The sequence below is a fragment of the Melospiza georgiana genome, chromosome 6, assembly GCF_028018845.1.
Source record: "Melospiza georgiana isolate bMelGeo1 chromosome 6, bMelGeo1.pri, whole genome shotgun sequence".
NCBI lineage: Eukaryota > Metazoa > Chordata > Aves > Passeriformes > Passerellidae > Melospiza > Melospiza georgiana.
Window position 1 is genome coordinate 18,801,092 of NC_080435.1, and position 288,358 is coordinate 19,089,449.

At 42.7% G+C, this 288,358-nt stretch overlaps 4 protein-coding genes across 14 annotated transcripts in view; 2 read left to right on the forward strand and 2 right to left on the reverse strand.

Annotated features, from left to right (window-relative positions):
• The first annotated feature begins 19,180 nt into the window (after positions 1-19,180).
• Positions 19,181-61,974, forward strand: RRAS2 (RAS related 2). Its single transcript, XM_058025964.1, has 6 exons — positions 19,181-19,352; positions 49,748-49,835; positions 50,310-50,412; positions 51,777-51,885; positions 58,922-59,040; positions 59,513-61,974. The coding sequence occupies exons 1-6, from the start codon at positions 19,248-19,250 to the stop codon at positions 59,598-59,600; spliced, it is 612 nt and encodes a 203-aa protein (XP_057881947.1). The 5' UTR covers positions 19,181-19,247; the 3' UTR covers positions 59,601-61,974.
• An 11,260-nt stretch (positions 61,975-73,234) lies between these two features.
• On the forward strand, positions 73,235-205,765 carry TUB (TUB bipartite transcription factor). 7 transcript variants are annotated; one of them, XM_058025585.1, is made up of 13 exons: positions 73,235-73,360; positions 169,463-169,514; positions 170,847-171,009; positions 182,032-182,169; positions 190,543-190,710; positions 194,964-195,035; positions 195,936-196,057; positions 196,824-197,015; positions 197,591-197,703; positions 198,693-198,807; positions 203,539-203,637; positions 204,039-204,210; positions 204,625-205,765. In XM_058025585.1, the coding sequence occupies exons 1-13, from the start codon at positions 73,305-73,307 to the stop codon at positions 204,756-204,758; spliced, it is 1,596 nt and encodes a 531-aa protein (XP_057881568.1). In that variant the 5' UTR covers positions 73,235-73,304; the 3' UTR covers positions 204,759-205,765. The 7 variants fall into 7 exon arrangements, with proteins under 7 accessions (XP_057881568.1, XP_057881571.1, XP_057881572.1 ...); XM_058025586.1 differs by having other exon boundaries at positions 73,236-73,360; positions 182,035-182,169; XM_058025587.1 differs by lacking the exon at positions 73,235-73,360 and adding an exon at positions 141,994-142,161.
• A 13,634-nt stretch (positions 205,766-219,399) lies between these two features.
• On the reverse strand, positions 219,400-236,556 carry RIC3 (RIC3 acetylcholine receptor chaperone). Of its 2 annotated transcripts, none has more exons than XM_058026769.1 (6): positions 236,426-236,556; positions 230,564-230,787; positions 229,880-229,958; positions 228,321-228,414; positions 223,502-223,647; positions 219,400-222,390 (listed from the first exon to the last, which is right to left on the reverse strand). In XM_058026769.1, exons 1-6 carry the CDS (start codon positions 236,553-236,555, stop codon positions 221,903-221,905), a joined length of 1,161 nt encoding a protein of 386 aa, XP_057882752.1. In that variant the 5' UTR covers position 236,556; the 3' UTR covers positions 219,400-221,902. The 2 variants fall into 2 exon arrangements, with proteins under 2 accessions (XP_057882752.1, XP_057882751.1); XM_058026768.1 differs by having other exon boundaries at positions 223,502-223,650.
• A 38,494-nt stretch (positions 236,557-275,050) lies between these two features.
• LMO1 (LIM domain only 1) overlaps positions 275,051-288,358 on the reverse strand; it is a 73,487-nt gene continuing 60,179 nt past the window's right edge. For all 4 annotated transcript variants that reach the window (XM_058027143.1, XM_058027142.1, XM_058027141.1 and 1 more), the window contains 2 exons: positions 280,011-280,136; positions 275,051-275,500 (listed from right to left, as the gene is read on the reverse strand). In XM_058027143.1, coding sequence (XP_057883126.1) covers positions 275,395-275,500; positions 280,011-280,136 — 232 coding nt within the window. In that variant the 3' untranslated portion in view covers positions 275,051-275,394. The remainder of the gene's footprint in view (positions 275,501-280,010; positions 280,137-288,358) is intronic.

Below are 288,358 nucleotides of genomic sequence, written 5' to 3' on the forward strand. Positions count from 1 at the left end.
GACATTTTTACAGATTCTGACTCGTGGGATGAGCTGACTGATTAAAATGACGACAAGCCATCTACCAGAGTGTGAAAAACAATGATGAATAGTGAAGAAATAATGACTGATAGTAATTAGGGAAGATTATATCATGTCTGTAGCTCTGTAAGATCTCATACTGAATGATCTGCAAAAGTTAGAAGATCCTTCCATAAAAAAAGCAGAAAATTCCAATGAACTTCTTAAATGTGGTTGACTTGATAGTTTATTTAGTGCAGGTCTCATTACATCAGGTGAGTATTTAGCAGAGGTATAAAGTATTAGTTCCCACCTTTCTCCTCCAGTGAAGAGGCAAGCACAAGGCTCACTTGCATGTCTGTTCAAAATTTGAACTCTTCTCTGCTTCTTTCATAACCTTTAATATTACTTTCCATTATCTAACTTTTGAGTGACTGCTGAATAGAATAAACCAGAAATGACGAAAAGGTTCTATAACAAAATGTTTTGAGGGGAACCTTGTCACAGCTTTTAGAAGATGGAGACTGAGCAAATAAGGAGCTGCATCCTCAAAGTCCTGGCTTCCTGTTTATTTGCTTTTTTTGTTGCCTGTTTTCTCGCCTGCCCCTCTCACTCTTTCCTCTTTAGCCTCTCCACTGTGTCAGAACCAACTCCTAGACTGTGAGCTTCTGCACTGAAACTGTCTGACTGAGCACAGGATTTGTCTACATTTTTAAATTCATTAGAAGAAGTGTAATTTATTAGAAGTGGTGTAATTTTTGTTAATTATCTCCATGTTTTATTCAGAAATAGACTCTTAGATTCTGTCTGATATTCCTAGGCAGTACCTGAACTCAAACAGTAATCTGGCAGTCATATGAAACCTGTCAGCAGATGACCTTGACAGCTAACTTTTTAGAACCAGATTTATCATCTCTTATTCCTCTCTGTAAAATTTGTCATGATCTATCCATAGCCCCAGTCTACACCTAGTTATGCTCTGGAACCATGGGGAGGCAGCATGAGGAAATATTGTAAAATCTCTCCAATAACAGCAGATGGGGGAAAAAACCTGCTTTGCTCCCAAAGGCAAAATATCTGGGCACAGAGACAAGTCTCATTTATAACAAGAGCTGGTAATATTTTAATTTTTTTTATTAATTTGCTTCCCTCTGGAAAAAGCTTCTTGCTTGTAAGGATCTATTTTAGTGAAACTGGGAAAGCTGTGAAGTGATTCAATATTGAAATGGATACTTCTTCTAGACTTCCTTCTCTCCTTCATGTTCTTCCATTTCCTTTACCCCAGTCTCTTGGCTTTATTCCCAGTATGTACATGATAGGAATGATCTGATACTGTATATTGGAATATTTTGATGTTCAGAGGTTTTCAGCTCTGTTTTTATTCATGTTCACTAGCTTCCCACTCTCTGTTGTTTGGGATTTTTTTAAACTTAAAATTAGTTTAACCTTTGATACTATTTCTCACCTTCCAATACCTTCCTCCATTGCTCTCCTCCTTTAATTTGGCCCTTAACCATGCTTTTAATGATGTCCTGAGCTTTTAAATCTCGTTCTTTCTCTCTCTGTTTGACAGTGCCTAAGGGAAGGTTCTAAGGTAAGGATTATGTGTGATTAACAGTGTCCAAGGAGAAGCCTCAGGCCACTCCCATGTTTTCTGATGCACAATACCTTTTCCTTCTCTTTACTTAGGGGAAACAAGGTACTACAACTGTCAGATGATGTTCCCAGCACACCTACCAGCTATTCACCTTAACCTGTGGGACAATGGGGTTTCATTTTGTCCTCTTAGAGGTGATGAGCATCAGGAGAACTCAGTGCAAAATCCTGGTATGAGGGGCAAGTAGACAATTCTGACAGAGGGGTCTGACCTTGATTACTGTCATCTCCTTCTTTTGTGCCTGGCATGTGCTACAGCTCTTGGAAATTCCCAGCAATTGCTCCTTTCCTTGTTGTTACTGCTATTTCTGCTTTTACAAATGCATCAAACACAGCTTGAGGGCACATTTAATAGATACTGTATTAGCCTGACCCATGACCTCTGATTTCAGACATTTATGACCTCAAAAAACCTTCCATGAACTGTAAATCTGTCTCCAATGTGCTTAAACAAAGTCTTGGGTTTAGCACATTGCAGCTGAAGAAAGGAGATGATGGCAAAGACACAGGGTTTGAGTTGGAAGAGTTGCTCAGGAAAGCTTTATGGAAAGAAAGAGGGAAATGGCAGCAATGATGAAAGTGAGATTGTGTCAGTCACTGAAGCTGGGAAACACGAACACAAGGGAAGGAGACCAGCAAAGGAATTCCTTGAAAGAGGGGACTCCAAGACCGTGTGAAGGGAAAGATGATTTACTGTTAGAGATCCACTGTGACCAGCCTAGGGCAAGGTAAGGAATTGCTGTGAGGGGTTTGGGAGCCCATGGAGGGCTGATTATTATTATTTCTAATTATTATTAGAAATAATCCTATTGAGGGGGGATCAAGCTTCCTACTGGGGGAGTTCTCTGGCAAGGTTGGAACTGAGGAAATGAGTGCTGGTGAAGAAACACTTCAGATGCTGTGACTGCTGAGAGAATAATGAGCACTGGGGCAGACTGGAATAAGAACTAGGTAGAGAGATAAATAGAATCTATTTACTAGGGGTTTGTGATGGGGTGGACATGAGCTGCTTTTTATTGAGTAAATCACTGTCACAGCAACTTCTCTGGAAGTGAATCTACTGTTCATCCCTGATGTGTAGGCCAGTGAAGTCATGGCTGGCTGCTCCAAGGCTGGCTGCTCCAAGTGGAAGTCAAGGGCTGTTGCAAGCCAGGCTGCAGCTCAGCTTTCATGTTTGCTCAGCATCATCATATGTGTGGTGGGTCTATTTGCTTTTCTCATTCTACTAATTTCTGTTTCAGCTACTGAAGGGGATGAAGGGGAGAGTATTATTTGTGTTGTTGCTGGTATTTCTTAGACGTGTTATTTAAGGAAGGTTAAAGTTCACTAGTAACTAGTGCAAACTGCCTTCTGGGCAGGTGTCTGGAGCTGAAAAATTCAGGAAGATTTGCTCTCTAAGGATGTATGGATTGAATTGCAGCCCTTGTGCTTCATTTCTTCTAAGCTTGGCCTTTAAAAAAAAAAAAAAAAAAAAAAACAACATAAATATTGGTTGCTGGATCACAGATTACCTCCTGTCTTTATTTATAAATATTATTTTATTAGTAGTAGGGAATTAAATCCAAACATTCCATTGCAGCAGTGGAGTGTGAAGAAAGCTTCTGAAAGCTGAAACACAACCTCTGTGGCAGTATCAGGGAAGGTCCTGGGGACTCTGTCCCAGCTCACGTGCCATTTCCATGACTAAGATAAGGTAAGTGACCCTGCTGCCTTGCAGAAATGTGCCTGTGCCCTGTGGCTCTCCCTCCTGAAGAACAAGGCCGTCTCTGTGTAAAGGTGAAATGGAATTGCCTCCATTTATGAGTTATGAAGAAGTAACGTGCTTGGTGTGCACTTAGAGATTGCTTGCAGATAAACACTAGGACACTTAAATAGCAGATCTATTTCCTGTTTGTTCATGTAGCCTCCATAGTGGCTGCAGAGCCCTTTGCCCTTTTTTTCTGTCATGTTTGATAGCTACAATTCTTATGAACTCTGCAGTAAAAACTTCACCAATTTCAGCCAGCGCTGCATTAATCCCTTAAAAAGGGATAGATAAGATGGCACTCTTGGGGTGAATTGCTGAGTGCTTTGCTTACCTCACCATGCATGCTTCAAGCTCAGGAACCCTGCAGTGAGATCAAATCAAATTCATCCTAATCTCAATCTAATGGGTCAGGGAATTATACAAATACATCTTTATCATCCAGTGGGGAATAAACAGGGAAACTGTAGCCCCTTACTCTGTTTGTTTCTACAACTGACTTCCTATATCTGTGTATTTTTATCTCAATATGGTAGTTGCATGGTTAGAGAACCCAAGAGCTTGTTGGTAGCCACACCTGTGCCCTCATATATTTTGCTGAAAAGCATTTCACTATCCTGTGTTTTAATTGTCTAACTAGGGATTTCACTGCCTTAATTTTTATTTCTGAGAAAGCCAGAGTGATGTATAAAAGTACATGCTGAATGCATTGAGATTTTACAAATGTTTTATGAACTTATTACAAACCTACTTTAAAATACTTACTAAGTCCCTATTATGTAAGTGCTGAACTAAAACTACTGAACAAGAAGCCACTTCTGACATTTCCAGGGAAAAATAAACCACATTAACTGAGGAAATTATTAAATTCACAGAATGGGTCTGTGAATGGACCACAGGGGGATCATCTCATCCAACCTCTCTGCTCCAGCAGGGTGATGCCATGGCACAGGACTGTGTCATTCCAGAATGTTCTGGAATATCTCCCTTGAGGGACACTCCCCATCCTCTCTGTGCAGCCTGGTAAGTGCTCGGTCACTGCTCAGTGAAGAGGTTCTCCCTCATGTTCAGGTGAAATTCCTGAGCATCAGTTTCTGCTAAGGGCTGTGCAGTCTGCTGTACTTCCCACAGGGTCGTGTTAGTCACTCAGGAAAAGTAAACTGCATTTGGTGAAGTTCACCCTGGTGTTCCAAGGATGAGAGCTCCAGTCAAGCTCACTCTTACAGGAAGAATAAATGATCTGTTGAAACAATTAAACTGCAAAATGCCACACCGTGCTATTTTGGCAGTGATCTGAATCATGACACACCTTCTCCCATTTGTGCGGGAGAGATCTCAAGTGGAATGCAAGAATAGTTATTGTGTGATGGCTGGGTTTTCTTCCACCAGAGATTACCTCTTTGCATGGCCATGAGCTGCTGGTGGCAGCTGCTGTCCCTGTCCCCAGCAAAAGCTTGTCCCTGTGTCACAGAATAGAGCCAGAGACCACTATACCAGCTTCACCTGGGGCAGGAAACAGGGCTTGTTTCTATGCATGCTGCACTTCTAAACTGCTCTTGTCTGACAGTCCCCATGTGACCTGCTGTGCTTGCACAGAGACCAATTTGATTTCAGAAAGGCTCTGTGCAGTCACTGCAGCCTGTCTTGATGTTATCAGCTGAGAGATGGGAGTCATAGATCTTAATTCTCACTGTTAAGGGGTGTCAAAAATACACAGCAGGAGCCCTTATGTTATGTGTATATTACTTAGACCTGCCTGTTATCCCTAGGGCAGCTTTTGTATATATTGAGACACAAAAATAATACAATCATGCTGCTTTGGATGTAATGTCTATAACTGTGGGCAGTCTATTCCAACATGGCCAGAAAAGGTGGTCCTTGCACTGTGCCTCTCATTAAATACAGACTGACATGAAAGCAAGAAGTGGTGAGGATGAATCCATGCTCAGATATAACATCACACTAAAAGGTCAAAAACAAAACTGAGATTTCGTCAATATTAGACATTTTTTCTGGGAAAAAAAACGGCTATCTTTTACTTCCTACACCGAAAAGCATTTACACTTCATTATGATTATCTATGAAGATTCTCCAATACTAAGGCAAGTGCCAAAAGAAGAATCAAAAAGCCCGTAGGGCATGGATGAATGACAGGTTTGTTTTTGTGACTTCCTACAATGAAATGAGAAATTATTTTACTTTTCTGAGAGTGGGAATTGCAAAGAAATTTGGTCAAACATGTAGTGTGAAATCTTGCTTTCAACAAAGCAAGAAGCATTTTCAGCAAATTCGAAGGCATGGCTTAATGAAAATATTTGGAAGCCAAAGCCTTTTAATCATTTTGGCCCTAAGTGTAAAAAATCTTAATGCCAGTACTAATATGAATGTCTACCATTTCACTGGTATCAGGTAAATCCAAACAAAATGAAAATCTGAACAATGAACAGACCAGACCTTTTGGCTGTGTCATCAAGCAGCTTCTGGTGACGGGATTCTGTTGAGGAGCAAGCTGGGTTTGCTCCCTCCTGCCTTGGGCCCTGTCCTGCCATGCAGGAGGCTCCTTGGCCACAGCCACTCAAGGATCCTCACTGCTGTGGGCTGTGGCTGAGCCACACACTCATCTGCTCCCAGCCCCTGCGGGGACAGCTAACTTGGCAGTCCTTGGCTTGGCTGTGCTGTGACCTGGTGTGGTGCCAAGCTGTGATCAGGACTGTGCTGCTCTCTCTGATCCCAGGGCTGCACCACCACCGTGTCCTTGGTCTGTAATTCCCTCACAGCAGCACTGTGGAGCAATTGTCATGGGGTACAAATTGCATTTTCTGCCAGGATAGTTCCTTGCTCCACTGGTTGTCTTCCCAAGCAGTGCCAGGTGGGCCTGTTAAGGGAGCAGAAGGAGGGATGATGGATAATGTCTGTTGTGTCCTCCTCCCTTCAGAGTACTCTTAAGGTGTGGGCTGAAGGGCACAAAATGGCAGCAGGCTCTGTACACATGGTGACCTTTTGGGAGTCTCCTCTCTACACCATGGAGAGGCTTAAAACCACCTGGGCTGCAGGTGGCTTTTTGTGAGGTTCAGCAGGCACAGCCACTCCGTGAGTAGAGTGGTTAGCCAAAAGCCTTGGTAAAAGGGGAAATGGCCAGTTTCTCTAGAGACAAAAAAGATAGAAAATAGGACAGGATAGAAGGGCTTCTGTTACTGTGGACAGGAAGGAGAAAGGATTTCCTTGGTGAAGGGTGCTTTTATTGTCCTGTGTGATCCAACCAGCTGGTTCCTTTCCTTGCCTTTCTAGCCCTCATCAGCTCTTCCTCCCCCATGCATACGAGCTGCTTGCACAGCCTTATTCCTTCTGCCCCTGTCTCCACTGCCCCCCAGGAAGCAGACAGCAAGCAAATCTCTCCTCAGCCTCCCCCCTTTCCTGAGCTGCCTGGCACAGCCACTTGTCAGCCACGCTTTTCTCCAGCGAAGCACATAGCCCTCAGCCCGTGATGTTTCCTGAGGGTTGTGGAGGCAGCAGTCACAGCTGCATGCCAGAATGCTCAAAAGGTCAAAAGAGACACAGAGGGCCAGCACAGACACAGTCAGAGAAGCCATGCTTCCTCAGAAGCACAGATTGAGGTGGCCTGGGGAGGGAGGGTAAAGCAGGCACACCTAAACCTTTCCTCTGGAAAATGAATGGGATGGAAAAGTCATTGAACTCCACCCTACCCTGCTAATGGAGGTATGGTCAGACACAGAGGGTCCTCTGGCTTCTCCACCTACCCACAGACTGCAGAGGATGAGCATAAAGCTGCTGAAGAAGCAGTCCTTGCTCGGTCCAGATGGAAAGGCTCATGCAGTTCCTTGCAGAAGCTGTGTAGGACACAACAGCCATCAGGGCTGCACTGTTTGTGCAGCCTGTGCAGTTTGCACATTTGTGTCTAGTCTGTCAATCAGGACCTGCCATATTGTAGTCAACGAAAAAAGCACATTCCATTTATTCACAGTATTTCATACCATGTGGCTAAACTAGCCCTGTTCCCTCTGTTGTGCCAGCATGGCTTCACCACCAGCAGCACAGAGGGCTCTCAGCCTCTTCCACTCCATGCTGTGAATGATCCTGCTTGGGAAGAAGGTTTGGACATCTCCTTTGAACCTGATGGTGGAGGAGAGGGAAACACAGATGCCACAAGGCCTCCTGGGGCAGCCTGCCAGGATATCTGCAAATGTGTGTGGGTTGGTCCATCAGCAGGCTCAGCACTGACTGGAAGTCCTCGAGGGTTATGGAGTTGGAGCTGCCCTGGGGTGGGGTCTGAATGGCATAATGGGATTGTCATGAAGGGGAATCTGTGGAGAGAAGAGTCTTGGATGCCTCAGTGAGTCCTCTGGTTTGGATGATGGCTGCAGGATTTAGAGGGTGGCTGACAAGAGCCACAAAGAGCTTGAGATACTCAATGCCTTTTTCAATGCCTTCCCCCTAGCAAAGGCTGTTCAGAAGGAGCCAGCTCACTCTGCCTTGGCCACCACATGAGCCTCTCATTCTGTCCCTGCCTGTGGCCCAGCTCAGCACTAGGAGAAGGCCTGGACAGCAGCTCCGTGGGGTCACCTAGAATAGGACAAGGAATGTTAACAGGAACATGGTCAGAAGAAAAACATGTGCAAGAATTCTTGTCTCCCGATCCACTCCTGTTTCACCACATTCCTTGTTAGCAGGCAGGGCTCAGGCAAGAACTTCAGTGTTTTCATTTGCCGGGAGCCAAGTAGGCAAGTGTTTCCTTGCATCTTCTGAGCTGTTCTGAAGTGCAAATCTAACACACTAGACTTGATGCCAGACCCAGGAAAACTGCAGGTCACTTTCTGCACTTCCCCACCCGGCTCCTGCCAATGTGATAATGTGAGAAAAAGCTGCTGGTTTCCCTGTAACCAGGGAAGATGGGCTGACCTTGGGGTTGGATATCTTGCCAGCTCTCTTGTCACCACTGAAGGTGTTATTTAACATTGTCTCTGCTGATTTTCGTTTTCACCACTTTCCTTTTTGTCCTTTGTGCTTTTTGAGACATCGCTCGTTAAACTCAGGCCGTAGTCTTGACAATGATTTTGGAGAATGTCCATGCAAAATTCTGTCTGGGGAGCCAAGAAATTATTTAGTTGGGTAAGAGTTAACTGGAATATTTCTCATTAGCATTCATTTACTACAAAGTAGTAAAGGCAAGTGGTGTTTTGAGAACATGAGTGAGTTTGGTGAATGGTGAATGCCCACACTTCAGTGAGCTCACCAGTGTAAGTTCCTCAATGTGACTGTTTATTCTATGTAATAGAAAGATATATTTATATTTAATGTCAAATTTATTTATTATTATTTTAGTTTTTTCCATTATGATTTTGTGTGACTACTACTATTTTTAAATATCTTTTAAATATACTTTCCTTTAGTAGGAGTTTTGACAGTGAGCCAAAGCATCTTAAAGATTTTGCTTTATTGCATTAAGACTTTTAAAGATGGGAGTTGGAGTTGCTAGGAACAGAAAATCCTAGAGATGTGTTTGTTCAGTTTTTCTGAAAGAAATTATTTGGCAAGTAGAACATTTGTCTTGCACGATGCTTATCAGAGAAGACAGAATTTAAAAAAATTGTACATTGAAAAAATAGCGTCTGATTACATACAACATGTTCTGCCAGATATTCTGAGACAGCACCAGAAGGCACCACATTTCAAGTGGCAACAACATGTCATGAAAATATCTGAAAAGTCTCCTTCTCAGTGAAATGTCTGTTTACCATGCACTTCTTATCAAGCTGGCTTGTTTACTTTTACCTGAATTTCCCCATCATTAGATATATTTTCTGTTTTTCAGATAGATTCATATTTTCAGTGAATAGGAGTATAAGAAAGCAGAATATCTGTTTTAAGATATATATTTAAAGGTAATTCATTCCTACAGCAGATATGTTGATCTCATTGATTCTTATTGACTTCAGTCTCTTGTCCTCATGTACATAAATAAAGACAACAAAAATAAAATAGGTTTCAACAGCTTCTTCACCTGTGGTGTTCCTGGTGATGAATTAATAGGCTGATTTAGGAGAAGATACAGAGTGTCTGGAGCAGCAATAAGTGAAGGGCTTGTGTTGTTCCTACCCCAATATGGCTCACTTGACTGATGTAGTCTTTCTGGGTGTCCTCAGGCATATTCCCTGGCATGTTTGTGCTTGAATGCCCTGTCTGCAATGGGATAATAATGTTTCTTCTGTCTGTCTAGATGGTAATTTCCCTGTGACAGAAGCTGGATCTTACAACATGTCGTTGCAGAATCCACTGGTGTGATCCACGGGTACTGCTTCTTTAAATGAATGGTAAGTAACCACTTGGACAAATACAAAAATTGAATGTGAATTCCTCAGCTGACATCTCAGTACAACCTAACTTCACATATTTGAGCAAGCACTTTTTTTCTGCTTGGCAGATAAAAGGCTCACAGGCTCACAGGTCAAAATATGAGGGATTTGGCAAAATCTCCCAGTATCACCTTTGAACCAAGAGCTCAAGTGCCTCTGAAGCTGGACAGAAGATATTGTGAATGTGGGGTGTTTTGCTATGTGTGTAGGGTTTCCTTGAGGCATGCAGATTGGGGCAGGAGGAAAAGGAGTGGAAGAGAAATTGCTCCAAGTCTGCAACAGGCTATTTCCTCTCCTCTAGCAATTATTCTTCCATTCCTGTGTCCCCATACCCAAACTGGGGCAAGCCAGGAGACAGCAATCTCACTTGTACAGTGTGTGCCTGTCGAGTTTTGGAAAAACACCCCTCCAGGTCCTTGAGCTGGCATTCAGCAGTGCCTCACAAAACCTTGTACCCTGAGAAAGGCTCCCTGGCCTGCTGATGGCATGAAGGGCATGGAAAGGGTGTTTGCTTCATTGTTCATCATGTGTTGAGATGTACAGGGGGTTTGATGAGCCCACTACACTGCAGGATTCAGTGGCAGAATCTTAGAAAAAGGCTGGCAGAGGAGATCAGTGGAGAGAGAGTTTGCCAACAAGGAAGAGGAAGAAAATACAGCAAGAATGGTAGACAGGAGGAAAAGATAGATTTTACAAGCATTTTACATTGGTATTTCAATTCTCACACCCAAATAAAATGAACTGCTGAACCCTCCCCTGTTCACCCACAGTAACCCTTACATGATGAAGTGACAGTGCTGAGGGAAATGGTTGTAGGCTGAGAAAACAGAGTTTCCCTAAGCAATAGCTGTGATTTCAGCTAGCTGTGACATTTGAAAACACAGCCAGACTAACCTGTTCTTTATTCCCTAACAGCAGAGATGTCCTGTGATGTTCCACAGGCTGCTATGATCACCAGCTCCCAAATAGTTGACCCAAATAATAAGGGCAGCCTCAAATGTTGGGGCATCTTGGAGGTATGAAGAAATGTGGCACTTTGGTGATAGGATGGATAAAAAAGAGAGTGGAGATGGGAAAAGTATTTCTTTTAAAGTAATTCATGTCCCCAGGCAGCTTTTAGTCCTAGAAAGAGTAATGCTTATGTATTTGTGAACATCTCTCCAGACAGGACCTTGCTGTACAAACCCCTCTGCTAACAACAGCACTGCTTCAAGACATCTCTGGGTGCAGAATCCTTCCTGCCTGTTTTTAGCACTGGAATTTTAAAACATGATGTAATTGTTTTGAAGAACAGCTCTTCTTGTGGGGCCTAGATGGTGATGCCACATTGCATGGGTTTTTGGTCATTTCAGACACCAGCAGGGAATCAGAACGTGACAGCTTGAGGAGCCAAACATTGGACAACCAGCAGCAGAGGGGTTATCACCATCAGGCCAGTGCTGATGGTTCAAGGAAGAGCCCACAATTCATACCAATGAAGAGAGAGCCTTTCACTGTGCTGTGATGTACATGCTTTGCACAGGTAAGTGTACACTGGAGAGGCAGGGTTGGCAAACTAATCTGGGCACCAAAGTCATGGATCCACACATCGATGTACTTGTTTAAATATACTTGCAGTATCTCTGTCCTATCCAGTAATCTCAGGTTTTTTAAACCACTCCGAAGTACTGACTCTTTTAAATCTCATCATTTCCTAGCCTCAGACATCTGGTAAACTCCATCTGTGCTGTGGAACCATGCTATTTCAAGGTCATGCATTTCAGTAAATGATTCCTAGTGCATTTTGCTCCTCTGTGGATTTAGAGTTCTCAGAACTAACCAGACAGATCTCTGCATCCAGCTGAGGTACAGGAATACTGGGACAACGAATTCTAGAAAAATTGCATCCCAGCATTAATCAGTGGGAATGGGTCATGAAGGGTGAAGGGAAATAGAACCAAGGCTGGAAGTGAGTGGCCTTACAAAAAGTGAGTTTATAGGAAGTAGCAGAGTAGGCAGTATGCTAAATAAATGCCATGAAGCACAAGCACACATCACCTCGGTGCAAAAGGAGGATGGGAATTTCAGTCAGACCAGTGCCTCAATCATTAGCTCTCCTTTGATCTCAGCATAAGGAGGAAATATGCAGAAAATGAAATGTAGGTCATCATACTAAAGAGTTATATTCAAATGGTAATACAAGCCTTTATCGTGGAAATTACTCTGTAAGATAGCCAGAGAAATAAAATACAAGGAAGGAAATTTCTGAAAGTATATATGTAAAAGGAGGGAGCTCAGGCTCAAGTGGTGTAAAATACCAAGAAGCAAGGAAAAGCACCAAAAAAAGGGATAATATTTTTCCTTTTTTTTTTTTTTCTAATAAATTTAGCTGCAATCAAATAACAAATTCTTGTCTATGGGCAGAACAATATGTGCATTGTTTCTGAATTGCATTCTCTTTTTTAGAACTTTTCTTTAATTCTTGTGGTTATTCCCAAGTCTTGTTTTCTTCCCTAGCATGCAGAAAATGTAGGACATCTGCTTTCTTGTTTCATAATCTAGGTTATTACTAAAATATTTAATAATACTAGATTGTGTGACATCTTCTGCATGGTTGTGTGCTGCTACCCTCAATTTTGTCAATGAACACTGGAAATCACTGGGTCCAACTGTCCCACTGTCCTGCTCCAGCTTTACTGCTGCCATCCAGCATAACACAGGGGTTATGTAATAACCTAATTGTAAGCACAGAGAATCATAAAACCATAGAACAGCCTGGCTGGGAAGGGACCTTAAAGATCATCTTGTTCCAACCTGCCATGGACAAGGATAGCTTCCATGGGACCAGACTGCTCAGAGCCCCATCCAAACTGGCTTTGAAAACTTCCAGGGATGTGGAAGTGGATGGTGTTCCACCATCTACCCTGGGCAACCTGTGCCAGGGCCCCACCACCCTCACAGCAAAAAATTTCTTCCAAATATTCTATCCAAACCTGCTCTCTTTCAGTTTGAAGCCATTCCCCCTGTCTGTCACTAACATGCTTGTGTAAAAAGTCCCTCTCCATCTTTCTCGTCAGCTCCCTTTGGATATCAGAAGGTACAATTAGGTCACCCTGGAGCTTCTCTTCTCCAGGCTGAATAAAGTGAATCATTAAAGACAGAATCCAGGTACAGGATGCATACAGCTTCCTCCTACTCAAATGCCTGTTAATGGACCACAGGAGAACAATATTTTTATTGACACCATTTGTTCCTGGAGAAGGACATATTTGTTGTCAGTTGCCTCCTTGTTTTCTTAGATGTATTCAAAAATAGTTTAATTATTTGTTTTAATACTTTTTCCTTCCAGAAAATGAGATTAGAGTAGACAATTTTCTACTCTTCCTATTCTGCTCAACTTCTCACCCACTTTCTATATAGTTGTAAGGGTAACCACCAATGCCTCTGAGAGTGCTGACCATGTACCTTACAACAAATGTTGTCAGACTCAGATGATTTAGTCCAACCCATCCAATTTCTCGTCCTTTCTTTCTCTAATCAATCTTAACTATCTCCTAGGTGGATCTAGAGCAGTACTGGTGTGGGAGCTTTGGTGAGAAGTGGAAATGTGGCTTTCTTGGCTGCACTGTCTTGCCAACTCCAAACAAGCAATAGAAGCCAACTGAGAGGTGCCCACAAACGTTCAGGTTTTTGCAAGGTGAGCAGCAGAGAGATCTTGGGACAGCTGATAACAGCTGCTTCTCCATTTTGGGATAGCAGGATCATGAATGATGGAAAGGTGTATGAAACTGTGGCTGTTCCCAAGGTTGAGATTCTGAGGTTTGGATAGCTCTGTGTTTCCTACGCAAGAACCGTGTTTTTATTATGCTGCCTCTTGTAGCTCTGTGGAATCATCATAAATGTAAGAAAGCAAACAGGCTCGTGAGCATAAGGGGATAAGGAGTTTCTTATATCCTGTAGGAGGGGAACAGAAACCAGCAGTGTTTAGCAGTTTTGGTGGTGAAGGAAAAAGCCAGTTTCTGAGTCTGGTGGGGACAGAGGTTCTGACCATACTGTGGTGGGACATGGAGTGGCTGTGTGCATTAATTAAGGTCACCATGACCACCTCTTTGTGGTGTGAGGGACTGAAGGCACCACCTCCATGGTGCAACACGGACACGGCCACTCTGCTCCAGAGGGAATGCCACCTGCTCTGAGCACACTTCTGTGTCACTGCCAGTGTTTGTACCCCTACTCACTGCCTTCCTCTGGAAAGAGACCAGGAAAGGTACAAACACCTTTCCAACAGGGTTAGGGTCTCCATTCGAGTACTAATCTGGAAGTGATTTGTGGAGAAATTTCCTCTTGGGATCTCTTTCTCATTTTTAAGGTCTACAGGGAAGGTCTAAAAGGTGCTAATTTAGGTTTCCTTCCTGCCTCTTTTTTATCCTAGTAACATAATTAAATAAATAGATAAACCAATACATGTATAAAAATACATAAATACATATTATCTAATATACCTGGAATCACATATATGAAATCAGTCAAGACTGGATTGCTTGGTTTGGTAGAGGATTGACTGAATGCCCAGGTGTGCAGAACCTGAGCTGCTCACTAAAGAGATGATGCTGGTGCATTCTCTAAAAAAACCCCCATATATTTCCCCTCATGTTAATTTCTCAAGGCAGTTATGTAAATGTTAGGAAAAATATATAGCATCACAAACTTTAAACAATCTTGTCTAAAAATCCTATTCCTACACAGTTTATTTTACTCTTTTCTCATGGGATATTATTTCTCTGTAATTATTACTGGGTATAAACACATGTGAATTGCTAATGTAATCATAATAACTAATAAAAATTGACAAGCCCATCTTTAACATTACAGCAAAAAACCAAAACCAAACAAACAAAGAAAAAAATCAGGACTTTTGTCTGTAGATCAGTTTCAATCCTCAAAGAAAAATGACACATTTTGAAGTGTTTACTACAAACTGCTTTACTGGAATAGGTAGATGTAAAAATAGATCAAAGTTTAAAAAAAGCTGTAGTTACTTGGCTGAAAATAGTTTTACTTTTTACTGAGATAGAACTAATAAGTGTGTCTGAGGAGAAATGGTTTATTTTTCTCCCAGTTTCTAGGTGCTCATTGCTCATTAAATAGCTCATGGTTTTTGTATAGACAGGAAAAATTATCAGCTGTTTTCTTCTGAATTAGGTCTTACTTTTCTATTCCAAGGAAAACCAAATTTTTAATATAGTTTTTTCCCCAAGGCTTTTTGTTTTATGGCTTTGAGAAAGCCAGTTTCCTCAAATATTCTAATGGTCATCAGTGGAGTCCTTGGTGGGAATTGCAGCACATGGATGTCGTTTAGGTGAAACTACCCACACATAGGAGGGGTGATGTTTAAGGCCTGTTTGAGCAAGGTCAATAAACAAGTGATAGGTACATATATAATCCTAAATCCATGGAATAACTCAGAGTTAAAGTTACCTGCCCCTCTGACTCATGTCCCAAAGATTTTTTGTAACTTTTTTCTGCGCTAAGCCTGAGAAGAAGTTTTCTTCTAATTAAGCTTTTACGTTCTCGCAGAGCGCTTTTTAGCTTTCAATATGTCACTTACTGCATGCACGTCTTCTAACCTTCCAAACCCACTTCTTTGCAAGGCTGCCAATGTAAAATAGAGTTCTGGATCTTTCCCTCAAGCACTTCCTGAAGTCTTTTTTTTTCTCTCCTGTCATTATATAAAGCACTATGGTGATCTTTCTTTTAAGCTTGCCATCTGGATGTCATTCCTGATTTTGTCTCTTTTTAAATATGCATCTTCAGGCTAGACCTGAAATGACGCAGCTTCTTTCTATGCAACGCCTCTAAAAGCTGTACTTTCTTTCCCAGCTGCTTCATCAAAACTTTGGTCATGGCTCCACCGTCTCAACTCTTGGTATTTCAAGTTCTTCCTCTCTGTTATGAAATCCCACATTTACTACCTCCCTGGGGATATGAAAACTGGCACTGTGAAATTTATTTTCCTGGCTGCGTGGAGCATTGCAAACACTTTTTGCATCATCTTGCCCTGCTGCCTCCTGTCAGTCCCAGGTTTCTTGTCTTCACCTGCTGGGTAAAGTGCATCACCACCAGCCAAGTCTTTCCCAGGTTAGCTGATCTTGAAGTGAATCCTGGAGTGTGTAGTTCCCTCATGCCCCTCTCTTTATTCTCATGTATACCCCTTGTCTTCTGAAACCAGGGTTCACAGCAAGGGCTGCTCCTGAGGGACAACGAGGTGTAGAGAGTGGCACTTCCAGAGCTGGATCTGCCCTGGCTGCCCTGGTTTTAGACAGTCTCTGTACTTGATATTCTCTCCTTTTACCTATATTTATACAGCAAAGAGTAAACAATTCTTATTGACATCTTTGGGTGCAGTTACAAAACTACAAAGCCCACCGCTGTTCATCAATTGCAATCCATCTCCTGTTTCTCTGTGATCACTGCTTTGTGCTTTGAAAGAATATAGCTCTATTTATAAAGCTAGATTTCAAAATTCACAAATGCAAAGAATTTAACAGTATTGTTTTTGCAATAGAATCTTTTGATCATAACAGATGATTGTATTATTTTAACCCATTGTCATATCTGTCAGTGTTATTTAAAGAACAATATTTTCTTGCAGAATTCACAAGATTTGATAGCTGTAGCAGTGACAATACTGATATTGTTTTCAGAATACTAAATTTGTTTTAAATTATGTATAATGAAACTGAAACCTAAAAAATAAGGGATGATAAAAATGTTTGGCTTTCTATGTAACTTTGAACCAAGAACTCAGATATCCTATTTCAATAGTTTGCATAGAGATTAGCGTGCTCTTAAAACTCACTAAAAATGTGCTTTTCATGTCATTGCCCCTCCTGGCAGTGGAGTTTAGTGGTTACTGTGCTAATGGCCAGCTGCGAGATTGTAGCTGTATTTTGATTAAAAAACACCCCATACTTGATAAATTAGCTGCAGCTTCACTTCCTCACAATCTATACTTGTGATTTTTCTTAGCCTAGAGAATGTTATTAAGAATTAGGAGACTTGTCCTGCTGGATTAATACTCTCACGGATCCCTGACCCTGGCAGTGGCCAGTAATTGATCTGTAGGTGAGAGAACCCCAGAACCAGGGCATGTGGGAGGAAAGTGGGTTCTTTGTTCAGCAAACCTGCCTCCAGGCTGCTAGGGCTTTGGGGGCTTCCCCAGTCAAATCTGAGTCCCTGGTCGCTGTGCTTAGTGGCTGCTTTATGCTGCTCCCTGCTCTGTGACTTTGTCTAACCTTTTGTCACTCACTTGCAGTTTCGTTTCCCACAGCCCCTTGTGGCAGAGATTTCCACAGTGCCATTGATTGTGTCTGTGGAAAACAGTGTCCTTTTTTATCCTCTTTTGTTTGTTTAAACTTGTTTCTTCCTACTATCACTGGGCGTCCCTCAGTTCTCCTATTTCGAGGTTTTCTCTGCTCAACTTCCCCATGCTGCTTAGGAATTTACAGACTTCTGCTTTATCTCCCTCTCACTTATCTTTTTTCCAAACTGGAAAATATTAGGCTACGTATTCTTTCCTGTGTGAGTTGTTCCTTATTTTTGATTGGCATGGGCAATAAGGAAACGGATGTGAAAAAGCAGCTTATCACTGCAGGAGAATACCGAGGCAACTGAGCCTGAGCGCCGGCATTCCTCTTCCAAAATGCTGTAGTGAGTCCCGGGAACAAAGTATCTCCTTCTCACAGAGTTACACCATTAACTCACAAAGTAGCAGTTTGTTTCCTGTGTGTCGGACACTCTTCTCCCCAGAGACAGACGGGTGTTGAAGGATGTTGTTCTTGGTTTCGAAGTTTTGGAATTCAGCAGAGGAATTCAGTTAAAGAATTGCAAAGCTCAGCACGACAAATTGGGTAATAGTGGAATTAAGATTAGGCTGCAGCATGGATTTGCCCCCATGTGTACATATGATATCATGTTAGCTCCTAATTAGCTCCACAAGCTGTAATTTCTCTGCGGATCTCTGTCAGTGCTGTGCTGGGTCTGTGGAGGGAAGGAGGCTCAATCCCACCTGTGGGATCCTCCCATCTTTTGGTGCAGAGCTGAAATGGGTGTCGAACGTTCAAAGTCGGGGTTTCTTGGGTGAAAAAGGCTGCATGGATTGCTGTCCCTGCCTCCCCATACAGCTCCAGTGTTGGACAGGGCAGGTCCCTTCAGCGAGGATTCCATGCGTGGCCACTACTTCTGGAGGTTTGTTTGTAGGGAGGAGGAGCGTGTCCACCCTGCTGATGTGATTCTGCCATTGAGGAACACGACAACAGCTCTGTGTTGGCAAAAGGACGCACGTGTGTACAGGAGCGCAAGATTAGATATTCACAGAGTTGTTGCTTTATATCTTCACAAAAAGGGGAGAGGAAGTGAAGAAGGAATTCCCTGAAAAGCAAAACTTCTGCTTTTTTGTATGATGACCATCTGCCGAGTGCTGGGTGTGCAGAAACGCCCTGGGCAGTAAGATATTACCCAAAGAGGAGGGACAGCACTGGAAGATCACAGCAGCCTGTCCCCAGCAGAGGCGGTGGAGATGCCCAGGGTGAACTCACCACGCACTGACCCAGTAGAGAGGGATGAATACGGGGCTGTGACATCCAGCGGTGGGTGACGCTCGGAGGAGAGGGTGGACTTGATCTGAATGGCTTAAATGAGTGAGAAACCGGTTCACGTGCCTGCTCACAAGGAAACCTGATGAAGAGTGGCGAAGGGCTTTAGTCACTATGACTTTTTCCCTTTTTTCCCTCTTGGTGAGAAGCGACATTAGCGACCCTCTGGCTTGAAACCTCCCCGCGCCTTGGCTCTGCATCTGCTCTCAGGGTGACCAGCACGTTCCTCCATCCCGTGGGCATCCAGCGCCTCATTAATGTTGATGAGCCACTCAGACGGGCGCCCCGCCGCAGCCCACGGGGACATCGCTAATTACCTCCGCGGCGCGCTGTCTGCCGCGGGGGCGGAGGGGACACCGGGGGCCGCCACCACCCGCGCCACACAAACACCGCGGCGTGCCGGTGCCGCGGGGCGGGCACCTCATGCATATGCAACATCTCATTAGCATGGCGATGAGCGGGCCCCGCCCCCTGCGGCCGTGTGTACGGCGGCTCCCCGCTGGCCCCGCCCTCTGTGCATATCTCACCCTCATTAGCATGCAGATAAGAGAAGCCCCGCCTCCTCATTAGCATGTCGCTGCGCGGCCCCGCCCCCGGCGGCCATTAGTGCCGCGGCGCCCTGGCTGCGGGGGCGGGCGGTGCTGCGCGCTCCGCTCGGCGCTGCCTCACCGCGCGGCGGGGCGGGCGCTGCTTCTGCTGCCGCTGCCGGCGGCGCTCGGCGGGGCCTGCGGCTGCTCAGCCCCGGCGGCGCGAGGAGGAGCGGCAGGAGAGCGCCGGAGAGAGAGCGAGGCAGGCGTCGGAGCCCGCGGCGGCGCTGCCGCGATCGCCCCGCTCGGCTCCCCCATGGCCGCGGGCTGCAGGGACGGCCCGGGGCAGGAGAAGTACCGGCTGGTGGTGGTGGGCGGCGGCGGCGTGGGCAAGTCGGCGCTCACCATCCAGTTCATCCAGGTGAGGGGCCGCGGCGCCGGGAGAAGCGCCGCAGCCGCCGGGGCCTGGGCGCTGCCCGGCGCGGGGGGGCCGGGGCCGGAGCCGGCGCGGCGGGCGGCAGCTCCCGGCGGCGCCGCGGGATGCTGCCGGCGGGGCAGCGGGAAGCCCGGGGCGGGGAGCCGGCGGCGTTGTGACCTTGAGGGGCTGGGGGCCGCTGCGAGCCCCCGGGAAGGTTCTGGAGGGCGGGCGGGAAGGGGCGGCCGCCGCCCCCGGGCCGCCGGGCGCCGCCGCCGGGTGGGGTCGGCCGGCCGGGCGCGCTGGGCTCCGGGGCGCCGCGGCGCTGGGGACCGGCGGCTCCGGGGTCGCGGGCGGGGTCCGGCCCCGCGCTCCGCCCGGGAAGCGGCAGGCGCGGCCGGGGAGCGGTGACACTCGGCGTCCGGCTCCGAAATAGCTGCCCCGGGCTGAGCATCTCGGGCCGGGCCGGCGAGGGGCCGGGGAGCTCCCGCGGCTCCCCCCGAGAGCAGCGGTGCTTGCGGCGGGGCACGCCGTGCGAGCGGGACCGGCCAGCGCCCACCAAGCCTCGGAGCGCCTGCTGTTCAACTTGCAGACAATTGAACTTTCTCGTCTATTCGCTTTCAGTAAAAACCACGCCAGAATAGCGATACAAAGGGTGCGCGTCAGTGTTACGAGGAAGATCCCTTTTTAGTGTTTCGCCACGAATTCAGCCGTACCTCCTTTACTTATTTTCAGCCCCTGCCCTGTTGCTGTTAGCATTTCTACCTCTGTTTATGGTGGTAGGAGGAGACAACTCCTTGCGTTCTGGTTGCTGCTGTTGCTGACGGCAGAGCAGCAAATCTGGAGGGCATGGCTTCTTGTTTGTTTTCTTTTATTCTACTGTGGAGAGCCGGTCATGCTCTGCCTACCCCTAAGATGGGCTGCTGGACGGCGGGGCAGACTTGTCTTTGAATGCTTGGGGCAGTGATGTTCTCCACTAATATTTTGTTAGAACAAAATAGATGTTGGGTGTTCTGATAGCAAAGAGACCATTTCTTTATTTCAGTCGAGTTTTTCATTCACATATGCATCCATGTGTTCATTAGCTCAACTACTGTGTTAAGAATTTAAGCTCCGCAGCACAGACTAAGTAACTACATAGAAAACATTACTTTGAATTTTTGGATAAGTACTGGATACCAGAATAATAAGATTATTCTTGTAAGATCCAGTGTTATACAGAACATTAAAAGAGGGAACCCTTTGGGAGAATTAGTTCCTTGGAACTAGTTTAGTTTGGTGTTTTTTGAGATGCATTGGGCAGGTGTCTTTAGTCAGATGTGTAGATGACTGGTCAGTTTCTGGCTGGTGGGTCTGTTTGAAGGTGATGGGGCTGGAATAACTGCAGTGCTCCCAGTGTGTGGATTGAATTCCTCATTGCTTGCGTATGGAGATAATTAAACCCTGGGTTTTCTGCAGCTGGTTTAGGGTGCCATTCACTGCTGCTGTAGGTGGTGTTGCCTGTGTCTCACTGTGGCAGTCATGTGTGCAGCTGGACGTGGCTTCAGTCTTGGGAAATGTTGCTGGAGGGATTTCTGGATTGAGGCAGCACTGAGGGCTTTGGGATAACTACCTTTGCAACAAAAAACCTGTAATTTCTACTAAAGATGTAAAGAGGAAAAAAAGGGGAAGTTCACACTTGATGCCTTTGTATAGCCATCTTTTTAAATAGCAGTAAGGTTCTGCTGAGTACTGGATGGCTTCAATATTTGAGTACTTGTAGAAATTATTTCTTTAATCTAACAGCTTGAGCTTTTATTAAATATAGTTATAAATTTTGGGTGAAGTGCTGTGACTGACACTTGTCTTGCAGCAAATTTCTGCAAAAGAGGAACACGTGTCTGTTTTGCCACGTATAAGGATCTTTTCAAATTAACAGCAGAAAAATAAATAGTTCACTTTGAAGGAGTGTTGAGGCAGCAGCGCTGTAGTGTTAAGCTGACACATTGAGGGTGAATTCTTCAAAACAACTTATTGTCAGTTTGCATTAAGTTATCTCCATCTTCTTGCCCTCTCGGCAGCTTTATCCTGAGATAAAATCTTGCCACTGCAAAGTGGAGTTTAGCAGAAAATTCAGCCTTTAAAAAAGCCCAAACAACCCAAAAAAAACCCCGAAGAAAAGTAGCTGAGAAAAAAAGACCTGGGCAGTACTTCAGGTACCTTAGGGGAGAGTTTTGTGTTGTTTCTGTGCTTGCTGTGTGGTTTTGGACAATAAGAGATGAGGGTTGCTGTACTATTTATATCCCACAGTGTCTTTCTGAGCTCTTAAAGCTGTGATGTTAGCAAGTGTGTGCTTTGCCATGCAGGCACCTGGGTAGTTTCTGTACAGCAAGTGTATTGCCAAATACGTTGTTTGTCTTTTAAGGCTGCACAGAAACTTCTCCAAGTTGTTTTAAAATTGATTACAAGCAAGTCACGTGCTTCATTTTTGGAATTTCTTAGGATTAAGTGACAAACGTGTAGTGGCCTTCCCTAAAACATGGATCAGTACTAGCTTTTGTTGCATGACAGATCCTGATGTCAGTGAAGGGTTTAAATTCTTTTTTGCTTCTTTATTGCTTGTGTTTAAAATAAGGCTGTCACCAACTGAAGCTTAAAAAGGAAAGCTTTTTCTTTCTTACTTCTAGCAAGTACTTCTATACTTCCTATTGCTTTCCTTTTTAATTTTCAGTAAATCAGTACTCAAGTGCAGCCTTTACTTCGGTGCTTATTGTTTTCCAGTAAATCAGACTTTTGTGGTGATAGGGTATCATGAGGAAGCATGTGCTGCAGTTTACCTTGTGTCTTTGAAAGACAACAGGGGATTCATACTTGAAAATGGGAAAACTCTTCCTTGATTTCAGATAAAACAAAGGGAAACATGAGAAAGTGAGGATGTAAGAAGAACCAGTTAATCTTCTTTCTCTTGCCAGCTTTCTGGGATGCCTGCACAGCTCATCCTCCCCTGCCTTGTTTAGATGATGGTGGGAAAGCAGAGAGCATTCATTCCTGCAGGAGCAGCAGTGGCTGAGGTTAGGGCAGTGCAGAGTGCTCCTGTGCTTGCTGTCCTGTGTGTCAGAGTACAATTCCTGCTGATCGTTGTTGTGCCTCAGCCTGGCCTGAAACAGCAAGGTGTTTGTAAGGAGGCTGAGTGAGCAAACCCATCCCGTACAAGGGAGGCTCTCTGGTGTCCTGAGCTCAGCCCCGCTGTGCTGATTAGGGCAGTGCAGGAGTAAGTGAGGTGTAACTGGTCACTTGTGTACAACTGCCTGGGCTCACCTCTCAGACATTCACCTGACACCCTGGAGCAGCTTTAGAGTACAAATCAGCAGATCAAAGCTTTCAGTGGTTAATGAGTAGCGTGTTCCTCAAAATTCTTCCTCTAGGGAGGTGCACACAGCTCAATATTGCTGTTGGTGGGTCAGGATTTCATCCTGGAAATACCAGATCATTTCCTTTAAATCAGGATATGATAGATGAATTTACTGCTGTGGAGCCTGTGCACTGGTAAGACAGGAAGACAGGAAGTGAAGATGTTTTAATTGTGGAGGAGAGTTAATGGGATGTTGCAGCTACAAACTCTAGGAAAGCAGCAGTGAATGATAGTTCAGCATTACACCACAGCATTTTGTAAAAGGCTAAGTGGTAGAACTAAGCATTCCTTCTGTTATTGAAAACATACACAAATAATCCATCATGCTCACATCCCAAGAGGCAGCAAACTTTTAAAATGCATTGCAGCCGGTTAACTGGCCTCTTAGCAGGCTGAGGTATTTGGGAGTATGAGCTGTGCAGAGCACACAGCTGTTGCCACAATAGCTTTTCTCCAGCTGTCATGCAGAGGTCTGTCACAAAATACCCCACATTCCCTTGTAACTCAGCCCTTTGTAATATTCAGGTTTCCTTGCTCAAAGGGAATACAGCCTAGCAACTACCTAATCAGCCTCTGATTTTTTTTTTTATCTTGCTGTTGCCATTTACTTCATGCTTTTTTTTCCTTTTTTTTTTTTTGTGAAACTGAACAAATATTTCTAGTTTTAGCAGTATGCAGCAAGAAAGCCGCTAATATTTTATTTTCTCAAGTCTGCTGTGCAAAATACTGTCTATTTTTTATCAGAATTGACAAATTTTTGTCCTGGTGTTTTTTCCTCTTTGTACAACGATGGCTTTTGTTTTGTGACAATGACATGTATAGTTTTGCATACTGAGTAGGCTTTGGTGATTTGTATGAGTGTATCAGTTAATAAATGTCACTAGATCCTTGAGATGATATTGAATGGATTTAGTTCAGTGTGGCTGAGTTGAGCTTAGTTTGTCAGTCAGCTTAATGATACCTGTGCTGAGGCATGAGCATGTTTGAAACTGCTAAAACACTTAACACGATACAAAATCTGTGTAGGGCTCCACTGTTTGGGACTTTTTTTATTTGTTTACTGATTTCATGCTGTATTTACAAGCTCAAATCTTGCTGCCAAGATTGTAAAAGAAAATACTTTTCCTTCTGCCCTTAAAGTGCCTGTTACAAATTCTGGTTGGAGCTGAGCTTACTGTTCCACTGACTAGTAAGTAAAGTTAGTTGGATGTAGATTTTTGACTCTTGAATTTTAATACCAGACACTTTTTCTGAAAGCAGACATATGACTTGCAGATAGATGGGTGAGCAGTTGCTTAGGCTTTTTTCCCCCTTTTTTCTTTCCTTTTCCAAGCTGCTCCTTTCATGAGACTGTTCCCATTAACTGGCAATAAACCCAAAGGTGGGTTATCTCAAAGTGTCTTTTATCTCTGAAATAGCTGTTGGGCAACAAAACAGCTTGTTCTGAATTTTATGCTCTACATATGAATTCCAAGCTCCAAAATAGAGTAGTAAAGTAGATTGAAAAGCAACAACTGAACGTGCAGCTGCAGCTGGTGTTGGAGCCAGCGTGCTGGGTGTTTGACAGACCCTGATGTCTTGGTGCCCCATTTCCCTGGGCTGCACTTGGGATGTGCAAATCCCTCCACAGTTTCTGCGTATTCTGACTAACCCTCGGTGACCGTCAGAAAATGCTCTTGGAGTAAGTGTGCAGGCAAATTAAGGGAATGGGATGCCACGGATTCCAGGCTGCAGATTCACGCAGGGCTATGCTGGGACTGGTATGCTCACACTGAGATAAAGCCTGGGGCCTCCTTGCACTAACTCAAGGTGACAAAATACAGTTCAGGAGCAACTGATTGTCGACATCTGTTGAGGTTAAAGGTGGGAAATAAAAATCCTAATCAAAACAAAGGACTTGTGATGCAGTCACCTGGAATAATAAGGGCTGCTCGTCGCCCCTCTTGTGAAACTCGAACCGCTTGGCTCCTTGCTTCCGGCAGCACTGCTACCAAACCAAAGTCTGGGCTCGCTCTGCTTACAGATCTACAGCCTGGGAATGCAGTAGGTGACTTAGGCTTGCTTTGCAGGCAAGCAGGAAGCCTCAGGCTGCATGTGAGTGTTGCAGTGTAGCCATCAGTGGCATAACAAATCCTGTTATCCAGCGCTCATGCCTCGTACTAGTGCACACTCAGGGTAGAGCTGAGCTGTGTTCAAAAGCTGCCATAAATTTGGAGCAGTGCTTAAGTTCTGAGATACCATTCTGGTTTTGAGTGATTTACAGATTTTTTTCCCAAGTGACATTCCTTTGGGATAACCTAACCCACGTGGCAGTCGAGAGCACCTTTCTGTGTGCTAGCTCCTAGCAGCGGTTTCTTGTACAGCGAGTAAATATTGACGTACCTTTTGGTTATCAGCTCGTCTTCTACTGCCCCTTGCACAAGGAGTCCTGGCACAGTTTCCCAGGTCTCTCTCTGCCTGGCATGCCCTTTGCACTCCCAGGGATGAATAGGCAGCCGCTGGCCTCTCGCCCTGAGCCTCCTTCCCGTACTAGAGGGAGAGGCTCCTGCCTCTGGTTTTGGCTGGAGCTCTGAATTCCAGTGCTCAGTAGTGGTGCTGGAGGGTGGCTCTTATAAGTAGGGCCCTTATATTCCAAGAGTTTGGAAGGGCGTAAATGGCTGATGTTTGTATACCTTGTGCAACCTGTTCGCACTTACCGAAAGCATTCCCGGTGCTGCAAACGTTGTGACTGAACTCCTTGAAGTGTCCAAAGATAAATACCAGCTTCGTGAAGTGGAATGTAGCAGACTTCTGGCTGGCTGGTGGGAAGTTGGGTTTGCTGCAGACCTTCCCAAATTAGTCAGTCTGCAGGTCTAGACTGGTGTGACACAAGCAGAGAGCTTCTCCCTTTGTTCCAACAGTTCAGGTGGCTGAACTGCACCAGTTTGGTAGTCTTGTCTTCAATTATGGTCAAAAGGCACTTTTAAAGGAAAATGGAACCAGGGAAATGCACCACTTCTTGTTCTAGTTCAAGAAGTATGTAAAACCAACATTAAAACAGAAATCATGCCTGTAATTGGTACTTTTAATTTTTTTTAAACCTGTTACTCTGCATAGGACATGTCCAAAGATTTCTGGGTGCAGCTTTGAACAACCAAGACAAACTCTTACTGTGAGGAGCAGGAGGGAACCAGTTTGAAAAGTTTAATTGCAAATAATGCACTTAGGGGATGTTGGCCTCAAAGTGCAAAGCCGTACAAAGTTGCTGGAGATCTGTTTTGAAATTCTGAGAGAGAGCAGTGGAGGCCTGCTACTACAGATTTCTAGTTTGATCCTAGGTGAATTATTTCTGTCTGGACAGTGAGTGAGACTCTTTCTGTTCACCTTGACCTGTGTCCTTCTTTATGAAGACATGCTCTGACTGGGAACACCTTTTTTTCTTGTCTCTTTTTTATCTTTTCTTTGCTGTTTTGTATGCTCTGTCTTATGGCTCAAGTGTGGTTGCAGCTTGGGTTTGAGATAGGGACGTAATGAGAGCAGGTAACACAAAAGAAAATATTTCTTTCCTCTCTTTATAACTTGATTACTTAAAGTAGATGGCAGACAAGGGATGTTTGCTTAATATGCTTGCTTTGTTTTTTCTTTTTTTTTTTTTTTCACCATGCATATACTTAAGCTGGTCACATCCCGGTGTGTGAAGTTCATGATACACAGTGATGCTTCTGGACGGAGCTTTGAGGTTGAAATTACTTTTTTTGTAGACTGCTTGCTTTCACTGGGTTGTTTTTAAGAGGGTTGGCTGGGCTGCTGTGCCTGGACTGTTCTTGTTTAAGCTAAAGAAGGTCACATATTCACGTTTGAAGTGCTTGATCTTGAGACTAATCAAGCATTGTGTGCAAGGGCTGTTGCAGTGAGGTCAGGGATTCTGATCTGCTGCTGGATTGGGAAAGGCTGGAGAACTTGGGCTTATGCAGAGCCTCAAACCTGACTGAGGGAGGGCTGCTGGAGAGGACTGTGCACGTCTCTAGTTGCATGGGGAAATGCCATAAACTCTGCTTACAGGGGGAGATCCTGATGGATGATGGAGTTTATGGTGAATCTTTGTGACACACAAATGTGCTCGTGCTAAATCTCACAAAGGACTAAAGAGGAGAAGGTGCCTCTGGAACAGGCTTGTGTGGAGCTCCCCAGGAGTGCATTGGCAAGTGAGGGCTGCATGTGTGACCACGAGGGCTGTGCTGGTGCAGGTGGGGATCTGGAGGGCCTTGAGAGCAAGGGCAAGTTGATTGTTTGCTTTTAGGAGGGACTGACAGTGGGGAGGCACAAGGCTGGGGAAATGTTTTTGTTCTTCAAGCCTGAGGAAACAGGGCTTTGCTGTAACTGAAAGTTTAATTTGATAAGCTAGCACTACTACAAGTAAGGAGAAATGTTGAGAAGGTCCCCTTGCTGCCACAGCAGTTTGCCATTACAGCTATTTACTCCCTCCAGTGCACCGAAACTCCGCAAGCCATCGGAGTTAAAAATAACCAGGGAATGTTTTTACCCAGGATCAGTTACCCTGTCTGGTTCACTGTGCAGCTCTGCAAACAACTTCATCTGGCAGTGGAGCTCTTTTTAAGCAGGCCTGCACCAGGTTCTCAGTTGTGAGCAGAAAGTGAAGTGTAGTTTTTGGTGAATCCAGATAGGAATGAGTTCAGGAGATTGGAATGTATGCAGAAGGGCACTATTAAAGATAGCATAAAGTGCTGGCTGTGGGACCAGCGTGCTTTAATAATTAACTAGATGTTAGCACTGACACGTAAAAATGGTGCAGTTGAAGAAGAAAATTATTGTAACACTCACAAGCAAAGTGCTCCACAAAGATCTTTATTCAGGGGACCTATGAGGAGTGTTATTTCTCAGCAGATTAGCTGTGGGTACACACATTAATTGCTATCAAATGTGTCACTTTCCTCAAGTCTTCTAAGCCAGAAAATAAACTTGAGCTTCCACACAACTTACCAGCAAATTATTCTTTCTGTCCTGTTCAGGGTATTCTGTAACTGTAGTGATACACTGTTGAGTCACCGGTTATATTTGCTAGGAAAAGAAATTTTTAAATCACTCTTGTTAGCATTTTGAGTTTTCCTGACAAAACTAACAGGCTTAGCTCATATTGCAGAGCATCTTCAGTATTCCTCATTTAAGCAGACATAAATCTATAAACCTGCAAGCAAATCTGAGTGTTTTGCTTCGTATGTGGTAAGTAGACCATGAAATGGTAGGATGCCAGTGATAAATCTGTGTGAAAAATCTGGCATCTTTGGGTAGAAAAATGATCTACTAAATTTCTTCTGTTATTAGACTTGTTCTATGCAGGGAAAATAGGTGGGATTACAGTAATATGCACTGTTTGAGGTAGGGAGTTACTTAACTGTGTGTCCATAATATTTCCGTGTTTCTGCCTCCTTTTAAGAAGGTGCTTTATGACCATGTAAAAAGGAACCTGTCTATAATATACTTGTACAAGTGCTGCCAGCTCTACTAAAGAAGCATACAGTGCTTGCCTCTAGTAGCTCACACTAACAAACCTTCATTAGCAAAACCCAGTAAAGTAATGGGGATTTATTTAAATGCATTCTGGCTTTGCATGACCCAGTATTACTGAGAATGTAATAACGAGTATATTTTAACTTTGCTTTGCAATTTCAGCTGCTGCTTAGGATTTTTTTCCCAGCAGCTTGTGTTTGAAGTCCTCCAGAAACAGAGCATCTTTGCCTTTGCATCCTTTCTCCTGCCTCTTCTCAGACCCCAAACTCTGTTACCTGAATCTTGGCCATGTCCTGAGAGATTTCCAAGGTGCACCCATATGTGCTGTATCACTTTGATTTCCCATACTTTGATTTTCCCTAAACTGATGTTGTTCCCCCTCCTTGTGAAGCAGGTTTGCCTCCTGATGGGAATTCTCAAAGCATCACGGATGGAGGTGATATCCTCCTGTGCTCAGCAGCACTCCTGCAGTGCTACAGCAAATTCTGAAGCTTTTTTTCTGATGGGTGTATGCCATGATAAACATTTTCTAGACCCTCTAATTTGAAAGTGAACCTGTGAGGCCAAGATCCTTCTTAGCACATCAGCAAAGTTAACCAACTGTGCCTTGTCTTACCATCTGAGAGTATTTAAAGGAGAACTTTTAAACTGTGGAGATAATCTTCTTTCTGTCTCTGTAGGGGCCATAAGAGGGATGCTTGTGGTGGGGATTTTTTTGTTTCTGGAAATAAATTGTTCTGTCTGTGGCATCCAGTGGACCAACCACTCTGAATGTCCTGCCTTGCTGTTTTTATTGCTGGCTCTTAGCAGGTTGTCATCAAGCAGGTTGTCACAGTGCTGGTGTCTACTTAGCTTTGGTTTGGAGTCTTGTGCTTCCAGCTCTTTTGAGTCATTTTAACTGCTTCTCCAGCTGTTGGGACAATACTATTTTATGTTGTACAAGTGATACTACCAACTGAAGGAGTGCTAAACCTAAAAGCTCTTGTCTGGTTTGATTGCTGCAGTAACTGCACATCTAAGCTGCATGCCATGCCTGGAATACAGGAGGTTTAATTCTCTGGGGGTATTCCAGAAACATCAAGAAATTATCAGAAGGGAATCAGGCTGCTCACTGTAACTTCTTGGGCATGATTTTAGCATTAAATTTTACATGAAAACCAGACCTTCTGCTGTAATGTAGTTTAAGATGCTCCTGCTTCTGGCAATTATGTAGTCTGTAACTTGCTCTGTCATACCGTGTCAGCCCTGGGGTGATGCTGTAGAAAGGCTCACAAACATCCAGGTAGAATTGGGAGAATTCTTTGTGCTCATGGGGACCAACAGAGCAATAGTACAGGGTGGGTGGGACAGGCAGCTGCTTGTGCAGCAGATGAACCACAGGAGATGATGTGGCTCTGCCTTGTGCAATGGGGGGAAGCTGAGCCGTTCTGGGGTGCAGGCTGACCACTTGGGGTGGCTGTTCCTCTTGCAGAGGCTGCAAGGAAGGGTTGTGAAATGCCCCCTGTGTGTAATCCTGATGAGCAAGTCTTGCTTTCAGAAAAGAGGGTGTCCAGCTGAAGCCTCTCAGAGGTCAGGCTGTGTCAGAGCAGCTAATGGAGCAGGAGGTTTGGTTTCCTTCAGGTTCAGCTTGTAGTGTCCGGGCAGCTCTTGACTTTTTGAGGCGTGGTCTCCTGGCTGATGCAGCTGCTGAGGGAGCCTGCACATCTCTGAGAGCGCCTGGCAGTGGGTTTGCTCTTTGATCTGTCCTGAGAACATTGCTTAGTGCAAGGAGATGGTTTAAACAAAGTGCTTCACTTTCATCAAGGATGTTTAAAACCTGAGGCATTTCTGAATTCCTGTATCTGTGACCTAAATCTACTAACTATAGAAAATGTTTTGTCTCATGTGGAGTTTCTGCTTTGTTTCTATCTTGCTGGAGCAGTACACCCAAATCTATTGCTGGAGACATCTCAACTTCTTTGAATTTAAAAAAGACACTTGAAAGATCAGCTTTTGAAGTAGCTAAAGAAATGTTTTTCTTTAGCTGTCTAGAAGTTTTTGCACCCATTAGTGTCTATCCAGTAAATGGCAGATTTGACAAATTATTTTTGTCAAACTATTTTTAGTCATGTATATCCTACAAAAGTTGACAAAATTCATTAGCATTTGTAAATTTGAAACTGCCCAGTGCCTCTGCTGGTGGGAAAAGAGCCTCGGATCTGAAGTAGTCGACTTCCTTGTCCCATTATCTGCCTTCTGCCCAGTAGGTTACATTCCACACATTTTTAATAGTGGCTTCCCCTCCTCCTTAGCTGCTTTGACTTGTTTTGTGGGAGGGCTTGAATATTTCAGCTGACATGCCAGAGGTTTTCTCCCAAAAAAGGAAATTGATAATAAAATTGTTCACTTAGAGCAGATTTTGAAAATAATCGAGTCTGTCCTGATCTGGGTGTCTGCTGAAATTGTGACCTGGGGTTTTTAAAATCCAATTGAATTGGGAATTTTGCTCAAGACTTGAGGTTTTTGTTTGTTTGTTGGGGGTTTTTTGTTGTTGTTGTTGTTTAAGAGCTAAAATTGCACCTTGAAATTCTATCTTCTGTGCATTTCTTCAGTTTACAAATACTCTGAAGACAATAAACAAAAGCCCTGCATCTCTTGAGCTGATCTCCTGAAAAAGATACTGGATGAGGGAAGGTGGTGATCTGGAAGATTTTGTTCAGGGTGATTTCAGAAGATGAATAATTTAAACTGCAGCCACTTGCTTCAGACTAGATAATTGAGGCTGGGTTTTCTAACAGCTTATGTTCAAACTTTAAAAACTCCCTGCAGCTCGTGTACTTTAGGTAGCTGTTTTGTACTTGACTTAATCCCATGCCAGTTGAGTAGCATGAGAAATTTAAAAGTATCTCAGCTTTTCCCCTGTGCTAGGAGTTATGAGCTGCTGCTGTGGCTGCCCAGCACTATTCACCTGGTTATTTATCATCTCTTTAACTTCTTCCTTGAATGGATAGTCTCTCCTCAATCCAGAAAACACATGATAGATACAGGGAAAAGGACTCCTGCTGCTTGGTTCTCCTGGACAAAACCCCATGTTCTGTTCCTGCTGACTGAACATCTCCCAGTTGGAGCACTGACTTTTGTCAGCTTCCAGGCCACGCTTTGAAGTGTGAGCTGCTGCAGAGGAACGGCTGCCACTGCCATTCCCAGGAAGATTTCCCCAGATTTGTTTTTATGTCTTCAGGATCTGACGGTCATTTCCTAAACCTGAAGCATGTAGGCTGTCAGTGCCAAAACCTACTTGAAGAGGTCTTTGTTGTAACTCTGCTTTCCTGGTTAAAAAAAAAAAAAAAAAACAAAAACAAAACCAACAAGCCAAGTATTTTTATATATATATATATATATATGTATGTATATAGGAAAAACAACAATGCATTAGTGGGCTTTGATTCTGTCCCACATGTCTGTAACACATACGGTCCCTCCAGGCAGCTTTGAGTTTTGGTCATTATGAAAGGTTGAGTTTAACACATGCACAGGAAATGAGTTCTTCTAAGACTTATGACTTAAATTAAAATACTTTCTAATGCTGGAAGAAAGCTCAAAAGAGAAACTACTTGCCTTTAATTGGTAGCATCCAGCGTGGCTTTGTAAATAACATCAGCTTTGCAGCCTGTTAAAGGCTGGCAGAGTTGTGTGGTGCTAATGCTGTGATCAGAGGGACATTCACACTCTGCTACATCCAAGTTAAGCACCAAGTAGATAAGGTCTCCTGAAGGGTTTCTGGACTGCCTGTCCAGAGGCTTCACCTATGATTAATGGAAATCTGAGTAGTCCATTATTCTGAGTGTGATGAAGTTGAAAAACCTGTTTCTAATCTATAAAAATTGAGAGAAACTAATGTGCTTTCCTGTGGTTTCTGGTGCACAAGGCTGTCTGCCTGTGCATTCCACGCTCTGTTTTCTCTTCACTGAATGCCTTAACCACAAGATCTCTACTTGGTAGAATATGGGAGCGGAAATAGCAGTAGGGTTTAAAAAAAAAAAAAAAAGCCAAGAAAAAACCCCCTCTGATCAAACCCAGTGCATTCTAAAGCTGCTTTCTGTAAGTAAACAAATTGAAGGTCTTTGCATACTGCTCACACAGTTTTAGAGGGCATTTGCTGTACTGCTGCCTCTTTATACCTTTAAATGAAACATTTGCAGGAGTTCTTTGCTCAAGAAAGCAATCGAATTATGATGCTCTCTACTTATTTGACACGATACTTCATTATGTGTGCCTGTCAGACCAGGAGAGAATGTTGCACGTTTCAATTTGCATTCAGATGTTGCTCTGTAGATCAATTTCCTAATGAAAACAAGTGGCTTTAGGTGATGGAGTGTGTTCTTGCCTTCAGGGCAGGCTGTTTTAAGCTGTCCTCCCTCCTAGATGTATGGTAAAGCCACTTTTGCACGTGCTGTAAACGTGTTTGTAGCAGGTTAGCGGAGGTTAGAGTTAGTAAAAGTACACATGTAGTGAGTCTGGTTGGTTTGCTATAGTCCCTTACTTCTGTACATGTTCTGAACTGGGCTTGGGTAATTTACTTCTTGTTAGCTACTCATTTCCTGTCAGTGTGAACTTGCTTGCAGAGGGAACAACTTGAATTTTGTTTGTGGATTTTATAATTGCTGCATTTCATGCTACAGAAGCTCTTGGGTTGCCTTCTTTCTTTGCATGGGGTAGCAAGGCCTTTTTGTGCTGTCCCTTCTGCACTCTGGAATCAGCCTCTGCAGGACTATTGGCTCCAGAAATAAAGTGAGGAATGGAGGGGTTGCTTTGGAAAGGACTAAACAGCAAGTGAGAGCAGCAGAGTTACATTTCAGGAGTACTGGCTCCCCTCCTGGAAAGTCTTATAGGTCCTGTCAAGTTGAAAGACTATAAACTAACATTGTGTGGCCGATTATGGCATGTGAGTATCATTTGGCATGTTGAGATGATAAACAAAAAGGATCTTCCTTGGAAGTTGGTCCTAGACTGTGGACAAATCTAATCCTTTCTGTGCTGTTTGTGGAATCCATAAAAGTATCCTCTTTTCTGAGCTTGCTATATGCCTCAAGAATACTGGTCTAACATGGTTTTCAAAGGCAAAATATTTTGGTAATAAACAAATTAGAGTTACTTTTTGCCAGTGGCTGTTCACAGTGTCTGTCCTGAAGAAGGGAGCTTGCTTCACTGAAGATTTGTTACAAGTTAGTAACATAAAATCAGAGGGAGAGATAGCAGCTGCTAGTGGAACCAGCTTGTCTGAAGTGGAGAAATACAACTAGCATGATTAAATTATTTTTCATCAGCCCTTGTCCTCCTTCCCTTTGATCATCCTTGTAGGTGGCTTAGACAATGTGTTTACTAATTCTTTTTATGAGCTATGTTCATCTGATGTGCACCTCTGTTTTCCAGAATATAATACTTTTCTCCTAATAACTAATGTCTTTAAAAATAATACATAATAAAATAATATTCTCCTACAACTAATGTCTGTAAAATAATAATGTGTAGAGAAGTCAGCCTGTATCTTCTAATGCAAATGAAGTAAAAATTATGTGGTCTGGCTGCCCTGTGCAGGCTGGCCTGTAAGTTTAGAAAACAAGTTTATTTGAGCATTTATGTAAATTCTTTGTAAGAATGAGTGCACATGGGGCAGAAGGGAAATCACCTTGCTGGAAACCCCCGGAGCAGATCTTGACTATATGCTGTTACTGAACTGAAGCATCTGAATTTGAACCCTTAGTTTTTAAGTTCACACCTTCAACATTCTAAAAATCCCAAAGTCTGCCAGTCTTCATGAGGTGGTGATGATAATCTGGTCAGTGTGAATATGCTGTAGGAGAAAAATAAATTCTTTGCATTTTTAGTGGTGTACCTTCCTTATTTTCCCTTAAATCTTGAAAGCCTCCTAAAATACTAGATTATTTTATTCAGAACTGGAGTAGCAGGAGAGGGGGAGAAAAATTTATTCTATTCAAGTGCAGTTTGTTTGAAGAGTTATTTTTGAAGGTTTGTGTGGACCTACCCAGGTGACTCCGGAGATTTAGCTCTTAGGAAATGGTGATAGAAAACTGGGCTCAAATCTGTTTAGATAAGCACATAAAGTTACAGTTTTGCAGAAGGATGAGAAAAATGGTTTGTTTACCTGAATGGAGCTGAGCTGTATTGTGTGTAATCTGATGGTGCTTCTGTCCTCTTCTAGTTGGGAGGGAGCAAAAAAAGCAAAGCTTGTGTACAGAGCAAGATCTCTCAGCCAAAGGTCTTTGCTTTCTGTTGATGGTTGGTCTGCTAAACCTTGGGATTCCATTTTAGAGATACCATCTTGTCAGGATTTGTGTACTTGCAGCATAGATGGTGTCCCAGAGTTTTTAATATGAGGTGAAGTGCAAGGAAAGGATGCAGAAAGTTTCTATATCCAGTGGAGGTTTGCATGCTCTTGATGGTATCATGTTCTGTAGATGCTTTTAATAGTTTTTACAGAGTTTGCTGCTGTACTGTAGGGAGAGCATTTTGATGTTAAAGCCCTAATCTGCTTGCCCAATTACTTAAGGGAGCTGTGTTTACAAGCTTTAGATGACAGAACCAAGAGTGAGCAATGACTGTCTGAGGGTCCAGGTGTGGCTGGGTCGGTGTATGGAGCACTTGTGCTTCCAACAAGGAATTGCAATGCTATTGTTTCATGAGAAAGGTTCAGCCTGAGCATCCAGCTCTGGAAGGAAATTGGGAACTGTTTCCCTTCAGCAGTTCATGTGCTTCTGAATGGGAAGTGTTTGCTCTTAATTTGATCTTTAAACTCCTCTTCCCCTTGGAGGAACTTCACTCACAAATGGGTAGAGAACTATTTTGGAACCCGCTCTAATGTACTGCTAAGTAGGATGTTGGAGAAGAAAATACTAAACAGATTTTCAGTTATCCTAAGGTCTATGTGACTAGAAAATGCTTGTAGCTCAAGCTGTGAATTTCTGAAATAAGGCTGGATTGCCTGTAGAGGTGGTGTTTGATACAAATCATGGTTTTTAATCTGTTACTTAGAATCAGCTCCAGCATGGGGAGTGATGGTGCTCGGTGTGAAATTGCTCCAATCTTTCATTTGCCTTCTTTACTGCTACCATAAATGGCCAGAGTGTAAAAACATTAGTTGACTGTGTGTGGTGTTTGAGTGTGTAGCACCTCAGCTGAATGTTTGCTTGCAGTTTCTTGATGTGGTTCATCATAGATGTGGCTTTTTGACACGTGAAAGTCGGTGTTTGCAAGTAAAACTAGTTTGTGGCGTGAAGTAGATCTTAACATCAGAGCAGGTCTCCCAACATGCACCTTGAGTATGCTGTGTCTCTGGGTTTTAGTGGAATGAGAATGGTCCCTTACAGCAGATGTTTGGCTTTTTTGCTTTAGTTGTAAAAGCATGTGGTTTAGGGTTAATTATATTCTCACTGGGGTTGAACAATCCTTGCTTTTAAGGTATGCATGCTCTAAAAGTGCAAATGCCGGGATTAACATCCAACTGGGTGGATCCTCCAGCTCAAAAAGTCATGTGAAATATTCACTTAACAATCACAGAATCAGGCTGGAAAAGACCTCTGAGGTAATCAGGTCCAGTCTTTGACTCATCACCACCATATTACCTAGACCATGGCACAAAGTGCCTTATCCAGTCTTTTCTTGAACATTCTTAACATTAGCATCAATGCCACATATATTAATTAATGTTAGTTATCTCCATCTTATTCTATTCCATGCAGTGTCTGTGATAGTTTAAAGTGAAAAATAAACTCCCTCTGGGATTTCTGTGTGTTTCCCTGCCCTGTGAGTGGGTTGATGCTGACTAAGTGTGGTACTACACCCGCAGGTGCACAGGCGAAGGGGAAGAAACACTGTGGTTGGTTTTAGTACAAACACATGTTTTGCTGGTAAATAAGTTTTTTTTTAGATGGAAATCGTTGCTTGCTGAAATTTGTAGACTGACTACTAAGGGCAAAAGCATTTTAAATAAAATTTAAGGACATAAATGTGTATCCATTTGACAGTTCTTTGACACCTGAAGTTGCTGAGGCTGACAATTCTGGCACTGCTTAAGAGCATTTTAATTGTGCTTACTGAGGCTTTAGGATCTCTTCCTTTTCCCTGTAGATCCACTAACAAGCTAATTTAGCAAGACAGTGCTTAAAACCAGTTCTGTGCTATGAAATTGTACAGGATCAGCAATGGTAAAACCACTCTATAGTTTCTGGTTAGGGGAATTTGACTGTGTGCACATTTCCCTGTATGTGAGTTGGGATAATATTGGTCACATGGTGCTTTTAAAGTCTTGACTAATTGGGAGGATAATGCTACTCGAGCACTTCCCTCTGACAAGCTCCCCAGTGAATATTCCAGTTGTGAATGGTTTGGCTTCGTGTCTGCCGTGCTGCTGGGGTGGGCCTGTGTGTGCAGCTTGCTTGGTGGAACAGAAGGGTGGCCATCCATGCATCTTCTGCCAGGAAAGCGTCCTCTGATCTCCCCCTTGCTTTTCTGTGGTTCTGATGTTGATGGGACTTCATGCACACTGTAAAGTAATAACTCAGGAAAAATAGGTGCTGCCCTGTTTGATACTCTTCAGCTGAGTATAAGTGAGTGTGGATTCTGAAGGAGGGGCACAGACAGTGTTAGGGCTGTACATAAGCTTTGTGTGTCACTGTGCAAATGTGCTGATTTAAAAGTGATCTCACTGAGTAACCTTGTGCCACCGAGGTGCAGGGTCTGGAGATGCTGCAGGACAGCATGTTTGGGCTGACTTGTGGCATGCTGACGCAAAACATGGAGTGGAGGCCTAAATTCTGTCTGCCCAACCATGAGTCTGCTGGTTTGGGTTTCCTTGTTGGTTTTATTTATATTTAGGATAAAACACTCTCTTTTACCTCTTGTGTTTCTTCTAAGAACTCCAGCTGTCTGCCTGTAATGTAGCAGTTCCAGTAGACATGGCTTTGCTTCTGAAGAGTCAGAAATGAAGTGCTACACAGCCTGTTGTAAACAATGCTCATGTGCAGTACTGTGCCCCAGCCACTTGATGAGAAAACCAGGCTGAATTACGCTGTTGTCAGATGGGAAGGAGTATAACCTTTGATCTTGAAATCTGCTGCTGCTGGTGCTGAGAGAGACTATGAAGACATTCTTCAAGGACATTAAGATTAAACTTCTCTGTGAGCACTGATTAGGCTGGAAAGGAAAGCGTTGTACTCCCCTGGTATCTGTGATGGAAAATACTCTGCATTGCTGTTTTCCAAAGTGGCTTGTGCAGCTGAAACTTTGTTTCAGTTACACCAGTCTGCACTGACGGCTCTTGCCCACCCTGTATTTGATTTCTAAGCTTTTGTTCTTCCAGAAACCTGGAATTTTGAGAATAGTGATATTAATTTGAACTATTATTTCTGAAGCACTAGTGTCCTCATCTGTGAGACCAGCCTCTGTTTAACACGCTTGTGCTTTCTGCCAGGCATCACACCTCATCCTGATCTCAGGTCAGCCTTTGTCACCGAAATATCTGTGCTGGGATCTCCCTGCTCTCATGGGGTAGGATTTCTGCTTCTTGCTCCAAAGGTGGAGTGGCTTACCACATTGCTTTGCTGAGTTCAGTTTACAATGGCTAAATCTGGGTTCTTTTCCTTCCCATCAGTCAGAATGAGACCTGTTGAACACTGTGCCCAAGCAGTGGGACAAAACAAAGGCTTTAGTGCCAGGAAGGTCTGAACACTCTGTCCCTAGTGAGAAAAGGCTTACGCAGCCTGCCCCACCTTGGAAGAGATCCCCTTCCTTCCTTTCCACTCTCACAATCAGGTGCATTAACCTGACACCTTAGGTTAGAGCCACAATAAAAATAACCTTAAGATTTTTGTTGTTTGGCTCTAAATCCCAAACTGAGGTTGTAAGCGCTTCTCCTTGATGTGTCTGGGTTAAAAATCAGACGGTGAAATTTGAATCTCTTGAAAAACTTCACTTGGTAGAGGGACCATGAGGGTTGTGGAGCTTTTTGCTGGTTTGGGAGTGAGTGGTGTGAAGTGCTTTGTTCTGCCTCCTGGTCCCTGTGGGAGCCCGTGTGCTGGCCTGGCTCAGAGCAGCCAAATCTGCAAGCACAGATCACATGGAAAAAAAACACCTATTGACCAGTGCAAGTTCTCCTTCTTCTGAGGTTTTGCTGCTTAGTCACAAACTTCTGAGAAATGCTTTCAGGTGGGGGAAAGCACGTTTTCATCTTAAAATGCAGTGTGATTGACTGATATGGGTGTGCAAAAAAACCCCTGGCTACTGAGCTGCTGGGTCTGCAGCATGGGACCACTGGGCCTTGGGGTAATCAGCCTGGCTGTCATACCCTGCCACTGTGATGTGTGGAAAACTTTAGAAATTGATGTGTGTTTAGTATGGTTTTGCTGTTGGAGTTTTTAGCATTAATTTCTTGTCAATGGCTTGCCACCTGCAAACTGTTCAGGCACCCTTTTCTAAAGCAAAGTTACCCAGTGTGTTGTTGTTTTAATTAATTTTGCAGCACATCTTACCATTATAATATATGCACCATGCAGCCTCTGATGCTTGCACTCCTGAATGAGTAACACACTTTGAAGGAGTCCATTATTTCATGGGTAGGCAACCAATTATTTCATTATCATTTAAAATTGTCATACTCCAGGATAACTGCTATGTGTTCTACTGAGCTGGGTGAGGATCTGGGGGGAAGGTTAGTAATTATTAGCCTTGCTAATGAAAATAGATGGCTAAATAACACTTACACAGCTGTAATTTCAGCATTCCTGACATTTCTGGTTATGACACTTTCCAAACTTAAAGATAATAGTAATTGTCTGTAGTCTGCAAAATTAGTCTAGACAGTCTAATCTAAGGCCAAAAGGTTGGAGTTGAATAAATATGTAATTTGGGCAAATAAGCTGTTAGAGCTGTGCTTATCTTGAAGCAATAGTTCTTATTAGATAGAAGTGCTATTTTGTAGCTTTTCCCTAAATAATTAGCTTTTAATGATCAGTCAACAAATCTTTGAAAAATAAAGCACTCCAGACTTTGCTAATGAATCTGAGTGTTAATGTGTTGGATATTGTCCAAGCTGGTGTTCAAAAATTCCCTGGAATTTACTGGTAATAGAAAAAAGCCCTACAGGACAGGAACTAGTGCATTGCTATCAATGTCTACAATGATCTGGCAGTGTAAATAAAATGTGTTACTGGGTCTGAAAGAGTCATTTCAAGGTTTTTGTTTTCCAGCAGAATAAGTGGTATGATCAGAACTTCTGGAAGCTTTCATTCTTTGGGTTCAGTCCCTGTTTGGCCTTTACATATTTGAGAAAATTGTGTATTAATAAAGTAATTGAATATATTGAAGTTGGGTCAAAAGGTGTCTCTTGGGTATATTATGTGAACTTTATTGAGGTGCCTTTATTGTGGTTTGCATGGCTAGTATTTATTTGGATGAGGGATTTTTATAATTTTTATGTGGCAATTTGAACCTTCTGATCTCTGGATCATCCTGAAGGCAGCAGGGAATTACAGTGGAATGTCAGGACAGGGGATGATAAAACCTCCCTCTTTCACTAGGATGTTGCTGTAGTTTAATTGTAGAATGAAATACTATCTTATAATATTTAATCCTAGCTTGACTCATTCTAGAAAACTGTGGGCTCTGGGATTAGTGAGTTAGTCAACCTGATTGTATCTCCATGTTAAACAAAGGTTTTAAGAGGAAGAATGTGGAGAATTTACCTTCCTCAGGCTTTCTACCTGACTCTTTCTGATGAATGGAGTCAGAATAAAAAAGGTGTTCACTTCAGAAAATTCTGATTTTAGCTTGCTGTGGAGTCCCAGGGATGAAACATTTTCAGGTACTTAAAATGTGAAATAGGGGTTAGAGTTGCTGGAGTGCAGCTTTGTTTCACTGGCTCGTTGGGCAAGAAAAGCTTCTTACTTTAATTAATTTAATTAATGTAATTGTCTGGCTCCAAATGTCCATAACCTAAGCTAGACAATCTGAAAAGGCCAAGTTGATCAGAGTTATGAAGTGGCTTCTTTGTGAATAGACTGGAAATGCCCTAAACACGGGTCTCCTTGGAGCCACTAGGCTGAAGACTGTTGCTCACTGTGGTACAGTTACATCTAAATTACAGAAGTGAAGAGAGATTTTAATTTACTAAGTCTCCTCCAGTTACTTAGTTTATAAACCAAAATCTCTTAATTACACTGTCTATCTTGAGGTTGATTTGATAATGATTTCTTGTGTACAGGGAAAAAGTAATCTATGGCTTGCCTCACCAGGGGATTTTTGAAGCAACCTTACTTTTTCTCTTACAGCTATAGGCTGGTTATACACAGTCCTAAAATCAGATATGTACTTTAAAAAAAATCACTGCTTTCTTGAGAAAAACCTTGAGTTCATAGTGAAGAGCTTGTGTGAGCTGCTAGTTTGAAAGCTATCTAAGCATGATAAAACTTTCTAGATGAAAAGATGGTGTGTTGTGAATGTTTTTAACATTCTTTGAATTGCAAGTGGTTAAGATGAGGAAGATGAAGTACCTGGTGTGTTCATAGTTCCTGCACATATTTACTGAGAAACAAAAATGAAGTGAAATTAAATCAAGACTCAACTAAGCTTGCAGTATAGAATATGCTTTACAGTCAGACGTGTTTCAACTTGAGAAATTGCAGAGCTGCCTTCAAAGAACTCTGGAGGTGCTTACTGGCATTAAAGGGCATTAACTGAAGGCATTACAAAGAAGTCTGCTCAGACAGTGAAAGTGCACCTCCTCTGATCTTGAGCAATGAAAACTGCACCACTAGGAAGTACCAGAGAGGCCAAAGTTTAGTGCACATATTGCCTAGACCAGGTGTCTCAGTGAGTGTGTTTGGCGTGGTTTGGTTTTTGAGAATTATAAAGTGGAGGGAAATGCTCACAGGGTGGTGAGCTGTTCATACCAAGCTGCTGTCCCATGGGGAGAGCTGTAAGCTGGGAACTGAAAGGAGACCTAAGCACAGTGCAGATTCAGTTTGAGTTTAAAAGGTGGAAGCTGTCTTTAAAAAGTATCAATTTGCTGGTTTTTAAGGAAGTTAATATTTTAAAAGATGTTCACGTGCGCTGCAAAACATATATGAAAAGAAAACCCACTCTCATCACTATTCACATGATGTTCATGTGGCCAGCACCCATAATTTGAATCATATAATCCTTTAGATTGGAAAAGGCATTTAAGGCCCTCAAGTTGAGACTGTCCTGGCATCTGATGGTGTGTTGAAGCTTGGCAGTGTGTTAGTAAAAGGGCACCTAACTTTTCAGAAAAATAGTTTTAATGATTATAATTGAATTATTCATTCAAGAATGAATATTCTGGAATATTATTAATTTTCAAGAAATTTTCTTGCAATTGAAATAATTCAGTTCTATGATTTGAACATTCTCTGAAAGGCTGTATTAGTCAAAGTGGCAAAGACACTTTCTTTTCCCCAAGCAAATCTACTATAGCTGGGTTTTTTTTTTTTCCCCACTGGATCTTGTAATTATCTCTTTAGCAGTTACACTCTCCAGATTTCTACCTGTAAATCCAAGCTATTTTGCCAGCCATGCCTTAGGTGCCAGGGAGAAAAGAAGGGTGGGGTTGGAGAAAGTAAAGTTGCTTTATTTTAAGTAGCAGTTAGGGGAAGGGCAAAAATTAGCAGACAGTTTTTTAGGCATGTTGAAATGTGTAAGAGCTGATGGATTGTTCCCTTTCAGTGCACAAAATTCAGTTTGATTTCAGTCTTTCGTATCCCTGAGTGTTGGTCCAGTACTTGACTGCAGAATAAGTTGATGCTCCAGAACCAATCTGGTTTTTAAATCTGTCACACAAGCCAGTCCTGCTTAACTGGGGATGAAATCTGAAATTTCCTCGCATACAGCTATCTGGAGAAATATCATTGGAAATGAGTGTGCTGATGGATACAAAATCCAAGTGTTCATTTAGGAAATGCAAAAATTAAAGGTGCCCAGACAGATTTATGTGTTCACATTCAAACTGAAGATACTTTACCTTCCATACCCCTTCTCCCTTGTCCCCCCATCCCAGCTCCACACCTGTGAGGGATGCAGAACCACTTTTGTTATTAGGTATTCTGGGTAGTGAGCAGAACAAAGCCCATACAGAAGAGAGCCATGTTATATTTAGCTATGTGCCTAAAATATGCCCATGCACTGAACAGAGTTTTCTTAGCAGTTTTCTTTTTCTGGTGTGCTCACTCAGTGTCCATGGAGGGAGAGGGACAGAGGAGTCCCTCTCCCTCCATGGACATTGAGTGATGTGTAATAGGACTGACGCTTTTAGTGTTTCCAGGCTAAGCACAGCTTTTGAGAATCCTTGCCTTGCACAAAATAAATTTAAGGAGAAGACTTACCTCTACTTAACCATGTCAGGTGTTTATTTCTGTATCCTACTCTCCTCTGTCTTCCAGTTGTATGTTGGCAGGGGAGTAATCTAATGGATGTACTCTGAGGCTGCCATGGCTGGTACAACAACTTTTCATTTTCCATTATTATTTTCTTCTTTAGTAGATCTGTTTGATTAAGCATGTGTTGTTTGGTATTATGTATATGTGTGTTGTTATTTTTTCAGGAACAAATAAAAATTTTCAGCTTGCATATGAATTTCCAAAGGGCTTAGCTTGTACATGTCTCATGTCATCTTTCTTTCACTATAACTTCCTTCAGCTTAATCCTCTTCTGTCTTTGTGACTTCATGAAGTGTTTCACATCACTGGGTAATGGCAGTAATTGAAGTTACAAATGACATCTGTTTCCCTGGACAGCCATAACAATGCTGACAGTACACATTACTGGGAAGTAGTGCAAATTGAGGGAAGCATCATTGATTACTTGCAAGCACTGACTATCTTTTAATTTATATTTCTTGGAAGAAAGGAATGGGTGCTCTTACTGTTTGTATAATTAAAAGAAAGAACCTCTTAAAGATTTGTAGGAATATGGGATGATTGGATGATGACACACTTAGCCTTCTGTAGCATGAGGCAGTTTTCTAATCATTGTTTCTTTAGTCTGGCCTTTATCAGGATAAGGCTAGACCTTTGGTCTCCTATTCTCCTAACATTCAACAGCAAAACATTTGCCCTCATTCTGTAAATTATGCCAGCAAAGCCTGCTGAGTGCAGTTTGTGTTTGAAGTGCTGCTGGGTTGCTCTGGGCCCCTCCTGCAGTCCTTTACTCTCACTGGTTTGAGTGCTGCACAAAACCTTTGCAGAGGTGGCAAAGCTGTCATCAACCCCAACAGCATCCTCCTCCTGCTTTTCCAGCACCAACCAATTCACCCTGTCTGGAAATAGTGGGTCCTAGTGAAGCACCTGCTCTTGGGGAGGTGTGTGTTTGCTGTTGGAACAAGCTTGTCAGAGACTCTCTGATTAGTGGTGTGCTCTTAGTTTGTTTGGGTTTTGCTGTGACCCAAGTGCTTGGGGCTCTGTGAAATGCTAAATTCGTGTGTTTTGCTCTGTCTGTTCCTTTATTCTGGAATGCAGTCTGGGTTTATGTTTGCTTCTAGAAGTCAGGGTTTTTTTACTGCATGTTTTCCTTGTTTTCTAGCCAGCCAACTCACGTAGTCTAAAGGAGTGACTTCTCCTTTGTGCTGTGAAAGGAGGTTCTTTAAATCCCTTGAGGTGCTGGGGCCCTGGGCTGCTGCTTTGCCCGATTGCCCCTGCTGCTGGGCAGGTTAGCTCTGGACCAGGGCAGCACGGTGCTTGGGCATGGTGACAGGTTACTCCAGCAACTTGCCTGTGGTGACACAGAACCTGTCTGCTTCCTCCTCCTCCAGAGACAGGAACATAGATCAGAACTCCTAGAAATGGTCTCTCACTTCCTTTGCCAGCTGGAGGAGGGCATGGTGTGTCACTGGGGTCACTTTAGTACAGACTTGACTTCTCTGCCACTCTTAGGGAGAAGAGTTGATGGCAGAGGCTATCAGATGTCATGGGTGGAAGGACAATGGAAGTTGCAAACTGAGTTATGCAATCAGTCATTTAGATCTTAATTCATGGTCTGGGAAGACTTTTATGGTGTAGCCAAGTACCTCAAAAAGAAAGGTGTCCACTTTTGGCCATGGCAGTGGAGCTCTGGTCTTAACCTCTGACACTGGCTTTGTCTATGGCTTGGAATGAATGCTGGAAATACTTATTTAAATGAAGAGAGCTTAGGTGTCTGTCTTTCTGGGTTAAATATTTCTGATGTGATCAGTGTGGTGTGTGATGGGGCTGTACCTGGTACTGCTACATACAACTGTGTGTTATATGCCTATGGTGAAGACCTGGCAGTGCAGGGAGTGAACTGGGCTTCACAATGGTTGAGTGGCTCAAGAGCAGGCATATTCTTGGTGAAATGCAGGGGAAATGAGGTAAAACCTAGAGAAGAGATGATAGTGTAAAAGGCAGGCAAAGGAGAGACTGCCAGAAGAAATACTCTGTCAAGAAGCACAGCACAGGAATGTCTTGGGATCTTACATTTCAGGTATTTGGTAATTTATTCAAGTCTAAAGTCAAAGCTTTGGTGTTGGTGGATGCTACACATGTTTGTTTTAAGTCCTAGCATAAAAATTATAGCTAGGGAGGATTTTTGGGCTGTTTGCAATGCTCAAATTGCAGATGCTTATTTAAATCTAGAGCTGGTCTGTAACTGTAGCTGGAGGGTGGAAACCCTTCTATTTCCTTGCCTTTGCTGGGTTTGAACCAAAAACTTAAAACATGTGGAAAAAATTTAAATAAGCAACCAGTGGCTCTTTGAAACATTATGTGTATGTTTAGTAAATACAGATGGAGATTATAGAGACAGCAAGGCTGAATATATATTTTGGCATGTACCTCTCCTTTAACTCACTCACAGTGGTGGTGTGCTCTCACTGTGCTGGGCTGCCTTTCATTGCATGCCCTTCCAGCCTGGTCTAAAGAGAAAGGGAGGAATGTTCTGCAGCTTAGGGGAGGCAGCTTCCTGTCAACAGCATCCTACTTCTCCCCACCCTAAAACATAAAGTGCAAAAGAAAGTTATCTCCTTACTTTTCATTTTGTGCACTGTTTATTACTTTATGAAAAATGGCATAAGAGCCATGAATTTGCATTGAGGTTTTCCATCAAAGGTGTCTTTACTTAGTAATTTTTATTAATTTATGGAGTGGGACTCCAAGCTTGTCAGCTAATGGAGGAATTTCTCTATGTGTACTAAAGGGAACAAATAAATGGAGGAAGAGGATAAACTTAAGAGCAGGTTTTCATATCTTACCAAAATACTTGAGTGATTGAAATACTGATTTAGGGATTGCTATTGCCTTAAGCAAAGACTGCTGGAGCAGTATTCTGTGTAGTGTCACTGTTTCCATGCACTGTGAGTAGAAACTCCTGTGAAGGTCAGGAGATCGTTTGAAATGCATTTTAAGATGACAAATGTGTACATAAGAAGGGATTTTAGTGGTGGGTTCCCCAGCTCTAAGTGATGTAGGTAGTGTGGGATTGGGGATTTTTATGCTCTTTTGGTTTTTTCCTTCTTTACAAAAGCCCTTGGCAGCAGGCTTTCCCAGCTTTCCCATCTCTGGGCTTGATTGCCTCAGCAGTCATAGAAAGAGAAAACCTAGAAAACCTGTTGCATAATATTCTGGGTGAATTGAATGGTCGATGAGAGTACTGGGCTCAGCTTCTCGTTTCCCTTCTAGGAGATGGGTGGAAAGAACTTTGATTTTGCTGGTGATTAAGGGAGTGGTGTAACAGGAGAGCATGTTCAAGTTACTATCTCCTTAGAAGAAATTTAACTGCTTCTAATTATTTCCTGCAGGCAGTGGCCGGCTGCAGTGGAGCCAGCTGAATGAGTTGTGGCTCCTTGGATTTGTCAGAGGAGCTCAATGAGTCCTAGAGGAGGGGATCTGACACCCTGGGCTGTGTGGGGCCACCCTAGAGAGCCATGCCCCGTGTTCCATGCCAGCTCCCATCCCAGCTCCTGCTCTGCTTCTGGGGCTGCTGTGGCCTGGCAGGGTGGCTGCCCTGAGGTGTCAGGGCTTGCACTGACAGCTCTCATAAACACCCAGCACTAGGCAGGCCTGGCTATTCCAGCACTCTGCGTGTGCTGGCTCCTCTGATTTCTCTGGCCTTGGCATCACTTTGAGGCCAGTAGGCTGTCAGTGGTTTGTGTCTGCTGTGATTGGGCTCCTGTTGGGCTTTTAGGCAGTTGTGCCACAAACTCCTTGACCTCAGCAAAGTTATTTGTGCTGGTGTAGGGTCTTGGGCTTGCTGGGTGAGCAGGCACCTTGCCCAGACAGCATTCAGGAGTGAAGAGATGGCCTCATGGAATGTTTCAGCATATCTGCCATGCCTTAAGTCTTTAAACACTGCCTGAGCAGCAGCAGGAGGGTCCATTTCTGCTCAAATTGATAAATACTGTGTCTGCTACATCTATTTTTTGTAGATCAACCAAAGCTGGATAAAGCCTGCGAGCTGTGGTGGTTGTGTGTCCTGCTGCACATAGTCCCAGTGCAATTTGGGAAGGAAGACTCCCTCAAAACCAGCAGCTGTTTGAGGCACATAAGCCTTGCCCAGTGCCTGGAGCTAAACCTCAGCACTAATTGCTTTGCAAAGCTCTCCCATAGTGGCTGTGACAGCAGATTCGGCTGTGCCAGCTCCATGGGAGGGAAGAAAATACTTGTAAGAGCAATTGTTACATGGGGGATCTGTGGCATCTGCTCGTTCTGAATTTGACATGTGGCTGATGCTGGATCAGGATGACTTAATCTTGTTTCCCTTTTAGAGGGAGGAACCATGTTCCATGTCTCTGTACCTAATCTTGCACTCTTGCTTTGTATATAGCCAGGTTTTTAAAATTAAATTAAATAAAAAACCAAACTAAAAAGGGTGGAGGGAATCACAGAAATGCCCTGCAGATTACAGAACATGCTGTAGTTGTTGGCCCTTGGACAGATAATGAGAAAAATAAGAAGAATCCATCTGAGATCATTATGGCTTTCTTTTTCTGAACTCTCTTGGTGAAAAATACTGCCCTTGCTGGATATAAACTTGCTGCTTTAGATGTTCTACTAACACTGATTCATTAGAGCAAAATAAATTGATCCCAAAATCTCCCTTTTAAATAAAAGCTGCTATCCTTTACCATTTTGTAGATGTAAAGGTTCAAACAGTAACTTTGAATTCTGCAGGATGGAGGAATAAAAACTGAAGCTGGAGTAATTTCAGAGTGCTTTATTTTCCATGGTTTAGTCACCTAATGCTTTTTATAAATATCACATTGTTTCCTTAGTGAAACAGAGGACTTAAATTCCCTTCCTTGTGATCATCCCTTTAAAGTCAGATTCTGTAAATGATTTTATTTATACATTTGTATGTTCACCTCAGTTTCTCATCCATCCTTTAAGGTTTGTTAAAGGCCACAGAAGAATTGAGTTTGTGTAAATTCATTCCTCAAAGTCTCTTCCTAAGCTCCTGGATAACAGGTTTTGAGTCATGGATACAGGTAAAAGGAATGATAGAGTACACTTTTGAAAGCTGAATTTTCTTCTCTTTAAATCTTAAAGGGAAGCAAGGTAAAGGGATGAGTTGAGCTTCTTGTTCTGAGGTGAGTGTTCTGCTGCCTATAGATGGGCACTTTGGCTGTGTGTTGCATTTAGGATCCCATGCCTGTTGGTTTACTGGAATTTTTTAGTGGTAGAGGGTTTGTTGGAGGGTTTTTTTGTTGTTTTGCTTGGTGTGGGTGGGGTTGCAGCAGGGTGCCTGTTCAGCCTGGGTGCATCAGTGCAGAGCAGCTGTGGCTGCTGTGTAGGTGTATCCTGAGAGGACACTGCTGTCTGCCTGAAATGCAAAGGAGCTGCTCAGGGCCTCTGCTCTGGGGGCAGCAGATTTTTAGTGTGGTGCCAGCTCTGAAGGAACAGATCAACAGCAACCTGTACAAACTCCTCCTGCAGCCAGCTGCATGGTGGCTGTGGTGTATGAGCACAGGTTATGCACAGCACCCACAGCTGGGGATGTGCTTCTCCCAGCAAGGGAGCTGCAGCTCAGCCCAGGAGCTCTGCTGGGTGCCACTGTCCTGAATGCTGCTGAGCCAGGAGCCTGGCATGGCCATTTCCCTGTGCTGGGCTCAGCTGGGTGCAGCCAGGACAGTGTCCTGCAGGCTGTCCTCATGAGCAGCTCCTCACCTGGACTGGACACGGGCAAAAACAGCCACGTAAATGATCTGCAAGGAACAGAGTTTTAACTGTGTTCTGCACTGACAGTGGTGTGTCTGGAGAAGGTTAGTGGGCTAGTGCTGTGATTTCAGTTCTTTTTTTTTTCCCCCTCTTATTTTTTTTTCTTTTCCCAACTGTGACATCTGTTAACTTGATTTCAGTAAGTTGAGAAGACCAGTGTCTTTAGGTTTGTGTGGTTGGAAAGGTGCTTCAGCAAAGTCCCCTTCTTTTTTTTTTTTTTCATCCTAGGAGCCAATATGTAGTGTCAAAATGTTCCTAATTCCTTCCTGGTTTACAGAACTCAATAATGTACACATGGTACACCTGCAGTTCTGCACAAATTGTGCACTGAGTGCCTGCTTGGAACATAGATGGGAAGGAATTTGATCAGGGTTTAGATTTGTTATGCTAATGTGATTCCTTCAGTTTTAGGTGAAGTTAACTTTACTATGACTGCATGCAAGCTAAAACGTCATCCTTTGAATTCTAAACTTGCCTTCTGATGGTGTTGTTAACCCAGTATTCAATACCAGATCACCCAGTCTCTAGAGAAATGTACCAGAATGTGCTTTGCTCTACAGTGTGGGTGATGAGCAACAGCCTGGCAGTGTCTGGTGGAGCCTTGTACTTAGACCATGGGTGGCACAGGCATTTAATGGCTAATTCTGCTTTCAGGGTTGTCTGTCTGGGGGCTGTGAGTGCTTAAAGTCATTTAAACCAGGAGAGAAATCCTGGGAACCCAGCATGTTCCACCAAACTTCTTTCAGCTAGCAAACTAAGTGCTACTCGTGCTGTGAGGAACTGTTGCTAGACATTGTTCTAGAACTGCTGGGGAATTGTAGGAACAGCTGAGAAAGTCCTGGCACTTCCTAGAAATCTCTGGCTCTGGGATGGGGAGAGGAAGTCCTGTAAACTTGAGAATGTCAAAGAACTTATAAACCCTACCAGAAGTTCAGAGAAATTACAAGAGACCTTAGAAGTCCATAGAAACTGAAAATTTCTAAGGATTTCTGAGAAATCGTAGGAGTTACCAGTAATGTCTACAAAATGTTGGAAAGGCTGTAGGAATCCAGTTAACTCAGTGACCCTGCTAGTAATCCCTACAATTTATGAGCATTTACTAGGAATAGGAAAACCATTCCTGGATATCTTTGGATGAAGAACCAAATGGTTGTACATGGATAAACACACTCACTTTTTCCTCATGCTGCCAAGTGTCCAGTTTTAGCATCTCCCTCTGTGAGTGTCCTGTGCTTGTCTAAGACACAAACCTGTTTTCTTCTCTGCAGTCCTACTTTGTTACGGATTATGACCCGACCATTGAGGACTCCTACACCAAGCAATGCGTGATCGACGACAGAGCCGCGCGCTTGGACAGTAAGTATCCCGCCCGCAGTGCCCACAAAACTAGGATTGGGAATTGTTTTTATTCCTAGGAGTTACCTGGGTGACATGGAAAACACACCTCCGTGCTGCCTCTCCCAAGTGCAATAGAAATGCTTTGCTTTAAAAATTGCAATTCTTGCATGTTGGTGGTTTCTTTATGAATAAACCAACAACCCTCATCCTCACGTATCTCTGAGCATTTTCCTTCTGTTTCAGATGGTCAGGAATTAGCAGAAGTCCTCAGGTGTTTTGTTGTTCAGTTTGTTTGGTAGGTCTTGAATTGTTCAGTCAGTGCAAAAACTTGTTGGGAATATTGGAAAAATATCCAGTAGTATCTGCCAAAAGTGGTTTCTGCTTGGCTATGATGCACAGGACAGACTCTCACAATATCTTATCAGGAATATTTTTTTTTTTCAGTCTGTCAGAACATGAAATGTAATAATCCATATTTTTGCTTGTGTTCAGTTCTGGATACAGCAGGACAAGAAGAATTCGGAGCCATGCGTGAGCAGTACATGAGGACAGGGGAAGGTTTTCTGCTTGTTTTCTCAGTCACAGATAGAGGAAGGTAAGCCTGAGGTCAAGTAATTAAAACAAACAAGTTTTAATTATTCTTAAATTGCACATGATCCTTAACTGAAATTATCTCAAACAAAACATTAAGTATGTGTTCATTCTTAGGTGCAAGATGTGATGCTCTTTCAGCACTGAAGAACAATTTTGAACCAATCATTTTGTGAAAGTGTCTTATTTTTTTCAATAGATGACTTGAAAGCATACAAAAAAAAAAGAGGATGGCTCTGTTCAAGAACTTTATTACAGTCCAGAATACCATTTTCCTGGGAGTGTCTGGTATTCAGTCAGTCCTTAGGAATATCCCTTTGCCATATGCAGCATCAAGTAGCTGACTCTGGGTTTCTGAGTGGGTTTAGGGTATGTGCCTGCACTCTTTTGCAGGCAGAGGTCCCTCTGCTTTCCCCATGCATTGACTGAATGGCTGCAGAATGCAGATGAAACATCTTAGAAGCTGATGGAGAGCTATGCTTAGTGACATACATCCCTTCTGGCACCTGGTTCTTTTCAATGTGACTTTTTTTACTGGTGATCATCTTGCTTTTAAACTTTAGCTGGCAAATTAGGTGTAAATACCTTCAGGCTATATGTCTGGAAGGCTACAAAGAGTATGTGATTATCTGCAAATGTCTGTGCTGAAGGTCCTTATGTAGTGATGTGGCTTTAACAGTGTTTACAGTGATTTACTTATTCATTCTCCAAAAATCCTTGCTTAGGCCAGAATTATCTTGTTTAGCATACCATCCTGGAAGAAGTTTTCTGCTCTGCTCACCTTTCTTTAAACACTGCTGCAATATTCCTTATGCTTGAAAAGCATCAGTACCTGGTTTAACTTAGTTGGTAACTGGAAAGCCTTCTGCTTGTTTAGCCCTGCCATTTTTCTGTCCTTGACAAAACAAGGCTTTCCAGCTTTGATAGCTTCCCCCAAAATTCTTATAAGTAGCTGTGGAGGTTTCCAGCTGATATTGATCACCAGGGTCTCTATGCTGTGGTTTGAATATTCTAGATGGAGCAGAACTCCAGGGTCAGTATTTGTAGAATGGACTGTGGTTGCTTGACTCTCTGCAGCACGCTGGCCTTGGGTCCCTATGGATTGAGACACAGTCAGTGTTTTGCTCACCCTGCAGCCCCACCTCAGCCCAGTGCAGAGGACACTGCTCACTTGGGGATTTTTTTGGTTTGAGTGTCGGATGGTTCTCTAACTGGTCATGCTGTGACTCTGGAGTGCCTGCAGCTGTCTGTGCTTGTGTGTCATGGCAGGGCAAGTCCCAGTATGTGACTCATAATTTCTGAACTTTTTCAGAATCTGTGAGAATCTGTGAATTAGTGCACTGATGCTCTGCTTGTGTTCTTTCACAGCTTTGAAGAAATCTACAAGTTTCAGCGACAGATTCTTAGAGTGAAAGATCGTGATGAGTTTCCAATGATTCTCGTTGGTAATAAAGCAGATCTGGACCACCAAAGACAGGTAATTCACTTGCTCTTAGTTACTGCTCACTTTCTTCCAGAAAATTCAGTTTTCCCCCAAAATTAAACTTCCTTCCAGAATGGGAACAAACAAATGGAAAAAGTCCTATCATGCAAACTAATTCCAATGCAAGAAACTCCACTCAGTTTCTGTACTTGAAGAACCTTAGGAACATGATGGCATTCCATGCCCAGCACATCTTCTGTCTGACTCAGTGGGGTTATGTGGAGACCAAGTCTATTCACAGAGCTGAGAGCTTGCTGTCATGACTTGATTACTCAGGCATGAACGTGTCTAATTCCTCAGTTCTGTTACTCACACTGCACTGTGCCAGCAGAGTGCATTCCAGCACTAACTCCAGCCATCCTTAGCCTTCAGTGCTCTTGCTTTTACCTTTCACTGCTGTTATGTATAAATTAGTGGTTAGTCACTGTTTTCTCTTTGTCCACTCATCTTCTACAGAAGTGACTTAAAGCTTTAAAAGTTGGAAGTACTTCAACACAATTTCTGTTACATTTATGTACCTTTAAGTTTTGAAACCAATAGTTTTAAACCTCACTTCTAGTCACAAGACTACTTAAAATATTTAATTTAGAATTATTTAAAGGACTTTCAAATATGTTTTTCTTAGTTGCTGTTGATTTTTAATGAATCAACCTAATTTGGGCTGAAATGAAAAAAAAAGGAGCAGATGTCAAACTTGTATTTTCTTCAGCAACTAATTTGAGAAACTTAATATTTTCTCTTGAGACAGTAAGAGGACATTGAAAGCTTGGTGGCAACACATAATTTTCTGAGAATAAAGTAAAAATTGCTGTAATTGTTCTAAGAGTTTCACAAGGAAAAACCCCCACGGTTTAAAGAGCTCAGCGAGTTAGTTTGTGCAATTCTGTATTGCAATTACAGTACAGAAAATTTCCTGTTGAATATGGTCCCTTGGCTATCACAGCCTCTTCATCCCAGAAGCTGTGTAGAAAGATCATGACTAAATTAAAAGCTATGCTGAAAGATGCTGCATTGAAAGAAGTTTTCACAGAAGTAGCTCACAAATTCCTCTGAAATAACTTTGAGTACTTACACATTCAGAGAACCGTCTGTCCCTGAGACAGGGACATTTCATTCTTCACTTACCATCATGCCCTCATCAAAATCCCTAGATTTAACCTTGCAGGTCCTGGAACATCTGTACTTCATCTCCTGCACAAATGTTGGCATTGAAATTATGGAGGTGAAACTAAACTATTCTGCTAATTGTAATTGCTGAAGGAGAAACCCCCAGATGCTTTGGGAGGGAAATAACATGGTGGCTCTCAGCCTCAGCTCTCAGGATCCCTGCAATTGTAGCTGGTAACCCTGGACATCCATTTCTAGCAACAGCTGTGAACTTTGCTCTCTCCTCCACCCTCCTCATGTAATTAATTACACTGCCTCTGTTTCTCCCTTAAAGGCAGAGAGATGCCTGTCTCCTGTTCTGCTGCTCCCTCTGCCCTGTTCCAAGCTGCTTTTTCAGGTGGAGATGGGCTGGAACACATTCAGGCTTAGAGCAGCTTTTTCTGAATTGCCTAACTTTGCAGTTTTCCTGCTTATATCAATATATGGCTCCAAAATCTCCTTTTGCTTTTTATGGCTATATTAATTACCTTAATTGATTAAATGCTGATGGGCATTATTTTTTGTTGCTCTCACTTGCCATTTATATACCAATTGGTGGACTTGTCACTGCCATCACAAGCTAGGGCTTAGGCAGATATAGCAGAGAACTTTTCTGGGTTTGCTTAAACAGCTACTACATGTTCTTAACTCTTCCCTGCCCCTTCCCCATCACATGGTGTGTTTCACTTGGGCTTCAGTCAGTGTTAAGGAATGATTGTGGGATGCTGAGCTGACATAATTGGACCCCACAAGGGAGAGGCTCCCCTCCCACTTGACTTCACATTCCCATTCTTTCCCAGATCTCACTTGAAGCACTTTTAGAGTTGAATCATCTCTCTGGATGGGGAGGAGCAGGAATGGCTTCCTGGGAGCTGTGTGAGCTAAATGAGCTTGCAGCAAGATTGGAGTGCCAGCGCTGGTAGCATGGGAAGGGGTGGGACTGTGGCTTGGGGCAGAGCAGGGAGGAGCTGGGCTGGGGGAGCAGTGAGTCCTCGCCCTTTGCAGCAGCCAGCAGGGCGATGTTATCAGCTGGGTGTTGCACTCTCTGAGGGGCACCAGCTTGTTCTCTGCCTGAAAACTTGTCAACCAGTCCTGCCACCAGCTAAACCAACCAGTCCAAAAGTGAGGAAAACTTCAGCCTGACAAGCAAGGTCACCCTGCTGTGGCTGCAGGTTTCCTGGCAGGGAGCTGTGCTGGGAGCAGTGGGGTCAAAGGAGAGAGTGCTCCCTCCCCTTGGCTGGGAGTGCTGGCTCAGTGGGGAGTGTGGGGCAGCCCCAGGCTGTAACTTGTGGGCAGAAGTGTGATAAGGGCAAGTCCTCTGCATTTTTACACTTTGCCTGCTGATGTGTCAGGCCCCATTGGGCGCCACCAAAAACCTGCTAGGCCATGCTTATCTTTTACTTATCTGTTTTTTTCTCTCTTGTTTAATCCCAACTGTACACTTTTCATTAAGGTAACATTTCTAGAAAGTCAGGAAGCTGGGTATCAGTTTTTAGGGCAAAACTGCTTGTACTGGGCATCTGCCTGCTTTTTCCTAAAGGCAGGAGGCAGACCAGTGAAACACATGCAATCTCTGAAAGACTTAAACCCAGTTAAAGTAATTTAGTGTGTGTTTGGATCAGCAGATAACACTCAACAACAAATCTTCCCAGAACCCAAAGGAGTTAAACATGTGGAAGAGTTCTGGCTGTCTCAAGGGTCTGGCCACACCTTTATCCAAGTAAATATGTGTTGAGGTTGAGCAGAGTACAGAGTACTGTCGTTGTGACACCATAAATCTGGAGGCTAATGATGCATAGCTAATCATGCTCGTGTGGTGGCAACTGTTTCTCAGGAAATACATGAACTGGGTTGTACAGCAGAAGTGCACAAACAATGGTATGGTCTTGATGAATTGTTGGGGCTCACCAAAGGTGTGGTGCAAATTAGTGGGGCTTTATAAACCAGAGACCAGCTCACAAGTGGTTTTGGGAGGGACGTGAAAGAGCAAGTTTGAAATGGCAATTTGTCATGGTAATAATTGTATAGATAAATAGAGTTAAGCAGCTTTCTTGTGATTTTCATCTCTCAATCTCCATGGGTTACATTGACAAAGAAAAGTGAGTCTTTAGAGGACAAGGAATCATTAATCTTTAGAATGTATGATAAGCAGTGAGGCTGCCAGTGTTTCCGAATTCCCCAGTCACAAATTGCTGACTCTGAAACCAGAATTGAAGCACCATCTCTTCACTGCTCTTTCCTAAAGTAAATGCTGTGTAGCAGTCTTTCTGTTAAATGGGTTAATTCCTTAGAACTCAACACTGGATATTTCTACTGTAAGATAATTCAGTAGAGCACCAGATGTTTTAATAATAACCACTAGTGGTGGAGGAGTAGACTTGTCAGTGCAGGATATGTCTGACTTTCTGTAGATAACTGCTAGCTTAAACTGGGTCAAGTCTGATCATTCCCCAGATGGCAGGATTTCAAGGAAAATCCAAGTTGCAACAGGAAAGTGCTTGGGTTTCATTAAATGCCAGTTCTTGCTTTTACATCATGACTGAACTAACACAATGACCTAGAGCTGAGATCACCTCTGTTACCTTTTAAGCAAGAAGAGAAAGAGAGATCCATCTGACTTAACTCTTAACCATCTCTTTCTTGTATGAAAGTGTGACAATAACTTCTTGCAGTGGTAGATGTTGGGACTGTGTCCAGGGACAGCTCTGTGCCCACAGACAGATTGTAGCTTTGACAGGAGAGTGTGGACAAACTGGAGTTAGGGGACAGTGAATTATCCCTGTAGGACAATTGGGATGACAGATGCACTCTTCAGGAGTGATGGAAGTCTTGGCAGAAATGGACAGTGTTTTTGTGTTGGGAGCAGTGTAGGGTGACCATAGAGTGGTAGAAATGGATTTCTCTCAAACTTGAGGAAACATTTAATTGTTACCTGTGTGGTGTGTCCTTTAGTCTTGTGTAAGTGTCCAGGCAAAACACAGGTGCAGTGTTAGGTTAGGCAGCCTTGTGGAGTTGATTTAGGTGGAGGAAAGCATGGAAACTTCAGAAATTAATGTATTTCTGACAGGTACCAGACAGAATAGTGAAGAGAGGAAGACCTATGTTCACAGGATTATTGTGCAGATACTCAAATGGAAACTGTTTCAGAAGAAGAATGTTAGTTTAGGGAGGTGGGGAATAAACTTTTCCATGTCTGACTGGCTCACATCTTCTGTAATGAGTTTTCATTTGAGAAACTTTTACTGTCAGAACAGGGAGAATGAGTGATATCCAGAAACAAACAGTGAAATATCCTATAGCAAAAGGGTGAGCATTATGGGTGGTTCTCATTTGCATTCAGCCTTAAGCTCAGTAAAACTGCAGAACCAGCACACACAGATGTACACACAATCACTGCCATCAAATCTGTGGTTCTCTTTAACTCTGTCAAAATAACATCCAGTTGTCTTTGAAGAAAAAGGATTTAGTTTTTATTTTTGTGGTGGTGTTAAATAAACTGTCCCATCACACGTCCTGGAAAACTTGTTGTGCTACAGGGTTGTCGTACTCAAGAAGGGACAACAAAAATAGAAAAATTCATGTTTTTATTTACAAGTATTTCTATGTTTGTACTTACGTTTCCCTCAGCTTTGAAGATGGAACTGGTATGTTCTGGCCTCTAATTAACATCTTGGGCACTGCACATGTTTTCATAGTGTTTCCAAACTAAATATTGTTTTAAACTGACTTTTGAGGTCACCAAGATTTACCACCAGTAACTTGACAATATACTTGTGAGTCTGGAAAAAAATTATTTTGGAATTTAACAGTTACAGATATTCTAGTAAATACAACAAGAACTTCAGTGTATTTATAGTGTTTTAGATGCAGGATATTGTGGAAGTGTAGCTTAACTTCATTACAGTGTTAGTTTGACTTGTACCTGTAAAGTTCTTTAGGTACAATACTGAAGAAATTCTTTAAACGTGTTTAAAGATTGAGTTCAGCTTCTCCTCAGAATTAAACATTCCTTGCCAATTATTTATTTTTGCTGAACTTCAGCCTCTCACTTTCTGGGGCTGCAGTAAACTATGCAGGGATGAAGAAAAGTAAAAAGAGTTAGTTTTGCTAGAACTGTTATAGATATAACTTATTAGTCTGAGGTAGAGATGTGCAGAAGGCTCTGGAAGCACTGGTGCAAACTTCAGGAGATTCTACAGTCATTGAAGTGCCAAATATTTGTCCAAGTGCAGCCTTCATAAGCTTTGCAATTGGAATATTTCAACATCAGAGGTCAGAGTGGAGAGCTGAAGTGGAATTCTGGCTTCCCCAGTTCTAGCTGGGGGAGCAGGAGTTTTCATTATTTTTCAGTTTTCAAACAGCAGTAGAGGACTGCAGTTCCAGTTCTTCCAGTTCTCCTTGGGTGCCCTGCAGTTAAAAAGGCAGCTCCAGTGGATGATTTGGGGCTGAGTTGGTCCTGAGGGTTTCTTTTTTGGCTTCAGCTGGTGGTGATAACACTGAAATGAGTGCAGAGTTGCTGTGAGTGTTTGAGATCAGCAGATGCATCCTGAATTACTCCAGCTAATGGCACAGGGTGCTGGGAGCATTTTGTAGAGCTTCACAAGGGTTTAGTGGGAGCAGCCCTGATTTCAGCAGGAGGTGTATGGATATGGTGCCAGTGGGATGCTAAGGACAGAGAAATCAACCATGTGGAGATGCCATGCATGGAGGCTCTTAAACCACTGTGAAGCTGTTAAGAAACTATTTTGCAAGCTGAAAAGTACTTCTAGACCATGCACTGTGGTCATGCTGCCACTACTTTTCTATTCCCATCTATTTCCATTTCTGTGCAGCTGCTTAATCTAATGAATACTCTGAGTTCCTTTTCAGAACTAATTTTAAAATAAACACTCCTTTTTTTTTGTTCTTGTATCAGTCCTCTACGTGCTGGTTTAATGTTTTTCTGTGACAGCTGTGTAATCTTTGACATTTCTTCATGAGGCATTGTCTTGGCAAGATCTGTTGTACTTCCTTTTGTCACTGAGAGCTGCCCTTTCCTCCCTGGCCCTGGGGGTGACCTTCCCTTTGGAGCCTTGCACCACTCAGGGTGGCCTCTGTTCTCTGACCTCACTGCTTTCCACCTCATCCAAAAATACACTGTGGTCTCCTTTGGTTTTGCCTTGTGCCTGACTTATTACTCCTTCCTAGAATGGTCCACTGCCCTCCTGCCTTCTGCCTCATCACTTTAAATTTGTACCAACTTTTTACGATGCTCATTGTTTCCTGTTCATCTCCTTTTCCACTGTTGTCTCAAGGAGTCATTATGTAACCAGGGTTTCTTTAGTATTTCTGAATTGCTTGAAGGCCTCATGGATTTTTTGAACTCTGATAATCTAAGCTATGTTTAAAACTGGCTGTGTTTTGCTATGTCATTAATAGATCTTTTTAAAATTATTTTAAAAAAAGACTTAGAAGTTAAAGCAGTTGTTTTAAGTAGTCTGATTTTTGTTTGTTTGTTTCTCTAGATTTAGCTGGGACAATGAAAGGTGAATTTAGTAATAATATTCAGAATTCTGTTAATAATCCAGCAGATGCTGACTGAAGCACTTGCTTTGAGGAGGAGCAAGGGACTAATGTCTGCCTGGGGAGGAAAACTTGGTCTTATGCAGAACTGGAGGCACCCGGAGTGAGGGGGATTTCTTGGAAAGTCAGTCTTTGTCTATTGCAGAAACTTCCTTAAAAAAAACTGTTTCCCAGCTGTGTAACGTGGGCAAGGTGAAAGCTGTGCCCAAATAACCATTATTTTTTGAGGGAGCTGGATCTTTAACATGCCTTAAGATGCAGAGTGTAGTGGCACAAAGCTGTTTGCAGAACCCTAGTGCTTAATGACTGCTGTCTGTTGCAGGTGACACTCGAGGAAGGCCAGCAGCTGGCACGGCAACTTAAAGTAATGTACATGGAAGCCTCAGCAAAAATCAGATTGAATGTAGACCAAGCTTTTCATGAACTTGTCAGAGTTATAAGGTATGGTAATTGAGACCTGATAATTCATGTCCATGTATTAATGGATAGCTGCAGCAAAGGTGTTGAAATGCAGTGGGAAATTGCTGGGAGGATTCTGCCTGCTGTTACCTTTAAGCTTTAGCCAATAATCTCCATTATAAAACACTCAGGTGCATTAGGAAAAATGCTTACATTAATTTAATATATATTTGAATGATAATTTTGTTGTTTTAATATTTGGATTTTATTGGTCACTCAGTCAGTAAATATGATAAACTGCATCTGAGACTGGCCTTCTGTAAAAAATTTAGTTTCTTAAAAAAACAACCCCAGAATGTGAACTCAAAAACTATTACTTACTTTATCAGTAATTTGAATATAAAAAGGAAGTGCATTCCCTATGAAAGTGTAAAAAGAAAGTGTGGAATACAGTAGTTGTGTTTATTTACCCAAAAATCATTCTATGAATTTAATTTGAAATACCTGTTTCCAGGAAATTTCAGGAACAAGAGTGCCCTCCTTCACCAGAGCCAACACGGAAAGAAAAAGACAAGAAAGGCTGCCATTGTGTTATTTTCTGAGAATCCCAAGAACCAAGCTATCAACTGCCAGATCATATTTTTTCTTTCCATCATTTTACATCACTTCTGGTATTGGTCTAGCCTTATATGTGCATGTCCTAAAAGTGGTCACCAGAATAGCCTTAGTCCAAGAAGCTGGCAGAATAGTTCTTGAAGAAGACTCGGTCATCCTGGGGCAGACTTCAAACCAAAACACTAAGGCTGCTTCTCTAATACCACAGTTCCTTCCTTCTGTCCCTTCAGAGCTTGCACCTTGTGGAGTTTTATTCGCAAAGGAGATGAAACAAAACCGTGTAGGACGAGGTGTTGAAGTCATGCATAAGTTGTCTCTTGTGAATTAATTTATTTTTACTTCTGACATTTCATTAGCTATTACAGAGACCTATATTGGGGTATAGAGAATACTTTTTAAAAAAGGGGTGGATTGGCTTTTTTTTGTTTGTTTGTTTCTGCCCTCAGTTAAATTAGACTTGAGTATTCAGCTAGCCTTAAGAAACCTACACTGAATTTCATTGTCAGCAAAAATTTTCATCTCTCATTTATGCTGCAGTTTTATTTCGGTGGCCAAAACATTCTACTGTATTTATTTTTTTGAATCCAGAACAGCTACAGGATGATTACTACTACTATTAGGATATGGCCAAATACCTGAGCTCATTCTGGATTGAGGCATTTCAGCTTATTAAGAAATTTCACATTATGTTTGAAAACAAATTGTGTCTTCCTTTGTATTTCTGGGTAAGGGATTAAGGAAAACTAAAATTGTAGCTGTTTTTGTTTCATGTGATATAAAAATGAATTTGATCTTTCCATTGTCAGAGATGATTAAATGTTTTTGCTATATACTTTTATACATTATTTTCTTATCAAACTAGTTAACAAGTATTTTTATATGTTTGTAAGCAAATATGCTTTCACAGCATAACTTGTGTATATGTAAAGATGAGTATTTAATTCTCACAGTTCACTTTTAACTGACAAAATGTGGGATTTGCCAAACTGTGGTGAATTTCTCCTTACTCTCCCGGTTATACCCAAGAATGGCCAATTATGTGCCTGCCCAGCACACCTATAGAGTAAAATCTAGTGTTGTGTTTTAATGAATTTCAGTATCCCTTACTAAAGACTGACCATTATGTGAATTATTAAACTGTAAGACTTTTAACTGATTGTTTAGTTAAACTGTGGATGGTTGTTTAATTTTGAGTTCTGTGGATTGTGTTTAAACAATTCAAGAGTATGGTCCCTGATATTGAAATCCTGAGTGGTATTGCACAGTTGTCACCTTAACTGAATGTGTCCAACAGTTCTTTGAAACTTGATTAAGCAAACCCTTGTATAACTTCAGGTGCTAGAATTAAAGATGATCTAACCATTTTCGGGGGGTAAACACACTGCCTCTTTCTGAATCTCTTCCAAAAGCTGCATTTTTGGGGGGATAGGGGGGAAAAGGGAGTCATGGAACCTGGCTGGGGAAGAGCAATACATACCTGCAACAGCATTTGCCTCAAGCTTGGAAGGAAAGAAACTTTACTTTCAAGAAACATTTCAGCTTAAACCATGATAGATGACAAAAGCTGATGTTTGCTTTGGCTTGAAATGTGTAGTCAGTGGTCCAGTAAACAATCCTTGTGTTTTCAGGCTGTGCTCACTGTCAGGTGCTCTGCCATAAATCTGGAAGTGTCTCCTGAGAAAACAGGGCTGAAACAAGTTCCAGGTACCTTTACAGCAGCAAGGCATTAAACCTTGGATTCAAACTCCTGCCAGGCATTGCAGAGGAATTTAAGTTTTTTTTAAAATGTAATTTAGATTAGCTTGTGTAATGCAGTTTTGAGAGAGTGGGGAGCTTCCCCTCCCTGCTGGATTTATTGGTTGATGAAAGGCTACTTAGGAGGAGTGTGTGGAAGATTCAAACAAGGAGTTACAGTGGAAACACATTTGGGAGATGCATTGCATTTTTCAAGTCAAATGTAAGAAATTACAGCCTGTGCAAACACCACGTGTTTTCTTAACTATGTAAAGCTCTCTGGAGGTAAATCACTGAATATGTGGCTTTAGAATGAGTTAAGACAACAGATTACAGCATGTGTGCTGAGACTGAACTTGTTCAGTGAGCATATCTTTAGATTTTATAACTTTTTTTCTTTATTTTTAAACCTTTCACTCATGGTAAAATGGCTTTAAAAAGTGGAGTTAGAAAAAGAAGTTTTTTTAACATGCAGCTCCTCATAGCTGATAGAGAAGGTGGTAGAGCTCCACCTGGAGAGATGGAGAACTTTGAGGAGGTTGATGCTAAAGAACCGACACCTGCTAAGCCACGCTGTAAACATGGTGAACCTTACAAACAAAATAAACAACCCTGGCACCACCAGCAGCTGTTGTGCAAAGTTTATTAACTAAGACATGTGCATGTGCTTTTTAAGGCTTCTGTTGGAGAGCATGTGCAGAGAAATCTATGTGGTGTTATCATCTCTTTTCTGGACTGTGGCACTTTAAGGAGAGGAGGCATTTGGATCCTACTCTTCAGACATGAAGTAAATCTTTAGAAAGGCAGTAGGGACTTTTGGTCTGTAATGGTGATCTAGGTGGTTGTGAGTTCAAAACAGCCAAAGGTATTTCAGTGATTTGCTTTTCTAATTGTTGTAGCTGAAAGCAACGGTGAAAAATGATGCTTCTGGCCCTGGTGTGCTGCTTGAAACAATAGAATAGGGACCTTGTCAGTCTTTTTAAAAGTAATAGCCCTCATCCATAGGCCTTGGATTGGTTGTGAATTTACAGCATTGCCGCCTTGCTGTAGGATAGGGTTTAGCTGACAGCCCAAGAGAGATTCTTACAACTTTTCCTGGCAGAAGAAATGCTTTAACATTTGTCACTTAGTTCGAGGCTGCATCCATAAATCTGTTAAACTTGCAGTTCAGGAATCTAGAGAGTTTGAAATGTACCCAGCAATGATCTCCTGTTCTTCCTAGAGCCCAGGGTAGGGTCTGCATCTGTATTTCAAAGCACAAAGTAGCAGCTCTTGCTGGCCTCTCACACTGCTGAACCTGCTGCTCTGCTGGATGAGGAGTGGGGTTGATGTGCTCGTGGGCAAAAGCCTTTCTATGCATGGGAGCATGAGATGAGCTGTTATGAAAGGGTTAATAAAACAAAACACATTTGGAAGGTGTTAACTCCCACTAATGCCAAGGAAAACTCTGACTTTAATGCATGGCCTTGTGGTTAGTCATCATTGATAAAGTTCAAGTCTGGATTATAACAAAAATATTGGCTGAGGTTCTTCTGACATCATTTATGTGACACGATTTCACCCGTGGTGGTGTGTAGTTGCTGACTGGCCTTGCCACATCTTGTTACAAGACCTTGATGAACTTATTCCAAACAGGAGGCTTTTGAAGGCAGTCACCACAAGCCCTGCACTGCCAAAAATTATCTGCACTTATTCTTCAGAAGTTCATTGCTGGGAAAGGTTAGGCATTTGCACTTGATTTAGGTGCAGATTTTGACGTTGGTTACCCTCACATACCAGAACCATGATAAAAGAAACACTCAAACAGAATTTAAGAAAAGAACCGAGCTGGAAATAGGGGGCATGGGAGTGCTTGCTTCATTACTGCACTGACCACAGCAGGGCAGCAGCCTGCCAAAACATGAAGGCTTGAAATTGTCAAGATGGGCTCTTGCTCAGGGCATGCTGGATGGGAAATGCACTGTTCATCACTTTGTAAGTGTGGCTTTTTCTGCCTTCTTACCTGGGTCTGTTGTAAAGTCAAGTTAAAATTGCAGGCTTGAAGCAAATTCTGGATTTTGCTTGGTGGCAAGTAGAAATCTTAATCCCAAAGTTGTGTACACACTTGGAAGGCCAGAAAACTTTAAAATTCTTGATCCTTAAATATCCTTGTAGAGCTCTGACCATGGGAACACTTGGATGCAACTGGTCAGGTGCAGAAATGAGGATGGGGGTAGTTAGAGTAGCCTTTAGCTGGGAAGATAAAAAGCTTTAAATGAGAAACCACAGATGTGGAAAAGGCAAGGGATTAAACCACAAGGAAAACTTAATGTTTGGGGACAACATTGTGAATATGTGCTTGGCTTGCTTTCTGTTCTAGACTTTGCTGTTTCTTGCTTGCTATTCTGGAATTTAAGACTTGATTTATTAAGGGTTTGAGAGACTCTTACTTATTTATAGTGACCTTAGCACTCTTAAATTACTGCATTTAAAAAAAATGCTTCTGACATTATAGAGGGAGAAATTAACAAGCAAAGTGCAAACACCAAAAATTGCAAGTAGAGACAGTGATTAAACCTCATAATTCCCTATCTCTTAGAGCAAAGCGTGGATTAGGGTGTGCTAGATGCAGTTTCCACATCAATTAAACCGAACAGAAGAGCAGTGGAGCACAATGACAGCTCTGAACGCCCCGGGATCTCCTTCAGCCCACCACGAGATGGCACCAGGGGCAGCCCTGCTGCAGCTGGAAGTGCTGCTCTCCCGGGATCCTGCACACAGCCCAAGTGCCTGCTCCTGCAGACAGGGTAGGAATGCAAAGCTGTTGATCTGTAGTTAAAAGGGCTATTTCAGAGTAATTATTTTCCTAGCATTCTGTAAAATCTGGATGGTCTGTAAAAAAAATCTGGATGCATTCTGTAAAATTACATGGGGAAAAACAGTGGGTTTATAAATAGTGGTTCTGAAGAAATTGGTTTGAAAAGCAGGAAGGATGCTTCCAAGTCTAAAACATTAGATGTGTGTTAATTAAAACATTGTACAAATTCTTAATTTCTTAATACTTTGCCAGCTTTTATAGTTGCCAGCTGTGTGGGGAATATCAGAGACAAGGCAAAAATGAGTGATATTTGTGTATCGTTAGTGACAATAATAACAATGAACATACGATTTGCAGTCAGAAAGTTATGTATAAACACTTCATGTTCAGCTAAATAATGCATCCATGATTACTGAAACTAAATTTTGTTTGTAGGGTATCTGGGAAGGCATCTGTCACTGCCTGGCTCTAAGGTTTGGGCTCTTCCATTGCTGCCAGGAGCTGCTTTGTGATGATTTCTTTCCAGCAGTATTACTTGTTGAATGTCCTTGAAGGGCTGTGGAAATAGAAAATACACACCTGTTGCTCACTTGTAGCACCAGAGCAACCCCTTAGAACTCCTTTTTTACATCTTGATATTGCTAGGACTGAATGTGACATATTCTAGACCATTCCCCTCTGTCTTTCAGGAGTTAGGTGCTGGACGAGGAAGATGGGGAGCTGTTGCTGGGTGATTTAGTGACAGTAGACACAGTACCCAGATGTCTCTTGACTAACCTGGTTTCTAAGGTCTGTGTGAGGAGGTAGAATGAGGACAGAAGAGGCAGGAGCAGTGGGTAAGGATCAAGGCAAGGGTTATTTTGGAGGACTTGACCCATACAAATGCACAGGGACCTGATGGAGCCCATCCAAGATGGAGAGAGAACCTGCTGATGCCCTCTGGGACATCTTTCATGAGCATCTTTAATGGAAATTCCATTGGGAACTAATGGAAATTCCAGGGAAATTCCTGGTGGCTGGAGGAAAGCAAGTGTTGCCCCCCTCTTCAAGCAAGGCCTGGGAAACAATGTAGAGCACTGCAGGGAGTCATCCTTGCTTCGTTGCATGGGAAGTCATGCAATGAATCCTCCTGGAACAAGTTTTTGGGCAGATAAAAGAAGTGGTTGGGAATGGTCTGTGTAAATGTATGGATTTACTGGAGTCAGCCCCACCTGCCCACCAGGATTGCCCTCTGTGATGAAGTGACTGAACCTGTGGGTGAGGAGAGAGCAGTGTATGCTTTTACCTCAGCTCAGCAAGCCTTTCAGCACTGTTCCCACCCTGTTTTGATATCAAGGTTCAGGGTGTTGTGGGCTGGGTAAAGCACTGACTGATGGACTCAGAGGGAGTGGAGGCCCTCAGTGTGTGCCAGGCTGACCTCCAGGCAGAGTCTGGTGACAAGGGAAAGGCTGCAGGGTCTCACCTGGCTTCCTGAACATTTTCCCAGTGATCTGAAGGAGCCAACTTGGTGCACTCTTAACATGTTTGCAAGTGCCACCATGCTGGGGAGAGCCAGCTGGTGAACTTGGGCATGGGGCTGCTGGAGGAACAGGTCAGTGGGAGCCCATGGAATTTTACAAGGACAAAGGAAAAGACCTTTTTAAATTCAGAAGTTTTCTTTAAAGCAGCTTAGAACTCCAGCAGAGGTCTGTGGCTTACCTGGGGGTCAGGTTTGTGCTTGTGCATGCCAGAAGGTTGTACTGGACCATGGTGGCTGCCCAGAGCATGCCAGGCTTGCATTGCTGGCTCCAGCTCATCAGAGATCCAGAAACAGGAGCAGTGGCTTGTGCAGCTGATGTGTTTTAGGGGGTTAATCAGATACCTCTGTTATATTTTAGAATGTGTGAAATGCTGCTTCCCATTTCAGAGGAGCTGATTGTTGAGTGGGATGTCAAGGAGACAAATGGTGAAGTCTTGCAGCTCAGGCTCAGAGGTTTTAAGTGAACCATGAAATAGGTATTGTACTTTGTGTGCAGAAGGACAAGGGGCTTTGGTCTTTAATTATGAGCTGCTGCCTATGAATGAGGAATAAATACATTACAAGGCTTTTGCAGTTTGGTTTCCAACTGATCACCTGCCAGAAGATTCTACTTTAATATCCATACATGGATCCTCTGAAATAATGCCCTGCACAAGAGCAGACCTCTACTGTGGTTTTATGGTCTAGTGAAGGATTTTGTAATTCAAAACTCCTCTCAGCCTGAGCAGCATCAAATGACTTTTTTTTCATATCTGGCAATTACATTATTAATTTCAGAACAACATTAAAAGCCTGGCAAGCATAAGTGTTGTGTTCCAGGGTGAAATCTGTCACTGTTTTTCACAAACCTGAGATGTGAAAGGGTTGATGGCTGCAGGGAGATTTGTTGATGCTTTTTTGCCTGCTCTACTGAAAATGACAGCGTTTTTTGCCCTTTCAGCTGTGGTCACCACCTAATTTTTGGCTTGTGTCCCTACACTGAGGTGACAAAATTCCCACTTTCCAGTAGAGGGCACAGCCTTATGAATGTGGGGCATGTGTCTGGATTTCAAAACCACTTTTTGGTATTTTCATGTTCTGTTTACCTAAAGTAATCCAAATTTCTCATGACATTTAAACAATGATCATGTATTTTGTAAGCTTTAAAAATTAAATTTTAAAAGAGTAAATTATTGGATTTTTAATTTGTTTTGCTATTTCTGCCCCCCCCCCTTCTTTCTGATTCTGATTTATAAAGCCCGAGGAGCCTTTTTTAATGCTCCTGGTAGTGAATTCTTTCTCTACCAAAATGCCTTATGGAAGAAGGTATAATTCTTTACTGTGAGGATGTTGAGGCACTGGAACAGGTTGCCCAGAGAAGCTGTGGATGCCTCTTTCCTGAAGTGTTCAAAGCCAGGCTGGCCTTGAGCAGCGTGGTCTAGTGGGAGGTGTCACTGCCTATGGCAGGGGGTTGGAATGAGATGCTCTTTGATTTCCCTTCCAACCTAGACCATCCTATGGTTTAAAATCTCTGTGTTAGAAGCCAGTGTCAGTCCTTGTTCAGGACAGGCCTGCCTGGCTGGCTACTTAGCCACTGTCTGTGGTAGCTGCAGAAATCTGGGAATGTCAGTATCTGTTTGAAGAGACAACCAAACAAGGCATCAACAGTTTCCTTCTGAATGCTGGAGCCAGCAGGAACCAAGGAGGAACAGGAATGGGAACAACACAGGTAGTGCAGGGCAGGGATTTAAAACACCTTTACTAACACCTGGTTCTGTACTGGGGCTGATGCCATTGATCCTGTAGCATAAGTTGGGAAAAAACCCCAACTATTGTCATTTTGTTGGACCTGAATTTCAGTTTGTGAAGCTCACGACTTCCTTTCATGGATAGGAGAATGCTAGTCCAGAGGGATGAATGCAATATAAAAATCCCCAGCAGATGGGGACTGGAATTTCCCAAAGAGTGGCACTGCCAGTTGGCTCCTGAGGGCTTTCAGGGCTGACACAAGCTGCTGCTGCCTTGAGGGAAGCACTGGGAGGCTGCTGGTGTCCCAGAGAAGGGGAACATGGTGGGTTGGAGCATCCTTGTCCAGAGCTGCTTTGTGCCTTCTTTAACACAAGGGAAACTCCACATTGTCAGAGCAATTTTTATATTTCAGCTTTTTATTTTTATTGATTAACAAAGCAATACCTGACAGAAGGCCACTATACTCCTCCATTGGCACAGTCTTGTGTTTTATGTCCCACCATTTCTGTACATGTGGGAAATCAGGATATATTTCAGAGAGGAGTAGAGGATGAAAAGAGCTAATGAATTACTAAGAGATTGCCTTAGCAGTTCACAGTGTACAGATGGATGAAACCACCATACTGTCCTTGCAGCAATATGGTCCATGAGGGAGACTGAGCCTGCTACAAAAATACAGAGCAGCACCCACACTGCTGTGGACTTCCTCTGCTTTAGTAATTATAGTATTTTCTATAGAGCAAGTATAGCATACACATCATATATATATATGAATACAGAGCCACTCTCTTACACTTGTGAATACTGGGACTTTAAAACCACCATGGATGGCACGGTCAGGTTTCTAAACACTTGCAGGCAGAAGATTTCCAGAGGGTTGGGTCATCCTGTGGCTGTGTAGGAATGGGGGCATTGCAGTGTGGAGGCTGCAGGGCCAGTGTGGGTGTCTCCCAGGCTGTCTTGGTTGCTGCTAGGAAAGCTGTGCTGCTTCAGGTTCCTTTCTGCAAGATGTAAATTGTCATGCTGGCTTCTTTGCAAAATGCCTGGAGCCTGACAAATGAAGTTGTTTATTGTATCAGGAGCAGCATAAAATCATAATGGCTCTTGGAAGGAATTTTTAGAAGCTGCATTATCCTTTGAAAGGAAGATGAAATACAGAATTATGCCAGATGCTCTTAAGGATGTAAATACCCTCTTTTCAGGCAAAATCGTTAAGCCCAACTTTCATAAGCTTTACTTTGGCAGGGTAATGTGAGGGAAAGTGGAAAAGCAGACAGGCACGTTCCTCCTTCCTGAGTTCCCTGCATAAAGCATTATGTCATCCAAGGCACTGGCTTATGGAGTCCCAGCAGGGATGCTGGGTGTCCTGGAGTCACCACTGCCTGTCCCATTGCTGTGTGTTTCTCCTCAGTTTAACAAGCTGCTCCACAAGCCTTTTGTACTGTTGTCTTCTTTTTCTAAATTTTAAAATTTTGTAGTGTTTTTTTCACAGGCATCTCATGCTTCTTGTAAGGCAGCAGAGCTCCTATGGGGATGCAGGCTCTTCAGTGCTGTTCCTGTGTCCGTGGGCCCAAATCTCCTCCTAAGCAAGGTCCAGGTGTTTGTTCTGCAGGGGAGTGCACTGTCCAGGTGTGAGAAGGTTTGTAACTGGTTTTCCTGGAGGTTTTCCTGGAGCAGTCTTAGAATCTGTCTGGTTACCAAATGAGAACGGGCATGTTTTGTTCAAGCCAGCCTGACTCCTCTGGAGCTGCCTGGCAGGCTGGGCTGCTCTAGTCTACTGGTGTCCCCAAATGTCACCCTGGCACTGCCCCCAGCTGGAGGCAGCGGGTGTCTCACATCATGGGACAGTGGCATTCTCAAAAATCCCCTTACAATGGTGCTTAGAAGACCAAATCTCCCCTATCCATGCTCTCCTCCCACCTCCTCCTCACCTGCAGAACGCAGTTTGAACCCGGGCAGCCCCTCGGGAGGACAAAGGAGGAACTTTTTTGTCGAAGCAGCGGGGCAGGGACATGAATGGGCGACCCTGTGGCAGGGCAGCAGAGCCCGGAGCATCCTCACCTCCAGGCAGCAGCCCCGAGGGCTTGGAGAAATCCCTGCTTGCGTCAGCACTAATTAGCGCCGCTGAAGGACTGCTAATCTCATTGAGCAACTGTTTGGGGTGGTGGGGGCAGCGTCCGTCCTGCAGATACAATATATAGATACATAATCGCAGAGTGGGCATGCCCAAAAAGCACGCTTAAAACCCAGAGTGTTTCTGGAATATCTAATCTGGAGTTTAGGTTGCGTTCTTGACTCTGCACTGTTAAACCTGTTAGGCTCCATGCAGTGACTCAGCAGGTACTTTGGCATTTGTCTGCAGGGAAATGCAGCAACAGCCTGCTTGCTGCAGCCCTGCTGCTGGTTTAATTTCTGTGGTATTTCAACAGCTCAAGCCAGTATTCCAGATGACATTTATTTGGGTGAATAAGTGATTTGCCATGTTCTGAACACCTGAAGCAAGGAAGATTTTGTATCTTTTCAGTGCTCAGTTCCAGTCTTTCTCCCAGCTGGGACTGGGATGGGGATTCTGTGGGGCAGCATCTCAATGTTTTAAAAAATAACAGAAATGTTATTACTGCTCCAGCATTGATATGCTGTAACCCAGAAACCCAGTCCCTTGTTCCCCCTGGATTAAACATGCTTGCTTTGAGATGTCCCTGCATCTGCAGTGGTCAGAGGGAATCTCTGGAAGCAGGGAGCAGACTGACTCATTTTGGATGTGTGTGGATGCAGCCATGCTCAAACACATGGTGACACATGCCCTGAGGCACTGGGAGCAGAGCGAATTACAAGGAAACCACATCTCTCTGACTCAATTCCAGCATGGATCTGAATGACAAGGAAACCATTTCTCTCTGATTGAATTCCAGCATGGATCTCATTTGTGTCACTGCCCCTTGCACGGGCTCGTGAGTGCCCCAGCTTCGCCATCCAAACCTTTCTGGAAAGTTCAGCTTTGAAGTGCTATGGTCAGCAATGCAGGCTGTGGGGTCAGGAGCAGGAGCAGAGCTGGGAAACTCACAGAGCAGTCACTGTCCAGCAGCAGGACCTGGAGCTGCTCACAATCCATCACAGGCAAAGGCTTCACTGTCAGTCACGTTTGACTCAGTTTCACTGTCAGTCTGTTCTGAGTTAGTGAAACAAGAAATTAACACACTCCTGAGCAGATGGGTTGGGAGATGGCATTCAGGGAGCTGTCACCCAGGTGCAGGAAGCAGGGAGACACCTGTGTCCCAGGAGGCTAAGGCTGCTGTCCAGAGTATGTTCCTGAGGACTCTCAAGCTGTTGTTTACCTGCAGCAGAGCAGTGGTGACCACACTTGGCTCTACTCTGAAGCACCTCTTCTGCAAGGATGTGTGTGAAGGGGGTCCCCTGAGGCAGGCACAGGCAAGTTCTCCAAGCACTACTCTGCCAAAATTTGATTGGGGGCGGTGGTGGTGGTGGTTTTGATGTGTTACCTGTGTAGAGAGGCTGTGCTTGCCCTGAGGTTCAGAAGGGTGAGCCCCAAATCTTTGCATCCCACCTGCCTCAGCCTGCTGGGACAAGACAGCTCTGGCTGTATGGCTGTGTTTGCACTGTCAGGATGAACCACTGTGGCTGACATTCTCCTGCTCAGTGCTTTGGTCCAGGATGAGTGAGAAGGAGCCTGAGGTGCCAGGGAGCTACACTTCGAATGAGACCTGTGAAGAGGAGATCAGCCAGCCTGTGCTCCTTGCTTTTGTTGATGTGCCTTGAGGGGTTTGTTTCTGACAGAGGCTTCTCTGGGCTGCAGGGGCTCATCAGGATGATTTTCAGCTGCTCCCATGTGGAAAATGTTGGCCTGAGTAATGCCACAGACAAGCAAATGGTTTACAGTTTGCCCATTTCCAAATGTCTCACTTTGAGCAGAGCAGGTAGGTGGAGGAATGGGCTGTGAGTAACTCTGCTTTCCAGATGGTCCAATTCATCCAGGTCACTCCATGTGGATTATGAAAGAGATAAACGGGAATGCACTGTCTATGTATCACATCAACAACAGGGTATATGCAGTTACAAGGAGCAGGGCTCAGGTCTGGGCACTTTAATTGCCATTCCAAGAAACCCTGTTTGATGTTTTCCCCGTTTGAAAGAAGTATGGCCAAATACCACCCTATTCAGGAAGGGTTTGATTTGGGTTAAAAATGGTACATGGAAAAAACTCTTGGGGTTGTTCTGCCTGTCCTGATGCAAAGGGATTGAGGGTTTGGTCTATTCACCCTGTGAAAATAAAGACTGGGAATTTAAAGAGTGATGCCAGATATTAATTTATTTGACCTAAAGGAACTGAATGGTGCAAGAACAATTGGCTGACTGATATCCATGAATGCCTTTGAGCTAGGAATGGGAAGTCTCTGTCAGTGGGGTGGAACTCCAGGACTTTCAGCTGCTTTCTGGAGCTCTAGGAGCTCTTCACTAACAGCCTCTGAACCTTCAGCATGAAACCCTCATCGGATACAGTGGTTTGTGAGATGAGTGATGGGGCCTGATTCACTCAAGTGCCTTCTTCTAGTCCTTAATTATGTATCCTTGGGATTTGTATACAATTTCTTATGAGAGACCTTACACATAAGAGCAGGGCTGGGCACCTGGCTGGCCAAGCAGTGATAGAAGGAGCCAGAAGGTATTAGCACAGGCCAAAGAGTTGGGACTGTCTGGGAGAGGTTTGAGAGCAGTCCCCCAGCTCTCTGTGTGTCTGTAGCTATCCTGCATTGCCCTGGGGCTGACTGTGCTGACACCTGGCACTGCTTCTGGAAGCTTCTCCTTTGGCCTAGGGGTGGTCATGCCCTCTGGGCAGCCCCATGTGTTGTCGTGTTACAGGAGATGGAGTCACGATCCTGCTGTCTCTGACACTGCACAGCCATGCAGCAAAGCCTCAATCATGGGACTTTGGGAAGCAGACCTGGTTCCCAACACTGGGCAGGTGTGGGCACCTCGGAGCACCACAGGCCCTGTGCTGCCTTCAGCTGAGGGAGGTGACAAACAGAGTGCCCGGCACAGGCCCTGGCACTGGACACTGCCATCCCACCAGGGATGTATGTGCAGGAGCTGTGAGGGATGGTTTGGCTTTCGCTCCCAGCTCAGGAATAGCCACCTCGAGGCTGGAGCACTCTCACATCCCTGCCCTGGGTGAACTGGGACCGTGCACTGTGCCAAGCCAGTGACTGGAACGGGGAGTGCAAGGCGTTTTTCTGCACTCCGAGTGCCCCCTGCCCACTCCCTGCCATCCAAAGGGGTCGCAGCGGGTGAGGCCGCGGCCCTGAGGGGTCGGGCGGCCCTGAGGGGACGGGCGCTCCCGGCCCCACGGCGGGCAGCCATGGCAGCCGCGCGCCGCCTGGCACAGCACGCCGGCCAGACCCGGGCCCGGCGCTGGGTGGGAGGCGGCTGATGTCAGCGCAATGGGCCCGTATCTGTGGCAACCGCGATAAATAAATAAATAAGGCTCGTGTGCCGGAGCAGGAGGCGCACAAGCCGCCGCGCTCCTCAGCACAGCCCCGCAGAATATCCCTTAAGCGGCTTTAGCGGCCGCGCTCCCGCTTGTTACCTGCGCGTCTCCGAGCCCGCCGCTGCCTCCGAGCGTCCAGCCCCTCGGCGGGGACCCCGGGAGCCTCCCCTCCTCTTCATCCCTCCCTCCCTCCTCCTCCTCCCCAGCACCGGCAGTGGTTCGCGCCGAGCAGCAGAGCTCGATGCGAAGCCGCCGCGGGGCGGTGAATCCCGGCGGCGCCGCGCAGGGCCGGAGGCGGCTGCCCCCGGCGGCGGGGCGGGTCCGGCCGCAGGCAGGTGTGTGAGCGCCCGGCCCTGCCCTGCCCTGCCCGCAGAGCCCGGCCATGCCGGCAGCGCTGTAGCCCAGCGGAGATGGACGGTGTCAGCAGCAACAGGAACATGTCTTACAGTAGATGGAGTTACAACAGGTATCGTCTGTCTTGTTCTGGTTTGCTGTTTTCTTGTTTTTATTATTATTTCTTTTCTTTTTCCCTTCCTGATACTGTAAAACCATCACGCTGTTTATATAAACCGAGATGGGGGAGCCTTCTTCAGGGAAGCAAAACCCTTTAGTGATGCTGCTTTTCCAGTCTTGGGACACCCTGTGTTCCCAGTAACTCCGGCAGCGGTGTTTGATGATGTTGAGCGGGTGTTTTTCTGGAAACCTGGGCAGGAGTTTGACCTGGGGTGGGTGGCCAGGCTGGGGGTGCTCCCAGCCCTGAATGCGAATGTTCCCCTCTGAGCAGGGTCTGAGATGCACTGATCACCTCAGCAGTCACCCAGACTTCTGAAAAGTGGTCTGTAGAAACTGCTGCTCAAAAATTTTAACAAATATAAACTAAAGCTTGGGAAAGGGAGATGGCAGGGAGCCAGGATGTGGCTAAGGAGTGATGTTTTGGAGTAAGCACTGCGTGCAGCCCGGGTACCACAGAGCTGAGCGGGCTGAATTTGGGAATATTTCAAATTCCAATTTGAAATATTCCCACTGTGTTTCAAACCAGCATGCATGCTTTTCCTCTTCCTGGAAACAGAAATTTATTGCAGCATTAGTTTTGTTTTATGTGATTCACGGCTGTGACTGACATGTTCTTCAAGCCTGGATCAAGAAAAAAGGTACAAATTTCATACTATTTTAATGGTTTTTGTTTGTTTGTTTATAGGGTTTTTTTTGTTGTTGTTTTTTTTCTGTACACCTGAAATGCTAAGCATAAGCAGTGTTAGCATCTCACTGAATCACCACCACAAGCCACCACGATATTCTGGAGAAATAGCCCTTGGAAGTGGCTTTCAGGGGTTAACCAGGTATTCAGCATTGCCCACGCTCCCTGGATGCGTGGGTATGTATGTTTTATATGTGCATCCAGAGAGTTTCACTCATTTTTGGTGCATTTCCACTGCCTCAGCAGTAAAAATACAGATGTAGTGGTGCCAATGGAACAATGTTTTCTTTAAAAAGGAGGTGTATGTGTTTATGTGCATGTAAAACTGAGTTATACAACAAGCTGTGGTTTTATGTGTGCATTGTCCCATGGCAGAGGATCTTTTCCATCTGATGGCACATCCTTAAAGAGCAGCAGTGAGACCCTGAAGAGCTCAGTCTGTCCCATGCAGCCCAAGTTTACAGCAGCTTCAATATTCTTACCCTACAGTAAACAACCTAAACATTTCACAGAAACTCCTCTTGGAGGTTTTCTCCTGGTGCTATCACATTGTGATCTAACCTTATCTATTACTTGCAATCTGTCTCTCCAGTTTTCAGTCTTCCTGACCCTGACAGAGAAGTCACTGATGAGTGTTTGTCAGCCTTCACCTGGGAACATTCTGCACTTGTGTGTTCACCCTGCTTGGCTCTCCTGCATCATCTTGGGGCATAAATACAATATTTCAGTGTCCAGGCTGGTTTTTTGGTGGCCAGTTCTCAGATTTGGGGGTTTTTCCTAATAAATCTAACTATGTACTGTACATATATATACACACACATATTTCAGCGCTGTGAGGATGAGGAGTCCTTTGAGGAATCACAGCTTTTACTCAGTCTTCTTCTGAAAACCAGTGCAGAGTTGCTCTCTCAGGCTGAGCCTGCCCTTCAACACCCATCTTGTGCCCAGGTTCCTGGCAGAGAAAGGAGCTAACTCCCTTTTATCCCAAAGGATAAAAGGAGAAGGAGCTAACTCTCTTTTATCCCAAACCCTGGCGGCTGATGTTTGCTTTTGGATCATGTCCCAGCTTTGGTCTCGCTCACCAGTGGCCACAGGAGTCCCAGAGGCTCTAAGGGGTGGCACCTCTGTGGCAGAGACATGTGGGACAGCCCTGTGAACAGCCAAGCACTGTGTGAAGGCCAACATCTTTTTCTGGGGGAAAAAGCACACCCAGGTACTCTTCTGGTGTTGGCATCCATGAATCAGCATTGCAGGAATAGAGGGACAGGGCCAAAGGAGCAGGTGCTGCCTCCCATACAAACAACTGCAGCCATGATTAAAAAAGAAGCCAGGTATCATCTATTAAATTAAACTGATTAAACAAAGGGTTTGGCCTTTGGACTCCATAAGATGCATGCAGGGATTTTTCCCCATGGAAATGAGGGGAGTTGCTGTGTCCCTTGTGTGTGCAGCTGGCAGGTATTTCTCTAACGGGGTTTATTTGACATTTGTTGTGTGTCTCAGCATTTGGCCCTGTGACTGTGGTATTCCCTTAGGCTTGCTGCCCAGGATATCCACAGGTTGTTCCTGCAGATAATTTGTGCAACCCAGAGCAAATCCAATCCCTTGGAAACTCAGGGTGAGGGAGCCCTGTTGAGCACAGCTCCCCTCAGCTGCTCTCCTAACCAAGGGGAAGCTTCCCCCATTCCCCACCCCAGTCTAGACCAGTGTGTGTGTGAGAAAGAAGCAGGTACAATTGGAAAAAGCTCTTAATGATCACATTGGCATTTCCACAGCTGGCTCCAAAAAGCTGGCCTTGTCTTCTGCATATCTTTGCCTTCCTCCCATTTTAGTGCTGTTGTAATTCCCTGATCATTGTGAACACTGCCAGCTGAAAGCACAGGAGAGGCAGCAATTTAAACAAAAACTGGGGATATTTTGATGATCCTAGAAACACTCAGGAGCTCTGGGTTCAGATGGCTAACTTCTAGAGTAAAAAAACCTTCTCTTTCATCTTCTGCTGTTTATTGGACAGTTTATATTCAGTTTCTGTTTGGCTTCTCCTCTTGATCATCGCGCTACCTGCTCATTGTGCCTGTGGTCCCTGGGTGTGCAGAAATACTCATCTTCCAGGGCAGAGTGAAACTTGTTCTCCTCCAAGCTTCCAGTGTTCAGTGCTGGTGCAGGTTTTGGCAGCTGGGCTGGTGCCCATCAGCACTCCCCCCAGCTTTCTTTGGGAGCCCTGCAGGTCCTTGCTCTTGGAGATGCTTGAAACCTCCTCGTGTTGGTACTATCTGCAAATAGAGATTGCAAGTGGATGTTTTACCCAGTGCTTCTCGTCATTCCCAGGTGGAAATGAAAGCTCAGAGAGAAGAGTCATTAATATGATAGGAAGGTGAAAATGGGGAACAGTTTGGCTGCTATAAAACTGAAGAGCCATTCTCATGAGCTGGAACACCTGAGTCCTTCCTAGCACTCACAGCAGCTGGTGACCAGATTGTCAAATGCTGAAACCTCAATAGCACAACCCAAATTTGACCACTGGAGGTCAAAATGGTGCTCATGAAGGCTTGAGGGAGCTCTGATACCATTCATGTAGTTGAATTCAATTGAAGGCACAGTTTAGGACAGTGTGCAGAATTCAGTCAATCCATGGGCACAGAAGATCTGTTTGAAATCAAATATATGGGCAAGTACTGCAGAATGGGAATCTGCAGTACACATTTGGAAAAACTGCAAGGACTTAGTGGTTCTCCATGATCTTGCAAGGTTTTTTTCATGGAGGTGTGGACTGTGCTTAGCTCTCATGGCTACTCCAGAAGGATTTCTTCAGGAGCAGCAGAAGTTTTGCAGAAGGAATGGGTAACCTTCACACCATACCTATGCATGAACAAAGATTTTTTTTTACAACAAAACCAACTAACCAACAAGCCACAGCAAAATACCAAATGTGAAGTCATCCCTCCTTTCTCACATCTCTTCCTGACACCAACACATCCATAGTTTTTCCACCTTTTTCTCTTTCTGTTTTGTCTCCAGACTTACTTTCTATTTCTTCCTTGGAGGATTTCAGTGCAGCCATCCTGACCTCAGTAATTACCACACTATGAGTGATGGAGGTTTTATCCAGCAGCATTTGGAAGTATATTTTGGGAAACTTGCTCTCAGGATGTTTCTACTGTTGGAGACAGCTTGAAACTTTTTTCCATTGATCTGTATTTTTGTTCTATTCTGGATATCAGTGTTGTTTTTTACTTCCTTTTGAAGCTGCTATTTCTGGTTTTGCGTTTTTCTTAGCCTATGTTAAAAAGTTGTGACAGTGCATCTGGGTCATGGAGTTGGAGGGTTTCTATCTTAGATCTTTGTTTTTGAAGGTTTTTACCCTCCTCTGTCTTGATTTTTCTGGGACGTGCTTTCATCAATGAGTAAATAGGGCTGTCCTCCAAACTTCATCCAAAAAAGTTCTTAGAGAAACTTAACTTTCTTTTTCCTTCTCTCCTTTGAAGCAGCATCTGTGAGATCCTGAAGCATGTACAGGTTTGCTGCAGTGAGTGCACTTTAACCCCAAAGAGCAGCTCCTCTCTATTTGCAGCCAAGCCACCCTTCTCTCCTCTGCCTTCTTGTGTCTTCAGGTGTTTCCTCCTGGGTGAGGTTCCTTTAAAGCTGTAATCACTGGACAAAGGATCTGGGAGGGCAGAGAAGAAGAGAAAGTTGTTCTGCGGGTCAAACGGAGAGGTAGAATGAGCCAACCCTCAAGTGGAGCCAGAATAAAACATTCCTGTGACAGATACAGAAATCCTTATACTGTATCAGTGTTGTGCATTTAGTTTTCTGGAATTAGGTTCTTTGCTTTTCTTTCATAATAAAGCATCTTAATTTCAATGACATAGGAGAAGCTAGAGTTTGGGAGTGATGTTTCTTGCCTTAAACCAAGGCACTAGGAATGATCTGAGGTGAGTTCATGTGCATCCTCTTATGCTTAAGGGTGAATGTTTTGTGTTGGTTGGCAGCACATCCTTGGAGTGTATGAATCCTCCAGAGACTAGTGACAGCCTTGCAGAGAGATGTGAGAGAGGAAACTTCAGCTCCTGCTTCCGTGAAGAAGAAATTTTAAAGCTTCTTAAGCAAAAGTTGACTGAGAATATAGTTTAAACCTACTTAGCTCATGTATAGCATGACAATCCTAACAAATGTAAGAATTTCTTCACTGAAGGAGTTGCAAGCACTGGAACACGCTGGCCAGGGAGCTGGCTGAGTCTCTATCCCTGGAGATATTTAAAAGCCATGTTGATGTGACACTTGGGGACATGGTTTAGTGGTAGACTTGGCAGTGTTGGTTTAATGTTTGGATTTGATCTCTATGGTCATTTCCAACAAAAATGATTCTGTGGTTAGTGTTTGGAACAGTAAAGATCACAGCCAGCAGCTCTTAGTGAGAGTGAAGGGTAAAATTTTAAAGGAAAGTCAGTGCTACATCTGGTTTTTGGTTTATCTGTAGTAATGTTATATATCCAGGTAACATAAGCTAGGAATTTTCAGTAAGAAGGAGAAAATCACTTGAGTCTTAGCTTGCAATAAAAATTGACACAGAATATACACACCTTTTGTCAGTATGGTTATAGACCTCTGTTAAAGTTCCAAGGTCTCTGCAATGCTTTGTGCTTAAATCCTGCCTTCAGGTTGTCTCTTGAGCCATAAAGATAACTGAAGCATTTCTTCAGGATAGAAGGAGGAATAGGAAACCAACAAAACTGTCTGTGAAGAGTGATGTACCACAAGAAATGGCACGTGATGTACCACAAGAAGTGCTGCTCTGGGTCTTATTAGCACTTTTCTCTTTCCTTGCTCTGTGGTCTCATCGCACGCTCCTTGTGAATGTCTTTTGTTACCATGTCTAAAAGACATGTCAAGTGCCTCATCCCTGGTGCTGGAGCATGGAATTGTCACTCTCTGCTGTGCCTGCATCCATGCAGAGTGCAGGGGAGATAGAGCACTGCAGCTCTGAGCTATCAGACACTCTTTGTGCTCTTGCTGCAGCTCTCAGCCTTAGATTATATCTGAGAGAAAAATCAACCATGTCGCTCGTGATCTGCATTATCATAGAAAGAAAACCCTTTCTCTCTCCAATATGTAATTTGTGTGAATGCCACTACTAGTGGAAGTCTGAGGAATAACGTTCATGACTGAGCACCAACAGAGATGGTTTTGCCCTTCAGAAATGAGTCAGGACAGAAGAGCCATCCCAGCTGTTGACACAGTGGGATGTCCACTGAGATGACCAGGCTGAGTTCAGCCAGCAGCCACCTGTGTTTGTAGAAGAGGGATATTAGCCAGTGCTTGGATGTATCTGGAATGCTTGAATGCTGAGGTCAAGAGCAGGGGAAGATTCCAGGAGCTTGTATGAAAACAAAGATGCTGCCAGAGGAGTACAGGTCTTTGAACAGCTAATTGTCAACAAATCAGCTCAAAATTAATTTCAAAAGTAATTCTTAAGTTGTAATTTGTCTCTAGAAGTATACTACATAGGTGATTAGGCAGGTAAGTCACCTTGCTTGAAAAAAAACAGTATTATTTCTTTATTTTTATCAGCTTGCTGTGTTGTGTGTTTGATTCCTTTTATCCTACTGGTGCTGTGGTGTGTTAGGGTCCTATTACTGTGACAAACTGCCACGCTGTGTCAAACATCCAATTACTTACTTACCTGTCTGGTAAATGTGCCAGCTCAAATTCCTGCACCAATTTGTGGGTCCTTAGGGAGACAAGATCATGCCTAGATGTAATTCCAGAGGCAGTGCTCTTCTGTTTTGGAAACAGTCCAGTTTGTTTTGAAGTTTCACTGTTTCACCCACCCCCAGCACCCTCCTCCTCCACACTTGCATTTCTGCTGCCTGGGAACACAAAGGGCTGTTGGGAGGGTGGAACAGTTCCTCATGGCTCCTCTAGGCACAGATGTCATTGATATTAACCTTGAACTATTCATTTGTTCTTGAGGAATTGTGTGCAAGCTCACCTAGATTCACTCTTGTCTTTGCAGAGTTTGATGGCAATCCTTTAAAACATACTTCTCAAAGTGAAACTTTTACAACTTAAAAATTCTGCTCAAACATCTGCTGGGACTTCTGGAGTATCAAAGCCAATTCCTTACTGTGGCTTTTCTAGATGTGCTCTCACAGGTTGTTTTGCAGAGCTGTAACCTAAAATCCTGCTGGAAGCCAGGGAATTTGCTGGTTGGTGAAAGATGCTCCCAGAGAGCTTTCTGAGGAAGGCTGTGTAAGGGAGAGGTCTGGAGGAATTTGGCAGGAGCTGTCAGTCAGAGAGTCAGTCCAGGAGAGGCTGGCTCCACACAGACTGTTTTGCCTGTTTGCAGGATGCTGTGGTTTCTAAGAATATAACTCCATTCTTTGAATTTTGTTCTTTTTTAACACAGTGCTGTTGAAGTACAGCTGAATGGGCTTTCCCAAACTGGTTTCTGCTTAGTTTATCCCTCCATCATATTTATTTTCATCTTAGGTAGGAGTAAATAAAAGTGCTCTGGTTTTTAGTATAATTTGGCTAGTTTTAAGAAGAATAATGAAACTTGGGCTTTGTAACAAGGTCTAGTAGAATGGAGTTAACATCTGGATTGTGGAACAGTGCACTCAGACTAGAAAATATTTTTTTGTAGGAAGGTGCAGATGAATCATAAGCAAGAAATGAAGAGAGGGGCCAGTAGGGAAACTGGGAGCTGTTCATTATGAAACATTGTAGAGCAAGTGAGCTGATTTTTATGTACATGTGAGGCAGTGCTGTGACCAAGAATGGCATATGTGGTCAGTGGGTTTGGTTGGTTTATTTAGGTGGGTCTGAGTAAATCTCAGAGGAGCTCAATTGCACAGAGCAGATTTCTGGAGCAGGGGAAAAAAAGCAGCTTTCTAAATAGTGAATAGTTTATAGCTTGTCTTACTAGCAGCAAGTGAGCAAAGGGTAAATGCTGAGAGGGAGCTGGGAATCAGTGGGATTGGAGCAGGACTCCAGTGTGTTGGGTGAACAGAGGACTTGAAGGTCTTGACAGTAACTTTCTTTCCATGGCATTCTGTGCTTCAGCAGGCCTAAAATCCAGACACTGATGGGTAAGTGTCCTCTTCTCTTGGAAGCTTGCTGTGGTTCTCCCCAGCTGTGTTCCATGTGCACAGATACCCTGCCACATTTTCCCAGTAACTGCATTACCCACATCACCACCACCTCAAATTTCACTCTCTTTTCACCTTCACAGTATGCTATATGCACCTTTGTTTCTCTCTGGCATGCTTCATTTTTTCTTCTCACCTTCCTAGAAATCCCTTGCATGTATTTACTTAGCAAGGATTTTGAGATTCAGTGTGGGTCACTCATGCAAGAAGCAGAGGAGCCAGCCTGGGCTATGAACCCTGTCTGAGGCCAAAGCCCACTAAGTCCCTCCTTACAGCCCTTCTGTTCTTCTGCTAATCACACTAAGAGGATTACCTCCAGGAGTATGGGATGCTGGATACTACAGCCAAAGATGTTCATATCAGACTCTGGGCTATTTTCATTCATCCTTTTGCAAATGTCAAATGATTCCTGAAGCAATGGGTGTACTGAGATCCAAGGAAATTGTGCTTGGGATGCAGGTGTATGAATAGCAGGGAAAGGAGCTTTGAACTAAAAAATAAGAACTAGTTTAAAATCAGAGCTGAGAATGAATGTTCCAGACTTGTTGAAAACCAGAGATTTTGATTCCACTCTCCACTTGTATTTGGTAATTGTATTACACAGATGTTGCTCTCTCTTAATAAAATTAATGAGCAACCACAGAATAATATACTGGGGTTTTTTTGATGTCTGAATTATAGCTCAGGTGAAGGTGCACTCCTCCCATCAGCTCTGGCTGCAGGTGAGCTGCTCTTTGCAAGAGAGCTGAGGCTAAGCCACAGCTATTTATGTTCGTAATTTTCGGAGCTCCTGGGGCTGAGCTTCAGACTGACTACAGGGATTATTAAATATATCATCTCAAATATGGCATCATTAAGTGCAAATATATTGCTTTTTGCCTCTGAGACTGGGAAGGAAGGTGGTGATATTTTCCTGATATTTACTGTCTCCCCTGGGCATGAGGTCTTGGCTGCCAATAAGGCAAAAGGCCCTGCTGCTTGCAGCCCCACTCTTTGCTCCTGGGGAAGTGAAGCCAGGATTTGTCCACCAGGCATTCTCCTGGCCGGGCTGGGACTGCAGGCAGCTCAAATGTGCCTGGGAGGGAAACTGAAGCTCAGATTTGGTGATCTAACTCTGTTTTGTTCACTGTCATGTCTTTATGATACATTATATGCATTTGATTCATTCACTGGGCAATCAGCATGGAGTAATAGCTTGTTTTAAATTGTAATTCAAGTGAAATACCTGCAGAAGCATTTGTTTTGCTAATCCCTTGCAGTGAGGTTTTCCTGTTGTCTTGGATGAGCTGTAGGTTTGTTAGCATAAAGCAAAGAGATGCTGAGTTAAGAGTCCAAAGAAACCTGGCTCTAAGGGTGGGAGACAAGGATCTGTTCCCATCTCAGTACACAAAAATGCACTTGTTTAGGTGCAGGTTTCCTTGTTAGTTAACAAGGGTGAGTGCTCTGCAGTGCTTCTCTGCCATCCCATGTGGAGCATTCCCAGCCAGCCTGGGGAAGCTCTGCTGTGGGAGCAGCCCTGGATTGTGGGAGCAGGGTGAGGCTGAGTGCAGTTCCTATTATGCTAAACTCTCTTAATAGAAGAAAGTATGCATATATCTTTGACTCAAATTGATTTTTTTTTTTGGCATTGATGATTGTCTTCCTGCTAAAAATCTCTTTTTGCTCTCACCTTGCCCCTATTGACCTGTGGGATCATCTCCATGCTATGAAGCATGTGCCTAAATCCCTTTCCTGTGGTTCTTATGAATCATGCCAAGAACAACATTGCAAAGAATATTGATTTGCATCTTATCCTTTACCTTCCTGCTGGTTATTTGATCCAGACTTTGTATCAAAGAGAAGCTGCTGGGATTTTTATGCACATATTCTTCTGATGTACTGTGCAGCATAAAAGTGCTTGTGCCTTTTGATGCTCCAGCAGTGGTGTGAGGCTCTGAGTGTATTTGAAACTCTGGCTTCTTTACCAACAACTGCTTTTTTTCCTACATTTGCAATGTCCAAGTTTATCTTTTTGATGGCATCTCAGTCACAGTGCAGCTGTACAAAAATTCTGAATTCTATGTACAGTAAATGAAATATGAATGTTTCAACGTCAATGCTGGAAATATAGAATCTTTTTTTTCTTAATTAAGTTTCTCTTCACCACTCTTGTGTAGGTAGTTGGCAAGTCAGGGTAGATGACTTGGATAAGAATAGGTACGGAGAGAGGGAGTAATAAAACAGATTATTTGGCAGAGAACAATACTAGAGCCCTTTAATGAGCCTCTTCTGAAATATCTCAGATTGAGTCTTTAAATATGGTGCAGAAATTATGCAAAAAGTTTTCTAATGATCCCTGAATTGCGTCCACAAGTACTGCCAACTTTTTTCATTCAAAAGTTACCAGAGGTCTATAAATTATAACTTATGCACTATTGTAACTTAGGCACTGTCAAGTTTTTCTGTGCATGAAGTACAGCAGATTTATAACTTATAACTTTTTTTTTTTTTTTCTTTGAGGGGAGACAAATGAAAACCCCGTCCTTGTGCAATGAACTATTCAAATATATGCTCAGATCCTGATGTCTGTGATATGGGGAGACTCTTAAATGTTTGTTAGTCTGACTTAAAATTCACCTTTGCCTGGATGCTGTGCATGAGGCTTTGCTAAATGAAAGAGAAAGAGCACAGGTACCAGGGAAAGGTCTCCCTGCAGAGGTGCTGATTGTTTAAATTTGAGTTCAGCTTTGCTCTGGTTACAGCCTTGTGAGCTGACATTTAACTACAGCCTCGTGCTCTCTGCCCTGGCCCCAGATGGGCTTATGAGTACTCCAGCCTATGGATGTAAAAAAGAAAAATAATCTATAATGGAAGACACAGAACATGGCTGAGGAAACAAGAAGTGTTACCCATCATGTCTTAGGGAATTGGATTGCTGACATCAACCAGCCACCCTCCATCTTTTGCTCAGCCAGGTGTAGGAAGTACGTTCCTTACTGGATGTGGAAGGGGGAAAGTCTCTAGAATTAGATGTGAACTTCACTCCATGACGCTCCCTGAGAGCTGCCAGGGTTCTCCTTGCTCTGCCATCTTGTTTGTTCTGTGACTGGGAACTTCACCTTTCTTTGCTGCTTTACAGACACCCTCTGTATATTCTAGGAGATTTTTAGGGCCACTAGATGAGGGTTTTTAACCAAATCCATATTCTTATCCCTCAGTCTGGAAAGGTGTTGGTGCAGGAAATACAGGAAGTTTAGAAAGGTGTTTCGTTTACTTCCAGCTCTTTCAGCTCCTCTCCTTTATATTCTTTTTTTTTCTGCTACTTTACCATCTTGTCTTTTCTTTCCAGTTTTACTGCAGTCACATCATTGGTGATGGACCATAATAAAAAACCCAAATGGGTATTATTTTTGATTCACCTGAGCAGTGGACAAGGCTGGAGAAAATGAGGGAGGATCTTCACAGCTTTTCACTTCCCTTAGCTGTTTCCTGAAGGATGCAACTGCCTGCTGTATTAAATCTGTGCTGTCTCGATAGTGCATTATCTGAGCATTGGCCAGAGAAATAGGAGCTGCTATTTTGAGGTATTTAATCACATTCTGAAATGTTATTACTGTGTGCTGGTTGTGCAGTGAGAGCACAGCTTTGCAGAGCTGAGCCTTGCATGTGCAGTGGCAGGTGAGCAGCCAGGCACCCCTGCAGCACAGGAAAGCCCAGCTGAGCAGATGGAGAGGGGCCCTGCTGAGAAGGATGTGGGGATAACGATGGGTGAGAGGCTGGACATGACCCTGCAATGTGGAAATGTGCACTTGCACCCCAGAAATTCCCCAGATCCTGGGCTGCACCCAGAGCCCCGTGGGCAGCAGAGTGAGGGAGGAGGTTCTGTCCCTCTGCCCTGCTCTGCTGAGACCCCATCTGCAGAGTTGCCTCCAGCTCAGATCCCAGCAGAGGAAGGACATGGAACTGTTTGGATAAGTCCAGAGGAGGCCACCAAGATGATCAGAGGGATGGGGCCCCTCTTCTATCAGAAAAGGCTGAGAAGATTTGGGTTGTTCAGTCTAGAATAGAGAAGGCTTTGGGTGACCTCACTGTAGCCCTCCAGTGCCAGAAGGGAGTCTGTAACAGAGATGGAGAAGGACTTCTCACAAGGTCATGTAGTGACAGGACACAGGGGATGACTTAAAAATGAAAGAGTTCTTTTATATTGGATATTTGCAGGAACGTTTTTACTGTGAGGGTGCTGAGGCACTGGCAGAGGTTGCCCAAAGGAGTTGTGGATGCCCCATCCCTGAAAGTGCTCAAAGTCAGGTTGGATGGGACTCTGAGCAACCTGGTCTAGAGGAAAATGTTCCTGGCTATGGCAGAAGGGTCAGAATGAGATGATCTTTAAGGTCCCTTCCAACCCAAGCCAGCCCATTCCATTTCTTCTGTGATTCCCAATATAGGAAATTATGTGGGCAAAGGTGCTGATGTCCTGCCTTTCCTCTCCCCACTCTCAAAATACCTGTTAGCAAAGGGGCAGAGGGAATGGGGAATCTTCCTCCCAAACATGCATACACTTCCTACTCCTGAGTTCAGCTCTGCTAAGCTCGTGTAGCCCCCCTGCCTCAAATCCTGCACTTGCATTCCTTTTTCCCCTCTACCTGCCTAAATATGTCATATTCACCTGCCTTGCTCAGTGTTGCAAGACATAATTCCTTCCCATTTATAATTAAATCAATCCCAAAACTCTAATTAATGGAATAAACACACCTTTCTATTTGCTGGCTTAAGACACTCATCAGAAACAATATTTTCATCTCAAAGTGAGGTCTCTTCCCAGGAGTTTGCATCCTGAAACCCCCAAATTTCAGGTCCCAAATTCCCAAATTTGAGCTCTGGAATTTTTCACCAAGGATGCCCCAAATTCCCAAATTTGAGTTCTGGAACCCTGAATTTTGGATTCTGACCCCTCAAATTTTGGGGTTCTGACCCCTCCAGTCCCCCAAAATTTCTGCTTTCTCAATTTGGTGTCCACACCCTCCCATGTCCTCAAATTTAGTGTCTTGAATGCCTGATTTAGGGTCCAAAACTGGGTGGTTTTTTAGGGCCCTGGACCTCCCAAACCCCCTAAAATTTGAGGTCCTGACCTCAGATTTTGCGATTCTGATCCCTCCAATTTTCTGCCACCCCCAGAGCCCCCCAGTTTGGTATTGCAGCTCCCCCAACCCCCAATTCGGGAGTCCAAAGCCCAACAAATCCTAAATTTGAGCTCTTCAACCCTGAATTTTCAGATCCTAGCATCCCAGATTTTGGGGTTCTGACAGTAGTGTTGGTGGGGAGGGCAGGCAGCTCCTGGGACATGTCACAGCCATCGCTGGGGCTGCTCAGCACTCTTTGAGGCAGAGCTGCTTGGAGATTTAGGAAACATGTCTACAAAAACTATCCTTCACCCTCCAGCTGCTGTGAAGCTGTGAGGAATCCAGTCTTGGGCAGTTTTCCTGCACATTCCCCCCATTTGGGGTTTTTATGAGCAAGCCCCCGAGCGGCTGTTCGTTCCCAAGAATAAGTGTTCCCAAGAAGTGTTACTCCAGAGTGCTCAGTCACTCTGCACTGAGCCCCTGTGGCAAAAAATAGCTTTATGTAGATTGCAGGAGGTACTGAGAGGAAGCTGAATCCCCTGGGGCTCCTGTAGGAGGGGGAATGAAAAGGCTTTTTTGTCCAACTATGTCATACTCATGCAGTCACGCCGAAGCGCAGAGGTGCACTGCTCCTGCTTTTCAGAGGCCTCCAGATGCATTGTTTGTCTCCAAAAAACAAGATAGCTGGAAATCATGGTGATAAATGACAAAGCAGGCTTTCCTCCCTCCCTGCAGGTCAAGCCTTTCCAAAGAATAAGGAGGCTGCTAACATGGGGCTGGGATTTCTTCCTGATACCTGCCAGATCCAGAAACTTTTTTTTTTCCCCTCACTCAGTGCATTTTTCCCAATAATAGAAACTGTCACCTGTAATTGAGACTATCACATTGAAAAGTGAGAATGGTGCAGAAGTGCACGTAATTTAACTTATTCTGAGCCTGCTCATCCCCCTTGCTAGAACAGACAACATTTTTAGTAACCCTATCCAGTTCCAGTCCTTTCCAGCCAGCTGTAGGTTTTCCTATAAAATCAAGGCAAATCTCCACCACTTAAACTGCAAGGCAAAGGGAGGGATGGTGGACTCTGGGCTGCCTCCTTCAGTCTGAGCTGTGCCTGTGAGCCTTAGTGGTCATGGAGATTTGCCTTTTTTTTTTTTTTTTTTTTTTTATTTTTAAAGCACAGAGCAGCAACAGTGCAGGTGGATGATGCTACATTTTAATGTGCCATCGTGGCCCCAGCACAAACCTCGATTTTTTTAAATGTTGTTACAGAGCTTGGGGTTTGTGTCCAGTGGATTTCAGGTGGGATTTGGATAAGCAATTTAATGCACCTGTTACTGTGTGTAACTGCATCAGATTTGGCTGACTGATGTTGGTAAAATGCCATCACCATGTACTAAAGGGCTGGACAGATAAAATAACTAAAGCAACAATTTTTCATGGGTTTATTACCACTCTGGTATCTATGACCCAATAGAGGTTTTTTATTAGCCCTCCACAGTGTGCAGATTTAATAGAGTACCATTTTCTTTGTTGAGGTTTAGTGTATTTCAGATTTCCAAGAAATGGCCCTTGAACTCCAGTTCAGCACTGGCTGCATTAAAGTTGTTTGTTACTAAGTCATTGTGAAGGAGTGGAGGATAACTCACATTCATCTTGTAAACCCTTTTGATTTTGCAAATGCAAAAGGCAGAAAACTTGAAGCAGACAGAAAGAGCATGGCATTGTATTCAAGGCTTGGTGGCATTAACAAAAATGCCACTTTTATCATCACAAAATCATTGAGATGCTTCTGAAATATTTTTTCAGCTCATAATCTCTCCTATGTGGAATGTGAAATGGCTTCTGTTATTTTTATGATCTTTTATGATCTTTTATCATAAATATGTTTGTCAAGTCACCTAGAGCTGTTTGCCAGATACACACAATAATGCCTTTTTTGGTGTTTAACAGCAAACTGAGGAGATGCACATTGCTTTACTGTCACTAATTAGGTAATTGCTTCATGTGGGAGATATGTTGCTTATTTTTCAGATGCTTGATTTTTCAGGTGAGTTGACTTTAAATCCAGGTCACTTGAGTTGACTTTTTAAAACCATGGTTGAGTTAACAAGTTTGCAAGTATTGGTCCTGTTTTTTATGACAGATTTCGCATCCTGTTATGATTGATCTGTGATTTAGGCAGAGCATCAGTCTGCTAAACAAATCCAGGTATGTTTTTCAAATTATAACTGTGGCATATTGTGAGTTTAGTTGATCAGTCTTCATGATTCTTGATATAAAAAGCACATGCAGGATTAAAAAAAAAAGTTAACAAGAGATCTAGTATTTTAAAGGTGTAGGAAATTGGCAACACTTTGGCTGAAGGCTGAAAAAATCCCAATTTTTTTAGAGAAACACTGAAATCCCTCAGTCTCCTGAAAATACTGCATGCAGTTCTTCATGTTTATTCCTGATGTCATTCTCCTGTGTCATTCCTGATTCTCTGATAAAGAAAAGGTAAGCCTGATACTTGCACACACAGGTTGGAAAGGAGAAATATGAAAATAAGCACAAGTCCTTGTGAGAATTGAAACATAGCAGTACAAGTGACATGGCTGATGCTGTGCTTGGTGGCCTGTGGAGCCTGAGATTGGTAGGTGAGATATCTTGCTATGCTCAGCTGGCTTACAAAATAGACAGAAAAATTATTCATTAAGGATCCCCCAACTCCTTGTAAGGGAATGGCTGAGCCCTGACAGCCCTGCTGGTCAACTTATAATGGACTTTGGGGCAATTAAAAGTGACTTAAACTGGACCCTTGCACCCAAATAATGATGAGCAATAAGAAAAATTGTGGCAAGTGAAGCTAAACTAGAATGTGACTGCATTCCTAATTCCATAGGAAAATGTTTCACCGAGCAGCCTCTTGCTCACATTAAAAACACAGAGGCTTTAATATCAGAAGCTTCAGTGAGTTTGTGCAGTCCCTCAAGAAATAAGGAAATTTCAATCCAAAATCTCCACTGGAGCAGGACAGATCTATAAGAAAACAGGGCCATGCTGGAATTTGGCAAAATTTGTCAGTTTGTAAGAGAGCAAAATAAACCAAAAGCCTTCACCCCAGTTCCAACCCAAATCATCCACATCCTCAAAACAGTTAAAATCCACTTTAAAATGCAGAGAGATGGTCAAGCAAAATAAATGGGTATTTTATTTAATTATGATTGCACGGCTTGAAATACATTGGGGAAATGAATAATTAATATCTTGTAAGACTGGCTAAATTTGGAGGGGAAAAAGTTCAAATATTTTCAAGGGCCTATAAATTAGTTTAAATAAAGCATGACTACATACTACTGTGATTTTCCTTCCTCTCCCCACTCATCCTTCAATACATTTTAGGCATGTATTTTCTTAGAATGCAAATATTCTAAAAGAAAACATAGTGGAAGAAATGTTTAAAATTGGAAAGAAACACAAGTGCCTTGCTCCATCAGGAAATGGAGAGCAAATTCTGCATGAGCAACAGAGTGAACTTCCTCCCACGTTGCATCAGTGATATCCCCCAAAAGATGGTGACAGTGTAAACAGAGGATGCTGTGTGCAAACCATGGAAGGGCTGCACATAGTCATGTTTTATGGATTCTATCAGGCTGAGACAGTATTATTTCTTTTGCCAAATTCTTAACAATCTCTGTGTGGAGTAACTGTACTCAGCTTTTTGAGGTGGGCAAGTGCAAAGTCACTTTGGCTTTCCATATACCCTAGTCAAAGATTTTACCCCTTAACCTGGCAATTTTTTTGGAGTGTGGCCTTCCATGTCTGCTGGCTTGTGCTGTTCAGCACATCCCAGGTATGACCAGAGATTGTTGCCCTGACAATTCACTGCTGCTGAATCAGACTTGTTGTCTTGGCAACTGCCTTCAGCTGGAAAACCATGAGTTAAAAACAGAATCTTAACAGTGTGAGCTCTCCAAGGGTGGCCTCATCAGCACTCAGGGCTCTCCTAAACCTTAATTTTTACAGGTGTGCTCAGTAAGGATGCAGTAAGAGAGCCTGAGGGGGAATATGGCATCAAGAAGGGCTGAGAGATGATTTCCTGCAGTGGAGAGCTGCTGCCTCCTCCACAGCCAGGGAGGAGGGGGTGGATCTGACTCCTGGGCAGGGACTCCAGATCCCCTTGGGAGGATGCAGAAGGTGGAGTGGCAACACCAGGTGCCCTCTTGTGCCCTGCAGCTGTCTGGCATTTCACTCAATGATATAAAATGTCAAACCCCTTCCCATCTGTTAAAATTTGTGTACTGGGCAGAGCAGCCTTTTATAAGGTCCAGCACAGACAAGGGAGGTGGTGTGCCAGCAGCTGGGCCTGACCCATGACTGTGCTGTCATACTTTTGAGGATTATAAAAAAGAAGGAGAGCAAATTTTGACATGGGCTGGTATTGATGAGAGAAGAGGGAAGGGTTTTAAACTAAAAGAGGAGAGACTTAGATTAGATATCAGGAAGAAATTCTTAACTGTGAGAGTGCTGAAGCTGTGGCACAGGTTGCCCAGAGAAGTTTAGGCTGCTCCAGCCCTGGAAGTGTTCAAGGACAGGCTGAATGGGGCTCTGAGTAAACTTGTCTGCCCATGCCAGGGGCTTGGAACTAGATGATTTGAAGATCCCTTCCAACCCAGGCTTTTCTAGGATTGTCAGCAGAGTTCTCAAAAAAAAAAAAAAAAAAGAGAGAGACAATGCAGTTTCTGGCTTTTCAGTGTGGATGAAGACAGTGTCCTGCCCCTGTACAGTGCTGAAGGCATGTTCCACTCCCAGTCCTGAGGTCACCCTGGTATAAGGGAAGAGGACAGAGGACACAAAGAGATTTCCTTGTTCTTCTTTGATACACGCATATTCAGAAAAGGTTACAAATAGCCTAGCTGCTCCTAGCATAGTTGCTCATTCAGAATCACATGAAATTAGCTCTGACATGAAAGTTTCATTGCAGGTGCTTTTGAGTGCACAGCTGGGCAGCTGTGAAATAGCATCAGCCAGGAGTACTGAACCTGGAAAACTCAGTGAATGTGGGTGCGTTCATACTGACCTTTGGCAATTCTGGCTTTGCACTGTGTACCAATGTGTGAACTGATGAATAATAATTTCAGGAATTCCTGTGAGTGATAGAAAAATATCACTTCCCTCTCCTGAGTCTGTGGCTGTTCTGAGGGTGTCTTTTTCCAGACTTGAGCTCTACCTGTGAGGGATCAGCTGTGGGAGCTGCAGAGGGTCTGTATGAGGGAATTCATGGGATGATAATGGTATAAACCAGAGGTGCTGGGGCGGAGAATGCAGGTGAATCCAGCAGGGTAAGGAGTGAGATACAGGAAAATGGATGAGCAAGAGCCAAAAAAACATCCAGCATCCTCTTGTAGAGGTTTAAACACAGCTTCCTCCCTGGGGCTGCTCCATCTCCAGGGGCTCAGCTCTTTACTTCTGCCACTTGTAAGCATCAATGGAAATAAAGAAAATGTCTTTTTTTAAGAACCTGCACTACCTACTGAGTGAAACTTCTAAGCTTCCATGATGCTTTGTCCCAGTAAATATGATCTCTCCAAATTTATGCCAGATGTCTGTCTTCTGCATTTGTGTTGAAAATCTGTGTGGCCAGACAGACACTGTAGTATGAGCCTGAAAAGAGAGTCATAAAAATGGAGAAAAAGATGGTCTCTGGGAATAGAATAATAATATTATAGAACAGTTTGTGTTGGAAGGGACCTTTAAAGCCTAGCTCATCTTGTTCAAGCCTCCTGCAATGAGCAGTCTTGAACTAGACCAGGTTGCTCAGAGCCCTGTCCAACCTGGCCTTGAATGTTTCCAGGGATGTGGCAAATAAAATGTGACCACAACTATCCCCTGTAACAAATATTTTGATGTAGACAGATGAGGTATATTCTGTATAAACATGTAGAAATTGTTACCTGAGACCTCTGAGGCAGAACAGGTTTTGCTGCTATGCTTCTACCAGAGCCATCAACAATCTTGGCAGTTTGGGTTTCCTGCTGAAATTGAAACGTTTTGTGGGAATTGATTAATTACTGCTAATAATCTTGACAGAATGCTGTCAAAACATGTTGTTTTGATTTCTATGGAATATAGGAAGCAAGTCAAAATGAATCACTGCTGCTTGAAACAGCGCGTTTTGGCATTTTAAATTTAGTGTTCTCAGTTCCTCATTAGAATGAGTTCTTAGCAAAACAAACTTGAAAATTCTGCAATAACGAATTTTTGCCATTTGATTCCATCTCATACTTGTCTTTCCCTCTCAGCTTGTATTTTAAGCAAATATATCCAAGGCATATAAAAGAAAATTTTAAATGGAGATTATTGATATGTGTAAAACCTTTATATGAATGTACAATTAGCTCCAGACTTAAAGCCTTAAAACATATTGGATATTTTAATTGATGCTGAAGTTCAAAATAGTATGTTTATCACATTTAGGGGGGGAAATAATCATCCTTTTCTGGTCACATCTACTGAAATTTTGGAGGGCGCTCCTAGGAATGTGCTATGCCTGAGATGCTGAGAAAGATTTTGATTCTGCTTTTCAAAGACAGCAGATTAATTTTTTATCTAGAAAAAGATGCTACAATAGACTTTCTCAAATGTGTTGCTGATTTCTTTATCAGGAAAATGTAGCCTGTTGTGGCACGGGACCTCATCCCAGCTGTAGTTCCCTGATGTACTATAAGAGATTTCATGGGATCTGAAAGGAGAACAAAGGGGCTCTCCTTTTTTCTACACTTCAGTGTTAATTTTGCAATGAAATAGGTGCAGAGGAGTGATGCAATTAATATTGGAAGAGATGAGGGAGAATGGTAAAATCTAATTGTGGCTGGGAATGTGTGAGTAAAGTGCAGGAACAGCTCAGGACCTGCACCCACAGGGGTCTGCCACTTTTCAGACAAACCCAGGCAGCACCAGCTTGCACGTTTTAAAAGTTTGGTTCCTTTGTTGAGCTCAGAAGGTTCAGGCTCCCCTTGCTATTTAGAAATTTCTTCCCCTGTTGCACTCCCATGATAAATACTCCCCTGGCTGGAGTACCTGTGCTCAGAGCCAGATTTCAGCAAAGACCTGGAAGGGTAACACAGGGGTCTGTCTGTCAGAATCTCCCATGTTCCACAATAAAAGATATTTCACTTTTTGGAACAGTGTATGCACTATGCATCAACAAATACTGGATTTGTCAAAACAGAAAGTGCAGAAGGAAATGGTTTGGCTCATTCCATGGAGCTGAAGTCTGTGGAAGGAGATTGTTTATTCCTCTGGGCATGAGGAAGCATTTTGTGCTGATTTGCTTTAGACTTCTGAACAAAAATGACAGAACCACCTGGGTATCACTTTTTCTTAAAAAAATCTCCATGAGAAATGAGAATAATTTATGGCAGCATTTAATTGTAACTATAAACAAGATTTATTCCGCATCTTTACAGCCATTTGCTTTTTAAAGACATTTTTGTATCTGTAAACATCTCAATCTGTTTCTGTGACCCGTAAAGCTCACACAGCATTTCCAGACTTCCCATGAAGGGCAGCTGAAGAGGCCAAGCACAAAGATATTTAAAATATCACTGTGGCTCATACAAAAAATCTGCAGGCATTGTGGCAGGGCAGGTGTGTTATCAACATGCTCCCTGATGCTTAGCATGCAGACAAATGAATCCAAACTAATTTTCTGCTGCCATTAAAGGGGTGAGGGAGCTATTTTGGCCCAAATACTCTGGCATTCTGCATGGTGTACTAAGGATTAGGATAATGTTTGTCATTGTAATCATAGCAGCCATTATTATTTACATTCTGGAATTGATTTTCCCAGTTTTACTTCATTGCTTGACAGCTTTATTTACTTTCTACTTCTCTGTGTTGTTTTCTAGAGACATAATGAGAATTGTGATTTTCTGGGTTAGTGTCAGTGTGAATTATCTAAAGTGTCAGTGTGAATTAATCTAAAGGAAATTTAGGTGTAGAAGCATAACTTGTTGTATATTGTGGTCTATCAACTAACTCAAATTGCAAGGTGGGATGCAGGAAATTTGTTGTACATAGAGAGGAAGGAGAGAAGGAAATATTCTAAAATCCAGTCTACATTTTAGGACAACCCTAATTTGTGTGTTCTGCACATATCTAATGCAAGACTGTTTTAGAAACCAATGTATTTACATGGAATGTAATCTGCATTCCTTTCAAAATTAACATCTTAGCATTTCTATTAATAGGGGAGAAAATGAGATCCCATATTGAAATATATCAAATATTTAATATCCATATTTTAAATCTCCTTATGCCTTCAAACTCTCCTGCAGTGCTCCAGCTGCAGAAAAACTCACTTATTGTTCCAATTGAAGTAAACAGCACTTGTCATTATAGGCAGACTGTGCTGCCAGAGAGTTTTTAGCTGGAGCATTTGCCACTTTTCCTAGCAAAGTTTGGTTTCATGACAGGGTCAAGAGGTGGCTGGGGCAAGCACTCAGGCAGCTTGGTGCCTACCAGTTCATGGCAGACCCCTATCTGTAAAGCCCATGGAAACCCACAATTCTGGTGGGGAGGGAGGGAGGGATACTGTGGGGTCAAAAATTGTCACTCTTGTCAGCTGCTGATATCTGGAAGGGGGTGTAAGGGGCTACTTGTTTTATTTGGGACTCCAGACAGTTATTCTGAATGTTAAAAAAACCAAACCCATCTTTGTGTCTAAGGCTGTTAAGAACAGCATTTTGTGCAAACTTCAGCTCAAGCAATTGAAAGGGGATTTTCCCCCTCATTGTTTTCCCTTGGTATTTTCAGAAAGCATAATTATTGTACATAAATACTTTCTCTCAAAGGATTTGTGGGGTTTGTCAAGGTCTGTTTGCTTCTCTTATTTGGGGAAGGGGGGAAAAAGAGAGAGAGAGCCCTACATATGATAAGCTTTTCCTTTCCTCCCAGTTTAGTGTGTCCTTAAGCCTCAAACTGTTTTGTAGTACAAGAACTAGGAGTCAGAGCAAACCAAGCTGATGGAAGACATGATCAAAACTTTTTTTTTCATGGTTTAAAATTTTTTAAAATTGTTATTTCAAGACATATATTTGCCTTATTAATTTTTTTTCTCTGTGTGTCCACGTTTGCTTGTGCTGCAGAGAGGATGCTGAGCATTTCACACTCTGCAGTGTTAGTGTTTCCATGGCTTTTATGGAAACAGAATAACACCCCAGAGGTAGCAGCATGCCAGCATGTGCTGATGTAATCCCTCTGAGATGAAAGGAGCTCTTTAAGTAAACACAAAGTCATGCTCTAACCTAGCACTTGTGATGAGACAGTGAAATGATTTACAGGCCAATAAATGTGAGTAACTCCCAGCTAGCAGTTCTCCTGCAGATATCCACACTTCAGGCAAACCAGCATTGTTCTCTGTAGCTCATAAATTCTCACTGAAATAATAACTGAAAGTGGTAAGGCTCTTACCTGGAAATCTCTGTGTGGACAACAAAAGCTGCTTATTTTCCAGACATAAAGAAAGAATAGCTATTCAACTTGTCAAGTTGGAGAATAAACACAAACAGCATGGACAGAGTGGGATTCTGTAGTGCTGGATAACCCCTTCTAGATCCTTGTGGGCTTTTTGCATGCCTCTGTGTCCTCCTTCACTTCCACCTGACTGTTCCAGTGTCAGCAAGAAATGGTCATGATCTGGAAATAGCACTTGTCCCATGGACAACTTTTCCCTCTCTGCCCCCTTGGTTTGCAGTCTGGCCTCACACCAGAAGGATGCTCACTCACTTTGCTGTTCAGGGCAATTCCAGTGGAATTTGATAGCCCTGTATTTGGAGAGAAAGCTCCAAAATCACTGCTCAGAGTCCAGCAGGGTGCAATCTGCAAGACTCTGCTCCCATTCATGGTTATTTCCCACTCATCCAAATACTTGTCATCTTAAACCTCTGTGATTAACTACATGTGCCATATATAGACAAAATGAGTTTATTATTACATGGAGCCTGGCTTTGCTTTCCTGTCTCTTCCATAAAAATAGGGATGAGTGCAAGCAGGCCATAAACAGGAGCTGTTCCCTCATCTTGAGCTCACATTGTGGCTGAAAATACCCAGACACCTCTTTGATCTGCTTTTGGTTTGAGTTATTAGTGATATTTAATCAACAGGTGTGTTTGTCTGACAAAGTATGAGCAAATGATGCATAAATTACTTTTCAAAAAAAAATTAGGGAATATATCACAGCCTGACTGGATAGGCAGGAGGGCTGCTGGTTTGTGTCAGGTGTTTCTCTTAAAGGACTGATTATGGAGGAGGACCAAATTCTGCTGTCTTCACAGGGGTAGGTGGGAAATATGGCATGTTATTCCTGCTTCTCTGGAATAGAAGGATGCAACCTGAGGAGATTAATTGCTAGTTAAGGTATTGAATATTTAAGTATAAAGCAGAATAAATTAATACAGTGCACAGAAGGAGTATGAGAGGTGGAAGAGAAGCAGCTCAAAAAGATAAGAATATTTGGCAACTCTTCTGGAGGCTGATACCTGGGGAACATCTCACTTTATCCATCACAGGGAGAGGGTTGGCAACGGAGCCCTGAAAATGCAAAAAGGTGAGTTGCCTTCTCTGTGCTCAAAAACCAAGAGGAAATTAGTATCATATTTCCCCTTCTATTGCACTGTGATTGGAGTGCTTCAAAATGCTTCTTTTGCTTGGTGGGCAGGAAAATACCAGGAAATGTCTAATAATAACAGGACTTCTATACCAAGCTTTTCCAAGGCTGGATAGAGATGCACTGGTTTTATCTATGCTTTTGTTATTTGATATGGTAACTTCTGTAGGGACAAGAAATCTCAGCTGTGGAGTCAGGTTCTGTTGCCCTCCATGCTTTAAGAGCAGCCACACACAAAGGTTTCTGTAACAGATGGGTGCTTTAGGAAGAGAGGAACAAAAAATAGAAATTGCAAAGTCATGTGAACATAGTCTGCATATTTGCACATCCTTCTGCCTCTGTGAGAACACAAAAAAAATCTGCATTTACGTCTTTTGTCAGGGTCATGGCACAGCCCTTGGATCAGAGGCCAGCAAATTAATGAACTTCTGAATTATGGCCTGTGGGTCTTTCCCTCCTTGTCCCTGCTACAGGAGGGCAGAAGGCTGAACCCAATAAATAAATGTGCTCTTTGGTGCTCATTGCAGCTGTCACAGGACAGGTCATGTCCCACAGGTGCACAGTGATGTGTTGTGATGTGCTGCTGCAGAATCTCTGCCAGCATTTAGATCATGTGCCTCTCTCAGGAATAATAAGGAATTAAAAGCTGTGACACCAGTAGGGTTGTGGGTCTAAAAATCTGGTCTTTAGCATGTGAGGACATTTTCCTTTTGCTGCAAAGGCAAAAGGCCAATTTTTGGAAGGCCACCCAAGTGTTGAAATGTTGTCTGCTTTAGCTTTTATATTTCAGCACTAATTTTTCTTCAGTGTTTATTTGCTGATTTCAAACACTACCTATACCTCAAATGCACCAAAAATTTGAGTAAATTACTGGAAAAATACCATGACATTGATCAAATTAATGATGTATTAGTGCTGCAATTGGGTGCATTCAGGTATAGCTGGAAAGAAATTGAATGCCTCCTATGCTATTAGTGTAAGAGCCTACTCTCTTGGCATTACAAACAAATCTAATTCCCAAACTGTCTTTACCACCCTTTAACACTGTTATTGATTTAGTTCCTAGAGACTGGATTATTTTTATTTTGAGCGTGGAGAGGGGGATTTGTTTCTTAAAATTTCACTGTTTTTGAAATTAAAATATTGGACAGATCTCATTATGTCAGCAGAGACAGATGAGAGTTATTTTGAAGAATACACAAAAAAAATTTAGGCTTTTAAAATGGAAGGATGTAGGAGCTTAAATAAACACATAAACGTGTTCAGGGGCAGAGCAGCACTCTGCTGTGCTCTGTTAGGGACAGGATGGTGCTTTTGTTTACAGGTGGATTGGTGGTTACTGTTTGTCACTGGGGAAATTTAACTCATTTTGTCCACAGAATTTTGTGTATGTGCCACTTCATTTGCATTAAGCATTGCATACAACCATGGAAATGACCTTTTTTAATTTGCTAGTCAACTTCAGTAAACCTAAGCTGGCAAAACACCTGCTCTAGCTTAACAATGAGAATTTTACAAATTCAACAGTAAAGTTCTCCCAGTGCTTTTCCCTTGGTTACAAAACACATGCATTTGGGCACTTGCTAGTAGAGAGAGGCAGGATTAGCTGGAGCATAGCTGAGCATAGTTCAGGGCAGCAAATCAGGGACTAAAACTTATGAAATACAGCTGGTGTCACCAGGCATTTGATGGAAGGAGGCTGCAATGCAAAGATGTAGGACAGCTCACCACAGCAAACAAATGGGGGTTTTTTGCCTTGGTAGACCTTAAAGTACAGGATTTAGGATATTCCTAAAGCAGGGTCAAAGGAGATGAAATGGCCAAATGTTACTGATATTGACGAAGCAAACAACAATTAGGTTTCTGCTGTATTTCTTCCCTGATTTCAGTCTTTTCTAGACAAAAGGCAGTGTGTAGCAGCTGAGTACCTGTCTCTTCATGTCCTTCTGAAGGAACACAGATGTTTATTGTAGGGCTGCTCTGCAGCCAAATGCTCTTAGGGCTGACCATGCTTTGTCATGCCCCTTAAATTAATCCCAGCTGAACTGGTCAAGGCCAATACTATTTCTTGGAAGCAGCTGAATGGGTGAGTCCTTCTTCAGCTGAAGAGAAAGAAGAAAACATGCATCTGCCCTGCAAGTAAACACTTATTTGAGCTTGAACCTTGGGATATTAATGTTTTGTTTGAGTTGTGGCCTGACCTCAGTCACTTTGTGTCACTGATCAGATGGGCACCAGTACTTAACAAGTATAACTTATATAGTGACAAGTGTTTATGGAAAAACAGGGAAAGGAGACTTTTACAAGAAAATGTGTCCAAGTAGCTCTTTTACCTGTATTTATTGAGGGTGCTGTGATGTCAAAGAATATATTTAATGCTCAGATTGGTGTGGAAGCTACAATGCAAGTTGTGAATTGAGCTACCTGCCTTAAATGTATCCCTCAAAAATGAGAGGGGGATTGGCTGCGGGGATGAACAGTTTTATAGAACAACTCATACTTTCAGAATGGCTGTGATGTTGGGCTATATCCTCTTTCATAAATTGTGTGCAATCTCTTAGGGAACACAGACTTCAGAAATATTGTCTTATACCACACTATTGATTGGAAAAAATACCTAAGCATCAAAAAATGTTGAAGAAAAGATGATTTTGCCAGATAAGATATTGCTGTACTTGGATGTTCCAGTTTTCATGAACTTATTGCTTTCATCTTTTAGAAACTGATTTATCTAAAGATCTCTCCCCTCTCTCTTGTCTTGATTTCTCTTTTCTCAGTGAAGCTATTTTTATTTCACTGTGAAATAAACTTGTTCAGATGTGTATTTTTATCAAAGATTGATGTTGGTAAATAAGCACAGGCAGCTTCAAGCAATTTCTATTTCTGGTTATCTAACAGGTATTACTAATTGAGGTAGAAAAGCACTGCTAAGAGGGAAGTACTTCAGGTGTAAAGAGTGTTTGCAGCTTATATCAGAGATTTGGTAACTTCTGCTCTGTGTATTTCAGTGCTTTCTATCTCTTGAGCTGTATGAAGCACAGAAAATTCCTCTAGCTGTTAAATGTTGCAATGCTGATGCTTATGAATCAGCAGTGGGTTTTTGTGCTGTGCACTCATGTGGCAAAAAGCCTGTAGTGAGGTCTGCAAGAGCTGAACTTGTGATTAATGGCTCTTGCAGCTTGAGCACGGCTGTGGATGACATTACAACAGCATGGTAATCCTGCATGCAGGTCCTGTAGTGTGCTGCAAACCAGCAGAACAAACAGCATTTTCTCATCCAGTGTTGGAAGCACTGGAAAAGCATGGCTATTTGTAAGATCATCTGCTTTTCTGGAAAAGCAGCCCTTAGCAGGAGGGTGGAAGGCTGAGAATACATGCTATGGTATGGTGCTTTGCATCCCTGAGGCAGGAAAGGAGTTTCAGGAAAAGCTGGCACGTCTTGATTTTTTTTCATATACTTTCTTGACTTTTGTGACTTTGAAGATCCAATTATAAATATATGCAACATTTCAGAGTGTTTTTATAGCTGCTTATCTGAGAAACATCTGTCCTTTTAGGCATTCTTATGTTCTAGCCTGTGGTCATGATCAAGTGGCACTTTACAGAGCATGATCGTGACTCAGAAATTTCCTTTTGAAGGTTTCAGCCTTCTGTTACCTGCCCAGCAGTGAGGCAGTGGGAGCATCAAGAAGAATTTATCCTCCTGTACCTGGTGGTGCACAAAGGGAAACTGGAGGTGGCTGCTGCCTTGTGCAGGTTGCTATTTGGATGGAGGAATGCAGGAGAAGGTGTCAGCAGCTGATGGGGAAATGAGAATGGATGTTTTGTATCTCTGAGCTTTTCTGGCAATAGAATTACAGTGGATTGCACAGAAGGGCAAGGCAGGAGTGGGAGTGAAGGCAACAGGGAGAGGATGATAAATAGCTGAAGACAGGAAAGAAAAACAGAGATGTTGAGACAAACAGGGAGAGATAAAATTAAAAGTTTATTTGCAGCTATCCCCTGGTATCTTCCTGCTTATGTGGTGGGGTTTTTGTTTTGCTTTGTTTCTCCCCTGCAGAAGCTGAGTTGGCTTTGCTCCCTGTCTGCTCAGAGGTGTCCCATGCTCCCACACATCCCAGGCACAGACCCTGTCCTGCCCTTGCCCAGCAGCAGCCCTTGTCTAACTCATGTTGGAGTGGCACCCCTGGCTGCCAAACTGCAACTGGGAATTAGTCTCACATTCAAAAAAGAGAAAAGCTATGTGGGAGTTTGTCACTTTAAAACATTGAAATGTTACTTAAAATCCTTATAACAGAGGAATCCCTTGCAGGAAATGGTCAAATCAGTCTTCAGCTCTGTGTATCTTCTGCAGTTTGGTTATAATTTTTTTAATAGTCAGTCTAAAGTGAAAACCTTTCCAATCCATGTATCCATTCTTTGTTTGTGTTCTTGGAACCAGACCCTGTAAACATGATACTTTTGCTGATGTTTGCTGATCTCTTCTCTTACAAAATCAAATTCTCTAATTATTTCTTCAGCTATCAGAGTCAATTTTTAGCATCTGAAATAACATTGTCTCTCTCAATATTACTAGGTCAAGAAAGAAATTATTCCTTTTATCTTGTCTCTTTGATTTGGGATATAAATGTAAACTTGGTTGTCAGGACTTTTTTCCAGATTATAAAATCTTTGGCTCTGATGAATCAAAAATACAGTTGTAATGTTGTGTCTGTCCCAAAGGATTTAAAATTATACATTCAGGTCAGATTTGAGTACTTAGTGAAGCTATTTTTATTTTCTGTAAACACCAGTGGTGTTTTTCTTTGAATAGAACTGCAGCTTCAATGTACTTGCAGCAATTTGCCCCCTAGTCCATTTGGGCTAACAGGGTAACCTAAAGTTGTTTTTTTTTTTTTTTCTCTCAAATTGAGCTATAGGTGGAGTGTGAATGTGCACCTAGAGCTGTGTGGGACACTCCAGATTGCTTTCATTCACAGCATCCTTGAGTCTGACTCCATGCTTTTCTCCTTTTGGTCTAGTTGCCTTACACTTGCTGTAGCTAAATTTAAATTCTGCCCTGTTTTTCAGGGTCTCCATAAGGATTTAAGACCTTGCAGATGGTTAAAAAAACCCCCACAAATGACACCTTACAGTTCACAGTAATTTTCTGTGAACTGAGTGAAGATGAAGGAGAATGATCTCCCAAACACAAAGGGAGGCCACTTCATCCAAGCTCCACATGGACACACACAAAGGAAGCCAAAGCATACATATGGAAGGGAAACACACGTAATTCCTGGTGGAAACAACATGGTTTTGTAGGTGAATGGGACTTAGTGTGACTAGGCACTTCCTACTACCTCTGAAGGACATTGGGAGCTTTAATGTTGGAAAGACTGAAAGGTTTAATACATAAAATGTTAATGATAGAAGGGGAGCAGGTGTTTTTTTCTCTCTTGGTAATTCATAATTAATGTTTACAAGGCTTGAGAATGTAGGGGGTTTTGTTTGGGTTTTTTCCTCTCTTTTGAACTTGGGGAATTTCAGGGCACAGTAAACAATGGGTTTTCCATTCCAGTGAACAAGCTGTTCTGGGCTCTCAAGCTGCAGCTTTTAGCCCACGAGGTTGAATTCTGCTGGAGTGATGGATGCTGCAACCACCATTCAGCTGGCAGCCTGGTGTGTCTCCATTCTTAATTAGTCAGGGAAATCAGCTCCAAAGGCAACAGTTGCCTTGACAGAAGCACTGAGAGAGGCTGGTAGTCAAGTGTTGGGGTTTTCATGCAGTAAATGTTTGGCTCCCAGGGGGTGACAGTTGGCTGGAGCCTGGAGCAGAGGAGGTAGAAGGGAGTGTGAGCACTTAGCCAAGAGGTGTGGGAAATCCTCAGAGTAAGGAGCAAACAGAATTTGGCTCTGGTTGGCTGGCACAAGCCTACCAACCTCAGAGCAGGATTTCAGGAGAATATTGGAGATGGACATGTTGCACTCTGGCCTGGTGTTCTGAGCAGCTGAGTGCTTTCCTTGCTCCAGCACACAAACTAGCTGTGAGATAACACTGGAATTGCATCAGATGATGATTTTTAATATTCCCAGTACACTCCTGGGCCAGACACCAGCTGGTTCTGGAAGTTTGGCTTCATAGGGATCGGGTCCAGATGGTGAATCATTTAGAGATGGCCATATCCTGTGCCCACCTATTCCTTGGCTGCTCTTCAGGAAAGACTGGTCTGTCCCAGCCTCAGCCAGCTGAATACTGGCTCTGAGCACAAGAAACTGTGCTGACAGTGTGCTCTCCTTGCAGATAAGGCAAACAGTGTTCTGGGCTGCCCTGGGACTGGGAGGAATGTCCCCAAGCAGACCAGGGGAGGTGTTGATCTCCACCTCTTGTGTGGCCCTGGCCCAATCCAGCTCTAAGGAGGTGATCCCTCAGTAGCTGCCTCTGGCAGCAGGCTCTCTGCTTTTATGTGCCTTGCAGTGGTCAGTGCTGCTCACTCTGGGCTGGAGAAGCATGAGATTGCTTTGCAGAGTACATAAAGGGCTCTGTTTTCTGGCTAGCTGTTGTCTTCTGATCTTCATTCCTTACCTGTCTCCATTTCAGGTCTTCCATAGAGACTTTGAGCAAGTCCCAGAGGGCTCAAGCTCATCTGGTGTAAATTGTTGCACCAGCATTTTGGTTTAAAAAACCAAAGCCCATTTAAAAAACCGCCTTCCCCATTGCAGTCCCTGTGTAGAGTCCTTGCTGCTGGATATGAGGTGGCAGAAGACACATCTGCAGCATAAGCAAGGCAACAGATTTAACAACCACACTAATTAAAGCAACTCTTCCAATGATGTCTGTCTAAATTGCACTCTTGGGTAATTAACTCTTTATTGTTATTATACTTTTTCCAAAGCATCTCCTCAAATAGAGGACTTCCTTCTGCCCATGTTTTTCAAGACTAATATTCTCATGGATCAGCAGAAACAGTTTTCATCCATGTTCTAACAGAAAATCTCCTGTTATTAATCACATTTGGGATTTTTTTTGGCGGGGGGGGGGGGGGGGGGGGAATCCTGTTATTTCCAGGTTTTGGACTGGTCTCAAGCAGTATCTTCATACACCAGAGCATGACTGTTTGTAAGATCATCTTGCCTGCGAGCTGTTGTGAGTGGGTCTGAAGAGACAAGTGGGTTATGCCTGAACTAAAAAAGCTTCTGTCTTTTGGGTTCTTTGCCTTGATCCTTGATTTTTATCAGGTCTTAGTCCCAGGTGTCCCTTTCCATCAGGGTTTTACACTGCAAGCTCACTCCCACTGCTTGCTTGCTTCCAGCAGCTCACAGCCACACTCTTAAGAGCAATTAAGATGCTGAAGCCTTGAGCAAAGGCCTTTTTAGCTAAGGCAAACTCCTAAATTCTTCAGGACCTCAAGGCAATTTTGCTAATTGGTGCTAGAAACACTCCAGTGAAGGCAGAGAGCCTGACACCTTCTGCCAGAAAATATCTGAATAGCACCACACGTGAAAACACCCAAAGGGCTGTGTAGCCCAGCACACTGTTTTGAAACAAGGAAAATGGCTTGTGGCAATGCTAGACTGGAGCTAAGCAAAGCTGTGAAACTGTCAAGGCAACAAAAGATGGTCAGGCAATGGACTTCCCTGAGTGCTGCCTTGTGAGGCCTGCTGGAAGTGACAGCTATAAAGCCACGCTGTTTGGTGGCAGCTTGAGTAAATTTTGTTTGCTGCTCAGGCAAAAAGGTGGCCTTATCATAGTTATAAATGTTGACACAAGCAGTTCACAGGGAGTCAGCAAGACAAGTGCAAACAGAGTTAACAGCAGAGCATACCCAGAGTAGCAGGGGAGGCAGTTCCTTTAGACCATATTTGACAGGGTGACCCCTCGTGCAGGGAGCAGGAACAGCCTGCAGACAGACACCAGGTTTGCAAACAGACTTTGGTAACTACAAAAACATAAATTTTCAACCCTTTGGTTCTGCTTAATCAGCTCCTGGAGAAAACCAGTCTGTGTCTTTTGTTCCCAAAACTAACTGTTTAAATGTTCATTGCTCACAGTAGGAGCTGCCTGAAAGTAAGGCTTTGAAATGAAATTAATTCTTTCTTATCTCTTTTGTATAAATTTGACTTATAATCCTGTGGTTTGTACATGGATGTTGTACACCACAGCCTGTCAATGTTGTCACCCTTTGCAGGGCAAGCCTTTTAAGCACAAATGAAAACCCTCACTGTAAAGAAATCAACTTCCCCATAGAACTCCTCAACTTTAGCTTGACTGTGGCTTAGAGGGGTTCACAAGAACAGTCTAATAATAATCTTTTTTTCCTCCCAGTATCCAATAATTTTTGCAACATTCTGTCTTGTAGAAATGCAGAACTCCCATAAAAACTGCTTTCCTACAGAGCCAGGGGAAAAAAGCTTTCTTAATACAATTTACTGTGTTACATTTTAGAGCACTCATGATTTTTTTTTCCTTTTCTGCCATTTATTGAAAATTCAGGAATGGGACAGTATTAGTTTGACAGGTATATTTCTCTGTATGGTGTCCTCCTAAGGCATGTAAAAGGCAAAGAATTTTCCAGAATGCTGGAGTAATTACTTTTCATTGAAAATTCACTTTTATTTCTAATTATTGAGACCCTTCTGGTGTTTGTTTTCAGCTCATAATCTGAAGTCCAGAAGCCAGTCTATGTTTTTGCAGCTCCATCCCTAGGCCTTTGTTTATCACTAAGATGCAAGACTGGATAATGGCAGTTAAGAACCTTTATCAGAGGGGCGTGTACAGAAATTTCTGGGAGGCAGCTACACCCTAATGTGCTCAAAGACAAATTTCCCTTTGCTGTAAGAATGAAGGAAGATGCTTCAGTAATCCCTGCTGTCAGCCCGGGCTCTAAAAGGGGACAAATATCGCCATCTTGAGGTTACTGCTCTGTATGGAATGGGTAGAAATACTCAGCTACAGCTAATTTAAAATAAAACACCTTATATTCTGCTTAAAAGGCTCTGATGGAACACAAAAATAAAGTTGCTGCAATAGAGAAAACCTGATTTCTCTGTTGCTGTTCCCTCTTTATATAAGGAAAAAAACATTGGTGAATAGCATTTGTCAGGCTGTCAGAATCCCATCGAAATAGTAAGTGTTCTTTTGTTAAATAAAAGAAAAAAAGCCCAAGTGATATATTAGACATATTTCTTAATTTTAGACAGCCTAACTACCACTTGTACCTTCATCTAAAAATGCTGCGTTCATTTTTACAGGCAAAGAACCACAATAGGTTCAGGTTCTTAGCAATTGCTATCATGTAATTTTGTGTGTTTTGACTGTACAAGATGATTCTCTTTTGAGAATTGTAACTGTGTGTAAATCTACTATTCCTAGAGCCAAACACACACAAAAAATGATGATTCTACTTTTTATCACCCTGACACTGATCTATTACACACACATAGGGGTGGTTTGCTGAAGGCCTGAGCTGCCAGGACAGAGCAATGTAGTCTGAAATATATTCCCAATTCTTTCAGTTATTGATTTAAATGATCCAAGATCTAGGTGAGCAAATGGAAAACAAATGTTACACTCCAGCACTTAAATTGCTTGTAATTTCAGCACAATGTGTGTGGGGTTGAAGTCCAACAGGATTTCACAATACTTCAAAGCCAAGCTTGCAGTGCTTGCTTCCTGATGAAACTAAAAGATCACCTGGGAGTGATTTTACAGCTCTTTCTTACGTTCTTGACCTGGTTGCTGGCTTTCTGATTAACTCTGAACCTGTTGCTGAGTGCCTGTGTTTGACCTTCTTTGCCCGTAACAAAGATGATTTGCTGCCTGAAATGCATAAATGAGAGGAGATAGGCAGTATGTGCTGAATACAGAAACTGTTCAATTTTACAGTGGAATAGCTTCTCTCCTTCCCTGTGCCATGCATTCCTCACAACTGATAACTACTGTGATTTTTAATTTTTTTTTTTTTATATGGGGAATGGTTTCTTCAATATCCTATTTAGTGCAATCATTTCTGCTTGAAAAAGAAAGGAGGGGGTGGAGGAGGGAAGATACTACTCCAAATAGAAGCCTTAGAAGTCCTGATTTCTGAAGGTTTAGGGCTGTTTCAGGTCACAGTAGAGGTCTGACTAGTCCACTAATTTTTTCTGACAGCCTCTAGGAGAAGATGCAAAGAGAACAGTGTGAGAAGCAGCCAAGAATATTTCACCACCCATTTTTTCCACTCAGGCTATCAAGTCTGCTGATGAAAGAGCAAAGCAGACGTATTCATGTATTTATATTCTCACACACAAGACTCTGGTTATAGAAATAGCTCAGCCATGCCAAGAATCAATGTCATGGCATGGAATTTAAAGAAAAACACTGGTGCTCTCTGGCAGGTGACTGTAAGTGTGAATGTCATCTTCAAACAAGCAGTGCTGGCTGGGCTGTGGCACCAGCTGGGTCTGGGGTGCACTGGGAGCTCCCTGTGTGTTCTGGGTTAACCCAGCAGGCAGCTAAATGAAACAGCCCCTCACAGTGCATAGGGGAGACAATCTGGGGAAAACAGGTACAACTTATGAGTTGAGATAGAGTTTGATAGGACAGAAAAGGAAGGGAAAATAATAAATGAATGCATAAAGAAATGATGCACAATGCAGTTGCACATTGCCCACTGACCAATGCCCAGCCAGACCCTGAGCATCAGGCTGCCAGCCCCTGTTCAACTGCCCTCAGATTTATTGTTCAGCCATATGCTGTGGAATATCCCTTTGGCCAGTTTGGGCCAGCTGTCCCAGCTGTGCCCCTTCCCATCTCCTTGTGTCCCCAGCTTCCTTGCTGGCAGAAGCTGAAAAGTCCTTGGCTTGGTGTAAGCTCTGTTTGGCAATGACTGAAACATCAGTGGTTATCAACATTATTCTCATCCTATACCCAAAAGGCAGCCTGTACCAGCTACTGGGAAGAAAATTAACCCACACAAAATCAGGACAGCATGGTCCATTCTGGAACTCTCTTTATCTCAAAAACTCTCTTGTGTGAAGGGGAGCGCTGGAAGAGTTCAAAAGCTGCATGGATGTGGCACTTGGGGATATGGCTCAGTGCTGAGCACAGTGATGCTGGGTTAATAGCTAGACTCAGTTTATCTTAGAGGCCTTTTCCATCCTCAGTGACTCTTTGATTTTTTGTGAGTGCCTGGAAAGAGAATGGAGCAGCTTCTGAGTGAAGGCTTTTTCTTTTGAGCTTGCCATCCCAGATATGACCAAGTTTCTGTGGCTATTTGTCTCAGGAGATGCACAGCCAAGATTAGAGCCATGCCTGTGAAGGTGTGACTCAGTTCTCTCCTATAGCCCCTGCTTTTTTGCTCCTAGAAATCAGAGTGAAGCAGAACTGGCTCATGGTAATGAAATAACACAAATCCGTTGTAATGTGTATGAAACTAAACTAAAAGGATCAGCCCCGTTGGTTTCTGTGTTCTTGCTTTCTGTCCTGTCAGGGCAAACTCTGATCCCTCTACTGTTCTTGGATGTTGCTCTCTAGATGGCAAATAAACTGCTGGGTCTGAGAATTTATGTATCAACAGTAAGGATTCTTTGTTTAAACAAAGAAACAACCCTGAGTTTAAAAATTAATTTTGATGCTTTAATTTGTTCCTAGATTTTTTAACACTTTAGAGGTCTTGGTTTTCAAGCTTTCCTCCGTAAGCCTGGTGGCAGAATGCTTTATAGGAAAGTGGATCTTCTTAACCAGAAGCCCTTCTTTAAGGAAAAAGGTTAAACATCCTAAGAATCTGGATGAATATGTTGTTGCCCAAGCTTGTAGTTTTTAAGAGCTTCCTCTTTTCCCTTTAAAGGAAATGGCACATACTCCTCAGAACAACTCTGCTCTACTTAGAGCTGACTCTGCTCTTAGATGTGTTTGTCCATGTTCTTGGCTGTCCTGCTTGGAGACTGCAGGAGCTTAAGGGGCTGTGCTGAGGGTCAGAGGGATTGGCCCAAGGCTGTGCTCAGTTCCAGCCCTGCCTGCTGCCTGGGTCGTGTCCTGTGCATGCTTGCTCCAGGCTCAGGGAGGAGCACTGAGGATGCACTAATGGTGCCCTGAGCAAAGCTGTGCTGTTCCTTGTTCTGAGACTCCTGCTCCAGCTTCCTGGCAAACCAGGTGGTGCAGAGCTCTGCCTTTGTGGTGAGATTTCCAGCCCAGAGGTGTTTTCCTCCTGAAGAAAGGTAGCTGGAATTCCAGCTCCTCCTGGCCCCCTGAGAGCATCAGCTGTGCACAGAGGGGGAGGGAGGGAGGGAGCTGAGTGTGCAGGGCTGTTGGAACTCGTTCCAAGCCACTCACTTTGCATTTTCTCCTTTTCTTGCCAAATTATAGATCAAAGTACAGGCCTGAATATGCATGTTAGGAGAGAGCACTCGGATAACTTCTCCTTAATTATGTTACAGCCCGTTACTGCATTAAGACATAATTGTCAATTTCATTAGAGTTAATTGTTGCAATTTTAATGTCACTATCAAAGTGAAGTATCCTGGCTGTAAGAAGCAGCACATCATCTTCTTTTGTGTAATGGCCCACGTGTTACTACAAGCCTGAGATCAAGACTTGGCCATATTTCTAAAAGACAGATTTGAATTTAGCAACAAACTGTCTGGGGATGCTCTGAGTCTCTCCAGGCAGGAGGTCAGAACAGCTCTCCAGGGCCAACCTGTCTGATTGTGGTGAAGTTGAGATACCTGTGGTTCTTTTTGTGCTGCTGTTCTTTTTTTTTTGTTTGTTTGTTTTTCCCTTTAAAGGGCAGCCGCTCAGCTGTGCTAATGTGTTGTTAAGCAGTTAGACAAGCAGCTCCCAGATCTTTCCACGGATATTGAATTGCCAACTGGATATTGATACTGGATTTTGTGTTCCCAGAAGATGCCTTGGGGCTGCTTTGTTTTTGGATAGTACCTCATGGGAGCAGGAGATGCACTCCCTGAAGTGGCTTCCACCAAAAGCTGCCTCTGGCTCGTTGTATGAAATATACAATAATTTGATACTTTGGATCAGTGCAAGATCAAAACCAAGCCATGGTAGAAATGAAAGCACATGTTATTTAGACAGGTCAGCTTATTATATTGTATAACCTTATAATTATTTGTAGCATTGTTGACCCTCTACAAAAGACAGAATAATTAGATGATATCTTTGTTAAGGAATAGTGTACTACTACTTCAGCTCCTGAGCAGCAGGCAAAAGATGTTAAATATGATTTAGAAGGTACTTAAAATTGTATAGCAAAGCTGCTCCTAGGGGTACCTATGATAAAATGGTCACTTAAGGCTAAAATTATTTTATCTCAATAAAGACCAGGATTTACTCTTTTAATGGCTTTTAGTGCCCATTTCCTTCTCAACTAGGCAAAGAGGCAGTATAGTGGGATGGAAAATCCATCCAACTGAAAGAATGAGCCCAGATGTTCCTGGGAAGGTGTAGGGAAGCTTGTGACTTATTTTCCTTTATTTTTTTCCTTGTTGACTACTTTGGGCATGCACTACTGAGGTGTTCCCCCTCTGGTGAGGTCCTGGGAAGGATGCCTGTGTGAGAGGGAAGGAACAGGTGGCCCATCTGCATCCACAGAGCAGCATCTCCTGGGCTTTAGTGGGCACAGAGCCGGCAAGATTTCCTGCACCAATGTTTGCATCTCTGTCAAATTTGGATTTATTCAGGCACAGATTTTCCTTGAAACAACTAGTCTAAAGACAACAGCTAAACATAGAGAAAAACACAGAATATTGCCAAGGAAATGCAGTTCCTGTGGGTGGGATACCACTGGCTAACTGGCAAGCCTTCCTTCCTGCAGGCCTGGGTGCTTGCTGCATTGCTTCCTTCAAATCAAACCAAGTGCCAAACTAAGGTTGGGGATTTTTAATGTTGTTTCTTTCTCAAAAGGCTGAATTCAGAAAGCACAGCTTGGCAGAGGGAGGAGGTGGCCTTTCAGAGGGAGCCCTGGCTTGTAGCTAGCCAAACTCCTGATGTCTGGGCAGCCCCAGCAGTCAGTGAAGTGCAGCAGAGCGAGGCAGTGTCTTGAGCCCTGGCAGGGTGTCTCAAAAGCTCAGTGCAGTTACAGGAGGCCAAGTTGCCTCCTCTTGGGAAGTGGGGAACTCTGTGGGTGCCTTCTAGGTTAGGAATCAGCACGGCAATAACAAATCACTTCTGTAATTGGCAGCAATCGCCCCAGACAGCCCTGCCCTAAGCACCCCCTGCAGCACCTATTTGCCTTCTGCAGTTCCCTCCCATCAGGGTGTCACTCAGCCCGAGTCTGCTCTCCAGCAGCTACACCGTGCCTGGGGATGCCAGCACAAGGAGCAAAGTGGCATTTTGAGAGAGATGTCATTTCTTTTTCAACACTGTAAAACATCCACACATCTGTCACAAACATGTCTTCCTTCCCAGCACTCTGGCATATCTGCATCAGTCATACACAGAGTACAGCTCAGCACTTTATCAGCAATTAATCAAGTTAATTTTATTGTTCATATGCCAGTTTTACTTGGGAACTCCAGAACCACCTTCCTTTCACCCCTTTCCATCAGGCTGGGGCTTTTATTTTAAGCTTATCCTAGAGAAAAGAGCTGGAGAAAACACAAGTGGGGAAATAGTGCTGAAGCATCTCTGAAAGATCAAGCTGGCTTGCAGACAAACTGAATGTCCATGTCCTGAAGGCAATCTGCTGTCAGATCACAGAGTTGGAGGTAGAACTCTTAGAACTCTTGAAGCTCTGTGGAGCTGGTTGCTCTCCACTTCCTTCCACAGGTCTTTTTTTTTTTTTTTGAAACTCAGCCTGGCATGTTTGGTTTGTATTAGGAGATGCTGATCCCTCACAGGAGAAAAGTGACTTGTCTGGTGAGCTGTCACACTAGTAGCAAACCAAGCAATCTTCATCCTGTTCATTCTGGAAATCTTGTTGACCCTAGTTAAACACTAGTTACCCAGAGCAATTCCATTGTTATGGTACTTATGAATAACTTCACTTAAAAAGAGATAAAAAATACATGGTGCACACAGACACTGTCAAGATCATCAACTTACTGGTTTGCCCAGATGTTGCTGCCAGTGTTTTCCATCCAACCCTTATGGCACCTTTAGAAATATTGAGAAAAATTTTATTTCCTTTGTTGGATATTTATATGTGTGCTTTGGCTACCTGTGTATGACTGCTGAGATAGAAATCAGCCATATCAATTCTGGAGAAAATTCATTCTCCTTCTGTCACAGTCACCTAGAATGCTGGTTTCTAGAAGTTGGATTGCACTTGTCATTCTGAGAGTGCTGCTATTTTGTCAACAAGATAAAGTGAAAACGGGGATTAGTGAAGCTCACACGTGGCTTATCAGATAATTCTGTGTATTCATGTTAGCTTCAGAGAACTATGGAGGATGAGACCAGGGACGTTTATGCCTTAAGCCTTTGCAAACTTGAGTTTCTTTGGAGCACTCATCCTGATTGGAGAGGAGAACTCATCTATGTACTGGTGGCTGTCTGTCATGGGCAATGTGTCCTTATTAAGCTTGTTAAGCAGACCAATAGGGCAGCTCCAAAGGCCTCAGGAAGTTACTTCTCCACTCCATCAGCTTTTGGACTCCATCTCATATGGAGGGACCCAATTCCTGCTCTCACAATTCCTGCCCTGAGACTGAGGTGTCAAACCTGATGGCAAACAGTGAGGTGGTTCTGTCACTCCTAAATCATGAAAACTTTTGGCTCTTGATGTTGGAAGAGAGATAACAAAGAGATTCAGCCCTATTTCTCTGATAAGAAGTGGGCATGTTCCATGCCCCAGAGATAGGAAGGAGATGCACCAACAGAAGGCAGATTTTTCTTGCTTTTTGTAGAGTCTGCTGCCTGAAAAAAAAAAAAAAACAACCAGAATTGTTTGTATCTCTGAAAATCTTTTCCTGCCAGAGCAGCAGAGGACATGGAAACTGGCCAGAGAGTTCAGACCAGATTGCACTGAGGTTTATTACTGGGACAGTGGTCCATCTGGACTAAAGAGATGGGCAGGCTGTCTTCTTGGAGAAAAAAAAAAACCCAAAGGACCACTCCAAAACCCCTCGATCATTTTATCTCCACTATTTTAATTGGCATATCTGAGTGATGGCCAGAATGTGAAAGTAGCATACTCAGAATTTGCTACTTTTGTAGTAATAGATCTGTTGCCAAACTGTCAGTCAAATCCTGTTAGCTCCAAAGAAAAGTGTGGAGACAGCTTTTCTGCAATTGAGGCTCCATTATCCATCACCTGAATATGCTACCCAAACAATGCAGCATCCTTCAGATGTCCTGAATCCCTTTGTAGATATATTTTGCTTTTGACTAAATCATCATAAAAGAATTCTAGTTGTCACTGCTAGGAAAACATAATTCTTTTTAACTTAGAGAAGAGGATGCAGCACTCTCACCATCTCAGAATATCTTTAGAGATATAGAAAATGCTTTATGCCAGGTTATTTACTGCACCATTTAATGAACTGTCTGAGGGAGAAATAGAAATATTGATTGTGGGGCTTGATGTTATGTAAGGGAGTACAGGTGGAAAGCTGATGGTTTGGGAGGGAGTAGTTATTTGTCAGGGGTCTGGAGTGCAAATATGTAGAAATTTCTGAATTAGGTCTCGCATCTCATTGTCCTCATTGTACAGTGGCCAAGTGGACTGAGCCATTCTGGTGTTCTGAAATGTGATATAGGAGGAAATTACCTTCTACTCAGGACCCAAACACAGTTAATGCATGGCTATGGCTAAATTCTTGTTGCAAATAAACCTGATGCTTGATCCCCTTTGATTAAATACCATTCCCAGATTTAAATTCTTCTGAAGGATGATCACTCAGACTTCCTTCAATTTCCCTTTCCAGTTGGTCTGGAAGTAAAATGCTGCTTTTGAAAAATCTGTGTGATTTAGTTCCCTCATGTTAATTTAAAAACACTTAAAGAATGTTTTTTAATTTCGGAGGGTGGACAGACTTAATTTGAGAACTTTAATTTACTCCTGCCTAAGCAGCTTGCTGGCTAATTCAAATGCTGAATGTACAATTTAATTCAATAATGACTTCTCTCAGATGAGTGCTGAAGCATGTTATGTTTTAAAAGTCTTAATCTTTTAAAACATAACATGCCTTAAGCTTTTCTAATTTAACAATGAACAATCTATGTTTGAGGGTTACAATAACTTCATCTGGACTTCAGATGGGGATATGTGAGACAGGAAGGTTGTCACAAAGATATCTCTATCAATAGAAGTGGGATTCCACCAAGCTAGGAGAAAAGAAGGTGTATTGTGGGAATAAAGAACTTTACACATTAGTTCAGAAAGCAGCACATGAGAAAGAAGACAGAATCTCCTCAGACAGTCTGGAACTGGAAGCACTGTGCTAGAGAAACAAGTTCAGGGAGCAAGTGTGGTTGTTAAGAAGTAAAGAAGATGATCTTGCTAATGTCGGTTCAGATTTGGTGACCAAAGCTAATGAGAATTCTAAAATTACTCGAAAAAAACAAAGAGAGAAAATGAGATAAAGTTTATAGTGCCCTGTTTCTGTTCTGTTACCCACTTTGCATAAACTGGAAAACAGCAGAAGTTTATTATTCTCTTGCATATTCTATTTATAAAGTCAGAAAATGTGGATAAAAGTCTTGGCTGAATTCAAAAGATCTATTTTCATTCCATTTCTGTGCATCTGTTCAAAGTTGTCTCTCTCTTTTCAAGTGCACTAAAAATTGTTTTCTATAAATATTTTTCATTGTTTCTGGTGGCAGCTGTTAGCATTTTCTCACACACAACCTTAACAAAGGAATCCCAAAGCAATCCTAAATAAGACAAGTTATTGCATGTGTGAGTAGAAAGCAGCTGTTAACACTAGTCTAGGTGAAGATGCTACAGTGATGGAGAGGTGATTAAAATCCAAACATCTTGTTTAGCTTGTGTCAAAAATTGTGTGGCCAGCAGGAGCAGGGCAGGGATTGTCCCCTGTGCTGGGCATGGTGAGGCCCAAGTGCTGTGTCCAGTCCTGGGCCCATCCGTTCAGAAGGGCATTGAGGTGTTGGAGCAAGTCCAGAGAAGGGAAAATGGGAGCTGGTGAAGTGTCTGGAGCACAGGTCCTGTGAGAGGAGCTGGGGGTGTTCAGCCTGGAGAGAAGGAGGCTCAGGGGGGACCTCCTCGCTCTCCACAGCTCCCCCCAGGTAGGGGGTGGTCAAGAATGAATGGCTCAAGATGCACCAGGGGAGATTCTGGTTGGACCCCAGGAGGAGTTTCTTCATGGAAAGAGTTGTTTAGCACTGGAATGGGCTGCTCAGGGCAGTGGTGAAGTCACCCTCCCTGGAGATGTTTAATAAACTACTGAAAGTGGCATTTGGTGCTGTGGTTTTGTTGACAGCTGGTGATTGTTCAGAGGTTGGACTTTATCACCTTGGAGGTGTTTTCCAACCCAAATGTTTCTGTGATTCTGTTTTTGAACACTGTGACTTGGCTTTAAACGCTGTGGTCAGTTTGAGTAGGCCCATGTTAAGAATTCTTTCAGTTTATTCTAACAATTAAGAAAACTTGGAGAGGTCTGGCTCGGCTGATTTAGATTGCAATGTAGTTAAAGCAGTCAGTGAAATAGCTGAATTCTTGTATGCCAGACCACAGACTCTGTAGACTGTCAGCACTGAAATACTAGGTTGGGAAATCCTTTTCTGGGACATTCTGATACAGTCCACTTGGAAAAAACCAAGCTGTTTTTTTAATAATTTTCTTCATCTAAGACTATAACATAAAATGGTGCTGCATGGCAGGTCAGGAAAAAACCCTATCCCCATCTTTTTTATTTCATTTATAAAGCTCGAAGCAACATCTGAAAATGTAGACTGTAGATATTTGGAGAGTCGGACAAAAATAGGAATTTAGATTGGAAGTTATTATTTCTGACTCAACTTCTTTTTCTATAGATTGTTGAAAAGGAAATGTGAAATGCATACTAATTTGCTATTCTTAGCTTTTATTTTTGAGTTTTGTTCTTGCATGCAATTGTTTTGAACAGACGAACTATAATCCTCCTCCTGAAAATTGTAACTGCAGAGAATTATAACACTTAGTTTTATCTAAAGAATATCCAAAATTACAGATCAGTATCAGCTGAATTATAACCAAAGGTTGTAGACACTTATTGTAAATTGAGAAAATTAGCATCCTGAAAAAAAAGTTTAATTACCTTATCTATGGAGAAACATTTAAAAGAAGGTACGTGAGGAAAATCCCAGAAGGTTTCTGCTGAGAAACAAATCAGAACTAGTTATCATTAGAAACCAGTAATAGGCAGTAGCACTGTGTAGGAATAAAAGCAAAATTCACTTACAAAAGCCTGTGTCTGGCTTTTCAAGATGCCTGATGCTGTTTTCTTTCCTTTAGTATGCTATTTCCAAAATCTTCTAAGCCTTTGGAATTAAAGGCCATACTTTGGCTGATAGCCAGATTTTTCAAAATACTGCATGTTTCTGAAAGTATCAATATTATGTGGCCAGTAGCACTTTACCACAGGATTATCTAGATGAGGCTCTTGCCACTTTAAACTGAAAAAGCATGAGAACAGCTTGGTAAAGTGATTCCTGATTTATGTATGCATGTCAGCACTTCACAAGTACTAAAATATAGCATTTGCTGATCTGCATGCTGATGCCTGAGCTGGAAGATATCAATTTAACTGCCACTGCTTTATTGGCTGCTGGGTCAAGCTTCTCAATACGTTTTATAAAAGTGAAACTGTTTTATCAGTCTGCTCCTTTTTTTTATTCACCATATGGAAACTAATATGATTGTTCTCTTCAGCACAGTGTCACTGTGTGCATGAGCATTGCCTGAAACACCACACACCTGAATTTTGCAGCTGACTTGGCTCATCTTTGTGTCTAAATTTGTGCCCTTAACCAGCAGTCCTGCTGTTCAGAGTCATGACTGGGCAGGTCACTACTCCAGCTGTGTGGGGTATCTTGTCACAGGTTACTCAGAAGCACAGAGTGAGGTTTTCTTGCTCTGTTGCTCCCTTTAAAACTCTGAATACTCCCCAAGGAGGTGCTTTGCAGCAGTTGTGCTGCACAAGGTTGGGTGTGTAATGCAAGGGAGCTCCTGTTTGCTGCTTTTACAGAAGAAGCCTCCAGATTTAAGTACTCTGCTGATTTCATTCAAGCACTAGAAATGCTTTCATCTCTTTGGCATCCAGCCTGTTTTTCTCTGCTGTGCCACCTGATGGTGCTTCATCAGGCGAAGGGCTGAGCTGAAAGGATGTGAAGGAGGTGCAATTAAACTGTGCCACAAAAGAGTATGTTCACTGGGCTGAAACCAAGACAGAGATTTCAAAATAAAATATCACCTGGGAGCTGGGGTGTTGCAAGAGCTGGTATACCTTTATTTCTGAGGGAATGCACGGCATCGTGGTTGCCAAAATAGTTTGAGTTTCAAACTCCAGAGTTCAGCTGAGCAACTCACGTGGTTAGAGGCTTTAAAAATGTATGATAGAACAAACTCTACTGGGTGTTCCTTATTTAAAGCTAATTAGGCTACCTTGACCTGCAAAGAAATTAGACTAAGAGTTGCTGGGAACAGAGAAAGTATTTTTGTTTCAGTTTTTGTCCTGGAGGGACAGTTTTTGCATGACACCCTTCCATAACATTGATCTTGTTGAATATATTCTTTTTATCATGCATTTATCATTCTGATTTACTAATTAGATTACTGTAGCTCTAGAAGGTAATCAAGCTGCCTAATTATTCACTTTTTATAGCCACAGTAGAGTTTGAGAGGAAGAAACAAAACCCTCAAGCACTCTGTAAAATCTTCTGTGCAGTCCACTTTTTCTCTTGCTCCTATTCCTCTTTGCAATGCTGGCAGTGATAAATGGGGAGCAGAGAAATTAATGAAACTGGGTATTTTTGAGAGCTTGTTACTCTCTATTACACCCATCTGGATTGCTTAGTGTGGCAAAAATAAAAAATACTGGGCTTAAACTAGACAAGTTTTAAAAGTGGAATCATTTTACAGTCAAAGAAAAAAATCGGAGTGCAATGCAAAGGAGAAATATTTGCTGACACATTTATAAAATGCAAAAAACCAACCCACTAGTAACAATGTTGGAGACTGTATACATACATTTGTAGTGATCTGTTCTCATGGCTAGTTGACCCATCTTTAAAATATGAATAACTTTTTGGCTTGGCAGAAGATGTGAAAATATTTGGGTTTGTGTGTTTTGGGTTCATTGCTTTGGTTTTTTGTTTTGTTTGGGTTTTTTTCCCATTTGTCCTTGCTTGGTTTTGTTTTCCAAATTACACTGACAGAGGACAAATTCTCCACTTTGCTTCATTGTGTCTTTTCTAAGAAATCCAAATCCATTGTGGCACGTATTTGCCACAAATTTATATTTTTTTAGCTGTCTTTCACTATTTTTGGAGGCACATAACATCATCATGATAAACATTAAATTATTTTTTCTTAATCAAATTTTTAGAGACAGAGATCAGAAACAGGTTCTAGTGTTTTTAAAGTCAAACATTTTTATTTTGCCATGAGGGCTTCCCTTCCAATATCTTTTCCAGTTTGCTGTGTGCTTTTGGAATCAGGAGAGCTAAGACTGAGCATGGTATTTGAAATATGGGTGCAACATATATGGGGTTATTGAGGTAATGCTGTTTGTACTTTCTATTTTATTTATTTTCTTTTAAATTCAAACCATCTACTGACTCCCTCTTTCACAAAGTTTCTTTGAGACTTCACTAATTTATAATCATCCAAGTCTACTTGTTGGTGTAAACAATGGATTATTTTTCCAAGTTGAATTCCTATTCTAGGGCTCTCATCCCTGGCTTTTGTGGGCTGTTCTGAAACCCAAGAGACTGCTACATCTTATCTTGTGCTCACCTGAGATTTATTCTGTGTCTAATGGATTTAAAAGCGTGGCTATGAACTTATTTATTCCTGAAAGTGTTAGTTAATCCATAAAATTAGCATTACTTTACTTGAGTTACATAAAGTGACTGTTTTTAAGCAAAAACAATTAAGTATTTTTGTAATGCTAATGCAAGCAGCAGAAACTCCTAATGAGTTTTTCACAGGAAGGTAACTGACTAGGAATGAAATTCTTGGCTTGGTGAAGGAAACAGTGATGTTTCCATTGGTCTCTGGGATGTGTTTCCTGTAAGCTGCTGAGTAATTTCAAAATAAAAGGGTTTCTGAACTTTGTGGTTGTCAAATGTACCTTTTGAACAAGGAAAAGACAAAATGCCCAAATTTGTCTGTCTCCCCCATGGTCCCGTGGTGAGGGCACTGACAAAGCCCAAGTGAAGTGGTCACAGTGCTCCCCCCTCTCTGTAAACTCAGTTCCCCAAAACCCAATAGCTGAGCATTGTCAGACTGAGCCAAACTGCAGTGATGGGGTGATATTTATTTAGGGCAGCTCTTGGCACCCTGTCAATTTATATGTTCTCCTACCTAAGGATTTGCTCTTCAGTAGAAAGCAGCTCATTAGAACACTATGGGGAAGATTTTGTGTTCTTCTTTGAAACATGTTGAACATTTTGAATAAAAGAGTAATTATAGTTGTTAGAGTCGGCAGAACAATGTGAAGTCATTTTACTCAGAATGCTATGCAAGCACTTGTCAGCTTGCCATTCAGAGGAACCTCTTAAAATGCCACAGTAGTTACTTTCTAATTGCATAAATATTAAGTCACTGGAACACAATTAAAACAATCATATTCAGGGAAGGATTCTTGTATTTGGGTTTTGACCACAAAATCTGTGGCAGAAAATCTACGTGTTTCTAGAAAAGCACTAAAATAACATTCTATTTAAGACAGATTTCTTTCTTAAATGGCTGTTAAAAAAAAAAATCTCATGCCAATCACCCTCTCCAGTTCTGCTATAATATTGTACTGTCCATACTAGTGCTTGACAGTAACCTATTTTAAAAAGTGGGTAAAAGAGAAAAGAAAATCCTTATGTCAATGCATCCATTGTAGGAATGTCCACAATGTGTAGGAAAAGCTGTATTTTGTTCCAGTGGTTTGAGGGTTCTCTGTTTGCAGTTTGCCACCTGTGATGGATCCCTGCACCACACTGAGCCAACACTGGGAAGCCCCAGGGTACTGAGCCATGTTGAATGCATTGTGCTATTAGATTCTAAAATGCTTTTAAATACCAAAATCACTGCTGGCCCTCATTTTCACAAGTCAGGTATTTCTGTGTGGTATTATCCCACTGATTGTTGCTGAGGGCACATAATACAGGAGGATGGATTTTTAATCCCCATTATGTCTGTGTAAATCCAGCCAAAGTTTATTGAATTCAGTGGACTTCCTGGTGAGATTTTCTCTTGTACAACAGGGCAGAATTTGGGTTATGTTCTCATTTCCTGCAGGCTTCTGTGCTGCTCCATGCTGGCTGTAAAAAAGGCACTGCAGCGCTCAGATAGTGCATCCCAAAGGCAGAAGTGCTCCTTGACATTTGAGCTCCAGCTCATGGAGGTTTTGCTGCCTTTCTGCTCTCCAGTTTCTGCAGGCTGACTGCATTCATCAGGATGCTGTATTATAAAAATAGACTCGTTACTAACACATCCATAAGTCACTTCATTTAGGAACAATACATGGACTTTTTTTGGTGGGGATTTTGGGTGAGTGGATAGAATTGCATGAGAAAACCCCCGGGCTGTTTTGGTAGAGTATCAGCTTGGCTTTCAGCCAGACACTCCTGAGACTGGAGATGTAAGTAAAGCTGCTGAGCTCATTTTTCTGTGAAATATACTTGAGGTTGTTGGCTCTTAGAGGATGTTTGCCAAAGCCACTACCTTTGGATGAACCCTTGCCAAACCCATCCTGTTCTCAGCTACACGACATCACGTGCAGTCTTTTCCCCAGTGAAAAAGGAAAATGTGCAGTTCAGACATCCAGAAACCTTTCAGCACACTGTCAAGGCATTGCTGTCATCAAAAGTTAAACCAGCTCCATATCCAGAGGGAATGTACCCTGAGAATGAGGTAGTTATTATGTTTAGTACAGTATTGTTTTTATCTTGAATGGTAGCACTGAGTTATTGGTCTGTATTTATGCCCAGGAGTGAGAGTACTTTTTGGGGGACAGGGTAATCTGTGGGTAGCACAGATAGGTTTGCATGCAGGTGTTAAATATTATTTCTTACAGCACACACACACCCCAATAAACGTTGACTGCAGGAATGAGGAGGCTCTTTGTGAAAACACATTGAAAAACTGAAGAATGTCTTCCCATTAGAGAGCCTACAGCAAATTACCTGACACCCAGGCTGTTAATTAGGAGTCTGAAGCAAGGCACTATGTTTAAAATACTAGTCATGATATTACTAACCTATTTTTTCACACAAAAAGCTCGAGAATTTTTCCTATTCACTGAATAGATGAATGAAAAATCATGCAGTTTGAGGTTTACACTCATGCTTTTTTTTTGCTGTTAATTAGAAAGCCACATTACACTTCATGATAATTTTCATAAAATTCCCTGAAATTCAGCTTTAATGAGTTAAACTAGGGCTTAGTTTAAGTTTGTGCTTTTTGGGTCTCTGCAGGAATGTTGGGACTGATGGGAAGGGATATGAGAGCTCAATGACCAAAAGAAATAGAAAAAGTGGCTATGGAAGCAAGAAAATTATTCATTAAAGAACAAAGCAGGGTCAGCTTATCAGGAAGGTCAGAAAAGTGCCCTTTGAGGGATTTGTTTGACAATGGCATGAAGACAAGTCCTTGTGAGGAATACTGAAACCTAAGTGTGGAATGTTTGTACAACACAGCAATTTCTTACATCAAAAGTGAAAATGGTGCTTTTATCTTGGGTGAATGTGTTTTGATTAATCAAATTTTTTCTTTACTTCACTGGCACAGTATCTTTCCACATGGTAAAACTTGACTGTGTTACACAAAACAGCAGGTGTGGCAGGGCATTGGGAATATTCAACTCTATAAAAGCAAGGAAGATCTATAGTTTTAAGCTTTATAAGAGTGCTATGGGGAAAACGGTGTGGCAAGTATTTCTGGTTCTGGAAAGTATGTGAGACTCCACCATTTTATTTATTTTTTAAATGGAGAATGAAATAGGCAATCTCACAGGTGTAGTCTGTGATTGTATGTAGGGACAAAAAGTGTATCCTGCCACCAACAGTGGTAGATTTATGTATTTAATGCATTGCTTTATCTGCCTCAGGGGAAAGAATATAATAAACCTCAAGAATATAATAAACCTCATGTCTTTAAAAAGAACATGCCTTTGTATTTAGCCCACAGACAATCCCCTGAGGTCTAACTTCATCAGAGGCTTTCAGCTGCTGGAACATTAATCAGGGCAGGAATGAACCCAGAGCAGAACATAAGCAAATGGGGAGAGTCTGAAATATTCAGGGTGCAGTTGGGAAAACAAGATCAATGCTGATGTCTGTGGCACTGTTAGCTTCCCTCAGTCTGTCTCTCTTTTTCATGTTTTTTGTTCTTATGGCTTCACTTCAGGTCAGAGAATTCTTTAAAAAAAAGAATCAAAACCTTGGCCAAGTTTATAAAGGCTTTATTTGAATTATTCCTTTAAACAAAATATTGTGCTTTAGATTATTAAGGTTCATGGCCATTCTTTCTTCTCTAGCCTGTGGAAAATTGTGCTGCCTACACTTATTGACCTGTCTGAAAGTGGCATCAGCTCTTTTGGGATCATGACAAGTAAATTCAGAAAGCCCTGAATAAAGATGAAATAGTCTGGTATTGAACATGATATTCCACATTGTATCTTTGCCACCAAGCTCCTTTTCCACTTGGTCTGAAGTGATAAAACTGTAATTTGGACAGAACACAGCTGGTGAATTGATTCCCAGTCCTAGCTGTGGATTCAAGGCACAGCATCACAGTGGGCCCTTGAGTCCCTGAACTGCAGCAGCAGCAGCTGCTAAAGGAGGCACAAATTCTTCTCCCTGAGCTTGTATGGACATTCCTTTCTGTAGTGCATTCAGTATTGCTGCTCCTCCTGCATATTTACAGCTTCCCTTAAATCCAGGTTACATAAAGCACTGCGCACCTCATTAAATGCAGGAGGAACCAACCTGGTCCTGAGTGTACAAAATGGGCACACAAGGAGTAAAAACTTGTTCAAGGTCAGTGTCAGCCTGTGGCAGAGCCAAGAGGAGAATTCAGGTGTCCTGATGCACAGTGCAGTGCTTTTCCACTAGGATGCAACATCATTGCTGTGCAGATAATGCAGTGAGAAAATTAAAGAGAAAAGATGAATCACCTCTTTTTCAGCATTAGATGAATAGCAAGGTACTGCAACAAGGCAGTGAGGCAGTTGCCCATGCTTTAGGTGTGTGTGTTACTGCTGGTGCTTTTAAAATACAGAAGAGAAAGGGCCATGCAGACTTTTCTTGAAGCTTACATGAATATTTTATTTTAATGTCAAGTGCACGTTTTGATCTGTTACAATTCAGCATCCACTTGCTGATCTTGTCCTTCATACCTTCTCAAAGACTGATGGGAATACCTTTTACCACAGTATTGCAGTGGGATCACACTACTACAGTATTCCTGGATGATATTATGGGATCTCAATAAGAACATGGTCTTCCTTTCACTTTTTTTAAAGAGAACAAAATTCAACAAGAGCAACTTTATAGCAGTGATGACATTTAGCCAACATTTTCTAGGCCTGTGTCCTCATCAACTTGACATGCCTCAATTTGAGCAGAAATTGCTCTTCATTAATGGGATTGTTTGAGGTTAACTAAGACAGACCAAAGTATTTGAAAATGACACTGTGGCAGCTGGGTCACCTGAGGATGTCTCTGTCTTTGACCATGTGTTTGTCACAAAGAGACACGTGAGGCCATGTTGTAGGTGCCCCTTATAGTTTTGAGTTTCAAAAGCTTGTGTCCTGAAATGGTCTATGACTCACCTGTATCTGCAATGCTTGCCCTTGTGACCAGAGGATTTTATTATTTTAATGTCCTTCTAAGAGAGCTGCCAGCAATTCTTCTTCAGAGTTTCTCATTTGTCCGAAATTCAGCTGTCTGCTTCCTTGCTGAAATCAGCAACTGTGCCTGTTGTGCTGTTACACGGACAGATTGCCTTTAAGCTGCCCCTTTGTTTTTTGAAGACCTTAATGGATATGCCACTTGGTTTTGTTTGTTTTTCTTTGAGCCTTTTGCTTTGAGATTTGCCTTCTAGCGATGTCAGAAGAGTTAAGAACCTAAAGCTGTATTTTGTCTTCTGTAGCTTCTAGGAAATTCATTTCCCTTCAACACAAATGTTGCTGTATTCTCTCTGCTCTCTGCCTTACACTCTCCTGCATCTTTCCACACTGATGATTGCTGAATGTGCATCAAGTTTAAATGTAAAACTTGTGCTTTATTCACACTTCTCTTCGACAGGGAGGTGTTTTAAAAACAGTCATTACACTTCCTAATGGTAGAGTAGGCCAGAATAGTCCTTCAGGCCAAGAGTATGAAATAACCAGAACTGTTAGTTTAGAAAATGGGCCATGAGAGTCAATTTTGACCCAAGTTTACAAGAGGCAGAGTGCAAATGTGTTACTAGATGTGGATGTTAGCCTCAGAACCTGGAACTTCTGGAATCATTCTCATCTTAGAACAATTTACCGTAATTTTAGAACGTGTAGCTCTTTAGGAGAAGCAAAGTTCTTCTGTAGTATTTTGGTTGACTGATTTGGTAACAATCTCAGGGCCTGGTTTAAAGGGGACTCCGAAATTTCTTATCCTAGAGCAGGCAAGAATTCGGATTCAATTGTCCTTGATTGTTCAGTAGCTGAGCAGGTGACAGGCACAGTCCTTACCACCTTTCAAGTTTTCTCACCATGTAACCATCTCAAGTGAGTACCAGAAGTGCCCACTGCCTTTCAGGCTTCCTTTGTCTCCTGCAGTTCCGCTCAGCTCCTGCAGGCTTCTCCTGAAGCTTGGAAGTGCCTCGGGCTTCCAGTACTGAGACTGTGCTATCGAGATAAGGAAAGAGAGTAGAACAGCGTTTGAACAGCCAAATGACTTCCAAGTTTAAAACAGGAGTGTTGAATGTCAAGATTGGCAACCCTTGGGAATTTGGAGGTGAACCTCTGACCTGCATTGCCTTTGGGGAGGCTGGCACCATCGCATTGGTTTAACTAAAACCTACCAGTCCAACGCCTGCCAGTGCCTGTGTTCTACAGAGCAGGAGCCCAGCTCACTTCTAATTAAAAATCAGGATTTAATCAGAGTGCAGATGAGCCAGAACAGTCTTCTTACTTCCTTTCTACCTTTAGTGCATTTCTCTTTCATTTACTCTCATGGGATCTGTTCAGAGGTGAAGCAGGTGGGTGGCAATCGTGGGATCCCAGATGTGCATTTTATTTGTAAATATTTCCCAGAGTTTTGTTTATCGCTTCATAGTTCTACTGCAGGAGTGCCTCCACTCGGTTTTCCCTTTAGGAAGGGGACAATCAAACTGCTTGGTGAACAGCTGAAGGATGCTTTCTTTGTCAGTGCAACTGTACCCACTGAGAGGACCAGAGCAGATTGAGAAGTGACCATATTTTGAACATGTTACCTATTTCTTTGAGCTGTGAGTAACCTCCTGAGGGGTGACACACTTACAAAAGTAGCTCTCCATCTTTTTTGCCACAAGCACTGTCTTGCTGAAAATAGAATCCTCAGGAAAAGCAGAAGACAGTGACTGCAACTGCTCGGAGCTGCCTCACACCATCCACAGAAAATACAAAACCCACAGCGTATGCTCAGCTGCTGGTACCAGCTGTCACATTCATTATAGTAATTGCTGCCATTAGTGTGCTATTAATATTTCTCTTACAAAATTGTTCAAGAAATCGAGTGAAAATGCAAAGTCTGCTCTGTCTGCAACCATTTGTGTTCTTTGTGGGTCAAATCTCACCAGCCACAACTCCTAGCAGTGCTGTCCTCCGAGGAAACAGTTCTTAGGAGGAACTTCATTTCCCTGAGTTGCTGGTGCAACTTTCATTTTGTGCTGCAGAAGAGAGGCAGCACAAAATGTACATTTGGGAGGGCACAGAGATAGCTGCTGCAGGATCTGCTTGTCTGTTGCAGCAAGGCTGTCACCTTGCAACAAGCAGCAGGGAGATTTCTGGGCCTGTTCTGCCTTTGGTGTAGCTTTTTACAACTTGAAGACCCTGGAGCTGGCAGCAAATGCAGCCTTTTACCAAAAGGGCCATGGCCAGGTCTGAATAGGTGGCTTAGTGTCCAGGCTGGAGAGCATGCCAAACCACCCTCAGATGTGGATCTGAGGTAATGTCAATCTGATCATTGTGAAGTACTCCTATTTAGCTCCTCAATATCAACATATTCCTAGTAGGGCTTTGTTGTGGATCAGGATTTGGCCCTTTTTTGGTGGGATTTTACCTTCCCTATCTCTGATCATTCTCATTTCTTTGGGGAAATTCTCATCTATGAAAGTGCCATTGAGTCAGCACCTTTCAGCTCATGAGTGCTAGCACTTGATGACAAGTAGCTGAAAAAAAAAATGTTCATTTCAATTTTCTGTTTTGATATGAAATATTACAATGGAGAAAATTGCTGACCTAAATGACATGTTCATCTGAACGATAAATGTAGCTGAGAAAAGACTAGTTAATTTTTCTAGTTCACTTCACAAGAAAATGCAAAGTACTGGAGAAAGTTGCTATATTGGTGGTTTGTGGTCTGCGCCACTTTCCACTGCTGTGGAAAAAAAGATTTGATCAGAAGTATATTGGAGGTGAATATTAATTACTTTGAGATCAATTAATGACTCAATTAGTTAATCAATAGCTCAATCAGGTAATGAATTGTCTACTGTGGAATGCATGTGCTAATGCTGCATCCATGTGGCTATAACATGGCCAGTTCAGGGTGACTCTGCATTTGGGTGCACTTGTGCTCTCTTAAGCCTGTCCATTTACAGGGAAAATACTTCCAGCACTCCATGTTGTTCATAAAATGTGAAATGCTGAATTCTAAAGATAAGATCCAAGAGGCAGATCAAAACAGCCTCAGTTTATTGGGGAACAATAAAGTTTCCAAAGCCAGTGCTGCAGCATAGGAGAAGCATGGCACAGCTTAGGGATGCACAGGCTGCTTGGTGCAGCTGCCATTTTCACAGTGCTGCTTCCAAGCACTAAGAAGCAGTAAGTGTGATTTTATTTCTTTTAACTTCTAAGGATGATTGGAGCCTGCTTAAACAGTGTGGTTACTCCTGCACATATAGGTGTCCATCCTTTATTTGGCAGGGATACTGTGTCTCCAAGGCGTGTGAAAGTGCCATTCCCACGCTCTGTTCATTCTCTTCTCCTCTCTGCCTGGAGGGCAGAGGAAAGGAAAGGAAAGCTGGTTCTGGGAGTTACCTTCTTCATTATTCTGGATTTCCCCTCCATCCTCCCCCAGAGTCGGCTTGTTCACCCTCTGGGCTCAGTGAGAGGGAACTTGTTTGCCCATCAGATAACCCAACTCTCACAGGAATTTCATGCACCCTCAGAAGTGGAGGAAGGCTGTACTCAAAGAGACCTCTAATCTAGGACTAGACCTGAGTACATAATTTGTCCCAGCCAAAAAGCAATCACCTCAAGGAGAAGCAAAATATAAAATTTGATGGATTCGAAATGAAAGCAGTTTATTCCAGAAGTGTCATACATAGACCTGATTGAAGCAACAAGGTTTGAGGGAGACCCTGGTTGAGTTTTAGCAGCTCATCATTAGTACTGCATCTGTCATGTTTTATGATGACTCAGTATTACAGAAATAAGGGACCAAGCTCTCAGCTGATGTAAATCTTCACTGCTCACTCCAACTCAGTGAAGTTCTGCTGGTCCCTTTGGAAATCTGGAGTTTTATTTGCAGTTTTATGTTAGACACAGTATTTTCTCTGCTTGAAGAGGCTTTGCAGTATGTATTTCAACTAATATAGACAATGTTGATAAATTCATCTGAATGCAGAATCTTCTCTGCACATTAATAACATTAATTTAATCTCACCAAAGGAGGAGTACCTCACCTTGCATTGCTAATGCAATTAAAAATACTGAAGAGATCTTGGTACAGTATTAGCTGTTAGCACTGCAGTTCTTCCATCAAAAATGTAGCATGCTGTTTATGCTGCTGCAGAAAATTCAGTTCTATTAATTCCCAAGTTACATCCTTTCCATGTGAGAATGCCCATCAATTTGTTTTTGATCATCAATTTGATGATTTCTGCTTCCTACTAATATTTATGTGCAGTGTCTTAGATCCGAGAAGTTGAACTGTTCTGTTCATTTGCAAAATGATATTTGTTTGATGTGACCTCTGCTTCACTTCTGTCATTATATTTTCATCCCACTTCTTCCTACAGTTCGTTGATCTGAGCCAGGATTGTAGAGCTTGATTTTCAGGGCACTCTGCTTCTGAGATGAGAGGGGACAGGGACATTGTCAGTCACCCCTAGCTGGGAGTAAAAGGAGGAAAAACTCAGCAACATTCACAAATTTGGCCTAAAGGAGAGACTTGAACATGCAATGGTGTGCCCTGGCAGTCTGTCTTCAAATAGATCACGCCGGTCTTAAATCCAAATCCTGTGTGCCAGCGTCTTAGACAAAGAAATTGAAAAGCTTTAGGCTTTAAATCTGATTTAAATTTAAACCATAATTGATTTTTTTTCTCATTTTGATTTTTATGAACAGATGGACTATAGCTAGCAGTTGCCCTTGAGGAGTCTTTAAAAATGTAATTCTGTGAACTGTTTCCCTGAAGATTGATACAGCTGCTATTTCTTCAGCTATCTCTGAATCATCCTCAATTACTATATGTCTTTATAAAATAATTATAGGTTTTATCCAGGAACTGAGCTTGGCTCTGTACTTTTCATAAAACACTTATGCAGAGTTGGTTAGCAAAAGAGATGATTTAACCCAAGTTTTCAATTGCTTAGCTTTGAATTTTATTCTCTTATTCAATGTTTTGCTATTATGTAGAAGCTATATTTTCTTGAAGCTGAAATGAAAAGGGTTTTGGCTCCTCTATCCATCTCTTTACACTTACTAATTTGTCTGTCAGAGTAAATCACATACAGAATGAACTTTGGAGAGTTATTAGTTCAGATGAAGCTATTCAGACTCAAACGAATAAATAAATTATGATCTTACCCTGCAATGTCTCTGCTCGTGCAAACGTCAGTCCACTCTTCCCCTTTCCCTCTTCATGTATAATAGGGAAATGCTTTGTAGAAAAAGATCAGCTGTAGGAAAATGCAAGCTGAGAATGAACACAATGAAAGTGCTTGGCATTAGCTGTGGATGACAAGGTGATGGAAGCTGGGGGGCAGCCATGTGAAAATGTTGTACAAAGGTGCAAACTCAGTTCACAATTTCATCTGGTCCTTGCCCCTCTGTACCTCCAGATACATCTTTGACAGTGTCCTGGGCAGTGACAGAGGGGAGGGCAGCAGGTGAAGCCTCTGACACAGTCAGATGTCCAGGCAAGGCAGCTGCTCACACATTAAGGCTGGCAGGCCTCTCTCTCCCTGCAGGCACCCTAGGACATTTGGGCTGGAAAGCATTTTGCTAAGAAAATGTTTTGTTCCCTCTGCACCTTCCAGTTTTTTGCTGCCCTTAAGGACATCTTTTACTCTTGGCAGAGATTGGGCTAAAGCACCAATCTTTCTTCTGGAGAAATGTGAGGAATTTGGGAGCCATATAGCTTCCATGAGCCTTTACAGAACGGCACAGTGGGGATTGTTCTTATTTCAAGGTGAGTTACAGATTATCAGAAGTGTTGTCGGTAAAGGATATTTTCAGCTTAATAGAAGTTGTATCTCCATCTTTGTTTTCTGTATTATTTTGATGCACATAACCTGTAATTTACAGGCACTGTTAAGGAGGATTGCATGTGCTAATCTTTTGCCTGGTGGAATTTTCAGTGTGTATCTCACTGAAATGAAGAATGGAAAGAGTCTAATCCCTAGCTTGCTTTCAGTCCATTGTGCCCAGTGGCTGCTGCTGGAATTTTGCAGGGCTTCTTAATGGAAGTTGCCACTTCCATCTGTGTACAGATGTGTACAGAATAACCTCTGGATTCTGGTGTTTCCAGTATCTGCAGTCCATCAAGAGTGAGTGCTCAAAAGGGACATTAGTGATTTGGGCCTTCCTAAAAACCTCACAGAATTTACTTAAGTACAATGGCTTGCAAGTTCATCTTAGCATAAGTGATCCAGTATATTTTCCATGTTTGCTTTTTGTTTGTTTATTTGTTTTGCACAGCTCCTCCTCCAGATAATGGCACTGCAAGGGTAGACAAACACATTTGGGGGCTGTCCTGCATCACACTTTGGCCGCCTTGTGTGTTTATGCTGTAAACATTGCACAAGGAAAGAGAAACCTAAGGGTGAGGTGCCTTGTTCAAAGTCACATAATCAGGTCCTGGACTCATTCAGCTGAAATTAAATCTCATATGCTCCTGCAATTAAATTGCAGTTTGCTGCCTCCTTTGATGCTTTACTTTGATGCCTGGAGTTCTCCTGCTCTTCAGGGACTACAGGTGTTCATAACACTACCTTTGTTCATTAATATTTTCTTTTAAATAAAAGGGAGATAGATTGCTTCAGAGATGCAGCTGATCACAAGATATGAAATGTAACTCGAGCACCTTTAGAAAGAAATATGTGATGTTGAAAACTTGGCATTTTTCAAGACAAATGTATTGAATCAACTCTGCTCTTGAGATTGCAATTGAGACAGAGGCACATCTCCCTCTGTACCTGCTCAGAATTCATTTCATGTCAGTGGGGAATGAAAATAAGTTATGTTCAGGGCCTCAAACCATTGATTGGTAGGTGTTAAAAGAGCCCAGGCTTTCCATTTTAAGTTTGGTCAGAATGTGCCTGTGTCATGTAAGCAGGCAGGAGTACTCATACCACTCAATATTTTTTACAGCTGCTGCTCTGCAGGAGTAAAGTACACTGATCTCAGGGTAGGGGATATATGCACAGAGGCACCCTCTGTTTTACTGACACCCTAAAATCTCACTGGTGGACAGAGAAGTTTTGTTAAACAGGATGCCAATATGAAAACCTAAAAAATTTTCAGTATTCTTTTTCTTATTTTCATAAGCCAAAGGTTTCATTTAGAGGAAAATCACATTTGCTGAATCTTCCAAATGTTTGAATTCATTAACAATTTTCTCTAAATATTCAGTGTTAATTGCAAAAAATTAAAAATTATATAAGGGAAAGATGACACTTACTGATATTAGGAGAACATGGGGTAATATATTTTGAGTTGGGGTTTTCCTCCTCTCATAACCCCTACCCTGATGATGTCAGGCTGACCACAGGCTATATTTGCAAAAATAATTCCACCAATTCCAGTGGAAATTCTGGAAATGTCTATTTATTGGCAATTATTTCCTTACAAAACGTAATTGTCATCTGAGTCTGCCCTACAGTGTCTTCTTTCAATGTTATAATGCATTTAGGTCAGTTGAAATGCCTGCACACAATGTGAGTAGCAAAGGGAAAGCCAGGAACTCTTCAAGTGTTTTTTGACAGCTGGGGCAAACAGCAGGGAAACACGTGGTACTCTGTGGGGCTGGGAACTTTCAGCAGAAGTTAGCACCAAAATATATGTTTTTACAAACTGTTTTGTTTTTAGATGACAATCTGAAGTGAAATCTGCTGTTCAGAAAAATATGCAGTATGTTTCCTTTCAAGGGCTGCTCATTTACTGTATGACTGGCATGTGCTGTGCAACAAAATTCATTGCCATAAAGCAGTAAGAAATCAGAAAATAAGAAAAGAAAGTATCAATACCCACCAGCTGCTTCTGTCTAATTCAGGTGCCACATCCCTTTGCAAAAGTAATCTGTGACACTTTTCTAATTGAATTACTTACTCCAAGATCCTGTATGTGGTATTCTTGGAGACTTTTATTGTTGTAGGGTTGTTGTGGGTTTTTCCCCCCCAGCCTGCTGATATATGGACCTTTTGTGTGTAGTTTCTGTATTTAGTCCATTAACTCCCACCCTGTTTTTTAGATCTGGGTCTCCTGTTTTCTGTGTTTATTTTTATACAATTTCCCTCTTTGTCTTATTCTGTCCTTTCCCACAACAATTTGGCTATTACACCTTCATGAACTTTTTCAATGTTTTCTGGATATGCTGAGTTTCTTTCTGTTTCTCCTTGATTTAACTTCCTCCACTGAGTCTTGCTTTTGCTTTAACATTTCTGTATACGGGAAGGCTCTTCTTATTGAGCTGGGTCTGGTAGAGAGTTAAATAGGAAAACAAGCCAAGAGGCACAGAAGAGAATTTCTCCAGGTCTGTGTGTCTCAATACATCTCTCTCACACTTGAGTACAATGCAGCACTGGCTGCAAACAGGCTGTTCCATTACCACTCTCCTCATGTAAAGGAAGACAGCGTGGACAAGGATCAATAAATAGCAAATGTCAGAATGAGGAAACTGCTCAGCATTTCCTGAGGAAGAGGCTGTGCTTTGGGCACAGTGGGTCCTCAAGGACGCTGTTAAATTTGCACTCCGTGAGAGGGAGGAGAATCACACAGCAGGTATAGCAGATTATAAGATTATATGTGTGTGTATATATATAGATATCTATATATAGATATATATATAGATATATATTATATATATATCTATATATATATAGATATATATATGAATGAATATATCAGGTATAGCCAGTGCCATCCACTACATACAACTGCTTCATTATGGCTGCTAGAGGTACAACATGTACATACATTGTATGTATATAGAACTCAGCTAAATATACTACTGCTTTCTGGGAAAGGGGCCATCAGTGGTTTTTGAACAGTTTCTTAGTAAATGCAGAAAATCTGGTGGCTTCTGTAATGCCTTCTTCCCCCCAGCTCTTTGCTATTCCTTCTTGTTCCTCTTCCAGTCCAAGCCTGCTGACCTTCAGAGGTTAACTGTGCTGTGCAGAGACCAAGAAATCCCTTCCTAAAGACCTGAACCTCTGTCTTTCCTGAAGAATCTTAATTCTTTAGATCCAAGAAAATGGGAGAGAGCTGTGAAAGGAAGAAATGCAAACTGAGACACTCCTACACCAGTCATACAGGAATGGGAATGATGGGTGGTACCAGCAGGAAGGCAGTCAAGGGTTCTGATGTTGTGAGCTCTCATGCCCTTTACCTTTGTCCTTCTCTCCTCAGCTCTCTCACTAAATCCAGCCTTGTGGCTAAGCTTACATAATTATTATGGTTTTTTTTAAGTGAATACATCAGATCTTTTCCCAGTTCAGATCATCTCCCTGGTTTCTTATTCTCCATAGCATGTATCTGTGCATTCACTGAAGGAGAGTTGCGTTGTTCTCAGAGTCTCCTTTTGATCTAGTCATAAATAATACATTTTGTGTGAAGCTGGAATCATCCCTGCTTTCAGGCAGGGATAATTTGTAACTTGTTGCACCTGAAGGGGGATTGAAGGGCATGGTTGCCATTGTTTTACCAATGTTATGACCCAGGCTGGAATAACAGTGTTTGGTGCAAGAGTGAATTAGGTACATGAGCACAGTAGGAAGGATGGAAGGAAAAATGCAGTATCCGTGCAAGGAAAGTGTAGCAGGATTTGGCTTGGAAGAAGAACAGAGAACTGTTAAAGGAGGTGCAAAGAAATCCCAAAGAGTCAAAGTAGCAATTCCGGAGTCAGATATTAAATAAAATATCCGTAAATATCTATCCACAATAATTTTGGATAAAGTGGATGTTGTCTGAAAAGGTTCTGAGAGGCCAAAAAAAAGATTGGTTTATGGAAAGCAAAATGAAGAAATATATGTCACACATTCACCTCCTTGTATAATAATCTGCACGGGCTCAGATAATTTTATATCCATGTAATCTTTTTCGGGTTTACTAGAAAGATATAAACTGTTTGCTTGACCTTTGGTTTTAATTCTAATCCCAAAATTACATGAGAAATGTTGCTTTAGGCTACCTTCTGCTATGGAGGAGAAGTCTCTTTGAAGAATATAATTTTTTAAAGTGGAAGTCTTATTTTAATGCATCTCTGGCCAAATGCTCTGGCATTCTCCAGTGGAAATGGGGGCTGCCCAGCAAAGAGCAGTTAAACTTTGACAGCCACACAGTTTATTTCAGTAAACACTGAAATAAAGCATTTTATAAAAACATGCTGAAACACAGAAAGAAAAGGGCTTTTTAGGCTGGACCACATTATTGAACACAGTGTCTCACATTTAGCTTCTGCTGAGCTATTTGGCCACTGCTTCAGTCATTTATCGAGGTAAAGTGAAAAACTGTGTGCTGAAATCAATAACATTAATAGCATTTGCAAACAGAAATTCTCAGCCAGCAGTTTAAGTTAATTTAGTGTATCTGTGCATTTGAAATTATTACCAGTTCCATTAGATTTGTAATTTAGGGAAACACTGAGTAAGCAACGAGCTCTCATCCTGTCCTTGTTCTGGTGACCATGGAGGGCTCGGGAGGCGCCTGGCACGCGCTCCCCAAAAACTGATTTGTATGCACTGGGGATGGGCATTCTGGGGAATCAACTGATCATCCCCAGCCCATCCACAGGCTTTCTGTACAGCTGCAGCCAAACCAAATCATCCAGCTCTCGCCTCAGTGTGTCACCTGTAACGTGAATGTGGCATTTTATGGCGTTGCAAAGATGATGTAAAGCCCTCATATTACAAATAGTGTCACTGATTGGCCAGAAGTGCAGATGATTGCAGTAAGCCAATTTAATAAGTTGCATAAATTCTGAAGGAAAATCAGGTGTTTCCATGGCAAGATCAAATATATTTAGCCCATTCTACTAGAAAGACTGCAGAAGGACAATAATTTAAATACTTATTTCTGGTCCTTTTGAGAAGTTTTACCAGCTAGATCATTTTAAAGACAGAAAATAAAAATAATAACTTGATAGTATTTAATCTTAAATATAATCTGAAGACTTTGAAGACTGTAGAATGTTTTCTCACTATAAAAACACTCAGCTATTCTAGAGCTGGTTTCCAATTTTCCACCTGCTTTGATTCCAAACAAAACCATTCAAATCTTTTTTCTTTGTACAGTGAATTCAACCTCATTTTAATTTGATTGCAGCTAAAATGTAACGGAACGTTAATTCTCTTAAAATCTGAGGCTTTTTTTAAAAAAAGAAACTGACTTCTTTGAGTAATCATGTTTGATGGAAGAAATCTAGAGGGTATAAAATGAGAAGGTCATTATCATGATGTTCCATCCGAACACCTATGGCAAAGCACTTCTGGTTCTGCTTACAAGTTCTGCTGGGAGCATTTCAATTTTCTGGCTCATTGTCAGGTGAAGTTAACAGCTTTTAAGGGCAGATAAGTCATATCTGAATTTGAACTATCTGTGAAATGGAAACATCCCAGAAATTAGGCAGGATTTTGTCTGTTTTTTTGTTTCACTCTTCCACAGTTAAATATGAACATTTAGAACTAAACTTTCAGCTGGGTAGACAGTTTTAGATGTATAATTTCAATGTTTGGGTGGGTTTGTTTTTTTTTTTAATAATAACTGGAAGTAATTCCTATGTATAATTTCACAGAATAGTTATGAAGGATGTCCTTAGCTTTAGGTTAATCTTGGGGTTTTGCAGTACTAAGTACAGATGCTTCCTCACCATGCTGCAAAGGGAGGAGTGTTTAATATGAGGAAACAGTCTGAGATGTATCCTTTTAGCAGGATAAACCATGCTACCGTTTGCTAACAGCTTGCAAGAATTTCAGCATGGCTCTGCCAGTCTGAGTTGGAAGATCCTACTTTTGTCCTGGACAAGGACACCTCAGGGTCCTCTACACTTGGGACAAAGGGAGATGCAATATTTTCCCTCTTGCTGGCTGAGTGTAAAATGACCTCCAGAAATGCCGTATATCCTGTGATTCCATGAAAACAAAACAAAAATTAATATGATTCTTGACTTTTGGAAGGCAGAAACCTACCCCAAATGACACAATTTTCATGGACAGTAAACCTGCATTTGGTTTCCTATGAATTTAGACCTGTCTTATAGGGAAGAGACATGTACTTTGGGCAGGAGGATTTTGTTAAAATATGTCTTTTTTGTTTGGTATTATAAGTGCCTTGATTGATATGTAAATAGTCTAAATGGTTCAGAAAAGTCCAAAGAGCATAAGTGCTAGAAATGAGAGCAAAATTACAGTGCAAAATTTGGTGTAATCATAAATAAAGGAAAAATAAACCTTTTAAAGCAAAACTTAAAAAATAGTATGCTGAAATGGCATAGAATTATCCAATTTTGTATTTAAGCACTGTCATAGAAAATTCATCCTTCATGAACAATCACTTTAGGTATCAGGATGTAAGAATTGTGTTAGAGGGCAGTCAAGCAGGGAGTCTGAAGGGAATATGAAACAGAATCCACTTCTAGTGGCCCCACTGGATTTAGGTAATTGTTCAATGGGACAACAATTCCAAAGATGACAGGAGCTTTGACTATGATGATACCAGATTCTCACTCAATGACTGCATGTACAGCACTGACATAGTTTGGTTTCCTCTCAGTAACAGGATTTTTTACTTACACTGGAAAACAAGAACACTGGATGTACCCCGTGCGAGGCTTTGAGAGAGATGTTGAGTGTGTTACAGGATGTGGTATCAGACTGAATTAAAACTTCTTTAGAAGGTGTTGAAAACAGGCCACCATTGTTGAAATCAGACCACCCACACAAGGACAGTGACATATGAGGTTTGATTTCTAGTGCTGGCAAAGGGAGCTTAACAGCTTTCCCTCCTCAAAAGTTAGCATTTTCTCATACTTTCCTATTCTATAGGAATGTGTAGATGTAGGTGTCAGCTTGATGTTTACTGTTAAAGAAACTGGTATTAGACAGGATCTCCTGGAGCTAGGCAAGCTCAAACTGAAGTGACTAAAGTGAAGAATTACCCTAGGTGGCAAGGGAACTCTGTTCTGTTATTGCAGAATAGATTTTATTTCAGGGTGTTACTGATAAGTATTTATACTTCACAGCCTCACAACAAAGAAGCAGGAATGAACTTATTGGAATGAGAATAGATGAAATACAATAAGAAAAGGTGAGCTTTTATGGAGAGATGGAGAAGATCAACCATGTAAACACTGCAATTAGTCTTTCATGTACCAATCTGCTTCCTCCCCAGAGTTTCATCTCCAAATTGTTCACCTTTACAAAAAAGTTTTATTCTTACTATTATTATTATTATATTTGACATTAGGATATCAAAAATAATGCCTTTTAATTTTTTTCTTACTAGGGGAACAAGATCTAACCCGGGCTTCTTTCTAAGGCACAAGTGACAGTGAACTTGGTGTAAGCCTCATCCAAAGCCCACAACAACAGGCAGAATTACCTCTGTCATGTCTTTAGTATTACTGAAGTGTTTAAGGCCAAAATTACTACTTAGGGCTATGTTTTTTTTTTTTTTCATTTTTTGAGAGGATTTTCTTAGTTTTTGATTTGGGAAAATGTTAACACCCTTACTATCATCCCAAGAGTTTATTCTGTATTTGATTCAATGCATTTCAGGACTCATTGGTTGGGAAAAATTACACTGACCCTGATGAATATCAGCTTCACAAAACCTTCAGCTTTTGCATCTGGTCCTGGTTAGTTCCACAGTTTGATTTTCAAACAAGCAAACAAAATATCCTACATATTCTCACAACTGATCTGAGCTTTATACAGAAAAATCCATGAACATTTTTAGGAACTCTCAGTTTGTAAGGAGTACAGATAAATTTTATCTGGTGTGGTTTAACTTCAAATATGATCACTTGATACATTGGAATGGAAAAATCTAAACACAACCACTTCTGTAGGCATGCCAGCACAAACACATCCTTCATTATTCCTTGTCAGTTGGAGCTTAAAATTAGAGAATTTCAAGCCAATAAATGAAAGCTCAGAATCTTTACACATTTATGCTAAATCTGTTCTGTTTGTGCTACTACAAGATTAAAAAGGCTGGATAGAAGTGTTTCTGCAGTGTGCTTGAGCTGACCCAGAGGCAGCAAACTGGCACCTCATGCCCTTTTAAGAGACCTGAAAAGTAAAGATTGTTTTAGTCTCTTATGTGTCTCTTGAAAGGGTTGGGAACTGTGAGTTAGGATGTGTGCTACACCCCAGCACAAACTGAGGACAGGTTACTGAGTTCATTAATAACACTTTCCCTTTGCTAAAATCAGCCTTTGTCCAGGTCAGCTGAAAAGGCAAACAAGGCAGGAATTTAATTCAATACATAACCTGAGTCTATTGTGGCAGCTCTGAGGGGTAGCAAACCTAAGGCACAGGACGTGCAGACCTTTCTCTCCGCAGCACACGAGCTCTGAACAGTGCCGTGCTCAGCAGTGCAGATGTAACAGTGGGCCTAGAAAGAAATACAAAAGACTATAGCTAGATAAAAACCACTCTATAAAAGATACTCTATGCTCTTTTTCAAATCAGTATATACATTTGCTACTTTTTTTTTAATGGGCTAAACAATAAAAAAAAATTATTTCCCCATCATGGGAAAAGTAGACTTAAAAGAAATGAGTCTGTGCATTTAGGAAAGAGCTTACATCAGTTTCTTATTTTACTGCTTTTTTAGGTTCTCCAGGCTTCCTTTCAACAGTGTTTCTGCTTTGATGTCTTGCTCTCTACCCAGATTGCCAGAAGGCTTTCTGTTGCAAATGCAGGTGTTTTCAACTGTTAGATACAGTTGTGTTGTATTATTCTTCACCTGGATATAAAAATGTATTAGTGGGACACTTATTTTACACAGAGGACAAAACAGGGATAATTGGAAAGATGGCAGACTGTATATAGAGGAAGATGTTGCTTAGTGAGACATGTTTGGCAGTGGAGGAGACAGGTTTGCATCTGCCTTGCTGCTGTTTCATGTATCGGTCCTTGAACCTTTAAAGCACAGCTTTTCTAACAGGCTGCCTTGCCCATCAGGCTGGCATCTCAAACTAATTAAACATGGCTTTTGAGGAGTACAGCTCTATTCACAGAGAGCACCTAGAAATCATCATGGTATGTCAGGGTTATTTGTTACATGCTGGTGCTTTTTCCTGGTTTTAGTGCTTGGTGAAGACCTGTGTGTGTGAGGCCAGGACTTCCTTGAGCTGCTGGGAATTACCAGAGATGCCAGTGATTGGATCTGCATGTCAAGGGCAATCTTGAGGCTTGTTACACAGTAAAATGAACACCTCAGTCCTGCTCCTGACAAGGATTTCTCTGTAACACTTGCCCTGCCATTCAGAGATAGCTCTGTGTGCCACACAGACAAAGCAGAGGGACATCCAGAGAAGGCTGGCGAGTCGTGACCCTGCTCAGAGTTAGAGAAGTGCAATAACCCTGCCCATAACATCGTCAGCTGCAGAGGATTGGTATTCACCTTTCACTCCTCTCAGCTTCTTCAGAAATGGAGGCAGAATTTCTCACTCATTTCTGGTGAGAAAGAACCAAACCTGGGCAGTGAAACCATATAAAACATATTTACCAGAGATGGTAAAGGGATGAAGGAGAATAAGGTGGGGAAGGATGAGGAAAAGGGCTGGGGGCATAAGTAAACCATTCAAAAGCAGATAAAATGCCAGAAAACTGTTTTCCCTTTCTTCCCATAAAATATTTCTTATCTTTTTTCTCCTCTGCCAGCTTTCCCTGGATGGACATTATGCTTGGTGCATGTCCATCTTTCAGGGCACCCTGGCAGTCTCATTTTGAGCACCTGGTAGCTCTGTATGCTTTGTATCTGTGAATCCAAACATGATCTTGGGCTGTTCAATGGGCAGTAAGGCACTTTCATGTTTTGTATCACTCCAAAGTTCAGAGGCATCTTTTTGATGTGCGTGCATTTGCTCATCTACCAACCTTTACACTTGCGGCTTTTTGAAAATAGATATTCTAATCATCAGTCCTGAGAACTTTTGTCTCTGAACACAGGGAGCTCTTCTTTTGTCTTTCATCTCTTCCGAAGAAGCCTCAGTGCTTAAAAAGCAGGCAGCTTAGCACCAGGAGCTGGGAGTCTCTCCTCAGCCGCCTCCTCATGCTAATAGCACTGCCAGGTGGTGATGAAGCTGTTGTTTCACAGCTCCAGGTTGTGCCTGACTGCAATGGGGAGAGAGGGAGGTCTGTCAAATCCAAAGCAGCACATTTTATTTGTATGGATAGGAGAGAATTCTTCCTTAAAAGCAGATCTTGTTTGGACTTCTGGAACAGGTTTAAATTCTGGTTTCTGGATTTAAAATAGCCTCTGACAGCTCATGAGAGTGAGGAACATGGTAACATTTGTGTTGCCAGCTAAGCATGCCATCTTCTGTTGACTCTGCTGGCTTCCTGGCCCTGGCCATGATCTTTGGTAGTGCATCCAACCATAGAGTTGAGTGAAAAAGTATCTCCTTCAATCTGTTTCTAATTTTCCAAGCTATAATAGTCTCCTTGCTTTTTATGCTATAAACCCAAAATGAGGGTTCTTTTTCTGGTCAACTCTACCATTTCACGTACCTCTAAACTCCCCATCTCTATTTTCTTAGATGAAGCTTTTCTTTTTCTTTTTTTTTTTTTTTTTTTTTTTTTTTTTTTACTCTCTGCTCAGATGAGCATCTTTCCAGAGCCTTAATCATTCATCTTTCCTTTTAATTCTACAGTCCTTGTGATGGGATAACCTGTACTGTAACCTTCTTCCAGATGAGTTCACACATCAGGCAGAAGAGCAGTGTTGCAATTTGGGTATGGCTATGGCTTAGCAGGTCAGAGCTTCACATCTTTGTCACTAAGGTGCCCCTTATTATCTAAGCCTTTCCAAGGTACAGTGAGTGCCACATTTAACTATTTGGTTGTTTATTTCCCAACACCTGTTTTGGGAGAAAAGATGACTTCAGTTAACTTGTAAGTTGTCTTTAAATATCTCCCCCATATGCGCTACAAACGTTACCTACAATAGAAGTTGTGAGATACTAAGGTCCAGACTGGCATTATTCAAAACAAATAGAGTTAGTATTTTTCATTAATCCTTATTTTTCACTAATTTTTTTTGCTCAGGTCATGTTTCTTCCATGCAGTCAGTAACTGTTTCTATAAGCTTATAATCTGACACGGGATTTACATGGTTTAAAAGGGTTTACTTCTGCTGTGGCTGTAGTGCTGGAGCAGAGCTGGTCTTGCTGTGCAGAAAGGATGGGGTGGCCTGTACTACACCCATCCGTGTAGCAAAAGGTGGGTTCCTCAGGGCGCTGGGACTGTGCTCTGCTCCCGCCAGCCTCAGCTTCTCACCATGGTTTTCCTAGGAGAGCTGCCGGCACTCTCAGCCGTGCCAGGGCCAGCAGGGGCGGCTGCGACCACCAGATCCCAAAAGCTCTCATCACCGCAAGGCATCCGCCCGCTGTTGGCAAACCGAAACCACGGATTCTGCCTTAAGGGCCGCGGTAAGCTCTTACTGACAGCCCCCAGGCCGTGCTTCCCCGACCATTTTGGGCTGAGTTGCTGCAGTTCATACATTTTGGCGGTGGGCCGGGCTGAGAGGAGCCTGCGCGCCGGCTGCGCTCTCCTCGCACCTCTCCACGCCCGGGTCAGCCGAGAGCCGCCCGGCCAGCGCCCGACTCATGGCTCGGTCTCTGCCGCTGCCAGGGCTCGCCGAGCCGAGCCGTGCCGAGCCGAGCGCAGCCCGTGCCCGTTCCCCGCGGCGGCGCGGCTGACGGGGCAGGGGCGGGCCCGGCGCGGAGGGCGGCTCGGCTCGGGGCGGCAGCGGGTCCCGCCTCGCCCGGGCGATGCCTGAGCGCGGCGGCGGCAGCGGGGGGGCGGGCGGGTAGCGGCAGCGGGGACGCGGCGCTGCTGCCCTGCCTTTCCCTGCCCGCCGCTGGCCCTTCCCCCGCCCCTCCTCGCTCCGGTGCGCGACTGAGCCGCCGCTCCGGGCAGGGAGGAAGGGCTGGGAGCCGCCTCCCGCTGCCCCCGGCCGCCCCCTCCCCATGCAGCCCGGCCCGCCGCTGGGGGCCCTCCCCGGGGGGATGTTTCTGCGGCCGCTGCCGGGATAACCGGCGCGCCGCCCGCCCCCGCCCCGGACGGAGGATGCTGCCCGCGCCGTGGCGGGTTCCGACTCGGGCAGCAGCGGCCGCGTCCGCCTCCTCGGCTCCGGGCAGCGTCGCCGGGGAGAGATGAGTTCGCGGCACCAGGCGGACTGGATCCCTTACAGGTAGGGGGAGACCCCGGCGGGTGGGGCGGAGGCACCGGGGCTGCCCCTGGGCAGGAGCCGCTGCCCCTCGGGGGTCCCCGCCGGAGCCCGCGGCTCGGTACTCGTTCGCGGGGCCGGGGCGGCCGGACCCTCCCGGGGCGCGGCGGGGCGGCGGTGGGTCCCGCCGGGGGGAGCGGATCGCGGGCCGGCCCGGGCGGGCGCTCCCCGGAGGGGCACCCGGTCCCGCCTCCCAACTTCGGGCCGGTGCCGCTGCGCGAAGTTCGGGGGCTGCTCTCGGGGCGAGCTGTCAGCCCCGCGGGGAGCGGGCGGAGCGCGGAGCTGTCCTGCCCTGCGGCCCCGGCGGGCGGGCGGAGCGCTGCGCCCTCGGTGGCGGCTGCCGCCCTCGGGCTCGGCCGCGCTGCCCCCGGCGGCGGCGGCGGCTCCGGGAGCGCGGCTGCGGGCGGGCGATGCGCGGGGCGGCCGCGGCCGGCGGTGCCGCCATGGCGGGGAGCGGGATCGCCATGGCAGCGCCCGGCCCGCCGCTGCCATTGGCTCCGCCGTTGCCATAAGCTACGGGAGCCGCGGCACGGCGGCGGCCCGGGAGCCCCGTGCGTCAGCGGAGCGGCCCCGGTGCGCGGAGCCCCCTGCACCGCCAGCACCCCGGCCAGGGCGTGCAGCGGGAGCACCCGCGGCTGGAACGAGGGAATACTTGGTGTCAGACTTGCCGGACCGAGGGGAAACCGAGCCAAATATTTCCCTGCGAGCGGGATGGGCTATTCTAGTAATAGACCCCTTTCCGAGCCTGCTATCCAGAGTACATTAACATTGTGGGCTAGTTTGTTTGTTTTTATTTTTAGTTTTCGTTAAAGTGTCTTTTTCAAGCTGAATTTTTACAGACGGAAATCACGCGGCGTTTAACAAGGCTCTCTGAAAACGACAGAAAGCATGTTTGTTTCATTTGTTTGGTTGTAAGTGAAACAAGGTAGATACAGTAACAAAGAAAACGAGGACAGAGGCTTATGGTGCGCCAGGGGAGGTTTAGGTTGGACACGAGGAAAAAGTTCTTCGCTAAAAGGATGATTGGGTGTTGGAATGAGCTGCCCGGGGCGGGGGTGGTGGAATCACCGTCCCTGGAGGTGTTTAAGGAACGACTGGATGTGGCACTCAGTGCCGTGGTCTGGTTAACACGATAGTATTCAGTCATAGGTTGGACTCGATGATTTCAGCGGTCTTTTCCAACCTAGTTGATTCTGTGATAAACCTTTTGTTTTTGTTGTCGGTAGAGAATCATGAAATTAAAAATATGTACAGAGTGCGTTTTTAAAGAAATACAGCTGCTTGAGCAGGTTAGCTTAGTTTGCCACATTCTCAATGACAGTGTTTGTAGCAGAGGTATGCCTGCCACAACAAATGCAACGGGAGCACAAATGCATCGCTCCTTAATACAGAGGGGGAAAAAAAACCCCAAGACAGCTGCACAAGTGGAAATCTGCTATTTTGGTATGTGCACATCATAGTTCAAATCAGTAGAAGAATTAGAAAGAAAGAAACATGATTACAATGAATCTGAGAATATTGCCACTCTCTCAGCAATAGCACTTTTAGCCTATGCGTTTTGAAAAGATGTAAGGAATTGGCAATAAGGCTTCAAAAATGACTAGTGGATGCATTCTGATGCAATTTGAAGCCTTGTAATGAGGACAGAAATACCAGAGGAACAGCTGTTCATGGCTCATCCCAGCAGCAGTGGAAGAGTTTTTCTGTTCTCTCACTGTACACAAGGCTCTGCAGAGGCCAATGCCAAAACTTTGCTGAGGGGTTTCATAGCAGTGGCCCCAAAGAAGGAAATAAAACATCTCTGCTTCTGCTCAGTGCAGCACAAACAGAAGGAGGCAAAGCAGCAAATCTCAGATAAATACAGATTTAATGATACTCATATCTTTTCTAATATGATGTTATTCTTGAATGTTAATGATGTGTTTATGGTCAGAGACTGCTGAAGACTGCTTAAAACCAAATGGTAACCAAACCACGGTTCTGCTCTGAAGTGTCTTTATTTAGGCTTCTAGCAGTGTTCTCTCAAGAAGCTGACTTATTTTTCAGTCTTCAGAGGTAATTCTTGATCTAGAGGTATATTGTTGTAAATCTTATTGGACTTGTGTGTGTAAAGCACCCTTCAGGATCCCCTAAACATGCTTGCCTGGGAAGCAGTGGTTTGTGAATGCATATGTGACTGAATTTACACATGAAAGCACTGTGTGAGTAAATTAGGTCAAAGTACCATTTCGAGGGAGTGAAATATGCAAGGAGGAGGAGAGACCTGATGTGCACCCCTTGGAACAGATCATCTTCTCTTTGGGAGCAAAATGCCCCGTGCTTATCTGCCCTCTTGCTTCACATTCCTGTTTACTGTGGTGAGTTCAGTGGTTGCTGACTCTCAGAGCCTCGAGGAAGGTTCAGCACCTTCTTTGTGGTCTGGGTGGCATGTGACAGCCAAAGGTGTCACTGCTGCTTGTGTGGGGGACAGAGCACGCTGAAGTCTGGAAAGATGTGTCCTTCTAGCAGTGGAACATATGTGCAGCTATATATCTGAATAAACTCAATCAGAGAAGGATTGTATTTCTGCTAGTAAAATGTCATAATTTTCCTTTGAAGTGAAATGAGCCAGAGGGAGTCAGTGTGTGTCATGTACAATTCAGTAAGCAATCCACCTGCATGTCCACAACTCACAAACTTACACTTCCCCTTTTAAGGTGCTGAGAACATTTTGAGTGAGTTAACAAAAAATAGTAATAGTAGGCAATTTTTTCAGTGTCAGTGCTAGCCCGTGCTGAGATCAATAAAAGGTTTGTGAGTTTGTGATTTCAGTGTTTTGCCCTTATCTCTTTTCATCCTCTCTTAAGTATTCTGCTTTTGACATATTGATAGTCATAAGATGAGATTTCAGTTCGCTAACATTATGAAAAATAGTTAGGAAGCTGTTTTTAAAAAGTAAATATATTGCATTTATTTTTATGGAACACATATCATAGAAATTTAAGCACATGATTAAGCACTTACTGAAGCTACACATCAGGTACAATGAGCTAGGAATTCTTTAAATTGTACTCATTTTTAACAATGTCTCTGCTCTTTTATTATAAAGAGTCAAAATAGTTTAGATGCAATTAAAAAAATAATCATTTGCAGTCCATGTAGCTGCCCCCAGCCCAAAAGTGGTTTGCAATGGAAGTTAAGAGTAAGATGTAGTTTCTTGAAGAATTACGTTCTCAAGCACAGTAGTGTTTTCCTTTGGTATCCTTCAGCAGTTTCCAGTAGAAAATACAATGCAGAAGTGTCTGGGAATCATTACAAATTCACAGGAGTTCCGGTTTTTTATTCAAAAGTATGTTTTTGTTTCATATCTTTTTCTTGAACTCATTTTTAATTTATAGCATTTCTTAAATATAACATACTCATTTTTATTTTATGCTGGTGTGTCTTGAATAAGTGAAGACATTCCTCATACTATAAAACTGCAGTCAAATAAAACTGCTGCTAGGTAGGATGAAAGTATTAGTAAACTCAGTTACAGTAAGGCCTCTGTCTCTATTATTATTATTTGTTCTTATGTTTTCAGCTGCTTCTTTAACAATAAATCTTGATCCTGTAACTTTAAAAGCAGCATTTACACAACCAGCTAAACTGTTCCACGAGAAATATCTGAACACCACCAGCTGAACAGCCCAATCCACACAGGAATCAATTTAATACAAGTCCCCAGGGTTCTCTGTGAAGTGTCTGTGTGATGCTGGGTTTGTGTGGATCAACCTGCCATGGCCAGAGGGGATCCCATGAACTGTGCCCTGGGGAGGGCTAGCACTTGGCACTGAGGGCACTGAAGGCACTGAAGAGAGCAGATCACACAGCCACACAGCCTGCATTTGCAGTGGCATGATATGTCTTGATAAGTACATGATGGTGGTAATAATGCACATTATTTTTGTTTGTGACAGGATTTATTATGCTCAATTTTTGTAGCTTTCATGAATTTGCTCTGAAGTTTTAAGGCTGTGCTTAGATATTGCAGCTATAAACAGTCACAAGTTATTTACTTGCACAGGGGAGGATTACAGTTGGAAGAAAATTGTGGAGCACAGCTGGGTTGTAAATTCATGAATCATCGCAATTAGGGCAGATAAGAAGATTTCTGAAAGTGTGATGTGTAAACAAGTCCTGGAACAAGAAGAGCCTTGAACACCAAGGTATCCCACACTTGTTTCTGAGCATGTTGTTGAGGCAGTGGGATGTTAGAAACCCTGAAGTTTTGGCATTGTGAAGGCAGCAGTGCAGTGGAGGCTCACCTTGCTGCAAGGTGCATCTGTGACTGAGAGCATCCCACTGCAGGCAGGCTCTCTCCCAGCCTCCTGCCGTGGGGAATGGCATGGATAATTCACAAGAGCTGCTTTTTTAAGGAAAAGAGTTCAAAGACTGTGTCTGTCCTCTTCTCTGAAACAGGCTGTCTTGTCTCAGGCTATTCAGTGTATAAAATTAGCCTGGTCATGTGCTTTTAAAACATTTAAGTTAGAGCTCTCCTTTAATGGAACTCTGTGCTCTTGCATGGAGTGCTCCTGCAGAGATCAAAGGTGGTTTGCCCAGCATCAGTGTGAGGGAGATGGCAGAGGCAATTGCTACCCTGAAGCTGGTAGCCTAAATCAACCAGGCATAAAGGAGAGGTGAGGAAAATAAGTATCCCAGACCCTGGATGTTGGGGGGTGTTGGTTTAAATGGAAATGGGACAAGGCTTAAGGGAGATGAGCTGCAGAGCCGGGTGTGAAATCTCGCTGTGTTGTGCTCTGCAGTGTGCCAGAGATGGATTTAGAAAGGGGCTGAAGGGGCCTTGCCACCCCTTGCATGGGCATTATGACAGTGAGTGATGCACCAGTTGTCCCTGAGCTCTGCCACCCCCCACCACCTTTGTGGTTTCAGCAGCCAGATTGAGATGAAAACTGATTTTTTCACAGGCCAGTGGGTTTCTGGTAGCAACAATCATTTGCAGGTTCCTGGCAGTGACAGTCATTTACAAGCCATCTGTGCCAGATTTGGATCACAGCCGGGAAGTGGATATGAAATGTAATGTCTCTCCTCTTGCACTTCCCTGAGTTGGACAGTTTTGATTCTCATGCCTGAGGGTGTTTGGACATTCCCTGGAGTGGCATCTATTTAGACATACAAGCAGCAGTTTTTCTGGAAGGTGGTACTTTTTATTTAGTAACCAAAAATTGCCATTCTAGAGAGCTGGATTCTTTTCACACTTCCTCCTCATTTTTCTTCCTCTCACACTAATGACTTATTTTCTAATTCATGCTTTTCTGTTCTTTCAACTGATGAACAGATTTCTTTTTGCCATTTTCCCCTACATCAAGCTCTTCTTGCCTCTTTTTCTGTTCTCTTCTCTTTCCTACTTCAAGATTATTCACAAAAATAGAATTCTGTCTTGCCAGCTGTATGATGCCTGCAGAAGATACCCTTCTCTGTAAACATTTGCTATTTAATTTTTATTTTATTGTTTGTAGCTTTTAAAGAAATCCATCCCAACTTCTCATTGTGTTACTTAAGTACTTAGTACATCTGATTTTTAAAAGCTGAAATTATTTATTTTGCAGATTATTGAGAATTAATTTCAGTGTTTGCAGTGGTGTATTCAAAGATGAATGCCTTAAGCATGGATATTAAAATTGGTGTTTATTTTGTATCTCACTTACTGTTGAACATTTTGTTCCTGTAGTATGTGAAGGCCAGTCACTGGGACTAGGAATGCCCTTCTTGGTGACAGGTCTGTGTCATTCACAGGGGGTGGCAGGGATGGAAGAACTGTTTTCCCACAGTTTTGCAATCTCTTTTATCTTGATGTAATGTCAGGGTGATGATGATACCAGCAAGTTCTGAACATTCTCAGCTGGGAATGTAACACCTCTTTGGGCCCTGCTGTCATTTACATAATGCTAATAATATGCAGGTATACAGCAAGGCAGCATTCAGGCTGGAAAATTTTCTGTTTAGGAGGCAGGCACAAGAGAGGGGCACAAAATGCAAATGGAAAGCTCAGGGGTTTTTGTTGCTTTCATTTTTGAAGCAAGCATATAATCATTATCTTCTTTGGACTATCTGTTCTTAAGAAAATGGGAAGTTAGGGGATATTGACTTAGAGAAGGAAATGTGCTCTCAGGGAAGGGTGTATTGAGTGTACAAAGGCAACAGTGGGAGAAGGTGGAAAGACTGGAATAATTATTTTGGAAGAGTACACATCATAGAAGATGAAACTTTTTTTCCTGACATAGTTATTTTATGCCAGGTTGTTTCATCTACCACTTGATGGCAATGTAATTTTTGTAGTTTATGTAGCTTTTGTAGCTTTGTGACACTTTAAAAGCTCAGTTTGCTCCATAATTAAATCACTTTTTAGATGGTTTTGTATTTTATTCTTTTATGTTAATAAGAAGTGAAATGGTATCTTTCCCTTCCCTTTCAGTGATTACAGCCGAAGTATGTTTCATACTTTTGTATTGCTAATAACTTGAGGGATTACATATTTATATATTTTTTATCCCTAAAGAGAAATGGTGACCCAGTTGAAAACACTTCCTCCTTCAGGGTAATGCAGTAGGCCCTAGAGAGCAGAGGACAGTAACTGCTTCTGCCAGGACAAGAACTCTGCAGCTTTGGGTGCTGATTTGGTGCACTGAGACCAGCATCCTTCTCCCTGAAAGCAGGGATGCTGTAGAGACTGAGGCTGCCCTCTGCCATCCGTGCAGTTGTGTGTTGCTTGCAGGGAGCTGTCACAAAGAGGTGGCACCAGAGCCTTTCTAGTGACTTTAAAGGAGGTTGGATTGGTGCCATCCCCTTCTCTGAGCTCAAGTTTTAGCCGAGCAAATAAGGGCAAGCAGTGTGTAATGCATGAATATGCCAGTGTGCTTGTGAGTGACACACTTATCTTTGCTTCTGACAAAGCAAGTGCCCCAGTCATTCTTTCGTGAAGTTGAGTTCTAGCTTGGATTCTCAGATGTTTATGAAAATTAAGTCTTGAATTGCAAATTTCAGTGGAAACCTCGTGATCCCTGTTGTGATGCATGTTAACACAAGCCTGTGAGTATCATAATTCATGATTATTGTAACTCATTTGACACAGGTAATGAAACCACAGCATGAAGTTTTTAATGGTAATTTCAATTCCAATCACAGTTCTAACTACCGGCAGATGAGATATTACAAGATGAAGAAATTCCTTGATTAGCTGCAAATGATGACTAAGATGGAAATTGTATTTGCAAGTGAAATACAAGTATATTGGTATTTGATCTACAGTTAGGAAAGGGATCTGAAGAGTTCTGTCTTTCAAACTTGGTATCAGTTGGAAAGCAAAATGAAGTTAAAGGCTAGGTATTTGCATTAGTTTTTCCTGTTCCACAGCAAGAAGCATAAGGAAAACAGGTCTGGTTTTTTTCAGAGCAGGTTGTTGCTAGCCCATATTACTACAGCAGCATTTTCACTTGGCTGCAGTGACAGCAGCAAAATCAAATTACATTGCATCATGTAGCAATTCTCACTTCTGAAAATTTGAGGAAATTATTGAATGCACTGTGGAAATTAAAGAGTAGATAACTTGTCCAGACAATGACTTTCGGATCAGGTTGAGTGGAAACCGACAGACTAAGACACATACTGTACCCTGGAATTCATCCCACTATTTTTGGCAGATATAAATCCCAATACTCAAGCCAGGAGTGTGAATTTCCATTAAACAGTGTTTTGCAAACGTAGGGATTGCTTCAAGTTTTCTGTGCTAAAACTTAAGCTCAGTTGTACGGGTGAATAGTGCCTCTTTTGGGACACTGCATCTGTAGAGCAATGTTAAATTACTTTAAAGGTGCCTCTACACACCATTGAGTCAGACCTTGATAATTGATTCTTCCAGGTTACTGAATCTTAAATCACTCCACTGGCTATTGCTGCAGATTTAAAAAGTAAAGTGTAAGGTTTTAGAGAAACTTTCAGTGCTTGCCCTAGAATAACATTGACGTTGTTTTATTGTCTGTCCTTAAGGCAGAGCTCATGAGCCTCTGTGTGTGGCATGCTGTTACATCTCTGCAATCATAAAATCATTTGGTCAGAAAAGATCTCCAAGATCATCAAGTCCAATCATTTACCCCACATTGCCAAGTCCACCACTAACCCATGTCCCCAAGGGACACTCCCACACAGCTTTTAAATACCTCCAGGGATGGTGACACCACCACTTCCCTGGACAGCCTGTTCCAATGCTTGACAAATGTTTCAGTGAAGAAATTTTTCCTCATATCCCATCTAAATCTGACCTGGCACAACTTTGAGACTGTTTTCTCTCATCCTGTTGCTAATTACTTGGGAGAAGGTGCCAACCCTCACCTGGCTACAGCCTCCATTCAGGTAATTGTGGAGACCAGTAAGGTCCCCCCGAGCCTCTTCCAGGCTGAACACCCTCAGCTCCCTCAGCTGCTCCTCGCAGGACCTGTGCTCCAGACCCCTCCCCACCTTTGCTGCCCCTCTCTGGACTCTCTCCAATCCCTCAATGTCCTTCCCAAAGTGAGGGGCCCAGAACAGGACACAGACTCGAGGTGTGGCCTCACCAGGGCCCAGCACAGGGGACAATCCCTGCCCTGCTCCTGCTGGGCACACCATTGCTGATCCAGGCCAGGATGCCACTGGCTGCGTTGGCCACTTGGCTCACGTTCAGCCTGTGTTGCAGCACCCCCAGGTCCTTTTCCACTGCGCAGTTTTCCAGCCACTCCTCCCCCACCCGCAGCACTGCCTGGGGTTGTTGTGGCCCAGGGAGAGGATCTGGCACTTGGCCTTGCTGAACCTCCTGCAGCTGTCCTCAGCCCATCGATCCAGATGGGCTGTCCAGATCCCTCTGTTGAGCCTTCATCCCTCCCACCCAGCTTGGTGTCACCTGTGAACTGACTGAGGGAGCCCTCAATCCCCTTTTCCAGATCACTGGTAATGGGCCACATCAGAAATGCACAAGTGATTCACTCCTTCCAGCAATGGTGCAGTTCAGTCTGGCAGGAGCTGGGGACTGCCACATTGAAATTGTTTCCAGTACATGTGTTAGATTGTTCACAGCTAGGAGTTGTTTACAGCTGGGAATCTGCCACAGCACAGTTCACAATGGGCATAAACCTTTTAATGTAGAATTCATTATCTGATCTGAAATAAGAATATTCATTTTTGGCTATTAAAAGGGGACCAGCCACCTATGAGCCACCTAATCTAGGCTTTGGCTTTTCAGAACACTAGGATAATTCTTGGATCTACCAGATATATTAATTAAGAAATACTTTATTAATACCCAGAGAAACTTGGCCATGGTATCAGAACAAAAAGATTATGACATTGCTAGAAGTCTGAGGCATCCTGGAAGATGCCTTTGAAATGTTGCTTATTTCAAATAATGATATACTGTAGTATTCTGGCAGTATTGATGCAGCTTGAAAAATTCTTAATTGCCTCCTTGGGGCTTGAATATCATTCTCAGATTTTGAAGATCAAGAAAAACCAGCACAGGAGGAATTTAATTGAAATTAAAAGTCCTTCCTAACTTCCTTCCTTCCTTTCCTCTGTCCTTCCTTTCCCCCCTTTTTCCTTCCTGTTATTGTTCCTGAGCACATACTGGTTTTTATTAATTTAATGTTTTTTGCCTTAGGATTTGCAAGATGTAGGTTGTTCTGAGTAGTGTTGGAAGGAAAAAAGTTCTCCTATTCTGTGCACCTTGAGTCAGAGTGATTTCCAGGTTATTCTGTTGGAAAAAATGTGAAGGTAACTTTGCATAAGATGGAAAGTGAGATAAGCAAGTTCAGGTGTTCAAGTCTCTGCTCTTCATTTCATTCTTTAGAAAGGTATTTCTAATACCTCAGATGAGTGTCTGGATTTTCAGGTCATTTGTTGGTGTGTGCTGGGCCTGTCTCCCCAAAATTTTGTTCTGAAACTGTGGAGGTCATTAAGTTTATAAATTATCATTCTTTTACAAAGACTTCTGGTAAAAGAATCCAGTGGACTCTAGACTTAGAAGAAAATATTTTAAAGCTTAGGAAATTAATTTTCCTTACAATAGCTGTAGTTTCTGAAAGCTGTCCTTTCATTGATATGGTATCAAATAGTGTAAGCTATAACCAAATTGAAGGAGATAGGAAGGCAACTGGGAGCTCACTGGGAATGACTATCATGTTTATTGCTTGTTGTATTCTGTTAAAATAGAAAGGTTATGAAACAGGAGGTTTTAAAGCCACACAGAATAGCTGTATTTTATCTTTAGGCCTTTCAAAGGATGGGATAATGTGAACCTGTCTATGGCTGGATTTTCAGGAATGCTCAGATTTTGTTGAAAGTACTTAATGTGGTGGAATGAGAAGGGAGGAGGAGGAGGACTATTGTGCTGCCTATTCAAAATGAGAAACAGCATGTAACAGTGTAGTTTTTATGTGTTCTTTGGCAAAAACAACTCATTTTGTTCTGGAAAAGCTTATTCTGAAAAAAAAAAATGTAAGATACATTAGAGGCACAGAGATTTTCAGTGCATTGTGTGATGGACTGTAAATATGCCCAGTTGACATTGTGAAGCATCCTCCTAGTCAGTCTCTGTGTGTTGGGGTGAAAATTCAGCCCAAAGTGTTTTAGTTTACAGCCAGCTCTGCAATATTGCATTTGCTGTGGTCTTGGATGAACAATGCCAAACATGAGCACATATTGCAATAAAGAGTGAACAGAAGGTTATTGTTCTGTATGGTTTTCTTTTCACTTTGCACTTGATGACATCTGTCTTGTTGCTAATTTTTCATGACATGGCTATGATACTGTTTCTGTGTTTTGTTTTCATGCCATTAGAATAGGTCTATAACTAACAGTGATCGAATCATTATTAATAAATCCCTGAGTTATTTACTTTGGGAAGTGAAGGCATCTGTTTTCTTTTTACACCATTGAATGCCTGCCTCTGTTTCCTAATGATACTCAATACTTAAGGACACTTGTTTTCCTTGTTCCTGTGGTTCTTTCCTTTTTTGTGTGTGTCCTCTGTACCTGGCTGATGTTGATTTTGGGAGAGCAGTTGATGTGCTGCTGGGAGAGTGCCTGGACATAGTGTGGCTTGTGCTAAATTTGTCAGTCAGTGGCAGTATTTGGTATAATCTTCCAGCTCTTCTTAAATTGAATCTTTTAATAATCACAAAGCAGATAAATATTTGAGCAGGATTCCAAGTCTCTGCTGCCATCCAAGAGCTGTCAGCAGCAGTCTTTCTGAAGTAGATTCCAAACTCGGGAGGAGGTCCTTCTGTTACCAGGTGGGAGAGGGGAGAGCAGAAGAGTTTCCTGGACAGCAGCCTGGTTTGCCAGCACACAGAGCTTCAGAAGGGTGGGTGAGCAGTCTCTGGTCACTGCTGTGGGCTGGCAGTCTGGACAGACACCCTGTGCACTCCCCAGTGTGACACGAGTGAAGATAAAAGAGTGTGCACTGGTAGTGTGCAATGCCATCCCACAATGGTAAACACATTTGGAGGCTCTCATGCAGGAAGCTGTTCCTGTCTTATAAATTTCTAGCTTGCTTGTGCCAGCCAGCTTTCTTTCCATAATTCTGCTGAATCTCCTCACCTTGTCCCAGTTTTGGTAGGTCCTGAGTGAGCAAGAAAATGGAGCCCTCTGAGTCTGACAGAATGAAGCTGAGTGACATTCCGTGGATGCTCCTTCAGGCTGAAATGGCTCACCTTGTATCCTGCAATAAACACAAACTCATGGGTTGTGCACTGAAGGATTAGAGCTATGAAAAATGTGCAAATAACAGTGATCACATGCTGCATCAATTAGACCTTCTGTGCAGTGGGCAATTAGTGTTTCATAAAGAAAGCAGAAGCTACACAGTCATATGTATTTATCAGAGAGGAGAAGAAAACATCTGCTGGTGTATGTTTTGATTAGACCCAAAGGGGAATCTCAGCTTCACTCCTTTTTAATGGTCCAATAGCTAAAATCATTCTTTCTGCCTTACTTAAATGCATTTGGAAATAGCTTCCCAGAGTGCCTGAAGTGGTTTAATTACATCTGACATGGTTAGAAGAGGTCTCCAGCTTTGTGTGACTGAGCTTCCTCTAGCTGAGAGGAGGATGCGTGCTCGCTGATTACACCTTTGGTTGTCTCCTTTGCCTGGCTTGCTCCTGGTGATTTACAGCGTGGCTGTGGCTCAAGAGCTCAGTGGGACAGGTCCCTTGGTGTGCTGGATGCCCCTTGGCACTGTGCTGGAGTGCACTGCCAGGCTTGTGTCTCACTGCCTCGTGTCCTGCTTGGTGTGGAACTCCGTGAGAAGTTGCAAAGACAGAAATGTATTACCCCTGTGTGACTGATAGGGACCCTGCACATACAGAAATGTGGGTTTTCCAGGATGAAAACTCAGCAGCAAGGTTGGGGAAGGAATTATATTTGCTTTATCTTCCACCCTTCCTTCCCCCAAATATGATTCTCTTTTTTATTTCACTTTTATTGCTCTTTGTCAAATCCAAAGTGGGACAGTGAGAACTATGCATTAAAAAAATGAGCCCAGTCAATTTTCTTCACAATATGTTGATGGTGGAAGGAATCTTCTTATATATATCTGTAAGAAATGGCCCTAGGATCCATATGAAGACTAGGATCCCTGCATTTTAGAAAGCAGAATTCCTATAGGTGTCCTTTATAATGTTCTCTATGTGGATTCTCATTGCTCAAGTCATATTATGGAGCTGAGCCCCAAAACGTTCTCTTACAGAGAAACTGTTTAAAGCCTTTGCCTCTATCCAGCCACCAGCTTCATTATGAAATATGTTGCATTTAGAAATATTAACAGACTTTCATTTAGTTGAAATTAATCAGCTGAAGAAATTATTATAGGTATTATGAATGCATAAATCTTTCTTCATTGCAAAACCAGGCAGGACCACCTCATTATATGAATTGTCAGTGAAGGAATTTGAAGTTTGAGTACTCTGGTCTAGTTTTATTTTACACGACCCACAGAAATGAGAATTCGTCCTGAAACTTCCTGAGGTTCCCTGCCTTCTACAAAATGTGACATTAACATAGGTGTTTCATGAGAGATAGATAACTTTAATCCTTCTCTGAGAAAGACCCAAATATTTTAAATTTAATTTTAGTTGTATGGTATGATCTGGTTCCTGTTCTAGGAAATCAGCAACCAAGCTGATAATCACATATTTCTGTTCACATTTTACCCTTTTAAACTGAAAATATTTCATAGGAGGGAAGTAGCAGGCTTACAGGTGTGTCCAGAGACAAGGCTGTGCATGGCACATCAGTCCCCAGTGGAGATTCCTTTTGCTGTAGTTGTTGCTAACAGGCATTCTACCAGGTGAAGTGGAATAATTAAAATGGCAACTTCAGCCAGTTATTAAAAAGATGAAAAAGGCGGTGGAAGCCCTTTCCTGTAATGGTTTGCTATGGATGCCGCAGCACCTGGGCAGCTCTTTGTTCAATGAAAATGTGTTACATCTTATTCTGCCAGCCTTTGCTTTGCAAGTTAAACACAAGACAGCCTCCTGGCAAGTAGGCTTGTATGTTTTTGCTGTGCCTTTCATATCCACAAAAGGTGTTGGTAAACTTTTCAGTGCAGTTTGTCAACACAACCTTTCTTTAGCAGTTAATCTGATCTACTTCAGCTGTGATCTGCTTAGTTACGTTTTTAAATGGCACACGGGAGCAAATTAGATTAGGCTTGTTTTCTTTGTTGAAAAATGGAAAGCACAAAATCCAAGACCTGTAATATCTTGAATTACCTCAGGACCTGTTTCTGTCACGCTTAAACAAATCTGCTACAAGAGCATGGCTGCATCAATGGTAGCTCTCTAAAGCTGTGCTGGTTTAGAAATCAGAAATTGAAGTGCATTTAAACAGATTTGTTTTTTATTTTATGATCAAAACATTTGGGCTGGGAAACAATTTGTACTTTTTCTGAATACATGAAGAGTGGCATTTGTTAAATTCTACATTCTGGTTATTCTTTCTATCTTGAAGCTTTTTTATTAAGTTGTAACCACATAGGAGGCAATCATTGTCACAATATAATTGCATATTGGAGATTTGTGTAAGCTCCATACCTTGAATCCACAAGTTGGAGTTCAAAGTGATACTATAGTTCATCTTCCTTTAAAAAACAAAGAAGGGAATAACACAAAATCACCCCCCAAAATATCCAAACCAAGTGATACCCAATTATGCTCAAACATTTGAATTATGTTTTAAAGAGGAGAATTTGTCTGTTCTATGCAGTGTGAGAGTCAGTTGGTTTTTCCTATGTTATTTCTTATCCCTGTCTTTGTGTGGGTTGATAACATGCCTGAATCTTGGAGAAAGAAGAAGAAAAAGACAAGGAAAACAGATTTTGTGTTAATTGGTAAGTGAACTGCAGTATCTGTATCTAGCATGAAAGCAGCCATTGGAATTGCAGATTTGGCTACCCATTTTGTTTCTAGGAGCTGACAAATGTACAATTTGCAATCCTGTGTAATTATGGGCTGATTCTAGAGTACTGTAATTTCTACCAGTATCTAGAAGTATATAATTTGAGCATAAATTTTTGGTAGAGAATGTGCAGGGATTAGTGACACAACCTTAATGAGAATTACACAGCTTAATTCCTTGGATATGATCTGGTATTGTGTCCTTTATCTATTTTGAGAGGTCATGTTAAACTGAAAATCTCTAGCAGTACATGAACAGCAAAGGATACTTATGGCTTTGTGTGAGAGCTGTCCATCAGTTTATAGAACATGGTACCCCTTTTGCTTAGCCACTGGCACGTGGTGAGGGAAAAAATGGGTGCTTAACTTAAGTAAAAACAGTTTAAAAAATAGTAGATTGAATAGATGCTGAAGTGTTTTTGATCTAGTTCTTTTGGATATTTTGTTACAGTCACAAATGACAGCTGCTTGCCAGTTTAAGAAAAACAAATACTTGGAACTGACACAGCTTTTTAAATCTAATTATTTTATGTGTGCTTTGTTTCAAAGACTAGGTTATTCTTTTTGCATGTAATATATTTGTGCAAATCTTAGGAGTTTTCAAAACAACAATAAAAAGCATCTTAGTGTCTTCTTTTTTTTTTATTCCTCCTTGGTTACTGTTTGATGGCACTGTGAATATTTGACAAGCAGTTTAGAAAGCAAAGATAAAAATGAATGATTGTTTTATCAGCCATTTATTCTGGTGTTTAACATTCTGTGTGCTATAAGTTTTATTGTGCAAACACTTAGCCATTTGAGCAGGTCTAGATGGCAATATTTATGTCCAGCATTAATAAGTTATGTTAGTTCAGGATCAGAACCCTAAAAATTAGGTGGTGTGCATATATCAGACCCTATTTTCAGTCAGATTCAAATGAAGTGAAAATGATTTTCCAGAGTCTGAAATGCCTTGCCTGAGGGACTGACTTTGCTCTCAAGCTGTACCATACAGACTGTTCATGTGACAGCCTTTTAAAGCCCAGAACAATAATTTGAAAAAGGTGGTTGCAGTTAGAAATATGAATTAGTTGGGTCATGATCATTAGCTGTTAATTTTTCAGTAATTTGGTAACTGTATCACCTATAAGCTGCATACGGCAGAGGAGATTTTCAGGTGGAGGTCCAAGATTTTTGGGGACACAAATTCCATGTTCTCTGAAGCTGTGAGTCTGGATGCTAGCTTGACTCCTCTGCCACAGCCTTTCTCATAATTCTCAATTCTTGCTGGCAGCACACATTTTTGCATTTTGTATACATGTCATAGAGCAAAATTATATGTCCTGAAAGGAATTGCTCTATCAATTAACTGCCCAACGCTGAAAGAATCCAGAATTTGAGTCATACCAGTTAATGATGATAATTTTCCAGACTGTATTAAAAAAAAAGTAGTAGTTTTCCAGTTTTTCTTTTATGTGTGTATATATATACACACACACATATATCTATGCATATATAGTTAAACATGAGGAAATAATGTTTCGTCTGGTTCCTGTTGAGACATCAAGCTGGATAGAGCAGATGATGTATCACTTTTCTCAAGTTATCTCACTTCTTAATAATGAAATGCTTTTAAAATATTTTTCCATTTATACATCACTGTAGCAAGGCATTTCACTTAGCTTTTTGCAACACCACACAATGTACTATGAAGTGTTTTCACTTAGCTTTTTGTAGCACCACACAATGTACTGTGAAGTGTTGAGAGAATAATCCTGAGTAATTATTAGACTAAGTGATAATTTCATTGGAGGCAGTTAAAGAGAACCAGATGAAGATGATTGTCAGATGTAACAAAAATTGTCACAGAGTAGTCAAAAAGAAGTATAGTTGGGATTTTGATAATTCATAATGAAAATGGAACTAAAAATGCTGCAACAACATATACCTGACCTGTTTTAAATTTCACTAATTTATTTTAAATACTTAAAGCTGATGTGCTAAGCTAGGTGTATAAATTCAAATCAGTGAGCATAGTTAATGTTTATGAAAAACAAAGATGATTGAATTTTGTGCAATGTACATATCTTAGTAGGCTACAAAAAGAGGTGTGTTGCATAAGAATACTGAGACTGTTACTTGATGTGACACTTCCAAGTACTTGTAAATGTAGTGAGATCATTTTGCTATTAAAAGGGCTATTTTCTTCAATTTGAAACAGAAAAGGCATGCCAGCATATGTGGGGTTAAATAAAGTATAGCCACAGTAAGTAAATATGTGTTGAATGGGATAAGTTAGGTTTTTCCCCGAATGCATCAAAAAGTAAGAAGTTTTTTTTCCTATTACAACCTATGGCATGTGATTCTGTATAGCCTCATCCCATGTTATGTGTTTCCCCTCCTGTTTATTTTCTCTCTGCAGTTATTTTTACTAGAGAAAGCAAACTCCCTTGGCTGGGAGTTACACACAGATGTGGAGAAAAACATTTAGTGTAACAAAAGGAAAGAAAAGCTGAAATGTGTTCAATGATGTTGGAAGGGGCCTTTAAAGGACGCATTGGAAAACAGAGCTAGAAAATTGGCTTTCCCTGTACACAAACAAGGTGGGTTCACAGCTGCAGCAAACTCTGACTGTGTTGTAAAATTTTTCTGCTGCTTCTTAGGTCTTGAGACTAGATTCCATTTACCACACTTGGTTGCACACAGAAGCAAAGGAAAGGGATTAGCTCAGTTTTGAAATGGAGAACAATGCTCTTCAGGTTGTTTACTCACAGGATCATCTTCACAGAAGGAACTGATAAATTGGAAGATTAAATATGTAACTTGTTTTGAAATTATCTTTGAATGCCATAGACATCACCAGAACTGAATACTTATGTCTCACTAAAGGGGAGGAAAATCACCATCCCAGCCTTATTATTACTATGGTTTTCTAAGATTTATTAAAATCTGAGAAAGAGTCTCTTTCTGTGCAGGCACTGTGTATGCACACTGTGAAAATAATCCTCTGTCTTCAGGAGTTCATAATTAAAAATCCCAGCCTGGAGGGATTTATACATATGCATCTTTATGCATGTGAGGTTAGTGGCACCATTCTCATGAGATTCAATTCATGGTTTTGGGGATTCAGGGCCCAGGAATAAGGATCAGGCTGTATGGAATACCTCATCTGCATAGAGTGCTGTTAGAAGCAATGACTTAGTTTTCATTGTAGGGAACAAAATAGAGGCCAAATGGTGTTTGCTACTTTTGACAGCCATCAACATCTTGCCAGTCTTGAAATCCCTATCCACGTACTTAGGCACCAGGATCTGAGAAACTCAGTTTCTTCTGAAAATACTGTCCAGAATTGTCAATATTTGCTACTAGTGTAGATGGTAATACAGAGAAAGAACTCAAACCAAAATGAAAAATCTGCTTTCCTCAGTTCCAGCAAAAGAGTACTAGGTTGGATTATAAAGATAGTATGTGTGGGGGGGAAAGTGACAAAATATTTTGTTTCACGGTTAGTATTTATCATGAAATGACATGTCTTCCCTTAGAAACTGTATTCCATAGAAACTGTAAAACCACCTGTAAAAAGGAAAAGGGAGCTTAGCTGTTTCAATTCACTAGCATCTATCAGAGTTACAATTCTTGCTGAATTTTTGTTCAGTTTTGATTGTTAGAGCAGCAAAGGTAAACTAGGTAATCTCTTTCACCTTCATGTTTTCAATAAGTGGATAGCTTAATTTTACTATTGCTTTAAAAACTCAGTAAAAACAACTCCATCTTTTTTCTGAACACATGCACAGGCAGTAGCACCCGTTAATACTTTGCTGCATTAGTGAATTACCTCAAATCTAATGCATTTCAGCAGCAGCATGTTTGATCTACATATCCATGCCTGTGTTTGCATGCCTGCTGCAGGGAGAGGCCTCACTGAACACCTGCTGCAGTGACCCTGTCGTTGGCATCAGTGTTTTGTTTGTTAAACACTTCACCATTAGGCTATTATTTTAAAGGCCAGCATTGTTTCTAGGTTAATTACTGTACCTGTGAGGCTTCATTCTTGCTTCACAAAGGTGTTTCCAAGAGGGGTTAAGGCTTGTTTGTTACTCTCCTTTTGCAGGTGTCTTGGGAGGTTGGACTGTGATGTACAATAGGCTCAGTGGCTGCCAACTGGACAGAGCCATGTTTCATAGAACAGGTAGAGGACAGGGAGGGAAGGGAGCCAGAAGTTATCCTGTGCAGGTTTTCTCTTCATCACAGTGGCTCACAGTGTTTTCCACATCAAAAAAGCAGAGATCTGATCTGGGTGACACCTTTTACCTGGTCAGCAGTAATGGGATGGGAGAATCATTGTGGTCCTGGCGGGGAACTCTTGTTCTGCAGTGTATGTATGTGTCAGTGCTGTCTCCTTATCCAGACAATACTTTTCCCTAGTTTCTGCTTATTTAATGTACTGTTTGTTGTGGTTGGGTGCTTTGTACATTAAGGGGTTTGGTTTGTTTGTGCATATATTTTACTGTTCTAACAGCTGAGATTGGCTGGGTTTGGGTACTGAGAGAGAAGCCTGGCTGCTCGGGCTGGATCTTTCCAGTGCTGGCAGCGATGTGTTTTCGATAAAGGCACTTCCTGAAAGTCATGTCATTTGTCATCTGGATCCATCTGCATTGCAGGTACTGTATCTCCAGGTCACAGTGGGGTTTTTTTTTCCTTCACAATTTGCTTCTGTGCAGGTACTTCTCGTCAAACTACTTTAAATACAATTTTAGCATAGATCACCCAAAGGCTATTGTGTTTTACTGCTCCATCATTCATGTTTATTAAATTCACCTGTCTCTTTTGGGACATAGATTCCTTCTCTTACGTTTTGTTCAGAGTTTGTGTGTGTTGAGGAAGGGCGAGAAATAACCCAGCTCTTGCAGTAGGTGATATTTTCATTACCTGCATTTTACTGCCATATGCTATCTTGTTCAGTTCTGTGTAATTGCAGAGAATGAGTCTGTACAAATATTAGTTCAACTGATCTTTCCAGGGCAGTAGTGGCAGCCCTGTAGTTCAGTTATTTAAAACATGCAATGTGCTGTAGGGAATAGTTTTGCTTTTCATCTCACTAGATCTTTTCCTGGCTGCTTATCATCCTCACTGAAAGCTGTCAGCCCAGGCATTTCAGGTCCTAAACTGTAGTTTCTTTTCTTTCTGTGACTGCAGTTTTATTCTGATTTTACTCAAAGCTGGATCTCATTACTTCAAAGCATATCTGATATATCTGCAGAACTCCTGTTTTTCCCTTCAGCACTGAGAGTCTATTGGGTTATTTGCTCAGTGAATGGTCAGTGTTAGTTTTAATATATCCTGTAATACATCTGCATCTAAAAATGTGTTTTACCTGACTCTGACCCAGCTGCAGGACCTTGCTCTTGGCCTTGTTTAACTTCATGAGGTTTATACAGCCCTACCTCTCCAGCCTGTCAGAGTCCCTCAGGATGGCATCCCTTCCCTCCAGCATGTCATACCCCACACAGCTTGGTGGTGTTGGCAGATTTACTGAAGGTGTCCTTGATGCCACTGTCCATGTCAGAACAGCTGCACTAGTCCCAGTACTGACCCTGGGAATGTCCCTGCAGGCTGGTCTCCACCTGGACACCAAACCATTGACCATGACTCTTTGACATTCACCATGAGTGTGACCATCAAGCCAGTTCCTCATCCATGAGGGCTTTATCTGTTAAATCCATGCCACTGCAGTTTAGAGACAAGGGTGTTGTGCAAGACTGTGTCAAATGCTTTGCAAAAGCTCAGGAAGATGATGTCTGTGTCTCTTCCCTCATCCACCAGTGCTGCAGCCCTGTCACAGCAGGCCACCAGATATTTCAGGCATGATCTGCCCTTGCTGTTGCTATGTTTGCTGTCACCAACCATCTCCTCATTTTCCATGTGCCTGAGTTCCATAGGAACTTCCCTGGACTGCCACATCTCAAGTATGATGTGTGGTGGTTTAGCTACTCCTGCTGACAATTCTCTCAGGACTGAGGATGCATCTCATCTGGTGCTGTGGACTCCTGCACCTCTAGCTGCCTGAGGTGGTCTCAAACCTGGCTTTATCCTATGGAGAGCAGTTCTTCATTCCCCTGGGCCCTGCATTTCCCTTCTGCACTCAGGCTCTGTGCCTGGAGCACTCGCTAGTGAAGTCTGAGTCAAAGAAGTCCCTGAGTACCTCAGCCCTCTCCATGTCCCAGGTAACCAGGTCTCCCATTTCCTTCTGGAGAGGGCACATGTTTTCCCTCATCTTCTTTACTCAGCAGTGTACTTACAGAAGCTTGTGTTGCTGTCCTTGACATCTCTGGCCAGATTTAATTCTGTCAGGGCTTTAGCTTTCCCAACCTGATCTCTGGCAATTGTGTGGCCATGCTGAGGATTTGGCTGGAATTAATCTTAACAATTATCTACATGGAATTAAGGAAAAAAAAAAATGAATGTGTTCCTGTTGTTACATTTGCTTTCAGTTAATCTGCAGAACTGTTGCCAGACATAATGAGTGTCATAAATCTTAATGTACAAAGGACATTTAGATAAACCTTACTGGAGCAAATAGTACCAACAACCTTTCAGGAAGGTCTCATTAATTTGCTGATTTTTAAACTAGTTTGCCATCCAGGATTTGAGAAGAAAATAATGCGTTTGGTTCTGTAATTATTTGTGTAACTGCAAATGCAGTCTGCTATCAGCCATCTGCCCTGCAGGCATTACTTTCAGTGCCATTTGGATCATCAGCACAGTGTATGATCCTCTGCATCTTCTGTTGTGTGGCTGGCTTGGTGCTGATACTTCTTTCACAAATTTGTTTCATGTTTCTGCCTTTTTTTCCTTATCCTTTTCCTTATTATTTTCAATCTTTTTAGGGGTCTTCTGCCCAGGCAGAAGAGGTGATGCCGTACTCCTGGACTGGCATGCTTTTATTTATTATGTGAGAGTCACAGTGAAATACTTTATTCCTCTGAAGCTTTGCCTAAAGAAATGCAATTTCCATTACTGCAGGAGTTCCTGGTATCTGTAGTTTCCTGGTCAGTTCAGTGGTGACTGAGAGGTGGCCTGTAAGGGTAGATTGTTGCCCTCTCTACCCTCTGAATGTGGCATAGGAGGAATCCAAGTACTGTTGTTGCTGATCTTTGCAGTAGAAGGGCAAAATAATATTCAATGTCCTTGGGTTGCTCCTCAATATCCAGGCTTCTGCTGGTTTAGGTGACCCAGCAAAGCAGTCACTCATTTTACTGTAAAGAGAGGGCTGCAGGTTTTGCTGTAAATCAGATGACTGAGCAGCTGCTTTAGGGTCAGAAAGCCTTGATGATTCCTAGCATGAGGAGAGCCCTTTCAGAGTGCTTTATCTCATTTGTAAGTCTTTGATTAGCCTATGTGCCTGATACAATAATGTTCTCCCAAGTGGCTTCTGGTGTGCTCAGTTTGTGGGCCAGCAGATCTTGTTTTATGTGGGGACTTGCAGGTGTGGGGATTTGCAGGTGTTGGCATTTCTGCTGACTTCACTGCTTGGGAGTTGGTTGAATTTCCCTTGTTTGAAGACCCTAAATGTGTGCCATTCCCCCCAGAGCACCTGCAAGTACCCACATAAAACAAGATCCCTAACCCCATTAATGGCATTTACAGCAGCATTTCATCAGTGCTGCAGGAAAGCTCATTCTTAAGGACTTAACAGTAACATTATTGAGAGCAGTTGGGCTTTATGGAACTGCAGAGACTTTACAGAGATTAAGAGAAGTGTAATTGGGTGAATATGACAGATGGTATCCAGTCAGATAAGTGCTATCTCTTTACAGGAATTTTATTTCCTGTTTTTGGAGACTGTAATATTCAAATGGCACATTACACCCATTCTTGTTCTTTTGAGTCTGTTGTGCTCTTAAGGATCCCATAACCTGTTTGTCTTGACACAGCAACATAGCAGCTTTCTTCACAGCAGGAGTGCATGGAAAAGATCTGAGTGATCTTGAAGATTAGTCTGGTATGGTGTATTTTTTTTCTTTCTATCTGGTTTGATCATCCATTGTTTTTTGAATTGAAGTTCACAATATGGCAGAAAAAACTCAAGATGAAAATACCCCTTCTAATTTTCCATTTGCTTCTGGTTCAGTGTTCTAAATGGGAGGAAAAAATTCTTATCCAGTTCTTCATCTTTTATAATGTGAACTGTTTGTTTCAGGAATTTTCTCTGCCTATGTATATTCATTTTGCTTGTGCAAAGGTCCCTGATTTCACACAGAGTTTTTGGGTGCTGCTGTTCATAATAGATTGTAAAGCAACAAAAAGAGGAAATACAAGGGTGACACTTCTCAAACAGTGTGTTAAAGTTTAGTGTTAGTATGAGTCTGCTTGTTTGACCAGCTGCATGTTTTGGTGCTGGACTGTAAAGATGTGCTAGGTGAGATTTTGGACCTTTGTCCTGGTAAAAAAAGTTATTTTCATGAAAAATGTTCCTTAATGAAACAGTGTGTCAGGAAGGAACAAAAGCATTGCCTTGTTCATCAGGCAGAAGCAATAGAGCTGCTTTACTGTGGCAGACTTTTTCTTTAAAAAAAACCCTTAAATAAAAGCAGTGACTACATGCATCTTGGACATTCTAATTAGAAACATTTCTTCTTAATTGTTTTTTCTTGCAATGGCTTCATGAAACACAAGCAGTTTGCATTTTCAAAGAGCAAAGGCGAAGTACTTGCTGTGAAAATAGTTATTTGAATTAAGTCTTCTCAGATTTTACTTTAACTGAAATGATCTCATGTGAAATTACAGCAAAAATTGAGCAAGATATTGACTTACAGAATCTTCTGCCTTCATCTCATCTCAGTGAAGTGTGGAGCTTTCTGTAATCATGAAGTTCCATCCTTAAAACCTGATTGGTCTTGGGTTTCTCATGAAATTTTAAGGAACAGACATTATTAAAAACTTAGAATACTAAAATTCGTTCACATGTTTTCATCTTTGTTATGACATGCAGTACTTTAGTAAGCCTGGCTTACTATAAATTGAATTCAGTGTTGAAACTGTTTCTGCAAAATAGATTTTGTGTCTTAAAAGGGTGGTATGAAAAAATAATACTTTGACTAAAATGCAATTTTACTTTTAATGTTTTTCCCTTTAAAAAACAGGAGTTGAGATGTTTGACTCAAATGCCTTTATTGAAATTTTAAAATAATGCTATCTAAAATAATACTTAAATCTCTGTGGGCCTTGGTCCAAGCAACTGATAGGAATCTTTACAATAGGCTTGACTTCATAAACCCAGCACTAGTAACTTCTAAATGGGTGGACTGTTCAAGTTCTGTATAGATGGATGTTTTTTTCCTGAATCTGCTAGGAAATATATCCAAGCTCAGAATTGTCAGCTGAATTTGGACTGGACTATTACTGCAGAGCTGAAAGGCTGTTTACAATATTATGTATAGTGTAAAATTGCTTTTTGTTTTAAGTGGGTCAGAGCTATAGCCAAGATACCAGGCAGATGCATGATCCTTGATCTAATAGGAGCAAAAATTAATCTTACTGGATCTTCAGGATACTTCAGTGTGCTGAGCAGATTGCTAATATGTATGCATGCTCTTCAATAATTCAATTTTCATGAATTATAAAGTTATATTTCTCTATTAAATCTGACTGAGTTTCATGCTGCTCCTGGGATTTTCTAGCATCACATCAAACATGTAGGCAGAATTGTTCTAACAGCCTCTCTCCCTCTCTCTCTGAGATTATTTCCTGCCATCTTTCAGTCACAGTTTTTCTGCTGTACTGGGCCTTTAGTTTCTGACCATCCCAGTTATTTGAACCAGAGTGCAATGAAAAGACTGGGCAGGACAGGCTGGGTCCTCACCATGTGTACAACCTTTCCAGAGGGATGAGCAATTGATTCCTGCTCTTTTGAGGAAGGGCAAAGGCTGTGCTTCTCCTCACACTCTTTTGTGTTTTCCAAAGAAATAAAAGGCAGAAATCCAGAGCTGGATTTCAGCTCTTGGACCCTGGAGCATCCGAGAGAATGCCAGGTGCTATGATGAGATGATCTGCTAAATCTTTCTGCAAGGACTCAGTGAAGTGTGAGAAAAAGCGTCAGTGGCACTTAGACACTTCATCTCAGAGTCCTCTGCAGATGTTTTTCAAGGGAGCCAGAGCGAGGGCCTGATGGAATTGCTATGGAAACAGAGCTTATATTATTTATTTATTTACTTACTTATTTATGCATGCATGTATTTAAACCCTGACTTCCCTTAATGGCATATCTTGGAAGGCACCCAGTTTCAGGAGACTTTGTTCATTGGAAATTGGGGAATGTGAAATGTTGGCTGCTGGTCAGCAGCTCCAAGGTCCAGCAGTTCTGCAGAGAACTCTGACAAAGTGCAGTCTGAAAGTGGAGTGCTCTGTTGTTGTAGCAGAATATATAGGCTAAATTGAACCCTTTTTGTATTTGGAGTTGCATAAGTGTTGTTGGACACGAAGAAAGGACAGAATGCAGCTTTGCAGTGATACTGGAACTGAGTAACTGTTAAAATAGATAGAGTTGGTGGTATTAATGCCTTTTTTAACATTATCTGTGAAGGATTCAGAAGAGTGGTGAGGGCAAGGCATTTTTATACCAGTCCAGCATCCTTGGTGTCAGTGAAGAAAGCTGGAATTCAGTTTTTTTTGTTGAATGTTAAATGCGAGGCTTGTCTTTTATGCATGCCTAAAAAAGGTTGTGGAAAACTACTCAGAACTTTATTAAATATGAAGTGGATAAGGACAGAGCTGGAAGCTCCAGATGACATTGTCATCTGGTTTTCAAGGTATGCTGCTCTCAGTCTCAGCTTTGATTGCATATATTCAGAAGCTTTAAAAAAAAAAGCCTTGCAGTAAGAAGGACAATGTGGAGAGGTGTTTTAGCATTGCAACATCCATAGTTTTTGGATGGAGTTTTATATTTTTTTGGCAGTCCTCTGGTATATCTGATAGCTGCTTCGCATTCCTGGAATGCTGAATGCAAATCTGTTTGGTGTTATTTAAACTGCCATGTTTACCATGCTACAGCTGGGCATTAAGAGACATACAGCAGCTGTTCCTGAACCTGAATTTGCCTTGTTGTGGCTTCCCATGCAGGCACAGGACATTTTCCTGCCCCCATATTCCCTGCAGTGTGTCATGCCAGGACATGGATGCTGGGATGGTGTGTATGCATTACTGCCTCTGCAATTCTAGGGGTCTCTGTTAGCATCACTGCATGGTTTTGGCTTTTTCTCAGGCATTGTCTGAAATGAGGAGGATTTGTTCAGGCCATCAAGCCTGAAACTTTACACTTAGGCATCTTTTACTCAATTATTTGGCCGAAAATCTCCGTTAGGGTAGTTCTGCTTTCTGGCAGTGCAGCTGATACTGCTGCAGCCATAGTGAAACACTCTTCTGCAAACCTGATATTGTATACCATGGAGGAATGTGTGTCTTCCTTTTATAACTTCTGCAATTTATAAAATGAAGTATGCTTGGTGTAAAGCAGAACATTGTTATGACTGTGAGGGTTTTTTTTCTTTAATCTTTTTTGTGGAGTATGGGCAATGCATTACTTCTACAGGAGATGGTAATTTCATACCTGAGGTACTTGAACAGCACAGTTTCAATCTGTGGAACATCAGCCTTTTGTAGCATATAACCTAATAAAAATTGTAAAAGGCTGATTCCACCAGAAATGCTTAATTATAGGTCTTTGATAATGCTGGCATTGGAAAGGGGGCATTATGCATGCCTTTATTAGCTGTTCTAACTCTACTAGTGTTACTGTCTCTTAAAGACTGTGAATTAATACATGAGATTCACATTTTAATGCAATTTCCATTGCAGTACTGTTGGTTTGTATGTAGGTCAGAATCCAGGTTTGTTTGTCCTGGATCTTTTTTTTTTGCTCTTTTTGATTGTTAAGAGTGAGATAAGAGAAAGGGCTGACATTTTATAAAAGTGTATTGTAGGAGAAAATTAATTTTCCTTGTAAGAGGCTATTGTTTTTGTTCTATAACACTATTTTCCCTGTAGATGACCTATTACTGTTTAAAAGATTCAATTATCTATGTTCAATGTTTAACTATAGTGTCCTTACAATAGAGACCTTTGTTCTCCAGAAAAATAAAGCCTAGTCAGTAGTTTGCTAAAGTACTTTGCAAAAATAGCTTTTTGATTTCAATGCCAGTCTTTAATATCTAATTAATGAAAGTGATTGAATTCACAGGAGCATTCAGTGCTCCCAACAAGCAACAATTAGCAGAGAGAAATATGGCACTGAGCAATGCTGTTCATCTTGCCTACCTCTAAATGTTGAAGTGTGTGGCACTAAGTGTGACTTCTCAGGAATAAATATCCAGGAATATTCAGGAATATATTATGGTTTTCAGTGTGCAAAAGATTAGGTGGTTAATTTTCTTACCATAATTTTAAATACTGCGGAGTTGCTAAGCAGTTCACTTACACTCCTCCCTTTTTCTAGGCTTTATATGCAGTTTTTCAATTTCAGTGCTCTATGCATTGATGTTTTGCATTAGGAGAGAGTGGAAAAGAAACCAAGTTGTAGACAGTGGATTTTTGCATTTCTTTCTGAGCTGCCTGATTATATATTTTTGTTGAAGTTTGTGTGAGCCAGAGTTTTGCAACTTTTTGTGGACTGCATTTAAATCCTCTGAAGCCAAGTTTTTTTCAGTTAAGGCAGAGTTATCCATACACTTTTTTATATGGATAACTCCTGTGAGAGTTTCCTCCACTGTGTGCTGTTAGGTGTTGTTTTGAGTGACAAATTTGTTCCAATTATGTACTCTTTGTCTTTGCAGTGTTCTGGATGATGAGGGGAGCAGCCTGCGTCAGCAGAAGCTTGACAGACAGGTAAGATTTTGGAGGAGGACCTTGCTTCTTAAAATCTGAATCCTGGAGTAATGAAAACACTGATAATTGATAGAAAATGGCATCCTCTGATTGGGAGATGCAGAAGAGAGATCTGTGGAGGCTGAAGTTAACTCACAAGTCTAACTTTCATTAAAATTTGTCTTCTGACTGTGGTTTGAGTGATTTCCACTGCCTTGGACTTGTTTTAAGCTATTGTACAATGTATTTATTACCCCCTCGATGGAGCAGTCACACCAGCCAACAGAGGTTAACCACAAAGTTTTTATTCAGTGAATTTAGCTCTTGTGGCTGTAACCTAGTGGCCCTGTGCGCAATGTTGCCTATTTTCTGACTGCATTCCTACATGTGCAAGGGAGTCAGAACATGAAATCTGAGGGAATTGTGTCATCACATTTTAATGGGAGTTGAGGTTTCTGATTTTTTTTGATTTCTGTGGTCCCCTTCTCAAAAAATGCTGTCATTTTTGTAGTTAAACCTTGTGAGTAATTTTATCCTTTTCTATTGCCACTATTTCATCAGCTTGCATGTCTAACAGCATCTCATTTTCAAATTCAAGTACTATTTATGCCATAATCCTGTGCTTAATTCTGATTATGGTGGAGTCATGTTGAGGTGTTAACACAACTTAGGGAGCTGAAAGAGTTCACTCTCCATTTTTATTCCTCAGTTTTATTGCATCTCCTTTCTAGAAACTAAAGTATCACTGTACAGAAGCAAGGAAAAGGTAAGGTAATAGATAAGTAAAATGAACAGTTTAGTTCTCTGAGGTTGTGGAAGAGGGCTCAAATTAGGTCCCCATGGTGCCACTGGATGCCAAAGGTTTTGGTTTTCACCAGGTCTAGCTGAGAAATTTAAGTGTTTAATTAAAGTTCATCTATTATAGCTGTTAAATTAGGCTTGTGTCCAGTATTATCACTTGATTCTAGTTTGCAATTACCTGCTTTTAATTTACAGAAACTGAAATTGGCATCTCTGCCTCGTGCCCTTGCTTACCCTCCCATTGCTTCACAGCCAGTATTCTCACACTGTTGTTTTCCCAAGGGTTATTTCCAAGCAAGCTCTGACAGCTGGTGGGCTGCTCAGAAAGATGTATTTTAATTATTTGCTGTTTTCAGCAGAAGGTGTTTCAGCAGTGAGCTGGTTGTGGTGGTTTTTTGGAAAGGTTTCCTGTAACCCGACGTCCCAATCTCCTGCCTGCCAAATGCCGCCGCTGTAGAGCCGGGGAAGGGGTAAAGCTGACCATGGTTTTCCAGGGTAGGATGCTGCTGTTTGGAGGGCAGTAACAGATGCTTTTCTCTGTCTTTTCTCCAGAGAGCACTGCTGGAACAGAAGCAGAAAAAGAAGCGCCAAGAGCCACTGATGGTTCAGTCCAACGTGGACAGCCGGGCGAGGACGCGCAGGACGAAACATTCGGAGGAGCAGGCCCCGCTGGTTGAATCCTATCTCAACAGCAACAGCAGCACCATATATCATGGTACAGAATGCCACCTCCTGCAGCTGTATTTGCTCAGAGTCCTGGTGTGGTGCTCATTTTATGCTCAGGAGAACAAAAGCTCTTGTTTTGCATGTTTCAGTAAATCATTGATATCCTTCACTTGTGTTTGGGGATAAAACCGTCAGAATTTGCAATTGTAGCCTAACAGGAGGGAGCAAGGTACCTAGCTGCCATTTCAGTGCTGAACTGGGAAAGAGACAGCTTGTCCCTTCTGCCATGGCTATTTAAGTGTCTTCAGCCTTGGTTCCTAAGTAGAGCTGATGGGTTCCACTCTGAATGTTCCTCTGCGTGTAATTTTTCTTAAACCTAACAGAGGTAATGACAAATGTGAAACCTATTAACTAAGTTCAGCTAGGACTGGATATAGTAATTTTAAAGATTCTGTGTTTCTCCAAAGTCCATTAAAACAGGTAGAGAAGAACATTTCAAACTCGTACAATGTCTCCATTTTCTCATTAAAGATTACAGGATCCAGTAGGAATAGAGTCACTTAAGGCATCACACCCATAGGGGAAAAAATTATATCATTTATTTTCAAAGACATTAATAATCAGAAATAAATCCTAAGGAAACCAGGCATTATTTAGTTCTGTCCTCATATTGCCCATGCTTTTTGGCCCTCTAAAATGGTATGTGTGTACTTTTCCTCAGGATTTCCTAAGGGGCAGCTTGGGTAATCCTTGTCAAAAATTTGACTCTTGTAGATATCATTCCAGGTTGGTAACACCTCCCAGATCTATAGAGAGCAGTAATTTTCCAGTTTTCTTGTTTTGCAGATCATTAAGTTGAATGTAATTCATAAGGGAATTCATGAGCTTCAATAGCAAAAGGCTTCCTTCCCTGACTATCGATGACTTTGTGGGACAGAAGCTGAATCAGTATCTACTGATATTGATTGGGAATGCAGCTGGCAGATTTCTGGCTGGCAATGGTGTTAGGTGGGAGAGTACTTTGGTTTTGGGGTTTACACATTAAATCTTAATATGCTTTTGTGAATCTAACTCTGTTAAAAGAACCAATAACAACCAGTATCCTACTCTTATATAAACAAAAATTTAACCCGGCATTCAGTTCAAATTTCTGTCACATTTCTGGACATTTTGTCTCCCTGTTGTTTGTTTTCACTTGGTGGTTTTGTTTTCCATAAGAACAAGGTGGGTATTTAGTATACAATAACAAATTCTGCTCTGAGAAGTGCAGGTTTCAGAGTCTTTCCTCCTGGTAAGCAATTGGTGGAATTTTTTAGCTGATTACAGCTACAGAATTTACTGTTAGAATCTGGAAATTACATTGTTTAAATGGTGAGATTTTGGTAATAATGGGCCTTTTAAATCTTTTTTCTATCAGCAAATAGGATACCATAAGTGGTTTCAGATGGAGAATTATTTTTTCAACTTAGTATTGTTTTAATTACTTTTTTCTATTAAATATTAAATAGTAACATTTCTCTTTACTGCCTGTTTCTCAGGGTCTGGGATGTAATTTTCAAAGATTAAACTGAATGGCTTTCCAGTCTAAATCAAAATATTTGATTTAGCACAAACATTTAGTGTGTTTATTTTTTAATCAGACAAAATAGAAATTTTCTCTTTTTCCTCTTACACTCAAGAGTTTATAAAAGGTAAAAGCAATCCTGAGAAATAATATAGCAGAGAGATAGTGCTGTTTACTAAACCCCTTATATTGCCAGTTGATCAAGGTTTTAATTTTCACAAATCTGAGAAAAAGATATTATCATCACATAATTGGTAACAAACTAACTGAACTAAATTGTACACCAATTTGCACCAGAGTGGATTTCCTCAGTATATGAGTGAGATTAACTGTGCTCTTAAGGTAAAAGTGACCCTTCCTGTCATATTATACCACACCATTCACTGGAATACTTAGATTTTTTTTCTCCCTAAATGAGTTTGTTCTAAATTTGTCTCTCAAACCCTTTTAATATTTCACAAGGTTTCAGAGAAGCAAAGAAATATAATGTTTCTCATATTCAACATGACATTTGTTAATCCCTTGGGACAGCTCTCCTTGCAATAAACCATGCAGTTTGCCAGAGCCAGCTTAAAAGAATTTAATTACCTAGTAGGGTGTTTTATGGCCTTGTAAAATCCTTTGTTGGGCACGTTGCTTTTGAAAATATTACAAGAACTCTCAAAGTGTCCTTTTTTGGTGTGGCCTTCTCTGGGAATGTGCTTAATGTCTTCAATTCCCCAGTTTGCAGGGAACATTTTGGGGTTTGATGACCATTTTTAACTGTGGCATTGACCTTCAGGGCTGGCAGGTTTTTTTTCCCCCTTCAATGAAAACATTTGTATGTGGCAGTGTCGGATGCATGAGACAGCTGGGCTGTTTCTAAAGAACTATTCTGCTCTTTTCCGTTCATTTGTGGCTGTTATGGGCATGCTGATTCCAAATTGAGAATGGCTCTTTGATGGGACTTGATGCTCTACTGAATGAACTACACTGCTTGGATGAGCATGTTTGTGAAATCAATTCCTGTGCTAGCAAATGCTACAGAAAGAACACTTCTTTCCACCTATCATCCTGTTCCACTCTCTCTTTTAGCTTGCACTGGTTCTGTGTAGCACAAAAGTACTTGTTGATTTCAACAAATAATTGGGTGCCTGTGTGGATATATCTCTATGGTACTTTGAGCAAAGTAGGTCAGAGATAGCATCTCAGCAATTCTCAGATGCTGGGAAGTTCTCCTTCATACACTGCCACTGCTTATTCTGATGCCATTATCTGTGCTGGGAAATTCTCCTTCATACACTGCCACTGCTTATTCTGATGCCATTATCTGTGCTGGGAAATTCTCCTTCATACACTGCCACTGCTTATTCTGATGCCATTATCTGTGCTGCAATGGTTCCCTCATGGGCAACTCTACTCTGCAGTAAAAACTCATTTAATTCCAGAATAATTATCAGAGGTTGGAGTAGAAAGTCAGTAATTCTTGTTCTGGAATAGAGCATCAGCCTGGTGAGCTACTTGTGGGTAGATAGAGTAGAACACCCTATTTTGCTAGTTAAGCTAACTGTGGATTGCCAGAAATGCCATAATTTTTTTTCTTAGATGACTTAAAGGCAGAGAAATGACACATTGGTAGAACAAAATGGTATTTATGTTCCCTGCCAAGGGTTGCCAGCAATTCCTCTGGGTACCATGAGTCTTTTAAGGAGATGTGTGCTCTTCCAGTGAGGAGGTGGCTCTGCAGAATTCACCATCCATGAGTCTCCACACAGAACATTTCTTCTCATATGTCCCATATTTCACATACAGATAAAAGTCTTCAGCTACTGTACCTTGTAAATGACTTGAATATAGTGTATATTTTTTAAACCTTTTTGTTGTTGGCATAATGCCTAATTAACTAATAACAACAAAAGTTACGGGCAAGGACTGAGATGAATTAGGCTGAAAAGACCACCATGATATAAAATCTCCCTGGCACTCAGGTCTATGAGGGATTGGTTTGAGCTGGAGTCCCAGCCAGTGCTAACACAGTCATCAGCACCTGCGGGTCAGGTAGGTAGGGTTAGGCCCCACATTTATCTGCCTGCCATTTCAAGCAGTAGGTATCCTTCCACTGACTTCCATGATGTTGTTCTATGGCTCTATTTACAATAAACCTTCTCTCTCTCAGTACCAAATGCAGCTCAATTGCTATTTCATCATTATAAACAGCCACATAAGAACCAATAACAACTTTTTGTATTGCTATTCAATTTAAATTCTAAATAAAAGACAACAAAGGCATTCATTCACCACAAGAAATTTAATCCTTCTTTGTAGGAGAGATCACTTACATTGTCTTCTCCTCATGTGTTCTGGTTTATTTTCAATTCAGTGTCCTTCATAAGGACATATTGCTTCATGTTTGCTTAAAGTTTTTTTTAAAATTTTACTTGCTGTTCTGAAATATGTCACAGTTACATCTGCTTTCTTGTTTTCATGTATTTCTACTCAATTTTGTGAAGTTTGTTGAAAACCTAAACAAACATTTTAGCCTGATTTGACATTGCAAAATTCTGCTACAAATACAGTTCTTTTCAATCTGGATTGCAAATACTGAGCATTCCTGGAGCCAAATAGCATGCAGAGATACACTAATTACTGCAACAATTTAATTACATTATTTAATTACATTTAATGCAAATGCTGAAAGCCCATTTTTACAGAGATTTTACTTCTGTGAAAATGGTGAATTTCCACTGGGGAGTGATTTTTCTTTTCACAGCACCGCGGAAGGCAGAGCTTTGAATGAGTGCCAGATATGCTTTCATTAATATTGCCATACTTTGTTGCAGCTGTGGTGTTTTTATATAAGACTTGAAATTAAAAATGTTTTCAATTAGATACTCTCAGAGTAATTTCCATTGCAACTTCCAATTTAGATTAACCATGTGTAAAAAGGCAGAATTACTTTTTTCCTTTGCTCCTCTGGCATTTGGCAGCACATCTAGGTGTAATGGCTGTGTGGTGTGTTAAACAGACCTCTGATGACAATTCATAGCTTTGGTTGTTAAATTTGACATGTCATTCTGCTATTTACCATGAATGATGAGAGAGAGTTTTTTGATGAGCATCCTTAGCTGTCACCTTTAAAAGATGACATCAGTTAAGTATTAATTTAAAAAATCATATATTTGCCTGTTCATCAGAAGAGTGCCTCTCCATCCCTGTTTTCCACTGACCTTGGAATGAGCAGGTATTAGTTTATTTTTTGAAGATAGCAAGGAATGTTCTTTGCAAAGGGCTGTTAATATTGAGAGATCAGGCAGCACTCCAAACATCATGTGGGCTAAACACTTTACTTCCAATAAGCAGATATTCTGAAATCTTTATTTCAGCTGCAGTCTCTTCACCTTAATCTTTAAAGCATCTGTTTGATTTGTCAGCAGTCCTTACTGCACCAGTGCACTTCCAAAATAAACAAACTAACCCAGCAGCAAGGAGCAGAGGGCAGCGGGTAGCAAGTGTTCCACAGGTCTTTTTGTGGTTTTTGGTATTGAATTCTTTGAGAGGAAAGTTTAGAGGAAATGGCCTGAGAAACTCCCTTCTCTTTCCTTTGATGTCCCACTTGTAGTGTATTTACTTTCAGTTACTAGTGGATATTTAGCTGTTTTCTGTCCTGGGCAGCATCTCAGGAGCCAGGAGGGAGGGTGCCCCCAGCACAGGAAATGCCCTGGCAGGCAGAGCCCCATCCCAAAGGCTACAGACAGGGCAGGCAGAGCTGCCAGCAGCATTCCCTGCAGCCCCAGACATGGCAAGGGAAGAACCAGGGCCAGGGCCCTGCAGGGCACCAGGCAGGGTGGGAAAGAGATGCTGCAGTGCGCACATCTCCGTGGCGCAGGTGAGCTGCCTGCAGTGCCAGGATGCTCCCAGGAGTCAGGCTGGGAAGCAGCACCTCCAGCACAGCCCTGGGCTCAGCTGGAGCAAAGCCCATGGGCAGGGTGTGGGTGGAACCCCCCAGGGAGGCTGGTCAGGGCAATTGAAGCCTAGTCCTGCCCTCAGGGCTCCAGTATCACAAAGTAATTATGTAATTTATCACTGTCTTTCATCTTCCTGGCATGGGTTTTCCATAGATCATTTTAGCTTTCCTCTTTAGTTGTCTGCTTTCTCAAAGTCTAGTTCATTGCTATCAACTCTCCATTTCACATGCTGCCTTTGCCTTCCCCCTCCCCAGGATTAGGCAGCAGGTATGTGGGGGGTTAGAAGAATCCTTTATTTAATTCCTTCCCTTGTTCTCTCTGAGGAACTCTTAGACCAATGAGCTTTTAATAATGTCCTTAAGCAGCACCAAGTTCCCAAGTACATTGATTTCTTTATTGGAGCACTAAAAAACCCATCCCATTGCACTTCTGAGCATTTTCAGCATCAGCCTGGTCATCACATCACTGTTGGAGGCATAAACTGCAAGGAGCCTTAGGGAATTTACTGTCAATAAGGTTTTGGGAATCTGGAATCTGACCGTAAGTTACTAGCTGAAGGAGTAATGCCTTTGATTATAAGCATTTTGAGGCAGGAGTCAAATCTTTGCATGTGATTAACCAGTAACTAACACACCAAAGTCCTTGTCCTTATTCAGATTCTTGTATTTAACTATTTGTGTGGTCTAGGTAAAACTAATAGAAATGTTTAATAGCACTGTAAATGGGTTTGCCCATCTTCAGAATATTTCTGATAGACTCCAATGTCTTTTAAATTATTGTAGAAATTCTTGACCAGTGCAGAATCTAGGTTGATTAAATAAACTAAGAATAAACAACAGCCCAAATAAGCAGCTAGAATGACCAAGGCTAGAACTTCACAAAGAAAAGCAATAAGCCATTCTTACAGTGAAACACAAGAGCTTCTCAGGCAACAATACAAAAAAGACATCTAATTCCCACTGAGTTGTTAAGGTACACCCTGACTGAAGTGTAGTTCATCTTTCTTTGCATGGTACTTGTTCTGGGTTTCACTTTTATTGTTGAGAAGATGTTGGTAAATAGAAGGAATATTTGCCTTATACTTGCCTCACATACCTCATTGTCTGGTTCAGCCTCTTTCTACTTAAAGTGTTTTCCAGACAGTCTGCACAATTTTAGAATTGTTTTTTCTTTTTGTGATTTTTCATTTACTTCATTCTTTGCATAATGTACTGTTCAAAAGCACCCTTTTTTTAGCGCATGGCATTTTTATGTGATAGAGATTGGTAAGTTATGATTCATAGATTTTTTTTTCCTTCTCTAAGATCATAAGAGTGTACAAGCACTCATATCAAGAAATATGGTCATACAAATGGCAAAAAGAAATCTGCATTTTCATTCATGCTGCTTTGAAACTCATTTCCTGTGTGAACTTCTCATCATGAAGGCCAGATGGAAAGACAAGACATGTTTTACATTTTCATCCACTCATATAAATATGTGTGGGTAATTTACAGAGTTGAAAAAGAACTTGGGTTGTCTGCATCATAGTTTACTCACATGCTTACAAACTGCATCCTTTTATCTGGCTGTGCATTGTAGCTTTATCCCTGTAACCTGGAGTGTTGTCTATCACAGAACTGGTTCATGGAAAGGTTTCTTTTTTCCCTTTATTCTGAATTAGGACATTGGTGGTGCAAGGCAAAGCTGGGACACTGCCCTTGTCAGCCTTGACAAAGCCCTTCCATACTCACCTGTATTATGTTAACAGACTGTTTGCTGTTTGTTCCTCTTTCTTTTCATCTCAGATCCTGAATTAATATTGCACTGTGCTCCCTTCTGTCTCCTGAAAAATACTTTTTTAATACTCTGTTGAGGTTAGTAGTCAGTACTTGATTTAATGAACATGGATGAATAATACTGAAATTAAAGTCTCATAGTTGTTTTATTTGTAAGCATGGCATTTATCTCAAAACCATTTCTTTTACAATTTACTAAGTTCAAACTAGAGTTAAATACCAGGTCTGAGAGTCCAGTGGATTTTTCTGTTTGGAATGCTGACTCACTACAGTACTTGCTCCTCCATTTTTTTCTTGTCTGAATGCAAATTCTATTACAAACAAATAATTCTTATGGAAAAGGAAAATCTCTGGGTTTTTAAGTGAAGATGTTAATAATCTGGGGTGGGCATATGAAGTATCAGGATAGATTTTCAAATCTAGTCTCCTACTGTTTAAGATAACGTCAGTAGGGATTTTTAAAGCTACCTAAATGGGTAGCTGTACTGAAATTAAAGCATTTTTGAGTGACAGTCTCTGAAATTTCATCCCCATATAGCTGCATTTAAGGTTCTTAATTTATTTATCCTCTGGTGCTGCCTATCACTGTTTTTAACTTTTTGATGTCCAGCAAAGGATGTAATCATATGGTTGTATCAATGACTATTATTTAGGGAGCCAGTTTATCTCCTTTTCCTTATTCAGGCTTTCTTGCAGGGAGCTGTAAATTGTTTTATGGGCTATCTAGAGCCAGTGGAGAATGTAGGCTAGAGTTAACCTGAAGGTTTCCATCCTGCTGAGAAGGGAAATTGTTGTCAGTCTGTTAGATAATGATCCAAAGATGCAGCAGAGAGCGGAGGGGAGGACATTTGATCCCCTGACAACGTGGCTGTGGATAAACACTGCTCTCTGACTTGCTTCATCTCCACAAAGGCAGCCTGGAAGGAATGCTGCTTGGAGAAGTTCAAAGCTGCACATGCTAATGACCAGCTGCAGAGTGAGTACACAGCCTTGGAAATGGTCCTTCTTCCAGCTCTCCAGGGCAGGAGAGAGCACTGGAGACAGAAAACAGGATTTTTCACTTTGCTCCACATCCAAGGCTGCTGGACCAGCTGAGCAGGGGAGGCTCACAGACCTGTCCCTTTGGGTTTGCAGGCTGCAAGGATCCAAATCCTGGCTGGCCTGTTGACAGGAGCTTGCCTAAATGCAAGGCTGTGCCCTGAACTTAATTTGTACAGAAAGCAAACTTTGGTATCTTCACTTTTGGTATCTGCAGACAACACCAGAAAACACATGAGTGAGTGGGTGAGCCTTTGCTGAGGTCTGCTATTTGCCAAATAGCTAAAAGCTAAGAATGAGGTGGTTTTGTGGTGGGGATGGCATGCTGGGATTAAATTTGGATTTATTATAGAGGTAGTACTTTAAATGTAATGGTAATGCTCAGAAATGTATCCTTTGGAAACAGGACATTCTGTGCCAATTCCTTTCATGAACCCAGGCACAGTATCATTACCTTTATGATTTCAATCTTATTTTGCAGCCTCCATTACTTGTATCTGAAAGGCCCATTTACCACAGACAGCAGCCAAGGTCTCAGAATGGCTCCTGGGCTGAAATCCTGCTCTCTGCCTCACAGAGTAAAGCAATGGAAATATTCTTTTCTCTGTCCTTTGGAGCTCCCTCACTGAACTTACAATCAGATGCCTCTTGCTTGAAGTTTTGAAGCAAAAGTAACTCAAAAAACATCATGGCTTTACTGGTAAAATGAAAGAATGGCTGGCAAGGTAGAGAAGATAAGTCATGAACTTTGCAATTAATAATGTCAGAAAACTTCATCCTTTTCTAATTGATAATTGCTTTGGACCAAGTAAATGGTGCTTCTTTTGAGTGAATGAATACATCCAGATTTAAAATGATTTAGAGAACTGCCTGGCCATTTAATATAGGTCATTTGTAAAGTACTGAATTTAATTATAACATGGATTACCATCTTCCAAACAATTAAAAGAACACAGCTTAGTTTTTTACAGAGAGACTGAGGTAAAAATATAGCATAAATGCTGGGTTGGCAAATCACCCCTATTTAAAGACTGTGGGGAGCTGACTCTGGTTCCCTGCACAGTCTGAGGCTGCCATGCCCATGGCGGTAGGACCCAGTGTACTGTGTCTTTTATGTGCCATTTCCCCTGTGCACTCACTCCTTTGATTTTGCCCTACTCATTTCCACTGCTCCTTTCCACTCAGCAGAGGGATTGCAGTCCTCTGATTAGTGTTGGACAAAGGCAGACATGAAAAATTGGGTGGTGACAGGCTGTTTCTTTGGACTTCAAGTCTCTCCTGTAATAATTTAATGTATATTCTCTGTGGAAGGGAGCCCTTCCTCTGCACAATGAGAGAAGGAGCGTGTGTTTGAGTGCCTCAGGTGCCTGCTGTGAATGCAATGCTACTCATAACAGATTGCTGTGCTGGGGAGGGTAGCAGCGGGTTTGGGAGCTGCAGTCTACACAGACATGACTAAATCTGTTTCATCTTTCTCCTCTGAGAATCTCCCTGGTGTTTCTATTTCTATTCCTGCGCTTGAAAGATTTGCTGAAGAGGAAAGTTGCTTCACAGACCAGAAGCTTAGGGAGAATTTTCCCCTTCAGAGAGAGAAAAGTGTCAGTCCACATGTCATTGAGAATCATTTAGTCTTTGGGGAGTTTAAGAAGTTTGTCTGGATATTTAAAAAGTAATTTTAGGGGAACCAGTTCTTTCCCATAATGGTCCTTAGTGGACTTTTTAAATCCTTTTAAAGAAAGTATTTTAGTTTGGGGGGGGAAAAAAAGGGTGGGAAGCCCATGTGCCAGGGAGAGAAACTATGGCCACCGCATAAAGCCAATGGGCTTAGCACTTACCAGTGACCAGCAGCCACCCCCAAAAACTCTTGGTGCCCACTTAAAGTATGGGGTGTGAGGTTTGTGAAGTTTCTTTATGCATTTCAGGAAGGCAATTGTGATATTTATCTAACTTCAAGGTTTGGTCTAGCCAGAGAAAAGAGTTATGGTGTGTGTTGCTTTCAGAGACTCAAATATTACCCTCAAAGTGTGTCATGTTTTTAGGAAAATGATGAAGCCTCTTTTTACTTTGAAAACAAGGAGCACTGCATGAATTATGGTGACACAATTTATGCCATGCATGTTTTGTAGAGAGTCCTTCCAAGGAGTTAATTAATTTGTGTATGCTACAAAGTAGGAAGAGTTTTTAAATTCAACTTGGGTATAGTTTCACCATAAAATGCATGGCCAATCTACTCATCATGCTGTATTGCAGGACTGTGCAAGATGTGCTTTGAAAGTAACCTTCAGATGATTCCTTGTTTAGAGAGTTAGGATGTAGCTTTAAGCATGGATGCTACAAAGTCAAAATAAAATTTTTCTGCCTTCATGCTGCAACTGTTGATGATCATTCTGGCAGAGCTTTACTGTGAGGAAAAATGCTTCCTACAATAGCTCAGTAACACAATAATATTCTGATGTCACTTTTGGACTGGAAGTTAGGAGTTGATATATTATTGTGAGGATGAAAAATGTAAGGGAATCTATCTCAGCTAACTTAACACTTTCAGATTTTTACTGTAGCTTTGCAAATTCTGGTTTTCTTGGCTTTCCTCACTGCATGAATTGTCTGAAATACCAAACTCTGCTATGTTTGCTTTCTCTTTTATGCCTTTGCAAAGTTCTCAATTCATTCTCTCGTCTCTCTCTCTCTGTTTCTCTCTTCTCTCTCTGTTTATTTTCTTTTTTGCTGGGGTACCTGAATCTCTGAAGCAGTGCAGGAGGCTGAACAGGAAGATGTAAAGGTGGTAGTGGACGCCCAAGCTCCGAAACCAACTAAAAAAGCCAAGGCAGCAGCTGCGAGCTGTCAGAGTAGCAGCACCAGAAAGGAGAAAAAAGGGAAGCACAAAGGTTAGCTGCATGCAGCTGCATGTCAGATGTTAAATTCTTTATTTTGCTGTCCATTCTCTCTCTTGTTTTTTGCATAATTTATTTGAAAATCTGAAAATTGTCTAAAAATAATTTAATGAAATTTTTCTGAGGTTGGAAAGTGTATGTGACTTGGTCGTGTCTGGGCACGTACAGCCTTGGAGTCAAAAAAATTTGTAAATGGACTCTTTTCCAGAGGAGAGTGTTCAAACTGCAGAGGAGGAAGAAAGTTCTGAAGGAAAGATGATGGTGTTTTCCTGCAGTGGTAAAAAGAAGAGAATCATCTTATAAGAGTGTGCTTTTTTAGATGAGCTGAAACTAATCTTGTTTGGAGAAGCAGCCTTAAATTGCAGCTGCTTCTGTCCAGACTCTGAGTGAGGTTTAAGCTATACAAATTAGAGGTTAAGGGGACATTTTGAAAATCATTTCAACAAAACTGAGATAACATCCTCAAAGGGATTTTTCAAGTCATTACTTCAGTGTTACTTTGTCCCACCTGGCTGACAAATGGGAGATATTGGTGTGAAAAATTTTCTGCAATGACTTTGTGTACAATGAGGTAGACGAAAAAAATGCACAATTGGTAATGACAAAAGGGTAGGTAGAAATGACATTGCCACTCTTAGATTTACAATTTGAGCCAGGTGCAAGAAGTAATGAGCTACTTTATTGGTATTTAAATATATATATATATATATATATGTGTGTGTGTGTGTGTTTACACACACAGAAAAAGAGAGGCTGTTGTACCACATACAGTTACTTTTTATGTGGTGCTGAATGACTAATGAAATGAAATAATTTTCCAATAAATTGCAGTTCTTGAATAAGGCCACTGTAACACTGTGCTGCCTGGGCTGTACTGTATTCCTGTCTTGTGCATGTCCAACAGTTTCTCCACTGTTGCTTCAGTGAGAAACTAGTGTATATCCTTGACAAGTCTCTGTAAAGATAGCAGTGACTAATAAGGTTAATTATTGAGGTCAATGTATTGGGGCTTATCTGTAGGGATTTTGCAGGACTTGAGCCTACCTTAGTCAAATCCTTTGCGTATTGCAGCTTAATTCTTGAGATCTGAATCTTCAACATCTCTCTGTAGCTCTGACTGCAAGGGAAGCTCCAGGTTATACAGGCTTTAGAGCCTGGCCCTGAGCTAAAGGCTGTTCAGGTATTTGAGAAAAGATGCTGTGTGTCAAAGGTAAAATTAACTCAGTGTAAAAATTATTGGCAAAATAAATGAACAGAAAGTGAACGTTTCCCAGTTTAATGTAAAAAGTAATGACATTCCAGCGTGGTAATACAAGTGCCAAGTTTTATTTTGAGGTACATCTTGCTGAAGAGTAAAAATTCTTTTGCTGGTTTAAAAGAAAACCTGAAAGGGAGCATTATGTGAGCCAATACTTAAACCATGGTTATGGCATAGCCTTGAGGCTCTGTTTTATCTCATATAATACCTCTTTTGACATGCCTGTGTCTGTACTGTGTTCAGAACTGAAGATATTGTGCTGCACAGTTCTTTTATTATCCCACAGCAGGTAACACCTAGTATTTTTCTCACATGCCAGTTATAATTTTACTCATCTTCTGAAGAGTCCCCAAGCAGGCAAACGTTAGCCTATGCTAATAAAAGCAAGTTGTGTCAGTGAAAGTGAAGTCACTTTGTGGAGACTGAGAACTTTGGCATGCTGACACTGCTCCTTGTGTTGGGAACTAATATTTTTAGCCCAACAAACCTCAGCCTCTGCTGCAATTCTTACTGCTTATCCTGCTCTGCTATGGGAGCTTTCCCCTGGCCTTCAATATTTGCCCATCAGTTCCAAGTTTTCAGAGAGTGGAGGTGTTATTCATCAATTATATGTCAATTATAGCAGAGAAAATGCTGAGTATCTCCTCTCCTGAAGTTCATGTTGATGGTTAGAAGCAAATAAAAGCCAGACAAAGTACATTCAGAGCTTACACATAGCCCCTCATCCACCTCATCTACTTTTTCTGTACGCTGGGATTTAGCTGTTCATTCATGTATAATTTTACCCTTGGAATAATATCTGGTTTACCTTTGACAGTGTTGTAAACTTGGGAGGATTATGGCTGGATTTCCAGTTTTCCATCCTTATCAAAGGTGCAAAATATTTTTTTGTTGGATGTAAAAGTAAAACCAAATGCATCCTTAAAATTCCAGAGGGATTTTGCTGATAAATCCACTACAGACATAGCTAATTTTGAATTTAGGAATGAAGAACATGCAAGTGGTAACAGAACCCTATAGTAGAACTTGTATTAATTTTCAGTTACTTTTAAAAATAGATGTGAATATTAAGGAAAGATTTTTTATAACAGTGTTGAATGGATTTGCTAATAACATCAGATCTAACTGTAAAAATGGATGAAGGGGAAGTGGCTTTATGCCATGTTTTAGCACAAGGGATTTTGTTGGGGGGAGTTCACTGGTAATTAGAGTAAATCTTGGGAAATTTTAGATTGTGCTTTTAGCTTTGCCATCAATTCAGGTTTGTCTCCACTCTGAGTGTAACCTTTGTATGTCCTGTAAATGAGCAGGATGAATGCTGAGGGGTAAGTGCACTTAACCTGCTAAAATAGCATTTTAAAGGTTTTTGTTAGTATTTAGCTGTAGTGGACCTTCCCTTTATAAGCATAGCCCAGCTCTTTGTGTTTTAAGAAAAAAACAGCACTTAGAGCAGATCCTATGAATAAGAAGCTAATTCAGAGCAAAAATTCTTGAATTATACATGAGTAGCTGTTGAAGCTGTAGTGTAATGAGTGCACTCTGGGTTTAGATGTGTAATGCTTTTTTAAGTGGCTTGAAGAGTGATGAAGCTGTGATCAGAACAATGTGCCGAAGACAAACGTGAGAGAAATATCAGGTTTAATGAGGTTACACTGGCAGAGGAAAAGGAATGTAGCTAACTGCTCATGTCAGTGCACTTTGTAATTCTCTGATGGGTAACATGGTATTCAGCAATTTTTTCTAAATCTGTGATTATTACTGGTATTTCTTAATGGCAGTATGCAGTGTGCACTGTGCCTATTTTTAAAAAGAACCATAATTTTTGTGGGACAGAGCCTGGAACTGCAGTAAATTGATGACATTTTGTAGTAGCTTAGCTCATTAAACTGGTATTTCTGAAAGCTTCAGTCTCACAGTTTATTGCTTAGCAAAATATTCAGTATTGGAAAAAAAAAACCCAGATGTAACAAATGCAATGTAAAATGGTTGTCTTTCAAATGGAGATGATGGATCAAATTCTGGTTTGATTTGTGGCAGATTGGGGTGATTCAGGATAACAGTGAACCCAGTGTACAGCATCACTGGGTGGTTCAACAGAAAAATCATGCAAATTAGTGAAAATATTTGCAGCAGGAACCTATGAAAAGTATGCACCCTACATAAATTACAAAACCAGAGCATGTGCAGCTATCAAAGATCTTGACGAGTCTTTAAAAAAGGAGGTTCATGAAAGTATGACAGGTACATAGTGGTGTCATTGCTTTGTTTGGAAAGCTTTACAAAGGAGTTAATAAATATATAGGATAAAGTGAATTTTTTGGCTGTGTGCAGTGAATGGGGCAAATCAGGAAGAAAAAATGGAACTTTAAAAATCCCAGAAAAGCATAAGAAACCAGGAGTCAATACAAAGTGAAATCTGATATGAAAATTCAGGAATCATTCAGTGAAAAGTTATTGGTGGTTGGTTGGGTTTGGTTTTTCTTCCCAAAACTCTTGCACTTAGACTATGTGAGTACATTCTAGGAAAATTCTAGGAGATTGTGCTCTGAACTGCCATAGACAACATAAATGAAGATTTCTTTCTCATCAGTGAGACCAGAAACTGGCTGTGTTTAAAATACCAAAATAAACAATAATTTCACAGAAATTTTACCTTCAATGTAAGTGGTACATTGTGTATTTCCTGCTGACTTTCTGGGAGCTGGGAAGCTGAGGAGCAGCTCTGACACACAGAGCTTTTCCTGCCAGGGTGGCTATTCCATGTTTTGATTTGGTTGGCTTCTCCCATGTTTCCTCTCTCTTTTTCACGCCTGTCTGAGTGTTTTGATTTGTGCATCCTGTCCCCTTTTCCTATGTAACAAGCAGCTACATTAACACTGGCTGGTTCAGAAAGCAGCAGCAGTTGTTGGGAAGGAGCATCATTTCTCACTGTAGCACTTCCTTTCTGATGGGAGAGGGAAGTTCATGTAAAGTAGATTTATCTCAGCTTCCCTGGGCACTAAATAAAAAGGGTAGGAGGAGAAAAAAGTGAATTCCTGTAATTTCTAGATCTGACAAACCTTTCAGGCTGTGCTTTGGCAACACATAAATTTAATTGTGAAGAAGTAATTTTGACCTCCTAAGGGTAAAGATTTATGAATGTATATAGTTCCTGGTTACTGTTTCAGTTTGCATCAAAGTAAGTATGGCGCTTAGTGCTCAAGTATTTGCTTTTATTGTCCTGATTTGGTGCTAGCAATAGTCCAGTGGAGGTTTGGACTAAATCACCTCTAGACATCTTTCAAAAAAGAATTTCTATTTACTCCCTTTCCCTCTGAACAAACCCCTTTGTAATTTTGCAGTTGCTTGAACCCCTGTCAGTGGATGGACAGCCCCTAGGAGAACAGGAATATAATGGGAAGTGGCTTAGAAAGTAATGACAGCAGGGTTTGCTTTAAGCCAGGTTCTCTAAAGGATGAAAACTATTTGTTCTGGTGTCAGATCTCCCTGGGATTCCCTGTCCAGAGCAGGCCATCCTTTGAAGGGCTGTGCTGCCATCCCCCAGCTGGAGGGAGAGCTGCTCTGCAGAGGTCTTAGATAGCATTTGCACCCACACCATTGGGTGTTACCCACGTGGATGTGACTCCTTTGTCAGAGCAGTAACTGAGCTCAGGAAATGTGTGTTCTCTTCCAGAGGCCTCTGCCTAACCTTGATCAGTTCTCCAGGTCTGATCTGCAAAGGGCAGATCATTTTATTAATCATACTCTTAGTCTGTGAGCTTCATCCATCAAACTTGTGCCTTAAACGCTCTATGAAATGAGAACAAGAACTTCCCTGTCCTGCAGCTCCTCATTTTTAAAGCAGTGACAGAATTACTTGTTTTCTATGCTATGTTCCTTCCCTGATACATAATCATTTTTCCATCCAGGAGTTTCGATTACCAGCTTTTAACAGATTGGTGCTGCCTATTTATAAATATTGTCTAGAAGATTTAGGTCTAAGAGAACACAGGCATTGATGAATAGTAGTTTGCAGGCTATAAATGCCGGCGATGCTCTTTTATTGATGCTTTTCTTTTTTCCCCAGTATTGCTTTGTCTTCATTTCTGGTACCTCTGGTTTTCATCTGAGACATGATCATGCTAAAGTGTACCCAAAGGCCTTTTCTGAAGGGACTGGTATTCTGAGGGTTGTTCCAATCTTCTTTCCTCTCTGCCCTCCTTCACATTTGCCTCTAAAAAATTCCCCTTTTGTCTTAGCAGGTATTCAAGGCTGTCTCTGTCAGACTTTTATCTCTACCTGATTGTAGGGAAGCACTGTAAAAAAGTGCTGACCATAGAAATAAAAACTCTTTTGGCACAACCCACTCAGCTTCTTTGCCTCTTTTGGCCATGTCCTTAAGCACAGAAACTAGAGATGAGTGGTTTGTTTTATTACACAGAGAACCAATCTTCTAGGGAGTGGATGAAAAGCAGTCAGTGAGGCAAAGAGGGGGAGAGATGCCCCTTGAATATCATGGTTACACAAGCTTGGAGGTGTTTTCAGATGTTTTCAGACTTTTGGTACGTGGTGGCAAAGCTGCCTTTTGAGCCATGGCTTACAAAGATGCACTTATACCTCATGATATAGAAAAATGTGTATGTATGCCTCCATTTAATTTTACACATGCATGTGTAGCTACAAAGATTATGCGCACACACAAGTATTAACTAGCTAAAGCTGCATTTGCACCTACAGTGTTCTAATGCAGCAGAGGCTTTTTTTTCCTCTTTTTTTATTTTTTTTTAATCCTCTCTGTCTTGCTACATATTTCATTTCCTTAAATGTGCTCACCAGTGGAACCATTCCTAATGCTTAATAACACACTCTACCAGTGATGCACTCTTCAGAACACTGAAATTGATTTTTCTTCTCTGAAACTGTAACCTGCCAGTGCAGCCTTTGTCCTGACTCCTAATAATACACGATGTTCCTGACAGCATGGGATGTGAGTGCAGATGTTCTGCAGGCCCTGGGGAAAAAGCAGCCTCAGTGCAATCTCCAGTGCTGCTCAAGGCATTTCATTTGCTGCAGATCAATGTCTGCTTTGAAGAGGAATAATTAAGGTGTTTTGTTCCTTCTCAAAAGCGCTCTCAAAATTAGGTTTGTATCATCCAGTGCTTAACAAGGGGCTAGGTATGATATGCATGAAGCATCTTCTTAAACTCATGCATGCTTAACACTTTTGAAATTCAGAGTATTGAGGTAGGGACCTATCTTTAGGCAGCAACTGTAATGATAATGGTTAATATTGTAAAGCTGTTAAAAATACCACAGAGGATCTGAGCAGCTACCTGTCTGTTCTAGAGCACTTTTGCAGTGGTGCTTCTCCTAGGGTAAATTTTAAGAAAAAATGCAATTCCTTCACTGCCATATTCTACCTGCAGCACAGAAGATGATACTGTTTATTCTGTATCATGCAGAACTACTTCTGAAATTGTCATCCTAGCAAGGTCACAGAGACATTTCCATGGACTTTATCTAGCCCTTCAAGGTTGGATGGACAGATTATTTATTTGCTGTTAGTCGTTGTTGTTAGCTTTGCTGCAAGTAAATCAGAATTTGCAGGCTTGGTGCAGAAATTGCCAGGGTCTGTGTAATGCAGATGAAGCAATAACTCCTTGTGGTCTTGAACTCTGTGGGTTTAACACCTCTGCAGTGTCAGACTGCATCTCTGTCAGTCTGTTGGGTGGTTGCACAGCCAGTGCTGTTCCTGGGGATATGAACCACTCTTCTTCCCACTTGTGCTTCGTATTGCAGTGGCAGTGACAGCAGATATTGCAAAGTACAGTTCAGCGTGCTAAATGTATAATCCAGCTGTCTTTTAATGCAACTTGACAGCTGCTGGCAAAGCAGGATGAAATGGTATTCTTGGAGATTTCTGCTACAGATCACAGTCCAAAAAAAAAAAAAATCCCAGTCCCTGCAGCTCCTTCTCAGGGTTTATTCTGCTCTGTTTGGTGTGAGAAGCACCACATTCCTTTACTGAATTAGCTTTTTGTAGTGCTTGCTGATTCTCCACAATGTTGCTTGCTTATTAACAAAAATTTCACAACAGCAGCAGTATACAGCTCATGCTGTTTATTATATCTATGAAATGAAAATATCTATATCATGAAAATATTACCATTTTTATAGATACAGAAGTGCATTTTTATATGGCTGATTTAGTAACATATTCCAGTTCTGTGTCTTCACTGAGAGCTGAAGTACATTTGCAGTCTGATGTTTTACCTTGCTGTCCTGAAGAAATAAAATGAAGTTGGTTTGTGGTAAGAGCAACCCCCCTTCTTGTTTTCTTTTTCTCTCTTTGGAGGTGATTTACAGCCATAAGGAGGTAAATAAGTTCTTTCTGGCTGTGGTCAGGAGTCACAGGATCACAGCATGGGAGGCTGGAGGTGCCTCTGGGCACTGTGTGGTCCCTCATCCCTGCTCTCAGCAGGTTGCTGAGGACCTGGTGCCTGGTTGGGATTTAAGCATCTCAAGAGGATGGAGGTTCCAGGGAATATGTAATATCTTCCTTATGGTTTTGCTTTGATGCATTAACTGTATGGCAATTTTGCTAACTCAAGAGGTGTATTTAGGCTTGTTAACATGCTGCCCCTCTGTTGGATACACTGCCAGATCTACCTTTTTTTTTTTTTTTTAAGCTTTAAAGTATTTCATGACAGCAGTGGTGTTTATATAGGGATATGGCATAACCCAGGACTCAGGTTCATCTGTTTCTGGATCCCTTGTGTGCCATTATTAAAATTTTACCTGTTTTCTTTGTCAGTTTTCTCGTTTTCTCTAGTGTGTTTCTTTTCTGCTTAGTTTTCAGTGTTTCTGGTGCATGGGGCAGGTGTGCTTTGGGGTGAGGAGGGCACCAGTGAAATCCTGATCCTCTCCTGGAGATTCTCCAGTGCAGTATGTGGGAAGTAAAGTGTTTGCCTTGGAGGCTAGCTTAGTCTTGTTTAAGTCTAGAAATATTATTGAATGTGAACATCCAATTTGTGGCTCCTAGAAAAGCTGCTGGTTTTGTGAGTGAGAAATTCTCTTTGCAGTAACTTCTGGACACAAAGACAACTAAGGCTTTTGCTGCTGTCTCACAGGGATTGATGGCCCAGCTGCTTTTCAAGATGATGTTCAGAAGATAGGAAGTCAAGTGCAGATTCTCACTGTTGGACAGTCTAGCCATGATGAAGATGATGGTGACAAAGTGGCTACTGGCCAACCACAGCAAAGCAAGCAAGATCTTAGAACAGCAATGCAGAAGAAAGGTAAGTAGCTAAAGCTTCCTTCATGTTCTCACTGCTTGCTTGATGGCCATTGACTCAATTTCCTATTCTCACTGTCAGCCCTAGCCTAAGCACAGTTTGTTAGTTCTGGATGTGTTCTCCTCAGAGCCTGTTAGGTTCTGTTCTGTTTCCTTAAAAAATACAAAACCCCAAACCTAAAAAAATATAAAACAATGAAGCTCTCTCTTGTCCCAGGAAACAAGAGCTCTGCAGGCTCTCAGGGATGACTTCCCCATCTGCAGTGCAGTGCCATTATTAAGGTACCAGGCAGATGCCAATGCTTACATCCATCTGTTCACAGTTTTATATTGCACAACTCTGGAAATCACTTACTTGATGGTTAAAAACCAGCATGAAATAGCAAAATACAAGCTAGAATATTAATTTCAGTGGTGCAGTCAGTTACACACTGTTCATGTTTTTGTAGTGTCAGTTCAGGGATGCAGAGGTGAAAAGTACACCACATTCTGCAGCATTTCCCACGCAGAGTCCTCAAATGTTCTGGAATTTCTTTTTCTTTTTCCAGAGGCATGCATGCTTTGGGAGATAGACTGTGTATGTACACATTCATGCATCTGCCTCTTCCTTCCTGCACTGTTATCTCCCCTTAGACACCAACTGTAGGAAGGAAAAAATAAAAATCCCCAAACCCTCACAAAGCCTTTTCTGAAGACATTTGCTTTGGAGTTGTTCTTCTTCAGTGTACAGCTTTTGAAGCAAAGATGGCTCAAGCCAAGAGTGCTCTGATGCTTTAAGAATAACCTCTTTGTGTATAAAGAGCAAAATGTAAGTGCAAACTTGACTCGTGTAGAATGGACTATTCATACCTAAATGCTGCCTCTTGTCTGCAGAGCAGTTCTCACTAGGATTCATTTTTCCTGGGACGTTACCCTGCAGATGTGAGCAGCTCCAACTGAAATGGGCAGATTTTCTCCAAGTGTGGTATTTCCTGGGCATTTGAGTCGCAGGGGTGTTGGGCATGACTAACAAGTTCTGATCTGTGTGGTGATTGTGTTGCCTTAGATCATGGCTCAGAATATTTAATCATCAGGCACACTACTAAACTAAAGCTGATTGACTTAAAAAGTACCCACAGACTTTGTAAATTAGGTCACAGCACTCAGATTTTTACTCTGGGGGACACTTCTCATTTTGATGGCTTTTTGCCAGGTTATCAGATATTTTTATTCTCCCTAAATTTGTTTTTATTTTTAATAGAAGCAGAGAGTGGAAATTTTTTTGTTTGCATTACTTCTGTATATTCTCAAATAGATGATACAATCTTTTTTACCTGGTCTGAGTATACTCCTGCTCAGAACACACACTGCCAAGAGTGAACCACTAGTGTGTTTCAAGTTGAGGAGAGGAGGACACTTTTATTTAAATGTAAATACTGAGGTTCATTCATTTATATTAACAGCAGAGCTATGCTGGGTGAGACACAAAGACAGGTATTAAAATAATGCCAGCAGCATCTCTGTAAGTTATTTTTATTATGTGTGTATTGTTTGCTGCTTGATACCAGCAGAGGATGCTTGTTTTGAGAAAGTTTTGAGTATCCCACCATTCATGTGTTGCTTTATAAAGAGATAAAGCTCTTCATGTGGCTTCCCACTGCCACTTCACTGCTTGTGGCATGTCCTTATGGCACGTCACCTGAAAAGTGTTCAGAGTTGCTGTCTCCCATCAGGGCTTCTCTTGCATGGAACAGGAGCAGAAGGAGAAGTGCACAAAGATAAGGCACTGCAGAAAGGGACCTGGGGCCCCTTGTCCATGACAAGTTGAACAGGAGCCAGCAGTGCCCTGGCAGCCAGGAGGGACAGCCCTGTCCTGGGGCCATCAGGCACAGCATCACAGCCAGGCAAAGGAGGGGATTGTCCTGCTGTGCTCTGAGCTGGGGCAGCCTCACCTCCATGTCTGGGGGCAGTTCTGGGTGCCACAGCATAGAAAAAACATTGAACTGTCAGAGAGTGTCCAGAGGAGGCCATGAGGATGGTGGAGGGGGAACCGTATGAGGAGTGGCTGAGGGCACATGGTCTGTTCAGCTGGGAGAAGAGGACACTGAGGAGAGGCCTCATTGTGAGCTTCAACATCCTCATGAGGGGTAGAGGAGGGGCAGGCACTGATCTCTTCTCTGTGGTGACAGTGACGGGACCTGAGGGAATGGCCTGAAGTTGTGTCAGAGGAGGTTTGGGTTGGATATCAGGAAAAGGTTCTTCACCCAGAGGGTGCTTGGGCACTGGGAACAGCTTCCCAGGGCAGTGCTCACAGCACCAAGCCCAACAGAGTTCCAGAAGCATTTGGACAGTTCTCTGGGACACATGGTGTGATTCTTGGGGTGTCCTGTGCAGGGCCAGGAGCTGGACTCCATGATCCTGGAGGTTCTGTTCCAACTCAGCTTATTCTGTGAAATGCTAACTGGTCTCATGGCAAAAGCTGAGTCCCATTGGATTTGCATAGCCCTAGTTCGTGCCTGTTCTGCTCTTTGGCACTGACCTGGTGGAGAGAAACTTCTCTTAGCACGTGTCTCTCCTTCCCCAGTGAGTCAAGCTCTGTAACAAGACAAGAGGTTATAGGCTACCAAGTGTGAAAAGAATATGCCACTTGCAAGAAAATGCCAAATGTTTTACTTGATTTCTCCATCTGTTGGAAATTGCCATCCTAGAATAATTTTCCTCCTGTAGGAAATATTCATCCTTTTAATTTCCAAAGTGTTAATCTGTAGTGTTCCTCCCTGGCAAATGAGTCACTAGGACAGAGTCAGACTTCCATAAGTTTTAACACTGAATAACTAACTTGTAGTCCTCACACTTATCAGTTTCCAATATGTCTCTGTAAAGGGCATGGAATGAGCAATTGGGTCTTAGTTCTTCTTTGCCACCTGAAGTTTTGAGATTTAGGGAGGGGATCAGTTTCATTTCTGGATTCCAGAACAGGAGCTCCCTGAAGCATTTTTCCCTGCAGGTTGTGAGCGCAGATGTTTCTAAGGCTGGCACAGAATTTTCCCCACTAAAGTATTGGTGGTGAAATAGTGAGCACAGGTGTGGAAATAAACCAGTTCTGTCTGTGGGTATGAATTATGGCTTTATTGTGCAGCTGCCAGCTGAGGAGATGGACTGTGTCCATTACCCATGCATAGAGCCTAGAACATGATTGTCCTTATTAAGAAATAATGCTTGTGATTAATGAGGGTGTGATTAATAATGAATGAATTCTACAGGCTTTGAAAATATCTGTTGACCTGTGAACTCAGGCCTCCCTTGCATAAACAGGTCCTATTGAAAGGTTTTGCTGTCGTGCTCTGTGGTATATGTCAGCACTGGGGGAGCTGAAGAAGGGGATAATGAGAGCTTCACAGGGCAGCTGAATGCAATGCAAGCATTGCTTATGCTCCTGGTTTACTTTTATATCCTCACTCTTATTACTCTGATGGTGTTTCACTCTCCAGTGTGCATCTGGATATTCTAAAGGGATATGCACTGAAGTTACTGGAAGCAGCAATAAAAACAAAAAGTATTTTAATGCCTTTTTTGCTGTCTTTTTATTCATCTGTTCCAAAATTTGAACTGAAGAAAACCATTACTGAGTCTATGTCTGCTGCTTATATTTCTGTACATCAGTTTGATTTCCTGTCTGCTTGTTACAGACCAAGTTAATATTTTAGAAGACTAAACTACAATAAAATAAAATCTTTATGCATATCCCTGGAGGTCCCAGAAAAGCAGTTCAGAGAGCCTGATTTCATCTTTTGATGATGAGGATGCAGTAGGCATAGGGACTGAAGCAGAATTTAGGCCATCTGAATATGAATCTGAATACTTCTTACAATGTTACTGACTCAATATTGTGTAGAATCTGTGTGTATCACTTATGTCAGTCAGGTTTGAGGGTTTTTATTTTGCTGGAGTTCCAAAGTAGGCCCAAGCCCCACCATGCAGTGCACATCACGCACAGAAGCACAACTGCTCAGCATGAATGGCGTTTGCTGAAGCCTCAGCTCTGTGACCCAGGGCTTTTTCACTTTATTCAAGGTACTGAAAGCGAAGATCACAGCAGGCATAAGCAGGTAGAAGGTGAATTTGATGGTGCAGTGCAGAAATTGTGAATCCAAGCAGCAGCTTTGTGGCCCTGTCCCAGAAGCCTTTAGCCCTGTGTGGAGTCCTCTTGCCAGGTTACGCTTGTTCACTCAATGAAGGGTTTGCAGAATCAAACCCTTGGATTTTTTCCTTTCCCAGATCCCCATGCAAATACATCCTGGTCCTCTTCCACCTCCCAATCCAGTCTTGTCGCCCTGGATCATGTTCCTGGTGAGTACAGAAGGAAAAAGTTTATATGTCCATGCTGCTTGCCTCTGGAAATCTGCATTTCATTTATCCTTCTAAATCGGACTTACCCATAATGGGAGTTCTGGACCAAGTGATGTTTTTTTGGTTTTTTTAAAGGATAGAATATAGCCTGTAATATATGGAATTTAGAGAGCTTGAATTTGGATATGGGGTGGCTTCATCTGCATGATACTCTTTGAAAAACTAGGCCTGGCAAATGTCCCACCATTGATGCTTTTTGCTGCTAAGTTCTATTTGATGTTCAAAGTTGTGTTTCCCTTTGAAATGTCTGAGGTTTTGAATTCCTGTAAAGTCAAATTTTCAAGTGCTGTAAGGCAGTTCCTTTGGCCTGGGCTGATACTATTCTTTACATGAAATAAGATGCAGGAGAATATTCCTTGATGTGAATGTTTCTTCTTGGTCTGGTCTAAGATGTGCTCTTCAGCAGATCACACAGCTAAAAGTGTGCTGTGAAAGGGCTTGTATTTTAATTGTGAGGGTCTCCAAGTGGCTCTGCCAGGTTGTCCTCTCAGCTCCAATTTCAGCTTTATGATTTTGTGTTGTGTTTGAAGTACTTGATTGGATGCCGATGATCTGAATTTAGTTCTGGACCAGATATTTGCTCCTGTATCACTGGGTAACTTGATCCTGTCTGTGGAATGATGTTTCCTGTCTCTTTTACTTGAATGTTTGGGCTTCTCAGGAGAGCTGCTGTCTGACCCATGTGTTCATGCTCTGCCTCACGCAGTGAACCACTTACACGCACCCCCTCACTCACCTGTGAGCCTCAGGGTGCAGCAGTCTGATAAGTGGTGTTTTACAGCTGGTATGGGCAGCTTTAATCCATCACTATTTCACATAAGTGTGCTGTTTTCTCCTCAGGCATTTCAAGTAGCATGAATTTTGATGAGGAAGAAGATGAGGAGGATGAAGACAGCTCCAGTTCTTCACAGTTAAACAGTAACACCCGGCCTGGTTCTGCCACGAGCAAGAAATCCAATAAGGTAAGGGGAGAGTGCTGAAGAAGGAGTGTGCAAGCTGCTAAGAGCTGCACAATTTCAGGCTGCATTCAGGACAGGCCTGGCTCTCTTGTTCTGTGTTTAATATGCACTAGAGTCTCTCCAAGGTGATTTACTGCGATACCTCTCAGGCTTTGCAAGAGCAAGCAATGAAAATAATGACTTGGAGAAAAGAATGGCAAATATTGCCTGAACTTGAATGAAGAGAGAGGGAAACAGTAAATATTTACCTTTCTACCTCCTGCAGGTGCTCAGAAGGATCTTTTGTTTCCATTGACTTTTTATGGGCATTTTCCCACCCTGTTCTCTCTGCTACATAAAATAAGACTTTAGCTGGTTCAAATATTCTAAATCACAAGCTCTTCCTAAACCAGTTGATGATGTCCTGCTCTTTTATATACTGCACTGACTTCCCATCTTTGTTAGATCTCTCTGGAGCTTAAACTCTTGCTCCCTATCCCATTCCTTCCTTCCTTCCATCAAAGGGCACCCCTATCCTTTCTGAAAGAAGGAGTGTGGTGGGATGGGAAGGTGTGAGCCACTTGCTCTGCAAGTCCTGTACAGAATTCTGTCTGTGCAGCCACCCTGTTCTGCTCCACCACATGGGTCTGAACACAGAGCACCAGCAAGACAATATGACCCTTGGTTTCACTTTTTAAAAGTGCACCTTCTATCAAATGCCATTCCTTTGTGCTTATAACCTTGTTGTGAATGGAAATTAAAAAGCCCTGAATTTTGCTTGTTGTTTTAGGAAGCAGCCTCAGCGCCCAGTCCTTCCACAAATGAGCCTCTCATAGATGTGGATGACCTGGAGGAGTTTGCTGTCAGACCTGCCCCACAGGGGGTCACTGTCAAATGCAGGATCACAAGAGACAAGAAGGGAATGGACCGAGGGATGTACCCTACTTATTACCTCCACTTGGAAAGGGAGCATGGTAAAAAGGTCATAACATAACTTGAATGGCATACCAGTTGCATCTGAATATTAAAAAACAAAATTAATAAAAATCTGGAGAAGTCTTACAAATAAAACATAATCTTATATTTTGAATACATTTTTGCTTTCTCTAGATTGACCCTACAGGCTTTCCAAAGCCAAACAACATTACCACTTTCTTCCACTGCCTTTCTTCATATGTGTAATTATTGGCCTTAAATAATCCATGCATGGCACCTTTATGTGACTGCCAGCAGTTGGGGCTCTCTGCATTCTGTGGCCTGAAAAACATCTACTTTCAATTCAGCTGGAAGAGCCAGTGCAAACTAGAATGAAACATTTAATAAAATAGATCAGATTTAATTATTTAAACCATAAATAATGGAATGAGTGGTTGAGAAGTCATTTTCCCTTACCAGATTTTTTTGCCCTGGTTTTGCTGAATCCCAGGAGATGATCTGCTACTTTGCTAGTGATGCTTGAAGACAGAAAAATTGCTTATGGTTTGCTTCTATCCAAGCAGGAAGTGGTGTGTGCTAACCCCTTTAGCAATCTAGAATGTGTTTTTTTGCATTGCTTAGGTGTTTCTGTTGGCTGGAAGGAAACGAAAGAAGAGTAAAACCTCTAATTACCTCATCTCTATAGACCCAACTGACCTGTCTCGGGGTGGAGAGAGTTTTATTGGAAAACTGAGGTAAACACTGACAAGTCTAGGATATAAAAATAAAGATAATTTCTTTATATAATGCAAAGTTCATTTAATATTAAGAAGCCTGTAATTTACTATGTCTTCTTAGTTAGAGGCTTGACTACATCATGTTATCATGGTCTTAAAGATCACCAGTATCCAAGGCATGTTTTCAAAAATGTCACAAGTACTTACTGGATCACATTTTATTAAAAGTCAGCAGGACTGAAGCTCTTAAGTGCTCAAAGACCAAATTCTCAAGGGTGTACCAGCACAACTTATCTTAATGGGATTTTCAGAAGTGCATGAGTACATTGTGTCTAGCCTCTATTGATATAAATACTTTGGAATGCACTGTTACACAGTCTGAAAATCCCTTTGGTTTTGCCTGTTCCTCAAGATCCAGATTAGTTATTTACAGGTAGTGGAATTTTTCAGAACCACGTGTTCCTTTTCTGTCTTTCCTCACGTTGTACAGCCAGTCTGCTGTTGATCCCTCCATGGAGCCTCTGGGTGTGTGTTCACATCATCTGTGCCTGCACTGTATTTAGCACTCCTTCCCATTGCAATAGGAAAGATTTGATCTCACTAATGGCTTTATAAAAGTCACTCCCTGTATTCTTAGAGTTTGGTAGTCAGGCAAGAAAGCAGATGGGTTTTTAGCCAATAATATTTTTAAAACCAAGCAGACGCACAAAATAACCCCACCCAAGTGTTTCCTTACAGCTTTCTTGTATTTCCTAGTTTGCAAGATCTTATCAGAAATCTCCATCATGAAGATAAGGGACCTTTAGTATACACTTCTCTACTGTACCTTTACATTTTTGTCATTTTGGCCTTTAATCCAGGAATTGCCATGTAGCTGGGATTAGAAATAACAACTCTCTGTACCCAATATTTGCCTTTCTTCTGTGGCCACAGTGCAGTAAAGGATAGATGTCTTGGGCAGCATTGCTGACAAATGGTGATTGGATTTTCCATTTTTTTTTTGGTAGATCAAATCTTATGGGAACTAAGTTTACAGTTTATGACAATGGAGTAAATCCAATGAAAACAACATCCAGCCTGGAGGCGAGTACCCTGCGTCAGGAGCTAGCTGCTATTTGTTATGTAAGTACTGCTCACAGGCACAGCGTGCAGGAGGGGCAGCTCACTTTCTGAAGCAGCACACTGAATTTCCTTCTCACTTATGATTATGTAAATCAGCATTCAGAGTTTGATGTAACCAGGCAGCTGATCTCCACCAGAGAAACCGGGAGGCTTAGTGCAAAGCAGAGGTGAAAAGTGTTGTATACTGAATGGGGTTGCCCAGTTCTCACCTTTGGTGAGAAGGGGATGTTTGAGCTCTTACATAACCCTCTGGAAAGGGTAGGATCACAGCCTGCTGGTACCACCTGAGGGAACCTCCTGAACTGGAAAGAGCTGTGCACATGGCATTACTGCTCTACAGTATGATTGTTTATTATGGTGTTTTGGAGGAGGCCTCCCTGATCCAAACCATTGGTAGCTGACAGCTAGGCCTGCAGCAGCTGAGATTGGGATAAAAAGTCTTAAAACTCCTTTTTACCAGGAAAAAACCCAAGTAAAATCCAAAATTTGATTGAATGAGAGAAACCAGGCTCTTACAGGGGAGTAAGTAGCATTTGTCAGGAGCAATGCAGACAATCAAGACTTGAAACACAGTTGCTGGATGAATAACCTTTTTGGAGAGAGTGTTCTTTAGGTCCAGAAATATTTGGGCCCAAGAAACCCTTCCAGTGAAAACTGGTATGTTGACTGCTACAGAAAGTTTTCTGGTTTCACAAATCAACAGCTTAGATAAAAATATCCAAGAATGACTTTCTGAAGAGTTCCTGCCCAGATCTAATCAAGGATGCCTGGAAATCCGTAAGGCTGAGGTCCACCACATACCCCATGTATGCACAGAATGTGTTCTCAGAAGGGTGAGCTTTGGGCTGTGGGGAGCAATGCATCTGGAAGATTTCCATGAGCAAGGAAGCTGAGAGCCATCCCTTCCTTGCAAAGTGCTGGGAGCTCTGAAGGAGGGCAGTATTAGCCGCCAGCACATTCTCTTCCTGCTGCTTAGGATGCAGTTTTAATGTGGCAGATGAGCAGATACATATCCATCCCTTCCTGTTGGATTTGAAATTCTGAGAATTTCCAAAAATTCAGCTTGCAGGATTTAAAATGAGACTCTAGGGTTTGAGGTCACTTTGAAGGTCTCAGTAGAAGCTTAGCAGAACATACATGTTTAATAAAGGTAGTTTTACTGGTTTATATGGGACGGCATTCCCTGGAGCCAGGCAACTAATCTGGTGCAAACTGGAAAGGCAAAAAGAAAACCAAAGCTAATTTTAAAAAAGTTACATATTGAGAAGTGTAGGCATTGCTTAAGTCAACAACAAACAGTACTTGAATGATGAACAATACCAAATAAAAAGCTGTTGTGGTCAGTAGAGGTAATTAGAAGTGTGGGTGTTGGAAAGAACCAAACCATAGCCACTGTTTGGAGAATGGGGCTGAGATAAGCTGCTTTTGTATGTCTGTAATCAGCAGTTTGAAACGGGTACATTTGTATAAGAAAATTACTTGTTCCATTGATGCTTTGGTACTAATGGAGAAAGGCAGCAGGCTTGCAGGTGTGCAGTGGCCAGAGGACAAAAGGAAATTTGAATTGTATTTCATTTCAAACTAGCCAGGTTTGCTGAAGTGAGATTATTGTTCCTGGCTGCAGCAGAACCAGAGCAGAGAGTGCCAGGAAGAGCAGAGCTGAAACACCCTTGTCCTAAGGCAGTCTTTTAATTCCTGCCCTGAGATTTCCCCTGCAGCAAAAGCTATAAAAACAATACTTTGAAAGCTCCACTATGCCTCTCACTGTCCCTCAGCTCATCTGAGCAAGTACCCATGTGGAGATCAAGCTGTACCCAACTTACTGAGCATGACCTGCCTAATCATCTCAGCAGGTGTAATTTATATAGGCAGAAAGTGGTGCTGCATCTGTGCCTGACTGTGGGATAAATGTGGTGAGGGCTTTCCTTGGGAGCTCACCTTAAGATGTGTTTGAAGCCACAGGAACAGAGCTGGGCCAGTTTCTTTGGGTGCCGTTGACCACTCATACTCCCCTTGTGTTGGCAGCCCAGCCTATTAATAAACCTGCAGCAGCACCTAATGGCTGATTGCAGAATCGTTGGCAACATTTATCCAGGAGCAGTGAGGAGCAGCTGTGCCACTGGTAGCAGGGTTTTCTGTGAGGATTTTCAGGATTTTCTGATCCATAGGATCTCTCAGTTCACTTTGTGTAAGATTCCAGGCAGTGAGCTCAGCTGATAGATGCTCTGAGGTGTTGTTCAGGTTTCAGTACAGCAGCAAGACTCTGTGTTCCTACTCAGGCCTCAATCACTTGCATTGTGCTCCTCCAGTGTTGTGAGTTGAGCCTTCCTTGGAATGATAATTTCTACAGAAAATATTAAGGACAGGGCACAGCTGTGTAAAACAAGCCCAGGAAGGGAAATGGCTGCAAGAAATTGGGGGTGATAAAATTGTAAAATCATGAATCTCCTGGGAGCTGCTATTCCAGAATATCCCTATTCACCTTGCTGCTTTTATCACAGCAGCTATTGCCACTAAAGCAACGTGCTTACATAATTATTTGAAAGTATGCAATATTCTAAAGGCAGCCCTGGGGAGAGGCTCTTGCCACCCAGTTTATTGTGCAGCTGACTGGATGGGCTAAGGCAGGGAGTGCAGCAATCCTGGGCTAAGTCCTGAGCTGATCAAAATCATTGGTGTCCTGGTTGAGTCAGTAAGCTCTGCCAGTGAACAATATTTGTGTTCCTGTGTAAGCCAAGACTGTCAGTGGCATTAAAATGGTGTGAAATCAGAATTTGGTTTGTGTTCCTCTAATAATACCCTTTGTAGTCTGAAATTTCCACACACAAAAGAGTGGAGGAGGGAAATAAAAGAGAAGCAGGGAGTGAGGCAGGAGGTGAGGTAATTTTAATCATTTTCCTCACATATTCCATGTTTATATAATTTCAGTTTGGCACTGTGAGTTTAGCAAAAGGGTAGCATTTGCCAGTACAGTGTGTGATAATTGGTGATGGTGGTAATGTGCAACTAGTAACCATTCTCTTATCATGTGCCAGAGGTACCAATTTCAGTGTTTCTGAGTAAACCCAAAGAATATAGTCCTGTTTTTTTCCTCTGCTTGTTGGGAGGGAAGTGATTCAGCACTATTATTTAATTTTACCTCCAACAATGTCTTCAACCAGTCAGCATCTAAATTAATTATGTATAGCAGAACTGCAGCTTGAGGAGAAGAAAAGCTTGTAAGGCATAGCAGAGAAGCCCAAAATTGTCAGTACTTAGTGGAAAATAAGCATAAGCATGAATCTTTTCTTAGAACTTGTCCTCTGCTGAGCTGAGTCTCTCCTACTTATAAAATCTGCTGGCAGTCATATCAGTTTTCATCTTGCCATGATGCAGAACCAACTGAACTGATAACACGTTTTACTCTGCCAAAGGAGGGGACATAAATGATTCAGAACAGAGGCAGAATCTTCCCATTAATGTGTAGTTAGGAAGATACATGAATATGCCTGGATTGCTTCAGGAGCATGCAGTAAAATAATCCAGTAGTATTTCTCTTGCATGCATGCAAATCTTTAATGAGTTGTGGAGAATCTCCAGATGATTTGCTGGAACAGGCAAAGTTATTTCAAAAGTCTGATGATGGCAAAGCTGCAGGTATTTTAGGTGGGTATTTTTAGATGTTTCCAGTGGGTTGAGATGCATGGATTTTTGCTTGCAAAAGTAGAGGTGTTTTAATAAGTTTAGTGTTCCATGAAATCAGGACATTTTAATTAAAAATGCAAAAGCAGAGACAGCTGAATTTGTCACTTTTAAATGTCCCAGGGGTAAAGCCACAGCAGCTGCAGCCTTGGGGTGTCTGGTTCTTGGCATCCTGTGGTATGTTGTTGGGAACATTGGGAATGTTCTTCCTGAGATTCCTTAGTGCATCTCCAAAGCCCTTCATTTCAGTTTGGCAGATGGAGAAAAAAATACATGTGACTGAAAAAAGCAATCACAAAACATGAGGAGATGGACTTCAAGGGGTCACTGTTTCATTCACTGGGTTAATGCTAAAATCAGGTTTTACTGGAAAATATTGCTCTTTACTTTTCCTGGTTCTCTTGAGAAAAGCTGGTCAGGAAAGCATCGGATCACTTTTAATGGAAGAATTTGTATTTCCTGTGGGTTTATTTTTGCTGCCCATGTGGTTTCTTTACTTTCCCTGTCTTCATAGCTAGAAAATTTGCCTTTGTGCTAATGTGTTTGGTTTTTCTACCGTGGTCATCTCTAAGCAAACTTTGAAAACCACAGCACTGCTATCAGATGTTCTGACTAGCATTTTGTTTGCTTTTGTGCTGGCTCTGGAATAAATGGAGCTGATCCCATATATTTAATTTTGTCTCACATCAAAATGTGTGACTGCGTTTTATGATTTTTAAATTGAAACTACTTTATTTTGGGATCTAGCAGTAGCCAAGCAATCTGGTTAATTCATATCCTTTCTTAACAAAGGGATTTTAAAAAAATTATATTAAGGTTGCTGGCAGCCAGTGTTAGGAGTGTTTTTGGAAAGCTCTCTATTTTTTTCCTGTTGTCAGAGCTTCTCAGACAAAGCTAGAGTGTTTGGCAGTGCCAGTGAAGGTGGGAGTTTCAAGATGTTTTTTGAGTTGACTAACAAACAAGTTCCCTGGGCTGACACAGTGTCTCTCTGCTGAAAAAAATAACTTTAAAAATAAAGAGCATGATGAAATCTTTTCTAAACATTTTCAGGAAACAAATGTCCTGGGGTTTAAAGGACCTCGTAAAATGAGCGTGATCATACCAGGAATGAATATGGATCATGAAAGAGTTTCCATCAGACCACGAAATGTAAGTCTTACCAGCAGCCAGCACTAAAAATTACTTGAATTCTTTTTGAGGTAGAATTGGGGTTTTTTATTTGCACTTCTGAAGGTCTAGAAGTTAATCAAACAGTATTCAAACAACTGCAGAATAATGGGATGTGAGACTGCTTTTGTGACTCACAAAAGCTCTACAAATAAAGTATGTTGATAACAAAAGGTACAACTAACATTTATCAAACTGTGGAAAGAACTCAAATGCACATTTGCATTTAGATCCTCACAGCTCTCAGTTTCATTCATTGAAGTTGTTTTGAGGATTGAGGGTTTAGTCTTTGGGCCAGGATTGATGAATTTTTTCTTCCCTGTTAATGTATTTTTTGCCACATGAGCATGTTAAGCTGAAGCGTGTATCTGTGGTGTGTGCAGGAACATGAGACTCTTCTTGCAAGGTGGCAGAACAAAAACACAGAGAGTGTCATTGAGCTGCACAACAAAACCCCAGTCTGGAATGATGACACCCAGTCCTATGTTCTGAATTTCCACGGTCGAGTCACCCAGGCCTCGGTGAAGAACTTCCAAATTATCCATGATAATGATCGTAAGTAGAGCTCTCTGCCTTTCAGTGTAGGAGCAGCACTGTGTGCACAGTCTGGGAGGGATTCTGCCCTCACAGCTGTCATCTGAGCAGGTTTAATTGAGATCTGTGTAAGAGGCTTCAACAGTCTATACAGAAGCCATCGTCTCCCTGTTCTTGCAGAAAGCACTTTTTATATGTGTCTTTTTTTTTGACACTAACAAGTCTTGCAACCCTTTATCACTCAAGCTGTCCCTGCTTCTCGCTCTGCTATCAGCACACCCACTTGCATGAATAAGTGCTGTGAAGTTTGATGAGTGAGCATGTTTGGGTGGTATTTCGTTGCTCTGGGACAGAGGGTAGGGTTGGATGCCTATTTATTTAGTGAGGGCTGCAAACAGCAGTAAAGCCTTTTGCCTTTCCTGACCTTTCTGGCAGCTGACTACATCGTGATGCAGTTTGGCCGTGTGGCTGAGGACGTGTTCACCATGGACTACAACTACCCAATGTGTGCACTACAAGCCTTTTCCATTGCCCTTTCCAGTTTTGACAGCAAGCTGGCTTGTGAGTAAAGGGGCGTGGGTGAGCATCCTCTCGAAGGAAACAATTTGCCATATGATTCCCAATTCCTGCTGGTGTCGCTTATGGTCCATATTAAAAAGGTCAGGGAAAAATACAGTTGTGGAGGACCACTCTGTTGCTGAAGAGAAAGTTAAAGGAATCTTCTAAAAATTCAGGACATTCAGGAAATTGTATTTTCCTTTTTTTTTCTTTCCTGTCATATTTTTCTGGAAGTGACATCAAGTTTTTGTAAATAGGAGTTGTCTCTCACGTCCCTGGCTGTGTTATGGATGTGTGCCATGATATACTGTACCGTGGCTCCAGTAGCACCATGACAGTGGTGTCTTTTTTAAAAATCCAGAAAGGGAGTGAGCACTCCAAAAGTTTCTTTTTACATTTAAGAATCATTCCAAGGCTGCAATCGTACCTCAAGGTTGCATTCCTGCATCAACTAATCAGAGCTTCACATCATCCAGCATAAGAGAAAGATGAGGAAAAAAAAGATGCACCTTTTTTTTTTTTTTTTTTGATTGTGCAAGGATCTCATGTAGTATAAAGCCTGAAGGTTGAAAACCTCTACTGGACTGAACTTGATGCATTGCTATTGTACATGTAGTAGGGCATGATGAATTTTAATTGCAGTAGGAGGAAATGGAGAAGTGGAAAGCACAAAATAATGTTGCACAAGTCACTTGAATTCTAAGCTGTCATTATGTTTTAACATCTACATGCTTTTTAATTTGTTTCAAATGGAAATGTATTTGCAGTACAGAAAGGGAAAAGGAAAACATCTCGATGCCAAGAAAGCATAACTTATGTTGAATTTGGCATTTCATGGGCTGGGAATTTATATCCTTGTATTGCTGTGGTAATTCAAACACATATTTTGTATGAAGTGATATAAACAATTGGATAAAGGCACTCTGCAGAGAGTCTTATTATTTTGAACAGGCTGTGTAAAGCTGAGGAAGGTAAATGGAAATATTTTATTAAATTTGTCTGGCCTTTTGAGCTTTTACGATTTGTTGATCGCATTTTTTGAACTTTGAGCAACAACCACTTTTCATATTTATTTCCCCTTGTAAGAATGCTTGAAATCGATTGAAACTGTGTGTGTTGTTCTCTGATGTAAACGTGCCAGCTACTGAGCTAAATCCTTCTAGGCAAATCTAGTGTATGCTGCATACAAATGAGACACTGGCAGGACACAGAATAGCTTAAAATAGTGCAGATTTTGCATCTCCATTTTTCTGATCTATCTGGAATAAACAAACAAATACCATTTCAAAACAAAACACAAGCAAAGAACAAGCCATGGTTATCTTCTCTCCTGAACATTTCAAAAGGCAGGAGCTGCAGCTCTTGAAAGCACATTGTAAAAATAATGGTCACACATCTTTAAAAATAATGGTCTTGCTGCCATTTTCTGTGCCATGTTGTCCAAAGTGGCACGCAGAGTAATAGAATTTATATGTTCACCAGAAGGGTGTGGAAATGTGAGTGAAGTAGTAGCTTTGTTTTATACTGCATGTATTCAGGCCCTCCTTTTTATTCCTTATAAACTCTTGCACTGCACAACCAGAGATTATGTAATGTAAAAATGAGATCAAATCTGATTGTCTCATAGTTGACAGGCCCTTTTTGACTGCAGGGGACAGGCCATAAAGCTCTCCTTAAGGTCGTGCCATTTGGACAGTGTCATTTCAACTAACAAAAGAAATATGCTCTCTTCACCTTTGCCTTCAGCTCTCCTTCCCAGTATACAGGCAAAGGAATTTCAGATAAGAGATGAAAATAAATAATTGCCAGCATTTTTTCTAATCTTTTAAACAATCTATGGGAAGAAAGTCCCATAGTGTTTTGTTGATAGACTCAGCATGTCAAATATTCTCTTTAATTAACAGGAAGCTCTCTTTCTTTTTCCCCTCATCTTTTTGCAAGGAGCTTTTCCATGCAATGGTATAAAAGGGGAAGACACCTTTTGTTTGAGAGAAAGGAGCATCAGTTCCCTCCATGAATGATCCAAGTGCTGAGTCATGAGCTGCAGGGTGATGCTTTGGCTTTGCACATGAGTGCTTTGTTTGTAGCTGGTGGTTTCCCACAGTTTCACATCCCCATCTGTCATCGCACTTTGGATTTAACAGAGAAGGCCCTTAGGCCTTTGCTTACCTCATCTCAGCCTTTAAAAACCAGCTCCAGTGACCACCAGAATTTTTTGTTTGGGCTACTGCAAAGCCAGTCAGGGATTCCCAGTGCTGTTATTTAGGTGTGATGTGATCTGAAGAACTCTGCAGCATGGGATTGGCTGAATCTGCATGGCTGGAATTCTGTGCCTTGCCAGTCACACTTTAGAGCCTGAGAAAGTGGCACCTGACACAGTTTTCTGCCTCTGTCCCTGCACAAGACTGTGTCAAAGGAGCTGAGTGTCTCGTGGTGCAAACACACAATCTGCTGGCTGTAGTGGTGGAGCTGCTTTGGGAAGGGTTATTTTTAACCCAGATCATAACAATGGTCTGACTCACACCATGACCCCCCAGGGAATTGGCACGAAAGGAAACTCATGTACACTGAACTCCTGCACACGGGTGAGAATGAGGGGCTGGGGAAAGGCTGCAAGTTCAGCTTCTTGGGACAGTTCTGCTGCCAGCACATTGTGTAACTTCACTCTCACTGCATGTTCTTCCCAGCCAGGTATTTTTTTTTTAACCTGTAACCATGCCAGGAGGAAAGTGGTGACTCAAATTCCCATCATCTTAACAGAGTCTGACAGGGCCATCAGCCAACGAGCTGCTGAGGGAAAAGCTCCCCACGATAAATGGAGGTCACTAGAGGGGGATGTTAACCTTGGACTAGGAATGAGGAACTCTCATTAAATCTGGTTCAGTTGGAATAGGATTTGCTCCTAATGCCCTTTGCCCAAACCCTAATTCCTCAATATTGGTGAGCATGGTACTGGGTTTGATCCACTTGGCCTTCACCATCTGCTCTGGAAGCAGTTTCAACCATTAATTTTGAATCTATAGAATTTCTGATGGACAATTTTTGCTGGATATTTTTTTGTAAAGGTCACATGCAAGGTGATGCCACAAGCTTTCCAGCTCATCTCTAAATTTTGTCCTCTTAACTTGGAAAAGTCAAACCAAGTTCTGTCATACCTGAAATTACATTTTCCTCACAAAGTTACATTTTCTTCCCCATCAGTAATAAAATCTTGGCACTAGTGAGTATTTTCAGAGACAGATGCACACTGAAGTAACCAAGGAGTAATTAGTGGTGCACTCCTGTTAGTAACTTCTGCTGGGCCTGCATTCAGTGTGCAGCAGGGCATAACCTTGTTTATTCAGTGTGACAAAGAATAGAATGGCCCCGAGCTGTGTATTTCCTTCACACAGTCTTAGTGAATGTTTGGATATGGTAGATTTAGTGTTATTTAAAATCCCAATATTGATGATTTTTTGCATCTGCTGTTGATTTTGGCAGAGTTGTAAACAAACTCCTTGCCTGAATTGCTTATGGGCAAATGCTGCATGCTTTAATGAGAGTTCTTAATCTAACTTGTCACTCTGTTTACATCAAACAGTTTCTTCCTGGCCCTTTATCTAATTTTCTTCATCTCTGATGTTCTGTTCCTTCTCATTCTCTTTACAATTCCTTTATCTGCTCTTCAAGGATGTGCAGCTCAGAAGTGTTTGACAATATTGCTCAGTGATCTCTCCAGAGATGAATAATGCCTTTGGTGCTCATTCAGTGATGCTCCTACAATAGAAGCCTTATCAGAGGGGTGAATTTGGCCCTTTGGCTTTTCAGTAGAGTAAATTAACACATTAAAAGGTAGCAGATAAAAAAGCTTGCCTAAAATATAATCAGAATTTTTCTCAGTAAACATTCAGTTTCCAAAGCATTGGTTGCAAATCAATGAGCAGAGCTGTCCACAAGCCTCAAGGCAGGCTGTTACATTCCCTTTGTAGTACTGCCTTATTTTTCCTTTTTTTTTTTTTTTTTTTTCAAAAGGTCAAAAGGTTGGAAGTGATTTTGTGAGCTGAATTGTGTTGGTGGCCTAAAATAATTTATTTTTTAGAAGCTAGGCATCTGTAGGATAATATATGGCACATAAATCAGTAATGTCATAGGCTCTTGTTACAAATTCTGCAGTTAAGAAATCAGTGAGAATGGTTTTGTAATAATTACTGGGCAAATCTGTTGCTATTCAAGTTGCCTTACAATAGTGCTGGAGTTCCCAGCTGGCTGTCCTCATGAGGTCCTAGCACTGAAGGGGCTGGAGTGAAAAGGGCTCTGTAATAAAATCTGGTGGCTGCACAATTGAAAAATATCATTGTGGAGTCAAATGACACCAGAGCTTTATCAGTCATGGGGAACCAAGGCCATCAATTCAAACTTTCTGAGGTTTTGCTCCCTTGTGGTGAACAAAGGAGGGGCTTTAAACAAGCAGAGACATCAGTGAGTTCTCTAAAAGTATTGGGCATTAGACCTACTTTTCTGCTGTTAAAATCTTACCCCTGCCTGGGTGATGCCCTTTAAAAGAAATCAGAAAATCAATCCAGTCCTTACTATGGAAAATCATTCTCAGTTCTTGTGTCATAGCTTTTAACAAATTTTATTATTAATTAATTTGTGATTTCACATAAGGATAAAACAAGGATGGGGAAAGAAGAGTTTTTGCCCTGAAGGGATGATGAGTCTAGACCAATATCAGAGTATTTTGTCTTTGTTTATTGCAGTAGGACAAGACATGGGGTTGCCTGGTGTTCTGGGCAGAGGAGGTTTCTCCTAATGTATTGCAGGTGTCAGAGAGAAGATTTTGGGTTTGATCCTGTGACACTCCAACCATTTGCCCCATACTATCCCATTGCTCTCCTAAAACATCATTTGTGAGATTTTTTTTTCCTGCTTTTACAGAAGCCTGTGCTCACCAATCAGATATCTTTGCTTGGCAATTAAGGACAGCACAGCAGTCACCTTTATTAGCATTATGGGCTGATGACTCAGATTTCTCAAAAGGCCTTCTTTTGATTACTAGAATGAAGTAGTTTTATACATATAAATCTTGCAGTAGAGTTAATCTAACTGTAGGTGCAGGCTTCTCTTGTATGTGCTACTTAATGAAATCAGGTTCCTGTTGTTCCTCATGTACAAAAAGTACCTTCCAGGGTTCTGTTCTGTAAGTGTTTGAAATTAATTATGTAGTTATTCTTCAGTTCTTTTTGTTGCTCGCCAAGGAACTAAGAAAAGAATTTGCACAACTGTCTCACTGCTTTGGTGTTTTGCTATGAACTATAGCTCAGTAGCTGATACTCACAAATGCCTGTATATTGGATGAAAATGCATTAAAACTTATTTTGTATGTTGTATTTTATTTAACTGCCTATCCATTTTCAATTCCCCTTTTTCAGTAAGGGTATGTTTATCTGTACCTTTACTGAGAAGATTTGAATTGAGTGGCTTTCCTGAAACTCTTTAATGGAACCACCACTCTGGTTTGCTGAAAGGCTCTAGGAAGAGGACACTGTTCAAAAAATTATGTGTACGTTTTTGAGAAGAAACCTTCCCTATTGGATTATAAAATAACACTGGAAGCTTATCATGTTTTTATTTAAGTCTGCAGTGGCAGTTTGAAAATTACTCTGACAAAAGCTTGGTAAGCACATGGACTGTAACAAAGTCCTGCTTGAGAGTCAGAACCTCACAAGTACCTGGAATACTCATGATCTATTCTGTGCTTGGGTACAGGCAAAAAAAGTCCTGAAGAGTCAAAATCTGTGTTAAAGTCAACACAGCCTTCTATGCTGACAGCACAGGCCTGGGGATTGGGTCACCTGGGCTTTTACCCCAACAGAGTGTCTGACTTTGTGCAAATCTTGGAACCTCTTTGTGCCTCAGTTCCACTGAGTTGAATGGAACTCCTGGGTTTTGGCCTGGCTGTGTCCATCTCTGTTCTGCTGGGAGGATTTCCAGGAGTGCTTTGAGGCTGCTGGGTGACAGGTGGTGTTGCCATGCTCAGAACTCAATTTAATGCTCCCTGAACCAACCAAAATATGCAATTTTCTGCTGCCTGTGTAGAAGCCACGTAACTAACCAATCTCTTAGGATCAAATCTTGACGCTGTTGAATTCCTGTCAATGATTTAAGTGAGGCTTCAATTTTTTTTACCTTGTGTTATTTTTGGTCCCTGAAAGTGCAGAAAAAACCAGTAAGGACAAACCATCTGATACACTATTCCTTCTTGACAGTGTGTGTTGTTGGTTGTGTTTTACTTTCCAGCATCTGTTGTTTTACAACTATTATTCCTGAGCACATTACAGAGATTCACTTAATGCAATCACCTATTTATGCTTTTGTGTAGGAAACTGAGACACTTGGCAGTTGTGCTGCAAATTGCCTTTTTGTATTTTTGTTTGCTTTTTTCCTTTCCCTTGGATGTGACTCAGTTGTTCAGAAGTATTGTTACTGCCCACTTTGACTCTGTCATGCACATCTGATTTAAAAACAATGAGCCTCATGATTTCTGACTACCTTTATACTCAGCTGGGATGTTTACAGTGTTTCTCACATTTCACCCTGCATCTGTGGCTTCTCACTGAGGCTGTCCCAATTGGCACAATGCCATTAGAAGTGTCAGTAATTTATGAAGTGTAAGAGTAATTCTCAAAGTAACAGAATGTAGTTTATAAACATTTTTATAAATTTTAACATTAAAATCTAGCTAGGTTTAATGCCTACCGTTTGGATGAAATTGCAAGGAGATTATTTGTTTAAAATTTTCTTTCCTTAAGCTTGGTTTGCAGCTTGAGCTGGCATTTAGGAGATATAGGAAGCTTTAAGAAGCTTCTGATCCTGCAGCTCCATGCAGATTGCCAGACTGTGACTGCAGCAAGCTGCCAGTGTGATGAGGACACACTAAGTGATGAGAATTCCAAAGTCCTGGCAAGAGTGCACTTCTTAATTCTCTCAGGCACTCTTGGACATCATGTAGGAATAATGTACCTTTCCTATATTGACTTACTTACCAAATAACAGCAGGAATATTTTCACTCCCTTTTAATTTTTTTTTTTTTTAAGGCCTAGTATCTAGGTAAGTGTAATCTTAACATTTAGTCTTGATGTGCTGGAAAATTACATCATGAGATCACTTATTCTGCCAGTGCAGAAAATCTCACTTATACAAAACCAGATTGTGTTGGGTGGGCTTTGGCCACTGCTCCTGGAATCAGAAAGGTTGGAAAAGTTCTCCAAGGTGATCAAGTCCAGCCTTTGATGTTCAGTGTTCAGACAAGTTTATGAGCCCTGGCAGCTCATAGCAGGAGGTCTTCATTCCAGTCTGGGTCAGCAGAAGATGACCCAGTATTACCATCCTGTTCTCTCCCCTAGGGAGAATCTCCCAGCCTTCTAGGAATAGAACTTTGTTGATCCTGATGTGTCTTTAAATATTACAGCATTTTTTAGCTATTTTAAAACTGTTTTCAAAGATGTGGTTTAAGCTCAAATAAAATAGTCTTTCAAGTAGTTAGAGGTGTACCAAGTGGGCTTGGTTGAGAGGCAGCTGCTTTTTCAGCAATCTCCTCAGCTGTTGTATGAGCAGAGCTTGATAGTCCCGCTGGAAAATGCATAACATAGCTATTATATTATATATCTATCTCAGCATATTATATAATAATATGCTTTCCTTGGGTTTTGCCCAATGATGCTGCTGGTTTGTGCACCACGACATTTCTTTCTGAAGGGCAGAATTTCCAGTACTAAATACAAATAGAACCCTGTTTCCTGGTAAAGGCTCTGCCTCATTTCCTGCTGCCTTACATGTGGTTTGGTATTTGTTACTAAAAATATAAACTTTCCATCCAAGAAAAAAAATAGGATTTCTAGACAAAATCACTGACACTTAGTGCTGTATGCCTGGATTGGCAGAAGGCTTTTTTTGCCAACCAGAAATGTTATTATTCCTTACTGTTCCAGCTGTTGCCATGGGTGAGCACTAGGAGACAGAGGGTCTCCATTTTAAACTTCATTCTGAAGACTAAACTGTTTCACTCTAGAATTACTGGAAAATCAGACCATGTTAATTACAGAGTTTTCATCAGGCAATTAATCTGCACTGAAATTGAGTTTTATGCTGACTAATTTATGAGAATGACCTCAAATAAACATGGGAACACTGAGCAAATGTCAGGAACTGACAAGTTGCTCAGCAAAATATTTAAATCAAGTCCACTGAGTTTTCCTAAGTAAAAAATCCCCAAAACAAATGAGGCTGTATTTCATTCCTAATTGTATTTAGTTGGGGATTCAGTGTTTTGTAATGTGGGCTGAAGAGAAATTCTGTGTACTGTTAATTCTATTCTGCTTTAAAGTAGGGCTGCAGGAGTGATGTGTACTCTTACAAGATTTCTAACAGTGTCACCTCAAAAAGCTGATTGTGGAATATAGCTCTAACTGAGGCATTTTCAAGAGTTACTGAGTCCAGTGATACTATCACAAGGTTTTTGTTGGTTTTCTTTTCTTTCCAAAAATACCCCTAACCTGTTTTCAAAAGCACTATTTATTCTGTCTTTTGGACTACATTGCACAAGTCCATGGGGTTGAATTCCTATTTGGTATCCTTTCAAACACTTTCTTGCAGGTGGTAGATGCTTTTCAGCTTCTTGGTAATCTGTGTTACTGGAATTCCTTCTTTTGCTTTAAGTTCCCTGATTTATTTTTTTTTTCCCACCCCATCTATAACCTTCTCTTCTTTCAAACATGTGGAGGTTTTTCCATATGGGGACACTCCAGAGCACTAAGTCAGTGAAAGTTCTATGAAGTCAATATCTGTGAATTAAAGTGTGTTAAATCCCTGTGTATATGTTCTCATTTTGAAGTAGGGTGGCCTTCAATGCTGGTTGCATAATCTTCCACCTGGGTATTCATCAAGTTGGGCAGTTCAAGGTCGTTGGGGAATTTTAAAGTGCTGAACAGATTTCAGACCAAGCCCTGGTGAACATGTGAAGGGATTCACCCCTCTGCACTCTCAGGGTGGCTCTTAGGACTTACTGTACCACATCTTTTGGCTTCTTGAACTGTACCTCAAAGCTCAGCACCTGCACAGTAGAGGCCACATTTCCCAAGCCCTGTTTTCCTACTGCAGCAGTTTTTAGCACTCTCTGATTTTTTGCCACGTGTATGATGAATTTAGGCTTCCTGACAACAGTGTGCTTTCTGCTTGGGATTTTGTGGCTGCCAGGATGCTTTACTAGTGTAGCAGAGCTTGACTCTGGGAGTGTGATGTAAATGATGCCTGTAGAACTAGGTTTATTTTCAGTGCCCATCAGAGGGTACACTTGTTTCTCAGAAAATAATCTTCCTTTCTCTTTTTCCTTCTTCATTTCTGTCTGCCTGGATCTGGAGGATGAGAGCCCCTCTTAGCATTCATGCAAGCCCTGTCAGAAAAGCACACAGAGCGGGTCTCTCACGGAGCCATGCAGCTCTCACAGCTCGCTGTCACCCTGCCCTGTCACACTGCATGTCTGTCCCCGTGTGCTGTCCCCTACCCTGTGTGTCTGTCACCAGCCTGAGGACACGGCTGCAGAGACGTGCATGGAAGCGTAGCAGAGAAAATGCTGAACCGAAGCCATTAAATCACAGCTCTCCCAATCCTGAAGAAAGAGCTCCTCCTGAAGGCAAAAACTGGGACCTGAGGCTCTTTCAGTCACTTGAACTCTCCTTGTGTTCACATTGCATTTCAGAAGAGAACACCTTTCTGTTATATTTGCACTATTTTGAGCCCTAAGCCCAGAAAAAGGCAGCACAGAATCCAAGAAGTGCAGTTGCAGAGAAGCAAAGCAAAGTGCAAACGAGCTCCATGTGCAGATGGAGGGAGTCCAGCATGCAGGCTGGGCAGGGGGATGGCAGGAAGATTATTTTCTGCCAGAGGATGGATGGGCACACTGCTTGGCACTGCTTGGAGGGAGTCATGGGTTTCAGTGTTCAGTGATAGACTGATGGTCACTGCTTATGTTGTGTAGTATTGGTAAGAGCTCCATACTGTTTGTTTGTCATCTAAACTGCTTGATTTCTGTACAGATTTCTTCATGATGTCATTTTCACCCATTTATATCCATGTCCTAACCCCAAGCCTGCTGGTGTAACCAATGTTTCTTTCTAATTTCTGTTGTGTCTCCATAATGCCACACTTGTGTGTCCCTGCCAGAGTCCAAATGTCTTCTTGTCTTTGTTTAAATGTGGGCTTAACTGGATCACAAAAATTGGACATTACTGGCATGAACACTTCAGGAAATTGGATTTGGAAGGGAGGCCAAAGTTTGCTCTTACATACATCCCATGAAGACTTGTTGACACACAAAGGGGGGATCTAGAATATCTGTTGGTGAAAAATGTTCACCTTTTCCATTAAATGTGCTGCCAAATTCCGTGATGTCAAATGCTGCACAGAGCATTTAGAAGAACAAAACCTTGCCCATGATTTAAGGGTGGAACTGAACCTGCACAAGAACTAGCAAATCACAGGGAGTTTCCCTAAGAAACAAAGTCTACAAGGAACAAACCTCTTACAGTGGCTTACTGAAAACCATCTATGAAAAAGAGAAATATTGGAGCTTTAACAATTTTTTTTATTATCTTAAGAGTGTAAACATCTTTTCTGCTGATTGGAAATAAGTTTATTTCAAATTAAAATCCTGTGCTCAGTGATGGGAAAATCAGGTCCTCTATGCAAAGTATAAAGGGGACATCCATACATGCCCAGCAGGATTGTAAGTTTCAAGTGTGGGATGGGTTTAGTTTATGACTTTCCCAACATTTTCTAGGTTTAGATGTGCAAACGTTTGTGCACACACACATAAATGTGGATACAGCCTTAAGAAAACTCCTTTGGTGGTATCTTCCTTCCCCTCTGTTCACAGTGACAGCACAAACCATGTCATTAATTTGCCTTGGGGTTAATCATTGCAAAATATCTCTAAAAGAGTCACTTATTTGAAACCTCTTCTGAAATAATTTTGAGCAAGTGATTTTTTTCTGCTAAAAAGATTACAAAAAGTTGTTTTCTCTCATGCTTTCCATGTGAGTGTCTGTTACAGAGAACCATCTGCTTTTCCTTTGAGCAGACTTTTCAGCAGGATTCATCCGCACTGTGAGCCAGTCTCTACCCCATGATCACAAGACTGGGGCTTTTGTTTCTCCTTTTTGAGCAAATTCTTACACTCAAGAGCAGGGAAACAAAACAAAAAAATGACTGTGGAGGGTGTTTGTAATTTGTTGCACCTCTGGAAGTATCTCAGACAGTACATACTCCAGAGGTGGTTCATTTCTGAGAGTTCCTAGTAGCCACTGAGCTGATTTGGCACTTTCCAACACTGTCTTCATCCAACTAAAGACAGTCTGAAAGATCCAGTGTTTGGGAGCAGCTGTAGAAATACTCATTTTAGAATATGTTGAGATTATATCTGCCTGTAAAGAAAAATAACCTTTGTTTCTGACTTGTTTACTTAAACTTCAAGAAGTAGAAAATGTGCTACATGAATGTTTCTGTCCCTAGAAAATGATGAAGCAGATTAATTATTTTTATTTAATTTTTTTTTTAAATTCCCACAGTAAACATTTTCTGATTCATCTCTTTGCCTTTCTTAAATAAACCGATATTATACAGTAGAATTTGAATATGTCATGGTCTGTATTTTCTTTACATTATATGGGGTTTTAAAGAATGGAATATATGAAATTTGACAAAAAATGACCTAATCATGACAACTAACATTTAACCAGACATGTTTTCTCACCATAGCTGTAACATGTCAGGCATGTTTGCACACAAGACTGCCTCGGCCTGTTTTGAGTAGCCAGGCATCTCCCTTTTTGTTCAGACTTTAGAGAGTTTTAGATAAACCTGCAAGAATGGGCTTTTGCAAATTAATTTTTTTTAAAAGAAACTCTTTGGTATTCTGGAGTAAATGTATTTATTTACCAGTAGGTAAATGACTGATTTTAGTGTTTGTGAATACAGAACACTGTGCAGAAATATGAAACTTACTTTGTTTGAAACAACAATGTCTTTCCCTACCCAAGGTCAGAAACACCTCAATAAATTACTTCCACTGGATATGGAGTTATTTAACATTAGGAGTTTCCAGTGCCATTTAAACTGTATTTTTACAACTTCCTCTGTAAGGAACAATATAATTTGGGTAATCTTGCACTTGGGCAGGTGTTTGATCCCAGCAGAGAGGAGGAGTGGTCTGTGAGCACTATCTAAGCCATCCCAGGAAGATCACTGAGGAAATGGAGGGGTGTCTGTTTGCTTTTCAGGATCTATGCCCCCCAAAAAACTGATGAAGTTCCAAAGCTGAGAAAAATCACTTGAGCAGACCAACCTTTCCAGCTGTGTTTGGGATGCTCAGTCTGTCTGATCTTGCATTCATTTGCTTTGAAATACATGGTCAGTATAAAACCATTGATATATAGATGATTTTCTAACTCTTACCTGGTTTTTCTTCCTCAGTGTTTGTGATATGTGAGGTTAGAAACATAGGATTTTATTATTTTTTTATTAGAATATGCAAGTAAATATTATTTAAATAGAAGATTATTGCACTAGATTGATCTGTGTTCTCAAAGGTAAGCGTAGTTTTCTTATTCTTAGCTGGGAAATTAAAAATCCAAGATATGGACACTAATTGCTAATGAAAAGAGTTAGGTCATAAACTTCTAAGATATTTATCTGTTTTCCAAATACTATTTGATAACTAATCCTCTTTAGAGTATTTTGGGGCCAGCAGGGATCTTACTTTTTGCTTTATCCTGATTCCATTAATTGCCTGAAACAATCTGTAATGATTCTCAGATATGCAGGGAAAACTAAGCCCATTTGTGGGTTTTAAAATCTAATTTTATAATAATATTTTCTTTTAACAATACATGTGTTATTTCTTTTAGCTTTAACAAAAAGTACAGCCATTTCATTTGCCAGATGGGAAACATCACATGTGCTTTTATAGAGCCTGACTGCTTCCAGTGGGCATTCACCTGGGCTTCTGTGACTTTTTCTCAGTTTCCCAGCTTTGCTGATGTTCTGACCTATGATTTTGATTTATTTCATCAAAGTTCTCTGAGAATCCTCATTTTGATTAGCTAAGCTCTCCTTCAAATTATGAGTGTTCTCTAGTAGAAGTGAGCAGGTTGGAGACACATTTGATGGTCCTTTTCTAAAATGCTCCTCTAAACAGACATTTCTGTTCAGAGGGGGCAAAGCTGAGGCAAAGGGTGGAAAGGAAATATTATTCAAACAGTAGGAATCCCAGTTTGAAGGCTGCTGGTGAGCTGCTACAGGAGGTAAGGTTGGCTACGTTCAGAGAGCACTTACTGGTCCCTGGGGAGGGGCTGCCAAGGCCATTGACACCTCAGGGATGAGCTCTTGAGGCTCTCTGGCACCTTGCTGCAAAGAAACAGGAATCCTTTAGCTCTGTCACAGGTGTTAGAAGCAGCCCTAACAGCTCCTAATGTGTAAGGGATTAGAGCCCTTGCAAGGCACATGTGAAAGGGGAGTTCAGTTCCTTTTTTTCCCCCATGTAAAAGGAGGGTTCAAACCTTCTTAGTGCTTGAAACGATGGGAAATAGACCTGGCATTGAAAAGGGGAATCCCTGTGCTGAGGTTTTGCAAACCTGGGAGAAAATGTCTGGTACAGCATAATTATTCTAGGAGCACACAATAACACTGTGCCAAGGAGTGTAAAACTCCCATCTGGAGAATGATGGTCATCACGAGGAGCTCCTGATCAACACAGATCCACTTTCCTGTGGTGATGGCAGCTGGTGAGCCAGACCCATAATTTAGGGGTACAGACACTCTGGGGGCTGGGCTGGTGGGGTGGCATGAAACGGGGCTGGGTGGTGACTCTGTGGGGCACAGGCCCTTCCCCTGGGCTGCCCCAGCTGTGGTGGGTGGCATTGCCATGGGCACTCCCCCCACACCCCGTCCCAGCACTGATGTGAGCAGTTCTGTGGGGGCAGCCCCAGGCTGGCACCCACCTTGATGGGCACCCAGCATCTGGCTTGGAGCTGGTGCAGAGCAGGGGAATCCAATTTATTTCATTAAAAAACACTGTCCCAGAGGCCCATGGTGGGTGTGCAGATGCAGTGGGATGCCTGCTCTGTGCTCCTGTCTGCCTCAGAGTGTCACAGCTCTGGTGACACCCAGGGAGCACTTACCGGTCTGGGACAAGCCAGGGAAAGGGTGTCAGCCTCATGCTGGGCTGTGTGCCTGTATCCACAGCAGAGCTCCAGCACATCTCCTACCTTTTCCTTGGGAGTACTGGGGAATGATGTAAGGGCTTGGCTGAACGCTGGAGTGAGGCTGACGCTAGACCAGGTTGGTGAAAGCCCCCGCCAACGTGACCTAGAATGTTGACAAGGATGGGGCATCCACACTTTCACTGGGCACCTGCTTCCCCAGCACCCCACCCTCGTGACCAGAGGCAGCTCCCTCAGCCTCCCCTTGTGTGCTGTGGGACTCCTCACCATCTCCAAGGCCTGGGCTGGGCCTGTACCCCACACACCAGTACCTTTCCAGGGCTGCGGAGACCAAGAGGGGACAGAGGAATCCATAGGCACTCACCAAATCCCAAAAAAGAGAGGAAGAAAGAAATTTTCCTGTTATTTTTTTGGTTTATTGGTTTGGTTTTTTAAAATTTATTATTTCCCGACATCGAAAAGAACTTCCTATGAAGCAGCTAGAAGGGACCTCCATGTGAAGGCCAACACTTCTTCCTGACATCTGTTGCTTCTCCAAAGAAACAGCTGTCTACGTTCTTGGCTTGGTCTGCTAATATTCTTCATGCAAGGCTGACTTCACTCATCCATCAGGGATTGTTGTTGCCCTCAGACTGAAGAAACCCCACCTCCAGACCCCAGGAACCTCAGTGGCCCTCTTGGGGATAACTCCTGTCACCCCAGCACAGTAGCCTGGTGAAAACCAAGTCAATTCATGTCTTTCCCTGAGGAGCTCCAGGAAGGGTTGGGTAGGGGAGGAGAAGGAAGGGGCTCATATAATGCACAGCAATCAACAAATGAGGGTTGATGCCAGGACATGAATAGGTGAGCTAGTAGGACAGGCCCTGTGTGGAGGCTGGGACTCTGTAATATTCCCTAGCATGTTTGCAAAGAAGAAATTCTTAGGGCTCCATGCTTTCATTATGATAACTTTACTCTTTAAAAAAATTGTCTCAAACTGTTGATGTCATAGCCTAAAAACCTCAGGATGTCAGCTGGCACCAGCAAAGCAGGACGTGGGCATGGAACTGGAAAGTTTCCAAAAAACACCTCCTACTTAAGGGGTCGTGGGAGCACAGGTGCTGTCACCAAAGTACCAAATAAGGAGGAAGGACAGGATTTTCATCCTTGTTTTGTTGCTTATTTTTCAGTCAGGCAGGTGCGGACTTTGAGCCGCCAGAACTCCTGGAGGCAGGCGCTGCGCGTCGTTCTTCGCGCGTTGGCAACGGCTCTCATGGTGCAAGGGCTGATGCTCCTCCTTCTCCTCCTTCCCCTCCTCCTCCTGCACCGTCGATTGTTGCCATTTTTCAGGCCCAGGGAAAGCGAGTCCCCCTTTGGGTGCTGCCGGCCGTGTCTCTGTGCTGTCCCTCGCAGGGGTGGGCCCGGCTCACTGCTCCAGCGGCTCCCCGGCAGGCCGCTGTCCCTGGCCCGCACCCCGTCCCCTCCTGGGCACAGAGCCAAGCTCTGCATGGCCATCACCAGGGAACTGAGGGCGCTGGCACTCATGGCAGAGGGCAGATTTTGTTCCTCCTCTTCCTCCTCTTCCACGGCCTCCTCCTGGCACATGCCTTCCTCTTCAGCCATCATTGTAAGTCCCTTACAAAGCTGGTCTGCCACCCGCCTCGCTCCTCTGGCTTTTCATTCTTCCAGACATTCATCAAGGGCCACTCAGAGCTGGGTGGATGGGGGTCTGCTGCAGAGGGCCCTGCTTCTGTAGTGCCAGAGCACTCAGGGGACAGGTGACATCACAAACAGCCTCTGTGACTGGGCCATGGGTGTGGTGTGGGTTGGGTTATGGTGGGCCTGAAAAGTGCCCAGGTATGGGAGAAGCAGGTCAGGAGAGCTGAGGGAACCTTTCCTGGAGCCCATCCCACCTGCCATGCTGCTTGTGCAAGAAAAGCTGTCCCTTGGGCACAGGGGCCTCCTGCCACCTCTCCTCAGGAGCCCTTGTCTCCAGCACCCTCCTCACCCCATACTTGGAGCAGCTTCAACATGACCCTGGCAACAGCATTCCAAGAGCATGAAAACCCCACAGGTTTCTAGGAAGAAGGAAAAGCCTACCTGCTACCTTCAGTCTGAGGGTCCCCCACATGCTGTTCTCTCCTTTACAGACAAACCTTAACACTGCTTTTTTGGTTTTAATCTCTAGGGATGTTTTTAGTGCTCTCACACATTGTGGTCCACTTCCTGTAATCATCTGGGAATTTCATCACAGCTAAGGCAAAGTTAAAGCACAACTCACAGAGCTTCAGTCTTGCTCACACAAATAACACAACATGGATTAGGCTACCGTTCCAACAACATGGAATAAATGGGAAAGGTGCTGTGGAGTAGCAGAGGAGCTTGGTGGACAGCAGTTTGTCAAGAGTAGAGAGCAATGACAAAGTTGAGAGAGTCATGTGTGTGACTATGATCTGCTCTGCTGAACAGTTAACACTGAGCTAAGAGAAAGAAGGCATATTTTGTCCTTCAGCATCCCAGTAAACTCATGTATATATAAAGATTTGATCAACTCTCCTAACTGGTATCACACAGATGGTTTTGGAAAAGTCAGAAGAGACATTTGGTTAACTCTGGGATGACAAAGGGCAAAACCCAAGACAACTCCTTCAAAATAGAAAAGGAGGGAGTCACAAATATCTGCTCCAAAATACAAGGCTTCAAAAATCAAGGGCAAAGCACTGTTGGCAGCATCATGGTAACCCATGATGAGTGCATGAAAGAGGGCATTGGCTTCCATTTCAGGCAGATGATGTGACTGGTACCATGAGAATGCAATTAGGTACAAGGAGATGAACACAGAGAAGTCCTCAGTGGGAACAAAAGCCACATGGATGACAGTTCATGACCTCCACCTTTACTATCCTGATGGTTGTCCCTATCAATCAAGTACTTTGGTGTTGCGCTTTCTCAGTGTGCCTGTCTGCTCTGAATCACTGGGCTTTTGCTTTTCCAATGCAGCATTTTCATTTTCTGACTCCACAGACAGGTCCTCTTGGCTTGTCTCTTCTACTTCACTGCAGCTCTCAGAGTGGAATCCAGCATTCTCTGCTATGACAGCAGGATCATCATCACAGCAGCAGCAGCACTCCCCGGTGCTCTGGCTGGGAGGAAGGTCACTCTTCTCCTCCTCAGCGAGAGTTACATCATTCTTTTTCTGCATTAAATCCTGACCATCCATTCCTGTGGTGAGATCACTTAGCAGGGTTTCATCATAGGGATACTCCTCATCTTCCATGCCCTCCATTCTTTCTGCCAGCTCTTCTGGAGAGGGCTGGCTCAGGTCAGGGTAATCTACAAGGATTGTGTCCGGCTTGCGCTTGAAGCAATCAGAATTATCGTACACAGGATAGGTCTCTTCTGGATAACCTTAGGAATAAAGGGATATGCAGCTTGGAGTATTACAGCATTTAAAAGGAGTCCTGACCTCAGTGGTGGATGCAAAGTTGGCCAGGACAGTTGTTTTTCCTACTGCCAGTGCAAGTGTCAGCTCTTTAATGCCATGTACACATCACACTATGAAATCCATGGCAAGAGTGTGCAAAGTGTGTCTTCTTGGGAGATGATAAAAAAAAATTCACTTACTTTTAGGGAGCCAGGATATCAACCCTGACTTTCAGGAGTGAAACCTGAGTTTTGCCGGGAGCTGTGGGGGCTAACAGGTAAAAATGGTGTGTCTTAGATTTTTGAATGGATCCTTCTTTTTTTTCTGCCTACAGATTGGCTGATGCATGGTTTGAACACATGCTATAAACAGCATTACTGAGAAAGTTGAAAAAACAGATATATCAATGACTTTGTGCATTTCATTTTAGAAATAATATCATAAACTTGGCTTTATGAGCAGAGCTCAAGGCCACTGTTTATGCTTTATGTTTTGAATAATTTTTGAAGCTTTTTAAAAAGCAAGAAATTAAGTCTGCATTTAAAATTATGATACAGAGTGGCTCAACTAAGATGTCTTGAAAACACATTTATGTAGCAGGTAAACACCAAGGAATAGAAAGGACATTAAAATAAATAGTTTTTAAAAGACTTCTTGGAGTTGACTTATACAACATTGGAGCTAACAAAGAGTGACTAATCAAAAGTAAAAACTGTAAGTTATCTAAAACATGCAGATCTGATTTCCAAGGGTCTTGTGATTGTCATGAAATCCAGCTCAGCACAGAAAAAGAAAGATATAAACCTAGAGCAGCCAAGCCCCAGCAGCAGATGGAATATATGTGAATATTCATATGCCACTTTGGGCAGCACATAGTGCAGTGTTTACACTAAAAGAAATGTTAGATACCTCAAAATCTAATTTTTTCTGTTATGGTTGGGGACAAAAAAGCCAAGCAACCTCTTGCAAAGTTTTGAACACTGGCTTCTGGAAAAGGAAGGCTAAAGTTAACCAAAATTGGAAAAGGTCTGGAACTGTGAGTAATATTTATCCAATTTTTTTGTAAGGGTAGTGGTAAGAAAGGCTCTCGCTTACCTTCCCAATCCGCCATGTAAGGAGCTTCCTCAGCCTCCTTCTCAGGAGAGATGTCATCTACGAATTTTCCTTCTTTCATAACTCTAGTAATTTCTCTGAGTTGTTGAAGTAACATTTTTTCCTGGTCTGTTGTAACATTTTGAGTCCTGCTAGAAAATATTAGACATCAGAATTTAGTCCACTGTTATTGCAAGTTATGAGAAGAGGTTGAACCCAACCGAGCCAGTAGCACAGTCTGATGAAACCTATTGAGGAGTGTGATCCTTCCTCACCATCAGCATGTGCTCAGCTGGGTATAGTTTATGCCTTTATCCAAAAAGCTGCCAATCTAAACAGGTAAAGGAAGGCAGGTAAAGCCAATGTGAGAGCAAGATAAAAGTGACACACAAAAAAGAGTTATGATACAAAAGACATTACAGAAATTTCTTGCCTGTAAAAGTGTGTTAGGTAAGAATTAGGGTGCAGTGCCTTGTATTAAATATTTTAAGGAAATTAAATTCTGAATCAGTGCTACATGTGTAGCTTGTGAGGCTGATCAAAATTTCTCAGAGTGATTAGTCTCAAGACTCTAAAATCTCTCATTATGACCATTAAATGTGCAAGTTGGACAGATGATCATGTCATTTTAGAAAGTCAACAATGCAGCCTGGTGGGGAGGTGGGGGGCAGAAACAGGAAGGAAGATTTAAGAATGGAAAGAAGGTATTACAAAAGTGTCACTTGCCCTTTAGAATTACAGGGACTGAGATTTTTATCAGATGGAAAGCAAACTTTTGACTGGTTCTCCACTGCTGGATCTAGTAAATATTACTGCTTAGGTAATACAACTACTACTGCAACAAAAATGCCTCCAACAGATAAGATCATGTAGTCCTTACATGTTATTTTCTCTGCAAAGAAACAAGGCTTCTAAAAATCTTATGGACAGAAGGGTGGTATTTGGAGGGGGGTGCTCTGCAGTCTGCTAACTCAGTAGGCCAGAATGAGAAAGGCACTGGCTGCCACCAGGGATGAAAATAGTTCTGACCACTGGTGCTTGTTTCATCTTGAGTTTAAAATTATAATATCTTCAAGTTTAAGTCATTCTTGAGCAGTAATGCCAGTTCAAGGCACTCCTCTGGAGCTCTTTTGGATCTGCGTAGGAGTAAGGAGCTGCTGCCCCCAGTTACTTGTAAGGGTGGTCCTTGGCATGCACAGAATGCTGAACTGCAGGTGGGATGTGAGGTCAGACAGATGATCTCTGGTGATCCCTCGTCTGGAGAGCAGACAGACAGACAGACAGATAATCTCCAAAAGCAGATTCACTGAGTAGGCTGCTCAGTGAAGCATAGGGAAAAGATGGGAAGAGAGGAGCTGGAGGCAGATTTTGGCTTTAGGTCACGTAAGCCTTATTTTAGTTATCAGAATTCTAATAAACTTGCAATGTCCTTCTTCAGGTTTTCCTCTTACCAGCTGCTGGGAGTGGAGCAGCACTCCAAGAGGTACTTTGTGCCACTCTGCCTAAATGGGAATAATGGTGACACAATGGCTACTCCACTAAGGGCAGCAAAGTCACACTGGTTCAAAGTAAGATTAGCATCCTGCTGCTGGTGTGATGATGGTGGAAGTGCTGATCCTGGGCTGGATATTGTACACAGCTGTAACTTAACTCAGGAACTGGTTTGATCAGCACCTACCTAGATTAAACTGCTTCCCTGAGATCACTTTTCTGCATTTACACCAAGGAGCACTTTGCCCCACAGTTTGAAAAGCTGATATCCCAACACTATACATAGGTTACACTGATTTGCCCCAGGCAGTGATCCACAAACAACTGAATGTGTGAGACAGCACCTTCCCAAAAGCCTGGCTTATGCAGATGTGGAATCTGAGATGTGAATTAAGAGGTCCTCAAAAAGAAGTGGTTTCACAAGCCTTTGACCAAAGCTGTGACCGAATTGCTGAACTAATCCTCCTTTAACAGACAAAACTGTACCAAATTTGAATATATATCACTTGGCTGAAGACAGAGAGGCCTATCTCTTTAGCACATTGGGCAGATAAGCTGGCTCAGATAACAGGATCAGTCAATGCAGCTGCATCACTGTGGATTTTCATACAGGAAAATTCCCAATATGTGGGATACCCTCATTAGAAAACACTCCTGTCTTATTGCAACACAAGGGCTCTGTATTTCAGAGTATTCCTCCTCCAAATTCCTTGCTTAAAAGGCAGATTTCCCTGCAGAGAGGGAGAAACTAAAGCCCATGTGTTATTTTGACTTCATTTAAGGCCTCTGGGAAGACTTACTGTAGGTTGCTGGCAGTGTGTAAGACATCTGGCTGCCTGCACATGGGAGATTTACCAGGCTATAATGCACTTAGGAATACTCAGAGGATAACAGATGCAGAAGGTTTACAGTTCAAGAAAAGGTCATTATTTTTGCTGTCTGTATTTGTAGCTCCAACACAAGTATTATTTTTCATAATGGCAATACTTACACTTTGTAGAGTCCCAAAGAGCTCACTAACAGGTAAAGTAAAGGCTTCTTATTCTTACTGTGAGATTAAAACATTTCCTAAAGAGCCATAATGATTGCAGAGAAAATAATCTAAATAATCTAAAATGGCATCTCAGACATGTTAACTGGTATTTTTTTTTTTTAGCTTCATGATCTTAAGGTAATCACTGTCAGAATGCAGCTACATCCCAAAAAATGGCAAATGGCACCCCACAGAGCCTCTCACTCTTCCATCACCTTTACTCAGTTTATCCTAACAAAGAAGTTTTTCCAGTAGACAGCCTGGTAAACAAGACTTTAAAAACAGGTAGGAGATCTGCATTATTTCTCTTACCTAACTATCAGAAACAGAAATTTTTGGTTACATTGTTGAGGACCTGGCCAGGCAGTTCTTTCCTCTTGCTTTCTTTACCTTGCTTCTCATTTTTCTTACAACATGCTGGGCCTTATTAAAAGTACCTGTACTTGTACTTTTTGATAGTTTTGCATTTCTGGAAGGTTGTTTCTCTACTTAACAGTGTAGTAATTCCAACTGGTTTGCTGATTTGGAAGGAAGTCCCCTCAGTTGGTTTGGAGGTTGGTCATCAACTCATTAAAAAAAAAAAAAGCAAATCCAAGTTTCTGGCTGCTGCTTTCTACAACACAGGCTGGCTGTTGCTTTGCCATACCTGGTGTAAAGGGCCATGGTCTCACCTGGGGTCTTTCAGCATTAGTTGAAGCTTGATACCAGTTATTTCTGTCTCTGACTTTTCTGTGTAAGGGTTTCTGTTTAACTGCAGATCAATAGATAAAATAGATCAAGTCATTTTTACTCTCTTATTCTTTCCTTTTTATTTAAATCCATCAATATCCAGATTGAAAAGCCTAGCTCAGTACTCTAACTACACTTTCTAACCATAGGTTTTATTTTAATATTTATCCAATATTAGTGAAATTAATTAGTAGATTAAGAAAGCTTCAGAGTGTTTTAAAACAGCTATTTGCTCCATCAAGAGGTGCCTTTCCCCTCATCTTCAAGGAGGCAACATACAAAATTCTTCATTAAATTCATATTCTCATTTCCCCCGAGACCTTTAGACCCATCTATATAAATAGTCTGGTTGAACAAAGAAGGGAAGTTCTACTAAATAGAGGCTTTGGGCCAATAACACAGAGTAGAACAAAAACTGGATCAGACCCTAAACCGATTTTCTCAGCAAAAAAAAGATTCCATCCTGAGAATCAGCACAATATCTGGGCAGTTCCTAAGCCTATTTCTGTCAGCTTAGAGGAACGTGTAGAGCATTGTGTCAGCTCTCCAGCACAGGGATGAGTGACAGTCAAAGCAGGATCCTTCTGTTCCACTGACAAAACCAGGGCACTTTAGGGGCTCTCCCCCTGGGACCTGGCTGAACATGGGCAGGTTGGGCACCTTGTCTGCCTGAGACTGCACAGGGCACAGCCCAAAGAGGGCAAAACTGCACTCAGAGACAAGTGGTTTGAGCCACAAATGAACAAAATGTGCATGTTCAGCACAGAATTCCTACAGGATGGGTTAAAACAGGCCTTGGTTGATCCAGACAAAGTTAACATGGTTTACAACCAGAACAGTTCTCATTTTTTGCAAACCTCACCTTCATAGTTATGGTATTTCAGTTTTCACACTGCAGTTAAGCAGTGTCCTACTGATCTATTCTTTTTACTCCTTATGAAAAACATAGACTTGTTTCCAGTGTTTCTTTGTAACATAGACTGGTGATATCAGATTTGTAGGAAACATTAATAAACATAATAAAATTTTGAATGCTGATTTTACAACCCTTTGTCTTTCATATTTAGAAGCAAATGCATGAATTTAGAGTGGAACTAAGTTATGTAATCAGATTATTATACAATTCTGCCTTAAAGAAAAATGTTATGGTTATTCTAAAAGGAATTTACATAGATTATAACAGCATTTCAATTCAGGAAAATAATCCATAGAACTGGAAAAGAATAATTCAGGATATTATTTTGGTCACATAAAACAGGCTGTTTTATGTACTTTAAATGTAGATGGTTTATCTTCTTTTTACATATATCTGTAATTTTCTTCCAAATAACACACTGTACAAAGGGGGGAGATAGGGATAGTTGCTTTTCTAGTTAAGGAAATGAAGTTGGAAAAAATTATTTATTTTATATATAGATACTGAAAAGAGAAAGAATTGGGATGTGTAAAATCAAACTTTTACAATTTGAAGTAGCAATAAAAATGCTATTTTAATATAGATAATGGAAGAAAGTTTAACTTCTAATCAGAGTGGAACCTCTCCTTAAAATAATCTAATTTGAAACACACCTGTCATACGTAGGTCCTACTCTGTTAATTAATTTTTCCATTGCTTCTTCTGTCTCTCTCAGTCTTTCCTGAAGTTGAGTGAGCTCATAGTCAGCTGTAAAACAAAACAAAAAAAGTCCCAAGATCTGTCAGTAGGAGCCTTGAAAATGTATCCCTATCCCATTATCTCAGGTAGCAAATGCTGTACCAAACCAAACTGCCTTTTAGGAAACTAAAACAGCTTAGAAAGTTCTACCTACCCTTCCTGGCCTAAGAAGGTGAAGAATATTACCAATATTACACCCATTTAAGCAGCACAAAGGCACAATGGAACTTCAACATAGTAGGAATGGAGAAATCCATCAACAAACATCCTGCTTTTACAAAGACCTCTATCCTGCACAGATTGCCATGACTTAATGCAACACTGATGTAATTATTTTGCATGTCTGAGACTTTAAAAGAAGAGGAAGGGGAATTGTCAGAGAGAAAGGAAGTTACTTCCTCCAAGTCACTATGTAAGTGGTGACTCAGTCTTCAGGTTCCTAATCCAGTGACCTGTCCCCTGCTCTGCTACAGCTTGCCATGAATGCTTTAGGAATATAAATGAAGAGCTCTAGAAAAAAGGCAGAATAATTTTCACCATTGGTTCTTTGGGATATAATGATGTCAAAGTAAACTTACTGCAAAGTTACTTTCTCTCACCAAGCATCAGAGAAAAAAATATAATTACCACTGCTAATATATTGCCCAAAATTGCCAGGCACAATCTACAGCACTAAGCACATTAGGTACTCTTAATATGTGCATTAATGTCAAGAAAATTACAGCTATGTTAAGATAATTGCCTTCCTGCTACCACTTTCTATAAAGCCTTAAGTACTTTTCTTTCCTATTACAGTTTAGCCAGCTAAACACAACACATTTAAATGCTGTAATGATAACTACTCTTCCAATCCTCAGTAGTAAACTTATTAATTTATCTATTAAGTGCCTACAAATACTTGAATCTATCTCACCAATGTTTAGGAAAAATCAAATTAACATTTCAGAATACTGCTTGCTCTCTTTTTTGCATGCATGAAAACTCTGCATTGCAAAAAAGGGACAAATTAGGGAAGCGCCTGATGATGGCTAAGAATTCACCAATTAAAAAAAATTAAACTAGCTTTCATGGTATCTTTCTATGCTCTTACTAGACTGTTAGGGATTATACAATAATTATAGCTGGACATCCTATTATCCATTTTTTAATCATTAGTGACACAGCTTTTCAGCAAATCCGTGCAGTTAATTCAGCAAACCTCATGAAAAGCCATTTCTTCCAGAGGGGCTTGGGATCAGGCTGCTATCACAGCCTCATGGGCTGAATGGGATTAGAAAGTGACAGTGCAGTAATTCTTTTGAACTCTTGCTCATTCCAACACAGAATATCCTGGCTTGGTTTTGGGTTTGGTTTTTTTTTGGGGGGGGGGGGTGGGAGGAAATATCAGCTTTATAGTGCACCCAGAATTCGAAGAGCCCTGCTGGACCATTACAGAGTGAACAGCTACACAGCTCCAGCTCAGAGCCATACTCACTGATTTTCCTCTTCATGTTCCCAGGTGTAGCAGGGGGGCATTTCCGCTCTGCAGGAGTAGTTCTTCCCTTGGAAGCCAGCTGATGAGGACAAGAACATGGCCCTTCTATGAGTCACAACAATAGCAACAGACAAGCCCCAGAGGGAATGGAAAAAAATACAAAAAACTGAAATAGGCCAGAAGGCATCCAGGGAAAAGCACACCCACCAGCAAAACCATTGAATATGCCTGGAAGATTTTGCCAGCTGAAAATTCCTATCAGACTCTTGGAACAAATAACAACATGTGACATATAAAGTACATATAACGTGTAGCCACATATAACAGGGAAAATAATACTACATGTATATTCAAAATTTATCTAACATTACTCTAGATGTGCACATTTTCCAGGAGGAAAAAAAATCTTTTTTTTTTTTTAAAGAAATTTTTCTCTTTTTTTTAATAGAAATTTTAAGAAGTCAGAGACCAATGCAGGATCAGAGAAATCCTTCCCTGCATTCTTAGTTACAGTCTTTGCAATAGCAAAACCCACAGAATACTCCAATCTTTTGACCACCAGGCAAAGGTCCAGCATAAGCATTTTTCTGAGCACAGCTGAAATGGAACAAGGTGCTGAAATGAGTGTATAAATTTTTTCCCAAGTTTTTTATTTCCCTGACTTTTCAATTTATGTTGCCTTACCTTAAATAAAATGTACAGAATATATAAGAAGATGCCAAATCCATATATAGGGATAATCTGTCCCACAAGGCCTCTTCCACTTCCACCAGTGCTTCCACTGCCACCTCCACCTGCCTTGGCCTTGGCAACTGCTTCAGTGAGGTGAGACCTTGGGAAATGAGGGACAGCTCGGCCGTCGGGAGTGCCGTGGGAATGCATCCTCGGGGGAAAGCGACTGAGCTTCCCTGCAAAAAACCACACAATGGTCATTTCCCTTCTCTTCCTTTCCACCCTTTTACACATAGCATAAACCTGCAGCAGGTGCAAGTGACCTAGTTTCTCTGCTTGTTAATTCACCAGCACAGAAGAATAAGTAACTTCTTGGACTAAGTCTGTAATCTCAGCCCTCAGTCTCTTGTGATGTGCAGTGCTGGGAGTTAGGTTTTACTTAAAGCCATTTACTCATAGCAATTTTTCTTCTACACAAATAGGAGTAGAATCACACAATTAAAATCTGATTTTAAGCAAAGCAAGAGCTGGCAGGGCAATTAACAAAGCAGGAATTTTAATAGGTATATTCTTGTCCAAATACCCAACAGATCAGCATCTCCAGCAGGAAAAAATGCCAGGTTCCTACTTCTTTCTCTCCTCAAGATCCCCACACAACATATCAGTTTTCCACTGTGAGCCTGATCTTTCAATACTGCCTAAAGGCATTTAATGTATAAATGTATTAATGTCCAAACCATTATCCACCTAACACCCTGACACATGACTGCAGTGTTTGCTCAGCATAGATTTTTTGTTATTGCCATAAGAAATAGTATTTTACCTGATTTTACAAAGCGAGTAATGAAAGATTAAGAAAAGTGGTTTTACCTCAAGCTGTTCTCCTTAAAAAGGTCTAAGGTAAAGCAGTGTGAGACAGGAGATTGAATATAGTCTGGGACATATTATCTTTGGCATTTTAGAGGGAAATGAATTTAGAAGTTTCTAACCTTTCTAGGTAGAGCTAATTTAACACAAGACAGGAGAGCAAGCATAAATGGATGTACAGATGCCAGAGTAAGACTGCAGAGAGCCTGAAATGGTGCTGCAAATGATTTCATGCAACTGAAGGGCACAAGAACCTCAATAAATTTAAGCTCATGCATTATCCTATTTTCTTGCTGCCATCAATTCAACAGTTTTGCTGTGAAATTCACTATTTTACTCCTCTGTGTAGTTGATATCCTGCTTTCCAGCCTGGATGTGCACCTGCACTCCCTTCCACTGATTGGTGTTGGGCTGAGTTACTCAGCTCCTCTGCCATGGAATCTGGTGGTCGGAGGGGTGGATGGAAGCAAGGATGGGGATTGCCAGGCTGGGCTGCAGCTCAGTCCCTGGTCCCAGCTGGAAAACTCCCCCTCCCTGGCACACATGGCCTGGACACTGCTGCCTGGTGCTGGGACACGCTGCCTGTGCTTGCAGAAAGAAAATGAAAAGCAGGTTTGAAGTGGTGCTGCTAATAACTGACTTTACTTCTGCGAGTATGCAGCTGCAAGTGCTTTTATGAGACACAAGAGAAAAATTTAATTAACATTTGGTCTTGCTAGGAAACACCATCACAGGCAGCTAAATTCCTGAGCACAGAAAATTGCAATAAACACTTACTAGTAAGTGGTATCAATAATTCATGAAGTTCCACTATTAAAAAAATATTTTTCTTGTAGATGATAGCACACATTCCATGAGTTCTTTAGTGTAACTGCCAGGGTACCCTACCACTGACCAAAGCCACCCTCAGATTAGCTTAATTTCGAGGAAGCTGTTATCAGGCACTTAAATTTTAGTGAATTATTCAAAGTCTGTGATGGAAAGCACAGCATCTTATTTACAAGAAAGTCCCCCTGCTCCAGCAGCAATGCCCTGCAGCAGTAGGTCACTGTGGAAACGAGTGTGATGTCGTGCAGAGAGCAGCAGCACCAAGGTGGGGATGAAGAAGCAGGGTAGGTAAACACTTATAAAATATCTTATACTTATGTAAATATTGTTTATTTTTTAAAAAGAGAGATATTAAGAAAGCAGAAAATAATTGACAGAGGTGAAACTGTATTTACAGCGGATAGTTTTCTAAATTATCCACAAGGCCTCATTTGTGCTTTAAAAGATTCAATTCAATTCAATATATTCAGGCCAAGAGGACAGACACTAGACATTTCATTATCAAGATAATTTTAAAAGGGAATTTCATGACTCCTATTTCTAAACCTACCCTATTGATTTTACACTTCTATAATTATTTCCTTAATAAACAAATACTATCTTCCATAGTTTTTTACTGTGAAGAACCCATGCAAATTACTCAGGAAATTGAGGGCACAAGCAACTTGAAAGCAACATATGCACAAGGCTCTTGAATGCACAGTCTATAAATGGAAAATGGAACAATTTGGGTGCACTGTGACCTGAACAAGATTCCACACTTCCAGGGATGAAACACACCACTTTAAAATGGAGACAATAGCATGTAGGAACAATAACATCACAAAAATCAAGTGCCACCTGATGAGCACAGAGGGCATGTCTTGTGTCCTTGTTTGCTGCCCTACCCAGCTGCCAGTGGGGCTGGTGTGTAGTTCAACAGGACATTTTCCTGTTCTGGGAATGCTGTGGGACCACCCTGGTTAGCTTTGAAGGGTGCCAAAGTGCTGCTCTGCTTCTGAAATATTTCTCAACTCCCCTGTGACAGCCTGAGCAGACTGTGGTAACTCCCACCAAGCACACCCCACCTGGCTTTGCAATCTTTTAACCTAGGACTTATCCTACACATTTAATAATCTTGTCAGCTTTGATGCTTCAAATCAACTTTGCAAACCAGCTACAGGGCAAGCAGAGCATGTTTTGTTTTGTTTAACCCAGTCCCCTCAGGAGCTTGAAGTCCAAAAATGAAATTATACCCTAGAAACATTTGTGGTGTTTAAAAATCTGTAGTTTCTGAATGTAGTCCTTAATGGCATTTTCACATGAGAATGACTGTGGGGTTTCTAATCTTGTAACAATATTAACAGCTGAAAAGAAGCAAATCTTAAGAATGGTATTTACAACACAATGAATACAGCAACCAACCAGATGATGATACTCAGATCATTTAAGCATCTTTTTTTCCAGGAAAGCTGTTATGTGTTCTACTTAATGGGTTTTAGGAATTGCTGCGGAGCTCAACTCAACTATTTATAAATTTATTTAGACATGTCACTGTACTATTCAGCAACTCTTAGTGTAGATAATATGTGTCTCTGCCACATCATTTTCTTTGGGCAGGCAACTGATGTGTGCATTGCACAAATTCAAGTTGAGCAGAGGGGTTACCTGAACGGTCATATATTGTTTTTGTAAAGCTGATGCCACTTGATTGTTTGCAAGAAAGCAGAGCCTGCTGCTCTCAGGGAGTTGTAAGGTTTATCTGAAACTCCCAACTCAGAGAGTGGCTTTGCAAAATGTGTGGCATTTATTTATGAACACTAGACTTAAAATGTACTTTTCAAACTGCTAGTAGGTCTCCCCTTTGCTCCTCTTTAACAAAAGATAAACATTCTAATGCCTGTCTAGGAATGTAATACAAACACATTTGTATTACTTACTTAAAGAACTACGTAAGTTCTTTAAGTAAGCTGTTATATATGTGAAATTATTACTGTGAAAAAGAACAACATTCCTATCTGGAAGATATTAACTTCCATAGTCCAATGCTCACCATTTTCCTAAAAGAGACCTCTGAAAATGACTTTATTAGAGAAAGTTCCATTCCCATGCCTAAAGCCTGTTTTGATAAAAAGCCTTCTGGTAACATTGAGTTCTAACAAACAGTACTAAATTTTAAGCATGTTTTATTCAGAGACATTTTGCCCCTAAGACTACCATAAGCACTTTATTAACTTCAAGAATGACATGATTACCTCAAGCCCCTGAAACTCCTGCAGTTATGAGTGCACTGAGGAGGACAACTAATGACAGAGATATGAATTAAGTGGTTCAATCAAGATTTATTCTTCCAATAAAAAAATAACTTCAGGTGAAATACAATTTGGTCTGCAGAGCAGGTGTAATGAAATCCTTGCCATCAAGTTGAAAACACGGGCTACAAACTCTCATCTGAAACCGACCAGCTGAGGCGAGTTATTGCACCCTCAGCCAAAGGCAGGTGCTGGGCTGCACCAGGCACACACAAACCTGTGCTGTCCTGTGATCTCTGCAGCAATGATGGGGAGTATTTATAATATTGAGGATGCAGAGAGTATTTATGTTACCTAATTTAATAATTTAACTGCAGCTGCAGGTGGTTAAGCCACCCCATCACAGCACTGCTCAGAAACAGCTGTGCTGGAGTAGGTACAAACATCATTCATTCAACACATGGAACTGAAAATAACTGGGGGGCACTGAAAATCATTGGAGGGCACTGAAAGTTTGTTGTCAGGATTTTTAAAGCTATTTTCTGTCAGATCAACCTGCAGCCAAAGGAAGGAGCACCACAACATTTACTGATAACTGCTTGACTGCAGTGCTGTGGGAAAATGGAGTGTCAAATTCCATCATCTGGTACCACTGTGGGATCTGTTGGAAGATGTATAGGGGCAGAAGCCAATGGGGAGCCAGGTTCCACCTCCCAGAGCATCTGCTCCCACCCCTGCTTCAGGCAGGTGACTGCACAGTGCTCACCTGGGCTGGCTGCTGGGCCTTTATGGGTTTTTCCATCCTGCAATGGAGCTACACACCTACAGATCTACAGTGCTGACCAACCTACTTTCAAGTTCTCAAAAATCAAAAATAAACATGGTAACCCTGAAAGGGCTGTTGTGGCATGGAAATCCTGTATTTGGCTTCAAGGTAACACTGTTTTAGCAGTAACTTCAGCCTGAAGGTCCTTAGAAAACCCTGAAATGGAAAACTAAATAAAATCCACGTCACCGACGAGTGCAGACATGGAAGAACCAGGCTGTTGGAAGGATGCAGAAGGCACTCAGTGAACGTGAGTCCCTGTGGGACAGCACCCTGAAGAACTGTAAGTGCTCTGTGCTCCCACCAGCCTCATCTCTGGCTTGTGGGCAGCCCTGGGCATAACTCCTCTGCCAAGACCAGAGGTTATGGTACCAGCTTCTCTTGTGCAGTGCCTTGAGCAAAAATAACCTCTACAGTACAAGGCAATGGGCATGAAAAGGAAGGGAGATGTTGTATGAGCCCATTCCTTGAGAACTCAAAGGGAGGACATGCAGAGTGGGAGGGCAGGCACGGGGACACAGCCTGGGGGGCACATGGACAAAACTGAAATAATGAGCCTAAAACAATGCATCACACGGCCACCGCATTGTGAGGATGTGGTGCATGAAAACTAAAGTTTAAAATGCTGGCGTAGGAAACTGAACAATGAAGACGATTCAAATGAATTTTTATTTCATATGCAACAACAAAAGCATTCCATACACAAAATAACAAAATAATGAAGGGATGTATTGCAATGAAAAAAAAAAAAAAAACCAGAAAAAGAAAAAGTGGAATGAAGACGTCATTTTTCGGGAAGCTTTAATACCCCGCACATAAATAAAACGGTATTTAGAAGTTTCTAAACTACTTAGAAAAACAAGAAAGTAGATCACAGCGGTAACCACGAGTGACTCCTCCGGCACTGCACGCGTCGCTAAGGGATGAGCACGGGGGAGAGACGCACCAAGAGGGAACCACGCTACGTTTCCATTGCGGGCGGCGGAGCTCCCTGCGGTCAGCCCCGGCCCCTCACGGAGCCCCCACAGCCCGCCCGCCCCGGGCTCACCCCCAGCGGGACCGCGGCGTCCCGGCCGGGGACTGGAGGACAAGGAGGGGCGGCGGCGAGGAGCGGCCTCTTACCCTCGGGCGGCGCGGCGCCGGGCTCCTGCCTGCCGCCGGCCCGGGGCAGGAGGGTGCGCGGCAGGAGCAGGGAGACGCAGAGCACCAGGCAGGACACGGCGGCCACCCGGCAGCACGTCCAGGCCGCCATGGCGGAGCGCGGCGCAGGCGCGCGCAGGCGCCGCGCGGGAGCCTGAGGGGAGCGCGGGGGGAGCGCGGGAGAAGGCGCTGGAAACGTGTGGGGATGGCAGGGAATGGGCTGGGCTGTGGCCTCGGAGGACCCCCCTGAGCCTCGGAGAGCGGCGGAGGGAACACGGAGCTTCCCTTCTTCTCCTTCAGTGCCTGAAGGGAGCCTGCAGGAAGGATGGAGAGGGGTCTTCTACGTGTAGTGACAGGACCCAGGGGGAAGGGCTTCAAACTGAAAGAGAGTAGGCTTAGATTAGATATGTAAGATGCATGATGTCTTTAAAAACAATTTGATGGGTGTTAATGTCTTTAAGACTCGTTTCAATGTCTCCACTGACTTTGGGTTTGTTGCAGTGCAGACCCGACAGCAAGGGAAGGCACAAGCCTCAACCTCAAAACTTTGGGGTAAAACAGTACGGCCAAGGTGGGATATGTGGGAGGCGGTTCAGGAAGGCTGTGCCTTCCTAGTACCTCAGCCAGTGGGAAAAGGAAGAGGGGAACATGCAGCCAGGAATTGGAATAAAAGGCCGATCCTTCCAAAATGGAGAGGAGGAAAACCCTGCAGGTGTGCCCCAGTGGATTGTCTCCCATTATTCAAATAAAGCTATCTAATTCTCAGATTCTAGGACAAAAACCTCTGGTGTTTGTGCGTTTTCCTCGAAACAAATGCTCTCAAGTAACCCCACCAGGGACTCAAATGACCTCAAGAAACCCCAACTGACCTCAAGAAACCCCAACTGACCTCAAGAAACCCCGGATTCCGGACAGGACCAGGAGTGGAGTCGGCAAAAAGAAAAACCCACTCTGGATTCCAGCTGGCGTCCGGAATGGAGTCGGAAAAATGGAAAATCCGGACTGGATTCCAGTCAGAGTCCAGATTCTGGCCAGAGTCTGGAATGGAGTCGGCAAAATGGAATGCCAGGACTGGATTCCAACCAGATTCTAGAATGGAGGCAGCAAATTGGAAAACATGGACTGGATTCCAGCCAGGGTCCAGAATAAAGTGGGCCTTAAAAGAAAAACCCGGACTGGATTACATCCAGAGTCTGGAATGGAGTCGGCAAAAAGGAAAACCTGGATCAGATTCCGGCTGGGGTCCAGAATGGAGTTGGCAAAAAGGAAAACCCATTCCAGACTCTGGCCAGGGTCTGGAGTCAGCAAGAGTTTTGTTTGTTGTTTTTTTTCCCCAGGGTGTTTATAGCATCATGGTCTTCAAGATCTCTTCCAACCAAGACTGCTCTGTGATTGTTCCTTACCTCCCATAACCATTTCCCAGGCTCTGGTCCTTGCTTGCTTGTAGCACTTGGAACTTTCTGGGGGGGAAAAAAAAGATCTCCACTGTGCCCTGTTTTTCCCTGCTGTGCAGTGTCACAGCTGGTCTCTGACATGGGTGGGCACCGGGTGCACAAGGCTCGGAGCATCCATGGGAGCATGCTTCTCATTCTCCCTGGTCTGACATGAGGCCAGGACCTTTCCTGTGGCAGGACCGCTGCAGTTCGGGCAGCCAGGCTGCAAGGACAAGAAGGCAGTTTGGGTAAAAGCACTGCTTGAGGCCGTGGCTAACCTGGATTCTCCTTGTGCATTTGTTTCCTTCCTTTGTGCATATGGGACAGATGTAGAAAAGTTCAGACCATATTTAAACTTAAATCAATTTACTTCAACTATCTTAAACAACAAAAATCAGAAATGTGCATATATGTTCAAAAGAGGGTGTGAAATATACCTCTTGTCAGTGCATTTGTTTAGGGTGCTGCTGTGCAAAGTCATCCTGAAACCAGCTCCCTATTGCACTAACAATAAAAGATCAAAGGGGGAAGTTCAGTGTTTGTACTTGTTCATTTTCACCGACTTAAGCAAAAAACTGTCAGTCATGTCAAATTAAATTATATGGTTTTGTATTTCCATTATATTTATATTACACTGTATTACTGCAGTTGAATTAGACTATTTTCCATGGGGTCTGGGCTGTGACTACTGAATTTAACTCACTTTACGCAAGAGCTACCCTTAATTAGACTTGAGCTGAGAGCAGAATTGCTTTGACTAACGCTGCAGACCACTATGGCAGCAGAATACCACAGGCTCTTAAATTACTTCAAAAGAGATATGAGCAGCTGGAACTGGATGGACAATTCCAGAAATCCTTCCTAGTGAGCACCTTCACTGTGGGAAGACAGCAGTCCTTGGTCAGCCCTTACAAACCAGCCTGGCTGGAGTGTGTCCTTTCTGCACCTTCACCCATGCCTCATTCACCAGGTTTCAGGCTTCCCACAGTAGAATTGCTGGGAGTCCCTGCACTGTTCCTGGGAATGAGAATTGTGGGAGCTGTTGTTTTGGCATCCATGCCTCTTTCCTAAACTTGTCGGCAACTCCTGATGCCTCCAGAGGCCAAGTCAACAAGTGAGGGCACCAAAAGGAGCGTTGCCTTGATCAGAAATGTGTCATCAGTTCACTAACAACAAACAATTCCCTCATTCCATCAGGAAAAATACGTTGTTGTTCTCTAGCAGTTTACAATATTCAGAAACAACACTTATGTAGCAAAATACCCTTCAGCCAGTAAAATGGATATTCAGCAGGTACCAACAGAAATTTCCAAAAAATTATTTTTAACTTCTGGACAGGAATGTTAGAAAGTAATTTAATTTTATTCCTATTTATTTAACCCTCTTGTTTTCCCACCTACCTGTCTCTCTGCTATGACATGCTTACTGACTTTTCCAGTTTCTCCTTATTATGGGACAAAGCTTGAGAGGCAATTTAGCCAGTATGAATCAGAGGTGGGGTTTTTTTCCTTATTTTTATGCTTTTTCCTTAAGGATGTTCTTGGGCTATTTTATTTTGCAAGACAGCTCAAAACCCAGCAAATGAGAGTGGGATTTGTGGAAATTGTAAACGTTCATGCTGCTATCCTGGCTGGCAATATCAGCAATAAAGCAACCATCCCTTTGCACAAGTATTTGTAACTTATTTTAAAATTTTACCTTTTGTGGAGGAAGGGTCATCTTCAGAAGGCAGAACATTTTCCACATGTGTGGGTAAGGATCTACATGAGCCATAGGAAAACCAAACTTTGGATTGGTATTGAATAAAGCAATATTCAACTGTTCTGAAAAATAGGAAAAGCATGAATGCTCAAGAATGATGGCTGATAATTCAGTGAAGAGAAAATTAATGTGAAAGAACTTGAATGAATCATTTAAAACCTGTCTTTTTATCTTTTCTTTTTTTTTTTGGTCTGCTCATTCTTGACTGGCCACGTATAAATTGCTATAAAAATGAACAATCTCTGATATAAATGTAAATCAGGAAGAAATTTCTTAACTTAATCAAACTAACAAATGACACAAGAGCTTCCTCATTTGTCTAGGTTTTGTCAGAAGCTGTGCTACCACAGTTCCTCACCTAAATTAGGGGCATGCCTATGTGCATGCTGCAAGCATTCTCACTGCAGAGTATCTTAGTAGTTGAGAGCCAAACGCTGCAGTAGTAGGCAAATGCTAACACCAGTGAGAAGCTCAGGAGCTTGTTTTGTGAGGAAGAATGTAATTCCTTGGCAATTCCCAGGGCTGTTGATTAGCTGCAGAGCAGGCAGAAATCACTGGCTGGGCTGTGGAGGCAGAGCTCTCTGGGAAGGTCTCAGTGGTCTGCAGCAGGAACTTTGTGCACAGCACAGGAGCTGGCACAGCAGCAAAAATGGGTCACGTCCTCGGTGCCTCTGGGGGCAGCCTGCAACAAGGGTGTGGTTTCTTGTCTTCTGTGCGTGAGCAAACCTATCTGGCGCCTCTTCAAGTCTTCCTCTTGCTGAGAGCTGGAGGATTTGCCCCTAAATGAGCAGTGTGGACTGGCAGCCCCTAAATGAGCAGTGTGGTGGACTCAGCGGTGAGTTGTTCAGGTAGATCCGGCAGCAGATGGGATTGCTTGCACAGTGTGGTCAAGAACACATCCTGGCACCTTTCTTGGTGTTACTGATCAATGCTCTGATGAATTCTGTGGCCATTCTGTCACAAAAAAAAAAAAAAAAAAAAAAAAAAAAAGAATAAAAAAAGCATTCTGCTCCAATTAATTAAACAAACTGATATGAATTCCGCGCTAAAATCGCACTTTGCATATCCATAATCTCTGCACTACGTTTTATGTATACTTTACCCTTGGGTAAAAATTTGTGAGCATATAAATGCTTTCTCATATAATCTTACTAAAGCACGCTCTTCCCTATAAATATTCATACCACTGCCAAAACATTTGCAAGCTTTCCCCAAAGGTGAAATATGTGTAATGTACTTTGCCTTCTGGGTATAAATATTATCCAATACATTTTGGTTAATATGAATACACTAATTATTCTTGTAACCCTTTTTAAAAGGGTCATCCTCATGATGTGAATTTTTTAAAAATGTAATTACAGTAATTGGATACTTAATCTAATTAAAATTGGCTTTATCTTTAATGGGAATTTTTCTAAAGAGGCAGAATGACAATTGACTTTCTGATAATCACTGTTTTCTTTCAGCTGGAGGATGCATTTAGTACAGTAGGAACCAGAGAACATGGCCTTTTTACCACATGCCAACCACCTTTAGGGCCAGTTAAACTACAATTTTATCCATTACCAGAGAAAACTTCCACTTTTCTTAGAAATAAAAGTTCTCAATGATTTCATTGTGGCTCAGGTAGAGATAATTTAGGGAGTGTTTATGGTGCTGATTATGATGCAAGGCGTGCCTTAGAGAAGATGTTGTACAGGGGAAGGTGCCAGCTTCCCAAAGCCTGGCTCTGTTCAGGTATGTAGGCACAGTCATGCACAATGAGCTCCTCTGTCTTTGGGAGGTGCACCTGCATGGACCCCAGCACGCTTGGGGTGCATGTAAATTCTCACTGACATCAACAGAACTCCAGACAATTTGGATCTCTTTATAATTCAGATCAACATTTCTAATGTGCTCTCTTACAGGCACTTTCCATGCAGAGTGACAGGCAGGACTGCCACTGTTCAAAGGGGGAAAATTATTTTGAGTCCACACTTGCATCTTTTACTGTGGGAAGCCAAGGAGAACAAGTTAGGAGCTGTATAGGAAAGAGTGGAGAAGTGGGTTCACGTTGCTGCCTTCAGACACCTGTGACATAAACATTTATGTCTGCTATAAAGCTGCTGCACCTTTCAGGGCCTTTCCTTTACTGGAAGCCAGGCAAGAGAGAAAGGCCTTCAAGGAAAATCAATCAACTGTTTTGTGGGCTCAGCTTGCCAGTGGTGTGTTCATATAACTAAAGACAGACATACATTTCATAGAGGAGTAAATCATAATCATCTACATCTACAAAGTATTTTCTAAAGAAAGATTAGGAAAAAAAAGATAGATTACATAGAATGGGCCAAATCATGACCTAGTGCAAGGAGACACCTCTGATTCTGATATACCTATATTTGACTGTCCTCAGTGTCTGCTGGGGGATGATCTGATTGCCAGAAGAGCCTTTTGGGTTTTGTCCCTGCAGCCTGGTCTGTGCCAAAGTGAGACCAGACCCCCTGCCGGATGGCTGTGGCAGTTCTGATAGGAAATCTGTGCCCGTGTCTGTAAATGCTCTCTGTGCCTCTCCCATGGGCCCAGCTGCTGTGCCTGGGGAGTCACCTGGAGCTCACAGACCAGAAGCAAACCAGCATCACACTTCCACAGGAAGTTGTTCTGTGTGCCCAGACATTTTCCTCAGGAAGCTGTTCTGTGTGCCCAGACATTTTCCTAAGGAAGCTGTTCTGTGTGCCCAGACATTTTCCTTGGGAAGCTGTTTGTGTGCCCAGACATTTTCCTTAGGAAGCTGTTCTGTGTGCCCAGACATTTTCCTAAGGAAGCTATTCTGTGTGCCCAGACATTTTCCACAGGAAGCTGTTCTGTGTGCCCAGACATTTTCCTAAGGAAGCTGTTCTGTGTGCCCAGACATTTTCCTTGGGAAGCTGTTTGTGTGCCCAGACATTTTCCTCAGGAAGCTGTTCTGTGTGCCCAGACATTTTCCTCAGGAAGCTGTTCTGTGTGCCCAGACATTTTCCACAGGAAGCTGTTCTGTGTGCCCAGACATTTTCCTTGGGAAGCTGTTTGTGTGCCCAGACATTTTCCTTAGGAAGCTGTTCTGTGTGCCCAGAGAGCTCCTGCTGAGCTCAGCCCTATTGCAGCCCCCTTGGGCAGGCAATCAGCTAATGAGCAGAGAGAGAAGGTTGTAATACTCTGCTACTTTTTGGGTCAGGGTGAATAAATATGTGTCTACTTCTGCTGAGCATGTGAGGTAGCAGTGACTGCAGAGCTGCTGAAGGAAAAGAGTGTGGAGGTGATGCTATGATTGAAACACTGTTTCAGCAACAACCTGTACCTGGAACACATGATAGCAAGGAGACTTCTAAGAGAACTACTTATGTACTGTGAAAGAATCAGTTTTGGAGTGAAATTAGCACTGATTAAAAGAAGCATTTCAATTTAAAAACAGGTACCAGGAAAAGTTGATCATAAAATGAGTGCCTAAGTTCAAAACAGCATCAGAAGTACCAAGGAAGCCTCAAGTTTTATCTCAGAACTGCAAGTAGGCTCAAAGGCCTAGTTTTCAGCTTACAAAAAACATTTGCCATATGCCAAAATGTTGACGCTGAAAATAGTGAAAAGCATGTTATTCCCCATCAGTTTGTTTTATCAAAGTGATATATTTGTGCAAGCTGGACATTGGATAAAGAAATAAGGATATTATCAGCTAGCCTTCACTAAGCTTGAAGATTCCATGTTGAAGTTGAACATGGAGGCAATATTGAACTTTCCAGTGCACCTTTAGTGGCAAAACCCCAGTGCCCTGGCAGGTAAGTGGTCCTGTACCTGAGACACACAGACATGGTGGTGTGGGGAGGTTCTGCTGCTGTTACAGAAAGTGCATTTTTAGGCCTGGCAGTCCTGCAAAAATGCTGTGGGAGGGGAGGACAGGGAGCATTTTGGTGGCCAGCAGTGTGAACTGCCATTTTTCCAGACCTGAAGAACCTTCTGGTTGGTGCTTTTGTTTTGAGGCCATTATTAGCTACTCAGTACAAAAGAGCTGAAAGCACAACAACTCACTAGAAAAATCTGAGCTCTTCAGAAATAAATTTTTGGAGTGCCATAAGAATTCCTGTCCCTATTTCCAAGGCCAGTTCAAGCTACACTTGCAGTAGCTTGTGGCAGAGGAATCTTGGCAGATGCCCATCTGAATACTTAGAAAAACAGAAGCAATCTGTCTTGGGTAAGATCTCTGCTCTACTGATGTGGTCTCCAGATAGGCTTATTGTGAAACTAATATCAAACACTGCTCTAAGCATGAGAGAAAGTTATTGCTGGCTGAAGGGAATAGATGTGTCCAGGGAGGGAAAAGAGTCTGTTGTCTCTCTTCTCTTTGCAGACATGCAAATGTTCCTCATCTATCAGTGGTGCAGTTGCAGGAAGAGACTGCCAAGTAACCAACTTCCAACCAAAGTGACATCCATTTATCCTACAAAACCACAGGAAAAGTTTTCTTGCCTAAAAGAAAACTACTCTTGTCTAAGAGAAGTATCTATGACAAAGTGTGATGTAAAAATCTTACAGAGGAGATCAGGTGTTTCTAATAAAAGGAAGGCCAGACATGACTTTTGCTTTGACCATAGTCAAAAAAGTGGTTGCCACTTTCCAAAATCCTGCTATCCATAGGAATATTTCAGAGAGCAATTGAACACTATGCACAGTGAGAAATGAGCAGGCTGGGTAGGCTGAGTGCTAGCAACTTCCTTTACAGCAGCTTTGATATCCTACATGCATCACAGGCAGAAAAAACCATATCAGAACCCACAGGACTAGTGAAAGGCTGTGCAATTTTTGGATGTCTCTGAGGTCAGCATCCCTGCAGCACACAGAGTGTGGTGGGAGCAGGAGCTGTGCAGCTGGAGCTGTGTGTGGCTGGCTGACAGAGCAGCCTATGTACCTGTATTCCAGCACTGTGGAGAAGGGAATGAGCCCTGCTGGGTGTGGGTAATAAAACATGAATAGTTCCCACATGGCTTCTGCCCAGCAGAGAGACAGCAATTGGAAGTGAAATTTGAGTAAAAAAAAAAAATCCACTTGGTTTTGATTGAAAATATGAAAATATCCTGAAAACAAGGCATGGAAAACCATAACATTTGAATAAGAAAACTAACCCAGCACCTAGAAACATGGGAAGTGTGCTTGGAGGTGGGGGGAATCTTTCAGCACAGCCAGAACCACTGCTTAGTAAGTTGGTTCAATGCTTACTATCACAGGGTGGCTCAGAAAAGGCCAGGAAAGCAGACACAAATCTACAATGCCATTTCCTTTCAGATGAAAGCTGCAATAGAAACTTCTTTACTGCTAAAATCCTGTGGGCAGAAAGCAGCTGTTCCTGGGTAACTGAGTGCTGGGGGCATTAATAAAGGATTAATCCTGCAAAATTCCTTGGTGGACGACCCATTTTGTGTTTAGGGTTATGTTTTGTAAAGAAACACCAAACTGCTGGAGCACTTGGTCATTCCCACCATCTCTTTTTGCTAGGAACAGGCCACAGCACTCCACACACCACATCCATTCTTGTTCGTCAGCAAAATCCTCTGATAACAAAGAGCCATGCCAAAACCAGGCATCCCAGCAACACCTAAAGCCTCCAATTTAAGAGCTTGTTGGTTTTGGTACTCAACCTCTCTCTTGCTCTTGAAAAGTTTCTTTCAAGGTGAAAAATTTGGGAGAACCATTTCAGTTTTTCCAGGAGATGGCAGTGCCACTACAGAAAATAGCTGAATGGTTGAGCTGCTAAGGTGACTGTTCTGTAATTTGCCAGTTTAAAACTCATATATAACAAGTTTTGATTTTTTTTCAAAAGTAGATGATCAGATAATTATACTTCAATGACTGTCAAAAGCAATAATGATAGCACTCATTACAAGTTTAAAGTGTGTCTGAATTCCCAAGGGCTCACAACAAGCATTAATTCATCTGAATGGAAACAGGAGACATAATTGGGCAGTAACTCATTTCTATCACATATAGTATATGCTATAATTAATTTTCACCTCACGTTTTCACACTGAATGTTGAACTGGCCTCCTTACACCCATCTCCTCTGGCTGGGGCAAGTGCAGGTGTTGCAGGAGTTGCAGCATCAGGTACGTAGGCAGCAAACTCTGGGTTCAATCTGAGGAAATGCGATAGCACATCTGGCAGCACCCGGCAAATCTGAAGTAAAAAGCAGGTGAATAAATGTATTGAAAATTAATAAGGAACAGAGCACTGCACCAGATGCAGTGGTATGCTAAGTACATTGCTAAATAGACTGCAATATGCTAACTAAACTGTCTAAAATATATTCTTGCTTTCATGAACTCTGTGAGCTTATGCCTTTAATTTTCAGGTTGAGCTTGATTTCTGATTATTTTTGTCACATCATATTTCAAGGATTTTGTATTATGATTACCTGTGATTTACTAAAAATAACAGATCAATGAAAAGATGCAGAACTTACTGTGCTTCTCTTTCCATTCACTTACTATATTTTTCATAAGTCTTTCATTACAAAAAAAAGGCCTCTATTCACACTAGAAAGGCTACCTACCAGTTCAGTGAGAAGAAGGCAAGCAAAGAGTTATTCTACACCCTGCTAACATATTCATATAAAACTCATCCAATTTTGTTAAGACCTTTTGTGGAGAATCAAAAGTTAGCTAAGATTGTATTGTAATTCCTCTTTCCTGACCTGAAAGTCACACAGCTGGATTCAAGTAGGCCAGAAATATGTGCTTTATAGAAGCACCTTGTGGCTGGGGCCTTTTTTGAAGCTCTGAAAGTTGATGCTGCTGACCCTGCCCCCCGTACCAACGACCGAGTCTTCAGTAGGACCTCACGGCAGAAGACAATTTGTCACAACTGTCAGGTAGCTGGCAGAAGGAAAGATGCTCCTTGTTTCATCCATGTCAGCCCCTACATTTCCCTTGTAGCAGGGCAAGAGTTGCACACTGCTCATTAGACCCCAGAGATTCCGCTTCTGTGGGACACATCGAAATTTAAATACCCTGGAGGAAAATAATTTGCTGCTTGATCCAACAGCACCTTTTGAAGTCGGTGTAAAAATGTTCATTAGCATCAATGAGATTCAGATTAGATCCCTGTTTCATAGTCAGCAGTAATATAACATAATTGGCTGCTCAACATCATATTTTGCAAATCATAGGAATTCGTGGAAAGCCATGTCAACAGCAGTCTCATTTGTTAGAGCAGCAGCAGCAGCAGCACATCCAAGCTTTTTACAGCCTGACAGGCACAAATGTTCTATCATTTGCATCCCTCCCAGGTGGTGCTGAACTAGGTCCCAACCTGTGTGGGAGCACCACTTCACTGGTGGGTGCTGGTAGGAAGGACTGGTAATTTGTGATAATGGACATAACTAAGATACAAGAAGAAAATTAAGGCATGGCATAGTAACATTTTATATGTGTAAATTTTAGATCTCGTTGTTAATGATGGTGGTGAAGTAATGATGGTAGTGGTACTTAGCATTACATACATGACAAAAACATCAGGAAATTAATGTACATGGCAGCTAATCTCTCCATTATTTATGCCTTTTAATTTACTGCTTGGTCTTTACAAAAATAAACCCCACATAAATAAGGTATTTAAATGATGATTTTTCAAATATAGCATTCCACTTATTAAACTCTACATCAGATGAGTAGGACAGGGTGACACTAAGAGCTAATCAAACAGGAGCTCAGGTCCTACAGCTGATAACTCTCATGTTAGGGAAAAGGAAATTATCACTCATCCTGATTTCTGACCAAGCACTGCTTCCACCAACCTCATGAAGATCATGGCATGACTCTGCACTGGTGGGCAAAAGGATGGCTGGGCAGGGCTTGAAAACTGCCCTTTGGTAGAGCCACCTTGATTTATATCCACTCAGGATTTAATTCAGCTATTTGAATTCAGCATTTAGCACAAGCAATGCCAGCACATGTGTCACAGACCGTGTTATTCAGAGATGTTACTCTGTCCATGTGAACAACAATGAGCACCAAACAGGCCGGGTCATGGTGGAGTGTGGGGCACCAAAACCAGCAGAAGGAGCACAGCAGGTTGCTGTCACGTATGAGAAACAGCCAAGTGTGTCAGAGGTAAGACATTTCTCATGCACACACCTGATAGCATGCAAATGTCTGTAAAACTCCAGCCAGATCCTAGAAGAACATACCCCCCCCCCCCAAAAAAAAAACCTCATGGAGCTGGAAGCAAACTAGGTGAATAAGACTGAGAGCATGTTCATAGTCATCTCTTGTCACCAAGGTAATTTTCAGGAGTAAAACCCTATGCCTTTGAAGGCACATGCACCTCCCACACAAGCTTAAATGCAACTCGTTCTGGGGTGTGATTCAATGCCATCCTTCTAATGCCAGAAATACATGTGCAGCCCAACTCCATGCAGCACATCCGTCCCTCTGCAGCCCCAGGTAGGGTTAGTCACCAAAGGACAGGCAGATCAAGGAGCAGAACATTTACCAGGCTCTCAGGGGACTTGTTATTTCTGGGACAGTTACTCTCCATGCATCTTTACTGAAGTAATTCAATCTCTCTTGTCTTTAATTTCTGCTTGGTTGGAATCTTCCAATTGCTACCAGGACTTCAGCTGTAGTCCCCATTTTACGTTTAAAGCTCAGTTGAAGCCTCTGGGCACACCACTATTGCTACTACTGACAGATGGCTCCCACAAGTGAGGAAAAGAAGAATGCCACGAGTATGGCTTGGTTTACAAAGTCCCATTCTCAGAAACTGAAGAAACACCCTCAAAGAGAGGCACTGGGCCTACAAACACACCAGGATGAAGGAAGTTTTAAGGGCTTTGCAAAGAGGGTAGAAGTGATAAGTTGTGAATTTTCAGCAATTGGCTGAGAAAACATTCAAGTTTAAATAATCTCTGGATGTGCAGCTCTGGGGACAGCTAATACAGAGTTCCCATTAAAAATCTCTCAAGAGATCTTGCAAGATTAAATAAAATTAGCCCAAAGGCCCAAATTCTGTCTGCAAATCAGGCATCATGAACTGAAATGAAAGAGCCCCCGAAGCGCACAAGGCCAGCCCAGCCACATGGGCTGGCACTCACCCCACGGGTGTCTCCCTGCCTGGCTCCTCACCAGCACCTCTTGCCTCTCCTCCCTGCTCCCTCCAGCCCTGCTCCCTGCCACTCTCACAGCCCACTCTGAAGCTCATGGCTCTGCTGACACACACAGTCACACATTGAAAAGTGCCTGGAGAAAGGATAGTTGGTTGATCCCACAAGGACCAAGGCTGGATGTGCCTGATACAAGTGCCACTGAAAACCTGGAGGGCCTGGCACCTGCCTTTGGGGTTTGTGAGGGGCTGTTGGGCTGGTACTGCGGCTCACACAGCAGTGACAAATGATGACAGCATGGAAAAATATAGGGAAAATAAATCCAAGAAAGTGAAAAAATCCCAGAGTTATTAACGGGTGTGAGCTGATGGTGCAGGTTTGCCTTTTCCCCATTACACCCTTAGGCTGTGCAGCAGACTATGACATTGTTGCCTGTGATACAACTCTGGCAGCAAGGCTCTTCTGATAGCAGACAGATCTCTGGTGGAACGGCTGCTGAGCTGGGGGCAGCAGATCTGTGAGCCACAGCTCTTCAGTGTGCCCAGCTCATCTAACACACTGGCAAAAATGTTTATGCCAGTCATTACTGCTTGCATTTGGCAAACCCTGGCACTGCCAAGTACCTGCACCTGCAAATAATTCCCTGGGAATTGCTGGCTGCTGGTACAGCTTGGAGCTCAGCAGCCTCTCTGCTGGTCCATTAACTCCAGGAGATGTTTATTATGAAGCAAGAACTTATTCAACCAAATCTCACAACAAATAGAAAGCATAAGAGAAATATTAGGTCAGCACTTGGTAAAACAGTAAAGAATATGCTGTTTAGCAGGGTAGGTCTCAGTGCTGTTTAAGTGGTTGCACAGCTACAAGGCACTGCTTTAAGCAGACTTTTCCTCTCTGATCCACAAGAATACTTCTGTGAGAGTTGCTCACCTGTGCTTCAGTCACTGGAAATGCAAAGCTAGGTCTCTTAAACCTTACCAAACCCCAGAGGGATTCAGGCTAAGGAGTCCTGTGTGCTTGAGGACATTCAGGCGCCTCAGTCTGTCTGTCTGTCAGTCTGTCTGGGACGTGGGATGCAGTGCCAGGCACAGATCCATCCTGCTGCACAGTCCAAGATGTGCTGCAGCCTCTCCAGGAGTGCATCCATACACATCCATCTTCACTCAGGGACAGTTTATAGATCGCACGGAGGATAATGGGAGGGCGGTAATTTAAGTCAGAGTAGTTAATTGCACGTAAGGATTCCTACCATCCTCTCAGTTTCCTAATTGCTAATATACTTAACACTGATTTTATCAATAGTCCATGATATATAAAATTACTTCATATCAGCTCATTAGTTAATTAATTATAGGAAGGACACACACATCAAAGCCAAATGTAGACTGAGGACCCAAACTTCTCCTTGAGCACAAGGAGCAGCTCTAGTGCAGTGGTGCCAATTCCCTCTGGACTGTGTGTTTTTTTCCAGACACTTGTTCACAGCAATGCAGTTTTGCAAAGGACAGGTAAGGAGGAGATGTGGCCACCACGCCAGGACCAGCCTGTCATCTCAGCTTTTTGGGACTTTACCTTTAGGCACAAAGAAGCTCCTGGATAAACCACAGCTCAGAGCTGCAGCCAGCCCATCAATGGCTACGAGAAAGTACAGAATTAAAATACACACACACACACATATATATATATAATATATAAATTTTATATATATGTGTACCATTTTTTGAACCTCCTCCAAATAGCTGAATGAGTATGCTAAGAAACGGGATATAAAGTTAATTGTTCTATGAGAGTATCTCACTAAACAAACAGAGAAAAATATTTATTATAATTAGACAAGAACTCTAAACTGTGTCCAATGAGTGCCTTCTCTATGGCTGGTTTTGGTGAGAGTGAAATACTGTACATTTTTCCTACATTACACAAGAATTGGGTGAACTGAATGTTTCTGATTGACCAACCCAACAAACAAAGCCATTTCAAGCCACCACATTCTACTTCTAAAATAAGTCTAGAAAGGGACAGGCAGCTATTAAACTGATGTGCAACAATGCTCTAAGTGATGGTCTGTCCACAACCTGGAGGTCATCCCACTCCTTTATGAGTAAGGATAGACAGGATTGTTCAGTAATTTGTGGGGTTTTGCCTTTTACTCTCCTGGTCAAAGTGGAGCAGGAGATGGAGGAAGGTTTCTGCTCCAATAAAGAGTTTTTATCGCACAGCAATCTTCTCTTTTATTGTCCAGCAACTCAAAATTTGACTATTTCTCTATTTTAAACATCATTGACAGAGCAAAATGATCACACTTTCTTCTCAACACTGGCAAATGAATGGTTTCAATTTCCTCATCTAGGATCTCTCCCCTTTTATGGGGCTGGAGACCCCTCTGTCCAACCTACTCTCACTCTTCTTCCCTTCAGCTTCTGCATGCAATATATATGTATATAAAGAAAGTGTGATCAGCCAACTAAAGTGAACAATATGAATTTTAGATTTGCAGCCTTTCAATTTATTATTTACAGAGAAACCCAGACTCCAGTGTTTGCTTCATGCTGATTATCCTTCTGGGGATTGAAAAAAAAAAGAGTTGATTTTTCTTTTACCCCAATTTCCACACTGCTTCTGTGCACACAGTCCGTACACCCCCTTACATGATTTTTTTTCCTCCTGTTGAAGACCAGATTGAGGGCTTTTTGCTTTTTGGAGCCACAGGCTCTTTACGAGTGCCTTGTTTGTCCCATTTCTCACCCCAGCCTGCAGTTACCCCTCTGGTTTCATGTGCTGATTTATTGCTAAAGACTGTATTTTCCATTAGTGGAGAAGAAGGGAGGGAGTACCAAACAAACTCCAGTGGCTGCATTCAAAGTGTAATGCTTCTTATCACAAATAATTTAAAAAATGCAAGAACCCCAATTTGCAGCTAGGAGGCCCACTTGAGGGATCAGTTAAAATTTACTCCTTTATACGCATGCCAACTTTGACTTCAAAAAGACTTTATTCCCAAGGATAAACAACCCAATATTTGTGTAATATAATTAAGTGAAGGCATCTTTAAATGTCATACCAGCTTGTGCCATGCTTTAAATTGTTATGCATCAACAGAATTTAACGAGATGGCCAAGGATCCTGCTTCCTGCGTGAATGCGATAAGCCACAAATACTGTATAGCTCTTTAATAGATTGCCAAAATAAAGCATTTTGTATGCAAATTATTCATGGAGTGGCAAAGCTAATAGAGTGCCAAAATTACGCCCACTGGTCCCCTGCAATTAGTAGTTAAGTTGAAGTATCTTCAAACTGCAGAATTTCTTTCAGTGTCTCCCAATACTTGAAACATCTTTTCATTTGTGAAAATAGGAAATAACAGCTTTTATTTTCTCTTTAAGGTTTAGGGTATGTGTGCTATAGCAGAGAAGTGGCAAGAGGGATCTAATCAGAATAATTGCACATAGGCTACCCAGGAAATAAATGTGAAAGTCCGGTGACTTGCAAGAAAGTTGAAGGAGAAAGGAAAAATTTGATTTCCCCCTCCCCAGCCTGAAATGAAGTCTGTGAGCACTGTGAAGTGGGTCTCAAAAAGCTAAGGGGAAAAACCAGAGCAGGGCTGAAGAGAAATTACAAGCATTTACCAATAGCTGGGAGTGGATTTTGGTGTGCCCCCAGGTACAGCACCTTCCCATCTCCTCATGGAATATCCCTGTTCAAACAACACCTGCATTCTCCTGGAAGAGAACACTTCCTTGGGGTGCACCAGGCACAAGAGCCGCCACCAGGAGGCCCATACCTGTAAACCATTTGAGCTGTGGCTTCACTGGCAAGAAATCACCTGAAATGTTCTTTTCCAGTAGGTTCAGGGCTAAGCCAGCCATAACCAGGAGTTTCTATTTTCAGGTTAAGTACACAAATAACCGACAGCCACATCACCTGGGAAATACTTGCAAAACTCTAAATTTTTCTGTGAAGTAATAATGTTCTGCCTTGAATATTGGTTACAGGAATCCTTTGTCAGAAACAGAAAAAAAGGAATAAACAGGATTTCCCAGTCTCCACATTTCCAGTGAAAAATCTCTTTCCCTCTTTTTCTGCTCTCTAAGACAGACATAGGGCTGGTGAGGGACCCATGGCAAGGGGGCAAAGCAGCATTGCTCCTTGACGGACAAGTTTTTTGAGAAACCTTAAAGTGCAAAGTATCCAGGCTACATTTACCCTCTTTGGTCACTTGCAGCAGCGAGTGGAAATGCGGCTTGGTGGAGAAGTGGAGGGGCAGGTAGGTCCTGTAGATCAAGTCCCCATTCTGCAGAGGGAACTCCAGCTGTATTTTCCATTTACAACCTAATCATCAGAGTAGTGAGGTACATGCCAGGGGCCTGGGATGGTGATTTAAGGAGCCTGTGTCAAACTGCTTGGACCTAGATGGCCTTTCCATGCTAACCTGGAGGATTTACTGCCAGCTAAACAACAAATGTAATTTCACTCGCAAACTGTTCCATGAAATGTTGTGGAATACCATAAACAACCGTATTCAGTCCAGTGAACTCCAAAAGCTGTAATCTACAGCATTCCCATAACCTGGGGGGCAGCAGGGACACCCACAGCCACTGGACCCACTTCCATATTTTGATATTAAGAGAGGGAAAGGACAGCAGGCCTTACAGCAGAAAGCTGCAGTCCCTTGGAAAAATAAATAAAAGCAGCCACCACCACCACCACTCACAACATAGATCTTGCATTTTGTCATTTTTTATAGCGAGGCAGGTTTAAATGTGTCCTTTTTTATGGCCATGTGGGTTTTAATGTCCGCCCCGCCGAGGGGAGCGCTCCCAGAGCGTCTCTGCCGGACAGGATTTGGCAGAAGGCACGGGGAGAACACTGCCCCAGCATTTTTTCCACGTGTGCCTGGCCAGCAGCACCCCCCGTGCCATGGGCAGCCCTTGCCAGATGCTATTGGTCAGGGTCCCACTCTGACAACTTGTCATCGATTCCGCCGGAAAAAAAAAAAAAAATTTAAAAAATGGCAACCAATGAAAATCAATCTTCTGATGCTCCGCTGCCTTAAATACCACTAGAGCAAACAAACAGCCCTAAACAATACAGCAGAACCCATATATCAATTACCCTAAATGCTCAAGCATTTTTACTTCACAGGCTGCAACATCCGAGTGTGGTACCCGCGCCCGCTGCGCCGGGATGATAATGGTGCCGCATTGTTCCCGGGCGTCTGGCGGCCTGATAAGGGCTGCCTGTGCTTAGATGATAATGAAAGTGGGCAGGCTTAACATTGTGATTGGAAAATTTCTTGGGTCTCAGAAAAAGGTTCTATTAAGCCCACTGACCCCAATTGAATATTAATTAGCTAATTAACAGATTTATTGTTCCACGCAATTTCTGGAGAGGCGATTTTTTTTCAAGTGCCATTATTTTTTTAAATTATTTTTTGCATTGTGTATAATTGAATCTTTGCAGCTGCCAGCATCTTCTGCATGATTTGGCAAAAAAAAGAAAGAAAAAGCACTTATAGCTTTCCCTTTTTTTTCGAGACCCAAATGTTTCCAATCGCTTTAGCGAGTGTTTGGAGGTGGGGGAGGGAGGGAGGGAGAAAGACACAGCTGATTTATGTTACATTCTACAGATTTATTTATTCTTAAAAGCTTAACTTAAAAATGTCCACACTTTTTTTTTTTTTTTTCTGTTATGATTCACTGGTCTGTCTTTTAGCCTGAGGTTACCACACAGTGCACTGTTATTCCCAAGGAAGACACTGAGGTCCATACCCTGCCTTTCATACACATCCTTTTAGGCATTAAACATCTTTCCTCTGCTCTTACCTGTTTGTTCCTGCTCTTTTCTGCCATGCAGGTGCTTTCTGCCCAGCTGGGGAGGGCAGGGGACTTGGGCCAGCCTGGCTCTGCCCTTCCTACATTCCCTTCCGTGGACCACATGGCTCCACTTTTTTTGCAAAGTATTTTCCTAAATACTAAATTATTGGTGAAGAGGGGAGAGGTGATGTTTTAACATATGGATGATTTCTGACCAATTCAAAGAATTTTATTTGGCACAGACTGCTCCAAGAGCTTCACATGGAAGTGAGCAGGGGCCCACAATGATCTGTCACATTAATCTATTTGTTGGGGTGTTGCAAATTTCTTACAAATAATTTACTGCATCATATCTTTTTCTAAAGGAGAAAGATGTCTTTTAAATGCTATTTTTGCTGTTCAAAGACATTAACATAAGCACTTTTTAAAGTTTCAGCATTAAAAATCCAGATATTCTTATAATGTTACAAGCTGTAGTAGAAAATGTCAACAGAGAACAGCATTATCCTGTTAAAAGTAGAAAAGACAGGAATAATCTTGCATTAGAGAATAGAGAACTCAATTTATATGGTGCGAGAGGGTGTACAGATCTCTGCAGTCCACATGCCTGGACTTTGGGCTACTTCTGATGCCCAAACACAGGATTTGAATAATCTGCTGTAGCAAATGTGGTTCAAAACCTGGACCTGGATCTTTTAACAGTGTCTTCTTTTAGGGCCTTCTATGACCATTGTGCAAGACCACCAAGACAACTACATGTTATGGTTAAAAACTGTAACAAGTGACACCTGATGGGATGTGTGAAAGACCCTCAGGCACTTACAGAAATTAAACTACATTTGCCTTGTGCCCCACAGACAGAAGACAATACAAGAGAGACAAGTTTATACCTGCCACAGCTACAGGGGGATGCAAGGGTGGTGAAAGCTCACAGATAGCTCCTCCTTGGTTTCTTTCTCAGACTGATGATTTTTCTTTCTTCTAAATAAAGCTGCCGGTGTTCAATGAAATAATTGATTCGTAGCTTTTAAGCAGTTCATGTTTCTACAGCTCACAGTCATGTTTGGAAACTGTGAAACAGGTCCTTGATAACTCAAGACACTTTTTGTATCCACAGAAATGCTGCCAGATTAAATGAGTTAAAATACACCCAGTGTCTTGACTGCTGCAGGTGACACCAGTGCAGATTATGGACCGTACTTGCACAGCAGCATAAAACCCAGCTTGTTGTTTCTGATGGGAAAATTGACACTTTCACTCAATGTCCAGAACTAAGTTGTATGACCCAGAAGAGAACAAGCCAGCAGAGGCAGCTCTGGGCCCTGCCTAAATTTGGATGCAGCCAGTTCACCCAGTCATGGGGAGAAGTGCAGCTGTTGGAATGAGATAACTGAACTGAAATATCAAATCACAGAATCATGGAATTATTAGGGTTGGGAGAGACCCCTGGAGATCATCCCCCTTGTCAAGGCAGGGTTGCAGGAGGAACACCTTCAGTTGGGTTTGAATGTCTCCAGAGAAGGAGACTCCATGATCTCCCTGGGCAGCCCTTCCAGTGCTCTGACACCCTCAGGGTAAAGAAGTCGTTCCTCAGTTGAAATGGAATTTCCTGTGTTTCAGTTTATGGCCGTTGCTCCTCATCCTGTCCCTGGGCACTGAAAAGTGTCTGGCACCATGCTCTTAGCCCACCTTTGTGATATTTTATGCACTTAGGAGATCCCCTCTCAGCCTTCTCTCCTCCAAACTAAACAGGCCCACAGTTTACTCACTGGAGAGATGCTCCAGGCCCCTCATCACCTTTGTGGCCTCTTCTGGATCCTCTCCATGGCTCCTTGTCTCTCTTGTGCAAAGAGCCCAGAGCAGGACACAGCCCCACAGGAGTGGGGCTGGCTGGAAGGGCAGGATCAGCTCTCTCAGCCTGCTGGCCAGCTCTTCCCAGGGTCCCACTGGCCCTGCTGACTACGAGGACACACTGCTGCCTCACGGACAGCTCATCACCACCAAGCCTCCAATTGTCCCTCTGCAGGGCTGCCCCCCAGCAGGTCACCCCCAGCCCATGGGGCCATTCCTCACCAGGTCAGGACCCTGTTGAACCTCATCAGGCTTCCCTCTGGCCAAGGTGAATCACAAGATTTTCATGAAGTGCAGCTGACATAGACTCCTTTCTATTCAGATTTCTCTGCCTTTTTTCACAGCTGTACCCAATCCTGAAGTATGTTAGTGAGGGGGGTGGTGTTTAAACCACACGATCATTTACTTAAAAATGATGAAATAGTACTGGGGCTCCAAATAAAAACACCACAAAACGGGATTTCTAGTTAAGCATAAAACCACAAGGAATGGGGAAAGAGAAACATAAAGCTTGCACTGGGCTTATGGAAATGTGTGAACTGTGCCAGCAAAGAGCCTGGACAAGACTCATCAAAAGGTTGGTTGATACTATTTCATATTGACTTTGACCTTCTACTCTAATGTAATTACTAGGAACAATTTAAATAACTTTCCTTTTTTTTTTCTTTTTTTGTTCCCAGAGGGGAAAAAAAAAACATTTTCCATTGCTTAAAACTGGAAAACAAAATGTTTGATTGAGGTCATCTTGACATCCATTAGTGTGATAAATGAAGTGGAATTCAAGGCTGCTCCATTATCAAGGTTCATTTTCGTTGTTCAGATCTGGTTTCCCCCTCCCCTCTCCCTTCTTTTTTTTTTTTTTTTAAAACAACATGGCCTCAGACTCAAGGCTGATTACAATAATTACATTTTCTCCCCATAATAGTACAAATGATTCAAGGAGTTATTCAGAATGTTTCAATGTCAGCACTTAGATAAATGCTCCTTCTTTCCCAGGGATTGCATTTTTTATGCAGAATGTTAGTTAGCAGCAGCAGTAACAGCGCAGTTGTCAGAAAACTGTGAATTTACGTGCCCAGTAACTATATTCACAATTGTTTGGTACTCGGCCTGGCAACGAGGCTGAATGGGACACCAGATAATTTATAACTGCTCCCCAACACAAGAAGAACAATTATATTGTGTGCAGTATAAAATGGCCATTATTTAGCTCAATTTTTAAAAATTATTTGAACAAAATGCCCATCCTTTGCAGGGCTATTTTCTTCTTGGATCTAATTAGATACCCGAGGAATACAGGATGTATAAATTTTAGCCAGCAAATATATTTATGGAATTTTAATTCGCTTCTTGTATACCTCTGCCATAAACTTTGTAAGCCTTCCTTGGGAGATTTTTAATCTTAAAAAAAAAAAAAAGCAAAAAGACCCAAGAGCTGTACAAAAGGTAGCTGCTGTTTTTCTGATGAGCAGCAAGATGGTGGCTGTACATTTCTCCTCTTGCACCATAAAATTACTGCTGTTTTATGAGAACAAGTTTGTTTCTGCAGGCTTGACAGATTGCCACTCCTGGTGGGGAGGAGCTGGGCAGAGCTTTGGAGGAGCCTCAAGCAGGTTGGGATCCATGGGATTTCCATTTCAGCACTTGAGCTGAAGTTTCCATCCCCAGCCTTCACCCCTTGCCCTGAGCCTCCCCTTGGCTTTCACAATGAGCAGGTCAGACTGCTGTGGAAGGAACCTCTCAGGCAAAATTATCCACATAGCTGTTCTGACATCTCACAGAAGAGGAAACAACCCCCAAAACAGTTCATAAGCCCCTGACTGCAAAGATCAAAACTCCCTTCTTCACATGGAGAAGACATGGTAATGGCTACGAGTTACTCCTGGGGATGTTCCAGATAGACACAAGAGGAAATTTTTTCACACTGAGCACAATCAGCCTTTGGAATAATCTCCACAGGGAAATAAATGGAAGACTCACAGACGCTTCTAAGATTCAGCTGGGCCTTTTTTTCCAGGTCATGCTTTTGCCAAGAAAGATTGGACCAGATGATGCTTGAAGTCCCCTATTCTACAATGCCATGAGTGTGTGACTGCTCATCTTCCCCTGAAGGTGGCAGGGGCAGGGAGGCTCCACAGCACTCAAAACACCTGGCTCTGGTACCCGCTCTGCTTTTCCTTTGCAAAACATGGAAATTTTGGTCTAGATGGTAAAATTGATTTCCATTCACAAAGATGGCACTTTTCCTTACTTTGCTCCAAAGTATTTCAGGGATGAACAAAATGCATGAGTAGGTATTGGAGGAAAGTCAGGTTTAAGCAGCCTCTGCATAATTCATACCTAAACAGGAATTCGGGTAGAGAAGGAACAGACAGATATAAGAAAGCTCAGGTTTGTTAATAAACTGGGCCCAGTTTAAGACATCATCGAAACTTAAATTTTACCAGTTTTGAAAGGAAATTATCCATGCTATTACCATGACGCCATTCAATCAAAGTCTAAAATTAGGCTTTCTCCTGAATGAAACCTTAAAATATCTGACATATATTAATCTAATCCAGCTGTCTGGGAGTTGATGTCACCCTTCACTGTAGAGCCAGGTCACAAAACATTGCATTAACCCCTGCCTTGGGAAGGAGATCTTTCATGAAGCTGCCTCTGCATCCATCTAACTAAAGCAAATCCAGTCATATGTCTTGCAATGAAAAAAAAATAAGAGAGAGCAGGAAGGCAGCAGGCAGGGGAAGGGCTGCAGTGGTGTCCTGCCAGTATTCCAGCTGCCACAGCTCCCACCTGCCCTTCCCTTCACGGAGTCCAAGGGTACGGATGCAGGAGAGAGCTGGGATGAGAGGCTGTGCTGAGTGCAATTAATTTATATCTCCATTTAAATAAAACCCTCTCATAGACGCAGCTTGGGAGGAGGCAGCGCCACTTGGCAAACAAAATTGTATTAAGTGCACTCCACTAGAAATGTTTATACTTTGTCCCTGAGAAATGTTTATGCTGGAGTACAGTATTTAACTTATCAATTTGAAAGTGAATGACGAGGAGAGGAGTACAGAGGTTTTCTTCTTTCAGAAGCATTTGTTAAGTGCCTTTCATTTGTGGCAGCTCCAAAGTCAGGGTAAATCATCTTTGCCTGCAGGAGTCTGCAGTGACCAGAGCCTGTGGGGACACTCCAGCAAATGCACACACACAAAAAATGAATGAAGGTTTGGGGAAGTGTCTTCCTTTCTGATTAAATTCCTTTCTTCTCACCCTCTCCTGGTGCTGACTTGCCTCAGGAGCCCAAAACTATGTTAGAGCAACTGGACCAGGTCTTAAAAGAGAAGACTGTATCCATAAGCATGAATTGAGCAAACCACTGCCTCCAAGTTTGAGCAGGCAGCTGATTCCATCACCAGAGAGGCTGCAATTCTCTGCCTTTTTCTAGGGAACCTGCCTGCAATACTCTGCCTTTTTCCAGGGAACCTGCCTCTTAACACCTGGGTGCACGAGGAGTGTGCACACTAGGAAGTGCTTGAGCCCACTCTCCTGTTTGCTGCTAACTCAGATTCCTCACTGGAGAGCCTGTAGGCTTCCTAAGAGGAATGTTTTTTTGACCCCTAAAGGCATTCTGGAAAGGCAATGCAATGCTGCAGAAGATACAGTTTTCTGTAGGAAAAAATTCCCAGTTAAATGTTGTGTTCTGCAGTAGGACAGTGCAGAAGTTTTGAGTGTTGGGCATCTTCAGGAGTCTCAAAACCAGGATTATCTTATCAGCTGGCAGCTGCTTCTCCCCCACACCCTAAAAACACCACAAAAGACTGTGCTGCCAGCCCCAGTTGCTTTTTCTTGGTGCAATGTGGGAAAGATCAACTAGAGTGGGGGGAAATAAATGTAAAAAAAAACGAGCAGGAGGGGAAGGAAGATTGCTCACTCTACCCATCATCCATAACATCGTATTTGGTCGTTACGTCAGGCTCCCAGGGAGGCAAAGAGGCAGTGGAGGTCTGAATCCAGGAATAACAACGTGCACTTAATAGTTCTCACTGCATGATGGAGTGTATGACACTGACATGTTACCAATGCATCTTCAGGGGTTAATGAGGGAAAACCTGCCTGGAGCCGACGGCCCAGGACTTGCCAAATGGGAACAGCTCCTTTCTGTGAGGAGAAGAGACCCAAAAGAGGGAAATCAGGCACAGAACAAACCACCTGGTGCAACTACATGATATTTCAGCAGCCAACAATAAAGAGCAAAGGGAGGGGAACCTGGTGCCAGAGGGGAGGCAACGAGTGGAGTTCAGCATCTCATGGACAGGGAGTAGGAAGAGAAGAAGAGCCACAAGTCCTCATGGCAATCTCAGCACTGAGCATAATGTCCAACAGGCTCTTCATTGTGTCCCTAATGTATCTGTCTCTGACATTTTTTCCCTCCTCCAAAGATTTGCTCTAGAGTATACATGACCTGGGTGTCTGAATCAGCTCAGAATCAGCAGCACTGTAATGATAATGACAATTATAATAATAATAACAATAACAATAATAATACCTTTTAAAAGCCTTCATGCAGAGTGGGAGAAGTAACCACAACCTCTGAGAAACCCAGAAAACTCTGCACCTCTTGGGTACGAGCATTAAATGAGGTTTAAAAGCTTGCTGCCCTCTCCAGCCCATGTGTCAAGACCAGACGTGGTGGTAGAAGATTGAAGGACAATAATTTGCAAGAGAGGGGTGTAATTTATCAAATTCTGGGAAACTCATCACTTTGCTTTGGATATGAATGAGTGGAAAAAATAGCTGGTAGTGATTAACAGGTTTTAAGAGGTACCTGCTCCAAAAGTGCTTGGTATTATGGAGAAATAGAAAATAATTGTAATTTTAAACTTATTTTGCCTTCCCTATGGTTCATTTAATTTCCTCTCACCAAATGAATGAGATTAGCAAAAAAGAAAAGCTCTCTGAGGAAAGCAATATGTGTCTCTGCTGAGAGGGACAGAGCTGCTGCCTTTGGGACATCTTGGTCTAAAGGTTGCACCTTTTTCCCCCAGAGCTTATTTTAGGAAAGCTACACTTCATTGCTAAGAGTAGCATTGTTCACCAACAGCTGGAAGCACACATGGGTAGCCTTGAACTACAGGAAAAGTAAAAGTCATCTCCTGCTAATGGCACATGTTCTGAGGGATGAGAAATCCTGACCAAAAGATCATGTGCCAAATCCTGCAATTATTTCTGACTGTGACACACAATGAGCTGTGGATGTGGCATCAAATCTCACATCAGTGCATTGGAGGGGCTTCACTGTCAGCCCTCAGGACCTTACAGAGCAGGGAATCCCCCACACACCTCAAGGTCCATCCTGTTCCTAGCCATGGCTGCCTGTGGCATGATCTGACCAGCCTGGTCCAGCCCCATTGTTTATTTGGGGCTTTGTCTAACACAAGACCAAGACACCAAGTGCCCAAAGCAGGCGGCGTGTGGCCAAGGTCAGGGTGCCTGGGGCTCTCCCCAGTGGTTCCCAGTCCATCTGTGGTTTCTCCCCAGTGGTTCCCACATGGCAACTGGCTTCCTATCAGCCACCCCATGGCTGAACAAAGCCAGCACCATACCCACAAAATGCCCCAGAGCCCAAAGACAGGCCTGTCTCTGAGGGACCAGCACATCTCCTAAATGTAGGAGGGATGTGTGGCTGGGCAGCTGCCACTGCTCTGTGTCCTCAGCTTTCCTGGCAAGCATCAGTGCCACTGCTCCCCCAGAGGAGCAGAGAAGTCAGGAGAGCATGGGGCACTGCCCAGCCGGCCCCAAGGAGGGGAAGCTGCTCCTTTACAAACCCTTCCCGCCCTGGATCTGGGTCCCTCCTGTTACCCAGAGCCGAGATTTATATGGCAGGAGACGGGGGAGCGCAAGCACACGGGCTGGAGCAACTGGATACCCTCAGATTTATACTCCATTTGGGATGATAATGAGGTGGTTAATACAGAAATACAAGACAGCAATAAACCACTGACTTTTATGGATCTCAGTGTGAATCTGAATCATCATTTGGTGAGCAGGAGATGGGTGATATACAGCAGCCTGTCCCGCCTCGCTCCCTGGGAGTGCAGCAGCACCAGGGAGCACTGAGGCTGATAAATCCTGCCTGCCTCTGCAGGAACAGTGGCCATGGGGTGGGATTTGCTAATGGAATATGGACCAACTAATCTCAATTAAAGGCATGTTCTTGTTGCACTGAGATCCCTTTCCCTCTACTCAAGTTGGGCTCATTTTTAAACCCTTCATTGGAAATGCACGCTGGCAGCTGAAGGCAGATTGTGCTGCTTGCTTTAATCAAACGGACTAAAAATTACTTGGTTTCTGATGGGCAAGGAACATTAACTACCACTAAAGGATCTACTTTCATGTCACAAAGTCATCTAAACTTCCATCAACCTGCTTATCACTTTGAGAAAAAAAAATCACAAAATTACAGCACGTGTGTTGTAAACGCCTCAAAGTTCACAGGAGCTAAAACCCCAATAATGTAAACAGCAACGTGACAAATTAATGGCTTGAAAGGCCCCTTTACCTTACAATGTGACACCTCCTTGCAGCTGCCCCCAGAGCACAGACACTGGAGGCTGGACCAATGCTGTGGGCAGATGCACAGCCCTGGATGCTCAGTGGTGCTGCTGCAGGGCTCCTCTTGCACCTGTGCCCTTGGCTGCTCCTGCTGACCCTGCTTCTTGCTTGGGATTTTCTTCTGTCATGGACCAGGAAAGCCAAGAAACCTTATAGAAATAGTTTCCAAAGTAAACCAGGGACTTCAGGGTATGTGGCTTTAACAGCCTGACTGCTGAGAGCAGACACTGTCAGCAGCTCCCAGCAGCAGGGCCATAAACAACACCAGCAGCTTCCCAAAGTGTTTCTCTGGGTGCATGCATGCACTTTCCTGTGAGACAGACTTAGAAGCTGAAGTGATATTTCATTAAGGGAGCTGGAGCTAATCCTTCCCATCCCTATTCTTCCCAGAGCACAGGCAGGCAGGGCTGGGCAGCAAGGTTTCTGCTACCTCCACACCCCAAATCTAGCAGGAATGGAATATAGGAGGATTTTATTTATATATGATGGAAGGAAAAAAAAAAAAGATAAAATGTTAGAGGAGATGGTCCAGAAGTGCTGAAATATAAATGAAGGACTGAAGTAATCTACCCCTACTTTATGTAGTGGCATAGATATAAAAAAACCTGGGCTTTATTATTATTATCAGTATTTTTATTGAGAATCTTTTTTCTTTCCAAGAAAATTGTTTATGTAGAATGTCCCAAGAAGCTTCAATTTTTGTTTATATATCCATATATATGAGTGGTGGTAATTTGAAGCCCTCCAAACAATCACTTGTAAATTACCACCTTTCTAAGCAGCAATATATATCCACAAATCAGTCCCAGGACACTGAAGCTATATATGAACAGGTCAATTTATGTTACTCCAGGCAGAGAAAAAAAAATTGCTCAGTTTTATATAAAAAGAAAATTTCTTATTAACATGTACAGTTAATTGGATAATAAAAAAAAGAAGACCTGGGCTGACTAGAAAGTTGATCTAGTGAACTCCTGAGCAGTGTAATTCACCAGGGCAGTGATCCCACTGCAGGTGCAGCTTTACCTGCTGCACAGCCTAGGTGTGGCTCCTGTGCCCCACACACACACACTGGGAATGTCTCACTGGAGGTGTCTGCACCACAGCAGTGCAATGCTCTGCAAGGAATCCCCAGAAAACTCATGGCAGAGCCAACAATCTGAGAGGAGCTGGAGCAGAACGCTGTAGGACCAGACCCCTAATCCCAAATTCCTCCTCTCACATCTGCAGCAGGCAGCCCTGGAGCCTCCTCCTGTGTCAGACCATCTCCAGCCACGGGGAAGGGGCACTGGTTTGAGATTTTGCTAATAGGGATAAAACCTGAGCTTGTTTTATTTTTGTGGGGTAGGCAGCCATAACCACATAGCCAATCATGTGCTGCACATCACACCTTGCTGCTGAGAAAGCCCCTGCCAAGTCACCCCCTTGGGATTTGGGACATGGATGGGCAGGGTGAACTCTGGCCAGATGAGCCCTGCCAGTGGTCTGTGTGCAAGGAAAGAGAGCAGAGGTTCAAAGCAAGGTGTGCTTGTACCTGCAGCCTTCTCACAGCCCTTATCTGCTGCTGTAAATGCAATGTTTGGGGACAGCTGAAGGGGGAAGGTTACCCCAGTGCTGCTTGATCCTGTTATCAGCCATAAATTGAGTTTCCAGGACCCTGAGCCTCACCACTTGCTGTCGCAGACATCTTCTCATGAAAAATCCTTTCCTTAGGATTTTTCCTCCTGAGAAGCTGAAAAGGTTCAGGAACAAAATGTAAACAATGGTTATCTGCTGCTGTGGAATGCAACAGGTAGATCTGTTGGTTTGTTTGTAATTAATGGCCAATCACACTCAGCTGGCTCAGACTCTCTGTCCAAGACAGCTTTGTTATCATTTTTTCTGATGCTATTCTTAGCTTAGCCAGCCTTCTGATGAGATCTTTTTCTTCTATTCTTTTAGTATAATTTTAATGTAATATATATATAAAAAAATAATAAATCAAGCCTTCTGAAACATGGAGTCAGATCCCCGTCTCTTCCCCAATTCAAGAACCCCTGTGAATACCATCACAACCTGTAACAGCAGAGTCCAGATCATGCACATACTTTTTAAAATATGCTTTTCCTCAAAGCAAGACTTTAGGAGGAGCTGCTCACAAAGCCAACAAATGACATCAACCAAAGGTTCCATTCATCAAGTGGCTTCTTAAGTGGCAGGAGTACTTTATAAGGCCAAAGCATCTATTTGCTGCACCTTTTCCTTCCATAAATTACACTCTTGGCTTCCTCAGCGAAGCACCACTGGAAACGTGAAAGAAAACTAACAGTTGTATTGGGTCAAACATAAGAAAATAGAAATTACTAGGAAAAATGCATGCAGGCCACTTTCTCAGACACTCAGGTGAGTTTAAACACGAGCAGCCCAGCTTAGAGGGCTTTTGTCTTCACCTTCCATCAGTGCACAAGCATTGCCTGCAGAGCCTTTTTTGTTAGGTGAATATTAATCCTGTCCACACCAGCCTTGGCTTTTGCCATATTTTCAGGGAATTAGGACATTTCCAGGAAATTTGTCCTGGTTGTGCACAGGGAGAGTGCTGGGCTACTCTGGCAGTACCAGAGAGGCAATTGGTGTGAGGCACTGCAGCTGGCCAGCACAGACAGAGCACACTCACACACCCCAAACCAAAAGGGGAAAAAACCCCAAACTCCATTAATTCTGAGTACCAACAGCTTCAGAAAGAACCCTTTGCAGGGCAGTTTCAGAAACAGCCCCTTTGCAGATATTCAAAAATAGGAGTTGTGCTTGTTGAAGGAATTATTCACTGTGACTTATTTGCTCTACTGATAAACTGCTTTTCCTCCATGTGCTTGTAGAAGGTGAGAGCCTCCTTGTTCTGCAAAGTCCCCAGAATCACCCCAAATTCCCAACATCACCGGGACAGGAAGGCATCATCCACAGAGAGGGAAAAAGCAACTGGATCTTGGTGGGAGAGAGGCCCCTCTGCCGGAGCCAGGGCTGGGCACCAGGGGCTGTCACAGCACAGGGACCCTGTCCAGAGCCACCTGGGGCCGCAGTCTGTCTGCAGCGGAGCAGGGAACCAGCGGGAGCATGGCTGGGACAGACGGACACAGGGGCACGGGAGAGGGGCAGCAGCGCTTGGAGCAGGTGGGGATGCACAGAAATAACAACAAATCCATTGCTGCAGTACCCCCAGGCCGGGATGGGGCTGCAGGTGCCTGTGCCTGCAGGGGACACTGTCCCAGGAGCACTGTGGCAGAGCAGCGAGGCAGCACAGGGACAGGTCCTACACTCTGTGAGCTGTTCTCCCCAAAAATGCACAGTGATGACCTGCACAAGCTTCAGGCTTGAGTCTGCAACCCCTCTCCCACACTGGTGGATTGGCTGGCCAAAATCAGAGCAGAGCTGACACGTTCTGATGTTGGGGAAATTACATCCCCCCCAAAAAAGGGCATGGGGACATCAAATGCCATCAGGGTTGAAAGGCTTCAGTAATTCAAAGGTTTCTGATCTTGGAATAAGCCTTTGCCTAGTACCACTTGGAGCAGGCTTTGATTAAAGGGTATTTTGTTAATTGATGTTTAAAAGAAGGGAGGGTTTTTTGGGTGGTTTTTGCCTTTTTTAGAGGGGTTTAGTGCTTGTGCCACCCTCAAGCTGCCAGAGCAGTGTGGGCATCACGGCAGCCTGGCAAGAACTGAGCTCCTGGCCATTAATTGCAGGATGGCTCAATGTCCTCCAGCTCCTTCCCCCCTCCAGCTCCAGACATTGATGAATTTTAAGCTAAAAGACCAACTGAATTTATTATCTTCCATTAGTCTAATACAATACAATTTATTTTTAAACAGCTTCGCTCATGCAAAAGCATCCCAAAATGATTCACAGCAGATGACAGGCTCTGCATGCAAATCCAGGCAGTTTATACCCTCCTGCATGAGTTGTCCCACTGGCTGGACCACAACCAGGAGGATTTAATTACCCACAAAATGGCAGCATTGTGCTTTGTCCCGCAGAATGTGCAATCAAAACAAGGTAAATACAGGAAACAACACATATAGGCAGAGCCAGGGGAGAGACAAAAGTAGATAAAAATATGAAAGAAAGGCTGAGAAAAATCACACTGTGAAAAAGATGCTGAAGAAGTGGGAGGAGAGGGAGAAGTAAGGGAAATGTTTGGAAACCAGGGTCACAGAAAGTGGAAGCTACTATAGAAGAGCAGGACTCAGAGGATGAGGGAAATACAGTAGCTTGACAGGCAAAAAGTTTATTTGCATTAGTTCCAGTGTCATTTCTGCAAACAACCAACCAGCATTTCCAAAAAAACAGAGATTTTTTTTTTTTTCTTTTTGACCATGCCTCTCCCCTACATTGTGGTCAGGACAGATTTACTTAAATGAGAGAGGTGAAAAACTCTCACCACAACAGCCTGACTCAGTCTCTCTCCCAAAACCCAGCAGGAGGGGATGGGAGCTTTGTACCAAACAGGGGCATCATTCCTCCCACAGCAGACCTGTCCTCCAGCCAAGGGGATGTGAATCAACCAGTGATTTGACATTCCTTTCCTTACATACTATTGCAGCTCTTAGCCAGAAGCCAGAACAACAGAGCACCAGCACACACCCTGTGCCCACCACAAGGCTCACTCCCTCACCCAGGACGTGCAGACCCATCCTGCACTTTCTCCAGCCCAAACAAAAGCTCAGAAAAAGCCCACTGACCTGCTCCAAGCAGAGACTCGCAGCACCTCACCCCACACCAGCTTCCACCACCACCTGCAGAAGGTATAGCCCTGATCATCATGCTGCAAACCACCTGCAGCTGCTCCAGCACAACCCCTGGGACAGTTAAAGAGACAGAGGAAGGACACAGCAGCGTGTCAGAAAGCTGCAGGATGTGCCTCAGCATTCCTGGTGAACCTGGACAAGCAGGGCCCACAGGATGCACGGGAGGAGCAGCATCACTGCCTGTGTGCAATGCAGCCACAGAGGAGACAGGATCATTGTCTGTGCACAGCGTGCAACAATGCAGTAGCAGCTCAGCCCTCGGGGAGCCTGGACAGCCCTGCAGGTCAGGGTGAAGTGACACACGTGCTAAAGTGACACAGCCACAGCCAAAACAACGCCCTGCCCATGCCAGGTCCCCTTCCCTGAGCCACCACCCGTGCCCCCAGCCCCACTGGGCAGCCCATCACCAAACTGGGACCAGCTCTGGGGACATCACCTGGCACACACTCACAGATTCTGTGTTTGCTCTGGAAAACAACTCTCTATGTATGATTTCAAGTCAGACACCCCAAAAATCAAAACAAATTAATCCCACATGATTAATTGCATCCCATGGGATTAATAGCATAAAAGCTGTCTCAAATGCCTTGTTTTTTTTCTCTCCGTAAAGAAACAGACACTTATGCCATGTGAGAAATAAATTTTTCCTTCTGATTTTCTCCTTGTCTGTAGAACATTTATAAAGTGGAAAAGCCAGCGGCAAAGCATGTCAGAATTGTCTTTTAAGGGGTTAACATTTGTAAGATGAATGCTGCGAGAACTCTTTTTTTTTTTAATTAAAAAATATATTTCTGGAGCAAAAACACAAGCAATAAAGAGTGTTTGCCTGTTGGGAGACTTGTTTTGTAATGCGGTATGAATAACCAGCTGACAATCCATTTTTTTTGTTTTCTGTTCGTATGGCCAATGGCCACGAGCCAGCCAACTTTATTGTCCTTGAAATGTCACGATTTTGAGTATGCACAGAATTCTTAACTGCCCAATTTACTGCATAACATCCCTTTTTATTATATGGCAACAATGTGATCCTGGGCTCAAAGACTTACTAGTTAAGAAGATTATGTGTTTTCCTTTTTCTGTTTTGTTAAAGTGCCAAGTCTTGCATTTTTGGCATCTTCTAAAGAATAAAATGTCTTCTGAAATATTCTTTCCAAGCACAGAAGTTACCTCAGAGGAGCTCGGCATGGCAGGGCTTTTCAGTACTTTCTCGCTCTCTCAGAAGTTCAGACGCATTTCTTTTCCTCAAAAGCTTCCAATTTTTGTCTCTTTGTGTGTATTGACAGCAGAAAAAATTGTCCTTCATAAGTTTGTGTTTCTTTACTGATAATTCATTTCTCTCTCTTTTTATTTTTTCCCCCCTTCCCAAGTGTGGAATGTTGGTGCGCGTGAGGGGAGCAGGCAGGAGACAGGCAGGATGAGGGGGGAACGCCTGCCTGCACCTTTGGCCACATCCCTGCATCCACAGCATCCTTGTCCTGCAAAGTTTTGGCCACCCCAACGCCCTTGCTGGGAGGGCACACCCCAAACTGGCAGAGTTTTAGCCAAGGTCAGCTCTGGCACAGACGTGACACCCTCCCTCAGTGGGAGATGGATGTGCCAGGAGTGTGGCAGCACCGGCTCCCCCAGGTCTGGCACCAGGGAGCAGGAATATGCAGCAGCTGGAGAGTGCAGGGTCCATCACTGCTGCCCTGGGTTTCAGTGTGGCAAGAACCAGAGTGACTTTGCATGCCATCTCCTGCAGCTGCCTGGGCTTCCCCGGGAATGGAGCCTTTTAGATATGTTTTCATCAGCTGACATTTAAGTATGAATAAACAACTATTATGCATGCACTAAATATTCATGTTTTACAACATTGCCATTGCACTGAGGAATTATTTATGAGGCTGCTGCTCCCCAGTGGGGTGAGGGGACCTGGCTAAGGGCAGCCAGGAGCAGCCCCTGGGCTGTCACTGTGGCCACGACCGAGCCACAGAGCTGATGTATCTTGCCAAAGGATGGCATTTCCTAGAGCTTCCTCTGAGGGGAAAGGCAAGGGATCCTGCTCTGGAAGATGTTGTGTCCTGAACCTTTGCATTCCAGCTGAGACTTTGGGGCACCTTTCGTCCCCTTCCTCCTCCTCCTCCTCCTCCTCCTCCTCCTCCTCCTCTGTCAGAGGTCATTGCCTCAGCCCCCCAGGGCTGCTGTGACTACACTGTGTGTGCTGCCAAGGCAAGATGCTTCACTGCATCTCTGGGCTCTGTTCAGCAAGAATTTTAAGAAATAATAATTAAAAACACCCTAAATGATGACAAAGATACTCTCAGAAAATCAGACTGCAAACAGAAGTTCCTCCTTCTGAACCCAGGCACGGACCATTAAAGGGGCTACTTAGGTTAAAAACCAGATTTTCTGAAAAGCCATTCCTGAGGGCTGGGGCCCTTCCTGTAGCTGCTGCTGGAGGATGGGGACAGGGACACCTTGGGCAGTGTTCTGAACATCCCCTGCCCTTGGGGCACCATCTGGAGGGCTTGGCTTGAGGAGTCACCATTGTGATGGGACCCAAAGCCAAGGGGAGAAGAGCAATCCAGCCACTTCCAGGGTGGCTGTCACCAGGGTTTGTCCTTTCTGAGCAGCACTGATGGCCACTCTATTACCACTAAAAGGCTTATATGTAACCCCACTGGGAAAGACATGGATGGCAAAGTGCATAGGGAAGCATTTTGGGGTGAAAAATCCCCATGTGAGCTGCAGAGGGAGAGGCAGACCAGAGGAAATCAATGCTTTTCCACTGCTGGGAGGCACATGGGGCTGTGGGTAAACCCCAGAGTGAAATGGGTTTTGAACAACGGTATTTTCATTAAATAAAATCACAATTTTCTAGTTTCTGCAGGGATGTCAAGACCTTTAAGAAAATGCCTGATTCTGTTCAATAACAATAAAGCTATTCTCAAGGTAATTTTCTAAGTAAAATCACCCATAAAAGCCCAGGTTGCATTAGCAACGTTTCTTTCCAGCAGTGTTATTATCAAGGACTAAAAAAGGCAGCTGGGCCCTCTGCTCCCCTTCAGGCAGACAGCAGGCAGCACTTCCTTCCTCTCCTCAAATAATTTAAGTTAGCAGTGAAACATTCCTTGCAGGAAGCTCCTGCAGCTTCAGGTTCATGTGGCCAGTGAGCAGGAGAGGCTGGATGTGCATTTGTATTTACACTTCCACTGTTTACATCACTTATGAGGGGCTTCATGGTGCTTCTGTGGCAAACTGCTCTCTGTTTTGGGCACTTGCCCTCCAATCACTCACAAAAATCGCCCAATATTTGGTGCTTTCATCTGCAGCTGATCCCCTGCTTCATTCCACCTTCCTGTTTCCTGCTGTTTCTCTGGGTTTGGTCCTCCCAGCCCTGCTTTCTTTCAGACCTTCACAAAAAACCTCAGGAACACAAAAGTGCCCTGCCAGATGTCTCAGCCTGGCCAGAGCTGCCCTTGGCATCCTTCAGCATTTTCTATAAAACCAGAGCAGGGCACCCAGACAGGGTCATTCCCTTCCTTTAAGCAGTGGAGGCAGCAGCTGCTGGAGGAGGAGGGAGGCCAGGGCTCCACAAACAAGGACAGGGTTTAGCAATGGGACACTGAGTGAGCTAATGGACAATTAAGTCAGAAGCTTTCACTGGAAAGCCATTTCCACTTCCAACAACTCCACATTCCCTGACCTAGCTGGAATAGCCCCAGGTACCGGATCACTGACATCACCCCATGGGGCATCCCCAGCTCCATCCCCCTGCCCATCAAGCACATCTGGTGCTGCTCTGTGGGGCTGTGGATCATTTGAGGAAGTGGCTTTTGAGTGATTGCTTGCAGGACTTTGCTCACAGCTCGCTCACCCCAGAGATTTGGAAGTGAGGTGCAGGGCCCTCCTGTGCTGGCAGACAGACAGACAGACAGACCTGGGTGAGTCCTGGGGTGCTCAGGGGATGGTCTGGGAGCACTCCCTGAAAGCCTGAGGGAGCTGTTGGTGTTGCAGACGTCTGCCCCGTGCCCATGGGCCTGCTGATTTCCATGCTAAAGACATTTCCTGGATGTGTGTGCCGCCAGGGAAAGCCGCTGTCTCCGACTCAGCTCTATTCCTGGAAGAGCAGCAGCAGCATCTGTGCTACTCCCAATATTGCATTTCCAGGACCTGCTCTGTGGCTTTGGAAATCCTCCTCCCAGCTCCCCACATCCCCCCTGGCCAATTAGGGAAGATGCCTGGTGGGGGTGATGCCCCCCTCCCCTGTGTGCCGAGGGACCGAGCCATCCCTTCTTGGCCTTGGGAAGCGCGGTTCACAAGCCAGTGACAGAGGGATGAAATGCAAATATAGCATTTCTTGTAAAGTAAATTAAGCTAACAACGAGGTAACAAACCGCTGTTAATATTAGATTAACTTGTTTGGCAAGATATGAAATGGGGTGAGCTGGATTGCCGGTGGCGGAGTGCTCAATAGCGCTAATGCTGCTCAGGGAAGTATAACATCTCTCTGACAGACAGGGGCATGCTCCAAAAATAAAATAAATTAAGTCTGCAGGAAGAGCCAGAATCTGTGCAGCAATTACACCAGCATTAAAGATGAATGGAGACGAAGCCTAAGATTTTGATTGCCTTTAAACACTGGCTTGTTTTTTAATCTCAAAATCAGACTGTGCTGTGATCAGCCATTAGCCCTGACCACAAAAAGAGAAAGAGACAGAAGATCCTAGATTTTAGCGTCCATAGTATGAACTTAAAATTCCTCTTTGATGTAAGATAAGGAGGCAAATGGCAGATAATGCAGAAGTTCAAGCCAGTTGAGTGCAGTTGGCAGCTGGGGCTGACTTTGGGAACGATGGAGGCTTGGGCAGAGGGGTCAGTGGCAGTCGTGTCCCCAACACGGGGACTGAGGCACAGGCTTAAATGTCATACTACATGCCAGTGGTCACTAAACTGATTAAGCAGTGGTTATCTTTAGCAGTAAAAAGGCTATCTGCTAATACTAAATTATTAGCAGCTAAAATGCCATTTACTCTGCTCTGATTCCTTGAATGAATATTTATGCCAAGTGATGACTATAACACCATCAAAAGGTTTCCATGCTCTGCTCCGTAGAGTGGAAGCGATTATTCAAGAGCAGGCCTGCACTCCAGCCCTTGTTTCTATTAAGCAAATTTGCAGCATTCAGACAAGAATTCATGATTGCATTGTCCTCCTGGGATTTTTATTTTTAAAGGTGTCCCACTTGCAATGCTCTTTGGGGCACAGGCTGTGGCAGGTAGCCCTTGTCTGCTGTGCAGACACAGAAAAGAGGGACACAGATGCTGCAGTTTCTCCTTTGTATTTTTTCATTTTAAAATATAAGACAATTGGATATTTGCCCCACCCTATTCAGCACTGAGTTGTGACCTGCCCCAGGTGTTCCTCCCATCCACCCAGTCTCCAGCTGGGGCTTTTGCATGAGCCAGCATCATGAAATTCCTCCTTAGGTATCAGGAATCAGATCTACAGCAATGGTGACAAATCAAGAGGGCTGCCCATCAGAAATGAAGCCCCTGCACCCCAGCAGGGGAGCAGTGCCTGCATTTCACAGCAAGGGCAAGTGCAGGGAGGCAATGGGAAGCCACTGCTCCTGTCATGGCCCATGGTGTAACTAAGGTGCCTTTCTCTGAAGTACTCAGTTTTTAAACTGGTACCAAAACCCTCCTTAAGAATCTGAACTGAAACTGAACAGCCCCTCCAGCTTGTTTGGTGAGTGGTTTTGGTTTGGCTTTACTGCTCCCCTCCTCACCACAGGACAGCAGCCTTGCCCAGCCATTGTGCGCTGAATTGCAGCAAATCCCACGGGCAGGCAGGCAGGCAGGGATCCATCAATCCAGAGCACAGGCAGGGGCAGGACATTTCAGCAAGGAATGGAAACACTTGGGCAACAAGCTGCTCCTTCCGTAGCCCCAGGGTGGCTGCCTCCAACAGCCTCTACAAAAAGAGCATCAACTCTACAGTTTCTCAAAAGACAACCTCCCCGCACCCCCAAAAGCACTAAAACAGAACAGCAGTTTAAACACCACATATGCATAGGCAGCTCTAAGTGGCTCTTTAATTCCTATTCCATGTTTATGGGAATAAAAAGGGATGAGGCCACACATTTTATACTGGGTCTCCCAACCCAAAACATGTTTGTGAAGCAAAATCACTGAATCAATCTACATGTCTGAGGTAGCTCTAGATGACAGGTGATATTTTGAAGCATGCTAAGTGTCTGGTGGTGTTTTGCTTCTGCTTAGCCATTATTCAGCACAGGTGTACATAAAAGCATTTCATGCAACAGGTAGAGCAGCACCAAGCTGCACTGCATCTGGCATTTGCAATTCAGAGAACACACACAAGCGACCCAGGACCAGCAACCAATTAAGTCACATCAGAAAAAAAGTACTCGGTGTCTATTTATTAAAGGAAAGGGGGGTAAATCTAGGAAAGGAAAGAAGACAAAATAAATAGAATTGCAGCCATCCTTTACAGCTACTGGTGCACTATATTAAAGTGACACTCACTATACAAAGAAATGTGTTTGATACAGTCCAGTGGGTTGCACATGAATTGCATAACCTTGAAAATCATTGCACAAAGCATCGCAGCAGGAACACAGTTCAGAATTTTTTCTCTGGGAGATGCTTCAAATCTGATCGCTTTTATTTCGTGGGAGGTCAAAGCACCTGGCACAGAGTGAGCAGAAAGGGCTGGGAGCAGGGATCTGCTGCATCAGCGCCCGGTCACGTCCCAGCCCTGACATCAGCTCCCGCAGCAGCTCTGACCTGCACAAGTGATGCCCCATGGGAAAACCCCACTGCCTAGCAAAGCCTTGGAATTAATATTCTGATCAATGGCCAGGCACCTGTTGGCAGGGCTGCAGGGAGCCTGTTCCTCGCAGCCCACACTGGAGACAGCGGATCAGGCAGCCAGCAGGAATTCCATGGCAGTGCTGTGTCTGAATCCACAAGGAGCCTCTCAGCCAGCAGCCCAGCAGGGCACAGCAGCCCTGCCAGCCATGCCCAGGGTTCCCAGCCACCACCTGCCTCCAGCTCGTTCCCCCATTATCCAGGGAAGCAGGTGGTTGGATGGAAGGCTCCACAAGCCTGCAGCAGCATTTCCCCCAGTTATTATGAGACAACCTGCCTCTGCTCTGATCCATGCAGTTTCCAGGGAACTGTGCACACGTTTCCAACAGTCTAAAGCACAGGAAATACAGGAATGGCTTTTGCCACACGGGGAAGAAACCACGGCAAAGATGACCAGGAAACATTCATAATTTTTAATTCACACCAGTAATAAAATTGCATTACATTTTTCATAAAATAAATGTTCCAGTTTATATACAGAAAACAGACTGTACAGAGCCCTCCCCCAGACCCCAAAAACTCACAAACATACAGGCAATGCAGTGCTCAGCTAAGCAGGCACAACTGTACATCTAAAATTGTAACTGCTTTGTGTTGGGGGGGAAAAGTACTACAATGTATATAGTCCTCTCTGGACCAAGAATTAAAAAAATATTGCAGGCAAGCTGACAGACGCCCTCGCTGCTCGTGCGGCCAAGCGCCCATCCCACAGTGCTCCAGCCAGGCAGGGGCTGTTATTGAACCTGGGACTCGAAGCTCCCGTTCAGCTGCCCTTCCTCATAGTCCATCTGACACAAGATCATGTTGTTCTTCAGGAAAAATTTGTCTCCCACGCAGAATCTGGAAGACAAAAAAAGGATTGGAGGGTGTGAGTATGACCAGACGTGAGAACGGGGGGAGTTTGAGGCGGTTTGGGTCCAGAGGCGACTCTGGTGAGCAGAGTTTGATTTCCAGCTCTGCCAGTGCTTCCCCCCTTGCCACCCCAGGGTTTTGCTGTCCCTTTCCCTGGCACATCCGCGCTTGGCTCCAGGAGGAGGCTGGGAGCAGTTCAGGGATTTGTCCCTGCAGACAGGAGATGTGGGCTCTCCAACCAGGAAGCCAAGCAGGTGATATTACACCGAGCCTATTTGAAGTTTTTGCTGGTATCCACATTTCCACAGCTCCCTCGGGTGAAGCAGTATTTACACTAATTTCCAGGCAAGGACTGGCTATTAAGTCCTCCCTCACCCCCTTGTGTACAGTGCTGAACAATAAATAGAAATTTCTCGGTGGCTGGACTCCTAACCTTTATCTTCATTGAGCGAAGGGCACTGCTCTCTATATACCATGTAAATTGTTCTGTTTGCCTTGAAGTTGACAGAGAAGCTTGTGATATTTAACAATTTTATTTGACCATTAAGGTCAAAAAAGTTCCACATATAAGATCGGAGAGGTGTGAATTGACAGCCAATAGCTTTTTCCGCCCTGCCTGCTTGCCCGCCCAGGAATCAGAAGCTAATCTTTACTTCTTAAGATAACAAATAATGTTCTCTACACCCAATTCAGGGGCTGGTTTTTGTCCATAACACTGGCAGGGCAGTGACAGACGAGAGCACAGGCAGCCCCAAGGGCTGAGTCTGAAATCAGCCTCAGGCCCCTAAAGCAGAGAGACCCTGGGTCAGGCACTGTGCCTCAAGGCAGCTCTGCGCTGAGAGGAAGGGGTAGGTGCCAGCCTCTGGCAAGGCAAATATCTACAGGAAGATCACTGGAGGTGATCTCATCCCCAGGAGACTTAGCAGACCTCAGACGCCCATTTCCCCTGCTCCCAGGCAGAGCTTTGGCACTGCCTACCCCTTGTCTAAAGTGCTTTCATCATCTGTAACTCAGGCACCTTCAGGCAGAGCATCTCCATAAAAATGAGTATTTTCTGCTAAAAGAACAGGACTGATAACTTTAGAGCTTCTTTACAGGCCCAGCACAGGCATAAGTTTTCTCCAACTGGACACCTGCAAATAAGCTGATTAATTTGCCAAGTTGGTACAGAGAGAACTGGCCATTGGTTCACACTTTATAGGATTTCACTGAAGACCTTCCATCTTCTTTCCTCTGTGGCACATGCCCTAGTAGTTCTGAAATTCAACCTTCTCTGCATATTAAAAAGATAAAAATTATTCCTAATTTCAACTAAGAACTTTTATGGTAAAAACTGTACTGCACACACTCTCCCTTAACACCACCTGCCCCAGGAGCAGGTTTACTCACAATAAATAACAGACACAGCTGCTTGCTTTTCACTACTTATTCCTACCTTAAGTGCCATATGAATTTCGAAGAAGAGAAATGCAAAAATTATTCTTGCCACACCTGGTTTTGGGTGTAGAAGAACCAAAGGAGGAGCTGGAGAATTTGGGAGTTGGAAGGTGTGGGGATGTGTACAAGCACATGGGAACTGAAATGGTCTACAGGGGTACCCTATTGTGAAGTTTTGGGAGAAGGGTTTGGTTCACTGGAAAGACAACTGTTTCTACCTGCCAGTCCTGCAAACCTACCAGTAATCTGGGATCTCTTCAGCTGATGCATCACAACTGGAAACCTCAGGCCCAGTTTCACACTGTCAGCCCCCAGTGTGAAGGGATATTGGAGCAGGGATGTTGCAGAGCCTGTCTGGGCAATCAAATTCCAGACAGCAGTGAGAAATAGGTGCTGAGCCTACTCTGCCATTCCTTAAGAGTGATTTTCTTCCCAGTAAACCCACACTTCAGATAATGGAAAGAGAAGGAGCTGGATTTCCTGCAACCCTCTAACACTGACCTAGCAGCCAGTCACAGCAGTGACCAGCTGTTATCCAGCACTGTGATGACCATGACAACTTTAGAACAGTTTAAAGCATGGCAGGATGTGTGGTAACGCAGGACTTGATGCAAAACTGATGTTTTAGGGAATGAAAGTGATGAAAACATTGCACACTTGGTAAAAATATTAGAGATTTTGCTGTGATGGATTTAGCACCCTATACAGAGCCCACCTATAGAAGGGCAAGCAAGCTGGAAGAGAACTGAGGAAAGGTCTTCATCATCAAATCTCTTCAGAGCTGAAGAACAAGACAGGGTTTCTGGTGAGGTTTCCAATTCAAAACCACAACTGGCATCCACCTCTGCAATTCTGGCTTTAGGGTTACTTAATCTCATGTTCTCTGTTCAGCATCCATGCTGTCTGTTACAGGATCACTTCCATTCTGCCCTTTCAAGTCCAGATCTCCACAAAATAAGTCATAAAAATTGGCAGCCCTCTGACCTCAGCCAAAAGCAAGAACCTACACATAATGCCCATCTTCCAGAACAGCTCAGCCCCTCATAAACTGAGGAAATCCTCTGTGCATCACAATTCTGCCAGAGCTGGGGGATTACCTGCCCTCTCCTGCCAGGCAGTGACAGCCCTGGAGGTTGTCTGAAGGACAGAGTGGGACCATGCTGGCAATTGAAAAGGGAAGGGAGGTTCTTTGGAGCCTTTGAAATAAAGGGTGAAATTTAAAAGAAGTTACTGAAAATGAAAACTAGGCAGCACTAGGATTTTCTGGGAGAGAAGAAGGGTGAGGGAGGGGTTTGATGAGAGACACTCAGCCTGCAGACTCCAAGGCCAAGCAGCACTCCTGACTGTGCAGCCCAGAGCCTCTGAAAGGACATTTCCAGCCCCAGGTTCGGTGTGGAGCTTGGGAGCAACTTCTCCTGCTCGGGAATCATCAGGAGGCTGAAAAGAGCTGATCCTGAGGGCTGAGCCTGGCAGCACCCGCCACACTCCCGATCTGGAGACAGATCCCAGAACTGAGCGTCCCGGGGGATGGGGTGGGATCGCTCTGCGCTCGGGAGTCTCACAACAAGCCTGGGCAGCCGGCAGGGCCCGCAGCGAGCGCAGGGCCGGGAGCCGCTAGATGTCACTGCCGCCCCGGCTCTGCGCCGCGCCCGGGCGGGGACAGCGCTGGCGGGATTCTGCACCTGGAGCACACAGCGCCGGCGGTACAGCACCTCATCCACCCCCACCCTGCTCTGGCACCACCCTCCTGACACCAAATCCACCCCCGGCTGAGCCGCTGGCGGGGCTGCGGGAGCAGAGCCAGACAGCATCTCCCCAGCTCGGGACAAGCTGGCAGGGGCGGGCATCCACACACGCACGGCTGCTCCATGAGAGATCCCACTGAGACTCTTCTCTAGGCTGTTTAAGTCAGGATTTTAGCTTGACTTTTACAGAGTTGGGTTCTCCATCTTCCCACAAGTTTTGTCATCTCTCTCACGCTTTCCCATGGGATGAGGCATTGCATCCTAGTTTCATCTTTGGGAAACACAACCACAGATCCAGAACAGGAACACCAGCACAGCCCCTGATCCTGGCATCCACCTCTGCAATTCTGACTTTAGGGTTACTTAATCTCATGTTCTCTGTTCAGCATCCATGCTGTCTGTTACAGGATCATTTCCATTCTGCCCTTTCAAGCCCAAATGTCCACAGACTAAGTTTAAAAAACTGGCAGCCCTCTGACCTCAGCCAAAAGCAAGAATCTACACCTAGCCCATCTTCCAGCCACTACAGCCTGACTAAGCAAGCAGTAAGAACTGCAAGCAATTCCAGGTCTATCTTGGACAAGGATGGACACCTGGATGCATCAGAAGGTGACAAAGTATCACATCTGGTTCTGTGGGCTTCCATTCTTCCCATCATGATCAACAAACATGGTGCTTGCTGGGAAGAGTTTTCACAGCCCTCCCAAACTCAACTGGCTACAGGTAGTTCAAGTGAAAACACTGTGCATGGTCCTTTATTATACTCCCTGATGTCCATCTTCCACCCCGCAGAAATAAATAAGCCCCACTCAAAATTATACCACCAAGATCCCCTATTAATTATACAACTAAATTGATTTGCTCCTATTGTTGGAAAGGGCTTAGCCAGAGTATTTTTCTCCTTCCTGTCCCTTCTCTTTATACATCTTCTTTCCCACCCCCAGTTTTGAGCATGTCAAAAACATGATTTAAGTGAGATAATGTCAGTTTGCTAGAGGAGGTCCATTCTCCATCATCTGCCTTCTGCAAAGAGGGCAGCTCCTGAAAGGACGCTGGAGCAGTTTGTTTTATTCAGCAGCAGCTGGACAGTCTGTGTCTGTGTCCTCCCCCTTGCCCCTCCAATTCCCACCAGCTCCAAGGGGATTTGCAGTCAAAGGGCTACAGGTACTCACACGGATCCCCAGGTCAGCCTGGCAGCCCAGCCCCAGCCCTGCCCCCAGGATGTGAGCCCAAGCTGGGCAGCGTGCGTCAAACATTTCCCTGTTTCACTGGCAAAGGTATAAATTAGTTTGTGTGTACAACAACTGTGTCCTCACCGCTGGTTGCAGAGCTGACAGGCAAAGCAGTCCAAATGGTAAACATTATCTCTGGCCCTCATCACCATCTCAAAGGCAGGGATCAGTTTACTGCAGGCAGCACAATTCCCGGTGGTACCAAAGAGCCTGCCAAAGAAGCACAATCATTAGAAGCCATTTTAATTAAATGGTGGAAGGACTAATTAAGTGTAATTAGCAGTATCAAATACTGTATTGCACCAATAAATAGAAGTTGCAGTCTCCATATCACTGACCAACCAGCATGCAGGAACTTGGGATAAAAATGCCTGGTGAGCAGGCTCCGATCATCGAGATGAAACTTCATTTGCTTTGTGAGCCTAGGGCTAATTTGCTGTCTAATTGAGAAAAGCATTAAACACTTAGAGCACTATTTTGGGGCTCACAAAATTTCAGTCAAAAACTATCTGCCTCTCTGCAGCAGTGGGGTAGGCGCTGGGAGCTGCCCGTCCTGCTCCCCAAGGGCCTGCTATGCTTGGCTGCAGCCTGGCCGAGGGACAGGCTGGCAGCAGGACACACAAGTCCTGCAAACTTTGCCAATCCTGGCAGGCAGCGCTGTAACAGAGCTCAGGAAGAACCTCACTTACCTGCTGCTTACAAAGAAAAAGCACAGTTTCTCTTGCAGTGAGTGCACAGCATTTCACCAGGTATCTCAGAGAAAGAGCAAGCCCTCCACCCCGGCTGTGCCTCCCCGGCCCTCCTGGGAGCCAGCTAAGCCCTTCCAGGGCGGCCTGAGCAGCGCGCTCAGCCGTTCCACTTCAGCTCCCCGCCCTCCAGGACAGCCCTTCAGCACTGGAAGCTTTGGCATTTCCATCTTGGCTTTCACTATCTGTCTCCCCAGATGTCTGCTGCTGTTGCAGCTCCTGCCGGGGGACTCGAGCACGACTGCGGCATCCTTCCCGCGGCCCCTTGCCCGAGGTGTCCCTGCAGACCCTGTGTGTGCCAGGGGCTGACAGAACCGAGGTTCACCCCACCACAGGCCACATGTGGTTAGTCCCTTAGCCTAGGGGATGTCAGAAATGGCGTTTTGGGGGTGATGAGCCTCAAGAGGTGCAATCCCTGCTGGCCATTAGCTCTGTGCACGCAACGCGCCGCTGCCCGCCGAGAGAGCTGGGCTCGCCGTTTGTTTCAAGCCATCGGTTCTGGCTGATTCCACAACACGCAGATGAGAAGCATCAGGAAAATCTATAACCAATTTCTAAACCTGCAATTTGCCAGGCAAATCAATACTAATTATTACTGGCGAGTAATTGTGAATTAAAACACCCAGCAGTGTTACAGAAACCTCCACACAACTCTCTCACCCTCCTACAGTGCTCCCGAAGTCAGCTCGCTCTCCAGCTGTAAGAAAGCCCACCTTTATTTTTCTTTAGAAGTGGTATCAGGGGTCTTTCATTAGCCTGGCTGGAAAATCCCAGGCCTTTCTATGAAGAAACAGCACTACATTTTTTTCCCTCAGAGCTAAATCACACAAACCAAAACAGAAACACTCATGCAGGACAAAAAATCCTCAAAGGGAGTACCAAAATTTCTTCCCCCATGATTCCATCCTCTGAAGGCTGAAAGGCAGAGTGAAATCCCAGCTGTATAATTTGCACCAGCAAAAGGCAGTCCCTTTCTCCCTGCAGGCTGACCCCTCTTGCTCCTGCCCCACAGGCAGGCAGGCAGGGCAGCTGGGCACGGGCCTCGGCTGCCCAACGCCAGCAGACAGGACTGCAAAAATGCAGCTCTGAAAAGCATCCAGGCCTCCACCCTGGAACACCCTGGCTCTCATTCAGCACCCACTCACAAATCAAGCCATTACTGCAGACATCCCTCCCCTCCTCAGCCTAGCTGCCCCGTTCCACTTGGGCACAGCAAAGCCTGACAGCTTTTGCCAGGATTTTCCCATTTCCCATAAAACCAGGCATCCGTTTTTAGAGTACCCAAGTCACAGCAAACTCAAAAAAATGAGTCAAATGCATTAGGCAGGGAAACTGGGAGGTTAATCCTAGATTTGCTCTGTGCCCAGCACTGCTACATGCACAAGTATAAAATATCCATTATTCATTAGCATCACAGTTGTGTGGAGCTCAATCTAGATTAAACAAAATAAAGGGGCCCCAGACAGCACCATTTGCATTGTTAAGCAGGTGCTTTTCTTCAGCCTTCAAATAGGAGACTTTTCTAAATGGAAATGATGGGGAAATTTGGACAGATGTTCACTTAACTATTTAAACAGTTAGCTTAAGAAACATGAAAAATGTATTTGGCATCGTATTCACCTGTCTCCTTTCAGGGGTTTTGGGGGTAAACCAATTGTTAAACAGCTTTGACTGTTTGCATAAGATCTGAAGCTTATGTTCTGTCCAGCTGAAATCATGTTGCCTTCTAATGTCTACATAACGTGGCTTCCAGAGAGTCAGAGTGCTAATCTTTGTCTCTTCTATCAAGTTTCACAGTCCTCCATACCCTCCCTTTCCCAACAGATGAACATTTCACACTTATTCTAGCACCTCCTAATTTTAATCTGCTTTTCAGGGAGTGATTTAGAGCCCCATGTATTCACCATGCTTCTAAAAATACGCCGTAACTTGTAGCTCAGTGAACATGACATTTTTTTAATCTGTTTAAAGGAAATGCAAAATGAACAGAATCTTTTGCCCTTTTTTTTTGTTTGCTTGTAGAAAACCTGCCACCTCTGAAATCTCTGATATCTATCTCTGATAGATCCAGAAGCTACTTGAGCTGAAACTTCCTGAAGTGGGGAGTTTAACATTATTGGAAGGAGGGAGAGAAGATAAGGAGCAGGAGGAAAAACCTTCTGCCCCAAGCCCCATCTGTGGTTAAATTTAAAATAACCCCACATGAACAAACTGATCTGCATTCTGTCCCCCAGACACCTTCATAACAGATGCAACACTCTCTCACACATTCACACACACGAAGTTGAAGCAGATTAGAAAAATCTATCAGAAGATGTTTAGCCTCTACTTACCAGCTTGGAGCCATTGGCATAAAACAAGCTGGAAATACAGAAAGTTTTCAGTTTGGGGTTGTTTTGGTTCTTCTAAAAAAACCGTATTTATTCATTTCCCTTTGAAGTTAAAAGGCAACAATTTTTAAGTACAGATTTATTCCCCTTTATGTAACAGGAAGATCCAGCCAGCTTGTAAATAAGCATAGACTATGCAGATTTAAAATTTAGCACAATTAAACTTTTACCCTGTGGTAGTAATTATGTTTAATGGCTCTTAGCCTGAACTTAACCACATCTATTGTTGTCAGCCAGTCTAAAAGCAGGAGTTTGTCCAAGGACAATTTTCTGTAGTTTATAGGCACACTAAAAACCCTGCTATGCCCTGTTCTCATTGGCCATTGATGTCAGTGTGTATAGTAAAAATTAAAGCTAATTGGCATACAGGAGCAGCCCTGAATGCAAATGAATTTATGGGAAAAGAAGGGAGCGCTCCTGGAAGCAGTAGGCAACTGCCAAAGGATGGTTTTTATGTAGTCTTGTCTGGGCTAAAGATCAGTCTTGTGTTTGGTGATCCAGACCTCAGCAACTCTGTGAGTACATCTCAAATTAATTCAAACTATAGTAATGTCAGAGCACCCTGCAGGGTTTTCTTTTTTGTGGGGAAAAAGAATGTTAAAGGGCTCTTACAGTAGGGAAAACAGTAAGAAACTTTTAATGCAAAAATGTTGAGTTTAGCACCTTTTAACAGATTTTTTTGTTCAACCAAGATGTTCAGGGGGCCTAAACTGAGAACCTGTTTGCCTATTTCTGTCTCCACTAGGAACAACAATCTGGTTTAGTCACTGCCTACAAGAAGAGAGTCCCCATTTCTTCTCGCCCCCTCTAGCCTGGTGTCTGACTAGATAGCAGCTTGCAATCAAAAAGGAAGGAGAAAATCTCCCCTCTGCAGAAAGAGCAAAAATTTTGGAGCTGTTGACTTCATATGAGACAAAAAAAGAGGAAGCAGGACAAGCACATAAAAATAACGAATGGTACAGAAAGGAAAGGTTGGCAGTGTCAACCTTTTTGTGTATTTTTTTAAACACAAGAACAAAACAAGTTCAAAATTCAAACAGCTGAGTGGAGACTAATAATTCCCCCCCCCCCAAAAAAAAGTTTTTGTCAACACTGAAAGACAAGAATTATGAATGGAAGGAAGACTAAACACTAACCTACAGATAAATATCTACATTTGTAGATATTATGTATGACTGTATATTTTTCTGCTTTTTCATATATCCAGATTATCTGGATATACAAGTTTCAGAAGAGCTATGGAACTCCATGCTCATATCCTCCCCAGCCAGAAGGTAAAATAGGTTTTCCCCTACACCTATCCTATTTGCTTGCTACTGTTTATTTCTTAGTTTCATCAGGGCCTGCTGTAGAACCAAACTTGCTTAATGTAACTGAAATCCATCCTCATGAAAAGAAACAGTTTTGCCCCTACCTTTTGAGACAAACCAACAACTGGTTTTTCAGTGAGGGTGGCTCTTAAATACTGCTATCAGTATCTTTCCCATCTGTGGATATTAGAAATATACTGAGCTACAAGTGTGATTTGACTGGAGTGTTGAATATACCAATAAATGCAGGGAAAGCCTGAACATCACTTAAAAAGATGAAAAGGATAATCTTAAAAGCAACTTCAGATAACTTTGCTGTAATCAGCCTTTGTGTAATATTAGAGAAAGCCTCAGTGATAGGAGATCCTTCAGCATGGTAAATACATTATTAGCTGGTGCACCCTCCTATCCAGGACACTGTTGGCAGTGCTGCAGTGGGAAGTCATGTCAGCTGAAGGAAATGCATTTTGATACTAATGAAGTTGGTCAAGCTGTCCTCTCATGAAGCCTTCAAGTTCAATCCCAAAGAATTTACATCTTGCATGCCAAAGGGTTTGGCATTCAAGGACAGCATAGAGGGGGAGTTGAACCAGTACAAAACAGCCCCTGGCCAAGTGACCGCGCTGGTTCAGAGACTGCTGGGCCTGAACTTCAAGGTTGCTCTAGGGAGTCTGTTTTCTCTTGAAGGACACATCTGAATGTTCACTTATTTTCACTCCTTTGGCCTCTCTCTCTCCATATTTTCAGAGGGTATTTACAGAGATGCTGGGACTATGAGCATGACCAAGTCCTCCTGCCCTGCTCCAGCCTTTCCCAGGGTGTGACTGGAACTGCTGACCTTAAACCCATCCTTGCTCTGGCACTGCTCAACACAAGTGCAACAACGTCCTCTTAGGAGAGTTTAAACACAGCAGCCAGAAAACTGCAAAGCTGAAAGTGCCAGAGGCATGCTAGTGTACCACAGCCAGGCACAATTGCTCCCCATTAGCTCTCCTCCTCAGTGAGAAGTTGTGGAGGTGAATTAAAAAAAAGGGCAAAAAGCAAACAAACAAACCAAGTATGGGCACAGGCTGTGAGAAAGTCCTGGACCAGCTACTGCAGGGGGAAAAAAACCCCTGTATTTTAACATCACAAAGCACAGCAATGTTGCCAAGACACATTGTATTTTGAGCCTAAATTAATCCTCCTTAATCTGTACAGACACCAAGTGTAGAAGTGAGGGTGTCCTATGCAGCACGCAAGATGCTCCCTATTGCGAGGCAAAAGCAGCACTTCAGCTCAGTGACATTTTTAGGCTCTGAGCAGACACCATTTGTTCAGCCACACTGCATTTATACCTCTCCTTCCCACACTAAACATGTCCCTTGAAAATCCAGCAGGACATGCTCTCGGTGCATAAACGCACACTGCTTCTCCAGAGGGAAAAAATATCCCAAATTCTCTCCTTCCTGCTTCAAAGGTGCTGCAGCTTCTGCAGGTTAAAGCCACATTCTGAGCATTAGTGATGTCCGGGGGAGATTAACTTAAAATCTGCCTGTTGGGGCACACACATCTCAGCTCCCAAAGGCTTGCCCTCACACAGCCAGCCATGGTTTAGTGGTCGTTGTCCCTGACTTAGGGAAGGCCACCACAAGGAGGGAATTTGTCCACATCCTCCTGTGCCAACAAAGCAGGGCACCCATGTTTGTGCTCTTATCACACAAGAAAATTCAACCCTGCACACTTGCCAGATACAGAACACTTCACCTAAAGGGCTCCTAAAGTGATTCACTGACAGAATTAATGTCCTGGGACATTTGGAGTAGAGCAAAACCCCCAGGACTTGGCATCTGAGTCACTGGAAGTAGGAGCTGCTGAGGGTGGAGTTCAGGCCTCTGTGATACAGACAGTGCTGAGGGGTGACAGGGGATGGCAGTCCTGCCAGGAGCTCCCTGTCCCTCAGGTGGGATGCAGAGGGCTGCTCTGCTCCCTGGAGGCACCCACACCACGTGCAGAGTGATGCCATGCTGAGTTTGCAGCCCTGATCCAAACCTGTGGGAAGGTGGGTGAAAAGAGCTGCCATGAAAGCCCCTGAGAACAGCATCAGGATTTCCCGGCAAACCCTTCTCTTTTACTGATTCACCACCATTTTTAAATGCAGGTTTTGAGCTTTCTTTGGAGTCTAATTAAGGCCCCAATCAGTTTACATGATGAAAAACTTTCCCGACAGCAGCATATCAAACACACAGAAGCAACAGTTCTGCTCCTCTCAAAGCGAGCCCGACTCGCCTTTGCTCGTGTGAGGGCACCATGCTGAGTAAAAAGGAAAAATCACGTTCTTCATCAGCACTTCACAGTGAAATTTAAGTTGTCAGCTCCTCACGGGAAATCCTGATGCAACACCCAGGCCGTCCCTGTGAAGCGGAGCTTGGTGAATGTTTAATTACGCCTCGGAACAAACACACAGCGCTGCGTGGGGGCTGCGAGGAGCCATCTGAGCCTGCATGCTAAGCTGCTCTGTCCCACAAGCAGCTCCTTCAATAGCATTTGCTTATCAAAAATAATTAGAGGTAGGAATGCTGGAACTGCGATTATGAAACAAATGGTAAATCTATTTGCTGAGATGAAATGTATTGAAAGATACATCGAGACACAGCTGGAGACTGAGGTGATACCACAAGGATAACAACTCGAGATCCAATTTCATCTTTCATGATTAAAAAATGAGCAAGAAAGTGTTTTATGAAAAGTGAAGGTTAACAAATGTTCCTTCACAAGCAATGACGACAGTTTATCTTTTGAAACAAATGATCGGGCTGTGGTCTGCTCGCAGCTCCTGGAACACGCTGGAAGGATTTCTGCTGGAAACCCACTGGGGATCAGCACACAGGGCTGGCAGCCCACCCTGCTCCCAGGGCCTGGGACAAAGCCAGCTCCACGGGGACGCTGCCACAGCAGGGAAGGAGCTGGCACTGGCACTGTCCCGACCCTCTGCCACAAGCCCATCCCTAGCCCCGATCCCTGCCGTGGCTGTGGCTCATCAACATCTGCCCTCAGGAGGGTTCCAGAGCTGCAAGCTGACAACAAAACATTCCAGGAGCCCTCTGACTGAATTCCTCTCACTGTTCTCCAGGTAAAGTGCTCCCTTTAGGGTGCAACCACAGTGTGAAGCAGAACCCGTCAAAAAAGTTATTTTAAGGGATGAATTCTGCTAAAATTTGACTAGGAGACCAAACACTGTGAGCTGTTTAACAAGGAGGAAAAAATGTGGGTAGAGACTCTAAAAACTACTAATGTGAAGGAATTATATAATGATGGGAATGGTTAATTCTTCAAGAAGAAAAATTCAAATTACCAGGAAGGAACAGACAGTAGAGAAGATCGTGATGGCAACTTTAGCTCCTTCTATTGATAGAACTAATAGTTAAAATGGAGAAAGAAAGAAATATTATGTGTGGAAGCCAATACAAGATGTTTTAAAGTAAAAAAAATTGCTTTATACTTCTATAAATGTAGAACGGTGTAGCATTGCCCTTATTCCTATCCTCAGAGCCTGAAAAGGTTCCTTAGCATCAGGGGAACAGACCCTAGGAGTTCAGCAGAACCCCTCAAAAAACCCCAGTATAAACTAAATTTACTTATTTGTAAGAATACAAGCCATGATAGCTGTAAAGCTGCCTAAAGAGCTGAAGGCTAATTAACAATGCTGTTACAGAATTAATGTTATTCCTTCCTAGCTGAGTCTTCAACAAATTTCCCAGGATATGACAACTCTACTGTTCTTCCCAACAAAAAACAGTCAAAGCTCCAATACCCTAAATTCATATAAAGGTAAAATTCTTAATGTACAGGTCACATAAGTCTTCACAGTTTAACCATGAGGCACAAATAGCAACAAACTTCCCCCCAGTCAGGCCAGGAACTATTCCAACCTTAAAAAGGGAGACAGAGGCGTTACAAGGTACCTTCCAGGCACAGAAGTTTGTTCCAGAGACCACATTTAACTG

Excerpts from the sequence above, each read along its gene's own strand:
- RRAS2 (XM_058025964.1), top strand. The coding sequence starts at position 19,248 with ATGGCCGCGGGCTGCAGGGACGGCCCGGGGCAGGAGAAGTACCGGCTG. Across the intron at positions 49,836-50,309 it reads CAGAGCCGCGCGCTTGGACA|TTCTGGATACAGCAGGACAA; the intron begins GTAAGTATCCCG and ends GCTTGTGTTCAG. Across the intron at positions 59,041-59,512 it reads GAACTTGTCAGAGTTATAAG|GAAATTTCAGGAACAAGAGT; the intron begins GTATGGTAATTG and ends ACCTGTTTCCAG.
- TUB (XM_058025585.1), top strand. The coding sequence starts at position 73,305 with ATGGACGGTGTCAGCAGCAACAGGAACATGTCTTACAGTAGATGGAGT. Across the intron at positions 196,058-196,823 it reads CGAGCAAGAAATCCAATAAG|GAAGCAGCCTCAGCGCCCAG; the intron begins GTAAGGGGAGAG and ends TTGTTGTTTTAG. Across the intron at positions 204,211-204,624 it reads AATTATCCATGATAATGATC|CTGACTACATCGTGATGCAG; the intron begins GTAAGTAGAGCT and ends CCTTTCTGGCAG.
- RIC3 (XM_058026768.1), bottom strand. The coding sequence starts at position 236,555 with ATGGCGGCCTGGACGTGCTGCCGGGTGGCCGCCGTGTCCTGCCTGGTG. Across the intron at positions 230,788-236,425 it reads CGGCGCCGCGCCGCCCGAGG|GGAAGCTCAGTCGCTTTCCC; the intron begins GTAAGAGGCCGC and ends GGTTTTTTGCAG. Across the intron at positions 229,959-230,563 it reads TTCTGTACATTTTATTTAAG|CTGGCTTCCAAGGGAAGAAC; the intron begins GTAAGGCAACAT and ends TGTCCTCATCAG.